At 44.6% G+C, this 274,933-nt stretch overlaps 28 protein-coding genes, 1 long non-coding RNA gene and 1 pseudogene across 90 annotated transcripts; 13 read left to right on the top strand and 17 right to left on the bottom strand.

The window, feature by feature from the left end:
• Positions 1–45,020: 45,020 nt before the first annotated feature.
• On the bottom strand, positions 45,021–56,071 carry ubr7 (ubiquitin protein ligase E3 component n-recognin 7). 3 transcript variants are annotated; one of them, XM_029140839.3, is made up of 13 exons: positions 55,989–56,071; positions 54,643–54,698; positions 54,136–54,259; positions 53,845–53,978; positions 53,643–53,703; positions 53,474–53,569; positions 53,349–53,402; positions 52,724–52,829; positions 49,622–49,677; positions 49,212–49,379; positions 45,593–45,758; positions 45,457–45,518; positions 45,021–45,332 (listed from the first exon to the last, which is right to left on the bottom strand). In XM_029140839.3, exons 3-13 carry the CDS (start codon positions 54,250–54,252, stop codon positions 45,240–45,242), a joined length of 1,113 nt encoding a protein of 370 aa, XP_028996672.1. In that variant the 5' UTR covers positions 54,253–54,259; positions 54,643–54,698; positions 55,989–56,071; the 3' UTR covers positions 45,021–45,239. The 3 variants fall into 3 exon arrangements, with proteins under 3 accessions (XP_028996672.1, XP_028996671.1, XP_028996673.1); XM_029140838.3 differs by lacking the exon at positions 55,989–56,071 and adding an exon at positions 55,063–55,279; XM_029140840.3 differs by lacking the exon at positions 55,989–56,071 and adding an exon at positions 54,863–54,937.
• Positions 56,072–59,252: 3,181 nt separating this feature from the next.
• Positions 59,253–59,933, bottom strand: tmem251 (transmembrane protein 251). The gene has a single exon (XM_029140847.2). It carries the CDS (start codon positions 59,931–59,933, stop codon positions 59,577–59,579), a length of 357 nt encoding a protein of 118 aa, XP_028996680.1. The 3' UTR covers positions 59,253–59,576.
• Positions 59,934–60,598: 665 nt separating this feature from the next.
• On the top strand, positions 60,599–69,778 carry LOC114849409 (E3 ubiquitin-protein ligase TRIM50-like). Its single transcript, XM_029140834.3, has 9 exons — positions 60,599–61,906; positions 61,984–62,110; positions 62,196–62,366; positions 63,437–63,532; positions 63,633–63,863; positions 64,010–64,032; positions 64,109–64,239; positions 64,333–64,514; positions 67,367–69,778. Exons 1-9 carry the CDS (start codon positions 61,806–61,808, stop codon positions 67,787–67,789), a joined length of 1,485 nt encoding a protein of 494 aa, XP_028996667.1. The 5' UTR covers positions 60,599–61,805; the 3' UTR covers positions 67,790–69,778.
• Positions 69,779–71,747: 1,969 nt separating this feature from the next.
• Positions 71,748–81,063, bottom strand: LOC114849405 (ankyrin repeat and SOCS box protein 2-like). 3 transcript variants are annotated; one of them, XM_029140831.3, is made up of 10 exons: positions 80,916–81,063; positions 80,045–80,466; positions 78,950–79,060; positions 78,656–78,825; positions 78,427–78,582; positions 77,884–78,129; positions 77,555–77,726; positions 76,707–77,289; positions 76,412–76,565; positions 71,748–76,255 (listed from the first exon to the last, which is right to left on the bottom strand). In XM_029140831.3, the coding sequence occupies exons 2-10, from the start codon at positions 80,380–80,382 to the stop codon at positions 76,116–76,118; spliced, it is 2,070 nt and encodes a 689-aa protein (XP_028996664.1). In that variant the 5' UTR covers positions 80,383–80,466; positions 80,916–81,063; the 3' UTR covers positions 71,748–76,115. The 3 variants fall into 3 exon arrangements, with proteins under 3 accessions (XP_028996664.1, XP_028996663.1, XP_055362371.1); XM_029140830.3 differs by having other exon boundaries at positions 80,045–80,391; XM_055506396.1 differs by having other exon boundaries at positions 76,118–76,255; positions 76,350–76,565; positions 80,045–80,391.
• Positions 81,064–81,202: 139 nt separating this feature from the next.
• asb2a.2 (ankyrin repeat and SOCS box containing 2a, tandem duplicate 2) lies at positions 81,203–94,286 on the bottom strand. Its single transcript, XM_041069455.2, is given in 11 exon segments — positions 81,203–81,781; positions 82,783–82,936; positions 83,011–83,557; positions 83,721–83,892; positions 84,339–84,584; positions 84,658–84,813; positions 92,119–92,288; positions 92,546–92,683; positions 92,685–92,817; positions 93,622–93,873; positions 94,147–94,286. Coding segments are annotated over 9 exon segments (1,857 nt in total). The 5' UTR covers positions 92,813–92,817; positions 93,622–93,873; positions 94,147–94,286; the 3' UTR covers positions 81,203–81,635.
• Positions 94,287–95,077: 791 nt separating this feature from the next.
• ppp4r4 (protein phosphatase 4, regulatory subunit 4) lies at positions 95,078–104,470 on the top strand. Of its 6 annotated transcripts, none has more exons than XM_029140828.3 (25): positions 95,078–95,214; positions 96,583–96,656; positions 96,883–96,985; positions 97,071–97,218; positions 97,289–97,362; positions 97,444–97,550; positions 97,659–97,766; positions 97,838–97,959; positions 98,050–98,172; positions 98,248–98,390; positions 98,865–98,984; positions 100,285–100,362; positions 101,150–101,233; positions 101,324–101,497; positions 101,578–101,683; positions 101,756–101,903; positions 101,982–102,126; positions 102,224–102,262; positions 102,349–102,414; positions 102,493–102,550; positions 102,641–102,718; positions 102,940–103,030; positions 103,268–103,329; positions 103,540–103,891; positions 104,249–104,470. In XM_029140828.3, the coding sequence occupies exons 1-25, from the start codon at positions 95,113–95,115 to the stop codon at positions 104,292–104,294; spliced, it is 2,751 nt and encodes a 916-aa protein (XP_028996661.1). In that variant the 5' UTR covers positions 95,078–95,112; the 3' UTR covers positions 104,295–104,470. The 6 variants fall into 6 exon arrangements, with proteins under 6 accessions (XP_028996661.1, XP_028996660.1, XP_028996659.1 ...); XM_029140827.3 differs by having other exon boundaries at positions 102,490–102,550; XM_029140826.3 differs by having other exon boundaries at positions 102,487–102,550.
• A 122-nt stretch (positions 104,471–104,592) lies between these two features.
• LOC114849411 (protein Z-dependent protease inhibitor-like) lies at positions 104,593–110,127 on the bottom strand. The gene is made up of 6 exons (XM_029140837.3): positions 109,971–110,127; positions 109,076–109,402; positions 108,680–108,973; positions 108,009–108,282; positions 107,381–107,528; positions 104,593–106,123 (listed from the first exon to the last, which is right to left on the bottom strand). Exons 2-6 carry the CDS (start codon positions 109,359–109,361, stop codon positions 105,938–105,940), a joined length of 1,188 nt encoding a protein of 395 aa, XP_028996670.1. The 5' UTR covers positions 109,362–109,402; positions 109,971–110,127; the 3' UTR covers positions 104,593–105,937.
• Positions 110,128–110,751: 624 nt separating this feature from the next.
• Positions 110,752–113,361, bottom strand: xrcc3 (X-ray repair complementing defective repair in Chinese hamster cells 3). 2 transcript variants are annotated; one of them, XM_029140842.1, is made up of 7 exons: positions 113,153–113,361; positions 112,444–112,581; positions 112,176–112,370; positions 111,885–112,039; positions 111,602–111,814; positions 111,291–111,328; positions 110,752–111,190 (listed from the first exon to the last, which is right to left on the bottom strand). In XM_029140842.1, the coding sequence occupies exons 1-7, from the start codon at positions 113,217–113,219 to the stop codon at positions 110,977–110,979; spliced, it is 1,020 nt and encodes a 339-aa protein (XP_028996675.1). In that variant the 5' UTR covers positions 113,220–113,361; the 3' UTR covers positions 110,752–110,976. The 2 variants fall into 2 exon arrangements, with proteins under 2 accessions (XP_028996675.1, XP_028996679.1); XM_029140846.2 differs by having other exon boundaries at positions 112,444–112,576; positions 113,153–113,278.
• A 204-nt stretch (positions 113,362–113,565) lies between these two features.
• On the top strand, positions 113,566–125,433 carry brf1b (BRF1 RNA polymerase III transcription initiation factor subunit b). The gene is made up of 19 exons (XM_029140829.3): positions 113,566–113,788; positions 114,099–114,303; positions 116,069–116,149; positions 117,013–117,186; positions 117,287–117,318; positions 117,402–117,474; positions 121,926–122,075; positions 122,155–122,248; positions 122,573–122,699; positions 122,819–122,858; positions 122,948–123,043; positions 123,145–123,459; positions 123,534–123,595; positions 123,970–124,051; positions 124,136–124,188; positions 124,273–124,550; positions 124,681–124,750; positions 124,831–125,008; positions 125,090–125,433. The coding sequence occupies exons 2-19, from the start codon at positions 114,120–114,122 to the stop codon at positions 125,125–125,127; spliced, it is 2,127 nt and encodes a 708-aa protein (XP_028996662.1). The 5' UTR covers positions 113,566–113,788; positions 114,099–114,119; the 3' UTR covers positions 125,128–125,433.
• LOC114849410 (BTB/POZ domain-containing protein 6-B-like) lies at positions 116,345–121,790 on the bottom strand. Its single transcript, XM_029140836.3, has 5 exons — positions 121,588–121,790; positions 120,454–120,704; positions 120,290–120,380; positions 119,573–119,691; positions 116,345–119,101 (listed from the first exon to the last, which is right to left on the bottom strand). The coding sequence occupies exons 2-5, from the start codon at positions 120,657–120,659 to the stop codon at positions 118,069–118,071; spliced, it is 1,449 nt and encodes a 482-aa protein (XP_028996669.1). The 5' UTR covers positions 120,660–120,704; positions 121,588–121,790; the 3' UTR covers positions 116,345–118,068.
• Positions 122,367–131,763, bottom strand: LOC114850148 (activator of 90 kDa heat shock protein ATPase homolog 1-like; annotated as a pseudogene).
• A 38-nt stretch (positions 131,764–131,801) lies between these two features.
• vipas39 (VPS33B interacting protein, apical-basolateral polarity regulator, spe-39 homolog) lies at positions 131,802–137,102 on the top strand. Its single transcript, XM_029140833.2, has 19 exons — positions 131,802–131,891; positions 133,074–133,166; positions 133,359–133,464; positions 133,549–133,680; positions 133,752–133,790; positions 133,867–133,931; positions 134,014–134,070; positions 134,525–134,617; positions 134,707–134,740; positions 134,824–134,926; positions 135,009–135,036; positions 135,116–135,189; positions 135,277–135,352; positions 135,492–135,626; positions 135,967–136,008; positions 136,091–136,267; positions 136,349–136,438; positions 136,521–136,625; positions 136,711–137,102. Exons 2-19 carry the CDS (start codon positions 133,074–133,076, stop codon positions 136,729–136,731), a joined length of 1,470 nt encoding a protein of 489 aa, XP_028996666.1. The 5' UTR covers positions 131,802–131,891; the 3' UTR covers positions 136,732–137,102.
• Positions 137,103–138,644: 1,542 nt separating this feature from the next.
• Positions 138,645–141,665, top strand: gpr132b (G protein-coupled receptor 132b). Of its 2 annotated transcripts, XM_029140777.3 has the most exons (3): positions 138,660–138,777; positions 138,976–139,062; positions 139,836–141,665. In XM_029140777.3, exon 3 carries the CDS (start codon positions 139,866–139,868, stop codon positions 140,931–140,933), a length of 1,068 nt encoding a protein of 355 aa, XP_028996610.1. In that variant the 5' UTR covers positions 138,660–138,777; positions 138,976–139,062; positions 139,836–139,865; the 3' UTR covers positions 140,934–141,665. The 2 variants fall into 2 exon arrangements, with proteins under 2 accessions (XP_028996611.1, XP_028996610.1); XM_029140778.3 differs by lacking the exon at positions 138,976–139,062 and having other exon boundaries at positions 138,645–138,777.
• Positions 141,396–160,232, bottom strand: cdc42bpb (CDC42 binding protein kinase beta (DMPK-like)). 2 transcript variants are annotated; one of them, XM_029140774.3, is made up of 38 exons: positions 159,553–160,232; positions 157,650–157,741; positions 155,220–155,303; positions 155,051–155,146; positions 154,717–154,865; positions 153,994–154,087; positions 153,482–153,682; positions 152,728–152,976; positions 152,155–152,386; positions 151,787–151,894; positions 151,180–151,313; positions 150,755–150,997; positions 150,482–150,592; positions 149,633–149,877; positions 149,446–149,551; positions 149,225–149,349; positions 149,048–149,153; positions 148,630–148,778; positions 148,262–148,359; positions 147,982–148,061; positions 146,918–146,992; positions 146,776–146,847; positions 146,463–146,568; positions 145,980–146,116; positions 145,763–145,902; positions 145,524–145,605; positions 145,228–145,444; positions 145,087–145,149; positions 144,763–145,004; positions 144,334–144,688; positions 144,146–144,243; positions 143,979–144,063; positions 143,776–143,893; positions 143,534–143,651; positions 143,138–143,362; positions 142,363–142,471; positions 142,213–142,268; positions 141,396–142,114 (listed from the first exon to the last, which is right to left on the bottom strand). In XM_029140774.3, the coding sequence occupies exons 1-38, from the start codon at positions 159,719–159,721 to the stop codon at positions 141,992–141,994; spliced, it is 5,292 nt and encodes a 1,763-aa protein (XP_028996607.1). In that variant the 5' UTR covers positions 159,722–160,232; the 3' UTR covers positions 141,396–141,991. The 2 variants fall into 2 exon arrangements, with proteins under 2 accessions (XP_028996607.1, XP_028996608.1); XM_029140775.3 differs by lacking the exon at positions 143,138–143,362.
• Positions 160,233–160,765: 533 nt separating this feature from the next.
• On the top strand, positions 160,766–170,014 carry LOC114849382 (NLR family CARD domain-containing protein 3-like). 4 transcript variants are annotated; one of them, XM_055506476.1, is made up of 10 exons: positions 160,766–161,997; positions 162,907–163,082; positions 164,157–164,227; positions 164,459–164,753; positions 165,063–166,839; positions 167,064–167,237; positions 167,357–167,530; positions 168,675–168,848; positions 168,925–168,971; positions 169,165–170,014. In XM_055506476.1, exons 3-10 carry the CDS (start codon positions 164,216–164,218, stop codon positions 169,716–169,718), a joined length of 3,207 nt encoding a protein of 1,068 aa, XP_055362451.1. In that variant the 5' UTR covers positions 160,766–161,997; positions 162,907–163,082; positions 164,157–164,215; the 3' UTR covers positions 169,719–170,014. The 4 variants fall into 4 exon arrangements, with proteins under 4 accessions (XP_055362451.1, XP_055362452.1, XP_028996609.1 ...); XM_055506477.1 differs by lacking the exon at positions 160,766–161,997 and having other exon boundaries at positions 162,230–163,082; positions 164,160–164,227; XM_029140776.3 differs by lacking the exon at positions 160,766–161,997 and having other exon boundaries at positions 162,230–163,082.
• Positions 170,015–170,156: 142 nt separating this feature from the next.
• Positions 170,157–173,523, top strand: LOC114849334 (photoreceptor outer segment membrane glycoprotein 2-like). The gene is made up of 4 exons (XM_029140653.3): positions 170,157–170,602; positions 171,043–172,083; positions 172,480–172,726; positions 173,003–173,523. Exons 2-4 carry the CDS (start codon positions 171,503–171,505, stop codon positions 173,270–173,272), a joined length of 1,098 nt encoding a protein of 365 aa, XP_028996486.1. The 5' UTR covers positions 170,157–170,602; positions 171,043–171,502; the 3' UTR covers positions 173,273–173,523.
• A 6,712-nt stretch (positions 173,524–180,235) lies between these two features.
• LOC114849333 (creatine kinase B-type) lies at positions 180,236–184,607 on the top strand. Of its 2 annotated transcripts, none has more exons than XM_029140651.3 (8): positions 180,236–180,375; positions 181,266–181,478; positions 181,839–181,993; positions 182,351–182,483; positions 183,052–183,223; positions 183,488–183,611; positions 183,689–183,878; positions 184,228–184,607. In XM_029140651.3, the coding sequence occupies exons 2-8, from the start codon at positions 181,286–181,288 to the stop codon at positions 184,404–184,406; spliced, it is 1,146 nt and encodes a 381-aa protein (XP_028996484.1). In that variant the 5' UTR covers positions 180,236–180,375; positions 181,266–181,285; the 3' UTR covers positions 184,407–184,607. The 2 variants fall into 2 exon arrangements, with proteins under 2 accessions (XP_028996484.1, XP_028996485.1); XM_029140652.3 differs by lacking the exon at positions 180,236–180,375 and adding an exon at positions 180,501–180,731.
• Positions 184,608–185,521: 914 nt separating this feature from the next.
• On the bottom strand, positions 185,522–194,181 carry LOC114849332 (MAP/microtubule affinity-regulating kinase 3-like). 9 transcript variants are annotated; one of them, XM_029140647.3, is made up of 18 exons: positions 193,535–194,147; positions 191,288–191,476; positions 191,151–191,204; positions 190,412–190,460; positions 190,160–190,225; positions 189,629–189,699; positions 189,431–189,487; positions 189,216–189,350; positions 189,043–189,144; positions 188,756–188,875; positions 188,353–188,452; positions 188,019–188,131; positions 187,816–187,855; positions 187,540–187,739; positions 187,302–187,399; positions 186,847–187,122; positions 186,731–186,775; positions 185,522–186,642 (listed from the first exon to the last, which is right to left on the bottom strand). In XM_029140647.3, exons 1-18 carry the CDS (start codon positions 193,583–193,585, stop codon positions 186,267–186,269), a joined length of 2,142 nt encoding a protein of 713 aa, XP_028996480.1. In that variant the 5' UTR covers positions 193,586–194,147; the 3' UTR covers positions 185,522–186,266. The 9 variants fall into 9 exon arrangements, 7 of the variants coding, with proteins under 7 accessions (XP_028996480.1, XP_040925402.1, XP_028996479.1 ...); XM_041069468.2 differs by having other exon boundaries at positions 187,816–187,933; positions 189,082–189,144; positions 193,535–194,146; XM_029140646.3 differs by having other exon boundaries at positions 187,816–187,933; positions 193,535–194,143.
• A 331-nt stretch (positions 194,182–194,512) lies between these two features.
• On the bottom strand, positions 194,513–203,101 carry tnfaip2a (tumor necrosis factor, alpha-induced protein 2a). 17 transcript variants are annotated; one of them, XM_029140632.3, is made up of 15 exons: positions 202,837–203,101; positions 202,595–202,735; positions 201,262–201,529; positions 198,647–198,778; positions 198,046–198,491; positions 197,770–197,978; positions 197,360–197,474; positions 197,132–197,254; positions 196,945–197,039; positions 196,784–196,876; positions 196,475–196,598; positions 196,232–196,357; positions 196,016–196,156; positions 195,603–195,727; positions 194,513–195,448 (listed from the first exon to the last, which is right to left on the bottom strand). In XM_029140632.3, exons 2-15 carry the CDS (start codon positions 202,610–202,612, stop codon positions 195,238–195,240), a joined length of 2,226 nt encoding a protein of 741 aa, XP_028996465.1. In that variant the 5' UTR covers positions 202,613–202,735; positions 202,837–203,101; the 3' UTR covers positions 194,513–195,237. The 17 variants fall into 17 exon arrangements, with proteins under 17 accessions (XP_028996465.1, XP_055362457.1, XP_055362458.1 ...); XM_055506482.1 differs by lacking the exons at positions 201,262–201,529; positions 202,595–202,735; positions 202,837–203,101 and adding exons at positions 199,183–200,104; positions 200,782–200,881; positions 200,965–201,225; XM_055506483.1 differs by lacking the exons at positions 201,262–201,529; positions 202,595–202,735; positions 202,837–203,101 and adding exons at positions 199,183–200,004; positions 200,782–200,881; positions 200,965–201,225.
• On the top strand, positions 201,261–204,821 carry LOC114849335 (protein LBH). 2 transcript variants are annotated; one of them, XM_029140654.3, is made up of 4 exons: positions 201,261–201,357; positions 203,678–203,766; positions 203,857–204,016; positions 204,111–204,821. In XM_029140654.3, the coding sequence occupies exons 2-4, from the start codon at positions 203,710–203,712 to the stop codon at positions 204,155–204,157; spliced, it is 264 nt and encodes an 87-aa protein (XP_028996487.1). In that variant the 5' UTR covers positions 201,261–201,357; positions 203,678–203,709; the 3' UTR covers positions 204,158–204,821. The 2 variants fall into 2 exon arrangements, with proteins under 2 accessions (XP_028996487.1, XP_040925404.1); XM_041069470.2 differs by lacking the exon at positions 201,261–201,357 and adding an exon at positions 202,210–202,308.
• A 151-nt stretch (positions 204,822–204,972) lies between these two features.
• On the bottom strand, positions 204,973–219,439 carry cep170bb (centrosomal protein 170Bb). 8 transcript variants are annotated; one of them, XM_029140609.2, is made up of 21 exons: positions 219,183–219,439; positions 217,489–217,626; positions 217,324–217,413; positions 217,160–217,238; positions 217,020–217,078; positions 216,761–216,854; positions 215,125–215,223; positions 214,500–215,000; positions 213,094–214,169; positions 212,832–213,014; positions 212,531–212,648; positions 210,672–212,372; positions 210,056–210,293; positions 209,819–209,975; positions 209,550–209,591; positions 209,260–209,304; positions 208,759–208,896; positions 208,120–208,208; positions 207,809–207,902; positions 207,654–207,705; positions 204,973–207,568 (listed from the first exon to the last, which is right to left on the bottom strand). In XM_029140609.2, exons 2-21 carry the CDS (start codon positions 217,591–217,593, stop codon positions 207,378–207,380), a joined length of 5,151 nt encoding a protein of 1,716 aa, XP_028996442.1. In that variant the 5' UTR covers positions 217,594–217,626; positions 219,183–219,439; the 3' UTR covers positions 204,973–207,377. The 8 variants fall into 8 exon arrangements, with proteins under 8 accessions (XP_028996442.1, XP_028996441.1, XP_028996444.1 ...); XM_029140608.2 differs by having other exon boundaries at positions 214,500–215,003; positions 219,183–219,438; XM_029140611.3 differs by lacking the exon at positions 209,260–209,304 and having other exon boundaries at positions 214,500–215,003; positions 219,183–219,438.
• Positions 219,440–220,381: 942 nt separating this feature from the next.
• On the bottom strand, positions 220,382–234,814 carry LOC114849321 (pleckstrin homology domain-containing family G member 3). Its single transcript, XM_055506648.1, has 19 exons — positions 234,653–234,814; positions 232,661–232,720; positions 228,222–228,610; positions 227,686–227,786; positions 227,113–227,182; positions 226,975–227,021; positions 226,700–226,850; positions 226,290–226,421; positions 226,034–226,216; positions 225,856–225,948; positions 225,616–225,702; positions 225,497–225,530; positions 225,083–225,142; positions 224,976–225,008; positions 224,767–224,822; positions 224,089–224,382; positions 223,524–223,616; positions 221,985–223,368; positions 220,382–221,836 (listed from the first exon to the last, which is right to left on the bottom strand). Exons 2-19 carry the CDS (start codon positions 232,707–232,709, stop codon positions 220,986–220,988), a joined length of 4,107 nt encoding a protein of 1,368 aa, XP_055362623.1. The 5' UTR covers positions 232,710–232,720; positions 234,653–234,814; the 3' UTR covers positions 220,382–220,985.
• A 1,043-nt stretch (positions 234,815–235,857) lies between these two features.
• On the bottom strand, positions 235,858–239,785 carry LOC114849989 (kunitz-type protease inhibitor 1-like). Of its 2 annotated transcripts, none has more exons than XM_029141888.3 (10): positions 239,249–239,785; positions 238,735–238,895; positions 238,432–238,573; positions 237,649–237,819; positions 237,529–237,564; positions 237,114–237,242; positions 236,991–237,041; positions 236,745–236,915; positions 236,584–236,661; positions 235,858–236,378 (listed from the first exon to the last, which is right to left on the bottom strand). In XM_029141888.3, the coding sequence occupies exons 1-10, from the start codon at positions 239,631–239,633 to the stop codon at positions 236,200–236,202; spliced, it is 1,503 nt and encodes a 500-aa protein (XP_028997721.1). In that variant the 5' UTR covers positions 239,634–239,785; the 3' UTR covers positions 235,858–236,199. The 2 variants fall into 2 exon arrangements, with proteins under 2 accessions (XP_028997721.1, XP_028997722.1); XM_029141889.3 differs by having other exon boundaries at positions 237,114–237,239.
• A 196-nt stretch (positions 239,786–239,981) lies between these two features.
• LOC114849987 (tripartite motif-containing protein 16-like protein) lies at positions 239,982–241,910 on the bottom strand. The gene has a single exon (XM_029141884.2). The coding sequence runs from the start codon at positions 241,904–241,906 to the stop codon at positions 240,353–240,355; it is 1,554 nt and encodes a 517-aa protein (XP_028997717.1). The 5' UTR covers positions 241,907–241,910; the 3' UTR covers positions 239,982–240,352.
• Positions 241,911–245,799: 3,889 nt separating this feature from the next.
• LOC129603729 (uncharacterized) lies at positions 245,800–249,734 on the bottom strand. 5 transcript variants are annotated; one of them, XR_008693925.1, is made up of 6 exons: positions 249,595–249,734; positions 249,128–249,345; positions 246,782–247,770; positions 246,465–246,689; positions 246,058–246,211; positions 245,800–245,971 (listed from the first exon to the last, which is right to left on the bottom strand). It is a non-coding gene; the product is annotated as an uncharacterized LOC129603729 (long non-coding RNA). The 5 variants fall into 5 exon arrangements; XR_008693927.1 differs by having other exon boundaries at positions 246,465–246,686; XR_008693929.1 differs by having other exon boundaries at positions 246,465–246,686; positions 247,702–247,770.
• bub1ba (BUB1 mitotic checkpoint serine/threonine kinase Ba) lies at positions 246,089–250,651 on the top strand. 2 transcript variants are annotated; one of them, XM_041069608.2, is made up of 12 exons: positions 246,089–246,296; positions 246,394–246,488; positions 246,827–246,935; positions 248,019–248,047; positions 248,516–248,570; positions 248,678–248,875; positions 249,138–249,275; positions 249,425–249,519; positions 249,604–249,756; positions 249,844–250,131; positions 250,221–250,336; positions 250,461–250,651. In XM_041069608.2, the coding sequence occupies exons 1-12, from the start codon at positions 246,089–246,091 to the stop codon at positions 250,576–250,578; spliced, it is 1,602 nt and encodes a 533-aa protein (XP_040925542.1). In that variant the 3' UTR covers positions 250,579–250,651. The 2 variants fall into 2 exon arrangements, with proteins under 2 accessions (XP_040925542.1, XP_040925541.1); XM_041069607.2 differs by having other exon boundaries at positions 248,513–248,570.
• Positions 250,652–250,959: 308 nt separating this feature from the next.
• On the top strand, positions 250,960–256,022 carry pak6b (p21 protein (Cdc42/Rac)-activated kinase 6b). Of its 4 annotated transcripts, XM_041069601.2 has the most exons (11): positions 250,960–251,100; positions 252,304–252,420; positions 252,533–252,672; positions 252,827–253,067; positions 253,163–253,663; positions 253,777–254,181; positions 254,278–254,411; positions 254,492–254,618; positions 254,753–254,878; positions 254,948–255,082; positions 255,428–256,022. In XM_041069601.2, exons 4-11 carry the CDS (start codon positions 252,858–252,860, stop codon positions 255,593–255,595), a joined length of 1,806 nt encoding a protein of 601 aa, XP_040925535.1. In that variant the 5' UTR covers positions 250,960–251,100; positions 252,304–252,420; positions 252,533–252,672; positions 252,827–252,857; the 3' UTR covers positions 255,596–256,022. The 4 variants fall into 4 exon arrangements, with proteins under 4 accessions (XP_040925535.1, XP_040925534.1, XP_040925537.1 ...); XM_041069600.2 differs by having other exon boundaries at positions 252,304–252,672; XM_041069603.2 differs by lacking the exon at positions 252,304–252,420 and having other exon boundaries at positions 250,971–251,100.
• A 1,306-nt stretch (positions 256,023–257,328) lies between these two features.
• Positions 257,329–263,747, top strand: myh6 (myosin, heavy chain 6, cardiac muscle, alpha). The gene is made up of 2 exons (XM_041069582.2): positions 257,329–263,186; positions 263,384–263,747. The coding sequence occupies exon 1, from the start codon at positions 257,371–257,373 to the stop codon at positions 263,173–263,175; it is 5,805 nt and encodes a 1,934-aa protein (XP_040925516.1). The 5' UTR covers positions 257,329–257,370; the 3' UTR covers positions 263,176–263,186; positions 263,384–263,747.
• A 1,079-nt stretch (positions 263,748–264,826) lies between these two features.
• zbtb1 (zinc finger and BTB domain containing 1) lies at positions 264,827–270,455 on the bottom strand. Of its 2 annotated transcripts, none has more exons than XM_029141865.3 (2): positions 270,317–270,455; positions 264,827–268,722 (listed from the first exon to the last, which is right to left on the bottom strand). In XM_029141865.3, exon 2 carries the CDS (start codon positions 268,716–268,718, stop codon positions 266,682–266,684), a length of 2,037 nt encoding a protein of 678 aa, XP_028997698.1. In that variant the 5' UTR covers positions 268,719–268,722; positions 270,317–270,455; the 3' UTR covers positions 264,827–266,681. The 2 variants fall into 2 exon arrangements, with proteins under 2 accessions (XP_028997698.1, XP_028997697.1); XM_029141864.3 differs by having other exon boundaries at positions 270,253–270,388.
• Positions 270,456–270,775: 320 nt separating this feature from the next.
• On the top strand, positions 270,776–274,756 carry zbtb25 (zinc finger and BTB domain containing 25). Of its 4 annotated transcripts, none has more exons than XM_029141896.3 (3): positions 270,776–270,909; positions 272,151–272,345; positions 272,672–274,756. In XM_029141896.3, the coding sequence occupies exons 2-3, from the start codon at positions 272,173–272,175 to the stop codon at positions 273,843–273,845; spliced, it is 1,347 nt and encodes a 448-aa protein (XP_028997729.1). In that variant the 5' UTR covers positions 270,776–270,909; positions 272,151–272,172; the 3' UTR covers positions 273,846–274,756. The 4 variants fall into 4 exon arrangements, with proteins under 4 accessions (XP_028997729.1, XP_028997726.1, XP_055362579.1 ...); XM_029141893.3 differs by lacking the exon at positions 270,776–270,909 and adding an exon at positions 270,916–271,354; XM_055506604.1 differs by lacking the exon at positions 270,776–270,909 and adding an exon at positions 271,369–271,642.
• Positions 274,757–274,933: the final 177 nt, after the last annotated feature.

Raw genomic sequence — 274,933 nt, 5'->3', positions numbered from 1 at the left:
CCCCGCAAGCCTCGTAGAGGAGGGGCAGGTAGGAATTGGATCCCTCCCCAATAAAAATGTAATTGTATTGGCTAAACAATTTCGTCCCACCCAGGATCAGATAGCACTTTTAGGCAAGGGTTTGACCTTTATCCCGACAGTGGAATTGGACAGAAATTGGAGGAATCAATTACAATTGGATATTCAAAATTACCATAGGAAAATCAAATTGGCTGCATACTTTGACGAGAATGATGAGGAGGGAGAAATTGAGGGAACAAAAATAATGCCATTTATGCCTAAATCGAATTGGACACCCCCGGAAGACCAATTACCAGAGGCAGTTCGCGTGTTGGTAGCCAAGGATCAAGAGGACTTTGCAAAAAGGTATAGGTTCCATAGGGAAAAGCAGAATTTGCTAAGAGGGGAGATTAAAGCGTTGAAGGAATTACGGAGCAATAAACACATTGTCATCAAACCCGCCGACAAGGGGAGTTCGGTAGTGATTATGGGGAGGGATCAATATGTTTTTGAGGTCCGGCGTCAATTAAGGGACAAGACCTATTATAGGAAACTGAGTGAACCGATTTATTTAAAGACAATTCCTATAGTTCATGCAATTATAAATAGATTGAAGGAGAAAAAATTCATAAACGCTAAACAACAGCAATATTTAAAAGGGGAGAATCAACCCAGGGAACGTAGATTTTATATCTTACCAAAAATCCACAAGGACCCCGGAAAATGGACGGTTCCCCATGTAATGCCACCAGGGAGGCCGATCGTGTCCGATTGCGGATCTGAAACATATCAGACGGCTGAGTTCATTGATTATTTTCTCAATCCGCTTTCCACAAGTCATCCCTCCTATGTTAAGGATACTTATCATTTCATAGAAATCGTTAAAAATTTAAAAATTCCTCCAAATTCTATGTTTTTTAGTTTAGATGTCGAAAGCCTATACACCAATATTGATATAAAGGCAGGTTTGGAAGCAGTCAAAAGAATATTCCAAAAACAGCCAGACCCCACCAGACCGGATACGGAAATCCTGCAATTATTGGAAATCAATTTAAAAAGGAATGATTTTTTATTTGATGGGGAATATTATCTACAAATTAAAGGTACGGCGATGGGGAAGCGATTCGCACCAGCGTACGCTAATATATTCATGGCTAAATGGGAGGAGGAAGTCCTAGCCAAGTGTCCCAGGAAACCTCTCCACTATTTGAGGTACTTGGATGACATTTGGGGGATCTGGGATCATTCGGAAGAGGATTTTGGGGAGTTCATGGGGATTCTTAATGGGCACGATGCCTCGATAAAGCTACAACATATAACAAACCATCAGTCCATCGATTTCCTGGATACTACAGTTTATAAGGGTCCACAATTTGATAAAACCAATCGATTGGAAATTAAGGTATTTTTTAAAGAAACCGATACCCACGCATTATTATATAAAAATAGTTTTCATCCTAAACATACCTTCAGGGGGTTAGTTAAGTCACAGTTATTAAGATTTGATAGAATTTGCACAGAACCCAATAGTTTTTGGGAGGCAGTAAAAATTTTGTTTGGGGTCCTTAGGAAACGTGGGTATTCGAGGTCGTTTTTGAGGCGATGCCTCAGAACCTTCAAAGAGCCCAAAAGAACGGCCAAGAAGAAATTAATTCCGTTCATTACATTTTTTCTCAACAACCAATAAAAACATGCATAGGATAATAAAACATAACTATAGCAATTTCAGGGATAAGTCGGGGCTGTTAAAAAATCACCAGATCATATCTGCATTTAAAAAGAATAAAAGCCTAGGGGACCTGTTGGTCAGGGCGAAATTGGAGCCTCTACAGGACAATCTGAATCATAAGGCAAGTCCGTTTATGGTTCTGGAATACGTTAAGAACCGAAGGGATAGAACAATTTACAAATTGGATCAAAGATTCACGCCACAAGTTCGAAATTGTGTATATGTCATTTTTTGTACGAAATGTGGTAAACAATATGTCGGGGAATCGAGAAATTCAATAAGTACGAGAATGTGGCAACATAATTACAATATTAAACATAACAAAGACAGTAACACTCCATTAGTTAAACATTTTATTTTACATGGTTTACAGGCACTTAGAGTAGCGGGCTTACAAAGCAATTCATGTTGGACTGACAAACAGAGGAAAAGTTTCGAGAGACAATGGATTTACAGGTTACAAACGCAAGAGCCAAATGGCCTAAATGTTAAATATAATAAAAAATAGGTAACACTTTGGGCAACGTAATCAAAAGGATCCATCTTAATTGTTTTGGGAGGAAGTCCGAGATACCATTCTGGTCAGAGCAGAAACGATCGCGCAAGGGGGGCGGGATAATATTATATGGAGGGCCCTAACCCTAACCATTTCCATTTTTTGGCCCTAACCATAACCATTTTCATATTTTGGCCCTAACCCTAACCATTTTCGTTTTTTGGCCCTAACCTTAACCATTTTGATTTTTTCGCTCTAACCTTAACCCCAACCCTTAATTTTTGGCCCTAACCCTAACCGTTGATTTTTGGCTCTAACCCCAACCATTGATTTCTGGCCCTAACCCCAACCGTCCACCTTTTCTGGGCCCTAAACCCAACCGTTCATGGGGGACCCTAAAACCAAGGGGATGTCGGTGGCCAGCCCTAACCCTAACCAATTATTCATGGATTTAATTTGGGATAAATTACATATACATAAAAGGAGAAAAATCGGAAAAGGTCAAATAAATAAATAATTGGGATGGTAAAAATAATTAAATTGGGTTGGGGATGCCATTAAATTACATTGTGGGAGCATTAAAAAGTAACCGGGATGTAAGGGGTTAACAGAAGCGAAACTCAAGGGCAAAGACGAAACTAAATACAGCGAGCACATTTTTAAGCCGACAGGCGAGGTTATAAAGCTCGGAGCGCACACAGAGAGCTCATTTCTGCTTTGACCATCGAAGGGACAACATCTATCTGGTCACTGCTCAAAGGTTTTTTTCATTTGTGCCCATCCTGAAGAAGACCTTTATTGGTCGAAACGTCGACTGGGCACTTTTTGTTTTTGGATTTAATTAAAAGTTAATTAAAACTCTGGATAATTTTCACGGTTTTTATTTTGAGTTATTTTCATTATAAATTCATTAAATAACAATTAAAAACACATTAAAAACACAAACCTCGTGTACGTTTTGGAGTTTAGTTTATTTTTGTTTAAAAACTATTAAAAGCACAGACAGTGCACGCTTTGGATTTTATTTTATTTTCATTTAAAAACTATTAAAAGCACAAACGGTGCACGTTTTGGATTTTAATTCATTTCCATCATTGAATGTTTTGTTTGGGTTTATTAATATATATCAAAGGCGACACCAGTGATGAGCCACAGGGCTCAAAATGAGTGGACCGAGGTCCGATACGGGAAGAGGGGGCGCCGTCCTCCCATGACCTCGGGTGAACCACAGTGGGGGTACAGGAGGGGAACAGGAGCCCGGGGGATGGACTGTGCAGCTCCGGGCCCTGGAAAAAACAGGGACCCCGTTCTCACCCTCCTCCTAACCCTAACCCTAACCCTAACCCCCCTAACCCTAACCCTATATATCAAAGGCGACACCAGTGATGAGCCACAGGGCTCAAAATGAGTGGACCGAGGTCCGATACGGGAAGAGGGGGCGCCGTCCTCCCATGACCTCGGGTGAACTACAGTGGGGGTACAGGAGGGGAACAGGAGCCCGGGGGATGGACTGTGCAGCTCCGGGGCCCTGGAAAAAACAGGGACCCCGTTCTCACCCTCCTCCTAACCCCTAACCCCTAACCCTAACCCTAACCCCTAACCCTAACCCCCTAACCCTAACCCTAACCCTAACCCTTACACCTTGCCCTGTCATTTTCCCCTAACCCTAAAGACACAGGGAGTTTGTGCCTAAACCTAAAAGACCCAGGAACCTTTGCCTAAACCTAAAAGACCCAGGAACCTTTGCCTAAACCTAAGGCAGATTTTACATGGGCACCAGACCAAAAACAGCATCTTCAGCTCCAGTACAAGGCCCCATCCAACGTGGGCATCTGGAAAAATTAAAAGTTTAAAAAGTGAATTAAATTTAAATTATTAAAAATATAATAAAATTCAATAAAACTCTACTACAGACATGATATGTCTGTGGTGGAATAATAAATAAATAAATGAATAAATAAACATATAAAAACCTCTCATTGGTCACAATATAATTCCAAGAGGGACCATATGTATGCATAATACAAAAGAATAGAAGAATTTTTAAACTTTATTTTTCCTATTATTTTTCAAAAAAACACACGGGGAATAACGGACTTTCAGTTGGAAGGGAAGTGGGCGGTAACTGCCGCTCAGTTTGAAAAAAGCTGGGCGGGACCGGTGACTGTGCTGTCACCGCTCGACACAGCCCCTCTTCCTCATTCACTCACTGGCTTCGATACAGAGAGCACACACAGCGCGCTTTACAGCATCACCGACATACTTCGACGAGAAAAAAAATAGATATTTTTTGAGAACAAGCTTGCCTGAAGAAGGTTCTTATCAGGACCGAAACGTCGCGATTTAAGCTTGTTCTTTCACAATCAGAGCTTGCTCCGCAGCAGCGCCGACATGCACAGATGGCAGGAGGAAGACGGCTGGACGCTGGTTAGACGCAGGCGCGGCCGCGGTACGCAACGCGGCCAAGCCGATCTACAGCTACAGCCTCCTCGCTACCAACAAATGCAAAATCGCCGCTCTTATGCTTCGGCCACAAGAGCCGGCACCCGCACGGGAAGTTACCCACGGCGCAATCGCCGAGAGCCAGGCTACAAGCCACAATTTTTTGAACGCCGGGTCCGTAGTGGTCCCGGCAATAACAACAAACACTCACGGGTGAAACAACAAAATACATACAAAAGACACTATCAACAACAAAACAACGTGACACAGCAGCCAAAAAATAATATACACAAAGAAAAGCCCAGATCTACAGATCCTGATTTCGGATTAAAGGTCAGGATTATTCATTCAATAATTAAATTGGCCCATCATCTAAAAAATGTCTCTGCTCAGGAGCCCCCACCAACCATAGCCAAGCTCACCAATAACCTCTCCAACATTATCAAGCCTGCATCACCTAGCACCACCACACAGATGTTATTAGAGGGCAATGCTAGGAACTGGGAATACACCACAATGTTAATCCTACAGGAGCATTACACAAACGTGATGGAGGCTGAGATGGATAAATTAATCAACCTGGGCTCCACTTATAGCTGGCATGATCCCTTTGAGGTGGCAAAGTCCTGGGCTAGGAGAAACCTGGGCCGCCGCCTGAAGGACGAAACCTTGGATCAGGTGAAAGCCCTCATCCTGGTTCAGCTGGAGGAGGAGCCTTTAAGGGAGATGACAGAGGAACAAACCGAGCCACAGGCCCACACTTCGGACATGGTGCAGCAGACGGGGTGTCAGTTGATCACAGCAGTGACACAAACACAATCGATCCCAACACCACAAGCTATTATCACCAAAACCGTGGCAGTCATGACGGAGCAGCAAGGGGGTGACTGGTCACCGTTGAGGGAGGAAGCAGAGGATGGGCACTCGAGCCCCCCCTCTCTTTCTTTTAGCGTCCATGAGGACACTCCAGAGCCACCGGGCCCCAAAGAGCAGAGATCTCCAAGGAGGGCAACTAACACACACACTACCACACAGCAACCCCGTCCCCCACCCAGCCCCGGTATTAATGACTCACCTGATAACATCGTACACCTCTCCTCAGAGGAACTGGGGGATCTGGGGACAAACTCACCACCCACAGTTCAACCCATACAGAGGGATTTTGGCCTGACTCCAACCGGAGTCAAAAAACTGGGGAGAGCAGGTCTGACTCCAACCGGGGTCCAAAAACTGGGGAGAGCGGTCCAGAGCTGCCTGAAGCTGAGAGGACAGCCACAAACAAAAACCACACCGCAGACACCAACACGCAGGCCCACCAGACACCTAAACACACCTAATAAATTACACAACTGGAGTCTCAGTGTGGGCAAGAAATGGCTCATTATAGGGGATTCCAACTTAGCCAGAATGCCGCCATTTAAAGTATCTGACCTCCAGATTGACAGTTATCCAGGGGCCTCGTTTAGACACGCCGAGGCCATAGTGAACAGAGCCACCTACTCCACTACAGTGGAGCGGGTGGTTCTGTCCTTTGGCATAAACAACAGGTCTCAGAATGTCAAACAAACCTCCAGCAGACAGTTGCAGACGGCGATCAAAGCCACAAGGACTCGCTTTCCACAAGCTGACATCTGGGTTCCTCTGGTAAATTACTCCGGCTTGCTTCCCTTGAAAGAACAAAACAATCTCTTGGCACTGAACGCATACATAATTAAAAACTGCAAATTCATACCTGAGCTGCCAAGGGCCAAGTTCAGAACGGAGGAGGACAATGTTCACTGGACTTCAGATACCGCCCGCTACATGCTGCAACACTGGTGTGAGTATGTAAACTCACCATCCCCATAAGCCTGCCAGTACAGGAGGGGAACAAGAACATTATGGTTCTGGCCAAGAGTTTTAAACCAACTCACTCCCAACTCACTCTGCTCAATAGAGGACTTACCTTTATCCCTACTAGGGGGATAAATCGGAACATCAGTGAGCAGGCGAGATGGGACCTCCAGCAATACCACAGGAGGCTAAAATTTAAGGTGCATTACCAGGGCAGAGGCAGTGACAAACCACCACCTTTTACCCCTAAATCGGACTGGACTCCACCCGGGAGCACACTGCCGCCTGAAATCACGGCCCTCATCGCTGCGGACAGTGATTATTTTGACCGAAGATTTCAGGCGTGCTGGGTGAAACCCAACCTCAGTACGCAGGAAGTCCAGTCCCTCAAAGAACTTAGGGAAAACAAAGATATTGTTATTAAGCCAGCAGACAAAGGCAGTGTCGTGGTCATTATGGACAGGGAACAATACCTTTGGGAAGGCTACAGGCAACTCAATGACAATACCTATTACACCAAGCTGGACAGGCCCATCTATCCAGACACAGTGCCCCTGGTGGAGAAAATCATACACACCCTGCAACAGAAAAAATTCATTACGGGTAAACAGAAGAAATACTTGCTGGACAGCACAGAACCCAGGGCGAGACGGTTTTACATGCTTCCCAAGGTCCATAAGAGTCCAGATAAGTGGAGCAAACCTTTTGAGATTCCACCTGGCAGACCAATAGTTTCCGACTGCAGCAGCGAAACGTACCGCACGGCTGAATACCTGGACCACTACCTGAACCCCCTTTCCATGATACACCCAAGCTACATAAAGGACACCTACCATTTTGTAGAAATAGTGAAGAGGCTTCAGGTCCCCTACAACGCTATGTTATTCACACTGGACATTGACAGCTTATATACAAACATTGATATCAGGGAAGGCAAACAGGCCGTAAAAAACATTTTCCAGAAACACCCGGACAAAAAAAGACCAGACAAAGAGCTCCTCCAATTATTAGAAATCAATTTGACCAGAAACGATTTTGAATTTAACGGTGAATATTTTTTGCAAACAAAAGGAACAGCAATGGGCAAGAAGTTTGCCCCAGCCTATGCGAACATCTTTATGGCTGAGTGGGAGACCGCAGCACTCGACTCTTGCCACAAGAGGCCACTCTATTACTACAGATACCTGGATGACATATGGGGCGTGTGGACCCATTCACAGGAGGAGTATGAGGAGTTTCTGAACACACTAAACCACCACAACAATTCCATCAGACTTAAGTCAACCACCAGTCTCACAGCAGTTGACTTCCTGGACACGACCACATTCAAAGGACAAAACTTTAAAAATAATAACCGATTGGACATTAAAGTCTTTTTCAAAGAGACAGACACCCATGCCCTGCTCCACAGAACCAGCTTCCACCCCAAACATACTTATGCTGGCCTGATAAAATCACAGCTACTCAGATTCAGGAGGATTTGTAGCCACAAGGAGGATTTCATGCAAGCCACAAGGGTGCTGTTCGCAGCACTCAGGAGCAGAGGATACCCCAGGTCTTTTCTTAGGAGATGCCTTAAAACATTTGAGCAGGTGACACCTCGCTCAGACGCTAGAGTGGTGCCCTTTGTGACCACATACTCTCCTTCCACCATAAAACTGGTCAGAGTGGTCAAAAGTAACTTCACACAAACAATCGGACATTCAGACCTCCTCCCAGAGTACCGGGTCATAGCGGCCTTTAGAAAAAATCCTAACCTGAGGAACCACTTGGTGAGGGCCAAACTGAAGCCTCTCATAACCACAAGGGACAGGGGAGGGGGGGACCTCTTTAAACGCAAAAATTGGGTCTATAGCACAGACAAGAAATCAGTTTTTAAGGTGGAGGTACGGGGAGACCAACACAGCAGAAACTGTGTTTATTTGGTCAACTGCACTACGTGTGGGATGCAATATGTGGGAGAAACGGGCAACACGATACTTACCAGGTTCAAACAACACAAATATTGTGTGCTTAGGAACAAGGAGAAACACACCCTCTTTGTCCAGCATTTTCGGAACCACGGATGGAACGCGGTGCAGGTCACTGTGTTGCAGGCCAATCCAAAGTGGTCAAAATCTCAGAGACGCAGGGCTGAGATGATCTGGATACAGAAGCTAGACACACGGGGTCCTCGGGGTCTCAATGACAGATAATGGAACTCCACAGAGCACGGTGAGGGCCTGTGCATGGGACCGTGCCGCCGGTTTTCCGGCGACGGGGCCCATTTTTCTTTCATCGCTCATAACTGTTGAACGGCTGAACGTAGCCGGAAAAACATGAGATTTCTGAAGTCGGCATGAAATTGTCATGCAGAAAAGTGCCACCAAACCCCCCCCTCACGCGCGTTTGTCGCTAAACATCACGTGTATCACAGTCACACAAAGTGTAGAGGCTGCTTGGTCCTCCCTTGCTCATAACTTTTAAACCGCTTTACACAGACAAAAAACAACGACATTTCTGAACTCAGCACGAGATTCTCATGTACAAACGTGCCGGCAGTCACCTCCATGCCCCCCCCCTGACCCAAATTGCAGGGGTCACGTGCTGATAACTCTTGAACCACTGCATTTACAGTGAAAACAATGACATTTCAGGACTCAGCGCGGAATTCTCATGCAGAAAAATGCCATGATATCCCTCAATGCCTCCATTCAGGCATGAACAAGCACCCTGTAGAGCTGACCTGAGCGTTATCTGTTGTAAACAGCCAGGATTTTTCACAGACACCTGCTGAATCATTGTAGCGCCTCGTGGCCAAAGCAGGTCACTGCACACGCAGACACTTTGCACAAAGTCCGACACTTGACTAGTGGCCAAAGCAGGTCACTGCACACGCAGACACTTTGCACAAAGTCCGACACTTGACTAGTGGCCAAAGCAGGTCACTGCGCCTGTCCGTTTGTGTGCAAACTGGCAGACTTTGCACAGCCTCGGACACCTGCGCCTGTCACATCCTCACACTCTGAAGGAGCTTACAGATGCTCCTGTCTGCCCAGCCCCTCTTTTAAAAGCAATAGAACATAAAAAATCACTTCATGGTTGTCTGTGTTAAGTGCTTTCCACTTAACACTTAACAACAAATAAATTTTGACATCTCTAAATATTGCGGATTAAACAACATATTGGCATCTCGGAACAAGAGAATTTTGCGCTGAATCCATCCGTGCAGGTCCCGTGGCGATCGGAGCAGCCGTTCCCGAGATATGATTTATTAAAATAATAAATTTTGACATCTCTAAAATATGCGGATGAAAGGTCATATTGGCATCTCGGAACAAGAGAATTTTGCGCTGAATCCATTCGTGCAGGTCCCGTGGCGATCGGACCGTCCGTTCCCGAGATATGATTTATTAAAATAATAAATTTTGACATCTCTAAAATATGCGGATGAAAGGTCATATTGGCATCTCGGAACAAGAGAATTTTGCGCTGAATCCATTCGTGCAGGTCCCGTGGCGATCGGACCGTCCGTTCCCGAGATATGATTTATTAAAATAATAAATTTTGACATTTCTAAAATATGCGGATGTAAGGTCATATTGGCATCTCGGAACAAGAGAATTTTGCGCTGAATCTATCCGTGCAGGTCCCGTGGCGATCGGACCGTCCGTTCCCGAGATATGATTTATCAAAATAATAAATTTTGACATCTCTAAAATATGCGGATGAAAGGACATATTGGCATCTAGTCGCAAGAGAATTTTGCGCTGAATCCATCCGTGCAGGTCCCGTGGCGATCGGATCAGCCGTTCCCGAGATAATAATTTATGGAGCTTCCTGGTTTTGGATATAGCAACCTCTCCCTCTGGTGGACAACATCGGGCACTGCACTACTGGCCGCCTGGCATTCCCCGTTCTCGAGATATGATTCTTTCAGATTTAAACACAAGCGCTTCCACACTCATGCCTAAGCCTAATGCCAGATCCATACCTAACCATAACCACCCTAGTAATCATGCCTAAGCCTAATGCCAGATCCATACCTAACCATAACCACCCTAGTAATCATGCCTAATCATAACCACTTTTTAACCAAACGCCTCATCCTAAGCACCTTCAAACCCATCCCCCAACACAGGCCCAACCTATTTGTATTATAATTGTATAAAATGTTCATCCATTTCAACAAAAGGGACACGTCTGTGTCTGTTTGTGTGTGTGTGTGTGTGTGTGTGTGTGTGTGTGTGTGTGTTGTCAGTTGTATGTCATTGCAGGAGGCAAAGCAGAGTGTTTGAAAGGCCACCCCCCCCTTGCTGTATAAAACGTTTATACATTTATACAAAAGGGACACGTGAGTGTGTGTGTCTCTGTGTCTGTGCATATGTGCACGTGTGCACAGCATTTCATGTATGTTCTTGGAATTCAGTTTTACAATGAAGGCTATTTTATTTCATCACTGCTGTTACGAGGGCCAGGACAGATACTGTGTGGGGATGTGGACGGTGGATGCGGGTCACCTGGAGCTCACCTGGATGCAGAGTGCACGGATCCTTCCATCCCGTCTCCTCAGACAAACACATCACACTCGGGATGCATGTGGCTCAATACCCACTCTTGGCATCCCATACTCATATCCCTGACTAGTGACAGACAGCAGCGCCAGCCAATGGGCACACAGCCTCCGCTTCGCCTGCCTCCCTACCTGCCTGCTTGCAACTTCACAAAATCTGGGACGCTCCTGCCAACAGACGCCCTCCTAGAACCTGGCTCTCCATTCAAACCCGGGAACCCACTTTTAAGCCCCCCCCCACATGCCTACCCCAACTGTGATGAAGCCAACCGCGCTCCCAAACCACGGTTAGGGTTAATGTCCCACTTGGGAAGCATGGTCTGGTGCCCATGTGGACACGGACCAAAAGGGGACATGCGAGTCTGCTCCGATCCGGACACTGTCCACGACGGAACATGCGAGTCTGCTCCTTTCCGGACTCTGTCCACGACGGAACATGCGAGTCTGCTCCGATCTGGACACTGTCCACGACGGAACATGCGAGTCTGCTCCGATATGGACACTGTCCACGACGGAACATGCGAGTCTGCTCCGATCTGGACACTGTCCACGACGGAACATGCGCGTCTGCTCCTTTCTGGACACTGTCCACGACGGAACATGCGAGTCTGCTCCTTTCCGGACTCTGTCCACGACGGAACATGCGAGTCTGCTCCGATCTGGACACTGTCCACGACGGAACATGCGAGTCTGCTCCGATCTGGACACTGTCCACGACGGAACATGCGAGTCTGCTCCGATCTGGACACTGTCCACGACGGAACATGCGAGTCTGCTCCGATCTGGACACTGTCCACGACGGAACATGCGCGTCTGCTCCTTTCTGGACACTGTCCACGACGGAACATGCGAGTCTGCTCCGATCCGGACACTGTCCACGACGGAACATGCGAGTCTGCTCCGATCTGGACACTGTCCACGACGGAACATGCGAGTCTGCTCCGATCTGGACACTGTCCACGACGGAACATGCGCGTCTGCTCCTTTCTGGACACTGTCCACGACGGAACATGCGAGTCTGCTCCGATCCGGACACTGTCCACGACGGAACATGCGAGTCTGCTCCGATCCGGACACTGTCCACCAGGCAAGCTGCAGGTGTGCTCCCAACTGTACACTGTTCTTCATAATGATAGTTGTATGTCATTGCAGGAGGGACAGCGCAGTGTTTTAAAGGTTTTTCAAAAACACTCTGGTACCTCTATGTCACTGAGGCTGCAGCCCTCTGTTACAAAAAGTGTAGCCCTACACTTTTCGAAATCTTCCCTAACCCTAACCCTAACCCTGCAGATACAAAAGTACAAGTGATGACGACACACATTGGGCCTTCAGGCAGGTAAAGTTTTTATTCAACAGACATAGCGGTGCTGGTATAGCAGTCAATGGCAGATTCAACTTGAATAGCTTCAATCTGGTTTACTGCATTGTTTGTCAGACCTGTGGAAAGATGTATGTGGGTGAGACAGGAAAAACACTTCTCACCAGATTGAAACAGCACATCCACAACATTCAAGTGGCAAAGCTGAATTCTCTCCTGGTCCAACACTTCCAGCTTCATCCCCTTCACAGCCTCACTATCTCAGGCATTTAAACCTGTGCTACATGGACAACTGGACAGAGGAGGAGACATGAGTCATCATGGATCAATAAATTACTGACCAGGACCCCTCTGGGACTAAACAGTTGAATTCCCAGGACGATGCACCAGGATATCCTGTCCAATTATAAACACAATACAATTATTTCTGGTTTACTTATCTATATAAACAAAATAATGAATTGGAGGATTAATAACATAACAACAACTACTATAGGTAGTAGCTACTATCATTTAGCTTGATTTAAATCTGTGAGGCTGGCGGTCTATTTTCAATTTTAATTATTCCTATCCTTATTTCCCTTCTTCTAATCCTAACCTGATAAAATTTTAGTTTTTCTTCCCCTACCGTCATCCAGGTTTCTTGCCTGACCCCAACTGCTTGAACTTTCTCCTCTCATCCTACTTTTTATTTATTACCTAATCCTAATTTTCTTATTTCTACTGTTACCCCCCTCCCCCTCCTCTTCTCCTAACCCTAAGGACTCAGGTCTCTTGCCTGACCCCAACCCCTTGGCTCTTCAATTTAACCTACTCCCCTATCTCACTTCCTTACCTCTTGGTTGATTGTTTCCATCAGCTACTTACGTCCCGTTCCTCACTCGTCCTGACTGGGACCTTTGGAGTGAGAGGAGGCCCAACTAATGGAGGGTCACGATGCTGGGGTGCCACCTATGTCTAATATACCGTTGCTGATAATAAAACATCTTCTAGAAAGAAATATTCTCCTGATTATGTTTATTACAACCAGCTAAGATGAGACCAGCACTTATTTCTTTGCCTGATTGTATTATGAACTTTTTGAATTTATTATTATCATGAGAATAAAACTTCTATATGCATTCTGGCTGGCATGATCTACAGTATAATACGCCATTATGCATTTAACTGAATAATATTTATTGTTTGTATTCCGTGTGGTGTGTGTGTGTATATATATATAATATATGTGTGTGGGGGTGTGTGTGGATGTGCACACACAACAGAACAATCATTATAGGGATCTAGAATGATTCTGTATGCATGAATAATAATACTAAAACTTTGACTATGTATTATGACGCTATTTATTTCTTTATTTATTCATTTATATTTGAAAATACATGCATGAATAGCACAATAGGACCTTAGGTGTATGGGAGGAATATCGGTTTTTTTTCCCCCCCTTAATAATCTACTCTAATTTATTCTTCACTTGCATGAACTTTATACTTACCTGATGTTGGCACTTGTCCTCTTATTGTCATTTGTTCTGCATGAAAAAGGATATACAAATATGAATATTATTACAATTTTGATATTAATTCACAAGACAGGAACTGCAGGCACTTTATAATACTTCAGCACTTACCGACCTAGGTGGCAGCCGGAGCCAGAAGGCCTCAATCCAGGGGTGGACCACCTCCTCCTCCTCCTCCTCCTTCTTCTCCCTCTCTGCCGTCATCACACTGCTCCATCCTAGATAAAAAGAAAGAGAAAAAAATACAAAGGTTTACTCACCGGACAACAAGCTAACAGGAACATCTTAACATAAATAAGCAGGAAATTTGTCAGACAAACTGCAATATTAACCCCTGTATGCCAGTGCGCCCTAATCCACCTTTGTGGACTATTTAAATTGATTTAACCCTAACCTAACCTAGCCAGATGCCAGGGGTTAATTGCACATCTGATTAAGCCTTAACTTTTCTCTTTCCTTGAATTAGAGTCACCCTGTGAAAGCTACAGATGAAGCATGTGTCAACTCCAACACAAACATCCATTCTTTTCCTCTATATGGACAGATATTGGTTGATCTCCACCTACACAAACCCCTCCTTTCTGTTCTATCTTCTTTTCTTTATTCTATCTCACCTCCTCTTTCCTACACACATCCTGATTATGTTCTCCATGGATCCTCCTAGATCATCTTTCCCTCCAAAAACTTCAGGTAAACAACCTATCATTGAGCAGCTTATCACATGTGCAGATATCTCTTTTACAGGATTGGCTACAAGCACGACCATCATTACCTATCAGACAGGGCTCAACCAATTGAGTTAAACCAAACATCAGGGGGCGGGGGGGCCCGCCCTCCTTCCACATCTTCATTTACACCTGCTGTGCTCCCCGGCAGAAAAAAAACCTCCCTCTGAAGAAGCAGTGTCTACTGCGAAACGTTAGGGAATTTTTTAAGCTGAATCAGGTGAATACCTTGTGATCGAGTTTCACCTAAAGCTTTATTGGATTAATTCAATCCTTTTTTATCGAAATAGTGACCTTGGTCAATTTAATAAATTTTATTTTTTTTACAAAATTCTTTTAACAGATTTTATCTAACGAATTTGTCTAATAAAGATTTAGTTTTTTAACTATGGGACACTAGTCAGGGATCTACTGAACGGGTTGGATTAAAATGACTGAAATGGACAATTTTAATGGAAGTGTCGCCCCATCTCTGAAGTAGCGAGACGGCGTTTTTTTACCATCGACGACTCCAGCGAACACGCCAGCGACTCCATTCAACACCTCCTCAACGAAGGGCGGACGGGGAGAGCAGAGACACCTCACGGCGAGGGCTGGAGGCGTGAGCCCCAAGGTAGGCCCCTGACTAACTATGTCCTCAGTTTACAGATCCAAGATCGCCTGCTCCAGCTTACCGGGGACCACAGCATCACCAACACATAATAGGGACAAATACAGGAATAACAGACTGTCTCTCTCTAGAAAGAATAGAATAAACAGGGAAAGTAATGACAATGAACACACAGCCGCTCTACCTCCCCCTCCCCCTCCTCGGACTGCTCAGCCAGGCTTAGATATAACCACGAAACAGCTCTGTAAAAGTTACTTTAAACTCATACAAGCGGTACACCATAAGCAGATTATGGATAAGGCCATTTCCACCCAGACACCGCCGAAAGGCATGTACAGGCAGGTTAGGAAGCTTACTAACTTTATTAAACCATCCTCTCCTACAGAACAATTCATAGCCTCCATAGAAGAAAACACCTTGCTATGGATGCAAAATAATTTATTAATCCTCCAAAACCATTATTCCAATATAATTCTTAATTATAAGCAATTAATTTTTGAAGACACTGCTTTCCGCATTTCCACAAACTGGGCGCATAGACGCTACGGGAACAGACTAACGCATGACACAATCCAGGCGGCCCGGGCTGTAATAGAGGACCGACCCGAACAACTTCATGCTCTGGACTCCCTACCTCCCTCCCCCATAGAGAGACCCAGGCTCAAAACAGCGCTCGACCTGAACCTGGAGGACCAGGAGGAATTTCCCTCCTTACCGGAGCCAGGGGGCGATTTCGGACCCCGACACAGCAGACCAGCAACGACAACGGGAGGAGCGATTTCTAATGAGGAGAACATCCCTCCCCCCCAGCCTGCCAGGTCACCTGCCAAGCAGATCCCCCTAGAGGGACGTAATTTTACCTCACCGACTGCACAGATTCCCAAATCACCGCCACTTACTGCCGTCCAATATCCTCTCCAGTCCGAACCGAACAAGCAGCGGACAGCGACTCCACTCCCTCCACACGCAAAGCGACGCATTCCTGCTGGGGATGAAGACATGACAACGAGCGCAAAACGGGGAGAAGTAGAAAACCACGATGGTGATAATTTAAATGCAACGAGCAACTCAAACAGTGGACAGGCACAAGAGAATCAGCCTCACGTGACTACTCGCCTCAGCCGATCCAATGTGGCAGTAGATTGCAGCCAGCGCATAGAACCACTCGCCTCACAACCCACCGCTGAGACTAACCTCTCTTCTTCTTCCTCCACCTTTCCTTTACAGTGCGACACAGGACCGAGGCACGATAGCCAGCGACACTCCACACATCCCGAGCAAAACGCAAACACAAAAGAGGTGGTGGGAAATCACATGACGAAAAGAGGGTCGGACGTGTTTAATTACACGGCCCAAAGTGGCACACCGACCCGTTCTGATCCCACTAATACCACCCACAAGGGATGTGTGGATAACACTGCCTCGGCCCGTGCGCACGACGAGGGGGAGGGACAAACGGAGGCTGCATCAGCCTCAAGTTTCAAACACAAACCCATACACCTTCCAACTCAACATAAAGTTAGGGAAGGCAGAAAAATAATTGATTGGCATTTCAAAGGCCGTAAACCAATCTGGTTTCTAGGCGACTCCAATCTATTTCGAATCCCAGCCTTCTATGACCACAACATCCAAATTGACAGCTACCCGGGAGCCGCATTCTACCACTTTCAGAACATCCTGGAGAAAACACCGGAGCATCCTCTCGTCAAGATTGTGGTCATATCAGTAGGCATAAATAACAAAGATCAGGACCCACATAAAACTTCCATAAAACAGTTGAGACAGATCTACAGGAGAGCTCAATCGGTCTTTCCTAACGCTAACATCGCCTTCCCTCTCATTAATTATTCACCTCTTCTTTCACAAGCGCAAAAAAACAACTTGAATATCATTAACGACTTCATCTCCAGCCACTTACCTTTCTTAAGTCCGCTGCCAGCCGAGGAATTTGCCACCACACAGGACGCCATACACTGGACGAAGGACACCGCCAGAAACATGTTCCATCACTGGTGCGCAGAGCTGCAGCTAAATTTAAAATAGCCGTGAGGTCCATTCTGGACACGGAGGAAACACTACGGGACAGTGGAAGCTCGGTGAGTGAAAAAATAACAAAAACTCTCTCCGGAGCTCAGCCCCGCCCTCATGCTCTCTCGACGCCTCCCTCCCTCGCGCACAGCACTCACTTCCAACACACGGATATCGTGCTCCCTCGTTCAGATTTGACAATAAATACACACCCGAATCCACGGATAAAACCGGACCTGTCCTGGAGCTCTCCATCAAACATTTTAAACCTGTCCACACTCTTTGAACCGAACACACTTCAAATTCGTCTATTGGAGAAGGGACTTACTTTTATCCCCACTCCCAACCCGCTAGATCGGACAACGCTGCGCCGGGACCTCCATAACTTCCATCGAAGAATCAAACTGATCGAGTACTTCCAGGATGAGAATATGACACAGCCGCCGTTCGTGCTACCGTCGAGCTGGGAGCCTCCTTGCGACGCAATAAGCAAACACACACAGAGGCTGATCCGCCGGGACATCACCATTCTAAACCGTTACACACCGCTCTTTCAAAGAATGGACGTATTGACGGTGGAGGACAGGACAGCGATCTCAGCTCTGAAACATAATCCCAATATCATCATAAAACCAGCGGATAAAGGATCAAAAATTGTCATCATGGATTCACAACAATATGCACTGGAGGCACGGAGACAGTTGAACAACACAAAATACTACAAACCTATTGCCAACAGCATACAAAGCCAGACTCAGTCACGTGCTAGACATATTATACAAAGTTTGTATACAAACCACTTTATTTCTGCCAAACAGAGAGACTTTCTCTTTGGACCGGATCCACCTCGCAATAGACTTTTTTACCTACTCCCCAAAATTCACAAGGACCCACTTACCTGGACAGTTCCACACATCATCCCTCCCGGCAGACCCATTGTGTCGGACTGCGACAGTGCCACATACAATATATCAAAGTATATTGATTTTTTCTTGGGCCCCCTTGCCTGCAGACATCCCAGTTATTTGAAAGACACCTACCACTTTTTAAATAGGATACGGCCCATGATTTTGCCACACAATGTCATACTCTTCACCATTGACATTGATAGTTTATACACAAACATTAACACAGAGATGGGCTTGAGAGCGATACAGCGAGTGTTTGATCAATATCCGGACCCAAACAGACCAGATGTGGAATTGATGTCACTTCTGAAATTATGTCTGAAAAACAATGATTTTGAATTTGATGGCCAGCAATACTTACAGGTGGAGGGTACAGCCATGGGTCACAGATATGCCCCTTCCTATGCAAACATTTATATGAGTGAGTGGGAACGGGAGGCACTACAGAAATGCCCATTGAAACCCACTTTTTATTTTCGATTTCTGGATGACATCATTGGAGCCTGGAGCCATGGACGGGAGAACTTTCAAACTTTTTTTGAAACCTTAAACAACCATCATCCCTCCATTAAATGCAAATATGACCTGCAATCCGATGAAATTATTTTTTAGACACTACAATATTCTTTGAATCCATTGATACAGACAATAAAAGATTACTGTCCCGGGTTTACTTTAAACCCACAGATACTCATGCACTACTTCATAAGGCCAGTTATCATCCCAAACACACGTTCAAAGGCATAATCAAATCACAGATCATCCGCTTTCATAGAATATCTTCCAGAGAGACAGACCTGAACCAGGCCATTTCCACACTGTTCTGCAGCCTCAGAACACGCGGCTACTCCAGGAGGTTTCTCAGGGCCATCAAAACAAACACACTGGCATCTATCAACAACCCCTCTCCGTCTCTCCCCTCTCCTCACCGACTGACTCCTTTGCTGCCTCCTCCTCCTCCCCACAGCCGAGAAGGCAGACCTCGAGATGGGAGACAAGACAGGAAGATGGAGAACCTCATCCCCCTGGTCACAACTTACTCTAAACCTTACCTTAATCTGCAGAGCATCTGGAAAGAAAACTTTCACACTACCATGACGGGTCACAGGTTATTCCACAACCACAAGATAATCTCAGCTTTTCGGAGAAACAAAAACCTGAGAGACCTGTTGACTCAAGCAAAGTTCTGCAGATACAAAAGTACAAGTGATGACGACACACATTGGGCCTTCAGGCAGGTAAAGTTTTTATTCAACAGACATAGCGGTGCTGGTATAGCAGTCAATGGCAGATTCAACTTGAATAGCTTCAATCTGGTTTACTGCATTGTTTGTCAGACCTGTGGAAAGATGTATGTGGGTGAGACAGGAAAAACACTTCTCACCAGATTGAAACAGCACATCCACAACATTCAAGTGGCAAAGCTGAATTCTCTCCTGGTCCAACACTTCCAGCTTCATCCCCTTCACAGCCTCACCATCTCAGGCATTCAAACCTGTGCTACATGGACAACTGGACAGAGGAGGAGACATGAGTCATCATGGATCAATAAATTACTGACCAGGACCCCTCTGGGACTAAACAGTTGAATTCCCAGGACGATGCACCAGGATATCCTGTCCAATTATAAACACAATACAATTAATTCTGGTTTACTTATCTATATAAACAAAATAATGAATTGGAGGATTAATAACATAACAACAACTACTATAGGTAGTAGCTACTATCATTTAGCTTGATTTAAATCTGTGAGGCTGGCGGTCTATTTTCAATTTTAATTATTCCTATCCTTATTTCCCTTCTTCTAATCCTAACCTGATAAAATTTTAGTTTTTCTTCCCCTACCGTCATCCAGGTTTCTTGCCTGACCCCAACTGCTTGAACTTTCTCCTCTCATCGTACTTTTTATTTATTACCTAATCCTAATTTTCTTATTTCTACTGTTACCCCCCTCCCCCTCCTCTTCTCCTAACCCTAAGGACTCAGGTCTCTTGCCTGACCCCAACCCCTTGGCTCTTCAATTTAACCTACTCCCCTATCTCACTTCCTTACCTCTTGGTTGATTGTTTCCATCAGCTACTTACGTCCCGTTCCTCACTCGTCCTGACTGGGACCTTTGGAGTGAGAGGAGGCCCAACTAATGGAGGGTCACGATGCTGGGGTGCCACCTATGTCTAATATACCGTTGCTGATAATAAAACATCTTCTAGAAAGAAATATTCTCCTGATTATGTTTATTACAACCAGCTAAGATGAGACCAGCACTTATTTCTTTGCCTGATTGTATTATGAACTTTTTGAATTTATTATTATCATGAGAATAAAACTTCTATATGCATTCTGGCTGGCATGATCTACAGTATAATACGCCATTATGCATTTAACTGAATAATATTTATTGTTTGTATTCCGTGTGGTGTGTGTGTGTATATATATATAATATATGTGTGTGGGGGTGTGTGTGGATGTGCACACACAACAGAACAATCATTATAGGGATCTAGAATGATTCTGTATGCATGAATAATAATACTAAAACTTTGACTATGTATTATGACGCTATTTATTTCTTTATTTATTCATTTATATTTGAAAATACATGCATGAATAGCACAATAGGACCTTAGGTGTATGGGAGGAATATCGGTTTTTTTCCCCCCCTTAATAATCTACTCTAATTTATTCTTCACTTGCATGAACTTTATACTTACCTGATGTTGGCACTTGTCCTCTTATTGTCATTTGTTCTGCATGAAAAAGGAAAAAGGATATACAAATATGAATATTATTACAATTTTGATATTAATTCACAAGACAGGAACTGCAGGCACTTTATAATACTTCAGCACTTACCGACCTAGGTGGCAGCCGGAGCCAGAAGGCCTCAATCCAGGGGTGGACCACCTCCTCCTCCTCCTCCTCCTTCTTCTCCCTCTCTGCCGTCATCACACTGCTCCATCCTAGATAAAAAGAAAGAGAAAAAAATACAAAGGTTTACTCACCGGACAACAAGCTAACAGGAACATCTTAACATAAATAAGCAGGAAATTTGTCAGACAAACTGCAATATTAACCCGTGTATGCCAGTGCGCCCTAATCCACCTTTGTGGACTATTTAAATTGATTTAACCCTAACCTAACCCCCTAACCCTAACCCTAAACCCTAACCCCTAACCCTAACCCTTTTAGTAGGACCACACGCCTTCAACCTACCTGAAGTGGGGAGAAATGCTGAGTAACGAGTAACGTTGGCACACTGACATCTTGAGTGAGGGAAGCAGTGCGATTGTGGGAGGAGACCCGACTAATCAATTCCAGGCTCATAAATTAAGGAAGGCCACTGTGTAGATGACCTATCGGTGTTGCCAAATATACGACAGTCATTGCGAAAGAGCGAAAATAAGCAAACATGTATGTAGCAGCTCTAAGATGGTTACTGATGTCCACAAGACAAAACCAGATTTCTCTGTTCACAGGTTGTTTATTGCAGCATCATTGTTTGCACTCATACCATACATATTATAACAATAACTACAATAATAATATTAACGATAATAATAGTAATAATAACAATAACAACAATAATAATAATAATACATGCATACATTTCTAACCATTTGAGAATGTTCATTAAAAATATAAACAAATTTGGCTCAGCCACACGTATATTTTAAGTCACCAATCCATCACATATACAACCAAGAATACAAAACACTGATATAACACATTACCTAATAATAATAATCAATGGGTGCAGCGGGTGGTTTGGTCCGAATCCTAGGTCCTTCGTTTTTATTAGTCTGCTTATTGTACTCCTGTAGAAGCTCAGGGGAGTGGCCTAACAAGGCCGTCCCGTCTTTGCACTAGCAGGTAGCGTCACACGACACACGTGAGCCGTTAGAATAAATTAGAATATATTAGAAATATTAAACTCATTTAAGAACATTCTAAACAAACTACAGTGTGACTACAGGCGAGGAGAGGTGCACACATTACGTTTCTAAACCCCATTGCGACCTAATTGGGTGCAGCGAAAGTAAAGAAATCATAGTTAAAGTCTGAAGGTAGGTATTTTCCTATGAACTGTCTTGAGAATGCGCAAAGGTTTCAACAACCTTCCTCATTTTTCAGCTGTGGCATAAAAATTTATTAGCCTATAATGTTTGTTATGAACTGCGGTCAAGTGAGCCGTCGTTCGTTCATCCGTCGTTCAGCCAGCCGCGCTTCAAAAACGTCTTGCGCCCATATTACGCGCTTTACAGCAGAGCACAAAACACGCTCGTCGCGACTTCATCTTTTCATAGCGAGACGTCTGGTCTGTTTAAAATATGGAAAACTACGAAAGAAGCATTTGTTAGTATTTAAAACTACCATGTCATACTGTAAAACCTTTATAATTAATAACTTAACTTTGGTGCATAGTTCCAGGCTCAGACCACTTTCTCCTTGTTCTACTAGAGGTGTACTATCACCCCACAAAGATTCGTGTAATTTTACTGTATAGTTTAGGATTTATTACTATTCAAAATTACCATGTCATACTGTAACTGTATGGGCCGTATAGTCCACTTTAATCATTACTATCACCACACAAAGATCTGTGTATTAGGATTTATAGTCAACTTTAATGATCAATAACTTGACTTTGGCGCATAGTTCCAGGCTCAGACCAATTTCCCTTTGTTCTACTAGATGTGTACTATCGCCCCACAAAAATCTGTGTACTTTTACTGTATAATTTCGGATTTTAGTAGTACCATGTTATGCTGTAATATGGCCCTTACAGTCAAGCACAAAACCAATAAGTACTGCACTACAAACAGTGTAGTGTGTAACTTTCTTTTTTATTCTTTTAAGTCTGTATTGTAAAGAGAGAATAATTGCATTAAATCTAATCCTGAATATTTGGTTATACATATTTTGTATTTACATTTTAGTGTTCAAAACTAAATATTACAATGTGCAAGAACAGAGGTGGATACTTTGATAAAACAAACTCCAGACATGGGAAATGGTTTGATGAGAACAAATAACGATTTCATACAGGTGCTATAAAATGGTCATTCATGTGCCCTTTTACAGATACAGTGTGATGGCTGTTGCAGTTGGTTTCATGCACAGTGCTTACAAATAGTCCGTCACGTGACATGAGTCCGCGCGTCTGCATAGAACTACAACACATAGAATGTATCCTATAGACGATAAATTTACCTAAATTAGGTGAACACTCGGGTAATTAAAGGTGTTCACAATCTTAATGTCTGAACCCTGGATGCTGACCGGTGTATGTGGGGAAGGGCACCTTCTACTGAAGTCCTCCAGAGTACTGGTACTCTCTCCAGGCTACAGCTCAGGACCATCTCTCACTCCCTGAGGAGTCTGGAGCTGATGATGAGGGGTGTGAAGACGATGACTTTCTAAATCATGCATAATGCGTTTATCTTCTAGACAAAATATGTTTCTGTTGGTAGGAGAGGATTGCTTTAGACTTTGCAAAATCTGACTCCAGATGAGTCTATCTCACCAGCCATTAACCTCACCGTGCACCTCTGCGGTATACATGTGCCTAGCCAAAAACAGAAATAAGGATGTTTATGTTGAGATTTTGTTTATTTTGTGTTTGTTGTACAAATGCAGCTTCAGTCAAACCTCTCCCCCCGTCTTGTCTTTCAGGCATGACACGAGCAAAGGAACAGCATCCCTGTCCCATTTGCAGGAACACATATTCGAGCATCGGACACCATCTAAAAAGGGCACATAAAATTGAAAATAGAGAGGAAAGAAGAATTCTAACCTGCATGGCTAGTGGTCGCATTGGTGTCAGGTGTGAGCCCTGTCCTGTCTGTGGACGTAAAGGCACCAGACTTGATAGACACCTAAAAAATAACCACAAATTGTCAGCGCCACAGGTACAGGTTCACTTGCAGACAGCAAAAAACCAATGTGCAAACGCTCTTCTGGCGAACCTGCGAGCCAGTGGTCCTGCAGCTCCTGCGGCGACTTTTTCTGACCCTCCGGCTGAACCACACAATTCCCCTGCGACATGTCGGAATCCAGGCTGTCTTCGTTCCCTGCAATGTTGGAAAAGCAGATGCTTAAAGCTGCAGCACAACGTTCACAAGTTACAGGGGGAGCTTGTCAGATTGAGGGCCCAAGTCCATGAGAAAAACCTAAAGGTAAGCCCATCAGTACTAACTGCAGGACAGGGTTTGTTTACTGCTGATATTTGTTCTTACCACAATATGGAGGTTTCACTGTTGGGTAAACGTTGACAATGTTTAACTCTGTCACAATAGCACTTTAGGAAGAGCAAGCGCTTAGCAGCTCAGGGCCCGCTGGTACCAGTCAGGGATGAGGAGGCTACAGGAGCTGGAGCAGCAGCAGCAGCAGCAGGAGAAGCAGGAGATTTGGAGGGTGGTGTCTCACCATCCAGCCCTTCACAGCCTCAGTGGGCCATTTGGTCTGTGTCACCGTCACCTGAGTCTGAGGGAGGTGGCGGGGAAGGACCAGAAAGAGAGCAGGGTGGAGCAGTGGTGAGTAAGAAATACATGGTTTGGACACAATATGGAGGTATTGATGTAAGTGACAGAAAGTTTCACTGTGAGGTAAACACAGCTGACAATGTTTAACTCTGTCACAATAGCACTTTAGGAAGAGCAAGCGCTTAGCAGCTCAGGGCCCGGTGGTACCAGTCACGGATGAGGAGGATACAGGAGCTGGAGCAGCAGCAGGAGAAGCAGGAGATTTGTCTGAGGGGGGTGGCAGGGAAGGACCAGAAAGACATCAGGAGCAAGATGGAGGGGGTAGCACATCATCTCGTCTAATAGAGAATGCTACTGTAAGTATCGATGCACAAAATTTGTGTGCTAATCTCCACTGTCAGTTTTAAGTTGCTAAATACATTGGCATTGACGTTTTCCTGGAATAATGCTTGTTGGTTTTATTTGTTTTTTTTTAACATAGCTCTATGGCACTGTGGTCTGTAAAAAATGACCATATTCATCTCTGTCTTTGCAGTTAAGAGCAAAACAGCGGCCAGCAGAGACTCTGAGGTACCAAGTGAAGGAACCTTCAGTATTGGTGCGAAAACTGTTTAGCAGCAGAGGACGTGCATCAGGCTCGGGAAAGCTCCTTTTCCAACCATCAATTGGTAGTTTGTGTGTATGTACATAACTGGGTTTTGTTTTTGTCTTCGTTTATGTAATGAAAAACTATCTCTTGTTTTCACAGAGCAATACTTGACTGTTTACAAAAATAAACTAGAAGGAGAGCAGCCTTCAAAGAAAAAAAAAAGAGAATGCTGTATCAGCGATCAGCCGCATCAAAGGATTCCCCTGGTACATGGCAGAAGGCCACACAGCCACTGAGTCCTGGCAGTTCCTGGACAACAGTAAAAGAATCAGACAGTAAGTTCAGCCTCATATTTGAAATGTATGTAATCGCTTTCCAAAAGCTCAAGTGTTATTAAATCTAATTTCTACTCAACAGATGGGGCATTTTCTGTCAGGCGCAGGGGAGAACGGGCCTCACACTTAACTTTTACCTCCGCAATGTCTCTGACGTTGTGGGGTACCTCTCCTCTCACCCTCCACCTCTCTGTGAGCTGTCACGGTCACAGCTCAACAGACTTATGATGGACACCAGGGTGTCTTCTTCCACTTTGCCTGAGCGCCCATCCTTCCCCTCGTCCCAGGCTGCAACTGTCCTGCACCATGCTGCCTCTGGTTCTAGTCCAGCTGTCCCTGCACCCACTCCTGGTTTGATGGAGGACATTTGTTTGGAGCCTTGCCTGACTGAACATTTAACAATTGAACTGGCAGACCTGTTTGATCCAAACAATACCCTGCTTGAAATGTTTCAAATGTGAACAACTGTAATTACAAGTTCAAGTATTGAATAGTAGCTGTTCTTGTTCGCTAATGTAATAAAAACTGGTTTGTTTACAGTTTACACCTATATTTATTGCCCAAAGTTTAATTTTACAAGACTATGTATTTAATCCTATACAGTTTTTCTTTAAATTTAGGGCCACGGCTACCGCGGTAAAAGCCTTCTGCACATCTTTTATGGTTCACAACACATGGCCAACAATGCAAAATGCAAAGCAAGGTATGCATGACTTGAGCACAAGGCAGACCTCTCCTGCATGGCTTGAAGATTAAAACAGGTCTCTCTCCAAACACTGAATGTTATGATGACCCACCACAAACTGACGAGCCGGGTGAGTATTCAAGGTGGTGGCATAGGGGGAAGGGTCAGGTGAGTGGAATAGAGGAGATAATGAGGGATCCCGAAAGTAAGACATTAATATACAGTAGTGTTGCCAAGTCAACAGTAACACATCTTTCAAAATCATAACAAAATCCAATAGTCATCCAACCTCAACCGATCATGTAAAATGCCCACTGTGTCAAAATCTTTCCTTACACCGAATCTCTATGATGGACAAAACAGGCAGAGACAGGAAGAGACTGAACAAACTGGTAAGAAAAGCTGGCTCTCTCCTGGGCTGCATATTGGAGTCCATCGAGGAGGTGGCGGACAGAAGAATGGTGGTAAAAGTAACATTCATCATGGAGAACCCCTCCCACCCCCTTCACCACACTGTAGATGCTCTGACCAGCTCCTTCAGCAGCAGACTGTTACACCTGCTGTACAACACAGTCTGGTGTCTGCCCATGCAATTCTTTTTTTCGGTAGCAGTTCATCAATTTGCTTAATGCAACACACAAAACATACAGGTGAAATACAAATTATTTAAAACACCATTTATGCAGTCAGTGTTATCCTAATTTTAGATGTCATAAAGGGGTTGGCTCCCAGAATTTGGCTTTCCATCAGAAATGAGTCCAAATAGCTCTGAGTATGACCGACATTTGGGAAAGTGGACACTGTTATCCCTAATGTTAGTATTATACATTACTTCTGTGATATATCAGAGCTTCATGGTTGCATGTTTTAAATAGTAAAATCGCTAAATCTAGATTTTTATTCCAGCGCTAGGGGAATGGCCATTATGGGGAAGTATGCTTTCCTATTTTATCTGGGTTAGGGTTGGGTTAGGAATTAGGGTTAGAGTTGCTCAAACCCTATGCTGTTTAGAGTAGACTAGAATTGGGTGTGGTCAGCTAATATAGTGACTCAACCCTTTTTTATTTTGCTCTGCACACATTTTCACCTGTAACTTTATCCCGCAGCATCAAAACAGCAGGTCAGAGTTGCATGTTTTAAATAGTAAAATCGCTAAATCTAGATTTTTATTCCAGCGCTAGGGGAATGGCCATTATGGGGAAGTATGCTTTCCTATTTTATCTGGGTTAGGGTTGGGTTAGGAATTAGGGTTAGAGTTGCTCAAACCCTATGCTGTTTAGAGTAGACTAGAATTGGGTGTGGTCAGCTAATATAGTGACTCAACCCTTTTTTATTTTGCTCTGCACACATTTTCACCTGTAACTTTATCCCGCAGCATCAAAACAGCAGGTCAGAGTTAATTACAGTAAGACTCAAAAGTTAAGAACATTGTTAACGTTGAATAAACCCTTGAATATTATCGGGCATCTTTAAGCCCCATAACGTGAGGACCTGTGTATATGTGTATACACGCACGCACACACACAGCTTCAGCCAAACGTCTCCCCCTCATGACACGGACAAAGAAACAGCATACCTGTCCTATTTGCAGAAACCCATATGCAAGCATCAGTCACCATCTGAAAACAGCGCATCAAATTAAAAATATAGGAGAGAGAAAACTTTTGACATGCATGGCTAGTGGTGGCATTGGTGTCAGGTGTGAGCCTGTTTATGTAATGAAAAACAATCTCTTGTTTTGACAGAGTAATACCTGAAGGTTTACAGAAGACAATTAGGAGAGAGGCCTTTAAAAAATAAATAAATAAAATAAAAATATGTATGTAGTATGCTGGGTCAGCAATTGGCTGCGTAAAAGGGATTTCACTGGTACATGGCTGAAGGCCACACAGCCATTGAATCCTTGCATTTCCTGGACAACGATGGAAAAATTAGACAGTAACTTAAGCTTTTAAATATAATGTATTTTTTCCCCAAAGGCTAAAGTGTGACTAAATCTAATTTCTACTCAACAGATGGGGACTTTTCTGTTGGACGCAGGGGAAAACAGACTACACACTCAACTTTACCGCTGCTGACCCTGCCGGCAGCTCTGCTGGAACTACTTCCAACTTGCAAAGACAACTTTAACCTTTATCTTTAGTATAGTGTGTTGCTCTTGTGTTGAAGTAAATACTGTGCCGTGTACTTAACACTTGAAGGTTTAACTTCTATCTAGTATAAGGGCAACAAATGTATCTCTTCTGTGTAAACGGATATCTTATTAAGTTCCTTTAAATATCAATGTTTAATTCAAAATAGCAAAAGCAAAACCAAATCTGGCCCTTATTGTTCTTAATATATGTGTATATACTTTTAAGTAGTCATTATACTTTTGTGTAAAATAAGTTGTTAGGGTTAGTGTTCTACTTCTTCTAATGTTCTACTACTTTGAGAAACTCATTTTATTTAAAGCCAAGTTTTAGAATAGAAACCAATTGTGTTTTTATGCATTTCATCAGTGAGTCTTTGCAAACATACAGAGTAATTTAAATCACTTCCGATATTTTGCAGTTTACAGTATGTTTCCTTAGGGCGTTAGCTCTAATATCATCATCTCTGTTCACTGGAGGATGGATGGTTTGACCATGGAAAAGCGAACAGTGGCTGATTTAAAGTGAGTTTTTAAACTAACCAAACAGTGGAATGCCGTTTCAAAACTTGGACAAATGTGTCATGTTTCTCTGTGTGTCACTTAGGTTGTTTGCCATCTCCTGTTTGTTCCTACCGGTCTTAGTTCTTGCTTTGTGTTTAGTCATGTGTTCCACCACCTGTTCTTTTAGTAATCAGCCTATGCATATAGTCACCAGCACTTACCTTACTTCCCTGCCAGTGACAACTTTTCCAACGTTTTTCCGCAAATCTGATCGTGTACCAGTACTGTAGTTGTAGTTGTTTTGACTGTGCCTCTGCCTTATCCCTGCCTGTACCATCACTGGAGTGTTTTGGAGGGTTAGGGTTAGTACCGACCTTTGCCTGCCCGACCACATTATTAATAAATCCCCTCAAAACTAGTCCTGTCTGTGTGGTGTATAAGTAATTTAATACTCTCTCTCCCTTCCTGCCTGTGTATTTTTCTAACTTAACATATTGCATGGGTACTAATAATTATTGTTTATATTATGCTTATAGCTTTAAATAACCTTTTACTTGGTTTGGATATTTTTTTCTATAATAATGACACAACAGTCACAATTACATATTGTGACCCTAGCTTATAGCACTAGATGTAGCACTTAGCCGAGGAATAGCTCCTCAATGTATTGTATGAATATAACAACATAAATATAAATATAAATAAATGATAAAAGAAGCTTCACTTTGTGTTCCTCTACAAGTTTGCAGTTTATTCCTATTTGGATATTGCAGTTTGAACAATTAATGATCTGTCAAGAAATCCTAGAGCCACCTCAGCCAGTGCACAGAAACTCTAAAATGAGCCTAAATGTACCTAAATCTTCTCCTTCACCTAACCCTGAATGATGCGCTCCATGCGGGGGAAAAGGAGCGCAGATAGCTCAACAATACCATTCATGAGCTCAAGGCAAGTAGAATGATGGACACCCACTGAATGAAGGGACCTCTAATCCTTCAGCTACCTTTACTCTAATTCATGTTTAAATATATTTAATACGAACATTATAATTGAATCTCTCTCTCATTCCTGGTTAGGGTAACATACGGGTCAAGTACAGGGTAAGACCCCTCCTGGGCAGAGGCCATATCACTCCCCTCCAGCTGAGTCCCACCACAATCACTTCGTCTAGATAAGAGCAGGTAGCTCTTTAGCTTCTAGTTTCACTGCTTCTATGAGGTGTACATAAAGTCTAATGTCTATCAGGTCTGTGTGATGTCATCACAGTGATGAGCTATAAACTGCTGCTGAACTGCCTAAATCAGCTGCTTTTCTTGTCCTCAGTCTCACACTGAAGGGGCGACAAACACATGCTCATGTTTGGCCGTGTATTTGGCCCCCAGATGTCCCAGGAGGATAAATAAAGTGACAATGTCTATTAAAGAACATAATTGGTGAGAGCTGGCAACAGTGATCTACACAGATAAAGATGAACGCTTCTGTATGCTTTAGAAGTTTAAATCATTTTTCTATGACAAAGTATGATGGCCGACGCTGATATAAAAAAAAAAAAGTTAATCGTGACCATTAGTTGGAAAAATAATAGCAGCAACTGAACTGACAGGTCAAACTCCTGAGTGTTTTTTTTTTTTTAATCAGATCTGTCTTTTTTTGTTCTCAGTCAACAATGCCTTTTGACCATCTTTTTAATAACCTACAAACACATCGCCTTTGTAGGTGTGTGTTTGTTGTTTTTTTTGGTACATACCATTCCCCAAATGCACAGTGAAGGCTGTCATGCTGAATGTATTAATGAAGTGCTAAAAAGGTTAGCTGAAAGTAACTGAAGCATTTAAGGCATGGATGAATGTATCAAGAGAATTAGGTGTTGTTAAAATTAAGCCCAATATTTGAAGAAGCTCAAGCAGTTGACTTTCAGGAAGCAACATAAGATTTGAGGTTTAACTAAACAAGGTTTTATTTCCACTCAACAACACAAGCTGTCAAACAAACAAAACTAAACTCAAACACTCAGGCCACTGCTGGCAAGAATCTTAACAGATTACAAATTTAAAGTAAACCCACAGGCTACAACAGGCAGACTACTGAAGTTTAAAACAAAACAATTGAAAGCAATCACTTTGCATAATGCGTTTATCTTCTAGACAAAATATGTTTCTGTTGGTAGGAGAGGATTGCTTTAGACTTTGCAAAATCTGACTCCAGATGAGTCTATCTCACCAGCCATTAACCTCACCGTGCACCTCTGCGGTATACATGTGCCTAGCCAAAAACAGAAATAAGGATGTTTATGTTGAGATTTTGTTTATTTTGTGTTTGTTGTACAAATGCAGCTTCAGTCAAACCTCTCCCCCCGTCTTGTCTTTCAGGCATGACACGAGCAAAGGAACAGCATCCCTGTCCCATTTGCAGGAACACATATTCGAGCATCGGACACCATCTAAAAAGGGCACATAAAATTGAAAATAGAGAGGAAAGAAGAATTCTAACCTGCATGGCTAGTGGTCGCATTGGTGTCAGGTGTGAGCCCTGTCCTGTCTGTGGACGTAAAGGCACCAGACTTGATAGACACCTAAAAAATAACCACAAATTGTCAGCGCCACAGGTACAGGTTCACTTGCAGACAGCAAAAAACCAATGTGCAAACGCTCTTCTGGCGAACCTGCGAGCCAGTGGTCCTGCAGCTCCTGCGGCGACTTTTTCTGACCCTCCGGCTGAACCACACAATTCCCCTGCGACATGTCGGAATCCAGGCTGTCTTCGTTCCCTTTAATGTTGGAAAAGCAGATGCTTAAAGCTGCAGCACAACGTTCACAAGTTACAGGGGGAGCTTGTCAGATTGAGGGCCCAAGTCCATGAGAAAAACCTAAAGGTAAGCCCATCAGTACTAAGTGCAGGACAGGGTTTGTTTACTGCTGATATTTGTTCTTACCACAATATGGAGGTTTCACTGTTGGGTAAACGTTGACAATGTTTAACTCTGTCACAATAGCACTTTAGGAAGAGCAAGCGCTTAGCAGCTCAGGGCCCGGTGGTACCAGTCACGGATGAGGAGGCTACAGGAGCTGGAGCAGCAGCAGCAGCAGGAGAGGCAGGAGATTTGGAGGGTGGTGTCTCACCATCCAGCCCTTCACAGCCTCAGTGGGCCAATTGGTCTGTGTCACCGTCACCTGAGTCTGAGGGAGGTGGCGGGGAAGGACCAGAAAGAGAGCAGGGTGGAGCAGTGGTGAGTAAGAAATACATGGTTTGGACACAATATGGAGGTATTGATGTAAGTGACAGAAAGTTTCACTGTGAGGTAAACACAGCTGACAATGTTTAACTCTGTCACAATAGCACTTTAGGAAGAGCAAGCGCTTAGCAGCTCAGGGCCCGGTGGTACCAGTCACGGATGAGGAGGATACAGGAGCTGGAGCAGCAGCAGGAGAAGCAGGAGATTTGTCTGAGGGGGGTGGCAGGGAAGGACCAGAAAGACATCAGGAGCAAGATGGAGGGGGTAGCACATCATCTCGTCTAATAGAGAATGCTACTGTAAGTATCGATGCACAAAATTTGTGTGCTAATCTCCACTGTCAGTTTTAAGTTGCTAAATACATTGGCATTGACGTTTTCCTGGAATAATGCTTGTTGGTTTTATTTGTTTTTTTTTAACATAGCTCTATGGCACTGTGGTCTGTAAAAAATGACCATATTCATCTCTGTCTTTGCAGTTAAGAGCAAAACAGCGGCCAGCAGAGACTCTGAGGTACCAAGTGAAGGAACCTTCAGTATTGGTGAGAAAACTGTTTAGCAGCAGAGGACGTGCATCAGGCTCGGGAAAGCTCCTTTTCCAACCATCAATTGGTAGTTTGTGTGTATGTACATAACTGGGTTTTGTTTTTGTCTTCGTTTATGTAATGAAAAACAATATCTTGTTTTCACAGAGCAATACCTGAAGGTTTACAAAAATAAACTAGAAGGAGAGCAGCCTTCAAAGAAAAAAAAAAGAGAATGCTGGATCAGCGATCAGCCGCATCAAAGGATTCCTCTGGTACATGGCAGAAGGCCACACAGCCACTGAGTCCTGGCAGTTCCTGGACAACAGTAAAAGAATCAGACAGTAAGTTCAGCCTCATATTTGCCATGTATGTAATCGCTTTCCAAAAGCTCAAGTGTGATTAAATCTAATTTCTACCCAACAGATGGGGCCTTTTCTGTCAGGCGCAGGGGAGAACGGGCCTCACACTCAACTTTTACCTCCGCAATGTCTCTGACTTTGTGGGGTACCTCTCCTCTCACCCTCCACCTCTCTGTGAGCTGTCACGGTCACAGCTCAACAGACTTATGATGGACACCAGGGTGTCTTCTTCCACTTTGCCTGAGCGCCCATCCTTCCCCTCGTCCCAGGCTGCAACTGTCCTGCACCATGCTGCCTCTGGTCCTAGTCCAGCTGTCCCTGCACCCACTCCTGGTTTGATGGAGGACATTTGTTTGGAGCCTTGCCTGACTGAACATTTAACAATTAACCTGGCAGACCTGTTTGATCCAAACAATACCCTGCTTGAAATGTTTCAAATGTGAACAACTGTAATTACAAGTTCAAGTATTGAATAGTAGCTGTTCTTGTTCGCTAATGTAATAAAAACTGGTTTGTTTACAGTTTACACCTATATTTATTGCCCAAAGTTTAATTTTACAAGACTATGTATTTAATCCTATACAGTTTTTCTTTAAATTTAGGGCCACGGCTACCGCGGTAAAAGCCTTCTGCACATCTTTTATGGTTCACAACACATGGCCAACAATGCAAAATGCAAAGCAAGGTATGCATGACTTGAGCACAAGGCAGACCTCTCCTGCATGGCTTGAAGATTAAAACAGGTCTCTCTCCAAACACTGAATGTTATGATGACCCACCACAAACTGACGAGCCGGGTGAGTATTCAAGGTGGTGGCATAGGGGGAAGGGTCAGGTGAGTGGAATAGAGGAGATAATGAGGGATCCCGAAAGTAAGACATTAATATACAGTAGTGTTGCCAAGTCAACAGTAACACATCTTTCAAAATCATAACAAAATCCAATAGTCATCCAACCTCAACCGATCATGTAAAATGCCCACTGTGTCAAAATCTTTCCTTACACTGAATCTCTATGGTGGACAAAACAGGCAGAGACAGGAAGAGACTGAACAAACTGGTAAGAAAAGCTGGCTCTCTCCTGGGCTGCATATTGGAGTCCATCGAGGAGGTGGCGGACAGAAGAATGGTGGTAAAAGTAACATTCATCATGGAGAACCCCTCCCACCCCCTTCACCACACTGTAGATGCTCTGACCAGCTCCTTCAGCAGCAGACTGTTACACCTGCTGTACAACACAGTCTGGTGTCTGCCCATGCAATTCTTTTTTTCGGTAGCAGTTCATCAATTTGCTTAATGCAACACACAAAACATACAGGTGAAATACAAATTATTTAAAACACCATTTATGCAGTCAGTGTTATCCTAATTTTAGATGTCATAAAGGGGTTGGCTCCCAGAATTTGGCTTTCCATCAGAAATGAGTCCAAATAGCTCTGAGTATGACCGACATTTGGGAAAGTGGACACTGTTATCCCTAATGTTAGTATTATACATTACTTCTGTGATATATCAGAGCTTCATGGTTGCATGTTTTAAATAGTAAAATCGCTAAATCTAGATTTTTATTCCAGCGCTAGGGGAATGGCCATTATGGGGAAGTATGCTTTCCTATTTTATCTGGGTTAGGGTTGGGTTAGGAATTAGGGTTAGAGTTGCTCAAACCCTATGCTGTTTAGAGTAGACTAGAATTGGGTGTGGTCAGCTAATATAGTGACTCAACCCTTTTTTATTTTGCTCTGCACACATTTTCACCTGTAACTTTATCCCGCAGCATCAAAACAGCAGGTCAGAGTTGCATGTTTTAAATAGTAAAATCGCTAAATCTAGATTTTTATTCCAGCGCTAGGGGAATGGCCATTATGGGGAAGTATGCTTTCCTATTTTATCTGGGTTAGGGTTGGGTTAGGAATTAGGGTTAGAGTTGCTCAAACCCTATGCTGTTTAGAGTAGACTAGAATTGGGTGTGGTCAGCTAATATAGTGACTCAACCCTTTTTTATTTTGCTCTGCACACATTTTCACCTGTAACTTTATCCCGCAGCATCAAAACAGCAGGTCAGAGTTAATTACAGTAAGACTCAAAAGTTAAGAACATTGTTAACGTTGAATAAACCCTTGAATATTATCGGGCATCTTTAAGCCCCATAACGTGAGGACCTGTGTATATGTGTATACACGCACGCACACACACAGCTTCAGCCAAACGTCTCCCCCTCATGACACGGACAAAGAAACAGCATACCTGTCCTATTTGCAGAAACCCATATGCAAGCATCAGTCACCATCTGAAAACAGCGCATCAAATTAAAAATATAGGAGAGAGAAAACTTTTGACATGCATGGCTAGTGGTGGCATTGGTGTCAGGTGTGAGCCTGTTTATGTAATGAAAAACAATCTCTTGTTTTGACAGAGTAATACCTGAAGGTTTACAGAAGACAATTAGGAGAGAGGCCTTTAAAAAATAAATAAATAAAATAAAAATATGTATGTAGTATGCTGGGTCAGCAATTGGCTGCGTAAAAGGGATTTCACTGGTACATGGCTGAAGGCCACACAGCCATTGAATCCTTGCATTTCCTGGACAACGATGGAAAAATTAGACAGTAACTTAAGCTTTTAAATATAATGTATTTTTTCCCCAAAGGCTAAAGTGTGACTAAATCTAATTTCTACTCAACAGATGGGACTTTTCTGTTGGACGCAGGGGAAAACAGACTACACACTCAACTTTACCGCTGCTGACCCTGCCGGCAGCTCTGCTGGAACTACTTCCAACTTGCAAAGACAACTTTAACCTTTATCTTTAGTATAGTGTGTTGCTCTTGTGTTGAAGTAAATACTGTGCCGTGTACTTAACACTTGAAGGTTTAACTTCTATCTAGTATAAGGGCAACAAATGTATCTCTTCTGTGTAAACGGATATCTTATTAAGTTCCTTTAAATATCAATGTTTAATTCAAAATAGCAAAAGCAAAACCAAATCTGGCCCTTATTGTTCTTAATATATGTGTATATACTTTTAAGTAGTCATTATACTTTTGTGTAAAATAAGTTGTTAGGGTTAGTGTTCTACTTCTTCTAATGTTCTACTACTTTGAGAAACTCATTTTATTTAAAGCCAAGTTTTAGAATAGAAACCAATTGTGTTTTTATGCATTTCATCAGTGAGTCTTTGCAAACATACAGAGTAATTTAAATCACTTCCGATATTTTGCAGTTTACAGTATGTTTCCTTAGGGCGTTAGCTCTAATATCATCATCTCTGTTCACTGGAGGATGGATGGTTTGACCATGGAAAAGCGAACAGTGGCTGATTTAAAGTGAGTTTTTAAACTAACCAAACAGTGGAATGCCGTTTCAAAACTTGGACAAATGTGTCATGTTTCTCTGTGTGTCACTTAGGTTGTTTGCCATCTCCTGTTTGTTCCTACCGGTCTTAGTTCTTGCTTTGTGTTTAGTCATGTGTTCCACCACCTGTTCTTTTAGTAATCAGCCTATGCATATAGTCACCAGCACTTACCTTACTTCCCTGCCAGTGACAACTTTTCCAATGTTTTTCCGCAAATCTGATCGTGTACCAGTACTGTAGTTGTAGTTGTTTTGACTGTGCCTCTGCCTTATCCCTGCCTGTACCGTCACTGGAGTGTTTTGGAGGGTTAGGGTTAGTACCGACCTTTGCCTGCCCGACCACATTATTAATAAATCCCCTCAAAACTAGTCCTGTCTGTGTGGTGTATAAGTAATTTAATACTCTCTCTCCCTTCCTGCCTGTGTATTTTTCTAACTTAACATATTGCATGGGTACTAATAATTATTGTTTATATTATGCTTATAGCTTTAAATAACCTTTTACTTGGTTTGGATATTTTTTTCTATAATAATGACACAACAGTCACAATTACATATTGTGACCCTAGCTTATAGCACTAGATGTAGCACTTAGCCGAGGAATAGCTCCTCAATGTATTGTATGAATATAACAACATAAATATAAATATAAATAAATGATAAAAGAAGCTTCACTTTGTGTTCCTCTACAAGTTTGCAGTTTATTCCTATTTGGATATTGCAGTTTGAACAATTAATGATCTGTCAAGAAATCCTAGAGCCACCTCAGCCAGTGCACAGAAACTCTAAAATGAGCCTAAATGTACCTAAATCTTCTCCTTCACCTAACCCTGAATGATGCGCTCCATGCGGGGGAAAAGGAGCGCAGATAGCTCAACAATACCATTCATGAGCTCAAGGCAAGTAGAATGATGGACACCCACTGAATGAAGGGACCTCTAATCCTTCAGCTACCTTTACTCTAATTCATGTTTAAATATATTTAATACGAACATTATAATTGAATCTCTCTCTCATTCCTGGTTAGGGTAACATACGGGTCAAGTACAGGGTAAGACCCCTCCTGGGCAGAGGCCATATCACTCCCCTCCAGCTGAGTCCCACCACAATCACTTCGTCTAGATAAGAGCAGGTAGCTCTTTAGCTTCTAGTTTCACTGCTTCTATGAGGTGTACATAAAGTCTAATGTCTATCAGGTCTGTGTGATGTCATCACAGTGATGAGCTATAAACTGCTGCTGAACTGCCTAAATCAGCTGCTTTTCTTGTCCTCAGTCTCACACTGAAGGGGCGACAAACACATGCTCATGTTTGGCCGTGTATTTGGCCCCCAGATGTCCCAGGAGGATAAATAAAGTGACAATGTCTATTAAAGAACATAATTGGTGAGAGCTGGCAACAGTGATCTACACAGATAAAGATGAACGCTTCTGTATGCTTTAGAAGTTTAAATCATTTTTCTATGACAAAGTATGATGGCCGACGCTGATATAAAAAAAAAAAAAGTTAATCGTGACCATTAGTTGGAAAAATAATAGCAGCAACTGAACTGACAGGTCAAACTCCTGAGTGTTTTTTTTTTTTTAATCAGATCTGTCTTTTTTTGTTCTCAGTCAACAATGCCTTTTGACCATCTTTTTAATAACCTACAAACACATCGCCTTTGTAGGTGTGTGTTTGTTGTTTTTTTTGGTACATACCATTCCCCAAATGCACAGTGAAGGCTGTCATGCTGAATGTATTAATGAAGTGCTAAAAAGGTTAGCTGAAAGTAACTGAAGCATTTAAGGCATGGATGAATGTATCAAGAGAATTAGGTGTTGTTAAAATTAAGCCCAATATTTGAAGAAGCTCAAGCAGTTGACTTTCAGGAAGCAACATAAGATTTGAGGTTTAACTAAACAAGGTTTTATTTCCACTCAACAACACAAGCTGTCAAACAAACAAAACTAAACTCAAACACTCAGGCCACTGCTGGCAAGAATCTTAACAGATTACAAATTTAAAGTAAACCCACAGGCTACAACAGGCAGATTACTGAAGTTTAAAACAAAACAATTGAAAGCAATCACTCAGGCCACAACAAGCAGACATTCTCCAAAATTGAAAAAAAAGTAAAAAAAAAACAACACAATTCATTCAAAAGGATTTGCTCAAACAGAAAACAAGGCAGAGCTCGTTATGAACACAGTACACCTACAAACAAAACCCAAAACAAAGTAACCTGAAATCAGTGCGTTGCTTAAAGCAGCCATCAGAAGATAGAGCAACAAAGAAAACAAAACCACAGAAGCACAAGACACACAGAACCCACAGCAGACATTACTTCAAAAACCACACAAAGGCAGCATCCACACAAAATGGCCTCCAAACTACTCCTGGGTTTCCTTATGTAGTGTCACCCCAAGCCTCTATTGGAGGGTCAATCGATGGAGGCGGGATCAGCAGAGACAGGCCACAACTATGGGGAAAAAGGCCCAATTGCATCCTCCAATCCCAGACAAGGTCTGGCATCTGGGAATCTGCATATCTCCGCCAGGAAAAGGAGTGAGCATGCGAGAGAGAGAAAACAGAGCAAAAGGCAATGCAAAAGAGTCACGGCACGTAACATGAGCCATTCAATTATGGTCTCAAACTCAAAAGGACGCCTTCTTATTAATACCAATTGACATTTTTGTTTGCAAAATACCCTATGTAGGTTTCCTTGTGTAAACATGTGCTGTTACGTGATTTTGTTTTGCTATTTATATGCTATTGATATTTATAAAAATAGTGCATCTGCACTATTGGCACTTGTTGACTTCTACAATCCTCAAATTCTTTTCCCTTGGCCAGTGACATTTAAACCTGTTTCACATAACCTGCTCCCTTCTCCCCCATCCCCCTAGTCCTCCACCTTCTTCCACATTCTTTTTCCTTTGCCCTCATTATCCTATTTGTTCTGCCACTCCTTGACAATATTCACCCAGACTATACTTTTCCCCTCCCCTTTTGATAAATTATCATGTTCCACAACCTCCCACTGTTGCTCTTCAGGGTTAGGGTTAGTGAGTTAGGGTTAGGGTTAGGGTGTACGCGTATGGGTCCGTGTACGTTCTAACAGTGTGAGTTCCCCCTCCAGAATAAAAGCTTGGAAAACTAGAAAACGAGTTTCAGATCGTTTTAGAATCTGAAAAAACCTGTTAATGTGTCTGAACACGCTGGTAACTCAGCACGTGGTTGTTTGGGTTGGCTGTCATGGCAAAGTAGTCAGACCACAGCTCCCAGTAAGTCCAGTAAATTCGTATTGTAACGAGAGACACCCCCCCACCACCTGGGAAGGTTTGCTCTGACGGTACGCACGTTAGACATTAGAAAGTGAGACTCTTATTTTGAAATACAGTGCAACGACGACAGGAAGCCGCTGCTCAAACGGCAATTAAGTAATGGATTTATATTTTCCTTTACAGACGTCATCGACTGAAATCAAGTCGTTTTCTGGTTAAGTTGTCCAGAAGATAAAAAACAAAGAACATCTGTTTTCTCGTTTCCCTTGATATAAGCGAAAATCTGAATTTAATCACAGCACCAGAAGCTGAAAAAAAAGAGCTGAAAACTGTGTTTTCAAAACTAGACACGGAATTGGATTAAAAGCCGTTTCCCGTTTTCTCATTTTGGGGAAAAACAAGAAAACGACTATTTCTCATTTTCCCAGCTTTTACTCTGGTGGGGAAATCAAACTGTTAGAACGTACACGGACCGGATCGTTTCTCTTTATAAAAGTGACAAATGGCATTTAATCAAAGCAGCGTGTTAAAAACGAATAAAGGAGCTGAAAACTGTGTTTTCAAAACCAGACAAATAAATGGATTTAAAGCCGTTTTTCCCAGTTTCTCGTTTTGGGGAAAAAACGGAAAACCAGAAAACAACTCGTTTTTACTCAGCTTTTACTCTGGTGGGGAAATCAAACTGTTAAAATGTACACGGACCGAAGTGGCGTCACCGTCTGAAACAGACAGGTTGGGATAGAAGTTCACCAAAACAGTTTAAGGTTTTGTCCGATGATACACGAACACAACAATGAAGCGTGACTGCGACAGGCTCAGACCCACAATTTGTCATGGTCAAAGTTTGTTTAATACATTAACAATTCTTTTGAAAAACGTTAACGCTCCTTCAAATATTTATCCGGATATAAAACATTGATACGTGGCCTTATAAACCTGAAACATAACCTCCTCTGGAGCAGGTTATCTTCAGAGAGCAAGTTGGTATGGTTACAAACACACCCAGAAAGTTAACTCAATTTTAGGAAACAAAAGCTGAGGTTAGTCACTTACTTACCCATAAACTTACTAGGTTATGTCACATAACCTGCTTTCTGGAACACCCCCCAGAAAAGATACTACCAAAATAAAGTCTGTGCTGTATGGAATCAAAAGACTATGTGTGGTTATTAGCTAATGTTTGTTATATAAACCACACACAGTGCATACTATTACTGACGAGGTGGAAGTCACCCACAAGCAGTCTAAGGAAAATGTCAAATACATTCAACGTGATACATGACTATGAGATGAGTTTAACTGCATACATAAGGAACATGTAAGTTGAACATGGGTTATAAACCATACTGTACGATAAGACAATTTTTCTATTACACATCTCTTCCTGTCACACTAAAACACTGGTGTCAAGATATGACACCACTAAAGATTGTCACTTGGAATGTACGTGGAATCAATAAGGAGAAAGAATTAAAAAAATTTAACCATTTGAAAAGCCTACAAGAAAGTCATATTCCTAAAACTATAGATTACACTCTAGCATCAACATAGTTTCCACATGCTTAATTAGCCAGTTACAATTCCAAACAAAGAGGGGTTGCCTTCCTGATAAAAAGAAATATTAACTTTATTCATGATGATACTATTGAAGATCCAGAAGGAACATATATAATCATTAATATCTTAATAGGAGAATTTGAAATTGCATAGCTAGTGTGTATGGTCCTAATGTTGACGACCTCTCTTTCTTTCACAGCTTCTTTACATCGCTGTCTGCTCACTCTGGTTCCAAACTTATAGTAAAACGGGCCTTCAATTTAGTATTTAAACCAGAGTTGGACAGGCTAAGCAAAGCTGTGAGCAACAAGAACTGGCAATCAGTACATGGATGATTTCTGACACATGGCGTTCTCTTCATCCTACCTCCAGGGAATCTACTTTCCTCTCGCCAGTTCATCACTCTCACTCCCATATAGATTATATTTTAGTAAATAACTCAGTCTTACAAGATGTCTCTAACACCACTATTCACTCATCACAATCAGTGATCAAGCACGAGTGTCCATTTTCTTTGATTAAGACAGTTACACCATCAACGAGAAATTGGAGGTTCAATACTGTAATGGAAAAATTGTACTTTAATGCTCTTGTGTTCATTTCTGACTCTGTATAATAACCATGCATTCTGTACTTGTTGATTAGACCCAGAACTGAACATTATTAGACAAACAATCTATCTTCCTCTCAAGGTTCTGTCACACATTAAGTGCTGACATCTAATGTTGTGTTTGACTGACCGATTGTTTATGGCTTGTGTCTGCCTTTTACCCCTGGGCTCTGGCTCCTTTCTATCTGATGCCCCACCAGACCCAAGGCTGTAGACCTTGTGTGTTCCCTGTGTAATGTAAACATCTTCACCCACAGGGTGATAGGAAGATTCCACCAGGTCCCGGGAGAGAGGTTAAAAGGCAGAGACAACCTCAGAACGGGGTGATCTTTGCATTATACCTCCGTGGTGCATGTTCTGATCTCCCCAGCTGGCTTTTTGATTTGCTTTCCTCATTATTTTTATTTTCTTTATTATTTCAATAAATCGCACAAAAGGACAACTCTCTCTCATCTGCCTTTATTGCAAAATTTCCACCACAAATACATCATTACTTAATGATCTAGACTTCATCAGCTGGATGGAGTGTGGACGGAGCCTTCACATTGATGGCTCTGTCTGCTGGACCCTTCGGGGAACTGGCAATCTCACAAAGTTCCTCATACCTAGCCATATACACATACATTCAGGGCCGAGGGTGGGCTCTCTTGTCTTATCCACAAATGGATAAAACCCATGCCAACAGAATCCTCATGGATAGACATTGAACAAACATTTTGTGAAAATATTAAAGTTGCAGATCTACCATTTATCAGCATCTCCGACAGATGCAGGGGTGATGCCTGGTGGTTGGGAGTGCCTGCCTGCCTAAGGAACTGGGACAATGGGGCTGGTGGATTCTGGGATGGCCGCATGGGTCCCCTGTGGTGGGGGTGTGGTGGCGTCTGGGACCGAAAGAATGGTGCTGGAGTAGGGCCATTTTGAGGGTTGGCGTGTTGGCCTCCCTGCCAGTGTGCGGTGCGGACCTAGGGATGAATACCTGGGTACCCTGTGCCCAGTGGGGGGTCCCTACGGGGGTGCGTGCCTGTGCCCGGAGGGGTGTCTCTCCCCTGGGACGCTGCCCCTGCTCAGTCAGGGCAATGCCTGCCCTAGCGGTCCGACACCCTCTGGTAACGGCTCGGGCCTGTCACGCGGGGGTCTGGTGGGTTACTCGGGCTGCGGTCTTCATTGGGCCGACTGGCCCTCAATGCACAACCGCAGAGTATGTGCATAGGTTTGAGTGGAGCGCTACACAGGGCGAGCATGAGCGTACTTGAGCAAGAGAATGGGTAAGTGACAGAGGGGTGAGAATGGTTCTGGCTGCGCTGCATGTGGTGCCTGGGCAGTAGTAGTGCGGCCCCCGGGTCTTGTCTATCTCTTCCTGGCTGGGGGCTGTGGGGGGCAGTGGGATGGGTAGCAGTTCTAGTCTGGAACCTGGCTCTGCTGACCCCGGTGCCTTGCTTCCAAACTACATCTCTCCACATTCATCCACTTAGGTCTGCGATGGGCGTCCTGCTGATGAATGGTTCCGTCCCTCCTACTGTAAGTGGGATGCCCTGCAATTGTAATTGCATTAATCATAAACTCATCCAGGACTTTGAGGTCAGAGCCTTGAATTTGATGGCTCTGTCTGCTGGACCCCTCGGGGAACTGGCAATCTCCCAAAGTTCCTCATACCTAGCCACATACACATACATTCAGGGCTGAGGGTGGGCTCTTTCACTAGGGCCTGGGGGTGAGCCCAGCAGTGCACTCTAGTTCCACACACACAAGTTCAAGGTGGTTTGCAGGGTTCCCGCTGCCCCCTGGTTCTCCTAGGTTAGGGTGGGTGGGCGGAGCTCAGGAGGTGCTGCGGTCCCTGCCTGGGGCCACATGGGCGGCAGGCTGGACACCTACCCTCCTCATGAATGAGATTAAGCTAATGGTGTGGGTGTGATAATGTATCTGAAAGTGCATGGGTTCACGTGTGATTGACTAGTTCTTTGTGAGAGAGTTTGTGGTAGTGTGTGTTGATGTATGTGTGGGGTATGTTTGACTACGTACGCGTGTGGTGCAGTTAGTTCGTTAGGGGTCCCGTTTTCCACCCGGGGAACGTGGATCAGCTGCCTGGGTGGTCTCTTTTCTTCTGGCCCCCACCTATTGCCACTCTTGTGGTGCAAGGGGATATGGTCGGGCCGACGGGGTAGGCCTCGCTCCGCTTGTGTGAGGGTGGTGGACTGGGGGTGAGCTCAATCTGGGCGGAGGGGCATCTCCTGGCGGTTTCCCTGTGGGACGTGGGTTCTCAGGATCCACTCTCTTAGGCCGATCCTCCCAGTGGGGGGAGTGTTTGTCCCTGGTGTCATAAGGCAGACGGCTGTGACCACGGTGGTCCACCCTGACCTTTACTGCCTGAGGGTTTGTGTGTTGGCAGCTTGGGTTGCAACACCTGCCCTCCTGGTCGTTGGCTGGGTGTTGTGGCCGAGCTCTTCCCATCACCCTAGCTTTCACAAGTGGCATTGTTTATGCACCAACGTCAGCCTCACCCTTTGGGTGAACAATGTTAAGCAACAACTTTACTAACCTTGTAGAGGGCCACTCACCTGAGCTGATAAACAGTCTTTCTAAACCTAACTAAGTATTACTGATACTTATCACTACCAAGATCAATAATGTGTAAATATGGAAATTGTAAAGATGTATGTCATAGCTATTATTAAGTAGTATGTATATGATATATGTATATATTTGTATGAGTGTGTGCACATACCTTAACACTAATATTGGTATCAGTATTAATCTCAAAGGTAAACCACAGTACAGCAGTTGTTAGTTATGAATGCGTCAGCCTAAGGTACATCCCTACTGATTGTTTGCTTAACAGATTTGCTCAGTTTCAGCAGCTGGTTGCACCCCCACCCTCCAGCACACACCCCAAAGCAAAAACTCAACCTATCAACCAAGACAGCAACATCACACATATTTAGGATTGGCTAAATAAAACATTAAAATAAACCATTATCAAGAAGAGTATATATATATATATATATATATATATATGTCTCATTATATATATGTCTTATGTACTCCTCTCGTAACAGCAAAGCTGTCCATCACAATACGGTATTCAGCCTAATACATGCTGCTTGTTGAACTGAAAAAAAAAAAAAAAAAAAAAAAAGAGAGAATGAAAAATACCTGGACACCTTGCAACATCGTGTGAGCCCTTATCACTTAGAATAAACAGATTTTATCGTACAATTATACAACAGGTCCATTCAAAGTTGCTACTCTTAAAGTTTATTCAACCTCATTAACCCAAACAACTGCAATGCAAAACAAACAATTAAACAATGACTTTTAAAATAGCATTTAACATTTCAAACTTAAAGAATTTAAAAAAAGTTCTTTAATAAAAGAAAAAAACATAAAAAGGTGTGGACAACGAAACACTGTGACAAAAATCCTAAGACACTAAGATGGATGTGAGGGTTCATCAGGTGCGGTACAAGCATCCAGAATCCACTTGCCGTCTTTTTCGAGTGTGTTGTTGATCAAAAAACTGACGGATGTCTTCAGAGGTCACAACCTATCACAGAACAGAGTCACTCTAATTGCTCACAAATATCAGAAATAATAAGACTCACTTCAATCACAACTCAGTACATCACAGGGCCAATGATGTCACCAATAACAACACGTCACTCACTAACCTTTCCTTCTGCCGCAAATCTCTGCAGAAAATCTTTCAGCTCTGCTTTCATATCGTTGTAGCCTGTGGAAGAAAACAATGGTAGTATTTTCTCTACACGGATGCGACATATGCCTGTACAGAACATAATTTACTACCATGAATGATCTCCAGTTGTTGAACTCTGTTTAGGTTATCCAGGGCTGTCATCAGGGGGTCATTCCCTTCATGTTTCTGTTCATTGTTTCTCCCTTTTCTCTCGTACGCTGACACGGTATCAGTCTCGTCCAAAAGAAAGGAGACACCACATTCAGACAAGCGGGCCTGTGGGTGACAAAACACTAATATCAACCTAAACTTGATAACCATTAACACTGTATCAGTGATAACATGTTACAGCAAATGCCTTTCTTTAATAGATCAAATTATCCCAGAATACAGAAAACAGTCACTGATTCATCTTCAACACATACACATGTGTAGCGTCCACAAATCCACATTCTACATATTGGACAGGAGGTGATGTTAACTTTTGTTTTAAAACATTGTTTTCTGGTGAGGCACTCTGCCCTCATCATCCTCCATGCTAAGAAGAACAGGGATGCTTTTCTCCTATACCAGGACTCCAAGTGCCACATTAAAACACCTTGGATGCTCTTAGTTTGACACTCATTTAAATCTTAACGGAAGCCACCCCTAAGTATCAGTAACCAGACCTAAAGACTGTCTCAATAATTCTTACCAAGACTTTCTCCCTTAGGCTCTACCAAGCACCAAGGATAACAACTTGGAATGCAGACTCACTAAAGAAATGGACTTTCAGTAGGAAGTTCTGATTCAGACACATTCTCTACGATGAGTTTTAATTATGTTACTGGTTTGCCAATTTGACCACATTCCTTTTCATCTTGCATAAAGTTAAAATAAAGTTGTTGTGTTTTTCTGTTAATCCTGTACGCCATGCATATATACTCATGTTTTCAGGTAAAGATCCATAGACATGGTAATTATGGTATGATTTCAGGTACCTCAACACTACAATATGTCTGATTGGTAATATCTAGATTGAGCCATTCCTAATCTCTTATTATTTTTACTTGTATGTATTTTATAGTATGTTACTAGGTAGTGAAAAATCAATTTATATGTAATACAGTTTCAACCGTTGCATCATCATCAGAACTCTGAGACTATAATAGTTATAAGTATTTGATTTTAATTGTTTATGCATTCTTAACTTTAATATTGATTTGTGTCAGAATACTTGTTACATGTTTATTGTGTTATGGTGTGATTAATCTTTGAGCTTGATAAAAAGAGGAAAGTATAGTTTATTCCAAATTTAGAAGTATTTTAAATAGGATAGTTTAATAAAGTGAAGAGGTGGAACTTCTTCACCATTCAAATAACAAAGAAATATTAATTATTACTATTACTATTCAACTATTAATCTTTCTTTCAGCTTTTTAATATCTTTAATACTTTTGGAGGTATAGCAGTTTAAGAATAGGGTGTTTTTTTTTAGGAGTACTCAGCTTTTCAGTTAGTGTGTATTGCGTGAGCTAGAGTGCGTGATGTCACAGCTAGAGTGTGAAAGCACATTTTTTTACTCACTCAGTTTTCATTTCATGAACATAATCTTTTCACTCAGTCATAGTCATATTGTCTTCTTTCTAATGATGTGCCTGGCTAAGCCATTCAACCTTTACTTTAGTCTATCTGTTATTTTGAAAGTATATGAAAGAAGCATATGAAAGTAATAGTTAAATTGTAAAATAGTCCCATTACCTACTAATAAACCAGTTGAAAGCAGAAATATTGTATTTTTAGCTGGAATAGTGCTTTTATGTTAAAAGGATCTAGAGGAAGCCCATGCAGGTAATTGATAAACAGTAAAACAGTCTTATTAACTATTCATAATAAACTGAAAGCAGAAATATTGCTATTTTTAGCTAAAGATCCAAAGAATAAGAAAACCTTTAATAGTCTCACAATGGGGAAATTTCATTTCAACAACTCAGCCACAATACAAGAAAAGTACAGCAACAGAATCAAAATTAAGCGGAGTTGGCACAGTACGACACTATACAGAGCCAGTATGTAGTAATAGGTAGGGTTATTGTATGTCGTATACATATAATATTGCACAGTTTGCACTAATGTTGTACAAAGTACATATTTCCTGCATAGCCACTTTTGCAGTGGGTGACTTATCAGTTATAGTGCGAGTAGGTTAGAAGGATCTACAATATCGCTCTTTCACACAGTAAGGGCACAAATAAAACATTGTAAACTTTTTTTACTGAATTATTTGGTTACGGAGGACATTTGTTTTGAGGCCAGTTTTTTTTTTATTTGTGAACAGAGGAAATTGGGCCTAAGACTTCACCGTATGAAAAGATGTTTATGTTACTACATAAACAAATAACAAAAACAAGAACATTTCAAGCTTAATTTATTTAGATGTAATTTTGCCTGATAACAGAAAAAAATGAAAACTAATAAACAAAAATCAGGCTTCTAAACATCATAAACAAAATGTGCAGGTTTGCATTACATTTATGGCACATTATGCCCTTCACATGTCTGAAAACAACACCATGGGCCAACATGCCGTCTTCCTCTGACTGAGTTTGTGCCAGTTACCTGAAGAAAAAAGTTCATAATACATTTTAGTGTAATTCACACATTCCAATAATAGAGAACAATTACGTGAAAAGAAATAAAAAAATAAATAAATTACCTTATCAAGTTTTGTTTTTGTTCTTGTTTATCCTCCCTGATGATCACTGTGCCCTTTCTGTGCAGTCGTTTTGCCTTGTTGCCTTGCCTTGCCTTGCCTTGCCTTGCCAGGTGGGGATGAAGACTCAGGATAACCTACCACTCTTTGATTTGAATATGACAGAAGCTTCAGCTAAGCCCTTATCGTCAACAATGGACCCCCCCCCCAACTAATTTCTTCTGAATTATAGTCATCTTCATCTTCTGACAGTTTCTCATTTAATCCACCCTAATTGTCAGCTCTCTGGCCTCTTTTCCCCTCATCAGTAATTAAATAAATAATAGGGTATACTGATTTGCCATGGTGTTGCCACACAATAAAATGGGGAAGGCCTCAAAAAAGCATTGAAACTACAACAAAAATTTTGTATTATTGAAACTAAGTTGCAACTACCTGTGAAAACAGCCAATAGGTATTTGTCCCGTGGGAGAGACTCTACTGGGCAAAAAGTTCCCATCCCCCTTCCATTTCAAGAGTGTACAAAAGTTACATACAATTTGTGTGTTGATACTCCTTGTGAACAAAGTCATTAAATCTTAGGTCAGTCTGATAATATTAACTAGTTTTTAGTAGAATGTTCAAGGTTGCAATAGTTAAATCTTAAGATTCTTTCCAAAACACACATGATCATTTCTCCATGATCATGTCACAATGGATCCATTGTTACAAACTTCAATGACCAAATGATGACCTTTTCTCTCTGCATGCGTGCATGCACTGTGCTAAAGCTGTGCTGGCTTGAATAAAACACTCTGTTTAAGTGTTCGCACTTCAACAGAGGAACAAATTTCGTTTGTGTCAAAACAGTCAATTACCGTTTACCGTTTGGGGAATTCTCGATAGATGAGTTTTGATGAATGGGGTTGGGGTTTTGAAAGAATAGTTAATGGGGAATTAAGAAAATCTGTGATATTTATAACCAGATGTGCACCGTGTCATTATGACAGACTCAACAGTTTAAAAAATAATATTTAAAATAACACAAATAATGTTACCTGGCAAGTTTGGCAACTGCAGAGTTTGGAACGCCATGCTGATGGCCAGAAAACAGCTCCTGATTGAACCCTTTTCTGACCAGTTGACAGCAGCTCCTCCAGTCTGCATTTGAACTCTGTCTCCCCACGGATGCGCTTGGCGCTAGGAGGCTCAATCACATCACTAGCCTGATTGTTTAATACATATACAGTAAACTGGTGTCAGACATTTTCTGGATATGCCAGAGTTTAAAGCTGAACAAGTGTAAAGAGACAATATTTACAGTGTCTACCACAAACAAAACTGATTCCAGGGAATCTAGAGTATTCTGATTAGCTCTCAGTCATGCTCATGCATAGTTATTTACTTACATTTTGCACTGACTACATGACCTGTTATAAGCACGGTAACTATAGGCTGATGGTCTCACCTGTTTAGTGGCATCTGCTCCTGATTCCTCCTTTATTTGTTCAGCTTCATCTGGAACTGAACACAGATGTTGGTGATCAACAGGGTTTGTTTAAGAAAGCAGCTACAGGACCACTAAGAAGTGTGGGACACACAGAGTGAAATCCTGGAAAGGTGGATATTTCAAATACAAAGTCAGTTCAAGAATTGACCTGTCACACGTGTATGACTGTTACAGTCGTAACACTTCAAAGCGACCACCTTTTTTACTGCAGTACGTGCGTGTCACCAGCGCGCCGCGGGTGCGTTCCCGACTAAGGATTTTTAATCCTGCAGCAAGCTGAAAAAAATCAGGGTACTAGTCTCGTTTTAACCACCAGGTGGCGCAAAGATGTGAGGTTCGACTGTTCATTCCTATCTGTTTCTGCACACTGAGCATAAAAAACGATGTCATGGTATTGTATCATTAAATGTAGAGTAGTTCATTTTTAAATATTTTAGATTATTATGCGTATTTGCTCGCTAGTGTGGGCTAGTGTTTGTTGTCAATTGCCGAAGTTGCTGATGTTTTTACACAGTTCCCAGGCCAGCCGAGAGACACAGTCTCTAGTATAGTATAGTATAATAACATAAGATAGGAATCTATATTTATTCATGAATCTGTGTTATAAAGTATTTTATGTGTATATCTGTACTCGTCTTCTGGTTTGTTGATCATGAGAAAAAATACAAAACAAACTGGACTTTCGTTACAATTCGTCCTCTCTTGATGAGCGACAAACGGAATTCAAGTGTTGTTGTTTTTTCGACACAAGGCACAGAGTTGGATTTAAAGCAGATTTTTCGTTTTGAGAAAAAAGCAGAGAACGAAAAACTAAGTCGTTGTCTTGTTTTAGCAGCTTTTAAGTTTAACCAAACTCTTAAAATTTACTCAGACCGCAATGACCTATAGTTTGCGCTGATTCTGAATGAAACGTAAAAGCCCGAATGACAGGTGATGTGTCCAGGTAGAGCTCAACTGGAAATGTATGCTTGTCAAACGCAGGCAACAAGAGAATCGGGGAAGTGGCGTCACCGTTGATGTTCCAACGATGGTGCTGAGGAGCCACTTATTGACAACTTGATCCAAGTCATCTGCCTATGAATAAGTGCTAGTGTTTGTTGTCAGTTGCTGATGTCGCTGCTGTCTTTATACAGTATGTCCTCGTGTTTAAGTGTTGGGTCCGTGTACGTTTTAACGGTTTGATTTCCCCATCCAGAATAAAAGCTGGGAAGACGAGAAAACACGTCGTTTTAGAATGTTTTAAACCCGGAGGACATGTTAATGTGTCTGGACACGCTCCCAGTAAGTCCAGTAACTTCGTATTGTAACGAGAAACCCCCACCATCTCGTTTAAAAAGGACAAACAGCATTAATTCAAAGCAGCGTGTAAAAAACGAATAAACGAGCTGAAAACTGTGTTTTCAAAAGCAGACACATTAATGGATTTAAAACCGTTTCCCGTTTTCTTGTTTCGGGGGAAAACGAGTCGACTGTGGCATTGAAGCATTTTGCCAGAATGAGCTTTGCAGAGAAAGGACACTTGGTTTCCAAACCGACACTTAAGCATCCCCTTAAACTCCACGTTTGGGGAATGATTTCTAGGTGGGGACCAGGACCAATGATTATTTTCGAGGAGTCTATAATCAAACGCACAGTGGGGCCATATATTAAAAAGTATATTGAAACACAGCATCGGTTTTTCCAGGACAATGACCCCAAACATGTCGCTGCAAGAGCCTGTCTGGAGGCAGAAGGAATCAGCTGGGTGCGGCCCTGATCTGATCCCCTACTAATTAAACAATGTTCACAAAATATATATTTTATATATATATGAGGATTTTATTTAATATAAATAAATACATTGTATTAAATCTTTCTCTATGGCACGTCAGAACGTCAGGACTCAGCAGCAACATTGCATAAATGCAGCAGCTTGTTTGTTTCACATGTGCTTATTATGCACGATAAATGTTTTTTCCTGAATGAAAACGAAAATAACTCCTGCTCTGCAGCTTAAACCACTTTGACAATGTCTTACTGGTTTAACTGTTTAACTTGACCACCTTAAAAGTTGTCAATGTGTCCTTTAAACGGAAGCTGCATTATTATACTTTACCGTATGACATTTACCACAATATCTGCAGAAAAACAAAGTTTTATTACACAGGCAAAACAGTGGATTTGGAACTCGCTCCGCGCAAGTTACAGCGTCTGATGTTGATTCAGTTGCAAAAGCAAACTTCACATCCCATCCCCTACTACGTATTGGCACAGAGACATTAACATATTGTCTCCACTCGGTGTAAAATACTTTAGCTCAGAGACAAAGAAAAAGCTCCATGGGAGATCGGGCAGCGTGATCAGCTGCACCTACTTGACTTTTTTTAAACACTCTTCTTATGGTATTTCACACAAGTCTGGCAGACTACCACTGCTAACTTGTAGAGAATATTATATAATAAAAATAAATAAATTGTAATAAACTCTCTCTGCCAGAACGCCAGGACTCAGTAGATCTCCGACTCATTAATGCAGCAAGTTGTTTGTTCTGCATATATTGATTCTGCATGAGTAATAAGGACTGTTTTACACTTATTTAGCCAAAGACAAAACTCAAAAGAGAGACACCCATCAAGTTTTAACAAATGTGCAATAAAAAATATAAACAGAAAACGCTTGAAAGCGTTTCCGTTTTATATTCCGTTTATTTTGTTATTACTCCTTTCACCTGTACCGCAAAGTCATTGCAGAGCTACAGCCATGTTCCTACAAAGTTAACCAGCTGTTTATTTTGTTATTCACTCTTTCATGTCCGTCTGTTGAATGAAAGTGGGCGTGGCCATCCACGTCCCAGAGCAGGGACGTGGATGGCCACGCCCACTTTCAATGCAAACAGATTGTGGTAAAGGCTGACACCTTTAAGTGCTACGACTGTATGTTTATATGACTGACATAAACTCAGTATTAAATGACCTCTCCTCTGGTGCAGCTAACATAGATTTATTCTTTCTCTACATATATTCATGTACAGCCAGATTTGCCATCACTTTTAGCAACCTGTGCTGCCTGATGTTTATTTACCTGACAGGTGAACTGCATAGGTCCAGAGAAACGGGTTTTTGTTCATACACAATTCACAGATCATCTCCTGCAGCTCCACAGAGTCTGGAACCACACAGCCCAGGTGCTATTGACACAGAAAGGTACCGGTTCAGATCCAGGTTCAGGATTTACATAGATTCTCTATTTCACTATGTGGTCAAATTTGTTTCACTTAACACATTGGTTTTATACTAGTCACAGTTTTTGAAAGCACAAACACTTTATGGCTAGAATGATTAACAAAATTCGACTTCTCTTTTAAAAAACCAAGTACTATTTCTTGTAAACAGAATAATACTTCATCAGTAACAGTCGCAACCCTTTTAGAACAAGTATGCACTGACATCGTCTCATGTCATATAGATCAGCAAGATCTGCGTAAACTGGCTCACCAGTGATCAGTGTCATTAGTCAGCTTTTATTGTAACTCTCAAATGTCTCACTAAAAATGTTCTCATTTATAATTTTAATATTAGAACAATCAAATTTTTTAATCTGAAAAGGCAAAACCACAAACTGAAGCAAACCTCTGGTGCTATTACAGGTATACTGTAAGATGATGACACAAAATCTGGGTACTCAGGTGAGCAAGAGTCACATTTACCCTGCCATGCAGCCAGTCCTCACAAATCACACACTGGATCATCTCATCCTCCACCTGGAAACAAACCAGCCAATGATACAGTAAACACAAAACAAAGATGTGCAGGTGATATGGACGTGTCTCACCTGGTCATCAGGGTCTGGGTAAGGCCGGTTGCAGGTGCAATAAAGTCCAAAAAAGTTCTGGCTGTATTTGTTCAAATTGTTTACCTCATCTTTATCCTGAAACACAAAATGTTTTACTGTGACATGGCAAACAGCAGAGGTTCTTTAATTAACTGTGCAATGAACTCACAGGATGAAGTTTACACTGCAACCCTTTGAATTTTCTGTTTCCACAGTCACAGCGGAAATTTCTGAACAAACCATAAAAACAAGAGACGTCTTTGCACATTCAAATCACTTGGTCCTGGTGCCACATAGTATCTGAAATTCTTAACCCTCATGCACACATCACCCTAATTAATTTGAATTCTGATTGGTCTGAATCGACTCACCTCTTTGTGTACAGCTCAAACAAGTCATGACCTTCATGACATATATAGGTACAAGCCAAACACACTCCAGCAGGTTCTCCACCCGTTGGTGTACAAGTGTTACAGGCATAGAGAGCCTGCCGCTTTACATAGCCCTATGTGAACACACACACACACACACACACACACACACACACACACACACGTTTAGATACTGCTGAAAAAACCTTAATCAGTAACAATCATGCAATAACTCATTTGACTGCTAGAAGTACACAATGTTTATCTAAGAAAAAGTATAACAAGACTCACTTCAGGGTATGAACAGTGATCAGAGTCACTTCCTGCTAAAACTGCAGATGCTTCTTCCTCCAATTCTTCATCCTCTTCCAGAACATCAACAAGAGAAACTGTCTGCTCTTCACTCATCTTTATACTGTAACACACAATTAATGTTATCATTATTGATAAACACATTTGACAAAAGTCCCCTTTATACTGAAAACATATAGATGCTAACATTATTTATATTGTAATTTCATAAAAGAAAGGAGACAAATAACATGAAACACAATAAATTCAAAACACAATACAAACAACTATGGAGAAAGGAAAATATACAGTGTGCGATATGTACAGTCAATACTGCTGTGTTTTTTGCTGCTGTTTTGTCTGTTGTCTTCTATGTCTCTTTGCTGCTGAAAAGAAAAGAATTTCCCCATAATGGAATTAATTAAGTTGTACAGTATCTGTCTATCTCTTAATCTGTAAAAACGTAAAAACCAGGTTTAAGGAATACAGATGATGAGGAGAAAATACCTTGGATAGAAGACACGAATGGAAGGTTTCCAAACCAGGAACAGCAATGCAAACCACTGGAAAGAATTACAGACATTACATGTAATGAGCAACTACACTGGCCTTTCAGAAACACCTAACCAAGGACATGGTGTTTCATTTTTAAATTATTTTGCGTGTTAAACTTTTATCTACAGAGTTTGAGAGTTTGAACACTGCGGCACCAAGGTAGTATACGTACAGGTACAATATTTCACTTGCTTAGACTGTCTAATAAACAGTTTACTTCCAGAAGTCAGATCTAACCATTTTACAGTGAACTGTTTACTGACTCTATTACGAGGGTTAAGAAAAAACTAAACCGTCATTTGGTAGCTTCCTCTGTAAAAAGAACTGCCTCCCTGCTAATACTAACGTCTTTAGCCATAAACGCCAACTCACCAAGTAGAGCGGTTGGGACGGTGGCAGAAATGAAAGTTCACAGTGTCAAACAGCATAGGATCGTTAAACCACAGATAAAATGATCAACAACCAATTGCCAACTACCTCTAGCGTTAAAATAATCTAAAAATGCTACTTGCTGTTAGCTAACAATAACTTCCGGTTTGTTTCCGCAAACCGCATTTGGCGGCACGAAAAGATCAGAAGTTATCGAGGAAAAATGCAACACAAAATTAAAATATTTGCAAACAATTTAATACAATCATCTTTAAGCTGATTACTGTTGGTGGGTGGGTGTGTAAATACATTCAGAACCTGGCTGCAGACTTAATAACCCGGAAGCTACATTACTGGACGTTGCATTTGGGGATGGTTTAATAACGTTTTTTTACATTACTTTAATGATATAAATGTCATTACAAAAAAAGAAATAAAAACACTGTAAAACATATTTTTTATTTATATATCCTTATATAAACAATCAGGAAACTGTTTATGGCAATGCAACAATTTAGGAAATCGGCTGCCGTAAAACTCCACAGAAGAAGAGCGCGCGAGAGATACGGCTGTTGATGACGACATGCGGCGTCAGTAAAGATGGCGATCCTCTCTGCAAACCTAAGATTCAGAGACGGACAGACTCAGAATATCTACGTAAAAGTAGAGTATAATCTCAGTTCTCTCAATAAAGGAATAAACAATCTACACTCGAACGTGTCACGGCTTCTCAGCGAGTTGGTGGAGCGGGAAAAAGCCCGAGGAACTCGTGCAGTGGGTGAGTAGGCGCATGTTGACAATTCAAAAAAAAAGTACAGTAAAAAGCACAGGTAGTCGAAGTCATGATAAAAGGCCTAGAATAGTATCAGTCATCAACAGTATCCACTCTTAGGGCACATAATATAGAAGTAGTGCATGTGTACAAATACCTGGGTATTTTGATTGATGACTCCCCCACTTTTAAGACTGCGGTCAAGTGAGCCGTCGTTCGTTCATCCGTCGTTCAGCCAGCCGCGCTTCAAAAACGTCTTGCGCCCGTATTACGCGCTTTACAGCAGAGCACAAAACACGCTCGTCGCGTATTCCTCTTTTCATAGCGAGACGTCGGTCTGTTCAAAATATGGAAAACGACGGATGAACGAACGACGGCTCACTTGGCCGCAGTCTTTTAAGCCACATGTGGAAAAATTGTGAAGAAGAAAACTGCGCTTAAAACAAGTTGTTTTTTTCTTTTAATACAATGTAATGGCTTGTTGTTGCGACTTTTTTATTCGTTGGACAATGAAGTTTTTTTGTGTATAAATGATTCTGCTCAGTGTCTCAGAAGATTAGATTACATTACACTAGGACAGGTGTCGTGCCAAAAAGTGACTGTCTGCCAGAAATTGATTTCCGCACGCGGGAGCGCGCACCGCCTCGTTAATGCGTTTAGCTCGGTTTGTGTAGGCCTACAGCTGCTTATTTCGGCTTCAAACGGCCATAAATTGTAAATAATATCCGCTACACGTTTTCTAGTGGACGTAGTGACGCCACGTCTTTTAAATTTTGTGTAAACGACGGAAATAATCATCGTAGTTCTCTTTACAGCGATCGTCGATCGTGACTGTTAACTCTATGACATGACGCTAGGACTCAGATCTACGACCCAATATTGCTGCAACATGTTTGTTCTTCACATTTTGTGTCTGATTAAAACTGCACGAGTGACCACCGAGTTCTTTCACTACCTGTATGGGACCAGTTAAAGATGCTTTCATGTTGCCAAAACGTGATTATTAGAGCCAAAAGCTTTTGGTCAGAAGCTTAATTATGTCGTATTTAAATACACTGAGCTCTGCTTTGTTATATTTACAGATGTAATACACCAAGACCAGTAGAACCAGTAGCATGCTGGTTTTATGTTGCCATAAAGTGATTAAAGCCAATATCTGTTTACTAAAAGCTTCTTTCTCCCTTATTTTAAGTTCATGGAGCTCTGCTGGATTATAATAATAGATTCAATGAGCATCCAAGTACATCTTATCACTTTCTACACCTGTCTGAGACCAGTTAAACCAGTAATATGCTGTGTTTACGTTGCCAAAAAGTGATTACAGCCAACCAGATTTTACTTGGCCAAGGGGAGTTCGCCTGAGATCTTAGCGTTGTAAGCGCTTCACTCAGAGACCAACCAACTCCAACGAACTTCCCCAAAGCACAACATTTTATTGAAGCTTGTACACGCCTCCATCATCACATCATTGCTGAACATGCAGAAACACACACATTAGGCATAGCAGTACTCCTCCAACCCCTCTTGTGGTTTTGAACCCCTACGCCTGCGTAGGAGCACAGAGCAAATGGCAAATGTGACAAAATTGTTCTTCGTATTTGACAATACTTGAAAACTTGTGGTTAGAAGTCTGTGCACCTGTCAATGGGGTTATAAGGCACAGCAAATGCAAACCATAAATGGAAAATGTAAAAAAGGTAAATGATACATATAAATGATTAGATGAATATAATAAATGAGATGAATAATAGATGAAAATATATTTTCTCCAACAGTTTGTTAAGAAGCTTATTTCTGCCTCATTTTTATCTTTATCAAACTCTTCTTGGTTATATTTACAGGTTTAATGAGCATCCAGCTCACTTGACCGCTGTCTGTAACTGTCTGAGACCAGTACAACCACTAAGAAGCTCTTTCCATGTTGCCAAAAAGTGATTCATGTAAATATCTTTTAACAAGAAGCTTATTTCTGTGTCATTTTAAGTCATTGGAGCTCTTTTTGTTCATATCAAGACATTTAATGAGCATCCAGCTCACTTGAACACTGTCGGTACCTGTCAAAGACCAGTACAACCAGTAAGATGCTGTCTTCACGTTGCCAAAAAGTGATTCATGCCAATATCTTTTGACAATAAGCTTATTTCTGTGTCATTTTAAGTCCAAAGAGCTCTTTTTGATTATATTAACAGATTTAAGTTCTTATGCCCATACTGGAAAAACAGGTAAAACAGCTTTTGCCCATTCAGTACCTTTCTCACAGTCACTCGGTCACTCCGAATTGCCCGTAGAGGTGTGTGTGTGTGCGTGTGTGTGTGTGTGTGTATGAGAGACCACCTGCGACCCCGCATGGGAATAAGCGGTAGAAAATGGATGATGATGATTTTATGTAAAATGTCTAACCGTGTTTTGTACTTCTGCCTATCTTGACCAGGACTCCCTTGTGAAAGCGTTTTTTCAAACTCATTGGGATTTTTCCAGGTTAATTAAAGGATAAATTAAATAAAAACAAAAAAATATTAATTCATATTCCAAGTAGTGCAACAACACACATTTTGAAATTGGAAAAAAACAACTTGCTCCTTTTTAACTGATTGTGTTAGTTAATAACTAATATTTATTACATATATAGCATTAGTACTGGGTAGTAGTAATGTGACATTCCGTATCGAGGCCACGAAGCGTGTGCCGAATAGAGGAGGCGGTGTTTCTGTGATGTGCGTACCGAGGCTTGCTTCATTTAGGGGCGGGGCTGAAATGATGACTGTGTGTGTGTGTATACTTGTATACACAGTATAACATACAACATACATGTTTTGTATATTTATTTATTTTGCTGAGTTTAATTTAGTCTTTCTGCAAAATGCCACACGCTTCGAATTCATGCCAACTGATATTGTTGCGTCCAGTAGATGTCCTACTAGAGCAAATGAAGCTTCAAGAAGCTTTGCGCTGGAGTGAACCTTTTGGATTAAAGGCTTCAATGCTTCATCTGCCCATCACTACTGGGCAGTGTAAAAGCCACTGTCTGCACACCATTGTTATATACAAATTAAACAACACAGCACCAAAATGTGAGTTTTAGTATTTGACCCGCTGCTGTTATTCCTGCAGGTGAGGAAGAGGACAGTGATAAAGAAGAGGAGTGTCTTCAAACGCCAGAACATCTACCTCCTGCCAAAAAGTCCAGAATTTAATTTTTCAGAAACACATCAGTTTTCCAGCCCGGAACGAGGACCGATGATGACCGATGATGTCATCCGGAGATTAGTCCTGGTATACTTTGATGACTGGTCTCAATAGTCTTACCCTTAATGTGGCATCATACAGGTCAAGCAGGTGGGGTGAAAGATGTTTGACTCCATTCTGGAGAACGCTGATAGTATAAGAGTAAATATTTGAGAGTAAAAATTAAACAATAAGCCTGTTTTAATCCTTTTATTGACCCAATAATAAAATTGTCATGGAAACCACACTGTGTCAAAGAGTACCACAAAGGATACTCTGTGATTTGCTGAAACCTGTCAGGTATTACACTAAAGGTAAGCACCACAACAGTTAATCTTTCAGTTAAAAAGCCCATGTTTCTCTAAATTCATATTACCAAAGTCTAGGCTTGCTGATTGAAAGTCATGATGGTCCAATCAGGGTAGAAGACCGAGCTTAAAATTCAGAGTTGTTCAGTTGTTAAAGGCACACTTGAAGTGGCATCACCAGGTTTTACGTCCTGGTCTATGGCTGCTCTTCACTAGGTGTCGATCACAGATGCCACCCTGTGATTGGTTGGTTTGCGGCGGTTCCAGAACAGGAAGATACAGACAGGAAGTATGCAGTAGCCAACAGCTTGGGGGTCTGCCCTTGTGCAGGAAAACAAGAAAAGGAAAAACTGCAGGTAGGGTAGCAAAAAGACAGATACCCACATCCACACAGGAAGAGAAGGCAGATTAGTCCAGGTAGGGGATGGAGGGGAGGAGGTTGGAATGCCTCTCTGCACATGCTCCAAACTGAATGCTGGAACTTCAAACACATAGTATGTTGCCATGGCACTGATCAGCAGGAAGAGAGCCACGCTTAACCAACCCATCCTCTGCCGGAAGTTCATCATTCTCCATCCTGTAATCAATAATCAATACTACACTAAGTAATCCATAAACTTTGCCATCTGTCCAATAACAATCAATCAATAGAAAACTGTAATTAAAAGACCGATCCTGATCCTCGATTCTGTACATTTTTCAGTAAAGTAATCAATGGGTCTCGTCAGTTCTCGTTCATATAACAAACATGGGAACAGAGTCCTGGATCCTTCCTGTAACAGACTCCAATCATGTATCGACCAATTTAATGTAAAAAACACTGAAGTACTATTTTAAAAGGTGAACGACGTGAGGTCTGACCTAAGACAGTTAACTTTGAATTCTGGACTCGGCACCAAAACGTCATTCATGTTTTCAGTTCATCGCCATGTGGTTCAGTTCATTCTTGTTTAACACGACAAATTATTCAATTTAGAGCCACAACTCTGCGCGCCACTCTTCCGTTAACACGGTGACGTTCCCTGACGACCTCCATCTTTTTGGCTGTTTATTTACATACTGTCCGTACTTGAGCATCTTATTCGCCTGTTAACGGGGGGTTCGTCGGTTAGCTCATTTTATCACCTCTTACCTTCGCGCTTAACCTTTCAAAATTAAATGCCCTGGTTTTCTCCTTTTTTAAAACGCTGCGGACCACGGGAAGAGAGAGCCTCTACACTCGCTTCCTGTTTTGTCAGCTGACGCCTCCTAAATAGCGTCACTGTTGGACACAGCGCCGCCTGGTGGGGAAACTGAGTAGCGTGTTATGTTACAGTAAGACACCATCAGCGGAAAATGTGCTGCCTGTTATGCATATGATCATATGTAAATGTTTTGTGTAGCTAGTTTCATTTCACTATCAAAAGGACAGGAAGGGAGGTTCCCTCGCTTGCCACAGCACCACAAGGAGCAGAGCCTTCTGGAGCATGGACCATCTCCACCCTCTAAAGCCAAATGAGAACCTATTTGTTGACATTTGTATTTACTTTGTTTGTTCTGTTTGTACAGTATCTTCCAGTGTATTATTATTATTATAAATAAACCTGGTCCCCAGGTGCCTTTTTTTGTCAATACATCTCCCAACAGCCTATTACTTGAGTCAGGTGTGTTGTGCCAATCAGAACCAAAAAGCATTGACTGTTGACAGGGGTTATATTATGGGCAAAAACTTTGAACAATAGGAAAATAAACAGCACATACTAAAAGTAAGTAAGTAACTGAAAACACATGCAGAAGAGACCTGGAAGCCCCCAGGAATCGAACCCAGTCCCTGTTCCCCTGCACCACCTATAATCAATCCATCCATCTTCTACCGCTTGTTCCCATGCAGGGTTGTGGGGGTACTGGAGCCTATCTCAGCTCCTATTAAATCTTATGAAATCAAAACAGTAAAAGTGATGACATTTTTTTGTATAACTAATCAAAACTGTGTTGGTTACACGCACAACAGGGGAACTGTTTTGATTAAGCCAGTTTATGAGTATGAGTTAGACATGTTCACTGATGATTTTAGTTTCATTTTTTGTGGTGTTAAGTTAGTAAATTGTTAGTTTAGTTTAGTAAGTTACTAAGTTGTTAGTTTCACAAGTGTCGGATAAAACATTACCAGTAAACAATCAACAGGAATGATGTTTTTTTCTTGAAGGTAATCATTTTATCTTAAGAAGTTGTCTTATCAGCTGCAGTTTCAAACACATCAGCTGTCGAATCCACCCACTCGGCCTATTCAACCAATCAAATCAAAGACCAAATACAACCTCACCTTTAAATAGAGTCGGAAAAAACACAAACGCCAAGACGCTGCAGATCAAACTACTTAAATTATGTTGTGTTCTACTGATTACTGGTCCTAGTTCTAATCAGGTGGTCTTGGTCGCAGTAGTTCTGGTTTTGGTATTATTATGGAGCGTCGACAGAGTCTGGAGGAGCAGCTTAAGTGTCCTGTCTGTCTGGATGTCTTCAATGAACCCCTGATGTTACAGTGTGGACACTCCTATTGCAGGTGATATAGACCCACATAAACTAACAACTTATCACTGTTCTAACCTGTCCTCACCAACACTATCCTCACCTGTACAGATGTTGTGTTCGCTCCATGATGGTGGATGTTCTCGGCCAGCTGCAGTGTCCTGTGTGTCGCTGTGCAGTGGATGGAGAAAGTCCTTCTCCTAACGTTAGTCTGGCTCGAATTATTGAGGCTCTGCAGGTAAACTGACCAGACATCAGTCACATGTAAAAGGATAAGATTATTATAAATCATCTACATCATATTTTCCTGTTTATTCTGAGAGGAAGTGAGTGTTTCAGGTAGAGCTCAACTGGAGACGTGTCCTCAGCACCAAAACCCACTAAGTCTTTACTGCGAAGATGAGGGGATGGTGATCTGTGGCCTCTGTGGCAGCATTGGTGCTCATCGCGGACACAAAATCACACCTGTGGGATCTGTCTATGGACGTATGAAGGTACACAACATAAAAATATACCTGTAAAAAGTTGCATAAGAAAAGTTGGTTATTGATGATTAAACAGGTTTATAATAATCTGCTAATGCAGCGCTGAATTTGCCGTACAGCTAAAAACCGAAGCACTGACTATCAGATCAGTTAAAATTTAACTGAGAACATTCAGTCGTCATTAAGCAAACTTCTACAAGACCCAGATATGAAACCCAACAATATTAAGGTCAAGAGGAATTATTGTTTATGCAATGACCATTATCTGGTGTAGCTTGACCTTGGGTTACCTACTTTACCTTAGTTTTGTTTAGTCAGACACCAGTATATGGAGGATAGAAAGAGAGACGAAGCGTTTTGCTGGGAGAGAGAGTCAGAATAGAATATTAAAACTAGAATTACTCTAACTAGGGGCTCTGTTTGCCATAGATTTTGTAGTAAGTTCAAGCATGAAATGCATCTTTTAACTAATAACAATAACTATGTAGTATTATAACAAATTTGTCAGATTTTTTGCAGGGAAAAACAAGGTATTCAAGGCAAAACTACAATATGGAGGAGAGACTGGAACATAAGTTCTCTAATATAAACTCAAAACAAGCATTCCAGAGAGTACGAACATTAGTGGGATGTGAGTCCAAAGCCAACAAATATGAATCCTGATGAAATCCTCCCTTCCCCGTGGAAGGGAGGTATTTTTATATTATATCACACATTTTTATATTGCACATAATTTATTAATATTCACACACACTGACAGCAGAGCTGCAGCACAGCTGAACCGGATTCACTGGTGATAGTAGGAGTTGCACCGGCCATGTCTGGCAGGTGACCACTCTACCGCCAATATGTCCCTTGTAGTTAAGTCAGAATAATGAGATAAGTGTTTTGAGGCCAGGTTGTGGCGGTCAAGGCAGATGACCACACATCCTGAGTACATTCAATTGACATTTGCCCTCAATACATAAACTGAAGTAAACAAAACTGAAATACCTAAACATAGCTTCATTACAGATTGTGAGTCACTGTTGTCTGATGCGCATCACTCTATATAAATAATTAGATTTGCTTTTTCTCAGGAGGACATTTCCTGTCTGATGACGGAGTTTCAGCAGCACAAGCAGAAATTGGAGGATCACATCTGTAAATTAGCCTACAACAAATCAAGGATCACAGTGAGCCCACGATTCTGTATTTTCCTAAAGCTAAATTAGTAAATCCAGGTTCCATGAGCATGTGTCTAATAATTGCACCTACTGACTTTCATCTAATAAGAATGAGTCTGATGTACTAAAGTGGGTGGTGAGGAAGGAGTTTGGTGACCTGCGACGCTGCCTGGAAGTGGAAGAGACTGGATTCATGCAGCAGGTGGAGACATCAGCTGCTGCCCTCATTTCCTCCCTTCAAAACCAAACAGACCAGTTAAACCAAAACTTGAACAGACTGCAAGACGCTTACAAGACCCTGCAGGACCTAAGCAACGAAGGACACCTAGACTTTATCACGGTACTGATTCCCAATTTGATCACTGTAAGTCGGTGATGAATTCTCCAGGGGCATTTATTCAAATGTCCCAACAAATACTAAATAAAAATTTAAATTGCTGATCAAACACCTGAAATATCCATCTGTTTTTTTTTCTGTGCTTACAGAAATATGGTTCAATTGCTCCAAGGTAACAAATGTTTCAAACTATTGCTCAGTTGATTAATGATTAAAAATCTGGAATCATTCATATTAACTGTGCTCAGGTTCAAACAAATTCGGGAAGTGGAGCAGCAGGAGGACAGAATCTTTAGCTCTGTTAACTTCAGCCCAGGTTTCAACTACAACAACATCAAACTGTCAGTGTGGAAAAGATTGCACCGCAAAGTCTTGCCAGGTACTGTACACACAACCCTGAGACTGAGCTTGCCTCGGCCTGGTGGTCACACTGTACAGTAATTAATGATAATGAGAATAATGTCTTGCTCAGCACCAGAAATGCTGAAGCTGGATTCTCAGACGGCTCACCCAATCTTAGAGCTACTTCACGGGGACATGATGGTTGTCTGCGGGGCCCTGCTGCGGAGGCAGCCCGATAACCCAGAGAGGTTCACCTTCAGTTACTGTGTTCTGGCCAATCGAGGTTTTTCATCTGGGAAACACTACTGGGAGGTAAGCTCACAGATAACCCATGCAGACGCAGATTAACCCTATAGGCAAGGTTACAAAAAGGTGTGCAAGAAATTAGAGAACAGTAAATACCAGAGACAAAATCTAAATCAAAGCTAGAGGTAGCTTATGATCCGTATCAGCACACGAGCAAAGTGAACGCAAAAAAACTCCCAGTGGGGTAAAGAGAACACTGAAACACTAAGACAAAAGGGTTTTAAATTTATAGGCTGGGAAATTTATAACAAATCTGTTCCTGAAGTCATACTTAGAAACTACATGTTTCTAATAAACATAGAATTCAACTCAATTCAATTCAATTCAAATTAATTAAATTTTATTTATATAGCGCCAAATCACAACAAAGTTATCTCAAGGCACTTTACAAAGTAAGGTTTAAGACCTTACACAACTAAACCCAACAAATCCCACATACAGCAGGCATTTAATTTGACAGCAACAGTGGAGAGGAAAAACTCCCTCTCGAACAAGAAAGAAACCTCCAGCAGAACCAGGCTGGATGTGGGCGGCCATCTGCCTCGACCGGTTGGGGTGAGGGGAGAGAGAGAGAGAGAGAGAGAGAGAGAGAGAGAAAAGCACAGCAACAACAACAAGCAACAACAGAGCACAGGCAGGATGGTTGGACCAGAGACTGGATAGAGGCAGGATGGTTGGATCCGCAGCTGCCCCATCACAGACACCAAACTTTGAGTCCAATCATACCTGTAGGTGAGGACAGAGTGGGAGAGAAAGAGAGAGAGCGAGCGGGGGAGAAGGACAACTACTGGAGAGAAAGAGACAAGGTTAGTTGAACATAGAACAATGATGGGAGATTTTTGGACAGAAGAGGTAGAAGGAAACAGAGGAGCTAAATTAAGTCCCCCAGCAGTCTATGTCTATTGCAGCTTAACTAAGAGATGGTTCCTGTGACTAACAATCATTGCCAGTGACCTGAACCATCTCTAACTATAAGCTTTATCAAAAAGGAAGGTTTTAAGCCTAATCTGGTGGAGAGTGTGTCAGCTGGTTCCAGAGGAGAGGAGCTTAGTAGTTAAAAACTCTGCCTCCCATTCTACATTTAAAGACTCTAGGAACCACAAGTAGCCCAGCGCTCTGAGAACGAAGCGTTTTGCTGGGAGCATAAGGAACTATGAGGTCTTTAAGATAAGAAGGAGCTTAATCATAGAGTACTTTGTAGGTGAGTAGGAGAATTTTAAATTCTATCTTACATTTTACAGGCAGCCAGTGCAGAGAAGCTAATGTAGGAGAAATGTGATCTCTCTTTCTAAGTCCTGTCAGAACTCTGGCTGCAGCATTTTGAATAAGCTGTAGGCTTTTTAAGGAGCTGTTAGGACATCCTATGAGTAAGGAGTTACAGTAGTCCAGCCTAGAGGTAACAAATGCATGGATCAGTTTCTGTGCATCACTCTGGGAGAGGATGCTTCTGATTTTAGCTATATTTCTAAGATGAAAGTAGGCGGTTCTGGAGATTTGTTTAATGTATGATGTAAAAGAAAGATCCTGGTCAAAGATGACACCAAGGTTCCTCACAGTAGAATCTGAAGCTAATGTTATGCCATCCACGGTGGCTATCTGACTCAATAGTGTCTCTCTCAGATTTTTAGGCTCAACAATAAGAATTTAAGTTTTATCTGAATTTAGTTGAAGGAAGTTTTGGGACAGGATTTGATGTCTTTTAAACAACCCTGAATTTTGACTAGTTGATCTGTTTCATTAGGTTTCAATGACATATATAGCTGAGTATCATCTGCGTAACAATGAAAATTTATAGAATGCTTCCTAATAATCTCACCTAGAGGAGATATGTATAGGCTAAACAGAATTGGACCAAGCAAAGAACCCTGTGGTACTCCATAGCTAATCCTTGTGCATGTGGAGAATTCATCATTAACATGAACAAACTGGAATCTGTTCAACAAATAGGATTTAAACCATCCCAATGCTGTTCCTTTGATCCCGATTCTATGTTCTAGTGTCTGTAATAGAATGTTATGATCAATTGTCTCAAATGCAGCACTAAGATCTAACAGGACAAGGACATAAACTAGACCATTGTCTGATGCTAAGAGAATGCTGCAATAAGAGATCACAGAAACCTCCGCACAGTGGTTCTCAATGTGTTGGGCGCACTACATGGTCCGGGAATGTGGATGTGATGGACACAAGAACCATCTGATTTGGACAGACACAAAAGGGTCAGAAAATAACCAAAGACCCAACAAGAACAAAAAAATTAAGCATTGTGTTGTGGAAAGAAAATCAACAAACATCCACAGAAAAAGTTAAAACAATAAACTGAGCTCTAATACTAATTAAGAAGAAACCAAAAATGTCCCAGGGAAAAACAGAATAAAAATTAATTAACATTGTCAGTGGAAGCCAATCCCTAGAAAATGGAAAAAAAGAAAAAACACCAAGATTCAAAACCCAAGACAACACGTGACTCAGACAATGAGCAAGGGGTTCCAGAGATGACCCACCAGAATGGCTGAACGTAGGCCGGTAGGCAGCCTTTAAAGCAGAGAACAGCCTCAGCAATGAGTAAACAATGACGCTTAAAAGCAAGAAACAGAAAATCACTGTCAAAATAAAAGATCACCATCATAACGCCTTTCCGAGTGTGCTGGTTTAAGTAGATGCTTTTACAACAAGTCCGGCTAAAAATGTTTATTGATTTTAGTGTGCACTATACACCAGACTGTCACCATCACCCAACCACATTCTGCAGTAGTGTACTAAAGGTATGCCAGGAATGAAGCCTCACCCAGAGGGATGCAGGGGCGACAGGACTTTACAGAGTCTATATCACTGCCTCTGTTTTTCCTCTGGTCCAGGTGGAGGTGGGTAACAAACCCAGATGGCGCCTCGGTCTGATTAAAGGAACAACCAATCGAAAGGTCAAACTGGTGAAGAACCCAGATAGTGGAGCCTGGCTGATAGGACTAAGGGATGGAGTGTATGAAGCATTTGCTTCACCCAAGGTGGTCCTGCCACTGCCTGTGCCTCCCCGCCACATCGGATTGTTCCTGGACTACGAGGGTGGAGTCCTGACCTTCTATAACAGTGACAGTCCTGATGAACTGGGCTTCATTTACAGCTTTAAGCTGGAGGTCCAGGGGAAGGTCTATCCCCTTTTAGATGTGTGCTGGCATGACAGAGGGGACAACAAACATCCTCTTGTCCTCCTTGCGCCAGACAGGGAGCAGCTCGTCCACCAGAACCAAAATATTCAAGCACCTCGTTTGGATCAAAAGTAAGGCCTCTGGACTTCAAAAGCAACAAACACAGCAGAGAGTCTGAGTCAGAGGGGAGAGGAGACATGGTTCAGGTTTAATGTGAATCAGTGAATTAATGTTTAATGTAACAACACAAATTCACCACATACTTCCTTTTTTGACACCAAATGTTGTCTTAGTGTCAAAGTCACCGATGTTGCTCTTCTCCTTATTCCATCTCTGTTGTCCTTCTTTGTTGTTGTATGTTGATCTGTTTTTGTAGTCCAAACAGTAGGTCAGGTCAGCTCCTGCTTTGAGGCAGAGAATCCCTCAAAGCAGGGAGAGGGAGAGAGTTAAAGTATAAAACTGTAAAAAAATTGCTGAGAACTGTTACACCCTGTACATAAATCAATGACAAAACGCAGAAGCAGCTAATGCTGATAAAAGTTAGTTGTTACACGCAAGGGTCAAACTGGACTGGAACTATTTTCTAAAACACACTCACTATGAGTGGGAAACAGGCTACAAAGGCCTACAACTGGGAGGGAAGACCCAAATGCAACGACCCACAGACAGGACTGACAATAAATGGTTTAATAATTAAAACATACAGAAAGGACAATACACACTAAGGTCACGGCGTATGCAGGCTAGGGCAGAAATAGGAATGTAAACTAACACATACAAATCACTGAGTAACAAAAGATTACTGCCGAACAGGAAACTAAATGACCCTACTAAGAACATAGAACATGCAAACAACAAAACCTAACACACTCCGAACGAACACACGAACCTGGACAGAGAGCACAATGACACAACGACATGTAACATGCAATGCACCAAACACAAGGACAACACAAAGACTGGACAAACCTTGATCAGGGACAGGACTGGACCACAAGACAGAAACAACGTCAAACAACAACCTCCATGTAACACCTATAAACAACAAGGGATAGGAATAACAAACCAACAAAGACTGTACCCAAACCAGAAACTTCAATACTTACTAAAACAGGTGACTCTAATTAACCTAATAAACGGACATGACACGACAGGAAATTAAAAAACAAAGAACCAGCCAAGAGGGCCTTAATGCCACGTGAGCCAGAGTGCCCTCTGGTGGCCCGGAAGCTGACTCGCAACATTAGTTGGATGTTATTGTTAGAGTTAGAAAAATAGAAAACCAGTTTCTTAGCGTGAATTACTGCTACTATAAATTCTTTAAAACTAGCTGAGTTATCAACAAATTAAAAAAATGTTTAAAGTAAAGACAACAGTAGCCGATGCATTTTTAATGAATTTGAATAAAATGAACATTTATAAACAACAGACTAATGTTTAGTTTAAAACCAATCATTTTGAAGGATCTAATCATTCACCTTCTCAAAGTTTAGCTTTAAAGGTTATAGCTGTTAAATAGTTTCTGGTGTTTTAGAGATTCTTTTTTTATTTTGACTGTAAACTTGCATTTGTGTCATTTGTCACAAATTTATTTTGATTTGAATATATTTTTAATCCAGTTTTGATTGTCATCTAGAAACAAACCCTATCATTCTCAAAACCACTTTACTAAACAAAAACTCTAAAAATCACAAATATTTAGACCTCCTCCCTTTTGATACATGGATTCAACCCATGAGTCAGTTGTCCTAAAAAGAAAAGAGATGTTGGCATGTGTACGGGTTCACCCTTCATCAAAACCTGATTTCACAAAGATATGAATAGAAAATGAAAATTGTTGGTTACAGCAAAAAAACAAGTCAGCAAATAACCGAATGTTAAAAGGTACAAGAACAAAAATCAGAATCAGAATCAGCTTTAATGGCCAAGTTTGCACAGGACAACTAAGAAATTGTATGTGGTCTGACTCCATCTTTTTCCCTCACAGAAAAAACACAATTATATACAATTTTAAATATAGTTTTAAAAACAAATAATAAACAATAAAAAACTGTGGCTTGCTATGTGACATTCACAAGTGGTTTGAAAGTGGTTATTGCAAATACAGTATATTGTTAAATTGCACTGAGTCATTGTTGTGTGTATCCTGTAGAGCCTAGCTCAGACACAGCCTGGGGGAAGAAGCTGACTCTATGTCTGGTGGTTCTGGTGGCTATGGCTCTGTGACCTCTGCAAGAGGGGAGGAGTTTAAACATTTTGTGTGCAGCGTGTGCGGGGTCAGCAGTTATACTGACAGGCAATATTGTATACTGAGTGTGGTCATTCAAACATTTGTTCAAAGCATCTCATTAGAAAGATTTATCTTATTTTACGTCAGATAATCTAAGGTTAAAACAAACATATAATACAATAAAAAAATCAAGAAAGAACAAAACTATATACTGTATGTACACTGAATTCAGTCGCACCTTCTATAACTCTTTGGAAGAAACATCTGTTTGTTTCTTTGTTTTGTCAGATGAGACTTCCACAGAGCATGATTAGGTTAAATAAATGAAACAAAATAAAAATCAAGTCTGTGTTGCAGACACCAGGGCTGTCTGGGTGAAAACAGCTTCATATGGTTCTAAAGTCAATTAACACTTGGGCAGACAAGGCAGGATGGGGTGGTCCCTTGGCTCAGTGATTTAAGTAAATAAAACCTATTTAGTTGTTACGTGTATCTGTCATCAGCCAGTATCTGGTCATAATTACTATCCTGTTTTATCATTATCATTATTACATTATCATCACTCAGGGATGAAAATGCACGATAGAAAAACTTGGTTATCCATCTAGTTTTTATTAATCTGACATGTATGCTTTCCCTAAAAAATATTTAAAAATTCATTTCAATTTTACAAGTTTCTTCTTTTCAAAAACTTGTGAAGCGTAAATAAATAGTCTGGATATAAAAAGTCCTAATTTGAAATTTACTGTGACATAGTGTTCATTTGAGAAACATCCTAATAATTTATGCATTCTCTATATGTTTCTATGTTCATGTCTGTGTGTTCTTTATTCTCTGACCTGTTGTCCTCTACTGTCTCTGTGGTTTCAGCTGTTTTTCATGAAATCCTTGGGTCTGGATCGAACTAGATCTGGTTCTTCTTGATTAGAACAGTCACATTATAATTCTGACCGCTCTGTCAGTGCTGTTGTCTTCTCCTTCATTCTTTTCCATGGACCTTTCTCACACCAGCTGGTGTAAACTTCCATCACCTTCAGTCCTTCAGCAGCTGTTCTTTCATCTCCTAGTCACCAACACCTTCCTGTCTTCACTTTTGATTTGTTGCATCTTCTCTTTTGTTCTGATTCTGGTGCCTGTAATCAACAAACACCTACTGGAAGAAAAAAAATGTTTTTCCTGGAATGAGCAGTTAGTTAGAGTCTTGGTCTGTGTCCTGCACAGAGGTCAGAGAGTGGCCTTTCTCCCCCACTGTGGGTCTGCAGCTGGTCAACTGTCAGCTTTTGTTGGTCCCAGATCCTGTAAAGATGACGTGTCCTTGATGGATCAAAGCTCCTCACACAGAGACAGCAGGGCACAGATCCCTGACTCCTCGCCTACTTGCTAATTTCTCCTCATTGTTCATTTACACAAGACTTTCTTTCTCAAAACGAATCTTACTACAGATTTCCATCTGTTCTTATCTCCCCCTATCTTTTTTTTCCTTCTTGCCAACTTTCTCTTCTACTGCTTCAAAGTTTTGCTAAATGAGTCACATGGACTACATAATAAAATGTTATTTGTTCTATAGTTTACCTGGTGCCAAAGTTGAACATCCTCACCCAGTTTTACATTTGTTAATCAGAGCCTATGAGAACTAAATAGTAATTTCTTTGGTTTTGTTCCTAGACTGGATTTTTTGAAACACACTCTGCACTCATACTGATCTTCCCATACCACAGCATGGTTAGACCTTAGAATTCATACAATTACCTTATAGTGACTCTGTTTCAGCTTGGTAGTTTGTACGACATATTCGTTCAGAGCAACGTACCCTGTGGTGTTTTTATCATGCTGCACACAGACACTGGAGGAGTCATCACAAGCTTATACTGTAGCATAATTTTATTAGATCAGTGATATGCCCCTTTTACTCCAGTGGGACATCCTTGGATCTACTATCTCCATAACTAAGTATAATTAAAAGTTATGTTATATGACAGTTATAATTAAACTACACCTAAAAACTAACAAAGACAAAAAACAAACAAGCTACATCTGACACATAGTGACATATAACACACAAGCTGAGCTCAAAGTGGCTCACAATCTTGCTTAATTTGTACTCACACGGTGTTGCCCTTATAAGCCCACATGGCTTCACAAATCATTTGTAATCTTACCAATGATTAATTCAGATACTTTCTCTTTTTCTTTTTAGTCACTGACGGCTGCTACTTCACACAGCACTTCACAGACTAATGGGCTCTCACTCACGATCAAGGCACTGCAGATCTTAAAACACACGTCACGTGATTTAACCATATCAAAGCACTACAACACCTAAAGTGTTACAGTAAGCGGAGATGATTCATAACAATGTACTCACAAACTGAATAGAGTGTCTGCTGTCCGCCACCTGGACCCAGCATCAGGCGGGATTCCAGCCCTCCATTTGTTGGAGTGGAATATTCCCTGAATCTCCTATGAGATTTCCATTGGTGGTTTACCTTTAGTCTGGGCCAGGTGTCGATCAACGGAACATCCATCCCACTCCTGACACTAAAATGTAGTGGATATGTTCTTATAAAGAAATCTACTGGAGATCATCAGTGTGATAAATCATCTTAAAGTTTACTCTTGTGGATCACAATTACAGTACATCTAAGACGATCTAAGACACTGTCCCCACTGCTGTTCTGCATAGGTCTGAACCCCCTCAGCCAAATAAAAAACAAGACTGGCTATGGATACCGACTCTGGAACGGGGCCACCATAAGTCACCTCCTCTACATGGATGACATCAAGCTGTACGCCAAGAGTGAGCGAGACATCGACTCGCTGATCCACACCACCAGGATCTACAGATCGAACATCGGGATGTCATTCGGGCTCGAGAAATGTGGGAGGATGGTGACAAAGAGAGGCAAGGTAATCCACACAGAAGGGGTCTCACTCCCAGAAGGAACAATAGCAGACATTGAGGACAATTACAAGTACCTTAGAATATCACAGGCAAACGGCAACCTTGAACAGGCAACAAGGAATGCGGCAACAGCCAAATACCTCCAACGAGTAAGGCAAGTCCTAAGAAGCCAGCTCAATGGCAAGAACAAATCCCAGGCAATAAACAGCTACGCCCTGCCAGTGATCAGATACCCTGCGGGAATAATTAGGTGGCCAAAGGAAGAGATACAGACCATATATGTTAAGACACGAAAGCTCCTCACCATGCATGGAGGGTTCCACCCCAAATCCAGCACCCTGAGACTGTACGCTAGCCGCAAGGAAGGAGGCCGAGGACTAGTGAGCGTGAGAGCCTCTATCCGGGATGAAACATCCAAGATCCATAAGTACATCAAGGATAAGGCCCCGACAGATGACGTGCTGAGTGAATGTCTCAGGCAGTGGAGAACAGAGGATGAGATGCTGGAAGAGGGACCATCATGGGAGGACAAGCCCTTACACGGGATGTACCACCGGAACATAACTGAAGTGGCTGATCTCAACAAATCCTACCAATGGCTTGAAAGAGCTGGGCTGAAGGACAGCACAGAGGCACTCATCCTGGCTGCACAGGAGCAGGCCCTGAACACCAGAGCCATAGAGGCCCAGATCTACCACACCAAACAAGACCCAAGGTGTAGACTGTGCAAAGAGGCCCCTGAGACGGTCCAGCAAATAACTGCAGGTTGTAAGATGCTGGCAGGGAAAGCATACATGGAACGCCATAACCAAGTGGCTGGCATAGTATACAGGAACATCTGCGCAGAGTATGGACTGGAAACCCCAAGGTCAAAGTGGGAAACACCTCCCAAGGTGGTAGAGAACGAGCGAGCCAAGATCCTGTGGGACTTCTAGATACTCATACAAACATATACATATATCATATACATACACATATGCATTGTTATACATATCTCATACTACTTAAAAATAGCCATGACATACAACATCACAATTTCCTTATTTACACATTATTGATATTGGTAGTGATAAGTATCAGTAATACTTACAGTTGGGTTTAGAAAGCCTTTTTATCAGATCAGGTGTTGAGTGTCCCACTACAAGGTTAGTAAAGCTGTAGCTTAACATTGTTTACGCAAATGGTGAGGCAGACTTTGGTGCATGAACATTGCCACTTATGAAAGCCAGGGTGATGGGAGGAGCTCGGCCACTACGCCCAGCCAATCATACGTGAACCCATGCACTCTCAGATACATTCCCGCACCCACACCATTCGCTTGAACTCATTCATGGGGAGGGTAGGTCTCCGGCCTACCACCCATGTGGCCCCAGGCAGGGACTGCAGCTCCTCCTGAGCCCCGCCCACCCCCCCCCCCCCCCCACCCGGGAGAAGGAGGGAGCGGCGGAAAAGGCACCCCAGAACCCTGCAACCCAGCTTGAGCTGTGTGTGTGTGTGGAACTAGAGTGGACTGAAAGTGGGGTACACCTCCAGGAGCACAACCGCTGTGTGACCCCCGGACAGTGTCCACTAAATGTCTTTTGTGCAGTTAAAACTAGGTGGTGATCTCTCCACCAGGGCCAGTGGGCGAGAACACAACTGGCCAAACCCTCAGGCCCCAGTGAAAGAGCCCACTCCCGGCCCTAAATGTATGTGTATGTAGCTAGGTATAAGGAACTTTGGGAGATCGCCAGTTCCCCGAGGGGTCCAGCAGACAGAGCCATCAAAGTGAGCTTCGTTCACTGCCCCCACTGGAGGGAAACACATCAAACACCAATTTAACTCTTTGTTCTGTTCTTTTTTCTCCCTGTTTGATGCGTTTGAATTCTAATTAGCTTTACTGTGCAGCTGGCCCATCTGCAGACGCCCCTCCTTCTCTCTCATAATTAAGACCTGTTCAGATCCAGCTTCAGTCTTATGCGAAGCTTGGACACACTGACATCCTCTGATCAGAGTCAGGCAGGTGCTAAAGAGCCAGTGGGGTTTGTTGCTGTAATGATGGCTAGTGGTGTGCTGAGGATCATGGAAAATGTTTCTGTGCCGACTGTGACTCATACAAAAATCATGATGAAGACAAAGAAGATGATTTACAGCAAACCACCCAGGAACAGAATTGGAGCTCTGGTGAGTCTGAAACAATCAACCAATACCTAACTAGGATACCCACTAACTACTAATGACTTAATGCTCCAAACTATAACTATAGCTAACGAATACCTACCCACCCCACCCCCTCTTCCCTGAGTCCCTGATCCTAAACCTCTCGACCAGTTTGGGTCCATTTGTCTTTGTTTTGATTTTTCCTGTTTCTTCTTCTTGTTTTTGTGTTTTAAGCAAAGTGTCTTCATTATGTCTGTGTTCGCTGCTGCCATGTTGACACCTGCTGCATGGATCCTTCATCACCTGCCAGAGTACCGCCAGAGGTCCAGACAGAACACCAGAACCTGATCTTTATCATCCTCATCATCTGACGCTGAAAGGACTCTGCTTCCTTATTTGTTTGCTTATCAAGAAAATTATGATCTATGTTAAAGTTTTATCACATTTGATTTTATACTGAAATTCCAAGGTTCTTCCTAAAATACATGTTGAGTTTTGTCAAGTTAAACAAAAAGGAAGTATTGTGTTTGTTTTGGTGAATTTGTACAACTAATTACTTCCTGTCTGGGAACATCTGCTCCTACAGACAAAAAACTCATACACAAATCAGTGATTTAAAACTAAATAATATTCTTTCACTATTATTCACATTGGTTAATTTCTGAATTAAAAAAAAACATTTCTTAAAATATAAAGCTTCAATTCCTGTTTACTTGTCTTCCACAACATCTTGAAGCTACTTTTTGATCAAAGCTTATTAGCTCATCCTCACTGGTTTAGGGGTCCATTCACTTGTCAAAATCTCAGGAGGTAATATGATCTTGTACATCCTGGGATGTTGACACACAGCATGTTTGGTTTTACTGTACTTTGTACTACAATTTAAGGTGAAGTCTGTGGTAAACAACCACGTGAAGCTGATTCCTAAACTAAAAATCCAAATTCAAACTTGATTTGTTTGCACATGGAAATTAAAATGACCTACTGATTTAAACAAGGACACCATTTTAACCATGCTGTGTAACTATAACAGATGAGGATGGAGAAGTTGGAAATGCCTGATGATAAAGAGCAAACTAATTAAAGCTCAACAGCAGACATTCGTATATACAGACTTTCAACCATTCTCTGGTTCATTCTCTGCAGGAACCTCATCCTCCAGCAAACTGTTGATATTGTGAAACTGGAGGTCAGTGGTTGTCGAGTTGTGCCTCCTGATGCTGCAGGAAACGGATCAGACCTCCAGGAAGCTGCAACCTCTTCACGCGATGACGTCCAACCAGCTTCAGTATTTGTAGCCTGCAGAGCTGCAGCAGTGGTCGCGGGGGGGCTAAAACACAAACCAATAACATGACTGAAGACAAATCAGTAACTTTACCAACAAACCAGCAGAGATCAGCTCTATGAGCTGCACAAACTCTTACCCACGCAGCATTGAAGTGCCTCTGACAAATGATTACTTATTTAGTATTCATTACTGAGTCACCTGCTTTCTCTTTTATGACACTCCAGTCAGAGTAACTGTCCAGGTGTTCCATCAGCCTGGCGCACAGAGTGACATGACCGACGTAGTCCAATAGGACATCAATAATTGGGCCAGCCCATCGACTGATACTCGGGACGGAAATCATCTCACAGAACTAATGAACAATCAGTTAAAAAACATCAATTAGACCTGATTTGACATATAATTAGTAATAAGCTGTTACTTGTCTTTTTTTAAGGTTGTTTCATATTTAGTCACAGAAGCCAAATCATCAACACATCTCTTAAACAGATACCTGAACACCTCGCCTAAACTGTGACTCCAGCGACAGACTGCCACTGTAGCGAAGCTCATCCCTCTGTGATCGGGTGGTCTTGATTGATGGATGAGGGTCACTGCCGTAGACACAATCAAAGCAGGGGAGCGCGTGGCCTCCGTGGTCCAGTAAATACTTAAACATGGCTAAGTACTTCATAGAGAACATGTAGACTGCAGGGAAGGTGGTGGGGTGGGTGGGGATACCGGCGTTGATGTCAGCTCCATGCTCCACCAGCAGGGCGACTGTCTGGATGCATCCCTGTCTTGCCGCCACCATCAGTGGCTTAAACATATCCACATTTGGGTTAGCACCAGCGGCCAGCAGCATGCGAGTGGCATCAATGTTGTTGTTGATGACAGCGAAGTACAAAGCTGTGCTGCGGCGGTCCTCATACATCTTGGACCACTCTTCAGAGAGCTGAGCGTTGACATCAAAGCCTGTCTCAATCAGAATCTCCAACACATCATCACTGTTACGTTCAGCTGCCAGGTGAAGTGGGCTGATTCCAGTTCGCCGAACTCTGGCCTTACTGGTGGCTGGAACCAACATGGACACAATGCTGGAAAACAGAAAACATCAGAATTGATGTGCCTGCAGGTCATCCACGTTTCTCCTCAGACTACAGTGATCAGTCATTGTGTTCATGTTCTGTCTCGTCTCCTCAGAACCTAAAAGCTAAAAATCTGCATGAAGCAGCTCCTTATATGCCCAGCAGAATACTTGGTTCTCCGCTGGACTTCTTGTGGTACCTTACATTTGCTGTGAATTGGCACTTAAACTTAAAATCACGTGGCAATAAGAAAAATTAGGGAATACTTAATTACATGTCACTTCCTTTCTGGGCAGCAATGTGCAGCGGTAACAGGCCCGTCTTTCCAGGTTTGTTGGCATCAGCATTCTGAAAAAGAAGGAGCTCCACAATTTCTTTGTGTCCATTTTTTGATGCCTCGTACAAAGCAGTGGCTCCATCAGCTGCCTGAGTGTTGATGTCTGCACCTGCAGGGAACAGGTTGTTCAGGGTTCTGAAACACTCATGTACTTGTGGAGACAAGGTGAAGCTTTGCAGTGGCCATAAAAAAGGGTCCTCTGCACAAGATCCACCCTCAATTTGCTCCTGCTTGAATGGTTGGAAAATAAAGATTGTAATATTTACCACATTTGAGAAGAAAGCGTAGTGCTGCAAGATGCCCACTCTGAGCTGCAGTGAAGAGCGGGGAGATGCCAAACATATTTGTGAGTTTGTGTTTAGCTCCAGCCTTCAGCAACATCTCACAGATCTCACTGTTATTCTGGGCCACAGCTTCTTGCAGTGCAGTGCAGCCATGAATACAAGGAGTGTTTACTGCCACTCCATGGTTCAACAACACGGCCACCATTGCAGCGTTATTCCTCTCACAAGCTACAAAGACAAGAAATGAAGCGAAGACTGAGTTTAATTAAAGAAGTAGCTCATTACTACACACCAGGGGATGCCTAACTTCAGGTGCTTAACTTATCTCACTTCCTGACATTTACACCTGGTCATTTACACCAGAAAGCTGGCTGGGGAGTTTGTCTGTTCTAAAATCCCCATAGGTGGGAAGTGGAATGTGTTTCTTTGCTGTCAGACATGTTTTCTGCTGCTGTCAGCTTCAGAAATAGGATAGGTGGTCAAGAATTGAAGACAATGGAAAGAGAGATTTTCTGTTTGTAGAACCTTTGTAGAGTGGAGTCTCCTTATCATAGTTGGTAATCTCAGGGTCGGCTCCATTTGCTAGAAGCACTTGAACACATCTCAGCCGGTCTTTGCTGATAGCGACGAGCAGCGCAGACTCACCACGATCAGTTCTCTTGTTGATCATCCCGGGCTGAGCTAGAAAAAAGACACAGTGGATAACGTTCTTTGAAATTCCGGCATTTGTGGTTCTGTTGTTCTGTGCGTTTACCTGACAACAGAACCTTTAGACAGACGTCTTGGCCAAACCACGCAGCCTGATGAATGGCAAGCCAACCTGGTTTGCTGGGCAGCATCAGGTTTGTTGCTGGCTGCATCACCAATGCTTTGACTCTGTTCACGTTTCCAATACTGATGGCTTTAAATAAAGGCTCCTCCTCCCTGTGGGCAAAATATCCATGAGCCCCCAGTCCCACTCACTTTGTTTCATCTTACCCAACTGTAATCACTAATAGTAACAGGTGGTTCTGTTTGACATGAATCATAGAGATAGCTGTGAACTTACTCTTCAGGTTCTGGTGCAATGAAGACCATAGTCCCATCAGGTCTGCGATAAGCCACCATCCTCTTTCCAGAACCAGTCATAAAACGACTGATTGTCCCCACAAATGTTTTCCTGCCATAGCGACACCAAGGAAACAGTTAATCGGAGCTCAGTCCTGCCTCACAAGCAGCTAAACTGTGACTGTTCTACCTCATCAGCAACAGTTTACATTGCCTCATATTTACTGAGTCAGGAGGACCTGGGGACTTGATTAAACTAATGCCCTTGTGGCTCCTCACTATGATGCGCACCTTTAGTTATTTTCCACACCAGTGTAAATCAAACGAAGATTCATTATTTATTATTTATTTAGTGTTTTTACTGTCAAACAGTGATGTCTCAGACAAGAGCAGTTTTATTTCTCGTGCAACATTGAGGTAGGAGAAGTTTGATTCTTGTAGTATTGTACAGTCAGCACTGATTCCATAAATACATGACCAGTTAAACATTATCCCTATTTAGTTTTTAAATTTACCAATAAATTGAGGATCATCACAATTGCACAATAAATTCTCAAACTAAAATATTAGCAACTCAAAAATGGATTCTAGACTGGTTGTGCTCATTGCGAACCCACAGGTCTGTTCTATGTCAAGCATCTATTCAAACAGTCAATTTCTCAGGCCTGATCTCCAGAACATCTATGGCCTGGAGACCAGTCCTTTAAACTGTTCAAACTCCTCCCCTCTGGCAGGCGCCACAGAGCAATAGCCATCAGAACCACCAGACACAGAGCTAGCTTTATCCCCCAGGCTGTGTCTGAGCTGAACTCCATCACATAGAGAAAGGACTCAGTAAAACATGTGTGGTGCAATTTTTATTTATTTCATTCTATTCTTTATTTTCTTTATGCAACTAATGTATGTATATAATTGTAATTGATATGTAAATAATTACTGTTTGGTATGAAGGTATGAATAGACGGAGTCAGACCAGATGCAATTCCTTGTTTGTCTAGTACAAACCTGGTAAATAAAAAATGATTCTAATCCTGATTAAACAGGTAAATACTCACAACATGAAGCAGGACAGTAAAACCTGTGTGAGCTCACGTACGGATCAGGAGGCTTTTCAGACGGGGGATTTGGAGAACTGTAGTGGGCAGTGGTTGAAGTTGGTGGCAGATCGTGGGACTTTTTTACAGGTGGATGTTGGGAGTGTTTCGCTTGAGCTTGGCCAAGGTTTAGAGCAGCAGAGTTCATGTTGCTGTCAGGTTGGGGAGGAGATGGGGGAGGGGAGGTGCTGGTCTTCCTGTTGTTGGTTGCATCAGTTAGACTGCGCTCAATTGCAAGCTGCAACAGTTCTTCATCACTTAGATTACTATAAGGGGAATAATCCTCAAAGTTGGGATCAGGGGCTGCTGATCCAGAAGGAGAGACGCTGGCTGATGACATGATGGAACTCTATAAGGGTAAATCACAGTTTCACGTCAGTGGTCACTGAAAAGCCAGTGTAGTCCCTGGGATCCAGCTGCAGAACTGGGAAAGAAAGAAAACTAAACTTTATACTAGTGCAGTTTTCCTCAGGAAACCGATCCAAACCACCTGGATCCCCATCAGTTTGCTAAAGATGAGGGCACTGTCTGGATTACATGTCATGTAAATTACAAGCAGGTGGCATGTGCACCCATCCAGGCAGAGCCCTGCATTAAAGTAATTCCAATAACAATAACATGTGTCCAGAACCACAGCTTACTTTAATGTGAAACCATTTACACATCACTACTAATAGAGTGATTGAGTTTGGTCAGTAAAAGGACTAACTCACTGGTCCAAATAAAGATTTTTGATTAACTCTTTGAAAACATGTTTGTGTAATGTCAATATAAATCTAAATGAATAGAACACGGTAGTGGATAAAAAGGTTTAGGAAGTAAGAGTAAAACCTCTGAACCAAAAAACAACTGAACCAAAAGGAAGCTGCTCACCCAGTTAGCCTGCATTTTGCTGGTCCAGTGTTGTCTCAGGCTTAAAGCTCATCTGACTGTCTGTTTTCTGTCTGCACATGACACATGGTGGGGGAGGGGCAGGTTTTATTTTAGGGAGCAGAGGTCTGAGCTTGTCACCAGCTGACTTCGTTATTTCTCTAATGTTACAGGTTGAGTTATTAAAAGCTACTGCAGACTCATTGCAACACAACTGACCTTTCATTTAACCCTTCGGAGTGATTGAAGAAGATGTCCGTTATAGAACAGACGGGACCTGAACCAGTGTCTGATTTTCCTTAATTTAATTAACTTTTCAAATATTTAGGACAGAGGATATTTTCTTGCAGGATTTTTAACATTTTAAGTGATGGAATCTTGAATTTTACAGATTTTTTTGTATTTACACAACAGAAGACGAAAACACAATCAAACCACTGTAATGTTTGTATACTGAAGTATTCCCATTTCATGCACATTAGTTTCCTAAGTTAAAATTTGCAGAACTTTTCTGTGTTTTATATAACCTTAATTTGTTTTCTGCTGTTTACTGTTTTGGATTGAGGGTCTGAAATGTTTAATTCTTTAACTGGAATATTTTTCATTATTCCTGGAAACAGGACTTCAGCTGCTCAGCTCTGAGCCTCCTCTTGAAGATGCTGGACAGAGAAAACCCTCAGAGGAAGACTTCCTGCTTGCCAGCTGGTCACTTTTAAAATGATTTCATGCAGATGGACAGTGGACTTCATAATGCAGGAAGCGAATGACTCTTGGAGGTAGTGGCAGAATGTGGAGCAGTCTGAGTCGTCGAACTCCAACCAGACATCTAATTTCCAACCTGCAGAGCTGCATCAGAGAATGAGGAGGAGCTGAAGCACAAAGAGAAACAGAAACTCAGAAGTATGTCCTTAAACACAATCTTTGTTTAAAGATAATTAGCTTGAGTAGGAAACAAAATGGTTTATTTTGCTGAGAAAAGCACAATCTCAGTTTAATTTTAAACATTTACAAGCAAAATGGTTTAGCCAAAACCGTTCTGAATATTTTTAAAATTTCTGAGAACAAGCCATTTTTCTTTTTATAGTTTTAAGTTTATATTAAAAAGAAAACAGAACCTCCCACAAGAAAAACCCTTTGCCATCTGTGTGACACATCCATTAGTGTTCTTTACATTTGATTGCTGGACTTCCTCACTGGGAGAAGAGCTAAATTAGTCAGGGTTGGCAAAAAACCATTAACATCCACCATAATAAACACAGGAGCTCCGAGGATGTGTGCCTCTTCACTTTGCTCGCCCACGACTAAACACACTGCATCACTAGCCAGCAAGCCAAAACAGCATCTAAACTACTGCAAACTCAGAAGACACATAGTGAGAGCAGCGGAAAAGTTCACAGGTGAGCCTCCCTTTCCACAACAAACTCTATGACACGCGCCCGATCCTCAGAGCTCTCCATTTTTCAGGCCCCTCCACCATCCTTTTCATCAATTCCTCACCCTTCTGCCATCAGGGTAAAGACTACAGAGCCTTAAATCCAAGACCAGCTGGGAGGGACAGTTTCAGCCGTCAGGCTGTGAAGAGGCTGAACACTCTGCCCACTCTGTTCCTTCTCCCCCCGGGTCCTTGAACAGAAGGACCACCACCACTTTCTCACACATACACATGTGTCTCCTTATCCACCTGTGACTTCCCTTGCACTAGCTCATAAGCTGCACACTCATATTTATGTACAAAATATGGCATATCTTTCATCTGGGTTATATTATGTGTATATAGTAAGAATGTATATTATATTTTGAGTTAGAGAGAAACTTTTCAGTACCTGTACTGTATGAAGTGGTATTGACAGTAAAGCTGACTTTGGCTTACAAGCTTGTAGTTGGATCTGTGCCCAGTCGCTGCTCTTCTCCAGAGCCTCCAGCAGTCGAGAGCAAAGACGGACATGAGGGACGTAGTTCAAAAGCAAAGAGATGATAGGACCAATGATCTGACATAAAGACACGCTGGAGACAACCTCACAGAACTGAAACAAGGAGGACCCGGTGAGAGGACACACATTTCAAATGTGTGCAGTCGTTTATCTATTTCTGACCTCACCTGAATTGTTTGTTGTGCAGGTGCACCTTCGCCAGCAGGCATTTCTTCAGCTGGATGAGGTTGTTGCCCATATCGGCAGTCGAAGCAGGATTTGGCATCACAGCCATTGTTCAGCAGCAGTTTGAGCATGTTCAGACTCTCCATGCCCAGCAGGATGACCGATGGGAATGAAGACGGCTGCGTGGAGATCTGAGCATTTACATCAGCACCGTAGTTTAGTAGCAGAGTGGCCATGTCCATCCAGGTGAGCCGGACAGCGATTAGTAGTGGGTTGAAGATGTCCAAGTTGGGGTTGGCTCCAGCCTTCAGCAGCATTTCAGCAGCCTCCAGGTTTTTGTTGTAAACTGAGAAGTAGAGAGCAGTACTCCGCCGGTCCTCGTACATCTTTGACCATTCATCTGACAACTTGGCATCAACGTCAAAGCCAGACTCGATCAGCAGCTCCAGGATGTCGTCCCAGTTCTTATCTGCAGCTATATGCAGAGGACTGATGCCGCTGCGCTGCAGCCTGACTGTGCTGGTGACTGGGATGAGCATAGACACAATTCTGAAAGTACAGTATAAAAACACAGATTAGGGTTTGCATGCCAGACCCTCTGTGATGTGAAACAGACTGAAGACTGTCAGGATGATCGAGGCAGAGCTATACTATTTTTCTTCACACCCAGTTATTGATGATGAATGTAAAAAGATGACAAGCAGATTCAGACCGTTTGTGATTGTTCTGGACAGCTACGTGAAGAGGCAGAAGGTTGGATTTTGTGGCTTGATTTGCATCAGCTTTGCGAGAAAGCAGTGCCTCCACAGAGGAAGCATGGCCGTTCTTACAGGCTTCATACAGTGGGGAGGCTCCATCACCTGCCTGACCGTTTACATCTGCACCTGGAAAACAAAAAGGCGAAAACTGGAGCCTTGGCCTCATGGGTGGTGTGTCCATACTGGTGGTTTAAGACCAATGGCCAACACCATTTGTTCTGCTAATGCAAATCTGACGTTCTGACCTGACAAGAAGACTGTTCGTTTCTTGCTTAACAAAGGACGAATTCACAATGTTTGACATGACTGCTGCAGGTGGAACCAGAACCACATCTGCCTAGCCACTTGTTTGTAGTAGCAGCTGATCGTGAGTCTGGTGAAATGCTCTCTTTGACCTTTTGCAACTGAATTCACCCATTGAGTTCTAGTTGGTATTTCAAGCAAATATAAACTAATTCCATCAAGATGTCCTCTTTATGTTCAGGCATGAACACAAAATAATAACATCAGAATAGACTCGCTGCATAGTCGCTTTCTGACAAACATCACAGAGTTGGATTTACAGGACGCACCTTCCTCAGCAAATAGATGGATGATGCTGCCGTGTCCATGTTGTGCAGCGACAAATAAAGGCTGAATGCCATAGATGTTTCGGACTTTTAGACTGGCTCCTGCCTTCAGCAACATCCTGCACAGATTCAGCTCTCCATGCCTGCAGGCCTCATGAAGAGCAGTTCCTGCCTGGCTGCAGGAGCGATTGACCTGAGCCCCAGACCTGAGCAGCAGGTCCACAATGGCTTCGTTGGGATGCTCACAAGCTAAAAAACACAAAGGATCAAATGGTGACAGACACTTTCTGGGTGAATGCTCAGATCAGATCTGTGATGTCACCTTTGAACAGTGGGGTGTCTCTGTTCTTGTCGGCGACGTTTATGTCGACTCCGTGCTTAAGGAGAAAGTCAACACAGGAAATGTGACCTCTACTGGCAGCGAGCCACAGAGCGGTCTGGTTCTTCACAGTACATGAATTCACAGAGTCCGGGTGAGCTGGAGGCAAAGATAATGTTGTAACTCATTGTAATTAATCCCAGAAGAATGGCTGCTTAGCGCCAACAGGCAGAAATGCAGCATGAAGAATGAGATCTGCTGAAAACCCTCAAAACCAACAGACTTAATCAACTTGACCAACACTTGTCACATCACTGCTGAATCTGGAAACTTGTGTTTCTCTAACTTTATTATGGACTTTTCATACAGTATTTGAAGTCTTGTGTGTAACCGTCCACCCCTGACAAGCAGGATGCTGCTGTGATGTGACGTGGTTCCTGGTCTGAGTGTGTCTGTCATCACTCAGCGGTTTTGGTCCGGTCTGTTCCGACCTCTAGCTTTTTGTTGCTGCCATTGGTTTATGTGTTGGTTGTGCATAAGTCATAGATTCTTTTTTTTTTTTGTTGTTCTGTCCAGCAGTTCAACAAGCAGCATGTATTAGGCTGAATGCCATATTGTGATGGACAGCTTTGCTTTTAAAAGGGGAGTATATAGAAATATATATATATATATATACACACTCTTTATTAATGCTTTATTGAATGTTTTATTTAACTAATCCTAAATATGTGTGACGTTGCTGTGTTGGTGTACAGGTTAAGTTTCTACTTTCAAGTGTGTGCGGGGGCAGGGGGCAACCAGCTGCTGAGACCAAGCAAATCTGTTGGGCAATTCAATTCAATTCAATTTTATTTATATAGCGCCAAATCACAACAAAGTTATTTCAAGGCACTTTACAAAGTAAGGTTTAAAACCTCACACAACTAAACCCAACAAATCCCACATACAGCAAGCATTTAATTTGACAGCAACAGTGGAGAGGAAAAACTCCCTCTCTAACGAGGAAGAAACCTCCAGCAGAACCAGACTGGATGTGGGCGGCCATCTGCCTCGACCGGTTGGGGTGAGAGGATAGAGAGATAGAAAAGCACAGCAACAGCAACAAGCAACAACAAGCAACAACAGAGCACAGGCAGGATGGTAGGACCAGGGACTGGATGCAGGCAGGATGGTTGGATCCGCAGCTGCCCATCACAGACACCAAACTTTGAGTCCAATGATACCTGTGGGTGAGGACAGAGAGGGAGAAAGAGTGGGGGTGGGGGGGAGAGAGGAGAGAAGCACAACTACTGGACAGAAAGAGACAACGTTAGTTAAACATGGGACAATGATGGGAGGTTATGGGACAGAGGAGGTAGAAGGAAACAGAGGAGCTCAGTGTATAAATTAAGTCCCCCAGCAGTCTATGTCTATTGCAGCTTAACTAAGAGATGGTTCCTGTGACTAACAATAATTGCCAGTGACCTGAACCATCTCTAACTATAAGCTTTATCAAAAAGGAAGGTTTTAAGCCTAATCTTAAAGGTGGAGAGTGTGTCAGCTTCTCGAACCTGAAGAGGGAGCTGGTTCCAGAGGAGAGGAGCTTGGTAGCTAAAAGCTCTGCCCCCTGTTCTACATTTAAACACTCTAGGAACCGCAAGTAGCCCAGCGCTCTGAGAACGAAGTGTTCTGCTGGGAGCATAAGGAACTATAAGGTCTTTAAGATAAGAAGGAGCTTTATCATTGAGTACTTTGTATGTGAGTAGGAGAATTTTAAATTCTATCCTACATTTTACAGGCAGCCAGTGCAGAGAAGCTAATGTAGGAGAAATGTGATCTCTCTTTCTAAGTCCTGTCAGAACTCTGGCTGCAGCATTTTGAATGAGCTGTAGGTTTTTTAAGGAGCTGTTAGGACATCCTATGAGTAAGGAGTTACAGTAGTCCAGCCTAGAGGTAACAAATGCATGGATCAGTTTCTCTGCATCGCTCTGAGAGAGGATGCTTCTGATTTTAACTATATTTCTAAGGTGGAAGTAGGCGGTTCTGGAGATTTGTTTAATGTATGATGTAAAAGAGAGATCCTGGTCAAACATGACACCAAGGTTCCTCACAGTAGAATCTGAAGCTAATGTTATGCCATCCAGGGTGGCTATCTGACTCAATAGTGTCTCTCTCAGATTTTTAGGCCCAACAATAAGAATCTCGGTTTTATCTGAGTTTAGTTGAAGGAAGTTTTGGGACATCCAGGATTTGATGCCTTTTAAACAACCCTGAATTTTGACTAGTTGATCTGTTTCATTTGGTTCCAAGGACATGTATAGCTGAGTATCATCTGCGTAAAAATGAAAATTAATAGAATGCTTTCTAATAATCTCACCTAGAGGAGACATGTATAAGCTAAACAGAATTGGACCCAGCACAGAACCCTGTGGAACTCCATAGCTAATTCTTGTGCGTGTGGAGAATTTATCATTAACATGAACAAACTGGAATCTGTTCAACAAATAGGATTTAAACCATCCCAATGCTGTTCCATTAATCCCGATTCTATGTTCTAGTGTCTGTAATAGAATGTGATGATCAATTGTATCAAATGCAGCACTAAGATCTAACAGGACAAGGACAGAAACTAGACCATTGTCCGAAGCTAATAGAAGATCATTAGTGACTCTAACCAGAGCTGTTTCTGTGCTATGATGTTTTCTAAATCCTGACTGAAAATCTTCATACAGGTTATTCCCACTAAGGTGGTCAGATAATTGTTTAGCCACGATTTTTTCCAGAATCTTGGAAATAAAGGGTAAATTTGAAATGGGCCTATAGTTGGCTAGTTGTCCAGGGTCAAGGGTTGGTTTTTTCAATAGAGGTTTGACCACAGCCACCTTAAAAGCCTGTGGTACATAGCCTAGTTGTAAAGATTGGTTGATTTGATTTAATATGGACGAGCTGATTAAAGGTAGAACTTCTTTGAGTAATCTGGTTGGGATTGGATCTAAAAGACAAGTGGACGACTTGGAAGAGTTGATTATTGAGGTTAACTCCATATGAGTTATGGGGGAGAAGCTGTCTAGGTAAGACAGAGGATTTAATAAATTTAAAGTTAATGGATCTAGACAGTGCTTTCTGTCATTTGGAAGAAGTCGCTGCTGAATGTTTTTTCTAATGATAATAATTTTATTAGTAAAGTAGTTCATAAAGTCATTGCTGCTGAGATTTAAGGGGATAGTAGACTCAATACAGCTATGACTCTTTGTCAGCCTGGCTACAGTGCTGAAAAGAAACCTGGGGTTGTTTTTGTTTTCCTCAATTAGGGAGGAATAATATGTTTTTCTAGCAGCACAAACAATTGGTGCAAAATAAATAAGCAGGGATGTGCCTTAGTCTAACAAATTCATAAGTAAACAACTGCTGTACTGTGGTTTACCTTTGAGATTAATACTAATACCAATAATAGTCTTAAGATATGTGCACATACTGTACTCATACAAACATATACATATATCATATACATATGCATTGTTACATACACACATATGTACAGTCAGGACCATAAATATTTGGACAGAGACACAATTCTTCTAATTTTGTTTCTGTACATTACCACAGTGAATTTTAAATGAAACAACTCAGATGCCATTGAAGTGGAGACTCTCAGCTTTAATTCCATGGGTTGAACAAAAAGATTGCATAAAAATGTGAAAAACTAAAGCATTTATTAAACACAATCCCTTCATTTCATGGGCTCGTAAGTAATTGGACAATTGACTTCCATGCTATTGCATGGGCAGGTGTGGACAATTCCCTTGTTATGTCATTATGAGTGAAGCAGATAAAAGGCCTGGAGTTGATTAGAGGACTCGTGTTTACATTTTGAAGATTTTGCTGTGAACAGACAACATGCGGTCAAAGGAGCTCTCCATGCAGGTGAAACGAGCCATCATTAAGCTGAGAAAACAGAAAAAAAACATGCGAGAAATTGCTACAGTATTAGGAGTGGCAAAATCAACAGTGTGGTACATCCTGAGAAAGAAAGAAAGCACTGGTGAACTTAGCAACGCAAAAAGACCTGGACGTCCACGGAAGACAACAGTGGTGGATGATCGCAGAATCATTTCCATGGTGAAGAGGAACCCATTCACAACAGCCAACCAAGTGAACAACACTCTCCAGGAGGTAGGCGTATCAATATCCAAGTCTACCATAAAGAGAAGACTGCATGAAAGTAAATACAGAGGGTACACTGCAAGGTGCAAGCCACTCATAAGCCGCAAGAATAGGAAGGCCAGATTGGACTTTGCTAGAAAGCATCTAAAAAAGCCAGCACACTTCTGGAAAAACATTCTTTGGACAGATGAAACCAAAATCAACCTCTACCAGAATGATGGCAAGAGAAAAGTATGGAGAAGGCGTGGAGAAGCTCATGATCCAAAGCACACTACATCATCAGTAAAACACTGTGGAGGCAGTGTGATGGCCTGGGCGTGCATGGCTGCTAGTGGCACTGGGACACTAGTGTTTATTGATGACGTGACACAGGACAGAAGCAGCCGAATGAATTCTGAGGTGTTCAGAGACATACTGTCTGCGCAGATCCAGGTGAATGCAGTCAAACTGATTGGGCGGCGTTTCATAATACAGATGGACAACGACCCAAAACATACAGCCAAAGCAACTCAGGAGTTTATTAAAGCAAAGAAGTGGAATATGCTTGAATGGCCAAGTCAGTCACCTGATCTTAACCCAATTGAGCATGCATTTCACTTGTTGAAGACTAAACTGCAGACAGAAAGGCCCACAAACAAACAGCAACTGAAAGCCGCTGCAGTAAAGGCCTGGCAGAGCATTCAGAAGGAGAAAACCCAGCATCTCGTGATGTCCATGAGTTCAAGACTTCAGGCTGTCATTGCCAACAAAGGGTTTTCAACCAAATATTAGTAATGACCATTTTATTTTCAGTTATTTCATTTGTCCAATTACTTACGAGCCCATGAAATGAAGGGATTGTGTTTAATAAATGCTTTAGTTTTTCACAGTTTTATGCAATCTTTTTGTTCAACCCATGGAATTAAAGCTGAAAGTCTGCACTTCAATGGTATCTGAGTTGTTTCATTTAAAATTCACTGTGGTAATGTACAGAAAGAAAATTAGAAGAAATTTGTCTCTGTCCAAATATTTATGGTCCTGACTGTATATCTCATACATAATAGCCATGACATACAACACCACAATTTAATATTTTATATATTATTGATATTGATAAGTATCAGTAATACTTACAGTTGGGTTTAGAAAGCCTGTTTATCAGCTCAGGTGTTTAGAAAGCCTGTTTATCAGCTCAGGTGTTTAGAAAGCCTGTTTATCAGCTCAGGTGTTTAGAAAGCCTGTTTATCAGCTCAGGTGTTTAGAAAGCCTGTTTATCAGCTCAGGTGTTGAGTGTCCTACTACAAGGTTAGTAAAGCTGTAGCTTAACATTGTTCATCCAAAAGCTGAGGCAGACGTTGGTGCATGAACAATGCCACTTGTGAAAGCCAGGGTGATGTGAGGAGCTCAGCCACTACGCCCATCCAACAAGCAGAGGAAAGAATCCTAGTAGCCATGGAACCCACGCACCTTCAGTTCAGTTCAGGAAGGCAGGTGTTGTGACCCAAGCCGCCCACACGGAACCCCCCAGGCAGAGCTGCAGCAGCCACAGGGACAACACTTGAGGTGAGAGTGGGCCACCGGGGGTCAACGTTGTTTGACCCATGAGAACCAGGGGCAAACACCCCCCCCCAGTCGGAGGGCCGACCTGAGAGAGTGGAGCCCGAGGACCCACGGTCCGTAGGGAGCCCACTGTCACGGCGCTCTAGATAGCGGACCCACATGCACGGCGGAGACAAGGCTCTGTGAATAATAAGGATTTATTCGTACTCGTAGTCAGGCAGGCAAGGGTCAATACACAACCAAGGCAGTAGCGGTACAGGCATGGATCAGACAGTCGGCGTCAAAAGGCAGGCTTAGGTCGGGCTTACGGCAAGGCGGTATCACAGGTGAGGCAGGTGGCAAGGTCAGGAAAAACAGGGTCACACACGGAACAAGATATGAAATATAATGCTGGAATGCTGGCTAGTACACAAAGACAATCTGGCAAGGTTCTGGGGTGAGGGGTGGTGCTTAAGTACTGAGTGATGATGACTAGATGACATACAGGTGGAGATAACTAGGACAGGAAGTAAAACTAGAACTGCTGATGTAGATGCTGGAACAGGAAGTGGTGACAAAATAAAACCGGAAATGAGTAATTGCAGTGGCCAAATGACCTGGACTGTGACACCCGCTAGGAGATGCCCCTGCGCCCAGAGTGGGGCCCACCCCTAGTCCACCAACCCCACGCGAGTGGAGAGGGGCCTACCCCAATCGGCCTGACCATATGCCCTGGCACAACACCGGGCCCGCAGCACACGGCCAGCAATTGGTTGGGGTCAGCAGAAAAGAGACCACCCAGGTAGTGGAACCACGTACCGCACGCACGTACATCACACACTGCCACAAACTCTCTCACAACAAACTAGTCAGTCATACGTGAACCCATGCACTCTCAGATATCTCTTGTCTGCACATGCCCATGTGGCCCCAGGCAGGGACCGCAGTTCCTCCCGAGCAGGGGGCAGCGGAAAAGGCACCCCAGAACCCTGCGATCCAGCTTGAGCGTGAGTCAGTGGAACTAGAGTCCACTGAAAGTGGGAAACACCTCCAGGAGCACGACCATTGGCTGACAGTGTGAACCTCGGACAGTGTCCTCCACCCTAAATGTCTTTTGTGCAGTTAAAACTGGGTGGTAAACTCTCCACCAGGGCCAGTGGGCGAGGCCACAACTGGCCTCACCCCCAGGCCCAGGTAAAGGGCCCAGCCCTGGCCCTAAATATACGTATATGTGGCTAGGTATGAGGAACTTTTGGAGATCACCAGTTCCCCGAGGGGTCCAACAGACGTGGCCAATAAAGTGAAGGCTCCGTCCACTGGCCCCCCGGGGAGATCCCCCAAGTTCCTGGATAAATGTGTATGACTAATGCAATTAAAACTGCAGAGCATCCCACATAGGGGGGACGTAACAACTTTCCGGTAGCCCCGGTCCCTCCATCAGCAGGATGCCCCTCGCAGACCTAGGTGGATGAATGTGGAGAAATGTAGTTGGGAAGCAACCCCACAACCCCCAGCCAGGAAGAGATAGACTAGTATGCAGTCATAGAAGTCATAGATTCTTACAGTAGCTTACCTTCTTGCAGTGACTGTTAGTCAAGTTTGAAATGAAACAAGCCACGGGGTATCTTCTCTCCCATAAAAAGAAGTAATGTGACAGTGACTGATATCACTGATGTGTGTGTAACTTCACCATTAGATAACAATAAATATAAATATGTTTTTAAATTAAGTCCGATATTTATCACATTATTATTGCCACATAATTGTAAATGGGTCCAGTTATTAATCAGTAATGCCACTGACCTTCGCTGAGGATTCTTACGCACTGTAGCTGCCCATAATAAGCAGCTTCATGAAGAGCAATCCATCCATCAATGTTTGGTTCTGTCAGACCACCAGACCCCTGTTTGACCAAATCCATCAAAGCTTCAGCATCTCCATGTAAAATCAGAGTCTGTAATGGACTAAGCTCTCTGAAAGGAAACAGGAGTTTGTCAACAGCTGAAATCTTAAAATACAAATAGTGAACACATTCTTCTGAGCACCACTGCCCCACATGAACCCATCTCACTCTGTAGGATCAAACATACACTGACAATAGGAAAGGGAAGGAGTTGGGGCATGTGAAGGCTGAAGGGAACCAATGAGGATAAGGAATTAGAATCTGGATCAATGGGACATGTTGGGCCTGAGCAGATCTTTATGATTTGTGTACAAGTGACTAACTCACGTTTTGTGGGCTCTTAAGAGAAGCCGTGACAGGGCTGTGGGGGGATCCCTTGTTATATGGGGGGGGGTTGAAGGGACATAAAGCTGGTGTCTGGAGGAGTCGTGATGTCTCCCTCTGGGGTTTGGATTGTGCTGGACATGAAGAGGATGATGATGATGCTGAGGATGTCCGCTGATCTGGAAAGAGTTTGTCTGCAAGGCTTCTCTCCACAGCGATCTGCAGCAGCTCCTCATCAGACAGATGACCATACATGCTGTAGTCGTCCATGTTCCCTGGAGAGAGGATCAGATAGTTTGGTTCTCATTTCATAAAGTTTCTGCAAATGAGGTAAAAAGCTAATTTAAGTCAAGGTCTTTAACGTTGGGTAAACTCGATCTTTGAGCTTTTAATCATGGTCAGCATTGAATGAAAACAATATTAAACATTTAAGCCTCTGTTGTGAGATTTGCTGTGTGAAAGGTGACTGTGTTTCTTTTTATATATAAGAACCAAGAACCAAGCGACCGGTAAGCCTGCAAAGACTCAGCAAACTATAGATCAGTAGCAGACAGTGAGAAAGGGGCCAAACCATAGAAATGGAGATTCGATCATTTAAAAAAACAAAAGAGCTGCCATTATTTCAGAGAAGGAAAACAGCATGTGTCCGTCCTCCCTCCGTTATTTGTCCTGAAGTTCCAAAACCTTTATTCCTGCTGTGCCTCATATTAAACCTTCTTTAGACACTTTGAAACTCTGGTTGTTATGTCCTGGATCCTGCTGGTGGAAATAGAAGCTGACCTTAACCCAACGATGTGCTCTAGTTGCTATTATTACTACTATTTAATATTTACACAGTGAGGTTGATACAGATAAACATCAGCCTGACTAGTATCCTAAATACAAATTGGACACTTTATTGAATTAGATTGTTCACATATATTTAATACAATACAGCAACTGCTACTGCCTTTAAACTACTGTACTAGGTTTTAATTTCTCAGTTATTAGGCTGAAGGTGCTGGACCATTGTAGCGCTAGAATCTTTCTGAATTAGGTTGTAAGGTGTATCTAATGAAGTGTCCAATGTAAATTTGTACCTGTGCGACAATCCACAAAGTTTCCAGCTGAAATCCTGTATTCCTGTCTGCAGCAATAGTTTATCGGCAGTGTTGGCCTAAAGCAGGAAGAGTCACGTGGTTCTGGAGCAGCAGAGTCCACCAGACACTGAATCTGAAACTCTGCTGGCTCAGAGTCAGTAGATTGAGGTGCAAAGCCCACTGGTTGACTCTGAGCAGCTGATTGGTGGTAGTAGGACCAAGAACAGCAAAAGAAGTTGGAGAGCTACAGACCTGCTGACAAAGGTGGGACAAGGTGAAAAATGGCAAAAAGCAAATCAGCAACGATCAGTCGGATCAAACATGATCAAGAAGCAGAGCTGGTAAAAGTCATCTGATCAGTTCACCTTAAACACTAAATCAAGTCTCCAAATAAAAGCAACCTGTGACTCTTTGATGCTTATAGTTTTCAGGTTTTCCGTTTTCACTGAATGAAATTTAAACATTTTGCATTGGTGCCGTTTATCTTACAACATAAATGTCAGATTTGATTTATTTCACTGTTACCGTCACATTTGTCAACTGGACTTTCTGAATGAGTTTGGTCAGTTCCTGTGATTCGTTTCCATGGAAACCCGTTTAGCTGCTGCATTGCAGGGTGTTATCCTCCAGCTTCAAACCTGCTCACTGTGTCTTTTAGATTTCGTCCACCTGCACAGATTCACCACAAACCAGAAGACGGCAGCGTCCTTTACGGTTACGTGATCCAATCTGGTTAAGGAACACTTGGCTATCGGTACCATGGGAAAGCGACCGGATGAACCCGAGCTCCAACGGTTCTGCACCTTAAGAAGACGCGTCAACGCGCTGTAATTTATCACAGTCTTACGGCAAGCCATACAATCTGTTAATGGGTCGGGACTTGATGTAAATCCGGGGGTTGGCGAGTTACGAACTAAAGAAGAGATCCTGAAGAAATGACGTGGGATCGTTAGTTTTCAGATTCTTCCCGTTACACGAGACGACAACATCTGCGGTGCGAGTTCTGAACCAAGTCGGGCATGAAGTTCCCGAGTGTAACAGATCCAAGACGTGTTGGATCAGCAGTGGCAATGTGATGACGAATCTTTGACACATTCAAACGTTAATTCGTCAAACACGCGGCGGATTATCCTCTCTGACCGGGGCCGCGTCGTGGAGCCGCTGTCAGCGATTGGAGATTTTCCACTGAACAGATGACTATAGGACATTCAGAATCTTCGCAGTTCAGTGAAGCTAATGTCGCCGAATAGTAGAAACAAATGTGTTCTTTGAACCTCTGACCGAGACTTCATCTGCAGGTGAGCGCATCAGCTGCTGTATTATTAGAATGTGAACGGAATCTGGCGTGACGTTGCCTCCGCCCAAACAGAATGAGCAGTGATCTCCTAGGAAACCGTAGGTGACAGTTCCCGGTTCCTCCTTCTCAACAGGGATGGTCGGTACCAGGACCCGCAGTTTCTTCTCCCAATAAGCACAGCCCGAACCGAGCAGATGTTCTCCAGCCGGATGAACCCGTCCAGCCTTCTGTACGGAACGTTGGAAGAGATGCACGAGCTGGCATTCATCGAGAGGCCGATCCGCAGGAGTCTTAAGGTATTTACATTAGGACCGACACTGGGCCGTGGGTTGTGGACATGTGTGTCGGAGGCATGGTGTGTATGAGAGGCGGTGATGAGACGCGGTGGGTGAGTCCGTGGGAGGAAAATCAGCAGCTTCCACACAGGAAGCTGAGGGAGACACGGTGTCTGCGCAGCATGACGCAGTTAGCCTGCAGTGAGACAGGTGACAGACAGACAGATACCGACAGCAGGCAGTAGTAATAGAACAATAAGCAGTAAGTTTAGTAATAATTTGGAATATTGCAGTAATTTTTCTGAGAAGCACAGTAATAAGAGATCAATGCAATAATAATACAGAGTAATGATGGAGTAATTTTCACATCATGGATGAAGCTGCAGCTTATGTTTTAAGCAGGAATGTATAGATGTATAGATGCTGTAGGTGTTAGGTTCTGCCACAAAATGGAGTAACAAACCATTGGTCCAAAAGAAAATGGCAGCGAGTCAGTGCATGAAAGACATTTCAAACAAAAGTCAAAGGTAAAACACAGGGGGGGAAGCAGCTGCAGTGGAACTCACCACAGAACCTAATGTTACCAAACAAAACTAAGCAAAACAAGAAATTGCAGCTAAGGCCTGGGACTAGGACATACACACAAAACATGACTGGAACACATGACACAGACACATGGAAGTCTTGGCTTGGCAAATTAAATTCAGAAATACTCGACTGCCCGAGGATACACTTGAGACACCACTGAGGCCTCAACGAGAGCAGGAGATAAGCTGATAGAGAAAGAGTGGATGAGGGTAGAAACCCTGAAGTAACAGGTGAGTGTAGTTAGTCCAGTGAGCAATAATGAGCCACAGAGGGAATAAACCAGGAAGTGAAAGTGAGTCAAGGTAAGGTGAGGCTGGAGCAGACCAGGGGTCCTGACAGGTGGGTAGGTAGAACACCTGCAGATATTAATTAACAATGTTTTCCAACATAAACAACCAAATGAATCAGAATCATTCTAGTGTGTAATAAAACACCACTTCCAATTTGTCATCTCAAAAATCTCGTCGTCTGTCTATGCAGTAATGTTACTGATACAAACTCTTTGTCTTGTGTCTTTTATGATGACTGATGATGTGACTCAGTTGGTAGAACGTTGGCCTGAAGAGCAGAAGGTCCCAGGTTCAAAGCTTACCAGAGCACTTCACACTAGCTATAGAGTAATTTCCCCAATGTGGGATTAATAAAGCTCAATTATTATTATTATTATTATTTATATAGTGACTGATGGACAAACATTAGTGAAATCTTGTATAGGGTTTTCAGCTCACAATCCTATGTGGGTAACTTCAACTGTGTATGTATCTTCAACAAAACAGTACAGTGTTTGTTGCTTTCTATCAGACGGCCGAGGAGATAGATCAGCTGACTGTGGATGAGGATCTCAACGACATTGAGAGAGCCGTTTACCTGCTCAGGTGAGCTGCATTCACCTGTTCACAAAAAATGACCAGCAACTGATTGGCTGGAGGAGGCAGCAACTCAGTTCTCAGTTTTGCAGTTTAAACTGCATGTTGTTCCCTCAGGATCTGAACTAGGTTTCTGGAATCACAGAAAGGTAGCAAAGAAGTTATTTGGAGTTGGGATTTCTAAAAACCTTGTCTTAGATGTAAATGTAAAACATTCTAATTCTCTCATTGCTAGTGTGGGTCAGGAGGTCCAACGGGCCAGTGTTATCAGTAACCTACCAAGTCTGGTCCGCCAGAATCCCGCGGAGACATTTCGTCGGGTAGTGCCAAAAGTCCGCGTATGTATTACCATTGAGAATGCGCAGCAGGCAGGTGACTTACAGGTGGAGCATCCAGGTGATGCGCTCTGTCTGTCTGACTCAGGACATCCTGAATGGATCTGGAGCGGAAATCCAACTTGCTGCTGCAGCATCATTTTTAACCATCTTGCAGGATGACATCATCCTGATCCACACCCACACGTACTCCATTTTGAAAACTGTCCTTCTGCACCTGAACCACAGAGACACAGGTAAACACACCTAAATTTGTTGATGTCCAAGTTAAGCATGACAACGTCATTCACATTGTGTTGTTTGCAGTGGTCAGCAACGCTTGGCTGGAGACTCTGCTGTCAGCCATCAACACTTTACCCAAGGAAACAATAAAACAGGAGGTAGAATGTCAACTGTCTCTCTACCTGTCTGTCCCCTTGACTGTATCTTTTATTGCCCATTTTACCTGTTTGTCTCGGCAGGTGCTGAACCCCCTCCTGTACCAGTCTCAGCTGTCTCACTCTCTTCAGGCTCGTTTGGCCAGTTGTCGAATTTTAGGAAAAGTTTCTTGCAAACTTGATTCTCACATGTAAGTTTTAAGCTGAGGTGCATCATCTCACCTGCTGTGACACTGACAGTTAAGTCACTTGTTAACTCACCTGCAGTGACACTGACAGGTGTGTTTCCTCTGCACCAGAGTGAAGAAGGAGCTGCTGCCATTGGCTCGTTCTCTTTGTCAGGATGTGGAGTTTGAAGTCCGTGCATCTATGTGTCGCCAGCTTGAGACCATCGTCAGGGCTACTGGGTAAACGTTGAAACAAAACAACCATGAAATAACCAAAAATCAACAACTAAACAAATGCTTGTGTTGTGCAGGGTGGAAGATGTAAGGGCGGAGATATTTTCTGACCTGATAGAGCTTGCTGCTGATGAGGAGAGCAGTGTCCGCCTGGCTGCCTTTGACACCATCATCAACCTGATGGAGCTGATGGATAGTGGTAAGCCGAAGGCAGTCCCCTGTACATCATCTCTTATTTAACAGCCATCCCCCAGATGAAGTCCTCTAACACAGGTTAACTACTTCTTAGATGACAGGCTCCATGTGGTGGTTCCTCTAGTCATGTCAGTGTGTGATGAGTCAGCGCAAATGGATGAAACTGTTGTGGCATCTCTGTCATTTCAGTTTGGGAAGCTGTGCAGTGGACTAGCAGGTAGGACTCAGAACCTGAAGCTTCAGGTTGTAGCGCAGCAGTGCAGTGACCTCATGAATTTGTGTTGTGTTTCAGACTCGTTATCAGATGAGCAGAAGCGAAATTTGCTCCAGAGGTTTAAGATGCTGTGCAATGCCGGTTTGCAGGCTGAAGGAAATGAACCCGATGACAACAATGAGGCGACACTAATCCGCTGCAACTGTTGCTACAATTTGCCAGTAAAACACCACTGAAGTGGTTGTCTGGCCTGAATTAAAAAGAATAGGAACAAGTTGTTATTGGAATTTAGAGGAACAGTACTTACTACCTGCAAGTGGTTACATGAATTCTCCTTTAATAGTCACCAATGGAAGGAATTTGAATTACTTAAGAAAATCATATAATGCTAAAAATAAGACATACACACAAAACATGCATATGCTACATGTTGATGAGAAGCACTGCCTTCTCCTTTTAGTCTCATTGGGTTCCAGTGTCCAGGCCTGCTACCTCTGGCTCCATCTTATGGTTTTTCCATCTAAGACCCCCAGATGTACACAAATAATTAACAACTGTAATGTTGGCACTTTTTCTCCTCTATGTTCTCTGTGTTAGATATATGAATAATCATTATTTATTGATAGAGCATCAAATAGTTTATTCAGATAATAAACATTAGGGTTAGGGTTAACAAGTGTTTGCTTTCCCTACAGGCCATGGTGGTGTTTGTTGAGCCAACACACTTCCTGTCTGAGCTTTACCCATCTGTCTCCGGTCTCTGCTGTGACCCAGATGTCAGCGTTCGACGAAGTGCTGCAGCGAGTTTTTACCAGGTCAGATGCCAGTGCATTGGACAGACTAGTAAAGTATGAACCAGAGTGTTACAGGAGTGACTATCTTCTAGTTCAGACATGCATTCCCTGCTATAATGTTTGCAGATTCACACATGCTGCTCTCAATTGGACCTGTTTCTGTGATCGATCGATAGATAAAAATTATACATATATATAGAACATCCTCAGCACCATGCTACGCCAGTTGAGTAAAGAGGTCAAATTAAATAATTAGCTGAGGTATTGGGAGGACGCTACCTGGGAAAGCTATACGAGCCCTATGAACCCGAGGGTACAGGTAGAGGCTAAGCAGGATTGCAGAAAGAACTGGCAGCAGGAGAGGACGGTGGAGAGAAGGTACATCCGGTGGGAGAAAAAAGGAGCTCCTTCAGTGCTGGGAGTGATGTTGCTCCACAGGCGTGCTGAAAAAGAAGAGGCCTGCTGGACAGCGCGTCCCTGAATCAGTCTATGACGCAACGGCAGGGGAGTGACACTTCACACTTAACGAAACTACAATTCAACAAAAACACGCATATCTAATAGTCCATGAGAAGCTAAAGGATATTCGATTCAGACAATCCACATGCTCAAACAAATAAAAGGGGGAAAAGAATACCTAAGCTTCAAAAGGGTGGAAAAATCTCCTGAACAAAAAGCGTGGACAAAAAAGTACAGCAAACACTTCCTCGAACAGAGCCAGAACCAAAAGGAAAACAGGACCACTCACGGGGAAAGCCATGAGGCAGATTTGAATCAAAACTTACATGACCTGGTCTGTGGCAGATTGGCATGAACAATGGTACAAACACTAGCATGGCATAAGACGCAATACTCCAGTGCTGTGGCAAAGGCACCAGGACCCCAAATAACCTGCCGATTACTGGGGCAGGTGCGTGCAATCAACAAAGCCTGCAGCAGGCAGGAACCCTGGAACCAGGAAGAGAGCTCCACAAAATAAGAGTCCCAACAGGAAGCAGACCAGCCGATCCTGACAGATACTGTCTCTTAATAACGGCTTTGATGCCTTTTGTGTTTTTTTAATTTGTGTGTTTCTACTTTTATCTATTTTACATTTTCTCTTTTTTATGTTTTTATGCGAAGTTTATGTGTTTTTTTAAGTGCTATATAAAAAAACTTGATTCATCAGCAAAAAGTATCACATGATACAATAAACATCATTCCCACATGTGTACTGCACACATGTCAAATGGACCCAGGATTTAGTTGCTGGACAAAGTCCATTTGATGTTCGTGTGGGATTGTGTCATGGATATAATATTTCTCTGACTCCACCTGTCAGGTGGTGAAGCTGCTCAGTCCAAATGTTCAGGTGGTCCACAAAGAACTGCTGGCTCTGCTGCAGGATGATGCTCTGGAGGTAAGACGAAACTAATTTTACAGAACAGATTGTTTGGTGATATACCATCATATATATATATATATATATATATATATATATATATATATATATATATATATATATATATATATATATATATATATATATATATATATAATAAAAATTCAGTTTTAGTTTTCTGTTATAAAATGAAGGTGGGGTGGCAGGGTGAGGGTTCAGAAACGTGAGATGAGGGGCTTCAGTGGCCACAGTCAGAATCTAGAGTAGCTTCAGCATAGCTTGGAAGCTAAAGGCCCTGGCGCCCTCTCTACCCTTTGAAACTCTCTGCTGTGGTCGTCACATTGAAACCTTCAACTCTTACACCAGTCAGGCTTTCCCTGAGTTTGTGCAGGCGCAAATCAGCTTTTCTGAACACTTGTCACTTGCATGTTTGTGAACAATGAGCCATAAAGTAGAGACACTATAAGTGTAAACATTTATTAATCATTTTGAAGTTGAAGATGTTCTATAAAGCTGAGCTACAGTAAATAACTGAGTAGCAGCCATGACAGGGTGAGTTCCACAGGCAGCCAAACCACGATTCACCATTCATTGCAATGAGTGGCAGAGACGTTGGCACTGTGTTGCCACATAATATACATAAAAAATACAACCATATAGTAGATTTAGTTACAGATAAACCACATCTTAACAAAAAAGGCAACAGAATATAAGTGTAAAGACCAAACCCAACCAGCAAAACAGAATCTGAAAATCCTTTGAAATGTTATTGGCCTAACAAGCTAAAGCTTTGACTGTTGTTGAGGTTTTGGATGCTTTGATGAATCACCTGGAGGAAACTTTGGAGTTGATTATATCCAGAGGGGAGAACCTGACGCAGGACAACAAGGTGAGAAAACACTGCTTCAACGTGAACACTGGGTTCTCCCCAGTTCTGTGGCTTCTCTGTGTTCTCCCATGCTCCTCTGTTGCTCCTCAGTTCCCCGAGCTGCTGTCAGCATTGTTGTTGGCAGAACAGAAAGTTGGATGTTCTTTGCGTTGGAGGCTCCATGAAAAGCTTCTGCAGCGGTACAATTGCCTGGCCCGACTGCTGCCCGGTGAACTGCTGCACCAGAACTTCTCCCCCCGCATATTCACCATCCTCACCACCAATGTTAGCACCACACTACACTGTACAACCCGTGAAGTAGGGGAATATGCACGTAAACTCTCCTTTGGATCATGTGCTTCCAGAAAGTGTTGCCAGTTCAGAAGGAGGCGGCTCGGACTTTCTGCATATTTCTCCGCTACAACCGCAAACCGGAACAACGTCAGGAAATGATGGGGCGACTGCTTGAAGGTCAGTGGTAACCTCAGGACCCACAACAGAAGCCCACATCAAACTCCTGTGTTCTGTTTGTCTTGTTCTCAGGTCTGGCTCAAGGTCGGAGCTACTGGAATCGGCTCAGGTTTCTTGATGTTTGTGAAATGGCCACTGAGATTTTCTCTAGAAAATATTTTAACAAGCATTTCTTGATCCCAGCACTGGAGCTGGTCCATGATCCTGTTGCCAATGTCAGGTAGAGTTGCCCACACATTAGTCCAGTCAAGCGGGTCCAATCTGTTTGACATGAGCAGCACTTTTGTTTACTTATCAGGTACAAGCTCTGTCAGCTGTTGCCCAGGTTTCGTTTATCACTCCATCTGCCAGCTGATAAACAGCTGCTGCAGCAGCTGGATTTCTGCGTCCAGAAACTTTTATGTAAAGAGAAAGACAAGGATGTGGTGGCAACCATCCGCAAGGTAACATTCACAGAACCTCAGCACAGAGCCACTGTTCAATAACTAGTCTAAGGAGACCAGAACCCGATGGAGTGACTGTGTTTATCATATTTCACAGACAGTCTTGGAACTGGACAAACTGGACCTCACAGAGCCTGTAAGATGTTGAGTTCCTCCTAAAACAAGAACTGGAGCTCAGGGTTTGATTTCTGTTTCGTAACATTGGCATGTTGTCAGTTTCAGAAGCGGCAGGAAAGAGATCTACTCGACCAGAAGAAAGAAAAGGAGGAGACTCTCCTTCTGGAGATGGTGAGTCTGGACCTGTCTGCTGACCTTCAGCCGTTCGTGTCCTGTTATTACAGTGGCTTTGCTTGTCATCAGGAGCAGCTGGAGCGCCAGCAGAGTGAAGGGAAGCTGAACTCTGATAAACACACTGAGAAGAAACGTGAGCATAAACATTTTGTGCAATGACTTTGAATTACTTACCAGATCTTCTGCTTCACAGTTAATTACATGCACCCACTTTCATTGACAGGAAAAGACAGTAAAACTACTTTGTCTGCAACCAAATCCATGTCTGTTTCCTCCTCTGGAGCCACATTATCGTCCTCTGGTAGGACACAAATGAAGAAGACTCAAAACAATCGTCTTTAATCCCATGAAGGCCTTTCAGTAGTAATATCAATGGAGATATGTATAATTCAGTAAAGAGGTTTTAACTTCTATAGGTGCAACAATTGTGTTTTGGTAGTTTGTTTGGTAGTCTATTTCAGTCATTTCATTACATGGTCATGATGGTTAAGACATTAAATTTAAGTCTTTCTTCTATTCAAGGTAAAGAGATCCGGAAGGCTAAGCTGTCGCGTAGTCGGTCTCTCAGCAGTCAGCCGACCACATCCAAGCCATCCAACTCAGACCGGCCTCTGTAAGACCAGCAGACATCCTCTAAGCTGTAAATTGTTGAAATCTCACTTGACATGAGCTGAAGGTTTTTCAGAGGTGAACTGGAACATAAAACCGATTGTTGGGTTGTGATTCAGAGACTTACATGTACATGTAGTTACTCAAGGTGTGGATAGGACAATGTGTGAGGAGGTCAGTCCACTGTGCTATCACCAGTGGTCAAGTTCCAGTTCTCATCAAGTTCTGGTGTGTGTTTCAGGAAGGTGAAGGAGCTGAGCAGTTCTTCAGCACTGGGAAAGTCACCTGTGCTACAGAACAAAGGTTTTACTTTTTCCATTAGTTCCATTCATAAGAATAAGAATAAAAAACTTTAATTGTCCTGCAGTGGGGAAATCGCGGCACACAACAGCACAATAAAGCACAATAGAGTTGAAAATACAGCATCATTGCATTAATGCAGTATTCATGATGTACTTGACAAATTGTTGGACTAGTAAAGCTCATTGCTTTTGTTCTTCTTGTCTTTTATAGAAGACTGTCTAAGAACTACACACTTTACCATGTCAACCCAGTCCACCTCGTCCATGCCAGTCCTGATCCGTTGCAACACCACAAGTCTGCTTGATAGGTCAAGTAACTTGGATCACAGAAGCAGCACTACAGATCACAGGACCAGCATCTTAGACCAGAGAGACCACAGAACAAGTAATGTGGACCACAGAAGCAATATGATGGAGCAAAGAACCACTACCTTGGACCATAGGGACCACAAAACTAGTACCTTGGACCATAGAGACCACAGAACCAGTACCTTGGACCAGCGAAGTAAAACAATGGAGCGAGTCTGCGGGGTTAAAGACAGCCAGTCGAGAAAACTGTCAATGTGAGTTTTAGCTAAAAATTGTGCTGGTAGAAGCCCACAGGTTGGCGGGCGAGTAGCCGCAAACAAGGTGCTCTGAAACCTATTGATGCATTTGAATCTGACATGGACCTTGAGCTCTGTTTAATTCAGACCTTATGTTACTTCTTAGTACAGTACATCCTCCAGACCTTTCATTTAGGCTTACTTGCTCCCAGTTTTCCTCCAGATTATAGTTTTACACTATCCTAACCCTGATATAATATATTAGCTGTGATGTTTGAACCCTGGTGTAGCTCAGCTATATTTTAGTCTGGATCTGACACAAATTAAATGTGGCTTATCAGCAAATGTCATACTTTTTCCTTCTTTAATCAACAGAAACAGGAAATCGAACTCTTACAGTGTCCAATCAGAAAGAGACTGAAGATGATGATGTCATACCTCCGCCATCAGTCAATCAGGGAGCAGTTTCAGGACATTACCCAGAATGCATCAGAACATCATCGCTGCCTTACAGCAACCAGACTCCTGTTTGTTTCTACTGAGCACTGTGTGGTGATTCATCCCTTCACCTAAATCAATAAACTCCACGCAAATAAATGGCTGCTGTGTTCTGATTGTCTGGTTGTATTAACCAGCTGTCACGTGACTGCCTGGAGAAACCCTGGAGTATTGATTGGATGGAAGGTTTGATTACATAAGTCAGACAAAAATAAGATAAGACCATTTTATAATTTTTAATGTTTAGAGTGTTACACAGGAATTTAAGCTACAGTTAAACTTACACTGTGGTATTGAAGCCATGCTAACATGCGTAGTATACCAAAAGACAATCCAAAGGCGTGTTCACAATGTCATGGCCAAACTGCTTTTCACCACTGTGCCAAGAACCCGGGTGAGGCTTTGTGGATGCAGAGTGAGCTCATACTATAAACTAATTATTTTGCTTCTTTGTCTGAATTTTTAAAATTGCACAACAATTGGAACTGTTCTCAGAGACTGAAGGAACCAGTTACTATAAACCCACAGAGCTACAGGTACAACAAGAATTAAATAGCACATACATACGAGCAACGTTAATGTAACAGAGTGACTGTAGTACTTATACTTTAGTGAGTGGCTTCGTTCAGTTCTTAATAATAACACAAACCTATCACTATTAGGAGAGATACATGTACACAGTTTTCCAGACAGGTTGCTAGAATCATCTGACTTAACTTGTTAACATGTCTCCTCATCCAAATCACTTGCTTATACATTTCCAAAGTGATGTAACCCAGCTCGTGTTCAGTTTTAATAAATTTGAACATGTGTAGTTCATAGTTCACTGATGAAGAACAGGTTAAAATATTTAAGCAGTATATAAATCAAAGACTGATACATGTGTGAACAACCACAGTGATTCTGTAGTTCTTCCTATCTACAACAGACCCTAGCCCAGAACTAAGCAGGACAGGTTTTCCTTTTCTTAGTGGCAGCTGATAAAGTCTGTTGACTCTGTTCCAAACGCAGCAGACACATCTGTAAAGACTTTAAAATGAACAGAAACTGCAAACAGTCAAAAGAACGTGAGAGTTAAGAATGGGAGAAATGACCCCCTTCACATCCAGAACATCACATGCAACTGTGCAGCAGCAACAGCCATACTTATTCACATAATATAAGTATCATCTGCGTTAGAAAGCAACAGCAAATAATTACAACTAATGTAAATTCATAGATGACACAGAGCTCTTTCTCTCTCTCTCACACACACACACACACACACACACACACACACACACACACACACACACACACACACACACACACACACACAGCGTGGCCGCTGTAGTATTAATACATCTGGGCCAGAATCTGATCACTGATGTGTCACAGATCCAAAAGGACCTATAATGGACTCATGGCTGAATCACAATAGATCAAGTTCCAACAGACAAACTACAGCAGAAAAGTATTTTACTGCATGAATATTAGGATAATATGTTGATAGGATTTAAGCAACACTGTGCTGGAGGACGGTGTACAGGATGTGACTTATCGCTCTCAGGTAAACCTCAGGTTGTTTTACTTCTTCGTGGGGTCCACGACGCGGCCCAGGAACAACAGGCTGCCACTGGTCTGCTGGTAAATGACGAAGATGAAAGGCCTATTGATGATCAGTCGAGGGGGAAGAGCAGAAAACGTGGGTGTGGCCCCCGTGATGATGTCATCACCACGCTCGTTGACAGATACAATGGATTTATGAAAAACCTGAGTAAGAGATAAATACTGTTTATCACTGATGTTTTCACAAACAAATGACCAAAGATACTGAAATGATACAAAGTACTGCAGTGAAATTTAAAACTCCTAATAAATCCTTTTGTGGAAACTAATGTCCTACATTGAAAATGTTGCTAAAAGTTCTCTTTTCTGTGTATTTAGTTGTTAATTACTATGAACCACGAGCTACAATCATGAGTTACAGACAAGAGAAGTGCAGACAAGAAAAACACTTTGGCAGACGAGTGATCACAACTATGTGAATTTCTCTTTAGGGATGAATAACGTGAATTTATAGCTCCTTAAACAGCTTATTCAAAATGCTGCAGCCAGAGTTCTGACAGGACTTAGAAAGAGAGATCACATTTCTCCTACATTACCTTCTCTGCACTGGCTGCCTGTAAAATGTAGGATAGAATTTAAAAATCTCCTACTCACCTACAAAGTACTCAATGATAAAGCTCCTTCTTATCTTAAAGACCTCATAGTTCCTTATGCTCCCAGCAAAACGCTTTGTTCTCAGAGCGCTGGGCTACTTGTGGTTCCTAGAGTGTTTAAATGTAGAACAGGGGCCAGAGCTTTTAGCTCCAAGCTCCTCTCCTCTGGAACCAGCTCCCTCTTCAGGTTCGAGAAGCTGACACACTCTCCACCCATCTGTCTCCCTCTCTGTCCTCACCTACAGGTATCATTGGACTCAAAGTTTGGTGTCTGTGATGGGCAGCTGCGGATCCAACCATCCTGCCTGCATCCAGTCCCTGGTCCTACCATCCTGCCTGTGCTCTGTTGTTGCTTGTTGTTGCTTGTTGCTGTTGCTGTGCTTTTCTCTCTCTCTATCCTCTCACCCCAACCGGTCGAGGCAGATGGCCGCCCACATCCAGTCTGGTTCTGCTGGAGGTTTCTTCCTCGTTAGAGAGGGAGTTTTTCCTCTCCACTGTTGCTGTCAATTAAATGCTTGCTGTATGTGGGATTTGTTGGGTTTAGTTGTGTGAGGTTTTAAACCTTACTTTGTAAAGTGCCTTGAAATAACTTTGTTGTGATTTGGCGCTATATAAATAAAATTGAATTGAAATAAAATTGAATTGAATTGAATCTTGAGATGATTCAAACCATGTGACAGCAGGAAAGAAGCAGACTGAACTCTGGAGGTTTGTGTAGTGACAACAATGTGCAACTGTTGTCACATTAGTTGTGGAATAAGGTGGGTAACCTTAGATAAATGGATTTATGAGGAACCTTTTTACTCACCTGAGTCAGAGTAGGCTTGTTGGCTCCGCCCATGTCAGTGATGTCAGCATTGTCCTGAAACACATGAGTGACTCCGAGCATCTGCAGGAGGTTCTTTAGGGAGTACTGACACTCCAACAGGAAGCGGGGCAGCTGCACCTCTAATTTCCTGTTAACAAAATTAAACAACTGTTTCAACAGTGAAAAGGTGAAAAAGTGTTTTTTTTTTCAATTTAATATTATTTCAATTAATAATTTTGTTAAAAGGCTGTAAATTTATCATCTGCAAATTGTCAGTCTGCAGCATTCACATGATGCAGAGGTCACTGTGGTTTCACCACCACTCAGACGTTTACTGGTGTGAAGAGAGACTCTTCGCTTTGCGCTTTCAGGAAGAGAATATAAAGTGTATTTAATAAGACAACATTGTTTAAAATCAGGTCTTCTAAAACAAAAACAAAAGGTGTGGATGTCTGATTGAGTCAGACAGTCTGCAGGTAACAGTAAAGGTTTCTGCTGTTTCTGGTTCTAGGTTGTGTGGGTCACTGTCAAGCCCACTTGCCTTCAGTGTCAACAAACTGTCACCAATTTCCACACATGCAGACCCTATATTACCAGTGCTAAATAGTAAACAGTAAAACTGCTTTACGTCTTTTTGAGCTGTATGATCCAAGCCCGGATCGTCTCTGACGTGACTTCATCCTCCACTGCAGTGATATCCACACCTTCGTCAGGCAGAACCACCAACATGGCCATCCCATCTGCCATCGTCAGCTTCAACACACCGACCTTCAGGGAGCGGTCATATGCCAGGAAGTATTTACCAGCCCTGAACATCATAGGAACCATGACCACGTGATACCGGTCCACATAGAAACGGTCGTCCTGAGACAGCGAAGAGTTGAAAGATGGGCTGAACTGAGCTAGAAAGAAAAGAAGTTTCATTAGAGCACAAAACAGGAAGCTGTCTATTTAAACTAGTCCTGAGTAAAAGCAAAAAGAACTGAGCCTGGTCACTTCTCTGAAGGAAGAATATGATGCAATAAATCCAGATCTGGTTCCATGCCCTGGAAAAGGAACTGGGAAGAAGAACTGGGAACTACCTTGGGGCATCTTGACATCAGTCTGCTCAGAGCACACTGCCATAGTTCTACTGGAGCAATAATCTAACAATGGGGGGGTTTCTGACTTGTCAAGGATTCTCATACACACACACACTGAATCCATTGACTTCGATCAGCAGCTTTTAGCTAGTCATCATACATGACCAGACCTCGCCTGGGACTGCTATACACTTTTTCAACAAAAGATGTAACATACTCTGATATGAGGCAGCAGTGACGAGCAGCAGCTGGGTCTGAGGGTCCAAGTTGTTCACCAATTCCTGGACTTGGTCTTTGGTCTGCTCCTGGACCAAACGGTTGATGGTGTCAATGGCATCCTGGGAGTCTGTGTAGGTCAGACTATGGATGTTGCCTCCAAACTTTGTCTGGACCAGGTCACTGTAGGATGATGATACTTCAAAGCTTCTGGAGGGGAGCACCATTACACTCTGATGTAGGTTTGTGGATGACTCCCCGCGCAAGACCACAGTTTTCAGAGTCCGGAACAGATCTGAGAGCAGCAGACAGAGATTAAATATTTACAGTTCAAATCAAAACACCATCGGAAAGCCCCCTGCGATCACTGATGACTACTCTTTGAATGCTGGCATACCTGGGATATTCTGGGGGTCCAGCCCAGTCAGGGTGAGTCCTTGCTGCAGTTGGTCCCGAGTCTGCCCATTGGTTGCACTAAGCAGGGCCATGAGCCCCGTGCACACGGTAAAGGGGGACAGGAAGACATTTCCATCAGTCTGGCTGGCAACAGCACGATACAGCCTGGCAGCGAAATCCGAGTTCCTGCTGATCAGGTCCTGTACAGTTGGGTTGATGGTCTCAGAGGAGACCGGGCACAGGAGGATCAAAAAGACAAGCAGGGACAGCTGGTTACAGGGAGCCATGGTCTGCCAGTCCTCTGAGACCAGGGCAAACGTTCTGTCACCTTCACAAACAGATTTTGTGTTAGACATTGTAATGTTTCCAAAGAAGTCACAACAATGTGCAACTTAGTCAATTCATTCTGCTTTTACCAGGCTCAGTGTTTCAAGTGAAGCTGTCGGAGAATCTACTGCATTTCATACTAGGTTCTGTTTCAACCTCTCATTTATTTCACACTTGGGGTCATCTCGCGTTTTTACTGTACCGATGTGATGTTTTCATACAGAGATACAAAGATGGTCCCATGCACCCGAATAAAAACCATTACCGATCAGGGGCTTCCGGTATGAGGGGCTTCGCCCCGCATGATTTGATGACGCCATCCTTGTTCCTATTTATTACGCATTTATTACGATTGTTCACACTTAAGTTTGAAGGGATTCGTTTTTAGTATATATCGATACTACTTTCTATTTACTATCAGCTGTGTGCTGATGTAGCGGCGTGATCACCATCACGTCATAACATCACGGCTACAAATAGCTGACGATGTGCTGATGATGTAATGTGATACACCGATGTAATGTAATACACTGATATATTTCGTAAACAACGAAGATGTCATCACTGACCTGCTGCAGCTCTTAGATTAATGATTTGGGTTTTCTTGAAGCTTCACGAACTGTGCATCACCGTCAAGATAAAACCCTGCTCCCGGACTTCAACAACGCTGCCCTTTCCGATAGGCTCCTTTCATAATAAAAGCTCCGTCAGAGAGAAGCACAGTCTATCCAACACAAGCAAATAGTTCCATCCGTTTTTCTCAATCCTAAAAAACACCACGTTTAGTGTTAAATTGATTGTTTTACCGAAGAACAAAATGGCAATACAGATAGAGAACCACTGTGTTGTTTTAGTTCGAGTTCACCTAAAAAATAGCTTTTGAGTTATAGAAATCCATTTAAGACATTCATTTGGCACGTCGTATCTGTGGGGAGCGTTCTTAAACTCTCCTATTGTTTGTTTCTTTCCCTAATAGAATGAATTTTATATATGAGTTAGACATGGTAGCAGTGAGAAAGAAACAAGAGGCAGAGGGGGCAGCAGAGATGAAGATACTGAGATTCTCCTTAGACGGGATTAGGAAGAAGCACATCAAAGGAACAGCTCTCATTGCCTGCGTTAGAAACAAAGTCAGAGAGTCCAGACTGAGATCGATATGTGCAGAGGAGGACATGTTGGAGGTGGCGCTGACAGGCAAGAGGATGACCAAAGAGGAGATACATGGATATGCTGAGAGGACATAAGGTTAGGTGGTGTCAAGGTAGAAGATACCCAGGACAAAGTTAGATGGAAAATGATGATTTGGTGTGAAGACCCCTTTGCCCAAAGAAGAAGCTATATGAGATTAGGTAGATGTGGAAAAATGCTGAGTTTATTTTCATGAATTAACAAAATGCAGTGAATTACTGATTCAAACCTCCCGTTTAAATGATTCATCATGAACCTAACATAAACCATAAAGTGTCACTTTACAATACCAACAGTTCCATTATTTAACAATATTTTAAGCAGCTGGATTACACATATAGGCTCATAAAAAAAGAAACATTATGTGTGTGTGTAGTTTGTGTACAGTCATGTACAAACACCCTGCACTCCCTCCTTCCAGATGCCAGCATCCCGTCCATCTCGAGAAAGGTGGGGTGCAAATACTACATCCAGCCTGCGGAGGACACTGCTCTGGTCATCACGGACAACTGTCCTCTGAAGTCGCTGCATCATCAGCCGAACAGTAACCTGATTGGCCCAGGCCAAGCCGAGGGCAGGGGATACACTAGATCCTTGAGGACTGAGAAAAAACAAACAATAAAGAATCAAACGTCTACATTTGAATAAGTAGATTAATAAAGAGGAAGCAACATGTTGTGCCAAATTGAAACATTTCTTACGTCAAATTCTCATCTGATCCACTGAAAACGTCTGTTACCTGGAACACACACACATTCCTAATACTCAACTGTTGTACGATGCAATTTCCCAGCTGTGGAACTAATAGAGGCATTACAATTATAGAACAATCACCATCAATCGATCACAGGGGGCAGCAGCAAGAGTAATTGAGGCCATGCACAGCCCCTTTTATTTATGTGTGGCCCCTGTTTTCTGGTTGCATCTGTACGGATTTGTTTTGAAACATAAGTGCAGGACATGGTGATTCCCCTTCCAGGCTGGGGATCTGACAGGTGAGCAGGTGCGGTACCTGGTTGATGCAGAAAACTGGTGTGTTGAACTCGCAGCTTAGGCGATGCATGGTGGAGCAGAATGTGAGCAGTCGTTTATTTCTCTCCAACCAATCACAAGCCTGAAATTCAGACCTAAACAAAGCCGCCACCGAGTCTATGACCAGTAGACGAACCAGACCACGAGCCAGCAAGAGGGGTACACGTTGGGACAGGCAAACTTGAAGAGAGTCCTGAGGACAGGCAGATGGGTCAGAGACACGAGGAAAGAAAAGCCTGGGGACTTAACTGAAATAAACTCACAAGGTCCGCAGTATGCTCGATGTAAATGTTGTCACTGAAATGGAGGCTGTTGATCAAATCTGGAGGGATGTCCGAACGAAGATTGGACTGTTCCTGGATCAGCTGCTGCAGGCGCCTGATAGGAAACGAGTCCTCTGTGCAGATATAAACTGCACCTTTATAAAACAAAGCAGCAAAGTGTGTGTGTGTGTGATGTTAGGAGAATACATTACTGAATCACAGAACGTCCACTGAGATAGATTTTACTAGTATACATGAAGCATGCACAAATACGATGCTGCTTTTACTGACCTGAATGAAGTCCTCCATACTGAATCGGGAACTGAACAGACAGACACAACTGCAGAGCCAGCTGAGTTTTTCCTGTCCCACTTTTTCCTGCCAGCTCAGTGACAGCCCCTACAAGAAGACCCCCCCTCAACATCTGATCAAGTACAGGACAGCCCACGCTGAGCCTCAGCATCCCGCTGTGATGAAGTAGGAGCGCTAGAGGCAAAAAGCACAAGTTTAAACAAGTTAAGATGCCCCTCAGATATTGTGACATGGTTTACAGACTCACCCGGCATTGGGGGGTGTCGTCTGCATGCGGTTGCAGCAGTCGTGAGCAGCTGCTTGACGTCCAAACGAGAGAGACCAGTGAGTCTCTGCAGGTCTGGTCCAGAGATGCATAAAATCTCCTCTACTGACTTCAACTGGGCTGGAAAAGTGGGGGACAGATTTCTTTTAAACGTTACCATGGTAACTATTTTCTTTTTACATTTTTGAGCAGGATCATTTGCAAACTAAACATAAAATAGAGTTGGCTTTAAAATTCACAAGGATTATATAAAGAGCTGAAAATATGAAAATCACAAAAACTCTTTATTAATCCATTCTACAAATCAGAACATCCTAGATGCTTGATTGGGATCTGAGGAATTTGGAGCAGAGTCAACACCTCAAACCAAAGGTTTCCAGCAGAACAGTCTCATTACACACAAGTAGTGGGTGCGTTCTAACAGTTGTGAAGCCACAATAACATAACCCAAATCCTAACACTCATCATTTTATCCTCATCAACAAAGGACAGAATGTTCACAGGAGCCATTTTGATTTAGTCCACAGTGGCTATAATGTTATACAAACTCTGTATTTAAGAGGAGAAACCTTAAAGAGCGACAACAACAACAACAACAACAACAACAACAACAACAACAACAACAACAACAACAACAACAACAACAACAACAACAACAACAACAACAACAACAACAACAACGTCATGTTACTTCTCCTGACGGCGGCTGCGACCCTCGGGTTCAGATCCAATTGGTTCCAGTGCATCTGCCCGCTCATGGCATGCCGCTTCGACGTTCCCGAGCCAGTCAAAGTTGAAATAAACCTGCCGTTTTTTTCATTTATTTATCTTCCCTTTCTAGAAAAGTCAAAATACCCGCCGAACACTTGAGCGCTTCACAGCGCCGAGCCAGAAGGAACCATTTACCCTGGTACGCAGGGCTGACGTCTCCGGCTGTAAAAGTCCAATCAGGTTCGGCCTGTTCTGTTCCACTGTCTTTGTTAGCAACTTAAAGCAGTGCAACTCCACAACGTACATGGCGCATAACCGCATTATTTTTGTAAAAACACAATTTGTTTCTAATATTCCATCAACAAACTCCCCCCTAGCGAAATCGTGACGTCAGGTGACGTCAATTTTAAGCGCGACAGGAAAAAACAAGGGACACTTTGCAGTAATCAGTAAAAATTAACTATGGATTTATCGATTTAATAATCACATAAAGGGGCTGGCATTTAAAATGGCCTAAGACTAATTTGTAATACTTAATAAAAGTACAGAGTGAGTGATTTGAGTGATTGAGTTTTACCTCTAAACGGGACTCTATTGTTTTCTTCTTCTTCTGTCGGTGAGTTCATCGGTCCTACAGACCCATTCCGTCCGAGTTCCGCAGTGTGACGGCTGTTAAACTGGTTCTAGGTTGTCTGTGCTGTGTGTGAGACAGTTACAAACTCATTATCTTAATAAAGCTAAACTATTTGTGTCGAAATCTGGCTGTGTGTTCTGTACAGAACGATTCGAAAAAGGCAAGTGAACGGTCGAGAACCCTATCAACATAGTTTTGTTTTATAATAAGTTCTGATCTTGGGTCGGTACCAATTAGAACATTTTGTTCCTAAGCTCAGGTCAGTGAAGTTAACATCCCCTTTATCCTGCAGGTTGTGTCAACCCCCTCCACCATGAGCACCAAGGTGTGTAGGACCTGTGGGGGGTTTGACATAGACGTGGATCAGGCTCGGGGGAGCGCAGTGTGTACAGGCTGTGGTTCGGTTCTGGAGGACAACATCATTGTCTCGGAGGTCCAGTTTGTGGAGGGAAGTGGAGGGGTGTCGTCGGCTGTTGGACAGTTTATCTCTGCTGATGGTGAGGAACACTGATCTGTGGGCTCAAGTCTAGTTGTTGCTTCTAACCAGAACCATAATAAAGTTGCATGCTGAGCTCAACAATTATCCATTCAGTGTGTGTCATGTGATTCAGTGTACCTGTGCCTTCTGCAAGTGTTGACATCTATACGCTGGAAGCAGATATTTCATTTGGATTTCAGGTGTTTTTTTTAATGCATACTAACATAAGTAAATTACAGTACAGTGATCTGGCACTATATGAAAAATAAAATGAAATAAAGCGATCTTAGTTTTCTGGCCGATCCGCTTGAAAGCCAATAAACCCATTTTCCTCTCAGGCCCTTATTACCTGGTGTACTGAGAACTGTGACGTCTGTTGTGGTGCCACTGACCAGACTGGTAATGACAGGAAACTCTGCCAAACAGACCAGGCACAGGTCTGAGTGATGTAATACACTCGTTTTTCCAGGAGGAACAACGTGCAAGCCCAACCCAACAGAAAATTGGCTAGTTGGCTGAAGTTTGTTTTTCTAAGCCAAAGATACATACTAATTTTTCCACATTCTCTGGCTCAGTCACTGAATGGACCAGGTTGTTTCTGTCCCTGTTAGTAGATTAGGCATGGATCAGTGGAGCTGGTTCACGTGTTTAAAACCAGCAGATTTTAGATAAAGTTTCGTCAGATTCTGGTACTGCGATGGTACACAGATTCCCCTGATCAACACACATTTGCCAAAAATGAAAATAAAAACTGCAAACATGTTTAATAAGTAAATATTGGAAATTCCCTTATTAGTTTCACAATGGGGAAATTTGCTCTCTGAATATGACTCCCTAGGGGAGCAATGAGCTGCCGCATGAGCAGCACTCCATAACGCTGCCAGACACACTCACATGTAAATTAATCTGAGCATGTACAGACTAATTAATGAACCTGGTAAACAGCCTCACCAAGACCTGATCCACAAACAAAACAGATGTTGTACAATTACATTAAAGCAGCATAAAATCTCTGTGATCCATCCTGTACAAAAACTCTGAACTAAAGCAGCATCACCAGAATCTCCCTGGTCGCTGTTGAGTGATTCAGGTCAGTTGAGTGATTCAGGTCATTCATCCAATGTCACAAGAGAAAGAAGTTAATCTCCCAGCCGAGCTTCAGTGAAATTGCAGCAGGTAAAGACAAGTGTGAGGGGAAAAGGCAGTGAGTCCATGGAGATCGGTCAAACTCACTGGAACCATGTGACCTGCAGCTAATCACCTGGCGGTAACAGCTGAAGGTGATGACGGCTGATTGGACAACTACACCTGGGTCACAATGTTGCATAAGCTGTCAAATAAATCATTGAACATATTCATTTAAAATAATGTACAAACTTTGAATACACTTAATCCTGGACACTTACAGTACTTTGTGTGTGAGTTGTAGATCTGTTACATGTTCTTTTTTATTTCTGCACCAAACTAGTAATGTGTGTTAGAGTTGTACATATGTGATGTGCCCTTTTTAATTCAGCACAAAATTTTTTGCAGTTTCTATTTCCTTCTGTTTTTTAATCTCACTGTTTCCTTGTGGCTGCTCTGACAGTGGAATTTCCTCTCTGTGGATGAATAAAGTTTATCTTGTATTTTATTTTCAACATAAAATGTTTTTTTTCATTTAAAAAAAATGTTATGTTGTTAAATGTGTTAAAAAAATGTTTTTAATTTTTGTTCATTTATTAGCTACCTTAACTGGGTGAAGTTACCGGTTTAATTAAGTCCACTGTAATGGTCTCTCTCAGGTCCACTCAAAGGTCCTCTCCTTGGTTCTGGTTTCCACACCACTGTTGGTAAAGAGTCTAGAGCCCAGACCCTGCAGAGTGGTGAGTACTTATTTTACTTACAGAAATCTCATCGAAATCAAGTCTTGAGCGTAAACCTCTGATTACAGATCAGTTCACAGTAAGGTTCTCTTGGTTTGGGTGAGATAGTTATATACCCAGTTAATATTTTACTGTTCATACAGGTTTGGATTTTGTGGTTTCTGGTTTGAGATTTACTGTCAAAGAAAATACTGCTTCAGGTTCTGACATTTAAGTTTAATTTTATACACTACATACATACATACATACATACATACATACATACATACATGGTGTGATGAGTACAGTCCATCATACTAATATTATAAAACAGGAAATAAGATAAAGATTTAGACTTTGATAGGTTTGGAAAATCCCTCCATTTACATTTTTAATATGCTATGTAAGGGCCACCTGACGTGTCTGATGCCTCTACCCGAGTTGAGGGACTGGGATTTAACGGCATTACACTGCTCATACTGGACCTGAGGCTTTGCTGGTCCTATGCTGGGCCATCGTCTTGTGTAGGGAGCACTTAGAACCACTTTATACAGATATACTATACTGTTTCTTGCCTTATACTTTGATCTCCAGTTTCTTGGGTGAACCAGTTTCTGTCAGAGTGTGTTTGTAGTGTTCAGAACTACTGGCCATAAAGTATATGGAATAAACAGGTTCTTCTACTGACTCTGGAACTCAAAGCAAGCAGTCATTCTGATAAAATATGGAACACAAGGTTGAGATTACTTCCAACAATCAAGTAAACACAATCACAGGATTAACACGCAGAAAATCGGACAAGTTAATCTATTTCTATCTACAGCATGATATAACTATCAATTTGTTTTAGCCTCACCCTGTTTTTCCTTGTCCCACGTGTCCAGGTAAGCGTCAGATCCAGCAGCTGGGCAGCCAGCTCCAGATGAACCAGCACTGTTTGGATACGGCCTTCAACTTCTTCAGGATGGTCGTTAGTAAACATCTGACACGTGGTCGGAAGATGGAGCACGTCATTGCTGCATGTCTCTATCTGGTGTGTCGCACTGAGGGGACACCACGTATCCTAGCAACTACACGTTTTATGTTAATCAAACTAGCTAGATTATCACAGTGACCACTGAAAGCCACAGAGGTTTTGTTTCCTGAACCGTGTTTCAGACATGCTTCTGGACCTGAGTGACCTGCTGCAGGTATGACAGACCTCAAACGTGCAGAAAACACTGCAGATTCTAAGTGGAGTTCTCAGGAGTAACCCACATTTTTCTGCACTCAGGTGAACGTTTATATCCTGGGAAAGACATTCCTGCTGTTGGCACGGGAGCTCTGCATCAATGCTCCTGCTATTGGTAAGAAATGCATCTTTGCATTTTAATTTAGGTATAAATTGGAAAGCAGGCATAGAAACCCTCTTCCTGCTAAGATGTAATGGGCAAACTGGTTTCTGGTCGAGACAAGAAACTAAACCTAACTCTAGTCAATGATGTCAACGTGCTCAATACAGCAAAGCGTTTTATTGTGTGACTGCAAGGTTCATAGCAGTAAAACCACCATGATCCAGCATCATGGGCCACCGGGTGTGAAATGACTTCTCACAGTTTGATCACTTCGATTTGGACCCAGACCAGATGTACATCCAAAATAACTATCTTTCAAACACCTAATGCCCTCTTGTAGAGAGGACTAGACTTACCATTAACCCCTTTCATCTACAGTTTAAGGATTAAAGCCGTGAAATTAGGCTTTTTGTAATGCATCAGACAATACATGGATGAAAAAAAAACATACATTTCCTTCAAAAGAAACTCATTTTACCTTAACTCACTTAAATATGAGTTGATTGAAAAGCCAGATAGCCAATCAGCCTCCAGTTCACTAGAGTCAGTCAAATTATGATGGACGGACACAAAGACCTTGTGTTCTTCAGCCCATCGACTTCTGCTTCAGCAGTAGAAAACTAATTCAGGGATCTGCCCCCCCTGCACACCAGTCCCATTGGTACTGTCTGATGAACATTGGAACTGGAGGGTCACTTTCCCACACTGCACCTCGGTCATGCCCTCCTGACCAAAGTAACTCAGCTCGTTTCCATCCAAGATGGCGCTCACAGTATAGAAGGTGTCTGGTTCGACTTTAACTGGATGCTCAAACCACACTGGGAAGATGCTGCTTGATCCATCTGACAGGAATTTAGTGAGATGCTGGGCCAAAATGGTTCCCTGTTTCTTCAGTTCAATTTTCACGCTGTACTCAGCCTTACCACCACTTGACCCATACAGACCAAGACCAGCAATGAAAATCCGCCGGTCTACTGCAAACTGTATACTGTCACAGCGCCCCCTGTAGCGCCACTGATTGCTGCGGTAGGCAGAGGACTGAAAGCGATGACACCTCCACGGTGCCAATCCAGCCCGTTTCACTGCAGAAAACTCTAGCCGGGGTTTTTTCGTAGCAGTGTACCACAGGAAGATGTCATTTGTCTCTTTTAGTGTCAATACGTCTGACTGTGCAACCCCATCAGCAAACTCCTGAAGTGTCATGGAGGGGATTCGTACCAAGTACAAAGCCTTACCCAGCACAGCTCGCTGGTTCCTAGGAGTGACCACAAGGCCCTGCCGTCTACACTCAGCCGCTGCCCAACTCAGCACCATCTGGAAGACTACAACTTCACAGATGTTAAGAGTTTCTCTTTGTAGTATGATCTCTAGCGTGGGCAGGTCGATCTCGCAGAAGCCTTCGGATCGCAGAGCTAGCTCAGCCTGAGCATCAATCACCTCCCAGCAACGCTGTGTCAGTTCTGGCTCCTCAAACAGCCGACTCTGAGACAGCAGGACACAGGCATTCTTTGCTTCTAAACTTGTCTCCAGGAAAGTCACGCAGGCCTTCGCTAGAGCAGGGACAATGTACTTCTTAGCAGCATAAAGCGTGGTGAGCACAGTGTCGGGCTCCAGGTCAATCTCATCGCTGTACATGTACCTGAGACAGAACACAGAGATCAAAATGCATGTCATGGAGTCATGTGCGAAGACCGAATACATTAATATGACTATGAGGAAAACTGGGCACTACAGATTCTAAGACCAAGGATGGGCAGCTGTCACTGCCACTGACATTAACTGTTGACTGGGTGTCCCAATTCCAGCGCTGCCCATTCACATAATCAAGTGTTCCTGAACAAACTTAAGAGGTTGCAGGGAATTCGCTGCATTATTGTAGACTACAGCATTCTTCAGAACCCTTAAAATTAACCTGTTTGCCCCAATACAGTCTGAATTTCCCCTCAATATTCACCCAAAGTGGTTCTGGACCTATAAACAGAACGAAGCACACCAATACACAGATGCGTAGTTAATACGCTGGGGAAGTCCTAACATGCAGGGACCGACAACAGTCAAATGGATGTTCAAGTCTGAAATGGCCTATTTAGTCAAAGATCGCTGGACTCACTTTAACAAAATGAGGAAGGCAGCTGGCTCAACATCTGGGATGTGGATTTCAGACTGTCCCTCAGCCAGATCTCCATAAAACATGGCTCCAAACACAGAGCTGCCCACTGCCAGGACATACTGCAGCACAGAGAGCAAACACAAATCAGAATCAAATTGGGCTCAGATACAGAGGTCTACTCAAGAATACAAGCAAATAAAGTGAAGGCTACACTATATATCACAACAAACAACAACTTATTAGTCTTTATATCTTGTACTGTTCACTGGCACCATTTCTTATTATTGAAAAAGGAACTTTGACTATCATGGCAGCTTTGGATGAGCCATGGATTATAAAGAGAGACAACACTTTTGTTACAGAATGTGTGCTGACATGATTGATTGTTTGCTTTTATTTAGGGGATTTTGCTGTAAAATGGCCTACATGATGATGATGATGGTGTTTTCATAGAGATCAAATTCACATTTATAGGGTTGCCCATAATCATAAATGTGACTGAGTTTAAAAATAACTATTTCTTCCCTTTCCCTTCCTATGAATGCAGAAGCAATTTGTAGTCAATAGGTAATTTCTATAATACTAAACAAAAGATTTGATCATTTACATGAAAACTGTGTGTATACACTAATAGTGCCTCTGCACTTCAGTGATGCTAGATAAAGCCAATACCTAGACTACGTGTAACCTGCTTCATGAAACAACTTGGATCAGCACCTTGTGAGCAGGAACTCTCTGAGTTTCTCCTGGACTGCCAACAATAAAGTGAACATCAGCCATCTGCTCATTGTTGAACATCAGAGCGTTCCTGTGGACACACAGCAATAATGATGACATTTCAGACCCCTCTCCAACAAAATCCACACTGTTCTCTGCCTCACCTCTCTCGAAGAGTGGGGTGTTCCACCGCCCAACCATCCTTGTCCTCCCAGTGCTCATCGGTGGTGCCCAGCAGATCTGTGTCTTGCTCCTGTCCACTTTGTTCCGTTAACTCCGGTTGGTTCAGCTGAATAATACTCTTCGTCACCTCCACCACCTCCAACTGGCCCCTGCGAGTGAGGTCGGTGGAGAAGAGTCCACCCTCCATCGTAGTCACAAAACAAGTGATGTGTCACTGAATAATGACAGCTCACTGTCGAAGACAAACATGGGACCTTTAACCTGGACTGTTTGAGACCTAATCAGCCCGTATATAGTGACATATCTAGAGCTGTTCATAAACTGATGCTCATTCATTTGTAGTCTCCAACTGTTTTAGGTGGAAGAAAATCTGATCTCTGGCTAGTTTTGCACCGTGTGTGGTCTTCAAGTGCCTGCAGCTTTACTACTCTACCAGTAACACATCAGTGGAGTAAAGAAAACAGTATGTAAAGTGTAAGAAGATGCGGAGGGGCAATAATACCAATAGACACCCTTCACCTGTCCACAGGTAAAGGTCGTCGTTACACTAACACGCGCGCGCGTGCGTCAATACATTGGATTCGGCGCGGTTCGGTTTAAAGTTAAAGCCAACCCAGGTGCTAAAGTACAGGGTGACGTGTGAGCTGTGTGCAGATCTAACGGCAGTGATAAACACGTTTGGTAAAATGGCTTCGTGTGCTTTAGTCGATCCGAAACGTTAGTGCTGTTGGTTTGAGGTCTTTTACGCATTGCACACAATTCTCTTAATCTGCATTACGACAAGTGTGTCGTTAATTCCTCACAGAGTGTTTTCAGTAAGGAGCAGATTACATGGAGCTCATCTACGACCCGGATCTATCCGATCCAAATGTCTAAGTGTCTCATAGAATCCGAGGCTAAATGGGCCAACAATTGCTCAGCTCGGTCGGAAACTCCGCGTGCCTCCCGGCGGCGTTAAAATTACATTGTCATGTTGTTGGTGTGGTACAGTTCATCACGGTTCCGATAGTACCGAACAAACTGAAGCGTTCGTAATAAACATGCCTCGATTAAGCGAACAATTCGATTCTGGTGTCTGTCTCGGAGACAATCGTTGACTGTGGCTTTTGACTCACCCGGTTGTTTTGTTACAGTTTAAAACCGTCCGACACCATCTCCCGTTTGTTCGTCCAGGCGCCATTTTAGATCCCGCTGCTACGTCAGCCCTCACCAAGATGCGCCGCAAGATGGCGACAGATTCCCATTTTTACTGACAGGCGCATGATAATGTATACACGAAATTGTCTGCCTATGTTTTCTGTGAAGGTTTCCAATTCCCGAGAGTGTGAGCACAGGTAAGATCGCACTGGCTCACAACCTTGGGAACCAAAGGATCACAGTCCCAACCACTGAACCACCTACCAGAATATGTGGGAGCGTTCCTCAAGTAGACTGACAGCTGCTCTCTTCTCAGATCCCTGCCTCTACATTCCCCGTTTCGCCCACATGTTGGACTTTGGCAGACAGACTCATGAGGTCACCATGACAGCCCTGCGCCTGGTTCAGAGGATGAAGAGGGACTGGATGCACACGGGGCGGCGGCCCTCTGGTCTGTGTGGAGCAGGTAGGGCCCACTACAGCAACAACATCCCTGGATTAGTGGTGTACATAATAACTCTATGCTCACATTTTTGTATCCACAGCTCTGCTGGTCGCAGCGCGGATGCACAAGTTCCGTCGAACAGTGAAGGAGGTGGTGAGCGTTGTGAAGGTCTGTCAGAACACTCTGAGGAAAAGGTGCGTGGGCCATAACACTGTTTCACATCCTATTCACATCCTGTGTTACATGAAACAGGTCCCTTCTCATGAACAGAACATTTACGCTTTTGTAATTAAGAGGATGGGAGCCAGGTAGTGGAGTCTTACTGCACTTGTTTCCTTTTATTGCTTATACTTCAGTCTCAGAAAGAACAACTAAATTGACATTTGTTACAAGGTAAGCTAAAAAACTGCAACATGCACCAGCATCGTTTTGACTTTTAGTTGGATGAAATACAATTTTTGAAGTCATATTTTTATTTATCCAATATTTCTTAAGTCTCTCTGCATCTATCCCTGTAGGTTAACAGAGTTTGAGGACACACCAACCAGTCAGCTGACCATTGATGAGTTCATGAGAGTAGATCTGGAGCAGGAATGTGATCCACCTTCATTTACTGCTGCACAGCACAAAGCTAAAATGCAGCAGGTAAACCCACCTGTGTCTGATTGGATGCAGCACATAGAGTCTACCCGTGCCTTGTAGATGCGGGTTAATAGACACTAACTGCTAATAGATAACCAAACCATCTGTTGTGTTTTCTGCAGCTAGAACAGGAGCTGACAAAGAAGCTGGATGAGGTCGAAGGTCAGTTACTACGCCCTGAAAGACGTGAGTAAATAATCAAGATAATCGAAATACTAAAAACTAAACATCCTTTCCTCTGGTCCTGTCAGGAGAAATCTGCTGCTACAAAGATGAGATTGAGACAGAGCTAGAAAAAAGTCGACCAAAACTAAGAGGAATCTACGCTGCCTATGCTAAAGAAATTGGTTTGTACTGATCTAGAGCTAGAAACATCTGAGCTTCTCAGTCTAAAAGTGCATTTCCACACAAACCACTTGATTAAATAGTTTTGTAATTGCTGTTCCAGACCCAGAAGATGCAGAGGTTTTGTCTTCAACTTCTGAACCCGAGGAGCTGGAAATTGAAGATGCCCAGCTTCAAGCTGCCACACAACACCTCACACAAGACTTTTTGTGTCAGATGATCCATGAGGAGGAGGGACGGGACAAGACTACACTTGAGGATGAACAGGAGTCGGGGCTAGAGGGCCAGCAATCCGGGCCTCAGAGACACGCAGCCCCTCTTGCTGTCATCCTAGGTAACTGTCCAAGCTCCGCTAGCCTGGACGGTCCACGGATCTTCCAGACCTTAAACAAATCAGAAATCAGTGAGAAACCACACGGTAAGAAACATCTGTCAGCATGCTTTATCAGCATTACATCTTCAGAGTAAAAGCAATGTCTTTATCCATTAAAGGTGAGGCATTGGAAAGTGAAGAACTAGACCTGGACGGTATTGATGATCAGGAAATCGATAAGGTCCAATTATTCACTGATGTCCTTGTTATCAACCTGGATTGCTCCACTTCATTTTTAATTACATACAGTCAAACATGGCAGCAACCAATAAAAATGATAGTAAAGACTAAAGCTAAAGTCCAACCGTCTGATTCACAGTATAATGTATGTGGGATTTGTTGGGTTTAGTTGTGTAAGGTCTTAAACCTTACCTTGTAAAGTGCCTTGAGATAACTGATGTGATTTGGTGCTAAATAAATAAAATTGAATTGAAATTGAATATTAGGATAATAATAATCTACCTAAAGGGATTTTTTAAAAAACATTTTTAATTAGTCAAGTGTGTGTGGGACAAGAATACAACTCTTGTAGAAATGTGTTATTTTGTTCTGCAGTACATCCTCAATGACAAGGAGGTTCAGGTGAAGACGGCGCTGTGGCTCAAACAGAATGCAGAGTACCTGCAGGAGCAGAAAGGTCAGGGCTGAGGCTGGAAGCAGCTACACCTTTAACCTTGTGAGCAGTTTGAACAGTGATCTGGGCTCCTCCCTGTGTCCACAGAGAAAGAAGAGAGGATACAGAAAGAGAAAGAACAGGGGACCTACAAGGAGAAGGTGAGTGTGTCTGTGGACAATCGAGACACAATTATTTGATTAAATCAAATCTTTAATGTTTGTTTTAAATTGTGTGTGTTGAAGAAAAAATACAAGAAGCGGGAGCCAATCAAGGCATCAACAGCAGGTGAGGCAATTGAGAAGATGCTGGAGAAGAAGAAGATTTCCAGCAAGATCAACTACGATGTCCTCAGAGACCTGAACAGCAGAGGGACAGGAAGTGGGGGGTGCAACAGTCCAGGCAGGGCCTTCGCTGACCCCCCTGAACCCAACGCCCCTGGGAAGCGGCTCCGCCGCCGCCGCAGTAAAGCCAATGAGGCAACTCAAGACCTCGCTGTTAATACTGCCACCATGAGCAAAAGGTATCATTCAATATCTGTTTTTTAGAATCCATGGTCTGTACTCTAAAACATACCAGTAACAGAAGACATCTTGTGTAATACCTGATGGACATTACAGTAATTTACTGTGAAGGTTTCTCTTGTGTTTCAGGTTTCGTCGCCTCATTTCCTCAACCTCTTCTACCTCCATACAAAAGAAGAAGAAGAAGCCTACCTCTGAGGTGAGCAGCCATATCTGTCTCAATTAGTCTGCATTAGTCGATCATCCTCTTTAGCTGTTCATCACTATTAAATGTTTCAGGGCAAAAAGTCCATCGGCATGACCACAGAAAGCACAAGAGCAGCACCTGAAGCAACCCCGGTGCCAGACCCGGACATCAGCTCCACCCCTGCTAAGCTCGCTGTGGTGGAGGATGTGGAGGAGGAAGAGGAGCTGGATGTGGAGGAGGAGTGTGTAAGTGCTCTGCAGCTTGTAGGAGGTCAGTCTACACTTTTACTGCCCATACATCTATGAACTAACTGATCCATCATCCAGGTCATTAACTGACTGACTTTTCCAGACTACGGCTGTGAGGCAGAGGAGGAAGACACCTTCTAGCTGAACCATGATGGGTCAGAACAACAACAAGGGTCAGAACAATAACTGACACAAGTGACCAACACACGTTGATTCACTGACCACACGGCTCAAACCCCTCGTTTCCTCATCATATTTAAGTCTTTTCTTTTTTGTAATTTCTTTTTTTTGTAAATACAAAACACATCTCACTTTACATTCCTGATCCTTTGTCTGTGACTGAACCAGCTGTTTTAATGTGTGTCAAGCCTGTAATGTAAACTGAACTTTGTATCTGTGTTGTTTTGTCAGAAGCAAGAAGAAATAATAATAAAACAAGAAAACCGACCTTAAGGAAGTTTTATTTGAAATGTCAACCCACCAGAAAAGGTAAACTGAACCTGGCTTTGAGGTAAAACACCCAGTTGTCCACATCTAGAATCTGGTCCACAGTAGTAATAGACTCCTCCCCTGGGGAGTGGGCCGTCACGGTGCCGAGGCTCCATCTCAGTATCTAAACGCCTGCTTAATGTCGTTGAAGTAAAAGCGGGTCCAGCCCTCCCTGGTGGAGCCCTTCTCCCCTGCAGGGACTCCTTGACACTCCAGCACCAGCTCTGTCTCATCTCCTCCTTCTCTCAGGTCTAAAATTATGTTGGCGTAGTGTCCTAGCAGAGAAACAACAGACAAGCTCAGATGTCCCTGAACACAGCGGCTAAACGTGTTGACACCTACCGGTGGGCCAAGTCATGCACCTCCAGCTCATCTCCATCTTCTGGTCTGGGACCTACACAGGGGACCACTGTGTGGTTGCTAAGATGCTATTACACAGTTGTTATTTGTACAATAGTTGATCTCACCAGATGTGTGAATTCTCCGCTTATGTGCCCATCCAACATCTGGAACCTGCCACCTTAATGGCCTTCTACCTCCGCCGCTGATCGAGTGAAGACCTGCACAAACTGCACAGACCAGTGGATCAAATGCATTAGTACAACTGACTTGCACTTCAGATTTCCTGTAGTACTTCGGTGCTCGGCTGTAGTATGTAAAATTGCAGCATTTTGCTGCCAGAATGTTCCAGATCTGATTCTAGATTAGGGTCTGATTTCTAGTTGGAGTTCTAGTTCTGGTCTGTTTTAAATACCTCCTTGTTGATGAACGTCCTGTAGACCTCATCGGCTGATGTTTGAAAGGTTTCTTTCAAATTAAAGCTGCATGTTGGGATCTAAGCACGAGTGAGGATGTGGTCGAGGCTGAAACACCTGAAAGCAGGGCTAATCTGTTTGAGAGGTCAAAGGTCACACAGCTACAGCTGTAGGGTTAAGGAACGCGGATTAGAGCTTTATGTCTATGTAATTTTTGATTAAACTGTACCTGTGCCTTTTTAGCTTGGCTTTGTTTTTTCATGTTAGGTTCAGTTTGAGGTGATCTGGGTCCACTAGTACTGGGCAGGATCATCCCCTGACTGAACTCTGTGGGGTCAGTGATCACTTGGGTTAGTTGAGTAGTGTTCAGTCACAAGTGTCCAGGTTATGATCCTGGTCTTCCTCCAGTGTAATAGACCTGATTTGAGTTGATGGATGTACTCGCCGAGAACCCTGCGGACCTCTAGAACTCCAGTCCTCCTCATGAGGTCTAAGAGTGGCATGTTGGGCTGGTCTTTACAGAGAGACACTGTGATCTGCAGGAGCCACAATGATTAGATCATTCTTCCACAAACCAGAAAATTAATCATTTATCAATAAACTGGTCTTAGCTGACATCAAGGTCATAAAGGTCATTCTCATCCGACAGGTTGGACACATTGACTGTTCCTACTTGAATCCACTGCTGGATGTACCTATAAACACGGCGGAGGAAGTCAGCACCTGTGACAGTGGTGTAGGTAGAACAGGTCATCGTAGCTGACATCAGGGACCCAGCCAACCAGCGCTCAGCTGCCAGTCATAGAAGAAGATCAGTTGGCCTTTTCGGTTGTTGATCAAAGCTTCTCCATCCAGTTTGTCTACGTCGGTTACCTGACACAACCCCTCCGCCCCCTCCATCCTCATGGCAAGGAACAGCTGATGGAGGCGTGAGAAGGACCACGAGGAAAAATTCCGCTCGGTCCTGAAGAGAAGGAAAGTCGTCTAAAGTCAATGCTGGTGAGACGCGATGCTGTGAGGAGACGCGATGCTGTGAGGAGACGCGATGCTGTGAGAGAACGCGAGACTCTGCGAGAACAGCACGAGAAATTCAACAAGGCGGCGCGACACCGGTAGTAAACAACAGCGCGACAAACTATCCGCCAATTTAAATAAATAACTACCTTATTTTACGGAAAATAATCAACCACCCTACCATTCTGGATAACACCGAAGAAAGTTTCGAGTATATCGACGAGTGCTTCGAGCGTCTGGTAATGGGGAAAAAGGAGACGGCTCCAAACAAGCGTTCCCGTCCGTCTGACTCACCTGAGTCACCTGGAGCTAGCTCGGCGGATAAAAACATCACGGACATCCTGGAGTCAATCGAGAAAAAAATATCAAGTTTCGACGCACGTCGGGCGCTAGTGGAACTCCTCCACAAAGAGTTTATGGCCCTCCGCGACTCCCTGGAATTCAGCCAGCAGCAGGTGATTTCTCTCGCCACCGAGAACGAGGCCCTGAAAGGAACGGTGCAGTCCCTGACGGAGGATGTGGCTCAGCTAGCGGCCGAAAATAAAAAAATAAAAGAAGGCATCATCGATCTGCAGGCCCGCAGCATGAGGGACAACCTGGTGTTCTCGGGGATTCCAGAACTGCTTCCCAACTACATTTCTCCGCATTCATCCACTTAGGTCTGCAAGGGGCGTCCTGCTGATGGAGGGACCGGGGCTACTGGGAAGTGGTGCCGTCCCTTCCAAGTGGGATGCTCTGCAGTTTTAATTGCATTAGTCATACACACTTGTCCAGGAATCTGGGGGCTCCTTCCGGGGGGGCCAGTAGACTTCCCATTGATGGCTCTGTCTGCTGGACCCCCCGGAGAATTGGGTATCTCCCAAAGTTCCTCATACTTAGCTACATACACATACATTTAGGGCCGGGGGTGGGCTCTTTCACTGGGGCCTGGGGCTGAGGCCAGTTGTGGCCTCGGCCACTGGCCCTGATGGAGAGATCACCACCCAGTTTTAAGTGCAAAAAGACATTTAGGGCGAGGGGGGGCACTGTCCGGGGGACACACCGTCAGCCAGCGGTTGTGCTCCTGGAGGTGTCACCCACCTTCAGTGCACTTTAGTTCCACACACTCACGTCCAAGCTGGGTTGCAGGGTTCTGGGGTACCTTTTTCTAGTGCCCTCTGCCTCCCCCGGGTTGGGGGGGTTGGTCGGGGCTCGGGAGGAGCTGCGGTCCCTGCCTGGGGCCACATGACGGCAGGCCGGAGACCTACCCTCCCCACGAATGTGATCAAGCGAATGGTGTGGGTGGGAGAATGTATCTGAGAGTGCATTGGTTCACGTATGATTGACTAGTTTGTTGTGAGAGAGTCTATGGTGTGTGTGTGTGTTGATGTGATGATGTGTGTTGCACATGTGGGTGGGTGTATGCGTCTGTGTTTGTGTGAGTTGGTATGCGTGTGGTGCGGTTGAAGTGTGGGGGGTCCGGTTTTTCGCCCGGGGTACGATGATCGTCTGCCTGGGTGGTCTCTTTTCTGCTGACCCCTCCAATTGCTGGCCAATTCCTAGACATCGGGATGTCATTCGGGCTCGAGAAATGTGGGAGGATGGTGACAAAGAGAGGCAAGGTAATCCACACAGAAGGGTCTCACTCCCAGAAGGAACAATAGCAGACATTGAGGACAGTTACAAGTACCTTGGAATACCACAGGCAAACGGCAACCTTGAACAGGCAACAAGAAATGCGGCAACAGCCAAATACCTCCAACGAGTAAGGCAAGTCCTAAGAAGCCAGCTCAATGGCAAGAACAAATCCCAGGCAATAAACAGCTACGCCCTGCCAGTGATCAGATACCCTGCGGGAATAATAAGGTGGCCAAAGGAAGAGATACAGACCACAGATGTTAAGACACGAAAGCTCCTCACCATGCATGGAGGGTTCCACCCCAAATCCAGCACCCTGAGACTGTACGCTAGCCGCAAGGAAGGAGGCCGAGGACTAGTGAGCATGAGAGCCACTATCCGGGATGAAACATCCAAGATCCATAAGTACATCAAGGATAAGGCCCAGACAGATGACGTGCTGAGTGAATGTCTCAGGCAGTGGAGAACAGAGGATGAGATGCTGGAAGAGGGACCATCATGGGAGGACAAGCCCTTACACGGGATGTACCACCGGAACATAACTGAAGTGGCTGATCTCAACAAATCCTACCAATGGCTTGAAAGGGCTGGGCTGAAGGACAGCACAGAGGCACTCATCCTGGCCGCACAGGAGCAGGCCCTGAGCACCAGAGCCATGGAGGCCCAGATCTACCACACCAGACAAGACCCAAGGTGTAGACTGTGCAAAGAGGCCCCTGAGACGGTCCAGCACATAACTGCAGGGTGTAAGATGCTGGCAGGGAAAGCATACATGGAACGCCATAACCAAGTGGCTGGCATAGTATACATCATCTTAGTATGGACTGGAAACCCCAAGGTCAAAGTGGGAAACACCTCCCAAGGTGGTAGAGAACGAGCGAGCCAAGATCCTGTGGGACTTCCAGATACAGACAGACAGAATGGTAATGGCAAACCAACCAGACATTGTGGTGGTGGACAAAGAACAGAGGAAAGCCGTAGTGGTGGATGTGGCAATACCAAGTGATGGCAACATCAGGAAAAAGGAACATGAGAAACTAGAGAAATACCAAGGGCTCAGAGAAGAACTGGAGAAGGCTTGGAAGGTGAAGGCCACAGTGGTGCCTGTGGTGATTGGAGCACTGGGGGCAGTGACCCCCAAATTGGAGGAATGGCTACAACAGATCCCTGGAATAACATCCGACATCTCAGTCCAGAAAAGTGCAGTCCTAGGAACAGCAAGGATACTGCGCAGAACCCTCAAGCCTCCTGGCCTCTGGTAGAGGACCCGAGCTTGGAAAGTGGATGAGACCACCCGCGTGGGGTGAGAAGGGAGTTTTATGTCTGTGTGTTGCCCTGGAATAGGCCCCAGCACCACCCACAACCCCGCATGGGAATAAGAAATAGATGATGGATGGGGATGATCAGTAATTCTGTGTTTTGTTGAGAAACACTTATCTACATCAGACAATCTGAAATGTGAAATAGAATTCCCTAATCCTGGAAATCTTATTCCTACTCAGAGTCCGCGGAGGAACTGCAGATAAAAGTGCCAAATAAAAAAAACACAAAGCAACCAACCTGCATTGTCACAATAAAAGCTCTGCATACAAAGAGCAGTGGTTTACTAATGTTCTTGTTTTGTTATTAGTTTGTTCAGAGCAAGAGTATCAATAGTCATGGTGTTAATACCATGTTAATTATTGTACTGCACTGAGCTCTGTCGACATGTTAAAAATATCTTGGGCTTTCCTGAGATGAAGCAGCTGCAGCTCAAATGTCTCAGTTAAAAATACCTAAGAGACAAATTTGAACTTCTGGTCAGTTTGGCTCCACAGTGAAATATGTATACGATACAAGTAATTACCTCTAATTTTATTAGTAAATTCTAAAGTTTAATTGAAGATTGATCTCTGTGTAGTACTCCAGTAGGTATTTTCTGAATTTTGGGCTCATTTTTCAGTTTAGTTAGATTTGTTCCTGGCATCAACTCCTGTGTCCTTCAGACGGTATACAATAAACATTACATAGTTTTCTGTGAAATCTATTTTGAACCTTTCATTAAATGAAGAACAAGTACAAACAAACTTTCCTGCTGCCTGTCATTTGGCTTGGATGCACATTTTTATTTGCACCTGAGTGTTCTCATCCTGGAGAGTCCATTTGTTTGCTGGGATGTAGTAAGAACAAATCTGGTATGTGGTTTAGAATAGACTAGACATTAAGTCCACACTGGATTTGCCATTGTAGACCTGAGTCTAGAAAACAGACAGTTTCATCCTAAAACCAGTGGTTTTACTACTACTACTACTACTACTACTACTACTACTACTACTACTACTAATAATAATAATAGTTAAATAAATAAATAAATAATAATAATAATAATAATAATAATAATAATAATAATAATAATAATAATAATAATAATAATAATAATAATAATAATAATAATAATAATAAATGTACCAGTGCCAGTTGTTGACGTTTGTGGCGTCTGCTCTCTCCTCGACGATCCACCAAGGGTCTCCGTCTCCCCATTTAGCCATAACAGCACATTTCTACAGTACTGCTGTGGTCCTGAATTAATAAAGCACCCCTTCTAGTGGTGTGTATTCTGGGGTCTTTACAAACCAATCAGCTGTTTAGCAGTCCCTCCAAAATAAAATGAAACTACTTTTACTACTACCGCTTTGCTTTCCAAGAAAAACTGCATGTTATCACAGGTGATTTTAAAAAAGTGATAAACAAAATGCATAATTATTACTTAGAATCATTGATTGCTTTATAATTATTAGAAAGCATTCGGAATAAATAAGATTTAGTTATAATTTAGTCCCAATTTACATTTAACCCCCCCTTTAATTTGATAAACATGCTTTTATAGAAACAAAATTTTGTTTAATAATAGTTGTTTAAGCTTATCGTATCGTTTCGATTCCTTACAACGTATGAAGGCTCGAAAAAAAGACTACAGCTCCCATCGGCCACTGCGCGGGCGAAATCTATAAAGCCCTTTACAGAGTAGAAGAGGAAGGTAGACTGTTAAAGGTAAATGCATCAGATCGTTCCCAAATAGTAATCCGTTTCTAAATTAAGAGATTGGTCGTTTCTTTTTGTTGCGTGCGGTGACGTCACGTTTAGCGCTTTTATCAGCACGACACGGTAATCAAACAGCATTAGCATGCTAACTAGTTAGCTTCCTGCTGCTGAAAATAAACAGAACATCCAATCAAAATCCACAAGACATAAGTCTAACCCTGAATGCCAGCGCAGGGTCTGAGGGTCCACTGGTTCCCACACCGGTTCCTCACACACTCTGCGGACTGATTATCAGGATCAGATGTGTTCAGTCAGTCAGAAGCTGGATGATATCATGTACGGTATGTGTAGCTGACCAGGTAACCAGTAGGGGCCTGAGGAGCTCAGGGTCCGTGATAGTCCTCCACCCAATATTGTGATCCGTGGCACTGCATGGTAGGGGACATCAGGGACATACTATAGAAAGTCAATTCCCTGAATGAATATTTGTGTTTCATCATCAGTGGCAGACTCTGAATAAAGAGCACTTCCAATGAGGCACAGACACAAATGTTTTAATGAACACATCAAAATCAACCATAATGTGAAGAACTAGTATTAGTGATGAAAGCAGTTCTACTTCAGACCCATGTGGGTCCAGTTGAACAGGTAACAGAAAACTACAAGATGTGATTGAACTTTACACTGTATAAACTATTTTGTGAGTATTATTAAGTTAGAAAATAAATATTTAAGTTTTGTGTCCGTTTAATCACAGAGAAAAATTGAAAATCATTGTTTGTGTTCCTGACCTGTCCCGGGTGTACCCTGCCTCTTGCCCTAAGTTGGCTGGGATAGACTCCAGCACCTCCTGTGTCCCTATGGGAATAAGCTGTAGAAGATGTACAGTATGGATTGATGTTTCTGTTCATGTTTTACAGAGGGTGAAGCTTTTTGCGTCCGAATTTATTCAAATGACAGACGTACTTGCCTAGGTCTGGGAATTACATTTATCTTCACTTATTTTCCCCGAGGCTATATTGCCCCATCCCATCTCTATTTAGCCTTTAAACATGGAGGAGAGCCTTGCTTTAAAATCTGAAGAGGATCACAGATGTAGCATTTGGCTAGAAAAGGGCAAGGCTAGAATTTTTTGACGTCATAATTCATGTCCTGAAGAGAAGAATGTTTTATTTTTGTTGTTTTGAGCAGATGATGAAGAGTAGAACCGAGGAGGAAGACTTTTGGAACAGCACCAAGTTTAAACCTTTCACCTTTGATGACGATGATGACGGATTCAGCAAGGTAAGAGCTGAGCCCAGACATCACCTCGAACTTTGTAGCAACTGGTCCAGCCGTCCTGTCTGTGTCCCGTTACTGGTCCAACCGTGCTGTCTGTGTCCAGTTACTGGTCCAACTGTGCTGTCTGTGTCCAGTTACTGGTCCAACCACCTGCTCAGCACACCTTTGTGAAATCCAAGTCTCTGTGTGTTACAGTTAAAGGAATCAAAGCAGGCAGTGAATAACATTCGTTCCCTGGTAGATGAGGAGGAGGATGAAGGTGACGTAGAGAAAGTTAGCTGGAGTGGAGAACCTGTCGGCAGTAAGAAGGATTAATTTAATCACTCTGGACAAAGCAGAGCTGTGATTGGCTGCCGGATCGACCTTATTCTTTTGGTGTCCACAGGTATTTCTTGGTCAGTCAGAGAGACGGCAGCATCCAGTCATAGGACAGTTAGAGAGCCCACCTTTCCTAAGACCAACACCGAGCCCCCAACAAGGAGTCTGTCTGGATACTCCCTGAGCTCCTTGTTCAAAGGTGAGACCGGTGGAGTCGGGTGGAGTCTGCTGGGATGGTGAAAAGTCACTTTATGTTCTCTGTCTGTGCAGGAAAAACAAAGGGAGGAAACTTTCAGACCTTCACTGACTGTAAGTCTGACTGAACAAATAAAAATATGACAGAAAGAGTGAGTAAATAAATGACAGTCATGTGTTAACGTTTAAGCACTCAGCGACTCAACTGTTAGGCTCTATGCTCCAGAACTCCGGAAACCCAAATCTGAATACAAGGTAACCCAATGATAAGCAGGTAATCTGATTACTATCAGAATGCATTAGTCCTGTTGTGATGAGAACATTGTCATCTTCTTAGGATGTCATCATTAATTTGTCCCCTGAGGAGACAGTTCAGAGAATGCTGCAAGGAAAGGTGAGACCATATACAGGATATACAGGAACTGTGGTATTATAGTATATAGGTAGTCTGTTACTGTGTAAGTATTGCTTTGGAAGCTACAGTTGACTCCCATGATCATATTCAAAAATAGTTAGATTGCAAACCACAAAGTGCAAAACCTGTGCACTCAAAAATGTTTAATAATGTTAAAAATGTTGAATTAATAAAAGAACAGGTCTGGTCCCAGAGGGCATTAGTTCAGTGGGTTACCAAAATGTGTGTGTTGATTAGTTCTAGTTCTGTCCTGGACTCAGTGAGAAGCACCATTAAATATCAATGCTCCAGTAGGTTCTTTGTCCACGTGGTTCAACATCTAATCCTCTGGATCTTGGACTTCGTCCTCTGGAGGATTTCGGGATATGACTAGTCTGTGTCCCTGCAGTGTTGCATAGTATCACGGTGCATGTGTGTTTCTTGTGTATTTCAGGCAGTGTCGCTGGAGATATTCCGTTCTCTACAGGACAAGCTGGGTCTCCTGGACACCGCTGTCTCTGCTCACGATGGAAATGTCATCACTGCTGTAACACACCCTTAAATACAGATTTAAAACAAACCATATAAACAAGAAAACATCATAAAACTGTTTCAAACTGTTTGCTGTTTTATTAGGTTTTGATTTATCTAAAGAGAACTCTGAGTAAAGGTAAGTCTTAAATGCAGATCCTGAGTCAGTCTGTCCTGATCCTGGTTCAGGCTTTTAGCCCTGGTTGTTTTTGTTGTTTTCAGAGGTTTTGTTTCGTGAGTTGGAGTCCAGGCAGACGGCTTTGAGACACTTCATTCACTACCTGACCGAAACCCGGGAACAGAGGTTGCTGCTGGAACTGCTCAGGTCTATGAGCACACCTATCAGATATGCATGTCCCTGGTTAAATCCAGTTTGACACAAGTTTGTTTCTTCTGTTCACCCTCAGAGCTCTGGGCAGGATGGAGGACATGGCGGTGCGTGGTGCACACCTGTAGTTGACAATGATCAGTTGAATCAGCTGCTGACATGTCCTTTGTGTTTCCATGGTGACAGCTGTTGCAATATAAAGAACACCTAAACATCCCAGATGAGAACAAGAGGCGGGACTTCCTAAAAAGCTGCCTTAGGTGAGTCTTGCCTTCAGCAGGTGTATAGTACTAATCACATTTATCAGGTTACTGTAAATGTTAAATCTTCTTCCTATTTTCTTCCAGTCTCCCGTTCTCCCCTGAGGATTCGGGACACATCCAGGACCACTACACGCTCCTGGAGCGGCAGATTGTTATCGAGGTCAGTAGGGGTCAATGGCTGCGTGGTCTGAATGAAGTTAAACAATTGGGCCATTATTAGACATTTTCCCATTGCCAGGCCCCGTTAACTCCCAGTTTGATTCCACGTGCATTCCATTTTTGCTTACTTTCGTGGCTAGGCAACAGATCGTCAGGCTGAACTTGGAGGAAAGGTGGAAATATTCCAGAAATTTCCCAGAAGAGCATCGATCCTCAACATGCCACTGATCACAACTCTATATTACTGTTGCTTCTACCACTTCACGGAGTCCGAGGTTAGTTGGGTTCAAGCAGCTGTAAACACAGTGAGGTTTGGTCCAGTGTCATTTGATGTATGAAGGCAGGAGGGTGGTGCCATACAGTATGTAGTGGCTGCCAATTAGATTCCGCAAAGGCTGGAATGTGAGTGTGAATGGACTGGTGACATGTCTTGTCCCCTGTTATTTTGAATAGATGATACATGTTTTGTTTGTAGAGTGGATAGAAATTTATCAGAAATATTTAACCATGTCAGAGAACTGGTTGTGTTGATTTGTTCAGATGTGTCTGTCTGTTTGTTGTATCTCTGCATCTGACCTGCCTGTTTTCAGTTTGGGATGTGTTGACTGTGTGCAGGGAACCTACAGCAGTCCTCTGAACATCCGCCAGACCTTTAAGGTGAGAACGCTATCAGCTGAATGTGATTCCTGAACATGGTAAACAATGGAACTAACTAACCACTCCTGACCCTTGAGCCCAGATTTCAGAGATGCAGTACTTTGTGACAACATTAGCGGCACGGGCAAAACTGAAGGCATGGTCAGATGTTGGCGCCCTGTTCACCAGCAGAAACTGGCTCGGATTCACCAGGAAGAAGTCGCCACTTAGCTTTCAGAGAGTTGTCGACATCCTGCAGAAAAACTCTGCCCCCACTCAGGTGAGGGTTGGGGCCCACACACAGCCACAGCACAGATGTAGGTGAGCTTGGTCCCTGACAGGTGTAATGACTGATTGACAGGTGTTGCAGGAGTACGTGGCTCTAGTTGAGGACTCGGACCTGAGGATCACTTTAGCTCAGAAGCACAAATGCCACGACATTGTCATCAACGTGAGTAATTTTCATTTGTCAATTGATTAGACTGAATGCTGCAGTAATGTCATTCTGACACTGTGTCATGTCTGTGGGCCAGACATACAAAGAACTGAAGGACAGGCAACTGTTGCTAGAATACCTAAAGAAGATAGAGCGTGGGTCAGTGGAGGCAAAGAAGATCAACGAGCTGCTCAAAAACTCGGTGAGAAAGAGGAAAGTCATCTTCGTCATCAACATCTTTGTATCATGTTCATCATGTGACCTGACTCCTCGTCTTTGTCTTTCAGCAAATCCGGTGGAAAAACTAATGCACTTAGACATTTGTTTTGAAACAGCAATGACCATTCTTTCATAAGGAGAAAACAAAACTTATCACCCCGGCAACCAGAATGTCCAAAACGAGCAGCTGCTTTGATATGGTGGGCTTAAAACAGGGGAGTTTGATTCTGGTTCTAGAGGCCACTGTCCTTCCGTTCTGACTGACTGAATTCAGGTCTGAGAGGAGGCTGGACTGTAGTCCTACAGAAACCCACTGGATACCTCTGGCTAAGTCGTCGCACACATGATTTGACTCCTCCCCCAGAGGACCTTAGTTTGTGCTGACTTGAGTTGTTGCCAAGTCATGTGAGTGTTCCTAAAGTAAAAAAGCAAAATAAATAAAATGTTAATTTACCACTGATGTGGATCTGATGTAGCTCATTTCTTTACACGTATTTACTTTACTTTAGGTCTGTCAACCAATTTAAATATTCATTGTCAATAATTTGTAAGAACATTTGTTGCTGTAACAATATTTTAAAATTTTATTTGATTTTACCAAGTAATAAAATAAGTGAAAGAGTTTCAAGACACATTTGAATATAATAATGAGCGAAACCAGGAGGAAGTGGAGTATTGTCTTGTATTATCTGAGTGTAATATGATGAATTTATTAGTGTCACTATAGCCACGGTTTTCACGCTATCAACATAATTCTTTCACTCAGTCGTAGTCATACTTGTCTTCTTTCTAATGATATGTCTGGCTAAGCCGTCAGACCTATACTTTAGTCGCTATCGACCTCAAAGCGCAGAGAGATCCCAAATTTCCCCCTTAGACTCTAATGATAGTTTCCGCCAGACGTCTGGGCAAAAATGCAGAAGAAGACACATTTTGAAATCGTGAGTGTGACCACAATCTTGAGTGCTCAAACATAAAATTCAAACCAGTTGCTCATTGAAGCCTTTGGATTCATAAAGTGAAGTTTCTGTGATACCTATTATGGTTTTGCTGGAATAAGCCTTTTTATTAGCGTTGAAACTCTGCTTTCACAGAGCAGAGTGAGCCTGATTTTCCCGCCTTTCGTCTCAATGGCGACGGTGCAGATGCAGATTTGGTGGTCAAACTCCTGATGCTCAGTGTAGACAGCAGTTCCATGCTTAATACTGATAAGTCAACTACACTATTGGATTGTGTTTGCTTTTGGCTGGGTAATTATGACTATTTAAAGACTAGTTGGTAGTTATGTTATTACCCCCGCACATTTCGTCTAAATCTTTTCAGAATAAAAGCACCAATGCAATTTATTACTTTAAATGGCAAGATTTTAAGAAAAATTCTGGTTCAGACTGAATAATTACCAATGACACACACACACACACACTTATTATTGTGATTTTATTCTGAAAGGTCATAATCCAAATGTTTTTGCTTTAATAGAGCTTTTGAATTATAAATTATGACTATTTAATAACTATTTTATAGTTTAGTAATCACCCACACACGACCTCTATTCAAAATAAAAAATAATGATAATAAATAATTATTATCTTAAATGGCAGAATTTTTTGTTCTGACTGGTTAATTATGACTAGTTATTAAACTATTACAGAGTTAAGCAATTAATTACAAATACTTGCTTAAAATCCTTTCAAATTAAAAAGCTAGTCAGCTTTTTCATGATTGTCAACAATGCACCTTGGTCATCGTTTTAATCTTTGCCAACGTTTTGTCGTTTTTACCTTTTTGTCGTAGACTTTTTGACGTCAACAGCTTAATCAGCGTTTGGCATCTTTTCGGCAGCAGAACAACTCTTCCACGTAATCTCTTTTAAGAAATTGAAGAAATTACTTTTTCTAGTTACATTATATAGGATGCGATTATCCGATTTAACAACAAGTGAAAATTGTTGCTTTGAGTGTTAGCGTCCAGACGGTCGCAGCTGATAAATTAATGTTGAATAAATGATGAAAATAAAACATTAATAAATGATCACAGACGCGTAAATGTGGTCACGTGACATTCCGCCTTGAGTCGCAGTGTGAACCGTCATCTCTTCGTTCAGACAGCACGAGGACACGGAGCGCGTGCGTCAGGTGAGATTTTATTTCTACTCGGTTCTTTTGTCACTATTGTACAGCTTCCTCATAACGCCTGCCTTAATTAAAGTACTGCCGTGAAGGTACTCACACGTGTACAACAAAAGGCAGCGAATATAACAATAACAATAATATTAAGAGTTACATTTATTATCCAGGTTTCTGACGCTGTTCGTTGTGTCTTGTTGGCTGTAGAAGCACTTTATCTTTATAAGGACATTTAAGAGGAAAGGGAACATAAGTGAAGCCTCTGGGTCCAGTCCAGCTGCCACTTGTCACAAGGTACATAGCTCGAGTGTGTTTACATACTAACTCCTCCACATCACATACAATGTTCTGATGATGCTGAGATACACCACTATGAAAAATGTTGGCCTTACTCAAACCTTGTGAGAAAACAACCAGAGTACAAGAGTTTGCAGAGAAATAACCCTGATTCAGAAACCACATCCTGTCGACGATGCATCCTGTCACACATCAACACGTATGACATTTAAAGGTTAAAAGGTCGTTCACCATTTCTGTTCCTGAAAACTTTGTGAGTCACAGTGAGTAAGGTCAAAAAGAAGCAGGAGGACATTTAAAGTACATCAACTCATCAAGGATCATGAGGATGATTCTCATCTTCATCCGTGCAATAACATGTATAATAAAACTTTAGCTAGTAGTTAGATGTGAGTGTGTGTGTGTAGATGTGTTAGCATTCTTACTTTTAATTTTCCTATTTTGTGTGTAGCGCCAACTGTGCATGCAAAATAATTTCCCTCTGGGATTAATAAAGTTTTTTGAATCTTGAATGCACCTGCAGACAGCGGCTTCTAGGCAGTTGGAGTAGCATCACAATAGGAACCTGAAGTGTTCATTCTGTAGTGAGACAGGAAACACAAGTGGTGAGATAGTGAGTCTTCTCGTGTTTCACTTTAGAGTTTGAGATGTAACTTTTGAGAATGTGTGCGTGCCGCAGCTCCGTCTGAGCAAAACAGTCAAGTTCCAAATTAAGGCGGTTCACCGATGATATTGACAAAGTGGTGATTGTGTGCTTTCTGTCCTTGCAGACCGGATGTGTCCGTCCCTATGCAGATACAATGCACAAACTGCCAGCAACCGCTCCTCCAATAACCAATGAAACGGCGAGTGAATGTGAGCTGCCGTACGACGCCGGCCGCCTGTTGCTGCTGATGCTGTATAGTGTGGTTCTGGTGGTTGGCCTTCCAGCGAACCTGCTGACCACCTACCTCACCTGGCTGCAGTTACGCAGGAAAAACGTGCTGGGCGTCTACCTGTGGAGCTTGTCCCTGTGTGACCTCACCTACCTGTTCACCCTGCCTCTGTGGGCGTACTACGTCAGTCAAAGTCACCAGTGGCCATGGACCTCGGCCAGCTGCAAGCTAACGGGTTACATATTCTTCAACAACATGTACATCAGCATCTTTCTGCTCTGCTGCATATCCTGCGACCGCTATATGGCTGTGGTCTACAGCCTGGAGTGCCGCGGTCTGCGGCGGCAACGCTTTGCCGTGCTCCTCACACTTGCCATCGCCCTGACGGTTGCGCTCGGTCATCTGCCTGTCTTCACTATGAGTGAGGGCGACACTGCAGGAGGCAGCGGGCGCTGCTTCGAACCCAGTCAGAGCAGCCCCACTGTGACGGGTTTCAACTACGCCCGCTTCATGGTCGGCTTCCTGATTCCACTGCTGCTGCTGGTGGTGACCAACCACAGCATTTTGTCCAATGTGCAGTGTAGTGTGGGTCTGCGCTCGGAGCAGAAGAAACGAGTCCGCAGGTTGGCTGTGGCTGTTGTGGTCCTGTTCCTGGTCTGTTTTGCCCCGTACCACCTGCTCCTCCTGGTCAGGGCCATCATGTTCCATTTCCCCCAGCTGGAGGACGGGACCTGTCTGTTCGAGAAGACTATGTACACCCCCTACACCATCTGCCTCGGCCTGTCCACGGTCAACAGCGCCATCAACCCCATCCTCTACGTTCTGTCCAGTGACAACATTCGCAAAGAGCTGCACCGAGGACTGAGACAGGTTTGCAATCAAACATATCCAAGGCAGCAATCTAACAGCAGCCAGAACAAGATCAAGCCCAGCAAGAGCTCTTTAGCAATCAAACCTGAAATTCCAAAAGGAGAGAAACCAGATGGGACCTGAAGGACTCTGCTCTGAATGCTGCATGGAGTCTGTGCCAGTATCCTTCAGGGACAATGCTGGTCTCTATTGCCAATTAGGGGCCAGGATTGTGTGTGTGTGTGTGTGTGGGGTGTGGGGTGGGGGGGGCAAACTGACTCTTTAAGGGTCAGGAATGAGTCCAGACTAAAAGCTAGAGGTGTCTGTCTGTGTCTGACCCACTTCCAGCTCTGCACTGATTGGCTCCACTGTCTCCAGTCTCCTTCAGACACTCTGACTGGATGACTCCCTCTTTAATAATTCATGAACATGTCAGACATAAGCGACGGTGTAATGCATTAGATAAGGTTGAGGAGGAAGGGTTGGAATTTTCTTCTGCATGAGTTTTACAATATATTGAACATGCAATAGAACCACAAGCTCACCTGCCCAGGTGTCACCACACATTAAGGCACCTGTTCAGGTGTGACCATCAGAGACACAGACTGACTTTCTTCAGGCTTATTTATTGTGTTTGGCTGCAGGTTCATAATTACAAAGACTCTGTAAATGATGATTCTGGAGGAAGAAAAGAAGTGGTGTTCAGTAGTGACTCCACTTCACCTCCATCTGTAGTCAAACTGGTGGTGGTAGGAGGGGGGCACCAGAAAGGTGTCACTAACACAAAAATCAAAGATTATTTTTCTCCTACAACAACAAGATGGTAATGTGCAATTTTATCAAAAACATTAAAGTTATTTCAGTTTTTTGCCCCCATTAGAGTGAGATCTCCTGTCTGTATGTTAGCCAAAAGTTAGCACAGTGGCTAACAGTGCTAATGCTTAACAGGAAGTTATTTAATACACACAAGAGGAGGAAAGGAAGCAACTGGTCCCACAGAGCCATCCAGAAGATAAGGTCAAACACAGCAGCTGTAAGCAGGGGTGGGTATAAAACCGGGGGGCAGGGTTTCCCAGGAGTTAAAATCCAACAAAATAAAAGCAGCAGAAAGTGCAGACTGACTCCATCACAATAAAACCAAGGTAAAACACGCCGTCTGCAGCCTGACTGGTTCATTCGGCTTAAGGGGGAGGGCGTCAGTCTCAGGGCTCTGATTCCAGGCTGTCCAGAGTCAGTTGGCTACGGTGGGGGGAGTTGGGGCTGGGTGGACTGCTGGGGTTAGAGCTGTTGGAGGGGGTTGAATGCTTGGTGGAGTCCGAGTCCAGCTTGGGGAAAATGGGGGGAGAGCAAAGTTAACTCTTTGTTGGTGTTTTAACAACTCTACTGGTTCTGATCCGAGTAATGTTTGTTTAATGTATGTTACCTCCCGGTCCAGGTCCTGGTCCAGCTCAGAGCGGGATGAAGCTCCACCTCCAAAATCTAAGCCAATAGAAACACAGATTACCATCATATTACACCAAGGTGTGCGTTGCCTGAGGCTGTACAGGTCATGTATGTGCACAGGTGTGTTCACCTGAGGCCGTGCGTGTGATATACGTCTTGTTTCGTTGTTGCCGGGAGATGGTGGACAGGGGCCGGGGTTTATCTCTGATAGACTCGTCCTGAGAGGAAGGCATCACGCTCTGCACACAGTAAAACACAGTGAAAACAGGTAGACAACAGACGTGATCATATGACTTAAAAGCTCGGTAAGCCAGGACCTCTGCCTCCTGCTTTAACTAAAGCGCAGGAGCAAGGAGCAACGTCTCCTCTGAACGTCTTTCCCACTTCGTCTCAAAAATTCAAATACTAATTCAGGTTTGGGTTAAAAAACATTATAAATAAGTAAATGGAGCCTATGACTAGCCTATAGGTGCATCTGCAGGACTCATGGGAGGGAGCAGGGGCAGTCACAGCAGCAAAAAGGGAAAGGTCTAAATTAAACACACAGTCACTGCTGAAATCAGACGACAAATGTCGTCGACAACTTTAAGATTCAACAACTAAACTGAGCTCTAGACTACAAAAAAAATTGTCAATTTTATTAAGGTTAAGACACTTTAGGATTAACTAAGCTAAAATACATCTATCCACCTTTTTTCATTCAAGATCTGTAGGCGTTAACAACCAGCATCAACGCTCGCGCGCCTCCGGCACCTGAACGCCACATCAACGCCCATGCGCCTCCGGCACCTGAACCCCGCTTAAATGCTCACGCGCCATTCGATTCAGAGTAACAAACGAGAGTAGAACTGGGGGGGTGGGTGGTGGGTAGGGAGGCGGTGGTGGATTGAGAGAAGCTGGCCTACCCTTCCCAAAGAAGAGGTGGAGGGAGAGGAAGAAGAGGAGGAAGGCTGCAGTAGGCTCTGCTGGGAGGAGGAACAAGAGGAGGCGTCTTTCTGCAAGAAGGCGCCAGCCGATGCTGACGTCATGTGATACACGTGCTCAAAGTTGGAGGGAGGGGAGATGAGGGTGTGACGGGAGGAGGACGAGGAAGGGGAGGGGGACAGGGAGAGGGAGGTGACATCACCAACCTGTACAATCAGGGAAGAGGAGGAAGAAGTGGAGGTGATATAGGGGAGAACAAGGAGAAAAGAAAGGAGGAGTCAGTGTGATGAATAGAGCTTCCAGAGGAGAGGAGGTGAGGGAGGAGAGCATGCCAGCAGGAGGAGAGCAATATATAAGAGAGTTATTTTTAGAATTACCAAAGGAAGATCCATGAGGACCTGCATCCCGTCTCCTGGTCCCATGTGGGCCACGTGGTTAAAGTTTGTAGGATTAGAAATCATCTTGGACCTGAGCTCAGGATCCCTTAGCATCACCCTGTAAAGACACAACAAAAGTGTGTGTGGGACAGAACACGTCAGTATGGTTTTACTGAATCACTGTGGTTTTAGTTTTCAGTTAGCTAGCTGAGTCAGCGATTTGTTGTATTATGCCAAGTCACCTCCTCTGCTGTAGCCGCTCCTCTTCTGGAACTTTGAAAAGAAACTTCCGCTTGCTGCGAGTTCGAACCATCAACTTCCTGCTGTTTTCAGATTTTTCAGGTATGGTGAGATCTCCCTCTAAAGAACGACAGGTGGTTGGGAAAGATGGGGAGGATCAGACAGAGTCCAGATGAGTCTCTAGCCTCAGGTGTGTGACTGTTACCTGACGAGGTGTTGCTGAAGTAAATCAAACGTGGAGGTTCTGAACTCAGCAGGTTCAACGTCCCTTCAATATTCAGAGGTCTGATCTGAGAACAGAAAAGCAAAGCAAGCTTGAACTGGTCCTGAAACCTGATTGGATAGTTTCCAGCCTGGGCTGACATCAGTCACCTTGCGTAGGGAGATCGTCTGGACCCATTCTGTGGTGTGAATGTCAAAGACATCGACTCCATATTCACTATAGACCGTCAGGTGCGATGAGTTTGAGCCTGCAGACAAAGAGGATACAGCTGTCTATATACCTAATCACCAGTTGTTCATACTCAACCCATTCCTGATCTGACTGACGAGTAACGTACTGCATGCAAGGGGTGACGCAGGCCACATCAGTTCCTGGGTTCTGGAGCGGCGGCCTTGTCCATCAACATAGACGCCAAGCTGACTGAAGCACAGCAAAACCTCGTTAGAGCCAACCTCCAGGGCATGCAGAGCATCTAGGGGCTGCTGTGCCAGGAAGGCCAGAGACGGATCAGCTGGGTACACTAGGCTGATGGGGGATGACTCCCCCTGCAGGGCCAACAGAGCAAACCCAGAGGGATACCCAACGCACAGGCGCTCCCTCACCATTCCCAACCACTGCACCACGCCAGGGGCCTGAACCTCCCACAGCTTTTTATGGTGTGGCTTTGCTCGGGTGATCTCATAACACTGAACCTGGAGGAAGACAGAGTCAGGAACAGAGGCACTAGAGACATTCACTTAAAATTCTGACTGCATCCTTGAATTACCTTTTGTTTGACAGCAGCCAGCAAGCAGGCTGGGCCTCCTGGTCGGAGGACTCCTGTGGTCAGAGCCTGGCAGCCTTTTGTGTCTGCCAGCTTTATGTCGAAGGCAGGTTCTGTGCCCTCCAGAACCTCCCAGGGGTGAAGATGAACATGACGGTTCCTACCACCAAGAAGAACAATGATCTTCTCTTTTGGAAGCAAATCGATTTGATAAACCTTTTTGCTGTCGGCAGCTCGCAGGATAACTGCAGAGAGAGGGTGATGTTTACTTTTGGCAGGAACCAGATTAACTGTCCGTTTTCACCAAGTACATAAAATCTGTCTCACCATCTCTGGTAACCTCAACCACAAACAATCCATCCTCGGTTCCCAGGACAACCCTCTCCCTATCTGCAGAGAAAGACTGAGGTTTGTTTAAAATGTATTATGCAATGGCTTCATAGGTAGTAGTTAGGACTAGTCACTGACCGAGCACCGCCGCGGATAGTGTGGTCTTGATGATGGGCAGTGATGCGTCATAGGCCTCATGCAGAATGTGGACCTGCCGGCTTTTCAGCAGGTTCTTGGTCAGAATGTTCTGCAGCCCCTCTAGAATTCTGACCCACTTCTTCTTCTCTACTTCGCTCTCTGCCAGGACCAGCAGAGACAGAGAGGAGAGCTGCGATATCAGCTGTGAGGATGTAACCTGAACACAAGGACAACGTCAATCACAACATAGGCCACGTTAAGGGTTAGAAAGTGGCAGAGGGGCCAAAAGCTCCTACCCTGAAGATGCAGGGGATGTCCTTGCTGGTGGCATGGATCACATCAGATGCTAAGACAGAGTTGACAGAAAAGTCCTCATCTCTGAAACAGAAACTTCATATTATGTTTCTCAAATCAATTAAGACGTTATTTACACAGAACAAGACTTGGGACTTAACATGACCTTGATAAAACCATCCAAAGCTAAAACTAGCCATCTCCAAAGGTTTTGGTCGTCAACATGCATAAACAAACGAACCTGAGGTCAAGAACCAGACTGGCTGCCACGCCAGGCTGGGTGGACTTTCCCTCCGCAACGTCGTAGAGAAAAAGTTTACAATCAGACACCACAGCAAATGCTCGCTGCCAACCCTTCTTTACCCCAGTAGGCTTCGGGATCTAAATAGAGAGACAAGGCCTTAGGAATCTGGAACTTAAGTAGCAGTGCTAGGTTAGCACTCTGTCAGAGGTCCTACCCTGACATAGCCTTTGTATGCAGTGCCAATGCCTCTCTGGACATCAATGCCCTGTGGCCTTTTGGCTTGCTCAGCTGGGATGGGGCAGACCTGGGGGGCGTGGTCTTTACAGGACACGTGACAGATGAAGGAGCACACTGCAGAAAGAAGTGGACAGTCAGACCCTGTGTGTCATGGGAGAAACCTCAGCTGGACCTGGTTGCATTATGTTAACCTGCTGTTGTCTTCACAGTTGGATGACAGCACTTATACTAGGTTCATCCTCATGAAGTGAAGTGCTTTCACACCTTAATTTGTTTGTTTTGGTTCAAATGAGCTGATTAGTTTGTAAACTTGTAATTTCTTCTAGACTCTGTTCCGTTTCACACACAAAAATCCAAGCATGCCAATAAACAATGGCAGCTAGTAGCATGAACTTAGGTGGTTAGTAGCAACCAAGTAACAGTAACAAGCAGATGGTAATTGCAGTGTTTGATTTTGTACCTTCACAGGCATATCCTTGTCTAATGAGTCCCACCATCAGTGAGGTGCAGTGTGTGCACAGAGTCGGACTGGAGAATGTCTTAATGCTCAGCTGGTGAGCTTTGGGCTGTGAACACAAACACACAGGTGTTTATTACTACATGTTATGACAAAACAGATTTAAAGCTATAAATCATTTACTTGTTATTCTCAAAAACACTTATATGAAGCTTCACCTTGTAAAAACCTGGTCATATAAACGGAGCCTGAAACAACTGGCCATTACACCCCACCACCAGAAAAGGAAGGAACAACTGACAAACACCCTACAAACCTTTGATAAGGTCAGTGCTGAGCTCTGGTTTGTGGGGGAGGGACTCTCGGGGACTGGCGTTGCCGTGACTTCCTGCTGACAAACAACTGAGTTAGACAAACAAACAAACGTAACATCCACAAACCATCAGGATTAGACTGACCTCTTGTTCTGAGGTGGCAGCGGGCATTTGGGGGGAGATCTCCAATTTGTGTGGGGTGTAGTCGATGTCTGTAGACTGCAAGTGGCAGGAAAGAAACAAACACAGCTCAGACATAGACCCTGTTTTGTTCATGGCAGACAAGTTGTCTTAACTTCAGGTGTTTATCTCCTACTGAAATTGATCAAACAGTTTAAACAGGCAGAATACGTTACAAACCAGAGGTTGCCTAGATAAATATCATACTGACGCAGTTTTTTAAGTCAATTTAATCATGTGCTTCACACTCATGCTTCCGTTATCAACAGGCTGATTTGTGGTTGCTTGATCCTTCGGTACCAATACTGGTGCTCCCAAAGTAACAGTACTCTAAGACGCCACACTATTATGTAATTTATTTGCAGAGGATCTTTCTCATATGCAGCAGTGACTAAATAAGAAAACTGAGACAATGTAATGAAGAGCTGATAATGACATTCAATGTGAACATGTATTTGTGTAAACTTTTCAGACTGACTGCAGACCACCTTCAGTCCTGGAGGTGAACAGACCGCCACACCAGCATTGAGTTTTTACATGATGTCACTATATCAGCTTATCAGCTCACTGTCCAACAACTAGAATCACAGTGCTAGCCACTACAATGGACAGTTGACTGCCCATGAGGATTGAGGGAGACCTGTTGGGGAACTTACTTCCTCCCAAAGAGCAGGTAGCAAAGAAGCAGAGCTAACACACGTCTCCACGATGCAACGAAAAGCAAACAACACATCAGTGATTTCATCATGTTCATGTCATCTGATTATAGGTCAAAAACTTATTTATTTCAACTGCTGTTTGGAAAGACTAAAAAAATTAACCCAAACACAGCAAAACTCTGCGTGAGACCAGGCTTAATACGGAGACAGGCATATTGAATATACCAGAGACACATCAAACGGTAGAACTGAGCAGCAGGCTGAGGATCACTCTGCTGCCATTTCATTTGAGAAGCCACCAGAAAAGATGTATCAACGGTCAGAGTCATCTCATCGCCTGACACAGGTAAACAGGGGACACAGACTCACTTTGAAGGTGAGGTCTGGAGCCAGAGGTGATGTATTGAAATACTCAAAGATGGAGTCCTGAAAGTCTGGAAGCTTCAGACCTGCAAAAGATACGAAGGATCAAATATGATTGAAGTCTTATTCTAGATTTCTGCAGGTTACAATATCATATGGGTTTAGTCTGAGCAGAGCATAAAGTTGTCAGACGACTTCACAGATCTGAGACTGAGCAGGAGAACTCATGTGATATTACAAAGTCACTGCAGCTCCTTGGACCTTGTGGGTCTATGGATAGTCTTACCTTTATCAGAGCAGGAACGATTTTCCTCCATCTCCCTTTTAAGATTCTCCATCTGCTCCATTGCCTCTCTTCTGTTCTCCTCAGACTCCTTCAGCTTACTGCAGAAAAGACCAGAAACTTACATTTGCAACATGGACAATTGCACTCTATTGCATCCTTCGTTAGTAAGCTTATTCCTGAACCATAAAATAATACTTTTATGGTTGTCCTAGTGCTTCATTATTATATGTGTTCATATATATTGTTTCTTCTTATTGTGTTTTATTATGCTGTATTATGCTTATACTGAAAGATGTGAATTTCGCTCTGGGATGAAAATAAAGTATCTATCTATCTATCTAACTACACATCAGTATTTCACCGCTGACCTCTCCAGACTGATGTTGGCATCCTTGACTTTGCGCAACTCATCTTGAACAAGCTGCTTGGCTCTGATCTCAGCATCCAGAGCAGATTGCAGCTCCAGACGAGCTGACATGTCCAGTTTTTGGCTCCGCCGCACCTTCCACAGAGGGTCCTGAAGGGAGACAGTCAAACCCTTAGTATCCAGTGGACAGCATTTTAATATCACATTACCAGTCAGAAAGCCAGTCAATGCTGCTGGGTGATATGAGTAGGGATGCATTTTAAAAACACTTCCACATCCTTCAGAGCAAAAGCCTTTCCTGAGAAAACACATCATTACACATGTAGAAAATAAATCCCGGAAAGTTTTCTGGGCGAGGAGTCTGTGCAGTCTCTTATAGCAGCCCTGTTCAGAGTGTGTATTTTTAGTATGTTAGTTACCAAAGGCCTGGTTCCCAGGCTGGAGCTGCGCAGTGTTTCCAGCTCCTCTGTCATCTTAGTGGCCAGGGCCTGAAGGTAACCTCGGGCATCCTTTTCATCACTCACCCTGGAAACAAACAAACATGTGAGCCGATGTGGACCACAGGTGAGGGCTACAAAGTGCCAGCTTGGACTCACCATTGGATGATTTCTGCAATCTGGGCCTCCCAGTGAGCCACACTCTCCTTCTTAGACGACAAGTCTTGAAGTTCATCTTCCAGCTGCCGATTCTGAGCAGTCAGTTTATCCACAAATGAGCACAGCTGTGGAGGGCGGTAACTTTTAGGACTGCAACAGTACTACGTAGAGAGGCGGATGTGTACAACAACGGTGTTAAAACAGTGGTGGTACTGCATTACCTTGTCTGTCTCAGCTGTGAGTTTATGGTTTTCTTCTGTCAGTATATTTTTCTCTCGTTCATAATTCTTCTTTACAGCTGCAATGGCTTCATCTATCTCAGCTTGTCTGCAGGTAGACACATAAACCCCAACTCATACTTTTGGAGATCACCACTATGAACCTGACTTTCTCTTGTTCAGGACTCACCTTTCTCTCTTGAGCTTGTCCAGTTTGTCTCGAATCTGCAACAGCTCCTTGTTGGTCATGAGCTGGGCCCCCTCAGACTCATGCAGATCTTTGCGGAGGTTTTTGAGCTCAGAGGAGTGGGCAGAGTCCCTTCTCAGCAACTCCTCCTCATAAAACAGGATCTTCTTATCAAGCTCAGCCTTCAGACGGGACAACTCCTGTTGTGACTCAGACCCCCCTGCCGTTGCTCCCCGACCCTGCTGGGACTGAGACCACCATCAGAACCGTGTTTATTGTCGTTCTGGTTTTGAAGTCTCAGCTACTAATCTGAACAGTAATACAAGTCTTTATTTAAATGTGTCATAGTTTGCTGCTTAAGCTACATTGGTGTGTTGCTGCTCAGGGTCAGGCAGTGCATTAGTTGAGTGTCTTGATGGATACTGAGGGTTTGCTGTGGTTACGAGTACGTTTGAAAAAAATGTGGACTGTAGAAACTATTCTTTCTACAAAAATGCTATTTCTCATTAGAAGTTATTGAATTAAAATCATTTAAAGTTTAAAAAAAAACTCCTCAGGAGAAACCAACACAAGATGACTAGTGGATATCTGAATAAGTCACTATTCCTTCTTCTTCGTCTTTGATTCAAACATTTTGTGCAGTCAGAGAAAGTGAATGTCAGTGAACGTCAATAAAGCGGTGATTCCATTTAGGTTGTGCAAGTCCATCTACCCTTAATTTTAGTTTAGTCTGGTTTCTATCATTTCTTTCATTGCAGCTTCTCTTTCTCACGTTCAGTCTGAAGTGAGGGGCGTGGCCTGGTGGCACAACACAAAGAGGGGTGTAGTGTATGTGCCTGGGTGACCTCTAACCTTTAGGTTCCCAAGCTCAGTCTCCAGCTGTTTAGAGTAAACCTCAGTGTGCTCCCTCAGCTTCTTCTCCTTAGATGCCTCTGCCTTCACATCATCCAACTGAGCCTCCAGCTGAAAGAAAAAGAAAATCACACACCTCTTTAAATCAGGCTTCTATTTGGAACACATGTCCATATTATCTGTATTATTTATCTGCCTGCTCACAAGTCACATACTGAATACAGATACAAAGACTGGTGGACTGGTAATGTGCTACAGAAACAAATAGTTCACCTCCTTGCGGTTCTTCTCTGTTTTACGAATCTCCTGTCTCATGGTGTCCATCTTCTGCAGCAGGGTGTCCATCTCCTCCTCCTTGTCCCGGAGCTGACGGGACACACGCTGTTTGGAGGAGCGAAGCTCACCCATCCTCTCTGACAGCCCCGAAAACTCTGCCAGAGCCAGTTTCCTCTGAGAGTGTGCATCCTTCAGCTCCTTCGTCTGACTCCTCAAACGCTCCAGAGACTCAGACAGCTGCTGCTCAAACAGGAGGACAAATGGGTCAGTGCTGGGGGTAGGCTTCCAGTTACACCACAGTTTCCAGGCAGAAACGCAGAAAAACATTTTAAACATGTCTGCAACAATGGGGGGAGAACTCAAGCATATTCTATTCACCTTCATGACATCGGCCACCTGTTCAGGTATATCTCAGTACTTACCTTGTGTACGTCGTCCTTTTCCTGTCTTAGGGTCTTCACCTGTCTTTCCACGGTCTTCAGTTTAGAGGCAGAGCTCTCGTAGTCCTGTCTAAGGGAAACTGCCTCCTCCAGCTGGTGCTCCAGCCTATCAGATTCTATGACAGCACATGGATGGAGTTGATTTATGTGGAACAGGTTGTCTGACAGAAACTACAACTACAACAACTCTGAAGCCCCTCCTCAAATAGGGGATGTACTAGACACTTGTAACTGCTGAATCCAACTAAACTATTTAAGTGTTTTTTCATCTACCACTGTACTGTGCACAATGTACCACTATATGTGTCACATGGGTGGTGACTGTAGCAGCAATAGTATGTAAAGTGTGTGTGCAAACTAGAAGTAATATCCTTACTACTACATTCAACAAAGATAACAGAAAGTCAGAGTGCTTTTAAACCCAGACAGTGCTACATATAGTTTATCTACCTGCTCTGCCATAACCACCGCTTTTATTTGATGGGAGTTGTAGTTTTTGACAAGCACCAATAGATCAAAAGCATTTTCAACGGAAAAATGGCAGCCTGTGTTGCCAATTGTAATAACACATTGCTACGGCTCCTCTGACCTGCTAGCTTTTTCTTGAGCCGTTCAATCTCCTCATTGAGCTTCTTGATCTCTTTGTCTCGAGTCAGAGTTCCTCCTCGAGCCGGAGCTTGCAAGGCCTGAGTTGATTCTACAAAAACAGCAGTTTGGGGTGAAGAATACTTTATTGGTGGCCAGGTGGCAGTGATGATGATAATTATGATGATGATGGCCAACTGACATTTATTTTCGAAAAAAATAAATAAATAAATAAATCAATTAGAAAACCAGCTGTGAAAATCATCTGGCCCTTACATACAAGGGCCAGATGACTGAGCCAGGACTACTACAAAGGCTATTAGAGAAAAGCTGGTAGAGTCATGGAAAACATGCCAAGCTCGTCAGTCTCACCCTGCAGTTTACGGTTCAACTCCTGTTTTTCCTGCTCCAATCGACGGATCCTCTTTTCAAACACCTCCACCTCTTGTCCAGCACCTCCACCCTCCTCCTGCTGTCGGACCTCAAGCCCAGCCCGACTTACAGAACTGTGGTCAGAGAAGCAGCTGCCAGTGGTGAAGGTAAAGCCGACAAAAGGAAGGTGCTGACCAGTAAAACCAGTGTGGGACACTGGAGGGCTAATGTCCTATTAAAAAAAAAAAAAAAAAACATTAGTCTAGTAGGTGGCATCAGCAAACAATACCTTGTGAATCTGCTAAGGTCAGAGGGGCTCCAGTCTGAGGAGATAAGACAGGGCCCAGTAACTAGAAAAAAAAAAAAAAAAAAAGGAGACAGGCCCTTAAGCGGGTTATGAGAACACCAGGATGCTGGTGGTGCTGGTGGTGGCTGGGGTGATTGGTCTGTTGATAAACACATTTAGTATGAAAAAGCCTCAGTGGTAGCAACTCTAAATTTAAACTGGGAGCACAAATACCAGCAGACAAACTGCTTTATGTGGACAGTGTGGTGCAGATACTGCATCCTCACCGGGTTCTTGAGAACATCATCATCAACATCAAAGTTGGAGGTATCAGTGGGTGAGGACACGTCAGGGATGTAGGGAGCCTCAGCAGACCGGATGTTGTCCCAGTCAATCCCACTGAAGAAGGGGTGGCCCTTGAAGTCAGAGATGCCATTGAGACCGAGGCGGCGTTCCCTGGAGCACAGCAGACGCTGGATCAGGTCTTTGGCGACTTCAGACACATCGGTGACGTGCGAGGGGAATTGGAAACGCTCCTAGAAACAAGGAAAAACAGTGTTTTTAGCTGAAGGAAAAAGACAGAGGTGAAATGGAGGAGAGACAGCCCGAGGGATAATAAGACTGAAATGGAGAGCAGGATATCTGTCCACTGAGAGATACGTTCAGATTTAGAAAACAGGAAGTAGGACGAGAGTCTGGAGACAAACCGATAACCTGGAAACTGCAGCCAGGGAAGAGCTGAAACAGGAACACTGTGCCGTTCTTAGGACACAGATCAGTTCAGATACTGTCTTATGAAAGTATAATAGAACTTTTTTCTCACTTGCTTGAAATCTGTCTGAATAAACAGACCATTTACTTTGTGACAGATGGTCAAGCAAATAAATTAATACCAAAATAAATGTTGCTTAGGACTAGATATTTCATAAACTGTGCTGGTGTTGTGAATACAGGTGACCATAGGAACCAGGACTAGGGCAAAGTTCAGGACGCAGACATTTCGTTTTTTACTGTACCCTGATCTGGTCTTGAGTTTCTCACCTCGTGGTTCATGATCTTGCCGTAGGTCTCCACCAGCGACTCGGCATAGAACGGTGTTTCTCCATACAGCATTTCATACACACAGACTCCCAGAGACCACCAATCACACTCTGGTCCATAGCGGCCCATCCCGTCCTCCATCGCCTGCAGGATCTCTGGGGAGATGTAGTCTGGCGTGCCCACAGCCACAGAAGACTGGACCTGCACCAAAACAACAAATAGGGTCACTGAAGATTTGTTGAAACCAAGTGTAAAATAAATGTAAATTGAATCTAAAACCAATAAAACCTAAACTGAACCTTATATAAATAGTTTGTGATGTTTGATAACAAAAGATTAAATCCATACAGTTTCAAATAGATCTATAACCAGATCTCCTCACTTCAGAACGTTCAGCTGCCTATAAATGATTGATTGTTGGATGTATCTTTACAATTAAATTAATGATCAATCATTTCTCAGCCAATACCAACTACCTGCCATGAGCTAAACCTGGTTTGTGTGTGTCTTACTGTGCCATCCTCCATCATGCGCAGACAGGACCCAAAGTCGGCGAGGCGGATGTGTCCATTCACGTCCAGCAGAACATTGTCTGGTTTAATATCCCTGAGAGGACAAAAGCATCCATCTACATAAACTCCTCCAACATGAAAACTCGCTCACAGACAGAGCTTTTAAGATTAAAGCAGTCTTCTTCTTTCCGGCAACCTGTTTTAATTTTGGAAAGTTTAATGTCATTTCACATGACTATTTTTTTTAATTCAACAAAAAAATCAGAAATAGGCAAAGGCACAGAAAAGAAGAATAACTGTATAAATTGAATTATTAATTATTCTTGTCCTGAGAGTCAGAACAAATAACAAATCATCACTTCACTGAAAACCTCTCGTCTGCAGCAACAGTGAATCACACTGTACCAGCAAATTAACCCACCACCCAGTTAGCTCACACTTAAGCAGGGGGTGGAGAGTGGGTGGTGTCTGACAGTCACAGTTTCAGTTTCTGCACAGGAAGGAAGGTGGAGACTGAGCTGGACAGGACATAACTACATTTCCCAGAGGACACTGCTGCCAGGAAGACCACACTTCCTTACACAGAACACACACACAGGTCTGACCTCTGTTGGTTAGTGGTAAGGATGCCGTTACTGTGGTACCAAAAACTCACACAGGGAATCTACTACCAAACAAACATCTGTTATTACAGCAACCCCACCTGGTCAGTATAACCAGTACCTGTGGATGTAGTGCTGCTGGTGGATGGAGTGGATGGCCAGCACCATCTCAGCGACATAGAACTTGGCCATGTCCTCTGGAAGACGGTCTTCAAATTTGCTGAGCAGAGTCAGCAGGTCCCCACCCACATAATAATCCATCACCAGGTACTGGAGTACAAGTGCAACACAGGACCACATCATCAGAGAGCGCTTTACAATACTTACAGGAATGACTGTAGTGCAGCTTTACCACCCCCAGGGGATGGGTTAAATGCAGAAGACCAATTTCATTGTTAAATTGTATGTGATAATGACCAATAAAAGCTTTCTTTCTTTTTACCAGGAGTACTAACCAGGTAGTTGTCATCTTGGAAGGCATAGTGCAGAGTTGTGATCCATTGACTGTCTCCCTTCACCAGGACGTCTCGCTCCTCACGGAAACATGCTGTCTGTACACAGGATATGTTTACATGTTAATAAGCGAGATCCTAACTAAGACAACATGATAATGATGAAGCTCACCTCAGCCCTCTTCAACATTTCCCATTTGTTAAGAATCTTCATGGCATAAACTCTTTCAGTGTGCTTCATCTTCACTACAGCAACCTGAGGCAGAGAGACAGAGAGAACGCTGAGCAGAGAGAAACTAGTTATGCACTTCAGGACCAGTTTGAATGGACTCATCTGAGTTGAGGTTGCTGGGATGTTTTTTTAAATTAATAATTAAATGAGTTATGTTTGAAACAGACGATGGCTGTTTACTAAAGATGATCATCAGGGGACAACTGACACATGGTCTCTGAGTGGGTGTATGAAGGTGGACGGGTTTAAACAGTAGGTCCAACATTCTTACTGCTGGGCCTTGACGTTTCAGCATTTGTCCACGTGCATCTCATGACTAAACAAAAAGCTGATTCCAGTTTGTGTGCATTACTTAGCTTTTCCTCAATGTGCAGCAAATCCTGTTTCAACGTGTCAGAAAACGTCACACAGGTATGAACACTGCAGCTGTTAGAAGCCCCTGCTACATGACCGCAGCTTCCAAGTCAAACACCTGTCTGATACAGGCCAGGACTCCACAGTCAGAGCTCAACATGACATCCCAGAAGTTAGTGGATTGCCTAAGCCTGGACCAGAACCTCAACCTATACTTTGACCTGAACACAATGTGGCACAACGGTGTTGCCTGTATGTGTGTCTGGGTGGTTGAGCGCCACAGTGGGTCCGGCACTCACAGCTATGCCAACAGACTGTGTGAGTATATCCTGAGGCAGCAGGTGTGTCTCTGACCCACCTTTCCTCTGGTATGTGCACTATGTGTAAACACTAATCCCGCTGCTCAGATTGGACGGAACCCTGCTGCTGAATACAAAGCCCTGTGGACCCTATTCCCTACAATCTCATTGTCTTCCAGCCTGACAAACTTCTGCTGTCTCTGCTCAGAGTGACTGGTGCAGGGCCAAACACTGTATGAAGTACATCATTAACCGATGACCTTCAGCATATGAACATAAGCATTTGTTACTAATCCTCAATCCCAAACTACTGAACCCATCAGAGCCAGAGTCCCAGGATCTGTGACAGAAAACAAAGACAGGCCTCCACTGTACTGTACCAGTCTGTGTACACATGTTGATGTCAGCTCTGCAGCTGCTGCTGATGTCATCACACAGCTGCTCTTCAATTGAATGCTCTCAAGTAACCAGGTTACAGTCGCCATTGCTGAGAAAACTGTTTATTTAAGTGTCATGTAAAAAACTTCTGTAATCAGGGAAGTAGATCAGAGAACTCAGAAAGCGGATTACTCTGCCACTTACACATATAACCACGTTACCAATTGGGGTTTCACAAGTGCAGAACAAAGGCTGCAACTACCTGCTGGCCCTGTCCCACAGCAACTTCTTACCTGTTGACACAGACGGAGACCAATCCCAATCTGGATCCATCTTAATTCATCTTCAGTGATTTCATAATCAAAGAGCTATGTTTTCAAGAATGTCAAAGTGGATCCTGACTATGGGAGCTGGTTTTAAAGTAGACATCCTGAACCCAGATCAGGTGAGAACGTGTGGAGACAAGCTAATGATTGACAGGAGCCAAACCCTTTTCATCATCATCATATGACTCATGTGGGATTGGTGGAGTCAGGTTGCAAGTATAAACAAGAGGAGAAAAAAACATCACCAGACATTTTACTGCAGTAAAGTACAAATGTTTTAAAATACAGAACAGATTTTAGACCAACATTATATTCATTTATGAACAGACTGGTGGGACCATTAGGTCTCTGCTGGTCTGCTCTGATTCTGAAAGAAACAAAGAGTCTAAGCTTCCTGCTCAGGTTTGCCTTCCTGTTCTCTGGAAAACTTCCTGTCTGACCCTTAAGTAAACAAGCTAGAGAGGACGAGGAAGAGCCTGCTGTTCCTCTAAACAAGAACAAGCTGTGAACCCGTTCCTTTTTTCTAAGCCTTCACACAATAAACAAAAACTACACTTTGATCCTGTTTCACTTTCTGGAATCACAACTTTAACTCTTAGATTTAGTTTGTTAAAGTTTAACTCTGGTAAAGTTGTGATTGGAAGCTTGGGTCCCGATAAATACTCTTACACATAAACATACCTGACAACGTTCATTAGGCCGAGTGGTTTGAGCACATGTAGCACTCAAACACACATTACCTGTTTGATTCTGCAAATATGCATAATAAGGTAACAGCATCTATGATTGTTTTTCCCCATGCCCCGGTCACATGATACGCAAAGGGCCACCAACATGGCCTCACACTAGGCGCATAATTACATCTGACAAATTCATATATACACCCCAACATACTTAACACTAGGCAGCTGGCTTTTTGATGTGTGAACGTAAGATGGACCCGGCCCGTTGCAGAACAGCTCCCAGTTTCCTTGCTGGGATGAGGCAGATTCCTCTCCTTACACTGGTCTTACCTCTCCAAAAGCTCCTCTTCCTATCACCTTTAGCATCTCAAAGTCGTCTCTGTGCAGCCTCATGTCCTTCACTGTGGTGGTGAACGGCTTCACTGTGGACACACACCACAGTGCATACCATTAGACTGCTACTATTATACACACCATCAGTGACACACACAGTGGAGTTCAGCTGAAGACAGTTATGGAAAGTAAAAATGTACACATTACAAATATGGAGGAAGAGGATTTACGAGTCGACTGTAGTGAAATGTAGAAAGACGGATTACTCTACATTAAATCATAACTGTTTTAACTGATCTCAGAGATCCAGGGCGTAGTGACACACACAAGCATGGAGATGTTTCATAGTACAAGCTCAGTGCTCTAGCTGAAGAACTGAAGTCCTTATACAGATGTTCCATCCAGCTGCGACAGACTTGGCAATCTGCCTGTCACCGGGTGTGAAGGGGTGGGCAGTAGGACCCAGCTCCTCATTCATCTTTTATTTATCGGATCCGGCATTTATCTGGGTCACACACACGTACACACTGATACACACACAGATCCACTGAAACGATACAGTTAGATTTAGTACCAGTTACCTATCAGCCCCATTGGGGCTATTATCTTTTCCAAAAATCACTTTCAGTATTTATATGAAAGTGCTGCAATTTAAACTTTATTTAAATGACTAACAGTAACTGCTTATTGGATATTATTAGCTACAAATCTACCTGCTTGACTTGCAACATGAACACTGACCCAGAGGTGCCTGCTATGCAGGTATTTATGGGCCATCACAGAGAAATGTGGCTAGGCTCTAGGCTTCTGTGTAGTACTGGCTGATCACCGTGGCTTGTTCAGCAGCATGTTCACTACTGTCACCCATTTTGTAGGAGCAAATATATTCAAGTAAGAACGTCCTCTCCAGTTAAACCATCAGCTATCAGCATAGCTATAATATAGAAAATATCTGGCAACCTAGAGTTTTATTAAATCCAATAAAACAAAGATTAGCCATTCTTTTGTCCAGGTCCAAACCCTGAGCCAGTTTTCAAGATGAACCCACATCCTGCAAGAAAAGGCTCAGAACAACATTCAATTCAGTTTTTTTTCCTATAGCACCAATTATAGTTAGGCACTTTACAGGCTTTAACAACCGACACAACAAATACTTATTCTTGATCAACTGTGAATATCATGCTGATGTGAGCTAATCACAATATCAATCCACTAATTAAAATCGCACGAGAGTCATTGTTTGACTAGATTTATTGGTATTTAGCTTGAGTCACTGTCAGAACCAGTGTTACTGACTGGAGCCAGTCTAAAACATTTGAGATCCTAGACGTCTGAACTGGGTTGTGATCACTGAATACGTTCTTTGATTAATGATCGGCTTCTGATTATGACAATTGCACTTTGAGCTATTGTATCTGGGACACAACAGGACAAAATGGGAACAGGCTGAACCAGGAGAAACTGGGCCAGTGCGGTCCCTCTGTTGCAGTCATGTTGGAAAGAAACAAAATTTGGATCAATGTATTGATCTTAAACTCCATCATTTCCTGTCCTGATCAGACACAACAGGGTCCTGGAAATTCATGCTTTAGTATGTTTCACGCCTTTGAATACAATGTCCTCTGCAGACTAGCGGAGCTCATGATACATTCCTACAGTAGTCTGGAGAGAACAGACAGACAAAGATCACGAAATGTCCACATTCAACACCAAAACCCAGATCGGACAAGATGATTCATTCAATGACCCATGCAAATGCTGGAAATGTGCTTTGATGCACTTTTGGCTGCTCTTAATAAACCTAATGGCACCTCAAAGCTCAATCGAACCTCTAGAGGGACAAGAACCTTGTGATTTCGGGGTTGCTGGCATTAAAGGCTGCCTCCAGGCTGGAGCTTACCCCACTCCAGGAAGTCAGTGATGTGCTTCTCTCTCTTCAGCGGGGAGCTGGAGCACTCCGTGTAGAGGCAGAGAAGCAGGTCCAGCAGCGTCTCCATGCTCACACAGCCGGCCGCCTTCTGCTCCACGAGCAGTTCTTCCAGCCGCTTTAGACGGACCTGAGCAGACATCCTGACCCGGAACGCTGATCCACCGTCACCAACCCCTCCGCTGAGACCGTTGGCCGCCGCCGAGGCTCCGCTTTCTGCCGGCTAACCGCAGCTAACTCGTTAGCTCCGGGAAAACATTCCCGACATTTTGAGCCGTCTGGGTGTCGGTGTGTCTCCGCTTGTTATTTTCGCCCCGTCGTGTCGTCGCCGTTCAGCCCTCAGGCCCGCGCTCTACATCGGCGTTAATCCCGGCAAATGTGGTCTATTCTCACGGAAATCTGGCGTCGTTCTGACCCTCGACTCTCAGGTTGGCCGCCACCGCTGCCCCATGTCCGGCAGTCGGTGCGATAGCTCCGTGACACACTCCGGAGCTCCGGGACGAGGTCGGCGTAATCAAAATGTCGGTTAGCAGCAGCTGAGAAGGTGGCGAAGGATTAGAAACGGTTTTTCTGTAGTTTGAGGGGAGCCACCGGTGTGGCTAGTTGGAAGGGAATATGGCTGATCCAGATCCCGATCCCGAGAACAAGCTAAGAGAGCAGACACGCTTCCGGTCAGGCGGCGTTACACAATAAAATAGTAAAATGTAAATTATATGAAAACAAAAGTACGAAATTAAACAATTTATTTGTTACATTTTATAATTAAATAAAAAATAATTGTTTATGTTTACACAAATATTGGTTTCTTTAATTGAAGTTAACATTACTGGAGCTTGGACAGATAAATAAACCACCTACGGACAATTTAGAATCCACCATTAACCTATTGCACGCCTTTAAGGATCCTGAGAAAAAAAGACCCTGGAGTTTATTTACTGTGTGTAATGTTTTTAATAACATAGAAAGCATTTCAATTGTAGTAACTGGCCTATGTTGTTCTTTAAAGGACAATTATAAAACAGTAGGGGGTAAGTTACAATTATGTACAACTAATTACAATGAATTATGTATGCGAACTTTCTTATCATTATACAGGTTGAGGTACATAATAGGGTAAGGTAGGGTAGGGTAAGCAACAAATATAATATTTTACAAACGCTAGTTTTTAAACATAAAAAAAGAATATCGGTTTTACCTAAAATTACCTGCTGCCTTCTATATTTTTATTCTGAAAGACGACACAGGAAGTAGGTAGCTGCTGCTCTTTTTTGACATTAGTCACCTTAGGTACAGTGAGGCCACACCTTCCATATATCACGTCACAACGTGATTGACGGAAGCCAGGAAGGGCTGGTTCTGCCGAGCCCCCGTCATAAGTGACAAGCAATCTAGATATGAGGACAAAGTCCATCCAGCACATTGAAACTTACATGGGCATTTACTGGGAAGGAGGTTTGTTTTTAACTGAGGAGACTATCATGCAAAGGTGCAGGGAGGCTATGAGAGACCCTGGACAGGTCCCTAGCCCATTGGAGGGACAAACATCGCAGACACACGATCACATGCATTATGGACTGTGGGAGGAAGCCACGCAAACAACATGCAAATAGAAAGGCACCCCGGGTCTCAAACCTAGGACCTTCTCCATGTGTGGCGACGGTGCTAACCACCGCACCACCGTCCCACCCTTTGTTTACTTCAGTAATGCAACTTAAAAGGTAAAACTAATATATGAGATAGACTCATTACATGCAAAGCAAGATAGTTTAAGCCGGGATTTGTCATAATTAAGATGATTATGGCGTGGAGCTCATAAAAAAACCCTCCCCCTCCTGCTAATGGCGAAACTGTGTGTGATGTCCTGCACTGTGCGGAGAGTAGACTCTTGATACAGAGTCCAAATGCCCTTCTCCTCATATCTAAAGACTTTAGCCACGCTCCTCTGTCTCCCACACGCCCTTTGTTCACCCAGATGGTTGAATGTCTCATCAGAGACAATAGGACATTGGACTTACTGTTTGTTAACTCAAAGGAGGCCTACACCTCACTGAGAAAGAAGGGAAAGAAAGACAAGCAACAGGAGAAAGATGGAGGATCAGCTTTAGTTTCCACAGTCTGTGTTGATTTGGGGAGCCATGTCATCTGCTGTTGTTGGTCCACTGTGCTTCATAAGTCCAAGGTCACAGCTGTCTACCAGGAGATTTTGGAACATTTCATGCTCCCTTTTTCAGACCAGTTTTATTGGAATGCTGACTTCATTTTCCAGCAGGATTTGGCACCTGCCCACACTGCCAAAAGCATGATAACCTGTTTCAATGACCGTGGGATTAAGGTTCAAGATTCAAAGAACTTTATTGATCCCAGAGGGAAATTATTTCGCACACTTTGATCGCTGTCACAGTTGGAGGTACACACAAGGTAGGGAGATTCATAATAAGAATGCTAACACATCTACACACGCTCACATCAAGTCTAATTACTATCGTCTAATTACATCTAATTACTAGCTGAAGTTTTATTACACGTTATTGCACCGATAAAGATCAACCCTTACAGAGAGAGTAGGAATTACTGTGCTTGATTGGTCTTTCATAACATTCACTAGAGGAAGCAACTGGACCACAGAGCAGGTAACAGAACGTCTTGGTGTCAGAACCTCTGAGATGTCGGACCCACATGCACAGCTTCAGACAAGGTTGAAGGTTGAAAGGTAGCAGGCTTTATTCTATACAATCACAGTCCAGTCAGGCAGGTCATACACGGGAAGGCTCAGCGACAGTACAAATAAGGTGCAGGCAGGCTCGGGTCCAAAACAGGCAAGATTGTCACCAGATAAGCACGGCAGAGGTACAGACAAGGATTAGGTGATCTCAGTTCCAAAACAATCAGGAACATTACAGTACCAGGTAATTACGGCTGAGGCACAGACAAGGAGCAGGCAGAAATCAGGAACAAGGAGGATCAGGATCAATGTACGAGGTACGCAAACACAGCAACACTGGAAGGTGGTGAGTACACGCGACAATCTGGCAACTGGCTAGTGTGGGACCTGGAGTTTATATGCTGGAGAGTGATTACTGATTACAGGCAGGTGTGCACGATGAGGACTGGTGATGAAGTTAAACAGCTGAGAAATGAACAGAACAGGAAGTCCTTTAAAATAAAACAGGAAACTGCTCAAACTGTGACACAAGGAGAAACTTACTGTAGTTACCAATGTAGCTGCTGTGGTGTGTTAGTGTGTTGTAAATGTTCTGGAGATAATGTTAAGTCTGTGTTTTGCTCACGTCACAGAACAGAATCAGCTGAGTGTGTATTCGTTTGCAGGATCGGCCCTAGCGAGATTATGATTCTGCGCCCTCTACTGAAGGCTTGGAGCAGCGCCCCACCCAGCAGTTGGCGCCCTCGGCGAGCGCCTAGTTCGCCTGTGACAATCCTCGGTACTGAACCAAGGAGAAGACACGATGTGGACAAACCTTGTGTCACTTCTGCACCCCACTTAGGTAAAAATACTGCTATTATTTACTGCTTCTGAATGCATATGGAGCAGTGTAGTAATTCTTGTTTTGCCTTATTTTCCTATATCTATATTTAATTCTGGAATTCATTGTAAACACGTAAATGTTTCTAATGCCTGACTTCATTCCTGTGGCTCAACTGAAAATAACTTCTTTAGAATCATACCTGAAACGCAACACACAGGCTGGTATGACCCATCCAGCCAGTTCCCTGGGACCCAGGAACCAGCACAGAAACAGCTCATTTATGAACATGGGCTTCTTTCCTTATTTGAATAAATCTCAACACATCTGTTCCTGTTTGCCCGGTTCCTCAGTGCTGTCAGTTCTGCTGAAAGTGTCTTCCAGGCAGTCATTGCCTCTGCATGTTGCTTCACTCAGTACATGCATCACGGCGCAAACTCGACTTTCTGTCTGTCAGGTTCAACGACTGTTGATACTGATGATTATTTAATGTTTTAAAATAAAATAACCCCCTGGGTTTTCTCCTGAAGGGAGATGGACACTCACCGAAACCTCAGAAATGCAAACATGATGTTTGAATAAAATTTGGATTTTTTATTTTTTACAGTAGATGAAAATACCTAAAGTGGAGGCAACTAAGTCTCGTCAGGTATGCAGCCAGATGCCGGTCATATTGTAAACCTGCAGCAGAGAAAGGCTCATGGTCCGTGTGGTGTGAAGCCGATTGACTGGACCCATGGCTGAGACACAGCTCAGAGTTTGACTGTGTCTGTGAACGAGCAGAAAGAGACGCACAACTACAGTAGAAAAGAGTTACGTCGATTGTTTCCTGACAGGGATGCACCAACATTAGTGGTGTCGAGCTGCTTTATGTTGTGCATGTTCAAAGAAAACAACCTAACGTCCTAATGCAAACACTGAGACTATATTGGCAAGTGTAAATGAACTTCTACTCTCTTTAACCGGATGGAGCTGAAGGACCTGTTCACTTTGGCTCAGTTCCACTGAAACCTGATGTCCTGAGTTCTTAGGAACTAAAGTTAGGAGGAAGTTAACACTTAACCCACAGTTTTCCTGCCTGATTGTGTGTGACAGCAGGTTAATGAAATTCAGCAGCAGACAGACACCGAGAGTTGAGAAGGAAAAAACTGAAGATGAGCCGAAAGGTAAGGGCTCTATACCTGTCTATTTCACCTGTTTGCTTCACCCGTTCACCTGTGTACTTCACCCTTCTGCTTCACCTGTCTGCTTCACACGTTCACCCGTCTGCTTCGCCTATTCACCTGTCTACAGTACTTCACCCATTAACCCATCTGCTTCACCCGTTCACCTGTCTACAAATAAGACATGGGAAATGCCTCAAAAGATAAAGCTGGTAATAAATTTGACTTTCACAGGAAAGAAAAACTGCAGCTGCCACACGAGAGGAGCTGCTTCTGAGAGTGCTGAAGGACCTAGAAGACAACGAGCTGAAGGAGTTCAAATGGTTCCTGCAGAAAGCTGAAGTCCTAGGACAGTTTCCAATAATCCCAAAGAGCCGCCTGGACAAAGCCGACCGCACAGACACTGTGGATCAAATGCTGCAGACCTACTGTGAAACCACTCTGGAGGTGACCAAAAAGGTTTTAAGAAAGTTACACAGAAATGACCTTGTGAAGATTCTAACGGAACCAAACTCAGAGCCACTAGTAGGTAAGTCACAGCGTGATCAAAAGCCATCACAGCCAAGATGAAACAATGCAGCCAAATTGACTCAAGGCTCAGCCAAAGAGTGAACATTGATAGACAAGGTGTCCCATGTATTACTGTCCCTAAAGTACTTAAACAAATTTCAAACAAAGAGCAACAACAGATCACATGAAGCTAATTTAGGAGAAATGTGATCGTGTGAGTCCAGTCAGACTCTGGCTGCAGCATTTTGAATAAAGTGGAGGTAACAACTGATGGAGTCATGTTTCAGAAGGATGTACTAAATCACAATTTTTGTTCTTTTTCTTCCAGAGGGTTTTGCTGAGTGCCAAAAAAATATTAAATCCAGCCTGAGGAAAAGATTTCAGTGTCCATCTGAGAAACTTAAAAAGGGAGCAAAGTCTCAGGCCCAAAATGAAATCTACACAGAGGTGTACTTAAAAATAACAGAAAGCAAAGACCATGAGCTCATACAAGTTGAAAAAAAATCCAGAAAACCAGTCAGACAAGATAAAACTATCAGATGTAAAGACATCTTCAAAGGCTCAGCTGGAGCAGACCGACCCGTCAGAACCGTGGTGACCAAGGGAGTGGCTGGCATTGGGAAAACGGTCCTAACACAGAAGTTCACTCTGGACTGGGCTGAAGACGAAGCCAACCAGGATATCGACTTCACAGTTCTGTTCACTTTCAGAGAGCTGAACGTGCTGAAAGAGCAAAGGTTCAGTTTGGTGGAACTTGTTCATCATTTTGTCACTGAAACCAAAGCAGCAAGAATCTGCAGCTTTGAGGAGCTAAAGGTTGTGTTCATCCTGGATGGTCTGGATGAGTGTCGGCTTCATCTGGACTTCAGGAACACCAAGGTCCTGACTGACATTCTAGAGTCCACCTCAGTAGATGAGCTGCTGACAAACCTCATCAAGGGGAACCTGCTTCCCTCTGCTCGCCTCTGGATCACCACACGACCTGCAGCAGCCAATCAGATCCCTCCTGGCTGTGTCGACATGGTAACAGAGGTCAGCGGCTTCACTGACCCACAAAAACTTGAATACCTAAGAAAAAAATGTGGACATGAAAAACTTGTTAGCAGAATCATGACCCACATGCAAACATCTCAGAGCTTCAAGGTAATGTCCAACATCCCAGTGTTCTGCTGGATCACTGCTACAGTTCTGGAGGATCTGCTGGAAACCAGAGAAAAGGAAGAGCTGCCTGAAACCCTGACAGAGATGTACATTCATCTCCTGTTGATTCAGTCCAAACTGAAGAAAGCCAAACATCCTGGTGCAACTGACACGGACCCAAACTGGAATCAAGCAAACAAGGAGATGATCGAGTCGCTGGGGAAGCTGGCCTTTGAGCAGCTGCAGAAAGACAACCTGGTCTTCTATGAGTCCGACATGACAGAGTGCAGCATCAACACCAGAGCAGCTTCAATTTACTCAGGAATGTTCACACAGATCCTCAAAGAAGACAAACTCCTGAATCAGAACAAGGTCTTTTCCTTCGTTCATCTGAGTGTCCAGGAGTTTCTTGCTGCTCTTTATGTGCATCTGAAATTTATCAACTCTGGAATCAATCTATTGTCAGAAACTCAAACCAGTTACTGGATTCCTAAAATAATGCGCAAATCCAATGTGTACCAGAGCGCTGTGGATAAGGCCCTGCAGAGTCCAAATGGACATCTGGATTTGTTCCTCCGTTTCCTGATTGGTCTTTCGCTGGAGGCCAATCAGACCCTCCTACGAGGCCTAGTGAAAAAGACAGGATGCAGCGCAGAGACCAACCAGGAAACAATCAAGTATATCAAGGAGAGGCTGGAAGATAACATCTCTCTAGAAAAAAGCATGAATTTGTTCTACTGTCTGAATGAGCTAAAGGACCACTCGCTGCTCCAAGAGACCGAGAAGCACCTGAGCTCAGGAAGCGTCTCTACAGAGGAGTTCTCTGCTGCCCAGTGGTCAGCTCTGGTCTTCCTGTCACTCTCATCACAGACAAATTCAGACGTGTTCGAGCTGAAGAAATACTCGGCTTCAGAAGAGGCTCTGCTGAGGCTGCTTCCTCTTGTCAAAGCCTCCAACAAAGCTATGTAGGTTCAGGAGGACAACCAGGGTCTCAAGAGTTCTGATTCTTTTGTGTTCAGTCCATCAGGAGCTGGTAGACAATGCTTCATTTGTTTCAGACGTACCTTTTAGCTGCTGATAGACTGAACATAGCAGACCAGACCAGGGTTGGCACAGATAGTCACAAACAAATGTACAAATTCATTATTTAATTTCTGTTTAACTAGATCTTCAATGTGTAAACTTTCAGATTGAGCAGCTGTAACCTCTCAGAAGGAAGCTGTAAAGTTCTGTCCTCGCTTCTCTGCTCTCATTCGTCCAGTCTGAGAGAACTGGATATGAGCTATAACAACGTGCAGGACTCGGGTGTGAAGCTGCTGTCTGCCGGTCTGGAGGGTTCACACTGTCCCCTGAAGTGTCTCAGGTTGGGTTCATGATCACATACAAACCAATGCATGTTCAGTAGCTTTGTAGGAAGAATTACTAACATTGGCCTCGGTCTGAACTGACCTGTTTCATTGTCTTTTTTTCTTGTCCCTTTAGACTTAGTGGATGTAACTTGTCGTGGAGAAGCTGCGAAACTCTGTCGCTGATAATTTGCATGCAGTCGTCTAAACTCCAACTGCTGGATGTGAGCACCAACGACCTGGAGGACATGGGAGCTCAGATTCTGTCTGGAGGACTGACAAACTCACACTGCACCCTGGAAAGTCTCAGGTTAGGAAGTAGTAGCTGATCCTGCAACCTATGAACCAGCTAATGGAAATAAGCACTACAGCCGGAGAGAACCCAATTCTTGCCCTTAATGAAACATATTTATAATAAAAAGTATTATATACATGAAAAATAGAATCTTAAATGATTATGTGTTTTTTAAAATAAACATAAGGCAAATATGCTCTAACACATACTGTATGCAAAAACATCAAATGACCTTTTCTTGAAATCTAAACTGAATCAATGAATGAAACAGGTTGGTGACTATACACTTTAAAAAATAATCATGACTAAAACCTAAACTTCATGTAATTTAATTACATTTAAGTTAGCTATTTCATCAGTTAAGGGTTATGTGAAATATCTACTAAAAGATAAGATAATATCAAGTAATATAAGACATACATGAGGAGGCTCAACAGCAAACCCCCTGCTTCACAGGTAACGCTATACCGACTGAGCCACCAGGACAGTCCTTATGGAACTTATGTTTATATTTCAGGGAACTCCCTAAAAACTCCCTTCTCACCCTACGCGGGTGGTCTCATCCGTTTTCTAAGCCTGGGTCCTCTACCAGAGGCCAGATCCCGGGAAAAACATCCTACATCTCAGTCCAGAAAAGTGCAGTCCTAGGAACAGCAAGGATACTGCGCAGAACCCTCAAGCTTCCTGCCTAGGTTGAGAATAGAGTATATATATATTGGGAAAAAAATAAAAATAAAAATAAAATGTATGTATATCCGTGGGTACAGAATTGGATTGGGAAGCAGAAGGTTGATGGTTCAAGACTAGTTGATCCCACCAGAACACACAAACACACAGTAGCTCCCTGAGTATGTCCAGTTAAGGTCAGATGTAGATAATGCAATTTCCCTAATAGAGTTAATAAAGCATTTTGTTTTCTTCACAATTAATGTCACTTCTTATTTGGTATATATGTGATAAAATTACATGGGAAATTTATAAGGAATTAAATTAAATAAAGTCCAACATTTAGGCCAGATTATATTTTTGAGTGTAGACTCCAGGGGAGACGAGGTCATAGGTTCATGCAGCCTTACAAACAAACCAGCATAACTGTGTTGTTTACCACAAACGGGCGCTTCAGGCCATCTTCACTTCAGTGAGCTTTTCGGTTTTTCAGTCTTTCAGGTTGTATGATCACAGAGCAAGGCTGTGCTTCTCTGGCCTCGGCTCTGAGCTCCAACCCGTCCCATCTGAAAGAGCTGGACCTGAGCTACAACCACCTGGGGGAGTCCGGAGTGGAGCTGCTGTCTGGAGAGGTGAAGGATCGACAGTCTCGACTGGAGAATCTCAGGTAACTAAGTAGAGTCTGAGTATGCTTGTCAATTAGTGTGATCCACGCTGAGCCCTTCTTCCTACTTCTTCCAAAGGGTCGACTGTAATGGAGAGAAGAGGCTAAAACGCGGCCTGAGGAAGTGTAAGTGACACGTCCCTCCAGATCAGTTTGGAACAATCGTTGCCACCAGGAAAAGATGAGTAGTAGTTCATGTCATGTCTTGCCTGGGTCCATCTCTGGTGCCATTAGTGCCATTAGTGACGGTGACGGACTGAATATTAAGCGAGGCACATGGCTAGATTGTGACCTGCTGCTGTACCTTCTAACTTTCCAGATGCCTGTGAACTGGAGCTGGACCCAAACACAGCACACCGGAACCTGAAACTGTGCGACAGCCGCAGGAAGGTGACAGCGGTGAAGGAGGAGCAGCCGTACCCCGAGCACCCGGAGCGCTTCGACCACTGCTGCTGGCAGCTGCTGTGCAGCCAGGGCCTGACTGGGCGATGCTACTGGGAGGTGGAGGTGGAAGGAAGCGTGGTCATTGCAGTAACCTACAAACGAATTGGTAGGAGAGGAAAGAGCGCAGACTGCCGGCTCGGGTGGAGCGACCAGTGCTGGAGCCTGGTTCGCACCGACCAATATTACTCTTTGTGGCACAACAAGCGAGAGAAGAGGGTGCTGTTACCGTACTACGAGCCGGCAAGCAGCAGAGTGGCCGTGTTCGTGGACTGTCCCGCCGGCATTCTGTCCTTCTTCAGCGTCTCCTCCAACAACCTGAACCACCTGCACACCTTCAGCACCACCTTCACGGAGCCCGTGTACCCGGCCTTCGGCTTCGGCTTTGGCTTCTGGTCGTACGACTCCTCGGTGACGCTGTGTGAGGTGTAGGACAGAGCCTGTGTGTCTTTCTTTAAACTAATGAGATCTTTGTAATACTCGCTACATGAAGAGAACGCGTGTAGAGACCTTAGCATTATTACTGCTGATTACTTGCTTTGATTTGATGATGATGATGATGATGATGATTTGATTTGAAGTGATGAATTGTTACTCTTAAGGGGGAATCCTACTGAAATAACATTTTTCAGATACTTACTTTTGTTCATTACTTTGATACGTCTCAAAAACATTATGTTTTGTCACCTTTGGCCTAAAATAATAAAAGCCTGTTTGACCTCTCAGCACCCACACACTGGTTACATTAGGTTAGATTAGTGTAGACTGACATGTACTTCTACTGGTTTGAACTATGGTGCACCACAAGGCTTGGTTCTGAACCTTCTCTAACCCATCTTCTTTAACCTATTAAGAGCAAACGCTGACTAGCAACCAGTGGAGTCTGTCATCAATCTCAGTAAAGCATCCAATGGACCAGGATTATGTTGAAGTGGGCTACTTGTGCTGTGTTTTCACAGATGCTACATCAGTACCACCTACTTCCTACTTCCCTGTACCTCAGGATCACGTCTTCTCTATGTTCTCCAGCGTTATTGGCTACTGTGCTGTTGTGAGACCTGCCCATTTATACCAATATAAAACAAGTGGATCCGTTCAGCTTCTGACAAACGGTGCAGCTGGTGAATGTGGGGGTTGGAGCTTATTACAGGGCTGATCAGCTGTAAGCAGATTAGACGCAGTAGAGGGCCGGAAAACACACATCGTCAAACCAGTTCTCTCAGCCGCAATATCTGCTTCTAATTGTGTCCAAAGTCACGAGGCCAGAGCAAAAGCAAGCAGGAGGCGTCCGACAGCCTGAAGGATGAAAAGGTTCGGTAAGTGGACCTGAGACGGCAGCTGCTCAGCTGTTAATGCTTCGTTTCCTATAGTGATGTTTATGTGACTGGTCTGAAGCGTGAGGACTCGTTACGTTTACATTTCAATGTGCATTTATGGCTAATAGCTCCTACAGTACGTTTCCAGGAAGCTCAGTTCTGGTGAAGGATTTTACTATAACACAAACTGCTTTATCCATAAGAGACTTCACTTGAAAACTGTCAAAATGGTTCCTTGAAGACCTTTGTTTGCTCCTGGGGGTTCTGATAAATAGAACCCTTTATGTCTCAAATGTGGTTTAGGCCTCAAGGACTGACCTTAGAAATGATAAATGCAAAGCTCTGAAACAAACGAGTTCTCACATGAGCAGTTTGGAGATAACCTTGTTAATTCTGGTTGGTTCTAATTGACAGAATGTTTTGTGTTCCTTTCCCTGCAGCAATTACATCCTGACTGTAGATGAGAGCACCACGAATCCTTCACTAAGCTCCTTACGCAGAGAACCGTCTGGATTGTTTCCTCCTGCCCATTCCAGCCACGGACAAGATAAGACTGCTGGGATTCAACTGGACCATGATGCATAGCTTATGGCTGGGGTCAAACTGGTGTTTTCCCTCAACTCCAGTTTTTCTAGCAGGATGAAACAAATGAGACCAGAGCAGATAATCTAATTATTCGTAAAACCAAAAACAAGTAAATTGTCTCTATTAAATGTCTTTAGAATAAGATGCACCCAAAACACTGAGCTACCTCTCACAACATTGCTCCAGTTCTCTAGGCTTCACCACGACTGTCAAACATCCTATAAACTATGGAGGTATTCAATGCAGCTGCTCACTGTATGTGGCCCCTTGCTTTAAGGCGCTCTAGTTCCTGACACAGGAAAACAGAGGCCTGACATGGCAGTGGGAAAGGTGACGTTCACCAAGGCAGAGAGAGAGAAGCTGGCTGAACTCCTCTGTCTGCTCAACTGGATCTCTGTGGCGGCAGGAGCTGTCCTCTTTGGTCTGGGCGTATTTCTAAAAATTGAGATTCAGAAATGGCAGGAAGTGATGTCAGACCACGGGATCGTCTGTGTGTCGTACACGCTGCTCGCCACTGGCCTGGCGGCGTGCTGCATTAACTTCCTGGGTGGGAAGATTTGCCTGGACTGTGCTGACACTAACAAGTTTCTGCGCTGGAAACTGGTGATGATGCCGTACATCATTTGCACCTTCTTCTTCACCTGCTGCGTCTTCCTGGGGGCACTGATGTGTTACAGTGTCCACAGGCAGCTGGAAGAGTCTCTGCTCCAGGGCTTGCTGCAGGCCATGCGCTACTATAAGGATACAAACATACCGGGTCGCTGCTACCTGAAGAAAACTGTGGACCTTTTGCAGATCCAGTTCCAGTGCTGTGGGAACTCTGGCTATAGGGACTGGTTCCAGGTTCAGTGGATCAGCAGCCGCTACCTGGACATGACCAACAGTGCTGTGATGGAGTAAGTGGTCACAAGTCTATTAGAGTGTAAAAGGATGCTGCTTGAGTTAGTGCCGATTCTGTGTTACATCTAGTGGGATCCTTCTTTGTATGTTTGTTGCTCTGTGGCTCATCCCTCATGCACAACAGAGTCAAGTCGGTTTATATTGGCCCCATAACTTAACAGAAGCTGCACCTGAAAAAATTCTATGAAGGTTTCAAGTTTCTAAATGAAACCTATCAAATCTTATTACTTGTATATTCCTGTTGACAAATAGATTTCATGAATGAACATGCCACATGAATATTCTATAAACCTCAAACCAAGTATATTCAGACTGAAGCATGAAGGTCAAGGATGGATTAGTCTGAGTACGTAGCTGTAGCCTGATGATCACTTCCTGCTCCTGCCTTGTAGCCGTCTAAGGAGTCATTTGGAGGGAAAGTACCTGACAGACAACGTTCCCTTTAGCTGCTGCAGCACCTTCTCGCCTAGACCCTGCATCCAGCACCACCTCAGCAACAGCTCTGCACACTTCAACTATGACCAGCGGAGCCAGCAGCTTAACCTGTGGAGAAGGGGCTGTCGACAGACACTGCTAGACCACTACACCAGCATCCTGCAGTTCATCGGCATCACCGTGCTCCTCATCTGGATGTTTGAGGTAGTGGTGATATAGGACCCCATGTTGTTGAAGCATGAATAGGACACAGTGGAAGCACATGCACACAGCTTCCTTTGGCTGTAACACTGCACCTATGTTGGCCCTGGAGGAGCTGGACTGGGATGAAGGTGGCCCGGTTCAAACTGCTTCCCCATGGGCATTCATTTCCCTTATGTGGGACCTAAACAGTATAGGAGTTAGTGCTGGTTTTCAGCTCACTGCTCTAGAATGTCTACAACCAGTCAATTAATGTTTAACCTGTTATTTATTCTGCAGCTGCTGGTTTTGACCGGAGTACGTTACCTGCAGACTGCAATGGAGAACGTTCTGAGACTAGGTGACCCAGACTCAGAGTCAGATGGCTGGATTTTGGAAAACAGCTTGGCTGAAACAGCCAGGTCTAACTTTAACATCATCAAGAGTCTGGGGAAGTGTTACCACGTTGATGATGACCCCAACATCAATGTCCCAAATGTCACCACTGAGCATGAGATGTCATCCCAAACAAATCAGCGTCTCAGTGACCGGCCAACCATGACCAGCTGAGCTCCCCATGGGGCCTCTTTAGGTCAGCAGACCACCTGCTGCTCCACCTGAAATGAACATCCTCGGAGATGTGTGTGCCACTGCCTTCAGATGTAATAGAGACAAGTGTTTGAAGCATGTCTTCACTGGGCTGAGGACTGACTGAGTTTTGTCGAGAACTATAACCACTGTGGCTCAACATGATCTCATAAATAAACTTGCCTGATCACTTGCCTGATAATACTGATACTACAAAAAAATCTTTAATTCAGCTCAACTTGTCTTTCTTTGTTGAACCATTCATTCCATTGCCTTGTTTTGTTCTGTGTCTCATTTTATGGGCTTTCTAAACTTTGTGCTTTGTATATTATATTTAAACAAAACCACTGATGTTAAAACTAGAACTACAATAAGGGCACTTGAGTCTGATTCAGCGCCTGTTAGCCTAGTTTAGCACTGTTAGCATAGCTCTATTGCAGAAGTTGAGCTTGATAAATGTGCTGTTTTCATAAAGGTCACAGTTGTGGCTCAGCTTCTAATTGAAATTGATAATTTACTTAACTACTAGTCTTTACAGATATAGTAGATCACACAGGTTCTGTTGCGCTGATCTGGGTCCAGGTCCCAGTTCCATTTCTCTAAAACTATTAAGTTTTTTAGACCTTCTGTAATCTTGACAATAAACTGGGGAAGGACCCAATTGCACAATTACATAAACCATGGAACATACTAGCTCAATAATAGAATTACTAAAGAACTGGCAAGGAACATGAACACCAATAACAGAAAGAAAACAAACCGAAACTACACATCCCTGACAGACTGAAACCACAGAGAGGAAACAGGACAGAACAGCCAAATAAAAACAAAAAAAGACCAAGGCCGGTATACAGTTGTTATAGTATAACAACATGGCACCAAGTTAAAACAAAGAATGAAGGTCACTTCTATCCAATGGAGCCAGGGCCCAGGACTAGCACAGACCAGGAACCAGTCCAAAAACAGGACACAGTTCCAGGGTGTAGTCATAAATCTTGGTTACTTCAAATTTTTGTTTTGCTTAAACATCCTCACATTTTCTTGTGATACTATAAAATATCTACAATGTCTTCTTGACCACTGAGACAATCTGTGTCCGTCAGCGTTTGTGTTGATCAGCCAGAATCATTTATGAGCTCAGTCACATGAAGCTGAACACAGACAGTAACAGTGTTTGTGTGTGTCCAGCAGGGGGCGGCAGAGAGGCGCCGAGCTCTGTCCACGGTGCTGAAAGCGTCTCCACTGCTGCTTTGAGTGTCAGTGCAGCAGTGTCAATCAGTGTAATGACACTGGGTCCAGGCCAGTAAACAGCAATGTTCATGTAAAGTAAACAAAACATAAATTGTCAGATAAACAGAAATACACACCGCAGCCAATCAATCACAAACAACATCCTCCAGCATCGGTAGCCAATCACAGATCTTTTCTCCTCTCTATCCTGTGCAAGGTGCTGGTTGTCACGGTGACAACCACGTGATCCTCTGTGCCCCAGATTACTCCAGTCCTCCCTCCTCCTCTTTAGTCCTTTGTTCACCTTTCTGTTTCTTCCTCTAAGATCCCTTCTTCCTTTGCCTCCACGCTCTTTTTTTCTTATTTTATTTTGTGTTTTATATTGTGCCTGTTTTTTTGCTTTTCTCTCTTCAACCATCACTTCTTCCTACTTTTTTTCTTCCTCTATTCCCTTCACCAACACTTATTTATGCATCATTTTTTGTGTCTTTTCTTTTTTATTCCCTCTCGCCTATTATTTTTATCTTTTAGCCGTGCAATATCTTGTACTTTACTTTTATTCTTGAACTATCCACCAGTCATCCCATAACACTGTAAATGTGCACATGTGGTCTTCCTAAACCTATCCTATCCTATCCCTAATTCCTGTTTTATTTAGTCATTTACCTATTATTCATACAATTATTACTCTTTTATGCATTTTTCTCATTCTCCCATATTACTTCCTCCTCTTTCTGTCTTTGTCCCTCATTTCTTGTGTCCGTCTCCCTTTCCTTCCTTTTATTTGACCTTCTTCCATCTTACATTTATCCCTCTCTTTCCTGCCATCTCCTGTTATGTAACACCTCCTGCTTCCATTCCTCCACTCTCGGTGACATCACATACTGAGAGCCTGTTGGTTACCATGGCAATGGAGATTAAATGGGCTCATTGCTAAACGACCGCTGTCACCTTTGTCCCACAATGCACCTGGGCTCTGTGACAGTCTGTGACATTACAGGGAGAGATGGGTTTAGCAAAGCACAATGTCATACCACAGGAGATGAAGTCACACTAAAGCCACTGATGTGAACAGTTCTGCAGTCATCCAAAGATTATTACTATACAGATGCCACAACTTTCTACAAGTTAACTTCTGTGATGGCTACTATGATAGTACCAGTACTGCTCAACAGTCAGCTCAACAGTCTGGGGGAACTGAATTTAACATTGCACATTGAAAAATATAATAAATATGTTTCAACCTCTGACTCTGGTCCCTGAAGACACAAATATAAATCTATTAGACGTTTAAAACAGCCTGATGTTCTTTTTCAGGTTATGTGGAGGAATCGACAGGTTCGGTATTTTAGACTCCACCTTTCTCCCGCCACCTGGAAAAAGGCTTATCTCCTATAATCACACACTATTAGCAGCTATTAACAGTGTGCGACTATTTACTGTTACGTAAATGAGAACAGCTGAGCTCACACACTCTCTCTCTCTTTAGGTTTGTGTCATCAGATAATGACATCCATCTGGTTGTTACAGAAACAAGATAGATGTTGACTATAAGAAAGTAATGAGATAAAGAGTAAATGAGTAGGACACAGAAGAACTTTCCTGGTGTGACAAAAGTGAACTAAGAGGTTAATAACCCTAAAGAACACGAGGAAGAAGATCAAATCAAATACAACCAGTATTTTAACAAGTCTAATAGAAACTCTTCATCTCTATTATTCGTGACTAGGTGCCTTTAATGTCTGGTAAAATAAAATAAAAGAAAGAAATTAACCCTTAATAGTCCCACAGTGGGGAAATTCATTCTCTGCATTTGACCCATTCCCCATGGGGGAGCAGCGAGCTGCCACATGAGCAGCGCTCGGGGGGTTAGTGCGAAGTGTCTTGCTCAGGGACACACCTGATGCCAAGGCGGGGGATCGAACCGCAGACCTTTTGCTTTCCGAGGTCAATGCGCTACCAATTGAGCTACCAAATAATCGCCACAGTGTGGCTTTAGCTGCCGCTGAAGTTTCTTTCATCACTGACGCCAAACGTCTTTCTTGTGAACAAAGCAGGCCCAGCGTCCGGCTGCTGGTTGCTTGGTAGCTGCTGCTGCTGCTGGGAGCTGGAGAGAGGCCCGGTGGCAACTAGCTTTGTTCAGACCCCACACTGGCTCTTAAAAAACAGGAAATATGTCATTAATCAACAGGATAAACTGAATTATTCATCAGATAAACTATCTGGGATGTAAAGCCTTCTATGCACACAAAGACCAAGGAGGCTTTCGAGTTTGTTTTATGGCTCCTGGCTTGTCGCCGGTTTTATTATATTCCGCTCTGTTATACAGAAGTTCTATTTATTCTTAACAAGAAACACTTTCAAAAAATCAGCTTCTAAGTCAATCGACAGAAAAAAAGCTGTTGTTGTCACAGGGCTGCTCTGAGGCCCTCTCAGTCCTCACTGTCATCTAATGACATTTAGATGGTTTCAGATTTAGGTATTTCCTGACTGTCACTGAACGTCTCAATCAGATTCTTCTCTTCACTAGGTATAAAATGACCCGCTGTTCTCGTTCTGTCCACAGCCAATCAGAGGGGTAGGAGGCTGAAGAGGGCTGTCATTGGCTGCACTCACGTTGGTCCTGTGAGATGATGACCCCCTAAGTGTGGATATGCTGGGTTTCCTCTGGCAGAAGTGTGGAGATACCCCCCCCCCCCCCGATGCTCAGTCATGAATAAATAACAGGAAGGAGATGGGGAGTGCTGAGTTGGGCTGAAGGCTCTCCACATGCTGATAGAGGGTGGGGGAGGGGGTCAGGGAGGACAGGTGGGGGAGGGGCACTGTATCTGGTTTGTATTCTACTCTCATCACCTGATGGTCTCCTTCAGCTCCTCATTGTGGAACACGAACGAGTCAGTGCTGTGAGAAACGTGTATGTTTCTACATACAACACACTGAAGCCTGTTGTTTCTGTATGTAACACAATCATTAGTTTAAGGTTTATAACAAGGTTTATTTCCCACTGTAGGTTTCTTTTTCACAATGCTGCTAAGCAGATTGTTACTTTATAGACTTGTTAGTAACGTGTACTGATCATTAATGAACCTGTATGAAAACAACTTGTAGTTCATGTTCAGGATGCAGGAGTTTCAGTTACACTGAAGGATTTCACTAATTGTTTGTGACTTCAAATCCATCCGTCCATCCATTTTCTGAGCCGCTTATTCCCATACTGTATGCGGGGTCACGGGGTGCTGGAGCCTAACCCAGCTGGCTATGGGCGGGAGGCAGGGTACACCTTGGACGAGTCGCCAGTCCATCGCAGGGCAACACAGAGACAGACAACCATGCACACACACACTCACACCTACGGGCAATGGAGAGAAGCCAATCAACCTAATGCACGTCTTTGGACTGTGGGAGGAAGCCGGAGAACACGCAAACACGGGGAGAACGTGCAACCCCAACCTTCGAATCCCTGCTTAATCCCTTAAGTTTAATATGTTGTCACCAAACATATTTTAGAATAATGCAGGGGTTTCCATAGAGACAGGCATCATACCCCTTAAGCATCGAACCCACTGCTGAAAAAAAAGATCAGGTACAAAAGCGGCAGGTCTGAGAGACTGAGGCTGTGTCCTCTCACCAACAAAGCCTCTAATGTTTCGCTAATGAATTCACTCATTTCATATGCAAATGCACAGGCTGGCTGTGGGGGCTGAGGGCTCCAGGACTGGCAGCTGATAATACAGGTCAGAGCTCTACTTTAGGGACCAGAACTGAGCCCATGTTTTTATGTCTGTGACCTGTGCTCCTCACAACTCCTGTCCTGTTTCAAAAGCTGTGTCATTCACATTGAGTACTTTATGTGTGTTTTGTGACTTTTAGCTGCTAGCTAACCAGCCATTAGCACTGTAATGTTATGTGACAGTGCAGAGTTTTATGACTGGCTAGCTAAGGGGAGTCCTGGTCCTCGAGAGCTATTGTCCTGCTGGTTTTCCAACTCTCCCTGCTGATTACCTTGATGAGGTGTGCCAGTTAGCTGCTGATTGTTTAAAAATGCTTGGTTAAGGTAATCAGTATTACCTGAGGCAGGGAGAGTTGGAAAACCAGCAGGACAGTATCTCTCGGGGATCAGGGATGGATACACCTGAGCTAAGTCGTATGAGCTTAGCATTAGCCTGCACAGTTACAAGTGATACAGCTCAGACTGACAGATTATAGTGAAGCCAGTGAGGGTCCGTCTCACCTCTGGATACCAACAATGAGAATAAGAATGTCATGAAAGTTTCCTAGAAGCAGAAGCAAGATGAAGCAGTCTTCATATGGTATCTAATGCATCCATCTCTAGAGGTCAGGAGATCCAGCAGACCTCTCTAGACTCCGGCAGATCCCAGCAAACTGTAGTGTTTTTTCAGAGTAGGAGATTTACTTTTAAATGATTTAGCAATGGCTTCAGTCCAACAGAGATGAGGAAACGTTTAATCTCACAGGATGCAAATGATGGACGTCTACAGAGGGATCCTTATAAACACTGAGTGAGATTTTCTGCTTTAACTTAAAATGTTTTGACCATTAAAGCTGGATCAGTCATTGAGCTCCTTTGTGATCTTTTGCCTGGTATCCCTCATTTGTTTTCCACGTTCTACAGTGAATAATATATCAGTTTAAGAAATTTAGTCATTACATTGTGTTCATGCAGATTCACAGATTCTTGTCTAGTGAGTGTGTCTAGGTGTTGGTGGAATTACTTGGAGTCTAACAGAAAATCCATTTTAGAGTTTAGTTGATCCTTTTGACATTTCTTAGATTAGAGGCAGCAAGATTGTACTAAACTTGTAGATAGAGAACTTGTAGATAGGCCCATATAAAGTCCAGAAATTTTCACCTGAGGTCTGCAATATGTAGTAAATGAATTAAATTGTTTAAACTTGGACAATGGACAATTCTGTCAGTAGAGAAGATAGTGACCAGTGGGTTACCATGTTTCTAGAACACAGTGGATTCCGGCAGACCCCTGTTGTTCAGACTGATGGAAGAGAAATAAATAGACAGGAGGCAGAGTGTGCTGTAGTTGCTCAATTATTTAAAGCTGCCGGAGAAATGCTCCGTCACCAAACAAAGAAACTCCATCCCCTCCCAGACTGAGCTGAGTACTGTACTGCTGCAGCAAAAGATCAGCTGATCTAAGCAGCAGCTGTTAAAAAACCTGAAAACAACCTCCATGAAGTTCTTGCATATATGATGACACCCAGAATCAAAGAAAAATCAAAGTAAAACAATGACGCGGGAGATGTATGACCTCTATGATAAACCCCAAACACAGTTTCTCCTCTGAGACCCGGACCGGGGCATCACTTAGCTCCCAGACAGACTGAGGCTCAACCTGGTGGCCTCTGATGGACCAAACATAATGGGTCAATGGTGTCAGTACCTCCATCCAGGAATGCCAAAAAGAAGCGTTTGACACTGGGTCCAAGAATTGGAGTTCAGTTCCACAGTACTGGCTGGTGCACAGGGGGCAACGGGGGACGGTACATGGCCAGACACCATTCAGGAGGCGACTGCAGACATTTATATTTCTCTGGAGTTATACATCGACGAAATTCACTATGTCAGTATAAAATAGAACCGATCTGAAATCTTCTTTACTTTAATGCGAAAGCGTTTGCTCAGAGGCACTGCGGCAGGCAGATAGACGGAGAGATCACGTGGCCTAGTGTCCAATAAAATGAATAGACTGTAAATAGAAGCCAATGAGGAGCGGGAGGCGGGTATAAAAGGCGGAGAGCCGCTTTAATCCGCTGCAGCACCACCACTAGCAGAACAGCCGGATCATCTTGAGACCACATCACCGCACACTGAGCCGACAGGTAGGACCTTTAACCCAACCAACCCCCGCCTTTGGTCCGTGCACCCGGCAATGCGTCCATTAGCTCTCAGAGACACCAGACAGAGGAGACGGAGCCAGGAACAAAGGGGCAGGCAGACAGGCAGACAGACAGGCAGACAGACAGGCAGCAGGGGGCACGGACCGTGGAGGTGCAGAGCCCGTCTGTCTGTCTGCAGTCTGTCTGCACCCGTCGACCTTGCAGACGTCCTGTCTGCAGGTGTTGCGCAGTCACCGGCAGCGGGGTCATTCGTGAATAGGCTGCTCGGAACAAACGGCCCTTTAAGCAAATCCACCTTAAACCCAGTCCAGCCTGCGAAGCCGATTATCTGCATCACGGTAAGAAACGGAGCAGACGCTGGCCAGTTTGAAGGGAATTCTCAGCGTAAACACACGCTTGGCGCATGCTCAGTTTAGTTTGGATATTTGATATTGTTATATTAGTTGTGCCGGTTCGAAGCCGTTAACACGTTGGATGTCAGCAGGCAGAGCCGGGCCCGGCACCGAGCTCGCGGTGCTGAAGGTGACCCAGACGTAGGGCGGTGCAGCCGCACCCTGAAGGGTTAAGTTCGGTCTGCCGAGCAGAACATGCCTCTATGTCCTGGTGCCGACGGGTTTCTAGAGCCTGATGATTTGTCTGTCTGTCACTGCGTAAATGAACAATGTTGAGCAGGACAGGGTTGGTAACAGATTACAGGTACTCGACCACGCAAGTACCGTTACTAAGAAAGGCGCCATGTGGGAGAATTTCATGTGAGTTCACGGGTCCAGAGTTTTGACTTGATCTGGATTTTTTTCAACATGTTCATGAGAGATAAAAGACAAGCTAAGTCTCTACTCTGATGGTTTTGCTAAGTGATGAACTGTTTCCAGGTCAGCAGCCGAACGTCAACATGCCTTTTGGAAACACCCACAACAAGATGAAGCTGAACTTCTCCTCAGAGCAGGAGTACCCTGACCTCAGCCAGCACAACAACCACATGGCCCAGGTGCTCACACCTGAAATGTACGCCGACCTGCGGGACAAGGAGACGCCCAGCGGCTTCACCTTGGACGACGTCATCCAGACTGGTGTTGACAACCCAGGTAGGTTTTTATGTGCATTATGAACGCGTAGCCCCAGTTCTCAGACAAATGTCCTACCCAGGCCAGTGAACACCACTCTGCTATGCCAGGTAGCCAGATTCCAGGTAATTCCTTTCTCCTTCCTCAGATGAGTTTGTCACCTTCAGAGACGTCCCCTCTGAAGTTTACCTGCACTTTAATTGGATCAGCTTAATTTCTGCTCCTTAAATCCCCCAGAGGGAGAGAACATTTATTCCCTCTGATCAGCTGATCTTTGCATCAAATCCATCTTAAATCAGTTGGCAGCGTTTAATTTGAACACGCTCCATATATATCGACCCCTAAATCGGAGGAGAAAATGATGACTTTGTGTCTTTGCAGGACACCCGTTCATCATGACGGTGGGCTGCGTCGCTGGAGACGAGGAGACGTATGAGGTGTTCAAAGACTTAATGGACCCAGTGATTGAAGCCCGTCATGGAGGGTACAAACCAACAGATAAACACAAGACAGATCTGAACTCTGAAAGTCTACAGGTAAACAACCGAGTGACCTGCAAACCTGCATATAGACAACGACAGACTGACCCGAACTCTGCAAACCTGCATATAGACAACGACAGACTGACCCGAACTCTGCAAACCTGCAGGTAGACAACGACAGACTGACCCGAACTCTGCAAACCTGCAGGTAGACAACGACAGACTGACCCGAACTCTGCAAACCTGCAGGTAGACAACGACAGACTGACCCGAACTCTGCAAACCTGCAGGTAGACAACGACAGACTGACCCAATCAGATCAATGCAATACTAATCCTGAAGGTAGCTTCGGTTTTGTTTATCTCTGCTGTGCCACATTGACTGACATATTTCTCTGCATTTGTGTTTCAGGGTGGAGATGATCTGGATCCAAACTACGTCCTGAGTTCTCGTGTTCGGACAGGACGCAGCATTCGTGGCTTTTGTCTGCCTCCGCACTGCAGCCGTGGGGAACGTCGTGCCATTGAAAACCTCTCCATTGAAAGTACGACTTCCTTTAGCGTTTTTCTGTTTTTTTAAGTCCTAACTGCAGTTTTATTTACGATGTCTTCATATGAATCTTTCTTTACATCATGGCTCAGTGTGTCAGCGAATGCAGCAGCAGATCAGTTACATAACCGTGAGCTGTGGCGACCTGCTGAGACTCCTAATGGCAGAGAGCTCAGTCAACACAAAACTGCCGCTTTCATATTCAAATGAGACTCTAGTGGCAGAGCCGGACTCAACCAGATGCACAGCAGCGGAGCGGAGACTCTGCTGCCCCCTGCTGACGTCACATCATTTTAACTCGCAAATCATAAAACATGTACAGGAGCATAAATGAGGGGAATAGAAGGTTAAAGGTCAAACCTTGCATTTGTCACTTCTGCTACTTTTCACCACTGTAATTACGCTACCCTGGAATTAGTCTACACACAATCATCTTCAAAGTGATTGTGTTTTTAGAATATCAATGTTTCAGACTGAAGCTTTATTACCTATGAGACTTAATGTCAGCATATGTGAGGTATGCCTCTTAGGCTGCAAACATATCCTGCCCTTCTTTGCTGCAGGTCTGGATGCTTTAGAGGGAGACTTGAAGGGGCGATACTACGCTCTGAAAAACATGACCGATGAAGAGCAGCAGCAGCTGATCGATGACCACTTTCTGTTCGACAAGCCCGTCTCCCCACTGCTGCTGGCGTCTGGCATGGCCCGCGACTGGCCCGATGGCCGCGGCATCTGGTCAGTGAACACAACACAGCTAGAAATCACAGCTGGAAGGATGACACATGAGCTACTGACTGTCAGATGCAGAGAAAACATACTTACTAGATTACATGGTGTCATTTGTCAAATGTGGTCATTAGAACAATTAAAATGAAACAAATTAACATTTAAATGAAAAATATTCATTGCAAGTAACATCAATTCTGTGTCAACATTAGAAGCTGCAATGAATGGTTTTCACCTAACTAAATCTGTTGATCTTCTTTGATTTACCTATAGGCACAATGACAACAAGACCTTCCTGGTCTGGGTGAACGAGGAGGATCACCTGCGAGTCATCAGTATGCAGAAAGGAGGCAACATGAGGGACGTGTTCACTCGCTTCTGCACCGGACTCACAAAGGTGAGGCTGCATGCCTGCTTCCCATTAACAGGATTCTAATAGGAAGCAATCTCACCTTCCTTCTCGCTCTCTGGTAGATCGAGGAATTATTTAAGGAGCGAGGTCACGAGTTCATGTGGAATGAACACTTGGGCTACGTCCTCACCTGTCCATCCAACCTGGGGACGGGACTGAGAGCTGGAGTCCACGTCAAACTACCAAACCTAAGCAAGCACGAAAAGTTTGGGGAGATCTTGAAGAAGCTGAGGCTGCAGAAGAGAGGAACAGGTACACTGACTAGAACCAGCTCACCAGTGTGTAACAGAACCAGACATATTGGGTAGCTCGTCAGTAGAGAAGACGGTAAAGTACCTGAACCTCCACAGGACATGCAGCCAAGTCTGGAACCTGAAAAGACTGGGTCAGCCCAGTGTCAGACGTAGTTTAGTTCAGGTGTGGCTGTTGTAGATCCAGCCCGATGGTTCTCCTGTTCAATGTTAGACCCCAGTACAGGGAGCTGGTTGGCTTCAGTCATAGCTGCTGGCTGATTTCAGCCTGTTCTTTGAGCCCATGTGATATACGAAACGCACAATCATCATGAAATCCTGAGTTAACGTTCACATCCGTTGTGTCTTAGGTGGTGTGGACACAGCAGCAGTGGGTGGAGTCTTTGACATATCCAATGCAGACCGTCTTGGCTTCTCTGAGGTGGAGTTGGTTCAGATGGTGGTGGACGGAGTCAACCTGCTGGTAGACATGGAGAAACGCCTGGAGGCCGGAGAGAACATCGATGACTTGATGCCCGAGCAGAAGTGACCCTACCGCCGTCCCTGTTCTCACTCTCCTCCTCACCCACTCACTGTAACCAACCAGACCATCCTGACACTACAGGATGTTAGAGCTGCTCAGTTAGATTTCTGACTTCCAATATGGAAGGATTTTCTATTTCCTGTCTCCATCTGTTGGATCCATCTAACATCTGAAATAACCAATAAAGTATCTGTGGCCCCAAACAGATGGAGCTGTTGCTCAGCTGTCTTCATTCAGCACACTTCATGTAATCACCAGTGGTCACTGATAGACCTCTGGTGTCTCTGGGTTTAAGTTGGGTTTGCTGAGAAAGCAAAGAGCTTGTAGTAAAATCTGCTGCTGGTAACAAACCAGACGTGAAACTCACACAGGCTGCAGATTGGCATTGGCAGCTTGGGATAAATCAGAAGTAGAGCAGCCATTTTCTTCATTTCTACAACACAATGTGTTAATACTAACTTGTCTAGAACCGTTGGAGCAAAATAATTAATTAGCAGTGGATGAATGTATTGTAAATCATTTTATTTATAATCTATTTTTTTTTATTCAGATATGGAAGGTTTACTTTAAGGAACATGACAAAGAGCATATGTGGTAAAACTAGACTCCAGAGACCAACCTTTGAGGTGGAGTCACGCTTTGGACAGAACGTACGAAGTATTAGTGGCTGGTCAGTGTGTGTGACACCAGTTTCTCTAGACCAGGCTACTAACGCTGGGATGTCCATACACATTCCTTCGTTTAGCCACTAACATGGCTCCATTGTGCTGCATGTCATTTACTTCACCTCTCTGGACCTTTCTGTGGGTCCAAGCTTTGTTTCTCTAGTGTTGCTCCAGAACCCACCTGGTTACAGGTTTCACCTGTAAAACTGTTAGTTTCTCCAGCATCAAGTGAGAAAATGGGACCAAGCTTGTTTGGGTCATTTATAGTCTAGTTTCACTATAGCAAACCTGATTGGTCCAAGGTCAAGTGTCAAAGAAACTTCCACTGTAAGGTGTCATGCACCATAATCGACCCAGTATGGTTACTGACACTGAAGACATTCTGTCAATCTGTTCAACTGAGAAAAACAAACCTGTACCATTGACTGAGCACAGAAAAGAATGACAAGTAATAAATGTAGCCAGTAATGGAAGTTTTATTACCCTGCCCCCTGTAACTTCTGGTCTGGCCAGTTACGCATCAGTTGTGAATGCCGTAAACATCTTATTTAAGACCTGTGTGAATAAGTAAAGGCATCTTGACATCAACAGTGGCATCAGAGCAGTTTGAAAATGGCTTTGGTGGCTCAGTCATGTAGGCAGGAAGTTGAGCTTTGTTTAGGTTGTTTAATGAGACACAGGTGACCCTCATGTTCATTACCACACAATAACAACCAGCTGACTGACCACCCGTACAAAAGGAAAAATGAATCAACATGAAAACAGTCAGAGTCTCTGTCAGAAACTATTTACATTCACAAACTCACAACTACCTGAATGACTTGGCCCTGCGGCCCTGTGTCAGACTCCAGCCTCACCCATCCACTGATGGGCTGGGGAGGTTCCTTTCAAATAAAAGAATAAACTGCCTTCTTTAGCAACACCGGACACTGGTGCTCTATGATACTTTGCAGCCGTCAGCCACGTTCATTGAATTATAAGTGCAAAGTACAGGAGGACTGAGCCTGGGGAGAGATGAAAAAAAACCTGTACAATGGGAAGCAGAGCCTGGAGAGAGGAGAGAGAGATGTGGTCAGACTCCAGGCTGCTGGTCAATCTCCAACAAACAATGAATACAGACCAGGTTCACATAGACGGCCACAGTCATTAAATGTAAAATCAGAGAACAATTGGTCCACTTTACCGGTCTCTCTCCCTCCATCTACAGTTTCAGCTCATTGGCAATCTTGGTGGCTATGTTCTTAAAGGCAATAGACGTTCCTGAGATCCGTTTGAAACGAACCCCGTTAAGTGACAGGCGGGGCAGTTTGCAGACTTCCATCTCCCACTGGACGAGGGTGTCCAAGTGTCCATCTCCATGGACACAGAGCACCAGGAAGCTCTCACGTTGCTCGTAGTCACAGTTGTTGGCATCCAGGACTTTCCTGATCTCCCTCATCATGTCCATGGGCTCCATGGATGACGTAGTTTTCATGCTCCAAGTGAACCTCAGAGAGCGGGGTTTTGCGTCCTTCGTGTCCTTCAGCTGAACAGCAGGAGATCCATGCTCGTCCTTCTGATCAGGTGACACGTTACGACTGGAGGGGACACAGCTGGATCAGTCCCCATATCCACAATAGCTTTCAACAGGTTATCCATCAGAAGGCAATCACCTTCCCGACTCACCTGGACCCTTCAGGTCTTCCGTTCCTCTCAACATCGGAGATGCCTCTGACAGGTAGAAAGTAAAGGAGTTAGTGAGCAGAACACTTGCTGTGCCTCCCCTTAAACCATTGACAAACCTGCGTGTGAATTTGGAGGTAAGCTTGGAGAACAGGTTGGTGGACTCTTTTGCTCGTGACTGGGAGAGAGGTGAGGTGGCATGTTGTGACAAGTTGGGGGAGGTGGGGGGGCCGTTGTAGGTGGCAGTGCGTCTCTCCCTTAGCTGTCCACCATGAAAGGTGCTGCGACTGGCTGTGCCACGAGGAAAGCGAAGTCGATCGGGGGGTGTGGCTCCGCTGTTGATGCTGTGGGAGGAGGCTCCGCCCCCTGATTTTTGGTTGGATGTGACCACTGAGCTGGAAGGTAGCACACATTTGATGTAATGCTGAATATCTCATGTCATTGGACACAGACACTTGTCTTTGTCTAATGACATGTAACTCCTCACAGTCATTCATGACTCCTGTTAAAGCACCCTGACCCATCTCAAGCATGTTTTGACAGCACCTGGGCTGATGGCTCGGGCGGCGCGTACCTGTTTTCTTTGCCATTCTGGACCACAGATAATTGATCAGCAGCATTTCTCTCACTGCAAACATACGTGTTTCTCCTTGTCATGCTGGAGGATCCTCCCTGAGACAGATCAAGACAGAGACCTGGGTCACATCCTGAACTGTGTTTAGTGTAGACATCCTTTTTGTAGAGTATATATTTCTATCTGTACTTGGTACTTCTTCAAACACCTAAACAAAAGAACAGAAAGGGAAACTCACAGCGGATGTGGCTGACGACCTCATTCGCTCAGGGATGTCAGCCATGTTGGGGTTCACGGAAACTCCTTGCTCAGAACTGCCAGTCTTCACAGGACTGGACTTCCTGTTGTGACCTCCAGCCTCCTGCTGCCCCTCCCCTTCCGATGTCACTGCCGTCTGACACTTACTGTGCTGAGGAACAGCTGAGGATACCGGACAGACTAGGGAGAACGTGAAATGAAGGGTTAAAGCAAAAAAGACAAACATAGTCTGCAAGAATTAACCCTAATCCTGTACCTTGGTCGCTATACCTCCTCTGCTTGGAGGAGGAGTAGTGCTGGGGGAGGAGGTGAGCAGGAGAACGAGATTTTAGTATGGTGACGGATCCAGAGGACGACGAGTCAGTCACATCCACCTGGACCACCCACACACCCACCCACACGTTACGCAGTTACTGAGGTCAGTTGGTTAAATCAGATGTTATCATGGTAACCTCTGACCTCAAAGACTTTGCATCCCAGCAATAGGTAAGTGGCTGTGATGTCATCATACTTCATCTTGGCAAGTGACTCATTGATCTCTGCTCTGGAGTAACCCATCCCCACCATCAGGTCTGAAACAAAATCAGCCCCCAGGACTTAGGTTTGGATAAACACACCTGCAATCAGTCAAACCAAAACGGATGACACACACACTGCTTGTTCTGTGTTTGACATCACTTAGGCTCAGTCAGGAATGGTGCAGGTTCTGTTCTCTGGACTTAGATCCTGGTGATGAGGATTTTTGACTTCAACGGGGTAAAACAGACACACTCTAATACATACAAAAGGCTACCTATCCTCTTTTGGTCTCTGATGTCCAGCTCCGGCTCCCCAAAAGGCGTTAGTTCCTCTTCTTCAAATCCACTATTGATCCAGCGATCCTTCATGATTTGCTGAAGAGGAAACAAAAATAAGGTGTAAAATAAGTAAAATAAGAGTCGAATACATGCAGTTTATTTGCTTATTTGTTCATTTTTCGTAAATAACTAAATAATTAACTGTAATTAATAACTATAATTAATTGTAAGTAATTCGTTTTTTTTCCTGTGCAAACTTGGCCTTCTGATGTCAATAATATATGGAAAAACCCGTTTTGAGTATAAAGTTTGGTTGGTGTCATGCATGGGCATCATGTGTGGCTCAAAAAACCTCTGCTAAAATCCACAGACACAGAAATCAAGACATTGGGTCCTGACCTCCAGAGTCCCTCGTTTCCCTGGGTTTAGAACCAGGAATCGCTTCAGCAGGTTCTCACAGTCATTTGACATGTAGAAGGGAATGCGATACTTCCCCCGCAGCACACGCTCTCTGAGTTCCTACACACACACACACACACACACACACACACACACACACACACACACACACACACACACACACACACACACACACACACACACACACACACACACACACACACACACACAGAGTAAGAACAAACTCCTGAAGCTTTCATAGGCCACTGTATGTGGGTCTGACTGACCTTGAGATTCTGACCATCAAATGGCAAAGAGCCACTAACCAGAGTGTAAAGAATCACACCCAGACTCCACACATCCACCTCTGGACCATCATACTTCTTTCCCTAAAACACAGTAACACACAGTATAAGCAATCTGTGAAGATCTCTCACACCAACGTGGTGCACATCAGTACCTGGAAGAGTTCAGGTGCCGCATACGGTGGAGACCCACAGAAAGTGTCCAGCTTCCCCCCGACAGTAAACTCATTACTGAAGCCAAAATCTGCTATTTTAATATTCATGTCAGCATCAAGGAGGAGGTTCTCCGCCTGCAGGGGTGGGGCGAACCCAGCAGCTGGTTAGAATGTATGCTCATTGTGTCATCCTAGTCATCCTAGTTAAGCTTTACCTTTAGGTCGCGATGAACAATGTGCTTCTGATGGCAGTACTGAACAGCAGACACAATCTGTACAGGCAGATGGAAAAAGAAGCAGCCAGGCTCAGAGACACTGAGCAAAGTTTTGATACAAAGTCAACTGTAGTGTAAGAAAAACTGCTTTATGGGATGTAGGTTGCCGGAGGCTCTGGTAACAGCCATGTATATTACCTGTCTAAATTTAGCTCTGGCCTCCTTTTCCTTCATCCTCCCATGCGCTACGAGGTAGTCGAACACTTCACCTGCAGCACACACACACACACACACACACACACACACACACACACACACACACACACACACACACACACACACACACACACACACACACACACACACACACACACACACACACACACACACACACACACACACACACACACACACACAGTGACCTTTAGAAGGTCATGAAGGCAAAGCCGGGAACCAACATTTACACCTGGTCTGAGTAAGACCTGGGGTGGATCACAATACTCTCAACTGCAAAGAATTCTCTTTTCCTTTCGGCTTAGTCCTGCCCACTAAATATCTATGGAGAGATACAAGAAAAAGTAAAAGGACAAAGCAAGTGAGGAATTTAAGTCTAGGGGACAAGGCACATGCTTTCCTCTGGGCACCATCTCTTGTGATATCTCCTCCAAGTATCACAAGGAAGAGTTAGGATTCATCCCCAGTTTCAGTCTGGTTGAACCAGATACTAACCTCCACTGGCGTACTCCATCACCAGGTACAGAGTCTTCTCTGTCTCTATGACCTCAAACAGCTTCACTGCAGACATAACAGCCCAAACATACAATGCAGTAAGACGGAACAACTAACCCAATAAGACCCATTAGAATCGATATTTTACTAGCTAATGTAAAGTTTTACATTTTAATAGAACCTTGTGTTTGCAGTGCGGCTATTTCTACAGAATGAAAAGGAAACTACATCGAATGTGATGCAGTTACTCACCGATATTTGGGTGATTAAGGAACTTCATTATTCTGACCTCTCTGAAGAGCTGGGACACAAACCATTTCGAATCAGTTGATTTGTATGGGTTCAATTCACAACACATAAAAAAGTAAGAACTCATGTGTATCATGTGTTTCTACATCAACTGATCATGTGGTCATGGACAGTTCTGACCAATGGTAAACCTGCTCAAATGTTTTTTCCTGCCAGTCACACTTGAGATGATGATATGCAGTTCTCAATGTTTTTAACATTAACATTACATTAAGGCCTTCAATGTAAATTAGATCAGAATCTGCCTGCTGGTCTCAGTCATGAGACAGGTACACTCCTGACACTCCTGTGTGTAACACAATCGTGCCAAAGCTGTCACGATTGTGTGTGCATGTGTGTAACTACTGTTATCATGCATTACATCTATGTAGACAGACAGGATGGACAGCACATTGCATTACACCTGCTAACAGAGCAATGTGCAATAACAGTCGGCAAAGCCTAGGTTCATATGATGTCCAGTTTGATAGGATGGACTCATCAGATACTAGATTGGCAAATCAATCATCACTGCTCTGGGAGAGCTGAACTTTGTTAGAATGTCACTATTATGAATTCAGTTTGATTTTTAAATCTTCAGACTTGAATATGTCCATATTTACAGGACATTATCAGAACCAGTCGGCTCCCACAATTTTCTGATCATGTAAGACAGAACATCAGATTGATCCAGACTTCTCACCTTCTGGAGGCTGGTGGGGTTTAGCTGAGCCTTATCAATGATTTTGATCGCCACCTGACAGAGAACAGAACAACACAGGTAAATCATTCTATTGAGTGTTTTCAGGAGAAGCTGATCTCTGCATCCAAGTGTCTTACCTCTCGTCCTGTCAGTATGTGTCGAGCCAGTTTAACTTTGGCAAAGTTTCCCTTCCCAATGGTTTTCAGCAAACGATAATTTCCCACATGGGGGGACTCGTCTGCGCCAGAGGACGAGGCAGTTTTACAGCGAGCAGAGCGAATGGAGCGAGACAGGACCTCGCTGCGACCATCATCTACAGAGGTATGCTGGGAAAACCATAACAGATACAAATACGATTTCATTACAATATGACACAAACTTCTCAAATGTCGGGAAACTATAGCACTGGTGATAGAAGTCAATAATAGCTTTTTTTAAATACCAAGTACTTAAAGTACTGCTGGTATTATTCAACACACCCTCTTATTACATTCATCCCTAATTTTGTGTTTGCTAGTTTCACTTTGTAGAGGAATTTATTTTTATCATTTTCCCCAACTTTCTTTTTATTAACATTTTTTACCATGTCCATGACCTGTTTGGTCAGTGAACCAGTCGAATACAAGCAGTTTAAGAGGACACATATGAAGACGCTTCATTTTTTAAAAGTCTAACAACCCTGGTTTAACCGTCTGTATCAGCCATATCACTTGTTTGTTCAAACAAAAATACCTGTAGGGAGTTTTACTGAGCTCTAGTGATGGGTCCGGCAACACCGATGCGTCGGCGCCTGCGTCGAGCTCTTAGAGCGAAACACTGTGTCGGTGCGCGTATCGCGTTGGGAAACCACGTGACCGATACAGTTCCTGTATCAGTCACCGTCTGACGCGCCAGACTGTGTTTATAAGGAAGCGCATGTGTCGGGCTGCATCTGCCGAAAGGAATCCATGAGCGTTTGCCGTTCATCGTCAAATTCATCTATAATTCATCTCATATCGGAAAATAAGGTTTCTTTTATGATTTAATTTTATGATAAAGTGAAAGTGTAGTTTTAAAATAATTAAAGTTTTCACTTGATCTATTTGAATTCAGATTAATTTCCAAAGTGACTCTTTACTAATCATATTGTTTTATGCAGGTTAAATTTCGTATTTGTTTGACAGACCTTTCCTATTTAAGCAAAACCACCTCACAGTGTGTTGACCCCAGCAACACTTCTAGACCCCAGATTTAAATCACTCTGGTTCCACAGTTCCTCCAAGTGCAATGAGGCCGTCAGTAGACTGCAGTCAGAACAGCAGCTGTCTGCACCCACTTCAGGCATGTTACAGTATTCAGCATTATTTGTTTCTTGTTGTTTGGAAATGGTGTACTAAAATGGCAGTGTGTTGTTTCTAGATAACCTTGGGCAGGATCTCCTCATTGCAGTGGGCAGAGAAACCAAATTTGTTTAAAACAAAAACAAAAAAAGGCATCTTTATTCACAACATGTTCACTTAGATTTTTACGTTATGATACATGTCCACTTTATCGACTGTATCTAAAAATATAAATTTTAAATGTAAATGAAGATGTGAAATAATACTATATAACATACAATAGCTTAACTTATATTATTGTATATATTAAGTCACAAAATCAGTGTCAGCTGAGTCTGTCAACTAGGTTGCCTGTAGGGAGTTTTAATGTCCAGCAGGTGTCAGTATTCAGTGACAAAGTATCGGCACAGTATCAATACAGTTTTGCAATGTGTCGAAACGTTTCATGGCGCCTCATCTACCCATCACTACTGAGCTCCACTGGGCCGACCAAAAAAATCACTTCATAATTATCAACAACCACTACTACAAGTCACTCCTTTCATACTGTTGATGACCCCAGTTGGGAGGTGGGAAGCTCAGAGGGGATGGATCCTGCAGCTGCGACACCCCAATTATGAAAAGCCCTAAAACCCAATTTCAATCCCTGGCTTTTAACTCCACATGAGACTCTGTTCCTGTTCCATTGTTTAATTTTTTATTTAGTACAAGACTCACTTAGAACATGCTGAGGTCCATTGTAGCCCTGCAGCAGCCAAACACTTGACAGCTCTGAAGATGATAAGTAGAATGAACAATGCCGAACAACGCCTCCAATATCTTCCAGGACAACAGAACCGTTCTAAGAGACCACCCAAACCTTTACCTCGCTTCACCTCTAAATCAACCAGAAGTTCGAAAAAGCTTTTGAACCTTTCAAAGCATTAACTGGACCTCAGACACAAATGAGCAGAACCAAAAAAAAAACAAACAAAATGTATGCATAACAAAGGCGGGCTAAACACATTGGCGTCTGAATTTTATTCTAATTTTCCAGAAACTTGGAAAATCAAAAAGTTCACTCACGTTCTCGGCGTCCCGCTCGTTGACAGTGGGCAGTGGGGTCCTGCTGGACATGTTACCCAGGTCAGCGTGAGGGACGTTGGGTCATGAAGCAGCACCTGCCACAACTCTGCGAGCTGTCTGCGTGCTGTGTCAATTACCGACCCGGCATCACTGGTTCCTGTATGACTACAGGACCAACCCTATCTGCTCGGTTGGGCTTCTTTTTCGGCAGTTTTTGAAATGGCATGGATCCAAACTGGAGCGGAGCAACAGTTCCTCTTTGATGGCTAAGTTTCGCCGCTAGCCCGCTAGCATCCCGGCAGGGCCCTGTGTATGAGCTTCTGGACTACTGTCAATCCAGCTCTGCCTGGTATCCTTTGGACCGAGTGAGTTCAAAGATACTGTGTCGGTTCGCTAAACTCAAGAGCGGGTCCAGAGCCGGTCAACCTATCTTCTTCAAGAGACTGCAACTCGGTCCGATAACCACAACCAAGATGGAGGACGAACCAAACCCAGCGAGTAGACCGGACGTGGCGTCATAAGCGGCGCGGAAAGTGATTGGCTTGAGCGGCGTTTGTTGTTGCCAGGGTGACTGGCCATGAAGAGCAACTCTGATAAATAACAGCTTGTGATTTTAACATATCTCCTATACAAAGCACATGAAAAAAACACTATGTAATAAAAGCCTTCAAAGCTAGCTGGCTGATTATTAAACTGTTCATAAAGGTTAAATCAATTTTCTTTTATAGTATGTTCAGAAGTCAATTTAAGGTTAGAGTTAGTTAAATCACGCCTATTAAATTTTCATCGCAGCGACAGCAGGTGAAAGCACACATATAGTACACATTTCTCTTAGAAGCTGCACACATCCTGCTTCCTCTGAAGAGGGTAAATGTAACACAAATTTTATGTTTATGTCAGTTGTAAAAAAACACATCAGCATCTAGATCAGTCTAGGTCTGAGATGAAGAGGATAAAAAAAAACACAAACACAAAAGAGACTGGTGAAAAGCACCATGTTGGCTTATTTCAAAAGGCTCATCACACTTCAAGTCAAGTTTCCCCTTACTGTGAGAAACAGATTACAGTTATTACAGCCCATGAAACTTTAGGAAGAGACAACGAAGGTGGTTTCTGGGGAATATTAGATAAACTAGTGCAGAAACCCAGTAAAAACGCACAAACCCATTTTCCATGTCAGCACTGCTGAGACCATTACATTTTTGCATCCATTTTTTCAGTCTTTATTTCAAGTTTATTTTTAATTATTTAATATCAGAGTCACAGGTCAGAGGAGTCTATGATTAACTTCATTTAAATACATTGCACTGACCTGGCATAATAACTGTATTTTTTAGGAATTGGACTCAACCTTAGTTAATAATAAGTATTGATTACATGCAATAGTTCACTGGGTCAATCCTTAACTGTGGAGCCGACATCACAGAGACAGAAAGAAAGCTTGTGCAGTTCATTACAAAGCACATGGAGCTATGTTAGATTAGACTAGAGGAAAGCAGCAGGTGAAACCAGAGTCAAACAGACAATCAGCTAGACCTGATCACCAGAACCAGGGTTCATGGATGTTCACTGCATCGCTCAGCTGACAGACAGACTGTAACAGTGAAACACACACATTGTGTCTAAATGAAAGTAAGCACACAGACATAAAACATGCTTTGATTAGCCGACATGCTAACGTGTGTGGGCACCAGCGAGGTAGCTCATTTAGGATTCTGACATGCTGACGTCAGCACTCCCATCTGATTGATTGCAGCATTGATCCACCTGACTTTCACTTTAGAGAAGAACAGAGGTCCACGATTGGCTGAGCCCTCAGTGCTGCGGTTCTCCGCCACACTGCGTCTGATGGAACGAACATCTGAAGATGATAGTCCAGTTTTTAGAGACAGCAGCGCCAACACATGGGCATCGCTGAGGAGAGATGAGCCACATGACCAATCAAATCCAAATGAATTTTGAGCGTGCGGAAAAGGGTTGTCATTGTGGAGTATTCAAATTGTGACCATTTATATTATAGTGTAAATGCTGAGCACATTTGGACATAAACTGACTCATCTGTTGGTACCTGAGGTCAGGGAACCTCTGTGCCAGAAAGGCCATCTCCAGCTGAACACTTCCAGGATCCTTTAGACGGAGAATCTCAGCAATGCTGCATAGCATCTCACTGAGCCACGAGGACCCACTGCAGCCCTGAGGAAACACAATGCTGTGATGGCAGCGACCAGTTGGCTGGTCACCAACAAATCAGCCACATTAACCCAGTATCTACCCCTGGAACTACTGATTTGTTCACAGGACACATCTGACTAATGAAAGGAGACAGTAATCTCACAAAGCTTGAAGTGATACATTTTGACTGTGTGAAAGAAACCAGGCCAGGAGTGAACAGATCAGGTCATTAACAGATTCAGAGGTGAAGGCAGCCTCAGTCCTTGTTCCAGGTTTAGGCTCAAAGCTCTGACAGAAAGTTGGGCTTACCCTCTCACTGAAGAAGTCATTGATGTTTTGAGCATCCTCAACAATCTGCTGAGCTGCATTCTCTTCTATCTTCACCCTGGCCTTCATCATTTTCCTCACATACTGAAGGACCACACTCTCATAGACGATATGCAACAGAGACTGCAAGGACAGAGACAGAGTTCAGGCATTCAGACAGGCTGTAGAACAGAGGGACAGCTCAGACAGCAGCCTCACCTGTCTGCAGACTGGTTGGAGGTCAGCCAGGTCTGTCAGCTGCTGGCTCATGAAGTCCAGCAGAGCGTCAATAACAGGGAGTGACCCATCCAACCAAACAGGTGTCCACAGCTGACTGCAGCACATCTGAACTCAGACAGACACAGGGTCCTGAGCTGAGCTTAGGTTGTCTGACCAGCAGGTCACATGTGCAAGAATGGTGTGCAAGCAGTGGAACTGCTGCAATACACAGAGTATTCATACCTTCAGCTGGGCATGAATGGGGCAGGTGAAACAGCTGTACCCACAATCCCTCAGAGCAGACAGACTGTGCAGGCACTGACGCCTCTGCTCCTCAGACAGGCGTCCAGTACCAGTAACGTAATCCCTGGGAAGTCACAGACAGTCACAGCAGGAATGTCAAGATTTGTGATGGATGTGGTCTGGATCACAGGTTTTTAGATTTTAACCTAGTTACATGTTACTGCTGAAGGCGTCATAAAACCCTAATGACTAGCCAGAAAAAGTACCGACGCGTGGTTATGGGTGTATGAGCTGAATGACAGATCTCACCGAAGCTGCTCCTCGCAGGCCAGCTGAGCTTTGACCACTGGGATCACGTTCCAATGGTTTCCCTTCACAAACTCTTCCACACGCTTCTTATAGCTGAAACACAAGATATCTCACACACGTGAACACTTAGCTAATGTTTGTGTTCCTGTGGTGGCATCTACCTGATGAGAAAGGCCTCCAGGTGCTGGGTGACCCTCTGAGCTTTGCTCTGGTCTCTGATCACATGGCTGAGCTCAGAGAGGGATCCATCTATTATCTGGAAATAAACAACACCACAACATTCTGTATTGAGGGGTCCAAGGGTCTTGCTACCCAACCCACCTTTCTGTCACCTGCCCTGTGTTTCACCTGTATGACATCCACAGCCAGTGGGCTGTAATAAAAAGCATCAACGATCTTGGGTGTGCTGCCGTTCATCCAGCTCTGCTCCTCTGTCTTTAGGACTGTTTGGAGCCACAGCTTGACTTTGTCCTGAGAAGAGTCCAAGCGTAACACACCCCTGTTGTACAGCATCACCTCCTCTGAATTTTTCCTTTCACAGGAGATCCTATGTAGATTGTGTCTACTGGGTTTTACCTGTTTGCCGGTCAGGTACTGCTCCTCCAGCTGGTTCAGCGTCTCAGGCAGCAAAAGAGAACCCAGACAGGCCGCCTTTACTTTTCCATCTAGTTCTTTGTGTTTTAATATTTCACTGAGACAGGAGACAGAACACAACAGAACCTCTGTGGTCAAAGACATCAAACCTAAAGTAACACTAGAATGAGTTCAGCTATGTCACATGGTGGAACCATATCTGGACTATTCACAGCTTCTCCATACGCTGCTCGTGTGCTGTTCACATCGGAGGACATTTCTTTTCATTTCTATAGCTCTGAGTAGATGTAGACATCAGTGAAGTCATTTCTTCCCTGTGTGGTTTTATAAAGGGAGTGGTGACACAGTCCCTCGTCCCCTCATTTCTGTATGGTCTCTGTTCACCAACTCACCATGGATAGCAGTGGTTGACCCAGAGCAGCACGTAGCAGCAGTCGTCTGTTCCCAGATCAGACACAGCCAGATCAGCCAGGCGAGAGGAGAATCTCTGATGATACAGTCCAGCATAGAGATTGATGATGTCCATCTGAGGAGGGTAACAGTCCTTCACCTTCACCACTGCCAGTAGGTCCTTCTTCACACACTTCCCCAGTCGAAACACCTGAACACACGTTACAGTAGTGTTTGTTTCGCGATTACACTCGGGGTGTCTGTCTGTGAGGACTCACCTCCTTCTTTACAGGTGACCAGGTGGATTCGCTGGGCTCGCCCGAGTCGTGCCCCACGGCCTCCTTTAGTCTGGACTCCACCATGTTCTGCAGCAGATTGTTATGGGTGCTGACACATTTCTGAGGACGCCACACCGGTGCTGGGCCGTCCACACAACCTGCCCAGCGCCGGTCCTGCTCCTCCTGCCCCTGGATGATGGCCACAGCACTCTTCAGGACCTTAAGCTGCTGTGGAGTCGAGAAGATGAAAGTGTTGTTGATAGTTATCCACACCTGCACTATCAGAGCCTCAAAGTCTTTGTGCAGCTGGTCCTGTTCCTGCTCGCTGGGGGTATCCTGACTGAAGAGCTGCTCCTCCTGGACCATCAGCCTCCTACTGATGTTCTCCAGAAGCTCCTCCTCCTCCTGCTCCTGCTGCCGTTCCTCTACACATTCCAAATTATCATCTGCAGGAAAGTGAGCATAGTGAAGTAGAGCAGGTGAACAACAGTCACAAAGTAATGACCTCCACCAACAGGAGAACTCTGGGTTTTGTCTGGGTTTCCCTTTGTTTGAGCTGAGGTCATGTTTCTTCAACAACGGGTGTTTTGCTGGTTCTGACCTGCAGCTTGAACACGGTTCTCTTGTTTGTGGTTCTTCTTGAAAAATGCGTGGATCTTCAGTTTGAACTCTTTCTTCCTTCTTTTTTCATTGTTTTCCTGGACATCTCCTGCCTCTTCCCGAACCTTGGTCTCTGGAGAACCCAGAAGAAATACTGCAAATGTCAGAGAGACAGTGAGAAAAAAGTCCAAAGAAGGCTGTTGCTAAGGAATGGACAATGACGTTAATTATTGCTGCTACAAATGATCTCAAACCTAAATAAAAACGTTTGGTTTCAGAATAACTCACACCATCAACTGTTAGATCAGCTAAAACGGCCCAAACTGCTCAGTAATCCGCTGACGAACGAGGAGCAGGTTCACGTCCTAATCTGACCCAGCAGAGATGAAAAAATGTTCTGTTTCATGGTTACCAGTTATTTGTGACATCTTGTCCTCCATGGTTCAAACAAACAAACCTGGGTTAATCACATCCATCTCTAACATCATCTGCTGCTGGTTCATCTGAGAAACACCTTAAAACAGGAACACCCCTCACCTCTGCTGCTTTGCCGACTCCAGCTGGATATGAGGAAACCAAACATCTTCAGGTTGAGGATCCAGATCAGACTCTGGATAAACACCAGGACTAAGTGATGGAACAACCTTGGGAGTCTGTTTGGAGTCCAAGCATCACTATCATCCTCTGACACTTTCACTTTCAGTTTCACTGCTGCATCATCATTGCAACGTACAGTAAGGGCAGTGCTGCTACTGATACACTGCAAAAAATATTGTGGTGAAAATGTGAAGCTCTGAGGCCTGATTTCTTTACCTGGCACCACAGATTAGCAACAGGTGAATGACACATCATACCAGAGTACACACCAGAGAAGTGAACAGGATAACAGGGTAGTTATCCTAACAGGGTAACAGGGCAACAGTGCTGTAAGTGTATGCAAGGAAAACAATGCGGACTGAGCAGTTGGGCTCCAGCAGGCTGGCTCCGCCCCCTCTCAGTATGGCTCCGCCCCCTCTCAGGTCTGTGTGGTGGAAATTTCCCATAAACAAGCAGATGAGAGAGTTGTTATTTGTGTGATTTATTATAAAAATAAAGGCAAATTAAAATAATAGGGAAAGCAAATCAAAAACATGGCTGTCGATTGTACAAACCAAAAACCAGCTGGGGAGATCGGTGCACACACCACGAAGGAGTGATGCAAAGAGCCCACAATCCTCAAGTTGCTTCTGCCTTTTAACCTCTCTGTCCGACCACGGTGGAACGTCTGTGTGGCCCAATCAGACTGCATGCACCATCTCATCCCTGTTGCCGTGTGTGTGGAGATGTTTACATTCTCACCCCTGCATCACTGGCGTCTGACTATCAGAGAGGAAGGAGCACCAAGTCTAAACAGACAGAGACACAACTCCCCGGCCTTGGGTTTGGAGCTAGAGTCCAGAGTCTATCAGGCAGAGACAACCTTTGAACAATATATGTGAAATGTCAAATATATAAAACAGAAGTTAATTAATTATTTAATATTAATTAATTGCAAAACATAAGTCATAAATCATATAATAACTGCATTGAATAAGGAAGAAACAATTTTTCCATTACACCTGACCATTGCTGGGGCAGGTACAGAGGAAACCAAAAAGCACTAGGTGTAATCTGTGAGCCCAAGACAAAAAGATGAGATGTTTCAGAAGCTTTTTGTAGAGGCATAAATGATACTTTCTCTGCATAAATAATATTGAGGGTACGGAGTGTCTCTTCATTCTTAAATACTACCCAACATTGTTTTGGTCAATCCTCACTGAAAATCTGTGATGTTTTTCTTTAAATGGAAGGTTTTCAGGTGAGGGTGGTTCTTTCTCTGTTGAGGCTCAGGCCTCTAACCTGTAACTTAATTACTGGCCACCACTAAATAACCAATGCAGCTCTAATCAATAAAAGATGGAGGAGGATGAGCTTGTCAGGGGCAGGGGGTGAATCACAGTCACACCCGGTCATGTGACATCATTAACACTGTAGCAGTAAACACACAGACACAGGTCCATCCATCCATCCATTTTCAACCGCTGGGTCCCTGTAGGGGTCGCTTGGGGGGCTGGAGCCTGTCCCAGCTAAATCAGGGTGAAAGGCAGGGTACAGTACCTGCACGTCTTTGGACCGCAGGAGAAGGCCAGATAACGGAGAGAGGGGGAGAACAAGGGGAGGACATGCAAATTCTGCATAAAAAGGAACCCGGTCCACCCTGGGAATCAAACCGATGGGACAGAGTGAGGTACTGCACCACCACATCATACAATAATCCAATAAAGATGGCAAACTAGTAACATTTTATCTCAGCCACAGCTTCAGCAGCAGCCGATGGAACCTCTCTATTCCTGTTGCTGTATTCTGTGACAATGCAGGACTGCAGTCAAAGAGCAAAGTACTTTTGCAGCAGTGAGCCAGTAGCACTTGTTCCACTTGCGTGTTTTACTGTTGACAATAAGACAAACAAATCTGTCCAGTCAAATGAGGATGACATGTAAAACACACACACACACACACACACACACACACACACACACACACACACACACACACACACACACACACACACACACACACACACACACACACACACACCTGATTCTGAGCAGAGAGCGAAGAGTCGAGTGTCTGATCCACAACTAGGTCCACATCTGATACGGAGAGGATTAGGGTCCAACGCTGCAGCATCAGGTGGGTTCTCTGTTTCTCCAGGTTCTTGGCTGTTAACGTGTGTTTGGATGATTTTGGGTTTGAAATGTTCTGATGCGTTTGAAGCGGGACGTGTCAGCGCTGGTCTCTGTGATGATGTTAAAAGCAGGCTCAGATTGTGGAGGATTGTGTCTGTGTCCAATGAAGCAGACGTCTGGTTGGAAACAAGAAGTGGAGACATCCCTAAATTATTATAATAACATCTCTGTCGTCATGGCGACACAGCTGTGATGTGTTTGGGTTCTGCTGGTGATTGTTAAATAATCCATCAGTTTCCAGAGGGTTTGTCTTACCTGTCTCACCTACGTCTGACCTACAGTGAGTTGATCCCAGCAGGATCCAGACACCCCAAGCTGAACTTATGAACACAGGCTGGCCTTATCATCAAAAGCATCCATTCTGTTTAATGTTTTACATGTTAAAGCCAACGTGTTTTTACGTCAGACGTAGCACATGATGTTGTGTCCTTTCACATGTGGTCACTGTTTAGCATCAGTCCCATCAGCTTCTCTCTGGGACAGTTTGGATGATTTCAGACCAATGTCTCTGATTAAGAACAGTGTCCAGAGTTCAGTACAGAGAATCTACAAATGTCTGTTAAAACCATTAAAGGACCCACCATTAACCCTTGACTGATTCAAAGTCTCAAAGCTGGAGGATGTTGGGCTTTTAGAACTGAGTGAGACCTAAACCCTGTAGAGCATTGACCAATGAAGCCTGCGGTGATATAAACCTTATACTGGTGTCAAAGCTGAGGCAGTGAAAGTAGACTCTCTGGGCCAACGTGCTCAACAGCAGGTTGTTGGTATGATGTAATGTATCCCAGCATGCCACGCGGAAGGCAGAGCTGATTTCCATTGATTTGACTGCAGTCCTGTCTGTGTGGTGAGAACTGTCTGGCTGACCTCCAGCAGAGGGAGCTGTAACACAGAGGTGGGACAACAACCTTGGCAACCTTAGCACAGCATCTTACTGGTTGTACTGGTCTCAGACAGGTGCAGACAGTGGTCAAGTGAGCTGGATGCTCATTAAATCTATTAATATAACAGCAGAGGCCAATGGAGTTAAAATGAGGAAGAAATTAGCTTCTTATAAATATAAACTGGCTGTAAATATAACAAAGAAGAGCTCAATGTATATAAAATAAGGCAGAATTAAGCGTCTGATCAAAAGCTTTTGGCTCTAATAATCACATTTTGGCAAAATGAAAGCATCTTACTGTTTTAACTGGTCTCATGCAGATATTAAAAGTGGTAAAATAAATCGGTGGTCACTCGTGCAGTTTCAATCAGACACAAAATGTGAAGAACAAACATGTTGTTGGGTCGTAGACCGGACTCCTAGCGTCATGTGATTATCGCTGTAAAGAGAATTACGATGATTATTTCGGTCGTTTACACGAAATCTAAAAGACGTAGCATCACTGCGACCACTAGAAAACGTGTAGTGGATCATATTTACAGGTTATGGCCGCTTCAAACCGAAATAAGCAGCTGTAGTCCTGCACAAACCGAGCTAAACACATTAACGAGGCGGTGCGCGCTCACGCAGCAAACGATTTCTGGCAGACGATCACTTTTTTGCACGACAACTGCAGTAAATCTGCAGAAGGACACGACACCAGCAGCACGCTTGTCTCATAACGCTATTTCTACTCTGTTCGTCAGAAAAGCCTCAGCAGCGCTTGGCAGCTACAACGCTGGCTCCGCCATTCTGTCTGTTTGCTGAAGTTGCAGTAGTGGTCTCTGATTGGTTAGGACTGTTTAACTTCGGCCAATCAAGTTTGAAAGACACTTTTAATTTTGAGACTTGGAGCGTGTTCACAGATCATGCAACGCATTCCGGCTGTCTGCTGTCGCATTTGAATAAAGACACCTCTAAAGCACGAGAAAATGAAATTATTATTATTTAAACGTTTAATTAATCAAGCGGGATATTGAATCAACACTTTTTAATAATGCATTTCCATCTGCAGAATGCATTTTCAAAATGCATATTGAATTGTCAATTGCAAAATGCATTGCCATTTGAATAAAGACTACAAAAAAATGACAATACGAAATGCAATTTATTAAGCTTTTATTTATACTTTTAATTAATGAAACTGAGTATTGAATTGACACTTTTTATATTGAATTGTAAAATGTAAAATGTATTTATAAATTACATGACCAACTTGTATATTGAATTGCCAATTGACAAATGTGTTGTGAATTGGATTTTGAGTCTGAAAAACATGTATAAAAGTTCACAGACTGAGAGAAAACAACTCCAGCAAACTCATCATCTTGTCTCTTCCCAGCTTCCTGTCTCTTTGAACTCTAATTGTCCGAGATGACCGAGGTGATGAACACCTGCGATTCCTGCAGTGAAGACACAACATCTTTCCAGGTCAAATTCTGAAAAACCACACAACAGGTGAACCTGGAGTCAGCAACAGACCTTTTGACAGGTCCCTGTTATCTCCTTTACTTACTCTAGGTGTTCCCCGATTGTGTGGAGCGTTTCCCCAAACTTTCCAGGCATCTCCCCTCTATTGTGGTTGAGCCAACGGATGGGGGAGATGTGGAGAGTGGAGAGCTGCGCTGGCCTCCTGAGGATGTCAGCAGTGATGTCACAGAGGGACACTCCCAGGTGTCAGGTGAAGCTGAGGAATTACGATAACGCACAGGTTTCTATAGGGACAAGTGTTTATTTGCTGGCAGCAGGTGACATCACCACATGTGTTTCTCCAGGTGCGCCTGTGGAGAATGCAGAGTCAGAGCTGCAGATAAAGAGTTAGTGAAGCAGTTATTCTTGACAAATCAGTTTGGAGCTGACAAGAAGACCAGGACAGACTGAACCAAGCCAAGCCCAGAGGAGCAGAAGCCCGACACATGAAGCTGCTTTTACAAACAGGCCCTGAATTAAGCCACGTTTGTTTGTGTTGATGCTAGTGATCCACACACAACAACGTCATCACAAGCAGTAGTGAGGCGAGAAGTGACACACACTGTATGTTATGATGTTCGCAATGAAGAAGGGACATGTTGGGTTTCTTGTGCAAAGTCAGGGGAAGCAACATGGTAAAGCATTAGACGGGTTCCCTGACCTGTCTGATGTACAGTATGCGTCATGTAAGAGTATCATTTCCACTGTACTGAAAGAATCATCACTTAACATCTGCTGGTCAAGACTCTCTGTCGTCCAGGTGAATAGCACTGACTCAGCTTTGAGCAAAAGTCTGGCTGGAGGCGAGTGAAAGAACAGCAGCAGAGCTGGAACGTCCAACATTCCACATTACAACAAAACTGATTCCAGATTTACAACGCTGCTTCCTGTGACTGGGCATAAGAAAGTTATGAGAAATAAAAAGATTTAACTCTCTTTAATCAAACCAACCGGAGCACATCAGGTGAGTCAATCAGTGTCCATCTGATTCAAACCTGTAAACCTGTTAAAATAAAAATATCTTAAACTATGGTTATGTGTTGTATTATTTTTGGTATTTTCAAACAATTAAACAGTTAATAAAATGATGTGCTATGGAGTTTATTAGTAATGGAGACAACCTCCATTACACATGGTCTGTAGAAAAAGCTGAAGCTGAAACAAACATCTTGGTGCATAAAGTCAATTTATTACAAATGATGCAGTGATACAAAGAAATCCTGCTGATGATGATTACATGAGTCCAGAGAACAAAGGCTGGTTCATCTCCACCAGAACCATACACTCTACTCCATAAACCATGATCGGGTGCATATAAAAGTTTCTAATACCAGGAAACAGAGTTTAGCTTAATCTTTTCAGTTACTCATGCACTGAAACAACATTAAGCACAGTGCAGGAAGCCCAGGCCAGCGTTTACATCAGCACTGCAGCAGCCAGTCAGGTCCAGATCCAGACGGCAGAGCATGAAATGGCACCATGAGTGAATAAAAGAACCCAGAAGAAGCTCAGCTCCACCTGTGAGATCAGTTAGCTTAGCTTAGCACAAAGACTGGAAATGGGGAGAAGCCTTAGTCTGACTTGTATGTGTAGCAGATCATTGATGCTTCACTGTGACAGGAAGCTAGTCTTAGGACAAAGACTGGTACAGACATCAGTGACGTGAAGCTTTACTTTGTCTTTATACGTTCAGATGTAGGAAATAACCCCCAGTGTCATTAATTGTGTCAGACAGACAAAAACTAGGTTTGAACCCGAGGCCCAGATGCACATGCACACACACCCATCCTTGCACTTACATGGAAGCGAGGACGTCCATAGACATAATGCCTTGCCTAGCCCCTAACCCTTACCATCACACCTAAAGGCAGACGTCTAACCTTTGCTCTAATCCGTACCAGAACTCAATTCTAAACTCAGCCCTAAAATCACATCTTAACCCTCAAACAGGCCTTCAACTTAAGAGCAGCCAAAATGTCCTCACTTTCGTAAGAAAATACGTTTTTTGGTTCTTACTTCAACACAAGTGTACACACACACCTTAATAAATTTGCCTTCACTTGACGTAAATTCACGTTTGCGGGGACTAAAACACTGGAAATGCACAGATTGGGCCTGAACACAGCAGATGTGAACATTCACTTCTAATTTCAAGAGCGACTTTGCCAGAGCTATTGTGGGGATATTTACACAGAGGCTTACTGTATAAAATCTTTTTTTTTTTTGCTCTGGGCTTTTCCACATTGAACCTTTTGGCCTTAATGGTAAAGGTTGTGTGCTAAAAACTAATTCTTCACATGCGCCTGAACACAACCTCCCCACCTACAAAGACAGTGGTGGCAGCATTATGTTCCTTCAGCAGGAGCCAGGAAGCTGGCCAGAGTGAATAGGAGGATGGCTGAAGCTAAATGCAGGGAATGAAAGCAAAGGTTGTTCTTCCAGCAGGACAAACACAGTCAGAGCTACAACTTCCTAAGTGAGTCCAGTCTGACTGAGCTGGAGCAAACAAATGGGCAAACATTTTGTGTATTTGGTAGAGACATACCCCAATAGTATCAACTCCAGGGGACAGAATTGAGCTAACAACCAAACAGAAATTTAAGGTTTATGACTTCTGTAGACATGAGGAGTCTTCCTTTAGGCTTCAGGACCAACTGTAATCCAGCGGAGGCAACAGGATGTGTTTAGGGACCAGCTAAGTTGCCTGATGTCTCCCTGCTCGTATTTTACATTAGACTGATTTGTTTAAGTCCCAGAAAACTCTCAGACATTCAGCGCTCACAACATTCAGCTACAGCCAACCTGAAGCAGTTTCACAGTTATTGCACAATCACAGCTAAAAAATGAAAATGAGAGGAGCGGTTACAGGAGAACAGCAAAGCTCAAAACAATCAGTAAAATATACATTTACATCTGTTCTTGAAGCAGCACTTAAGCTTCAACATGTCTCATAGATACAGACAGAAAGACTCAAACACACAACCTGTTAAAACGCAACAACAGATTATCAAAGCACAGAATTCATCTCTAAATGTTTGTACATCATCATGTTCTACTGTGGCAGCTACTGCTTCTGTAGCTTGAACTAACTTTAGCTGAGCTTGTGCGTTGTGATGCAGGTCTAAATTTATTGTTAATGTCTGAAAACAAAGGACAGATTGGTTCTGGATGAGTCCAATGCATCCATACTTCCACAGTTTCCTGCCAGGTCAATTGGGGTTAAACATTCTAACTGCTGTGCTGTGTTCTGTGCGATAATACAAATATGGTCACACCAGGATGATGTGAATTCAGTATAGTCCTGCCAGTGGCTGTAATTGATCTCTGTCCTGTTTTAGAAGCCAGAGATAGAGGCGTGACTCTCTGAGCTGTGTCTCCTCCCTAACCAAACACTCACTTCATGAGGTTCCAGCAAACAGAAGCTCTGGGCACTGGAATCATAAGGACCATGGACACACAGGAGGAATGTCACAGCCATGATGGACCCAAAGCCCATAGTTTGTATAAGTAATCCTCAGGTCAGGGATGGTGTGGATGCAGAGGGAACATTCAGAAGTGCTACAACGGCCTGCTCAGGCCATGTAGTGGCCCCCGTCAGGTCCACGAGGTGCTCGTTTGGTGCTTTCATTGGCGTTGGAGGCGGGGGGGGGGGCACGGGGTTTGGAGGTCAGCTTCTTTTCCTTGGGTCGGGTCTGACTGACAGAAGATGTGGAAACAGCAGCAGCCTGAAGACATCCACTGGGCTCCACAATAGTGTTAATGACTACAGAATAAACCAGAGGATACGATAAGAATCAGGCCTGGGCCAACACAACCCTCATATGACGGAATGTGAAACAAATAATTACCTTTCAGCTGCCTCTGGACTCTCCTCAGCTCTTTTAAAATGGAAGTAATTTCCTGGGAGACCAAGCAGAATCAGAACCAGAGGTACACACATTCTTACAATCTCTTAATGTTAGTGTTAATTAGTGTTAATCAGAAAATGAGTTTAGAGAAAAACCTTGTTGGATGTTTTGAGAATGGGAACTTCATTCTCAGTGTTGATCTTCGCCTCAATTTCCTCCCAGACCTCGGCTTTGTTCTGGAACAAAACCCTGGAAACCACATGTACTGTAGTGTTACTACCACTAAAAAATAAAACTACATCTATGACACTACAACCTTGGTGGCACCAAACCCCAGAAGCAGCCAAATGAAAACCAGTACTGTGACTGAAATAATTAGCTCTGCACATGTCTAGATTCGATTAAGCTTCCAGTTTGCCTGAAGACACAAACCACCGAAGCAGAACATCAACGCGTGGCTTCTTACTTCATTTTTTCTGCCAGCTGCTCTGTGTTTTCGCGGATGGCCTGAGAAAGCTGAGAGACAGGATTTAGCATCAGGTTGTCCAGAATCACCTGAAAGAGACCAGATAGTGGATATTGACCCTCAAAGCTGAAGTCAGGTAGCACATGAGCATCAGCAGGTTTGCCCAGCAAACCAAAACTAACTGCAGCACTTCTGATGAGATTCACAATGACCTTTGGACTTTGGCCTCGCTCACACTGCAGGTTTTACGCTCAACTGAGAACTGACTTCCATAAAGTCTACTCTTCTGCAAACACATTGGTTACACAGATATTTTTCAATGTTTCCTTCTTACTCTCCAGAGGATGAACCATCTAAAGTTTACTCTTTTAGCTCAGTCATTTGTAAATGTTGGGACTACTGCAGTTTGCAGTAGTCTCCCATTAACTTTCATATCAGTAAAAATAAGTAAGATCAGCTTGGATTCGATTGGGACCTACAGTGATACAGCAGATTTTTAGGGTAAACTCTTCTAATTACTGATAATGAAAACAGCACAGTAACAGCAGGCCTTCACGATTTGTAGCCATGTTGTTGTTGTAAGAAGCTTTTTCTCTGAGCTGCAGCGTGAATGTGGCCCCGCTGGGATTAGACAGTGACCTCTTGACGGTTCCATGGACGGCGTTGCCTAGAACCGGTCTCTGGTTCATTCATGTTTGCATCCAGATCAGAGAGGGCAGCAGAACCTGGAGGAACCTTCTGGTAGTTTAAACTGGCCTCAGGGATATGCTGGACCAGCTGGAAAGAGAGTAGAAGGAGTTTGTCTCCAGTGATCCAACCTCTGAATATGAGTTATCAAGCCAGCGAGCAGCCGGCTAGTGGTGGTAGGGCTCCGTGAAAGCATGCACTGAGTCAACATGCAGCTGCGATGGTGAAGGCCAGCAGTGTACAGTATGCAGTGAATTTTAGTACTGCTGGGATACAGCACTGAAACTACAGGCAAACGTGGGAATGCAGGGGAATCCTACTGGTTACCAACTACTGTACAGCAACATCTGACCCAAAACCAGTAGAACCATCTTATTAATAGTGCAAGGCAGTGGAAAATTATTAGGAACAAATTAATTTCTGAATGACCACAAAAGAAATCTTGATAGAAACCTGAAATCCAAGCCAGGAGAGTGAGGTGGGTTGAGTTTGGGCAGGCTGCGACACAACAACAGGTCTGGATCAGGAGGTGTCTTGTTTTATTCCTATTTGTTACTTGATAAGCGGATTCACGTTTTGTGCTAATGCAGCATTCCGCTTTTAACAATCCTCAAACCACTCAGCAGCCACACACATCTAAACATTTGTGCTCTGGAACAATCCAACAGTGTTAAGATCAGTGATGGGAGGACATAGAGGAACAGAACCAATCACAGGAGGACTGATGAGGCAAAGATAGACACCTGGAATGGTTGAACCTGAGGTAGAAATGGATAAGATGGCGTCTGTGCAGCAGAACAGAGAAATGAATAATGAGAATCCAGGCTCAATGAAGCTCCTTCAATGAATCCATTGTGTGTAACTCACTGATCAAACAAAGGAATACCTCTGTTAGAAAACCTACTTTAAACTGGTAACCCACTGACAGAATGTCAAAAACAGCTGATACACCACAGAGCAGCTGTCCTACAAACATCAAACGACAGCTGGAAATGATTGGTTCATGGCCCACCTCCTCCCTGGTGGAGATGGTGGAGGCTGGAGTGTTGGGAAGCGCACTGGGTGAGATGGTGGTACCCATGCCAGAGCTTGGCGAGTCTGCATCTCCAGCAACATCATGTATTTCCTTTGCCAGGATGGCTAGATCTTTAGCTAAGTCCTGACTGAGCCTGCAGGAAAACAAGCCACATGTCAACGGGAGCTTTGACCAATGCCAAAAAGCAAGTGGTAAGTAAAAGAGTGTTGTTACTTGGCAATCTCAGCACTGTGTGTCGACCAGTTCTGGTAGGGGTCCACCTCTTGGTCCTCGTCCTCCTCTGTCTCTAGGGAGACGGATTTGGATCGAGTAGCGGTGGTCCGGTGATCGCGGGGTATCTGAGCTGCAGAGGAGTGGGAGGAGCGTTTGGCCTTGGGAGTACCACCATTTGTCCCATACTCTTCCTCAGAGGAAGAGGTGAAATCTGAACCCTTCTGCCTGCGACGGGAACCTGGAAATGTACAGTACAGTACCAATTAAAGCAAAACACGTGATGACCTTTGCTGATCAATATGGCGCCTGGTGCGTGGAAGCAAGTTTCAGCAGCTCTGTCCTTTTCTGTTTGTTTTTTTTTTGTTATTTCCACCGTATATGTGTGCTGTTTTTTTACAAATCTATATGAAGTTGTGCAACTAAGGGCACGCATTTTTGACTTTTGCACTTTGTTTTATTATCTTTTTTCATCTTTTTGAGCCAGCCTCAGGAATTTCCCCATTGTGGGAATAATAAAGTCGTATCTTATATTGATGTTACAGTAGTAGAAAGAACATCAACATACTGTATGATGAAAAGTATTATTTATATCTAAAAGCAAACAGTCAGGACTCACTAGAGCTGGGGTACTTGGCTCCGGTGGATCGGGTACGAGTCAGGGGTTGCTTCCCTGGAACCCCATTCCCTCTGCTTTCTGCCTGCCGGGCATCTCCCACTGATGTCTTCCTGGTGGTGACAACAGAATCTGAATTCCGATTGGATAAACCGGACCTACCTGTAGAGGAGGTCTCATTGTCACTGGGCGTCGTGAAAGAACCGGTCCTCTTCCTAGGCATTGCTAAAATATCCAGCCTGGATAGCTTCTTCGCCTCAGTAGCGCCTTTGGTTGGAGGAACAATATGGTCAGAATTCTGGGAAGCTCTGTCTGTCTCAGCACCTTCATTGTCTGAAGCCTCGCCAAGTCGTGCTCGGCGCAGCATGGATGCACGAGTTGGCCGTGGGGCTGACAAGCTGTTGGAACGGGTCAAAACCTGTTGATTCGCTGTCTTTGCAGTTTTTCCATTGTCTTCCTTTTGAAGAGAAGCAATGCCTTTTTTGCTGCGGCTGGATGGACGAGATATTTCATGGTCTGACGAGACAGAACCATGCTGGCTCTCAGACAGATCCAGAGAGCCACGGTTACCTACACTGCGGCGCATCTGAAAGCGCTTTGCTGCCTCTGCCTTGCTTGAAGCATCACTAGTTCCCTGATTTCTGCGTTTCTCAGAAAGACGTTCACGGGCAGTAGGCTGTCGTCCCTTGTCTTGAATGGATGGGTTGGAAGATGACCTCTCCTTCTGAAGACTACTTATAGCTGGACGCTTTTTAGAGTTGATGGGAGCATTTTTACTGCTCACTTGACTCACAGTGCTTGCTGTGTCCACGTCAGATTCCCCAGAAAGGGAGTCGTCCATGTGGCTGGAGGAGCCCCCTTTCTTTGAGCTGCGACCGGAGCCTGATGAGGGTACCTTGGTGTCCGGGGTGGGCAAAGTTCCCTTTGCCTCCAGAAGGAAGGACTGTGAGTCCTGGATATTTTCCCTCCTCTGTTCCAAGTCTCTGATGGATGGGTGGCTCGAGATGTGGGGAAGCTTCTTCACTTGAACAGTATCACTGGGCCGGTCCTTAGTGAAGCTCTCCTGCCGGACAAAAGGTGATATGCAGCCATCATTGGTGGGAAAAGAAGTCTTGTCCTGAGTTTGGAGATTTGGAGCAGAGCTGTTGGGCTTAACACCTGCCCTCCTGGTTTCATGTCCACTCAGGTGTCGAATCAGGATGGTTGTAGGAGGTGTTTTTGGTACTGGGTCATGTGTCCTCTTAGACTGAAGTGGACTCCGGGTCTGGTTAGCTTTGGCTGGATCTTCAGAACCAATGTAGAAGGACGTGGATTTGGTGGAGGGGGGTACTTTCTCCTGATCTTTGAGCTGAAAAACATCAGCCCCTGAAGCTGTGACACCAATAGTGGCCTGATTCGTTTTTGCATTCCCCAGAAGTGGTCCATCATCAGAGCGACTGGCATCACTTAAACTGTCTGGATCCACGTCATCCTGAATTGACAGGTGTTGAGTGGAATCTTGAGGACAGGGTGAGACACTGCCTCTGTCCAGTGGCTCTGGTTCTTGATAAGATTCATGACGTATCAGGATACTTGGGGCAATAACGTCCAGCTTTTCTGGAGGTACCTGGGGCAGCATTCTTCTTGTCCTAGAGCTGTGGCTGGATTCTGACTCAGAGTTGTCATAGCTGTAACTTCCCACTGATCGGCTCATTGAGCGCAAATCTACAAAAACAATTCAATTTTTAATGTTTGTATTTTCTATTCTTAACTTTATCTGTGTTCTATAATAAATATTTTTGACTGCATTCAAAGAACATATATTTGATTCTTAAAATCAAAGATGTTTGACTAAAATGAGAAACAAGCACATGTTACAGCACCTTCTAAACATTCTCCTTGTGGTGGAGTGGACCCAGGGTCAGCATAGCTGTCAGCCAGACTGGCCCATCGGGAAACCCATTTAGGTCCTTCCAGACCTGCTGCATGACCAGATGGAAGCTAGAACATAGAACAGCAACACCATGATAGAAAGAGAATGTGGGACCAAAGATTCCAACTAACTGGATAGATTCAAATATGTGATGGTAGAAACTGAGGGGCCACCTGACTGCGTGCACACTGTCCGGAACATGCTACAAGAGTGTATATTCAGGTCTTAATTCAGTTTCCTAGAGATTTTACCTGAACGGGGCCTGCTGGGTGGACGCTGATAGTAGCTGGGATAAAGCCATGCAACGGATCCACAGTGCTACCATCACCATCGCAAGGCATGTTAGCTTGTTCATCCTTGCCATCATTTATTACAGGTCTATACACTCCTGTGTTCACACCACTGTACTCTGGAAAGTCGAGGACACCAAATACCTGTCAGAGCACAGGGCATGCATGAGGAGGGGGCGGTCCACAGCAGGAAGGAGCAAAAAGGACAGGAGGATAAGTTCACCTGATCAATCATATTGCGAGCCTCCTCCACTTCTTTGTCCTGTGACTCTGTCTCAATGGTGTAGGTCCCAGCATCGCTTAAACTATCATCTTCCTCATTCCTTATCATCCTGTGGGAACCTTTGAGTTCTCCCCCATGGACACCTAGGGGCATCACTGAAGACATGGGAGGCACAAAGGAGTGCGCAGGAGAGGCAGTACGGCCAGCAGCTATGGGGGCAGTGAAGGACTTTGAAACAGCTGGGGGTTGTAAAGGAGAGGAGGGGTAGGAGACTGAAGATGGTGCAGGAGATTCATGTGGGGAAGGAAGCCCTGCCCGAAGCGGTGACACCATGACTGGTGGTGCAGACATTGGTGGAGGCGAAATCTTGTCCCTTGTTGGTGAGAAATCCCGTCCATTGGAATCCTTCAGGAATTCAGCAGCAAACTCTTGAGCAAGCTTGGATTTTTTCCCAACGCTGCCAAAGGGTCTGATGATGATGCCTGAGGAAGAGCGGGAGGAAGAACTGGCTGGAGCCGCCTCCCCCTCTGTCTTTTCCCTCTTCAAAGAACTTGACCTCTGAGGGCCGCTGTGGCCCTGACTCTTCAGTGGGGTAGTCACCTGCTGAGTGGGTGGAACATGGCCGTGCACAGATGCTGGCCTCTCGCTGCCTTTCCGCCGTTCCAGCTTGCCCTTGAGAGCTGAGTAAGAATCAGCATGTGCAGGGTTGTGTGTGAAAGACTGTGAGCGTTTTTTGCGTGGGTTGTCATCAAAGAACTCAATGATGAAGGCCTGCTGGGTCAGATGCTCTGGGTAACCTTGCTTGGGTCCTTCCTTTGTAGGGGATGGCACTTGAAGAGTCTGGCTCTGGGACAGGGTCAGCTCTGGCGCTACAGGAGACGAGGTGGCCTGTCTACTTGGGGAACATTGGAGTGGCTGGTGGAGCTTCTGTGTTGGAGCAGGTGGTGGGAATGACTGGATGTTCTGGTCCGGAACCTCTGACTGCTCTGATTGGACAGAGTGCTGAGATTTACTCCTTCCTCCTTTGAGAACTGGGTCCTCTGAATCACTCTGGGTTCCGTCCTCATGATGATGACCTGACAACAAAACACCTGATCAAATACATTTGATTGGAACATCAGAAGTGCTGACAGTCATATTATTGCCACTCTGGTATCTTTGAGCATCTCTGATTTTAACCCCCGCATGCGTTCTCTTTCACGAACATCTATAAACTACAAGCTAACAGGAATGTTTACTGATGCAGGAAAAAGGTCTCATCCAGATAAAATCAAGAACAAGATGCTCTAAAGGATGCTGTTTGCAGACAGTTGGTAGATCCACAATGAGCTGGACAAGAAACCAAGACAGAGTTTTTGTTAACACTCAAACACCTTCAATGACCCTGACACCAGAAAGACACTGACCTTTGAGGGTTTTGATGTTCATGGCAAGATCGCTCTTAGTGCTGTAAACGTCTTCACATGGTGGGCGTCTCCTTATCATGCTGGCATCACTGTGGACCAGCCAATCAGCCACCTTGCTCTCTGCTGACATCACCTCAGCGGGAGTTACAACAGATGCCTTGTTGGGCAGAGCCGACTGCTTCCTCAGGCGGGTGGAGAACTTAGTGACGTGGTCTTTGATCTTCATCTTGCCAGGCGTGCAGTCGTCAAACTCAATAGTGAAAGAGGCGTGGCTCTGAACAACAGGTGGGGTTGGAGTGGGAGGGGAGGATGGGGTCACATGTGTGTCCGTATCCTTGGTGGGGATCTCACGAAGCTCCACCCCTGAGGGGTGCTGAAAGTCCTTGGTGGGGATCTCAAAGTAGCTCGGTTCACGGTGGTATGAAGAAAAGACGGCCTGCGGTTGGGAGTCTGACAAAGATCCGGGAAATTTTGGATCCACAGACGGAGCATCTTTGTGTTCTTCTGACAGAAAAAAGGACAAATCTTGTGCAAGGTTACAGGTACAAAATCTAATCCATCACATTAAAGACAAACGTTCAAATACAACAGATGTGTCATCTTTTTTTCTGTCTCACAAACTAACCTGGAAGATCATCACTTCTTTGAACTTTAGTCCCATAATCATCCTCCCCCCACCAGGACGGTTGGCCGTACAGAGGAGTGGGCCGACTCCCCTGAGTCTCTGAAGGACATACAGTGTATGGATTTCATTGGCTAAACATACATGTGATATTGATTTACAAATCACAAAAGACAAAAGCTTATTGACAATAAAACTAAATAAAAAATTAAGCATTTCAAGAAAACTAAAGGCTAAAATTATATATAAAAATATATTGGTGGCCAAAGGAAGAGATACAGACCACAGATGTTAAGACACGAAACCTCCTCACCATGCATGGAGGGTTCCACCCCAAATCCAGCACCCTGAGACTGTACGCTAGCCGAAAAGAAGGGGGCCGAGGACTAGTGAGCGTGAGAGCCACTATCCAGGATGAAACATCCAAGATCCATAAGTACATCAAGGATAAGGCCCCGACAGATGACGTGCTGAGTGAATGTCTCAGGCAGTGGAGAACAGAGGATGAGATGCTGGAAGAGGGACCATCATGGGAGGACAAGCCCTTACACGGGATGTACCACCGGAACATAACTGAAGTGGCTGATCTCAACAAATCCTACCAATGGCTTGAAAGGGCCGGGCTGAAGGACAGCACAGAGGCACTCATCCTGGCTGCACAGGAGCAGGCCCTGAGCACCAGAGCCATAGAGGCCCAGATCTACCACACCAGACAAGACCCAAGGTGTAGACTGTGCAAAGAGGCCCCTGAGACCATCCAGCACATAACTGCAGGGTGTAAGATGCTGGCAGGGAAAGCATACATGGAACGCTATAACCAAGTGGCTGGCATAGTATACAGGAACATCTGCGCAGAGTATGGACTGGAAACCCCAAGGTCAAAGTGGGAAACACCTCCCAAGGTGGTAGAGAACGAGCGAGCCAAGATCCTGTGGGACTTTTAGATACAGACAGACAGAATGGTAATGGCGAACCAGAGAACTAGAGAAATACCAAGGGCTCAGAGAAGAACTGGAGAAGGCTTGGAAGGTGAAGGCCACAGTGGTGCCTGTGGTGATTGGAGCACTGGGGGCAGTGACCCCCAAATTGGAGGAGTGGCTACAACAGATCCCTGGAAAAACATCCGAAATCTCAGTCCAGAAAAGTGCAGTCCTAGGAACAGCAAGGATACTGCGCAGAACCCTCAAGCTCCCTGGCCTCTGGTAGAGGACCCGAGCTTGGAAAGTGGATGAGAGACCACCCGCGTGGGGTGAGAAGGGAGTTTTTATTATTATTAAGATAGAACGCTGTAAGTAAGTATATAAAGTATTTTTAAATTTGGTTAATTTTATATATTCCAACATTTAAACACAAGATATTACATTTATTTTACTTGAACTACAAATTTTATCCAGTCTGTGAGGATAGGTGACAACCAAGCAAAACCTGCTTCATGATGAAAAATGTGAAGTAGCTCAATGGAAATTCTATCTCAGCAGCAAGTCAGCGATTCGTCATGAGACATAAAGGTCCCCGCTTCAGCTGATGCACCACCTCACCTTCCAGCAGCGCTGCTAGCGTAAGCATCCCACCAGCTACACTCGTTCGTGTCAGTGATGAGTGTCAGTGTTTAGTGTTGGCTGCAGTATTTGTTGAGCACCTTGTGTCACAGTCTTTGTACTTCCTGTTTTCTCTGCCTTTTTCCCCTCTGATGCTTTCAAGTTCATCTGGAGCTGACTGCTGTACTTCTCATGCTGAAACAATCAAGAACAGAGTTACACATGTCCTGGTCCGTTTGACTTGTATGTTTAAGGCTTTACAAATCTGCTATTAATGTGTGTGTTTTTATGTTTTGCCTCCGTGTTGTATCATAAATGGGATGATAAGACACGCATGCAGTCATCCATGGGCACACTGACCTTTAGCGCCTCCTCTGGGACTCTGTGCTGACTCTTCTCCAGAACGTAGACGTGAGAATGTGGAGGGAAGGTTAAGAAAAACTGTGAAAGTATTGAACGCTGACAGACACAAGACAGGTCATCCTGGCCTCAAAGGATATCATATCCAAACCGGATGATGTCAGACAGTTTGAGAGTGATGTAGGTCTGATCGGGGATCCTCAGGTCGTTCACAAACGTCTGCAGGAGATGACAAACAACAGTCTAAGGTGAGAAAACTGACACATTCATTTTCATCATTAGCTGCTACGTGTTCCCGTCTTACCCCGTTCAGGCTGCCCAGGTCCTTCACCAGGTGTTCGTCAGTAGCTGTGTTGTAGTTGATGACAGCATGTTGTTTGTCCACACTACGAGACTGAACACATAAAGACAGCCACACCTTCAGAACACCCAGAACCAGAATTATACGGACATGAATCCAGAACCAGACCTGCAGCATCAGTTCACAGTCCTCTCGTCCCACAAAGATCATCTCTCTGGGGAGGCGGTGACGAGTGCCGGAGCTGCTGACGAGGAACCATGATGTCACACTCATCTTCACTGGCCTGCTGGGAAACCCCAGAGCATCCTGGGAAAGGGAGTCCAGACAGACAGAGAGGGAGAGCCTGAGGTGTTAGAAGGTAACACAACACACCGCTCCCAGCAGAACACTTTGTTCTCAGAGCGCTGGGCTCCTTGTGGTTCCTAGAGTCTTTAAATGTAGAACGTGAGGCAGAGCTTTTAGCTACCAAGCTCGTCTCCTCTGGAACCAGCTCCCTCTTCAGGTTCGAGAAGCTGACACACTCTCCACCAGATTAGGCTTAAAACCTTTCTTTTTGATAAAGCTTATAGTTAGGGATGGTTCAGGTCACTGGCAATGATTGTTAGTCACAGGAACCATCTCTTAGTTAAGCTGCAATAGACATAGACTGCTGGGGGACTTAATTTATACACTGAGCTCCTCTGTTTCCTCTTTTTGTCCAATAACCTCATTGTTCCATGTTTAACTAACCTTGTCCTTTTCTCTCCAGTAGTTGTGATCTCCCCCACTCTGTCCACACCTACAGGTACCATCAGACTCAGCTGCAGGTCCAACCATCCTGCCTGTGTCCAGTCCAGTCTCTGGTCCAACCATCCTGCACATACAGGCTTGCTGTATGTGGGATTTGTTCGGTTTAGTTGTGCAAGGTCTTAAACCTTACCTTGTAAAGTGCCTTAAGATAACCTTGTTGTGATTTAGTGCTATGATGTGATGTGGTGCAGTGGGTAGCACTGTCGCCTCACAGCAATAAGTTCCTGGCTTTGATTTCTGGGCAGCCTGGGTGCCTTTCTGTGTGGAGTTTGCATGTTCTCACTGTGTTTGTGTGGGTTCTCTCCGGGTTCTCCGGCTTCCTCTCATGGTCCAAAAACATGCATTAGGTTGATTGGTCACTCTGAATTGCCCATAGGTGTGAGTTTGTGTGTGTGAATGGTTGTCTGTATGTGTGTTGCCCTGCAATGGACTGGTGTGTGGGGTCGCACCACCCGGGATAAGCTGTAGAAAATGAATGGATGGATTAAATTAAACTGAAGTGTCTTCTTCTGGACGGCATGAAGCTCAGTGGGCCACAGTTCTGACTTTTAGAAACCTGTGGTTCTAAGTCTGACTTGGTTTTATGTCATGTTTGATCTAAAAGAAACAGGCTGAAGTGGGAAAGAGAGCAGGTCTGTTTCTGAGTCGAACAACAGTCTAACCGTTCATTGATCAAGAGGAGGATCAACTATTGATCATTTATTGCTGGATTGTGGTCTTTGATTTGTTGTGCACATGTCTCATGGTGAAAACAAGGTTTTCACTTTTCAGGTTCTGCAAAATGAGACACTTCTGACCTTTTTTTTAAATTTATTTATTTTAACTATTTTCATTACATCCGTCTTGTTATTATTATTATTACTATTGAGCCAGATGCTGGATGGAGCGGCTCTGCGGGCCTCGGCGCCCCGTCCTGCTGCAGGCCGGGCTAAAGAAGCTCCTCTGTTCGGAGCCGCGGAGACCAACCAGTAGCGTAACGACGTGACAACCGCCAGACGGACGCAGACCAGGCAGACGGTCCGGTACCCGCTTCCCTTCTCCACGCCCTGCCCTCCTCCCCCTCCAGCTCTTACCTCCGGTCCAGATGCTGCTGCCTCTCCCTCCGCTTCACTTCGCCAACGATTATAACCCGGACTGCATCACAGGTGCCCCGGTACCGACGGGTTCCACCCGACACAAAGCAGATCAGTCTTTGAATCAAACGCTCCCGGTGGTCGTGGTGTTCGGTGATGCTGCTGTCATGGCATCTCCCCCTGAGCCTCTTGATGAACCAGTGGCCGCACCGCGTTAGAGACACAGCAGAGGAGGAAGAAACGAGAGGCCTTCAGAATAAAAGCATCAAAGCGTCATCAGCGTTGTCCCTGGATGACGTCATAATAAAATAGAAAAGACGCAAGACAGGTGTAACTCTGCAACATTCTCCTTAAAGAAACGCTAATAAATAAACATCTTAATATGTTAAGTAATAAGACAAAAAAGAAAAAGACACGTCAAACTCACTTTCACTTCACATTACATATAGCAGGTGGCTGAAAACAAGCAAAACATCATCATCATCGGCAACAAAGATGGACGTTCCTCCAAGTCACACTGCGGAGATCACTTCGCTTTTATTGTGAAGGCACACTTGTTTCCGGCCTTTAGCTGATTCACCTACTACACGTTCGCCGTGATCCCGTCATCACCGTCGGGCCCATTATTACACTTTCATTACTGTTTTATATTTATTTATATTGATTATTGATATCACGTGGTCTGGCGGGATGACGTCACCGGACCCTGGTTTTAGGTTACTTGAGTGTTAGATTGTGTCAGTATGTAGTCTGATTGGGTGTAATTATACTAACTGCTCATTAGGATCATTAACACACAATTCACACAACAACAACAACACAAAATCTCTAATCAGCTAAAGGTTTCACTACAGAAGATGCTTCACTGTTCATTTATCTAATTCTTTTAAACTTCAGATTCTTGAACATCTGAAGAAGAAGCTAAACTTATTCACTGACTCGTTTCCAGCGTCTTACAGAAAAAGAAGCCATTGAAACACTTCTCCACTTTTCTCCGATTAACACATCTTGGACTGAACCATCACTTTGTTCACATCAAATAAATATCAAATAAATATACAGAAGGTCAGACCTTTGTGCCACTGAGCAAGGCTCTACAGGACAGATGCAGTCATTTGTTAAAATAGTCTCTTATTGCTGTATGACAAGAACAGGCTCTTTAAAACATTCAGTAGAGGCACAAAAATCCCAATTATACATTGAAGCTAAAGCTTGTTTATTTTTGATGCCACAGTAAAAAACAATTTACTTACTGCTGACAATTAATTCTGTTGGAGTAGAGTTGCGTTAAGTCTTTACCTGGTTGGCTGCAGTCACGTCAGTGGATAAGAACCAGAAGACTATGAGACCATGTCAGAGAAGGAGTCCAACAGAGCCAGCACCTGCTCAAGTGCCGACATCCTTCCTGTTACATCTCCCAAAAAAACAGGTCAAGTTACACAGAACTGTTGTTTCAGTTGCAGTGAATCCGTCATGGCGTCAGAAGTGACGTTTAGTGGTTAGTCCTGTGAGATCCACACAGATCCACAGCTGTTAACCCACAAATCCATAATATACACAAAAATTCATGTATTTACATAGAACCTGATCATTTGTACTTGAGAAGCGTAAAAACACAATTAAATGGTATCACTAGCAAACAGATTTAAATCAATTCATTTTTACATTAAAAACATATTTAACACATCTGATGGAATGATTCTTCCTAACATACTGTACAAGTACATCATGGTGTGAGTGTTTATTATGTGGAATAAAGCAGTGTCCACATCAGAACCATCTCCTCTCTGACAGTGACTTGTTTCAGCTCAGGCTCTGGAACTTTTCTCTCAGGTGTTTGACGTTGCTGTTTGAACTCAGACCAGCGTCTGGCCTGAACCCAGAGCTGGCTCGTAGTTTCTGGAACTCTGATGCCTTTTCAAGATCTGGAGACCTCGCAGACTCACTCTTTGCCTTCGATTCCTGCCTCTGCTTATATTCATCTGACTCCTGATAGGCTCGGCAACGATCGATGACAGCCATGATGGAAATCTTCTCCCTGCTGGTCGGCGACCGGATCTGAACATAGTTGTCGTCCTCTTCTTCTTTGGATTCTGTAGTAGTTCCTGCAGGAGCCGACTTCGTCTCTGGAAGCTTTTCTACAACAAGGATCTTGTGTTCAGGATCGTTGGGCAACGGTGCCTCTGCTGCAACGTAGTAGCCATGAAGGTTAGTCTCAGACACCTGGTCCTGGAGCTGCTGCAGCTCGCTCATTTGGGCGGTGCCTAGCCGAGGATCCAGAGAATTCGCTCGGTGGAGCCGTGTGCTGTGCTCCTCTCGGCTGGCCTCCCGACCGCCGCGGCTCCTATACGGAGGAACAGTGAGGCTGGAGTGCCTCCTCATGCCGTCAAACATCTGATCTGGGGTGGAGTGACTTCGGCTTATAGGATTCCTATGGAAGGGACCATGCTCAGAATACTTGGAGCGAAGTTCTCGGACGTCGGGCCAGTCGAAGCCCTCGCGGGGGCTGAGGGGGCTGTGGGATCGAGCCTGACCCGGGGAGACGGGGGAGCTGCATGCGAGGCTGGCAGTGGATGGGTTGAGGTACGTGGGGCTCAGGGGCAGAGAAGACGCCTTGTCGTGATAAAGTAGCGGAAGCATCAGGTTGGGATTATCTGGAAAAGAAAGAGTAAAGTATCAAAACACAAATGACTGTGATCCTCTTACAGTTTACATTTAGACTTAAGCAGCTGCACTGAGCGACGCTGTCGCCCACAAGAGCAACACATGAAAACCACACTGTTAAATAACCCTGAACAGTACCTGAGCTCTCCTCCTCCACCACGCAGGGCAGGCTCCTCTGACTGTGCTGTCCAGCCACTGGTGTGGTGCTTTTGATTCTCTGGCTGTACTGACGAGCCAGATGGAGGACTTTGCTCTTGGACCGTTCTACGCCATCCTGCTGGCTCCTACCGGGTTTTCGCTCCTCTGCTTCTGCCTTGAGCTGGGCCACCCGAGGGACCGGTGCCCAGAGGCTCACCTTTGTGTTTTTCAGACTCTGCATAGGGTTTGTGGGTATTTCTGTGGTGCTGGGATCCGCTCCACTCCGTGGGTCACAGCTAATACTCGGTGACTTTGTCTGGGTGAGGGCGGTTGCTTTGGTGCTTCTTAAAGCTTCCTTTAATTGTTCATGTCCTCTGTCCTCACACTGAGTCACACTGATATCTTGCTCCATCGCCTGCCAGATCCTAATCATGTCAGATGAAGGTCTGAACTGTTCCTCAAACTGATTACTCTCCAGGCCTTTACATGTGGATATGAGGTTTTCTTCTGAAATGTCTGGATCTGTGTTTCTCTGTTCAGACCAAGAGTCCAGAAAATCACTGGAAACCACGTGACCTCTGGTATCTGTATTCAAAGTAGACTGTGACTCCAGTGATAGAGGATCAAGATTGGAAGATGTGCAGACACTTGTCTGGATGCTGTTAAGTCGGCTGACAGAGCTCTTAACTAGTCCGGCTGGGATGTACGTCAGACTCTCCCTTCGCCGAAGGCTCCAACTAACATCTTGGTTCCCAGCATTCTCATAGTAATTCTTAATTTTTCCTAAGAGAAGCTGGTCTTGTTTGGACAGGGTGGACTGCCGCCTGCGGTGAAGGCCTCTGTTGGCCTCAAAGATATTGTCCTCTCGTGGAGACAGCATTGTCAAGTCGGTCGCATTGAATGCCTCTGTGAGATCAGAACAGATGTTCATAAGTTGCGTGGGTCGGTCTGTGGGTTCAGCAATGAGGCTGAGGATGCTGTTGGTGCGGCTGGGTACCCGCGGCGAGCAGCAGCCAAGGGAAGAGGTTGCATCCTGGCCCAGACTACCTCGTTTAATGCTATTAAAGTGCTGGGCGATGGCGCTGGCTTGGTCCAAGACAGAGGAAGGAAGGATGCTGGTGGTGGTCTCACCGTCCTTGTCTGGAGATCCCTTTTCCTCATCCTCAGACGACTCAGCGCTGCTCAAGACTTTTGCATCTGAATCGGGCGTGGCTCGGCATGGTTCCTCTGTGGGTTCTGGATGTCCTTCAGGTATCAGAACCTCTGCACTTTGAGGAAATATTGCATTGTTTGGAGAGTTTTGATCCACATAGGGGTCTGTTTGAAGGTCTTCCATTTGTTTAAACTCTGGCATCTTCTCCTTTGGCAAGTTATCAGTGAAGGGCTAGACAGGAACAGACAAGACAAATACACAAGGCTGGTGAATCCAGTGTCAATATCAGAGCCAAAGACCAATAACTTAAGCACAAGTGGCAGGAAATAGTAAAACGGGTTGGACAGAAACATTCAGAAGATCAAAAAGCAGAAAATGGAAGCAACCTGAAGATTTACCGGATAGAACATTGGCTTTGTTTCTCCTGGTCCAGCTTCAGGGATCTGTTGCTTGTCATTGTTAGTGCCTCCCTCTGCACCCTTTAACACAGGAAATGCACACTGAAGCAGACAGTATTTACTAAGTTTACTAAATACAGCTATATGTAATTTGAACCAAAAAGGACAAGCAGACGTCCGGCTCCCCAGCAAACAAGCGTTTATGATCTCTGAAGGAACAGTCCAGCACTTTACAAAGGTCCACTAGGCTGAACAATCTGAACTCCAGGCCTCCTCGTGTTTATGTGCTTCGTGTGTTTCTCATTGTTCCCAACTAAAAGAACAGACGCTTGGTCCAAGTCTTCTTCCCTCTGTATCCAGCGCTAAGCTGAAAAATGTACAACCACAGAGAACAAGACCACTAATTGTTGGACTGTTCCTTTAAAAACTTGAGGTTTTAGGGGGTCTGAGCTTCACACAAAATAAGTAAGAGGGGCTGCTGTTATCTGAGACTTTAGTTTGTTACAAAGGGTTGAGGGAAGGCAGCGGCCATGATAGAGAAGTCCAGCCTCACCGTCCCCGGGATGGAGAGAAAGGTCTGAACCCTGAAGTGCCAGCAGGGGATGGCAGCCAGCAAGGAGCTGGCAAAGTCGTCTACCTGCTTGTCCTCCAGCAGGAGCTCGTCCAGCTCGCTCTCCTCCGTCTGGTGGCGCTGGACAGAGATGGTTCCTTCCTCCTCGTCACTGCAGATCAGCGGCTCCAGCGAGTGCCTTCTGTTGCCCAGCTCGTCCTCAGATCCGGCTGATGGCTCCGCTAAGACCCCAGTGCTGTCGGACTGCAGCAGGAACGTCACAGCGTTCGTTTCTGCTCAGTGACTTTCCTAGAACTACCTGAGTGCTTAGACCCAAAAGCTGAGGTCTTTGCTCATGCCACCTGCCAGCCTCTGATGGGAGTTGACTGCAACATAACAATACCAATGGACTAACTGCCCTGAGTGGAAGCATGTAGTTTGTGAAACCACATAGTACATGGAGGACATTATGTGGTTCACACTGTGGCAAAACACGTGGTATCATAATCTCATAGTTTGAGATATGTATAGAAATGAAGAGGCTGAAACATTTTCTGCAAGAGTTAAGCTCCACTCACACCAGCAGGGGGCAGAAGAAACTCATCACTAACTCATCATCATCTGTAAAACGTTGTTCATTTCTAATTTCTGCAGTTTTCTGGATCAGTCTTTGATGTATGCCCCCAACAGCAATAGAACTTCATAGTAAAAATGCTTGTGTCTTACCATAGAAACCTCTGAAGCCCCAACAGGAGATCCAGTAGCAGAAGGAGGAAAAGAACAAGCAGCACATGAAACCTTTGAACTTTGGATCTAATCACAGGTTTACGGTTGGATTAAACAGTTTGTGTCATGCCTCATTATCAGATACAGTTGTTGTTACTTTATACCTTTGCTGCTCTTCAGTGCCGATTTGGTCAAGTCTGAGAAGAAAAGACAACAAAGAGTTGAAGTGAAGACAACAGAAGGTGCTGCAGACATCCATCGGCTTGTTTACCAGACTGCGAGGACACAGCTTTCTTCAGTCGCTCAGGGCTGTAACGATACCTGGAAGGATCTGTAGTTGGGGAACAGGAAAAAAGATTCCAGATGTGCTGTAACGTACAGAGACACTGTGCAGAACCCTGACACATGGTACCACTCATAACCACGGTGCGTTTAAAGCTCCACCTCAGACAAGTCATTAGTGACCTGTGGAGCGTTACACCACTGTATGAACCATTCGTGTCGTCCGTCACTTATTATAATGCTACAGAACCAAGACAAGAGGATGAGGTGTGAGGGAAAAATCTATAGACCAAGTCAAGAAACCCTTTTGAAAGTTACTTCTCTCTGAAGTAAACACAGTAAAACCCTGACTGGCTCAACAGGAAAGCAGTGAAGAAGAACAAGAGCATCATCATCTACTCACATATGGAGTCCATTTCTAAGATGGCATCTTTAGCCTGAAACAAACAAGACCAAGATCAGTGTGCTCCACCTCCAGCTGTCATCATACTGGTGTGTATCCTGGTCATACTGGAACCTCACCTTCTGGGGGATGATCGCCTGGTGGTTTTCAAGAATAAGCCGTTTAATGTGATGAGACCAAAGCTTTTTCTCCTCCACCGTCTTGGCCTAAACAGGATAACACAGCATGTTCAGTCCGACACGTACAGGCACCACCAGCAGAAACGTCTCTGTTGCCTGACTAACACATGATAATTTTAACAAAACATCAAACGCTCTGTTAGAAGTCAACAGAATCTACACAAGACCATCAAATATCACCTGGACGGTGTGAGGCTGTTTGGGGTGTTTGTAATGAATAATGCTGAAGCTCAGGGAGTCCTTGGCACTTTCTATCAGCATCAGGGTGGAGCACTGAAAACACACACACACAGCAGCATTGTGGTTCTGGACGTCCAGCAAGAAAAAAATTGTGCAGAACAAATGGTCCAATTCTCACAGAGATGTGTGTCTTGTAGACAAAGTGTTCACCGCGGCGCTTAGTGATGAGCAGCATGCGGTCAAACAGGAAGAGCGTCCTCTCGTTTTTGGCTTTGTACACTTTAAAGGTTCCCTCCAGAACCAGTTCTCCGTAGGTGGTGAGGTCAGGACCTTTCCAGTTGAGCAGCAGAGACTGAATCTCCTGCACAGAACACGGTTAGTACGTGACTTATTACCAACGGGTGGTCCCTGCTGCAGCGTGTGCCAGGGCGGACCTGCAACCTGACGGCATGCTCGTGCTTCCTCTTCATGTCGTTGATGTACCAGGCCACCCCCGTCATGGTGTAGATGGCTTCCTCCACCACCTCGTAGCCATCCTCCTCCGGGTCAAAGTGCTTGGCGATCTCCTACACAAAACATCATCCAGCGTAATCAGCAAATCTACCCAGGTTACATTTCTGCAGCTGCTGTGGCCTTCACAGAGGCCGGCAGCCACTGAACAAACTTCATCTCGTGGAACAGAAAGGGCTGTAAGCTCAGCCGGGTCCAAAGCGCACAGTGTGTGTTCAGCACCCCCCCTAGACACAACATGGCCCAAAGGCATCAGCCCAGTTTAAACGCAGAGGAGAGTCAAACAGCTCATCAGATTCAAACCCAGGTAGGACTGGGTGGTCAGGAGTCATACCTGGAGCAGGAGGTGGTATTTGAGGATCCTCTGAACAGGTTTTAGCAGATACGAACCCAAAGGCAACGTGCGCTTCAGTGACGACTGACGGTCACGGAAAAACTTTGCCAACGATTTGTTCCTCATGCATTCGGTCAACGCGCCGACCGAGCTGCAGCCGGAGAGAGAACAACAAAGAATACTGCTTTAAACCAACAAGAAAACAATGTCAAAAAAGGAAGTAAAACGTCTTCATTGACTTCAGCTTTTGAGTGGATTTTCTGGCCATTACTTACTTTGGGTAGTTGGTGCAGTACTGTGTGTAGATCTCAAAGTACTCACTCTGAAATGAGGACAATAGTCCACCGATGATGATGAAGTCACATCCTGACTGCAGCTTTACATCACACCTCAGTAAAACCTCATGTTCTCACCTTCTCAACAAAACACCTGGCGATGGCAACCGGGTCACTGTCGCACAGATCCAGAGCCTGAAGGAGGTCGCTGTGAAGAAAACACGGTCACTGTGACGATGATGGCAACTTCATTAACAACATGCACGAAACAAACCCAAACCAAACTGTTCGACACACCTGAACTGAAGACTCTGATATCAAACGGTGCATCTGTGAATCATCCTAATAAACCATGATGATGCGTTCCATCACCGTTGGGAAAATATCTGTTTTTAACTAAAGTTTAGCTTCAATGAAAAGGTAAGAAGGACAGTAAATCGTCAAATATCTGCACCAATAGCAGCTTTATAGTCCTGCAGGATTGGAGGTTTTTGTGTTTTGTGTCTATAAACTTCACCACAGCAAACTACAAACCACTCCACACTCCATGCAGTGCAGCAGGACGGCCACATGCTGGAAAACAAACTCACCCTGTGACTTGATGCTGAGGAAACCTTGCAGCAACACATCGACCTCAAGTTTATAACAAACAGGTAAGAATCAAAGAGGAAACTGTTTAAAGATAAGAGATGTGATGGTTTTCATTTTCACCTGTTGAACTCGTAAATGTCCTCGATGTTTCCAAACAGAGCACACACCTGCTCAGGATGAATGGACAAATCAGACTGATCAATGATGTGTGCCAGGTAGTCCTGGAGGAGGGGAAGAATGGAGGAGGCAGGAGGCCAGACAGGTCGGAGCAGGGGAGGAGACAAAAGAAGGTGGCTAGGGTTATCATTTGGGAAAATACATAAAAAATAAGATGTTTTGAGATTTTAAGAAACAAAAAGGCCCACGTTTAATACCAATGGTAACTAAACAACAAATAACCCTAATGAACAAAGCAGATGGCTATTGTTTGTGGTTGAGTTCCTGGTTTATCTGTGATCTTAACTCTTACATAAGCAGCTGATCCTGTGCTGCTGAACATCTTAACCACTAAGTTAATTATAATCTGTGACGACAAGGTTTTAATTAGAGCAATCGCACAACTCTGATCTCAAGTCAGTCCACAGCTGTTCCTACCACGGACCCAATCTGGGCTGTTGGGCCTTGATTTCAGAGACAGAACCACTAGCATTGCTTACCTCTACGATCATGCGTAGGTCTCGGACGTACATCCTCTCGGTCTCAATGATCTCCATGACGACCCGGTCCAGGTAGGATAGCTGAGGGTTGGGGGCCATGGTGCCGGTGACGAATGGAGAGTACCTTCGGCTAGAGGCTCGGATTGGAGTCGTCTCCTTGTCTTTGTCAATGAGCCTGAGGCCCTGCCCCTTTTTGTCAGGCTGGGGGCTCAAGTCCAGGTTGACCTTGGGGCCTAAAGTCAGGGTAGACGGGGGATCGTCCCTGGAGGATTCGGATCCTGAGGACAGCGTGGAGATTAGGCTTGCAGGGCGCTCTAAAGAGTCCGACGCTGTGGCTGACGGAGCTCGCTCATTACTGCTGATGGAGGCGGTGGATAGACGGGGCGACTCTGAGGAAGAAGGGGTGAGGGGGTTATTAGAGCCCATCTGACGCTGCTGACACCTGAGCAAAACTAACAACGAGGCTCTGAGCTTCCGTTCAGTTTGTTGGGGTAGCCGCCTTCAGAAAACTGCTCTCCTCCACCCAGTGCCGGATAGCGTGTACTCTCCACACACTCCGTTTAGGAAGATGGAGGCAGCGATGAAAAGAATTCAAGGACTCTGTTATTCCAACTGAAGCAATTTGCAGTGGACACAGTGAAACCACAGACTGACATGCAGGCATGACACCTCCTTCTCACAAAGACAATGAGTCACCTCCTCAACAAAGTGGAGCTGGATCTACGAGCAGGTGCCTCACTCAGTCCATTAAGTATGTGAATTTGATGGAGCCGATCACTAAAGACGCCCACACATGCATTTATTCGTGCTAAAGAATTGGACCATGCTTCAATAAGGTGTCTGTAACTTCATTTCAACAAGCCCTGTAGTTCAACCACACTGTTCGTATCAAAGTGTTTATTTCCAGCCCCGATGGATTAATTCCATCTGATCATGTCCACAGTAAAGACACGCCTCCAAGCAGCAGGTTATAAAAATGTTACCCCACCTGCAGGTGTTTCACAGACACAGTAAAGTCGGCAGCAGGACACAGTCCACAAGCTCATTTCCTGCAGACGACAGAACCACTGCCTCGCGTGGTTAGACAGGATGTGAATCTGAACCCACTACAGCAGTTTCCTCTGGGCGGTTACGTCACCAACAGAGCTCAGATTGGCCCAGTACATTTGAAAGAAAACGCAGACACACGCGACCGTTAGCTATTTGGCTTCCTGCCAGTTCACTGACCAACCAGAAAGTCCATTACTGGATCCTGATGATATCAGAACACCGAGCAGTCTCATCTTACAAACTGCATTCCAACGCAAACTGTTGGACTTTGAGCTCTGCAGCGGTAGCACGTCTTCCAATGAGCACACAAATGTTGTGAGTTCCTCCTCCTCTAGACACACACCGAGCCCCCCCCCACGTCACCTCCTCCTCTAGACACACACCGAGCCCCCCCCCACATCACCTCCTCCTCTGGACACACACCGAGCCCCCCCCCCACGTCACCTCCTCCTCTAGACACACGCTGAGTCCCCCATACATCATCTTCTCTGGACACACATCGAGCCCCCCCCCCACGTCACCTCCTCCTCTGGACACACACCGAGCCCCCCCCCCACGTCACCTCCTCCTCTAGACACACACCGCGCCCCCACCCCCACGTCACCTCCTCCTCTAGACACACGCTGAGTCCCCCATACATCATCTTCTCTGGACACACACCGAGCCCCCCCCCCCACGTCACCTCCTCCTCTGGACACACACCGAGCCCCCCCCCCACGTCACCTCCTCCTCTGGACACACACCGAGCCCCCCCCCACGTCACCTCCTCCTCTGGACAGACACCGAGCCCCCCCCCACGTCACCTCCTCCTCTAGACACACGCTGAGTCCCCCATACATCATCTTCTCTGGACACACACCGAGCCCCCCCCCCCCACGTCACCTCCTCCTCTGGACACACACCGAGCCCCCCCCCACGTCACCTCCTCCTCTGGACACACACCGAGCCCCCCCCCACGTCACCTCCTCCTCTGGACACACACCGAGCCCCCCCCCACGTCACCTCCTCCTCTGGACACACACCACCCCCACCCCCACGTCATCTCCTCCTCTAGACACACATATGCTACGTCACCTCTGACTGCACCTCATGTTCATCTGACACCCCATCAGCAGCCGCCTCACTAATTACTTCTCCTCAATTAAATGCACATAGTTACTCTCCCCCACAGCAGATTTTAAGTTAAATTCAGAGATTTTCTTAGCCATAGGTGAGGTCACAGCAGAGACTGATCTATGTTCCGTTTTTTTGTGTTTGAACCTGCTCCTATCCTGCAGAGCTCTGACCTTTCACTTCCCGCCTTTGAACAGCAACAGAGTAGGACAGGAAGTCAGAGGAGGACAGAGAATGTGGGAGCGACTTGGATAGATGTATTGACCAGTTGTATGCTGGCGTGTTTGTTTGTGTCATCGAGCATCTCAGCAAGGTGTGGACAGGCAGCAGGATAATGGGCAAAGGGCCTTTTTTACCCACAACCTATTTAATTTGTTTGAGGTAAATGAAATGTCAGAAACACCTACTGACTGACCGTCAGAGTGTCCTGGTTCTGAACCTCTGACCCAACTGAAGTAATGGTGTGTGGATCAGACTACAGATGAAACACTGACTGCCTCTCTCTCTGATGAGATTAGTTCTCCCAACAGGTTCACTAGGTTCCAGAGGCATGCACTGGTCTTTGTCAAAACCTGATCCAGTAATGAGGTTTGAAGATGTGTGACTGTAAAAACTAAAACACTTACAATCAGCACACATTTATTCAGCCTGTGTTTCTAATCTGTAATAATTAGGATAAATCGGTCTCCTAATCCAGCACAGATTACGCTTCACAAGCAACCAATCAGCTGCCTCCTCCTCCATCAGATGACCGTACACCTGAAAGGTTGATCCAACAACACAGAGGACACAGGGTAATCTGCATAGATACGGGAAACAAAAACACCTGTTGTCCATCGTGACCTCTGAACTTTCAGCCTTACCAGTGTTATGTAATTCCGTGTCATAGTATTCAGTAGTATCTATCTATCTATCTATCTATCTATCTATCTATCTATCTATCTATCTATCTATCTATCTATCTATCTATCTATCTATCTATCTATCTATCTAAGTGTTGCATATTATGTTTTATAGATGATTAGAACAGAAGCTCAGAACAAACATTTTGAATTAGTCTGTTAATGTACTAGTACTACAGCCGTGTGTGACTGAATCGATAACTCACTGATACATGTCCTTTACATCTATGAGGAACCAGCTCTCGTCTTATGTGAGCTGAGATAATGTTCAAGCTCAGTAGGACAGGAAGACACAAACACAGCGATATGCAAATATCAAACACCAAAAGACCAGTCAACTTCTAACAGCATGCAGCTTGTTAAGAAAAAAGCTCTTCACCGTTTATTCAGTTGATCTCCACAACTGTCATTAGCTCTCTCCACATGATCACTACAAGACTGGCTCGGTTCCTGCAGAATAAAAACTCCCTCTCGTTAAAAGCAGCGAATACGAGCCGACAGCTAGAGGGCAGAAGCAGCTCCAACCTTTAGGAGAAATGTGATTGTCAGAGAAGACTCTGTAAAGTACCAGCCTACCTTAAACAGTGGTCTGCAGCAGGAGGAGACAGAGGCAGCAATACTAGAACTGACAAGGTCTGCGTCCACCTGCAGCCTGGCAGGAGGCGTTAATCCCATTAGAGCGCTGCCGCCTGCCGGACTGGACTCCAGCACAGCGACCGCCACAGCTGCTGCCTCACTAATAATAAACGCTCATCACAGTTTGAAGCAAGTTGGCTCTTCTGGTTCCTCCCACAGTCCAAACACAAGCAGGCTACCTGTATGGTGCCAACCTGCTTCTGCTCAGGCTTCAGCAGCAGATGGTGAGTGACTTGTGACGTTCTGATGATACGTTCACGCAGAGCAGCTCATCTTCTGTGTTTGGACATTTACAGTGAACTGGACATGAGCACATGTGTGTGTGATTGATTGTAATGTCAACACACACACACACACACACACACACACACACACACACACACACACACACACACACACACACACACACACACACACACACACACACACACACAGAGGAGTCTTTTGTCCTGTGAGACGGTGCAGATGTTGCTGTCAGTTCCCTCCACCACTGACTGCAGAGACGCAGCACGCAACAACAATGACAACTAACAACAAAGATCCAACTGTGATCTGCTGCACACAGCACCGGAACAAATGTGATGTTGAGGACTAGTATGTGTGTGTGCCGTGTTTTTGTCCGTCAGACGTGGTTCTGTAAAGCCTTCCTGGACGTTCTACAGCACACACACACACAACCTGAGTCAGCAGAGCAGACACCACAAACACCACGCCAGGGGTAGAACCGGACCTTCTTACCTTCACTCATCGAAGCGTCATTAGAGGAGGTTAGAGATCCTTCGGGCATAGTGGCGTGACCTGTGAACACACACACGCACACGCACACGCACGCACACACACACACACACACACACACACACACACACACACACACACACACACACACACACACACACACACACACACACACACACACACACACACACACACACACACACACACACACACACAGGTTTAAGGTAAACATCACTAGGCGCATCAGTACAAACACAAATAATACTCTGGGAGTCACAGAACCAGGATCAGCTGACCCATGGATCAACAAAGTTTAACTAAACACTGGCAAATGCTGGTTTTACTGGTTCTACTGGTTCATTTTCCTTTAGACAACATGCAGCAGGACATCAAAGGATGATTCCACAGAAATTGCTTTGTGTGCTTGAGGTGAGGTGATATGGGTTCTAAAGGTCCCTCTGTCTCTGACTCTAAACGGGTCAGCTGTGTGAACAGGAACCTCAGAGATGTTCTGTCCTAAAATCCAATGGACTTTCTGTCCATCTTAAGGCGTCTTGGCAGTGAGGGGCATCATCTTGGTGGATAAATGATCCTGTTCGCTGCGGTGTGAACAACAGGTGATTCTGTTTGGGCCGACACACACAGTGAAACTGGCCAGAGTGCGTTAATGTGCAGGTCCTGTTCATCTGAGTCAGCATCAGTGACACTGAGGGTCAATCACAAACCGGACCAACCGGCTGCTGGACACGGATCTCTGCTGCATCATAGGACATCTCCCAACTCTTAGTCTTTGGAAAACTTCTGGTACCAGATGTAAACTCATTCTTTTTGGGTTTTGGACATCAGAACACTCAGAATCAGCTTCACTAACAAGGTTTGACATAAAAGAGTCTGACTCCAGTTCTGGTTCCCCTAATGAACAAACAACTGGGTTGCACAACCTGCATCAGTTAATTCCATAAATATAAAAACGAAAAACTAGATTTTGTGTTGGAAAACAGGTGGCTGAGCGGGTTGTGCAGTAACTTACAGCTGATCCATGTACACGAGCAGCAGCTATGTGTCGTTCAGAGACGAGTCTGAGACACAGTGGACACTTTTACTCTTTTCAAGCACAGAAGCTTCCACCGCATCCATTTCTTCCACACTAGCTTGTACAGTAACCTGGAGACCAGTACACGACCAGTACAGTAACCTGGAAATCCACAACCTGTAATAACCAACGACAGAAATCCTGTCAGGTGTGGGTATCCTGGGGCCAGGTGTTTGCGCATGCTCAGACTGCCGCTGTCCAGGTCGGGGAATCTGGTTACCAAAACTAGCGTTTGTTTGTGCACTGATCGGTTTATTCTGCTGCTTTCACCGTTTGCTATTTCCCTGCAGATACGTGATACAGCAAGACGTTCCACCAACCACACTCTCAACGTGTTCACACACGCATCGCGCTTCGACTCACATGGGCGGGTTCCGCCGCAGGACCAGGTTTCGCCCAACGCGCCTCAGGGCTTCGCTTTAAGGAGCAGTTGCCTCGGTTGACTTCGGCACGATGCGTTTCACGTTTCAACCTTCAATGACGTGAAGGTGGGAAGCGTTCAGACGTGTCTCGGTTTCCCAACACCGGCGTGTTTAGTGGCGAACTTGGAAGATGCGGAATTTCACGGATCAGTGCTGTATCACAGCTGAGCCGAACTGAGGGCGGCTCCGCGCCGAGTTCATCACTTCTAGGTGAAGTTATAAAAGCGCAGTGTCCGCTCCGTCCAGCACAACTTTAAACGCTAACATTCCCCAACGAGGTTCTGCACGGCCAGCATGATGGACAGATGTAATATTAAACGTTAGTTACATGAAGCCAGTCACCTGGCCGAACCGCAGTGGGTCTACAAACAAAGTTCTTGTAGATTCGGTACCGTCGCTTCGAGTGAGGACATTTACTGAGACACACAAAATCAGCAGGTTTGAAGCGTTTCCTGAAACACGATAAAAGTTTCCACCCACCTCAGTAAAATCGGATTCAGAACCAGAACCTGAATATTATGAGCAGGATCACCCGTCTAGTCCGGGCCCGGTCGTGTGTCAGTGAAGGTTCTTCAGTGTTTCTCTTTTGGACCCTCTCGTCCCGTCTCTACTGTCCGCTCTCTGCTGACTCCCACTCCGAGCCACTGCGCATGCGCGCAGTTTAAACCTGAAAAAGTACATCGTGACTTCCCCATAATGTATTTTACCCCGAAGGTTGCTGAGCGAACCTGGGAAGGTCAGCGGTGGCCATTGGTTTCACTATCACTGTTGTTACAGCCGTGTCAAGAACAACGAAACTAATCCAGAAAAGTAAACGGACAGAGTCAAAGAGAAGAGGAGACAGACAGGATGGATGCAGGTCACAGCTGACAACACAGACCCGGTTGTATGTATTCAAAACTGGTTCAGCGAGACCCAATAGAGTCCCCGGACTGGTTCCCTGTAGGGTAGTCTATAGGAGCCAATGGGGGTCAAGCCTGTGATGATTAGTAAATGTAGTTTATTGTGTGTTTCGTTTTTTTCTGAACTGATGACGACGTCTTACACAGCATTAAAAATTAAAGCCGCATTGTTGAGGATTTTACCACTAGGGGGCAGCACAGCTTCATCTGTAACATCTCATCTGGACGCCCTGCATCTGGATGCACTTTCATATTAGAACGCTGGAGACATTTTTATTTGAAAATCAGAAAAAAATAGACGACTACACCTGAAATATTTACAGATCAAAGGTAAACTTAATGTAGAGTAAAGCTTTTCAACTCTCAAAGTTAATACATTCAGTTTTAGTCTTTTATCCACATTATATACATTCATTCTGAAATGTGTTTACCAAGTTAGTCTTTAAATAATGTTAATAAATATATGTTAAACTTTTCGAATAAAATTCAATTTATTGATTAATGTGACTAAACTGCACAGCTTGTCTTCTGCTGGACGCTAATAAAACTGTTCGGTGTCAGGGTGGCAGAGAACGAAGTCGGTTGGAGACGAGTCCAAACACGACCGAGGACGCCAGTTTCAACCCGTTCTAAACAGAGATTAACCAAACCTCTGGAACACACACTAGTAAACGCTTGAGGTCTGGACCAGAACCAGCCTAGTCCAGCTCCTGATGGTTCAGCTTCTAAAACCCAAACGTCTATGGTTTATTTTTGCTTATGAAGTAAAACTTAGTGACATGATTATTGTTTTTGACATTTTATTGACAAAGTAAAATACAAAACAATGGCAACTGATGTTACAGACAAGACTATTAAAACGATCTGAACTTGATATTTACAGTAAAACCAATTCACATTAATCTAAACCTGAGAGCCGTTGTGTGTGTGTATATATACATACATACATACATACATACACACACACACACAAAGTCAAATATGATAAGACATACTGAAACAGGACAGAGTCTCAGCAAACTAAAAAACAAGGACCCTCTGAAAGCCAGAGAAGAGGTTGACGGCTTCCTGACAACACCCAGTACATCAAACAGAACCTGTGACATCATAGATGTCGTGATGACATCATACAGGTTTAGTGGTGCTGTTGTAAACAAGCGTGTTCTGCTCAGATGATGTCGCAGCAGGACTGGTTGCAACAGGCTCATGGCTCCTTGCTTTCCGGGCCCTCAGCACACAGTAGACCCCGATGGCCAACAAGGCCAAGATGGACACCGTCAGAATCACTGCCAGCGCCACGTGTCCTGGGGAGAACACGATGATGTCATTTTCTGTCAGCTGCAACGCTTTAACCACTGAAGGAGACCTAAATCCACCCTGGGTAGTGTAGTTAACATGTAGAAGCAGCGATTATCTGATTACATGACTGCATGATTTCACTGCTTGAACCTAGAAACGATTGGCTTGAGAAATATTTGGCGAGTCAGAAATTTAATACATTTAACTGACCTGAGCCTTCTTCATGATCATCATCATCATCATCAGCCTCGTAACGTTCAAACATCCCTCTGGAAAATACGCTGCTTTCTGCAGAGACACAGGAATAAATGAGTCCAAGTGTGGTGGTACTGTTGCTCCGTAGGCCTGCACTGCAGCATCTCGCTTCGTACCCGTTACTCCATCGCAGGCGCTGCTGCACTTCTCCTTCCTTTCAAAGTTATTGTTGTTTGCGTCACAGCCGCCGTAGGTGAACTGGAAGCATTTCCTCTGCACGGGGTCGTAGTACCAGCGGGTGTGACTTGCCCGGCACGGACCTGTGTGGGGAGACTGTGTGCACTGGGCTGTGGGGGCAGCACCGTTAGCATGTAGCCTGACACGTTCTCATGGTAGAAAGTTTGTTCTGGAGTTACGCTCACCTTCCCTTGGGTCAATGTTGATACTCATCAGGCGAGAGAAGGTGTGGTTCACTGAGGAAGAGGAGGAGGAGGAAGGTCATAGGTGCAGGTTTAGTCTCAGGTATGTGTGTGTTTGTGTGTTACATTTGCTGCAGTATGTCTCGTCTGTTCCGTCAATGCAGTGCTTCACTCCATCACACTCCAGACTCCGGTCCAGACAGCAGTGTCCATCACATTTCAGCTGGTCAGGATGACAGGTGGAGTCACAGACTACTGAATGAACACGAACACGAACACACACACACACACACACACACACACACACCACACCACACACACACACACACACACACACACACACACACACACACACACACACACACACACACACACACACACACACACACACACACACACACACACACACACACACACACACACACACACACACACACACACACACACACACACACACACACACACACACACACACACAGTTAGCTATCCCTGACATTATGCTGCAGCACTTATGTGTGAAGAGGTGCATTGTGGGGCAGACCAGAGCTAGGCAGCATGATGCTCCTCTCGAACGACGCTGTGGACAAAAGACAACAGATCAGGTTTGTGTAGCAGCATACGTTGTACAGCTCTTGTCCCGTTTGCGTCCCCTGAACGCTACCTGTTACACCCCGGCAGGCGGCCGTGCAGTCCTCTGGGCTCAGGTAGTTGTTCTGGTTGGGTTTGCAGCCTCCAAAGGTAAACGGCTGACAGCTGCCGTTGGCGGCGCTGTAGAACCAGCGAGGAAAGGCAGCGCGACACGGGCCGGGCTTCATTGGAGTCAGACAGTACACTGACAGAGACGCAGTGTAGCATTAATACAGGCAGCAGATCTGTACATCACTGTCCAGATCTTTTATTTTAGCATGAATATGGTTCCTTCACATGCTGTATTTTACTTATGATGCTGTATTTTTCAACTCTACTGTGTTTTATTGTGCTGTTGTGAGTCGCAATTTTCCCACTGCAGGAAATTTAGAGGTTTTCTTATTCTAAATATAAAAGATGATGAAAATCATATTGCTGTCCAAATATTTATGGACCTTCTGTACAGATGTAGCAGCTCTTAAATAAATAACATCAACTAGACAGAAAAACATCAAAGTGATGACACCTATTACATCATCAGCTGTTTTGACCTAAATCTACTGCTCAGAAGTCATTTCTGGTCTAATGGTGGCTTATAGTATTCAATGTGCTGCAAGTACAGACAAGTATCGGTGCATGAATTGAACCCATACAGGGAGTTCGTTCTCACTCACTCACACACACACACGGCACTGGTTAATCTCAACTTGATGAGTCAGTGACCGTGTGGTTTTAGCCACTGAAAACAAAGAACTGCAGGTTGACAAAAAGGAGGTAAAAAAACAGCTTCTAAGAGCAGTTTGTCACCAACACTCACAGCTGGACTGCTGCAGGTCCAGGACCCGGACCTCCACCTGGTCCCCGTCAGCCTGGCCGTTTGAGTCGGTGACGGTCAGTTTGAAGACGTACAGGCCCGGTAGCAGGTTGGTGACATTCATCTGGTCGGGCAGGTCGGTCTTCTGCACAATCACATTCACAATGTTAATTCGAGAGCACGTTCTGCTTCACCTGAGCTCCAACGATGGCACCAACCTACAACACAGTGGAATAAACAGTAAGAGCAGAACCTTTTGAGTTGCGTCTGGTTTAGCGGGTTGTTGCTCTGCAGGTGAGCCCCTACCTCCATGACGACGTCTTCGTCTCCGCTCTCCAAGCTCCAGCTGTAGTCAACGATCTTGGCGCCGCCCAGCGCTTCGCTCTCAATGCCATTGAGCAACACGGCCTCTCCGGGCTGAACCACAATATCACGGCCCGCGTTGGCGATGGGGAGATGCAGCTTACCTGCAGACACAGGTGAGAGAGCAGAACCAGTGAGGACGGGACTCTAGGAGTCCTGCAGGTCCTCTGTGGCCAAAGTTCGAACCCTCAACCGTGGAGCAGCTGTTACCTGGAAAAGTCCAACTTCACTTCTTGAGAACGCGACTAATGTGAACTGTCACCAGCTAAACATGCGGGTCACACCCTGCTCTGCTGTCAGGGCAGTTTCAGAGAGACCCGATGCTGAAACTCTGCTACTGGTCCTAGATGCCCTGCCAACTTATGACGCCATGTGGTACTTTAAATAACACAAGCTTTTTATTTTAATCTGGTAACAAACGCAGGCGTCGACACTGTAACAACAGGTGTGGACCCACCTTTCCGCTGCGGGTCCCTCAGGTACTTCTGGAACACGGGCTTTGTTACGTAGCTCAGGTATCCGGCCCGGTTCGCGAACCTGCACACGAAGCGGTTTCTGTAGACGCAGTTGAACAGCACGCACGTGCGGTTTTCCGCCTCTGCCGCTCCTATTTGGAACAGCGCCATGTTGCAGCGCGGCTCCGAACAGCACACGTTCTTACATTCCGCACTCGAGTCCACGTACACGGTACCGAGCAGCGCCGCTCCGTCCCTTACCGAGTCTTTCGCGTCCACCACAAAGTCTTCCCGACCGGTTCGAAAGTTCTCGCCGCAGTCCGCTGCTCCGCCGCGCGGCAGCAGCGACAGTGAGAGGAGCAGCAGGACGGAGGTGGACGGAGGCATTTTCAGCTGCAGTCGGTGTGAAAGGAGCAGAATAAAGCGTTAACGCCACCGGACCGGACCGGTTCGCCCTCCTTCTGTCTGTTCTGGGCCGCCCGTTTCACAGTTTAAACTCTGCTCCGGTCGAACTCTTCGTGTCCGTCCTGCCGCTCAGGTGAGATTCTTACACAAACAGGAAGAGCATTAGGGTGACGTCAATCCAGGTGTGGCCACACCTGTGGGAGGTTCGGCGTCCTGTAGGGGGTAAACGGTACAGTCCGGGTTTACGTTATGTCGGGTCAGAACGGCTTTTGGTCTTGTTTCAGTGAGAGATTTAGGGGCAGCCTGGGGTTCTACTGGATCGGACCCCTGTTTGCATACAGATACTCTTCGTTCCGAGGTTCCTGCTTCATTCTGCGTGTCTGCTCTAAGCTTACTGTAACTCTATTTTAGTTTCACACTAAGCTTAGCCTCAGAATCTGGACTCAAAACAGACAAAACTCCTGAATCAGCTGTTTTATTCACGTCATAACTTATATTAAGTTATATTCTATATTCAATATTCTACAGTAGCTTCTTCTGAGTGTCAACATGTAGAAACGTATTCATCAGCTTTCAACTATTCACTGATTATTACTAAAGCAGCTTCTGTGCCTCGCTGCATTAATTGGTTTCACAGGAATCTCTGGAGGAAAATCCTCCTTGTCTGTGGTTGTGACCATTAGAGTTCTGATCGACACCAGTCAGATGATTGTGTCTGTGGTGGGTCCAGGTTTGAACATACAGAACTCAGCAGTATCTCCATTGTAAATCAGTGAAACTCCGGCATAGAGCGGCTCAGTGAATGTAGTCTGGACTCGGTGGAGTAGAGTCATGGTTCCAGAGACACTGTAGAAGGACAGAACCCCTGCTCTGTGGTCCAGGTACACTCCGATTCTGGAGGACACGGGACCAGACACAGAACTTTTGCAATTGTTGTACAAAAAACTGTAAGAGTTCATGTAACACAGTAAAGCCCATGATTTGTCATTTCTCCCGAATCCCTGTAGATTGACGTGTCCCTGTCTGTGGATGCTGCCATAGGACGCGGCGATGTAGACACCCGTCCCTCTCCAGGCCACCTCCCAGTAGCAGCGCCCCATCAGACCCTGCCGACCCAGAACCTGCTGCCAGTAGGAGAACCGCTCTGAGGGACCAGAGGAAGACTGTTGTTTGCTCATCAGAGTGGCTTTTCGGTTGCCGTCAGATAGTAACAGGTACGTGTGTGCTGTGTGAGGATCCAGTGTGATTTGGCAGGAATAGTGGAGGAAATCAGCTCTGGTTTCGAGCTTTGCTTTCAGGTCTGACGAAGGTAGTAAAGCATCCACTTCAGTGACTGACAGTGGGACCTCGGCCCACATCTCCCTCAGAACCTCCTGTAGTCGCTCTCTGAGCTTTGACACGGCTGCTGTCACGTCCTCAAAGTATCTCAGAGGGCGGCTGTTGGTTCTGGAGGAGTGTGTGGGTCCACTCAGCGCTGACAGTGACGGGTCGCCGTGTAGAAACTGGATGTGATGGCGTGTGTGTGAGAGCTGCTCCAGCTCAGCCTCCTTCCTCTGCAGCTCAGCGATCTCCTGCTCCAGCTTCTCCTGCAGCTCTTTGACTCGACCCACTTCAGTTTCCTGCTGGGATCTGATCCGCTGCGTCACCTCACACCTTCTCTGCTCCAGGAGACGGATCAGCTCAGTGAAGAGCTTCTCACTGTCCTCGACCGTCTGATCAGCAGAGCGGCCGATGGCCTCCACCTCCTGCTGGAGCAGCTTCACCTCCTCGTGTCTGTCCTGGATCCTCTGCTGGATCCTCAGACGACTCCCTTTCACTCTCTGCCTCTCAGTCCTCTCTGTTGCAGCTGAGTCAGTGTTGTGGTCTCTACACTGATCAGTCTGCCACAACAGCTGCATCACCTCATTGTGAGGGGAGCAGATGTTCTCCCTCGGCTTCTTCTGTGGAGCAGTGCCTCCAATTATTGTCAGCTCCTCTAATAAACCTGCTAACGCAGTATCTTTCCGCAGGACAGGTCTCTGTGTGAAGACCTTTCTACACTGTGGACACTTGTGGGTTTTCTCCTGATCCTCTTCATCCAAGTATGTTTTAATACACTTCATGCAGTAGCCATGTCCGCAGGATACAGTCACTGGATCCGTCAGTCGGTCTAGACAGATGGAACAGAAGAACGTCTCTTGTCTTGTCTGGGCCATTTCCCTCTGTGAACAGGAACTGGATCTCTGCTCTCGTTCAGCTCCAGCATTGTACTCCATGTTGTTTCCCTGCACCTATTGTTGGAGGGGAGGGAGCCTACACGTCTTCACGGGGTGGAGCTCGCTGACAGGTTTTACGGCATTCCACACAAAGGAGCTCTCACAGACAGACAGGTGTGTTTTACAATATGCACTCTGGGTTTGAACCCCACAAGATGGAACTTGGAGAGTTTTTATTGATTATAATAGTGTGTGGGTAAATAGGAATGCTGCACTAATCCTCTGCAGAGGCGCAGGGCAGAGAGTAAGGCACCGCTGAGGAAACAGGAAATGTTTTCTAGCAATGGGGTTTATGCGAGGTGTAGTGATGGACAGACAAGATAGCAGCATGCATTAGTCAGTGTCTGCCACATGGCCAAGTAGGCTTCACTATGTGGGCTACTTGAAAAACTCCTTCTAAGTCCAGGAACACGGTTCCCAAACACAAGGCATTGTGAGTATCATCCCGTCAAGAAAAGTGAGTCCACAAATTAAATGGCTACTGGAAGGATAAAGAGGGAAACAGGACCAAATCATAACCAGGGCAGAGTCTGATAAAGCGCTCTTAGCAATAAGAAGGTGGCTGCACATCAACCCGCGCACATGAAGCGTGTTCAAGATTCAAGATTCAATAAATGTTATTAATCACAGAGGGAAATTGCTTTTACATAGTATAGAAGGGAAGACTGAAAATAGCAAAACATATTATCAGGACAGACATGTAATATATGTAGAAATACATACATATACATAGCTATGTTGTCATGAAAATTTCCTGCAAAGAAGACGATGAGTTGTCTTTTGTGTGATCTATTGTGATGAAAGGGAAAGCAAATCAAAAACATGGATGTTGATTGTACACATCAACAAACCAAAAACCAGCTGGGGAGATCAGAACATACACCACGGAGGTGTGATGCAAGGAGCTCACAATCTTCAAGTCGTTTCTGCCTTTGGTCCCTTGCGCTGTCAGCGTGGAATGCCTCTCTGGTCCAATCAAATTGCATACTCTCGATTAGAAGTCATAATACAGTATGTGGTGTTTTTTCTAGTCACTTCTGTCCTGAAGTCTCGCTATCAGAAAACAAGGAGGACAAAACATCAAGAGACGATATTGTAGGTCGCAGCTATTAATTATGATGCGATCATATGTAATAGTATATATTCATAGGCATATGTATATGAGTGTATTTATGTATTGTATGCACACACCCTAATATTATTATAGATATTATTACTTAACAGTTAACAACAGGACTGAATGTGTTTGCCTAAGGTGTATCTTTATTTATTTGTTTGTTTGTTTCTTTTGTGCCTAATAAAATCTTGTTGTTTTGCCTTATTTATTTGTTTGTTTTCAGCGACTGGTTTCTGTAATGGAAAAATTGTGCCTTTGTGCTATTTCTTATCCAACACAGTCGTCATGTGCTGGTTAGGTGCAATACTGAACATTCTTACACAAACAACTAATCTCTTGTGCCCTGACGTACATCAAGTCTAAACATCTGACGTTCCATTTGACTGACTAATAATTTAAGATATATGTTTGTCTTTTACACCTGGACTCTGGCTCCATCCTATCTGACTCCCCACCAGACCCAAGGCTGTTAAAGCCAATGCATCTTGTCTTGGAAGCTCGGTGTTCCTTCCTTTGGATAACAAGACATGACGATGCAGAAGTGAGAAAGCAAACATTCTCACTCACAGCGAGATAAGGTGGCGCAAACAATTCCATTGCTGCAGAGAGACATTCCACCAGAGCCAGAGAAAGGGGTTAAAAGGCAGAAGCAAGTTGAGGATCGTGGGCTTTTGCATCACACCTTCGTGGTGTGTGCACTGATCTCCCATCTGGTTTTTGGTTTGTTGATGTGCACGATCAACATCCATGCTTTTGAATTGCTTTCTCCATTATTTTTTATCTTCCTTCATTTTTATAATATATCTCTCAAAAGACAACTCTCTCATCTGCCTCTTTATGGGAAATTTCCACAACAGTTTCACTTTATCTACAAAAGAAGTGGATCAGAGGCATTTTGAAGCTGTGGAGATTTTTGGGTTCCCGGATGTCTTGTGTTTTTCGTCCACTGTCAAGTCTGTTCTGTGAGTCATTGTCTTGTGTTTTGCATGTTTAGGATTTTGCCCGTAGAGGACGGAGTGTATTAGTTTAGTGAGTAGCGTACTCAGTTTTGTTTTCTGCAACTGCAGTGATTTTTAGTTTATTCATTTGTTTATTCATTCATCTGTTTAAAACTTTTCTGCGGTGCAGAGCATTAGTTAAGTTTCATACCTGCCTGTGTTTGTTATTTATCCTGATGTGGCAGTGAGTTTATGTTTGTTGTATTTAATAAACTATTTGTTCATTTGAGTTTCTGGTTTTGGGTCATGCAATTGGGGTCTTTCCCTTTTCCTCTGTGACCTGGTCAGCGGATGCGGCCAGGGAAACATACAGTATATGGTTTAATGCTAAACCAAATATTTCCAATAATTATAACCTTAATAACCAATATTAAGTTGTGGCTGTGTGCAGGTGCATGTGGCTGTAGTGCTGATACTCCCCACTCTATAGTGAGTGATGTGTCTAAGCTCTGTGACCAGTATTTTCCAGTTCGGTGCGGGCGTAAGTTATTGTTTCCCCCTCCGCTATCTCCTCTCCTGTTTCTGCGTCCTGTCAAGCGGGAGTTTGTAACAATTACTTATACATTCAGCTTAATACATCCTGCTTGTTGAACTGGATCCACTAATTACTTTGTACGCACATACAACTTCTATGGACTGCTGCAGACATACATACACATATGTACTAATACTACACAGATACAGGTGGACCCTTCCAGACAGAGGAAGAGTTGTACAGGCTGATGGCACCGGTAGGAAGGTTCTCTGGTGGCGTTCTGTGCAGAACCTAATACTGATCAGCTGTGGCTGAAGGTGCTCCTCTGTCCAGCACACTGTGTGGGGGTGGAGGTGTCGTCTATAGAGAGGAGTTGGACCAGCATCCTCCTCTCAGCTACAGCATGGAGGGGGTCCAGCTCCACCCCCAGAACAGAACCAGCCCTCCTGATCACTTTGTCCAGTCTGTTACTGTCTGCTCCATTCATGCTGCTGCCCCACAGACCACAGCCTAAAACACTGGACCCACAGACTCATAGAACATCCTCAGCATGGAGCTGTAGACGTTAAAAGACCTGAGCCTCCTCAGGAAGTACATCCTGCTCTGAGCCTTTTGTTCACAGCTGACGAGTTCTTTTTCCAGTCCAGTTTATTGTCCACTCCCAGGTATTTGTACTCAATCACCACCTCTTCATTGTGACAGCACTCCCAGATTTCCTAAGTTTCTTAGTTTTACTGATGTTCAGTTGGAGGTGGTTCTGTTCACACCAGTCCACCACTTTCTGTGGTAATCATGAGTGGGGTGGAATGGTGGTGAGTAGAGGGCGCAAAATCATGATCTTGCCTATAGGGTATGGGGTTGACGCACATGTTCTTTGGTTTGGAGCGGCACAATGAATTACTTTTTCCACCCTTGTGACAAGTTCTTCACCAAATAGAGTTCTAGTAATTATGAAACGTTTTATTAGCTGCTGCATTATATATTCCAGATCCTAAATTCAACAGTCACCACAGAAGCGCCGCTTCCACTCACTCGTAGGACGCACGGTGCAGAATGTGCGCCTGTCTGTCTTGTCTGATTGCGGCCAGCAGGGGGCGGCGCGGCCACTGCAGGGAACAGCGGAAGTGACGACTGGCCTCTTTTCGTTGAGCGTCCAATCAACGTAAAGGCGAAAATTTCAAGTTGACGTCGGAGAGGACGCCGTTTATACTCCAAAACATCCGCTAAAAGTAAAAAAGGTTTTTGGTTTCACACGAGGCAACGAGACGAAACGAGCCAAAAGCGGTTGCTGGGTTTCCCTTCATAAGCAGGTTTGTGACAGTTGGTTTCTTTATTTATTAGCCTGCGATCAAACCTGCTGAAACTCAGAGAAAGTCCCGTTTACAGGAGAAGCAGCATAACGTTCCACGGCAGGGGACGCACCTCGGGCTTGGTTTTACTCTGATTCCGCGTTGAGCCTCACGTGCCCGAATGATCTGCAAATAAAAGCCCGTAACCGTTAGCTTTATGATGGTATGACATCTACAAAATGATTACAGATCCCTGGTCGGGTCAGACCTACCGGTGAGAAGTGATTAGTTCTCCACATCCAGATGGCTGAGGGGCTGGTCATGCAGGTGGACCCTGTCTTCTCAATCAGAGGGACCCACCTGAGCGGACAACTGGGCTCTCAGAACCAGGATGGGGCCAATGTGAGGAGTGAGTACTGTCCAGAGCTGCTGATGAGACGAGGAGGCGAGTTGAGCTTTGAGGAGCTGCGAGCTGAAAGATACTTTCAGATCAAAGACAGAGAGATAGATGGTGCGTTCACTGACTCCCTCACAACATCAATGTGCTTGCTGCACTGACACTAAGCCACTGTTTGATTTAGATAATTGCCCATTTTCATTTCGTTTAGAGAAAATGAAACACGTGAAGAAGACGAGGAAGCAGCTGTCGCAGGTGCTGGAGGAGAAGGACAGACTGTACCTGTTTTTGAGGAGCCAGATGCAGGTAGCCTGTCGGTACTTGTAGATCCATCTGGCTGTTCAGTGCAGGGCCCGATCCTCTTTCCTTCCACATGTTCAGGGTCCTGTACACTACGCTGGGTCTGTCTGAGGCAGGGGTGTCCAACCCTGGTCGTCTAGAGCTGCTGCCCTGCTGGGTCTCCAAGTCGCCCTGCTGATTACCTCGATGAGGTGTGCCAGTTAGCTGCTGGGGCATAAACACACCTGGTCAAGGTAATCCGTATTAGCTGGGGCAGGGAGAGTTGGAAAACCCGCAGGACAGTAGCTCTTGAGACAGACCCAGCGTTGTGTACAGGACCCTGAATCTTGTTGCTGTCCCTGTAGGTGCCTTGTGAAGCCTCCAGCTCTCATACCAGTGACTGCGGCAGACCTCCAGCTGCTGCCTCCTTCCAGATCCATGTTGAGGACCCATCCCAGCCTGCTCCAGGTCCAGGTGAGTCTGAGACCTGGTCTCGGTTTTCTTTTGAACCGTGAATCTCATGGACATGGCCACCAAATACAGCTCTAATAATAGACTATCAAAAATATTTATCATATCACAGCTACTGATATGTTATTAACCACGGAGAAACACAATAACAGACCTTTAGATTTAATAACTATTATTTGAGAATAAAACCTAGACTGTAATCCTGAGCAACCACGTATCAGGGAGAGTTGATGGTCAGTATGCTCTGATGCAGTTCTCGCATACTTCTGTGAGGACAGTGTCATTTCAACACGCACCAGTGTGAGCTACAACAAGGACACAGCAAGGCTCAGACAGCTGAGGTCAGAGAAAGAAGCTGCATTCAGAAATGGGAACAGAGACAAATGCAAAGAGGCGAAGCATGGACCTGAGAAAAGCTAAATCTGCTCATGGGGAGAGACTGGAACAGCAGGTCTCAGCCAACCACTCTGCTTCTGTCTGGAAAGGGCTCAAGACTATCCCCAACTACCACCCCAGAGACCCTCACTCTCTGAATCACCTGCGTCTGGCCAACGACCTGGACAATTTCTACTGCTGCTTTGTTAAACAATGGGCCAGTCCTAACACCCTCCCTCCCCGGCCATTGTCCAGCAATGTCTCCAGTGTTCACAGACATCTTTAACAACTTGCTGGAGACCTGTCATGTGGCAGCCTGCTTTAAATTTTCAGTTATCATCCCTGTCCCCAAAAAGGCGAGAGTCACAGGACTCTACAGACTTGTGGCCCTGACCTCAGTAGCCATGAAGTCTCTTGATCTCAAAGACATCACAGACGCCCTCCTGGACCCCCTGCAGTTCGCCTACAGAGCCAACAGATGTGTAGATGATGATTCATTCTCCAACATCTGGACTCTCCAGGAGTTGCACATCTCCAGTATCGGGCAGAGACGGGCAGGACATGAACACTTTCAGCCTCTTCCCTCTGGCAAGAGGCTCCGGTCCATCAGGACCAGGACCTCGCGCCACAAGAACAGCTTCTTTCAGTCAGCCTATTGAACTGTAAATATGTATAATATAAATAATCAGCTATTTGCCATCTGTGTTTCAGGTGCTTTGGTTCCATCTGGAGTCTCTCAGGTTGGTTCAACTGAAAAACTCCTCACTCATTTTTTTTACAGGAATGTAACATCTCTCTAACTTTTTGTTCCTGCTGCATTTCAGGAGCAAAATAATGTGAAAATGGACTTTATTTAACGTGTGTATAGACCTGATGGACCATGTGTTTGGGGATAGTGAGTCATGAGAATGCATTTATTAGTCCCACAGCGAGAAAATTGCATCAGCAGCCAGTGACCGGCACCGAATCTTGGCAGTGGAAGCAGGTTGCAATACAATACAAGAATACACACACAGTAGCACATGGTACAAGTGGAAACCTTGCTGGAATATTTCCATGGATACACTAGGATAAACATGTGAGCTGGGCCCAATTCTGTTTGGATATGAATGGGATGAGATAGGAAACAATCTGACTCCCCAACTTGCTGGTGCTTGGTCTTTGAAGGTCTGTACTATCTTGTCATGCTGTGTCTGTTCCTTTAGCAGAGCTGCGCACAGACCAGCCCTGTGATCCAGTTTGGACTCTGCTCAGCTTCTGAAGGTGAGTTTTCACTTTACATATATTGTTAGATCTGTTTTTTCTCAGATTGACTGATCTGCAGTTGAGGTCATTGTTCAATGTGTTTATCTAAAACACATTTTCTGTAGCAAATCATCATGAATGGATGACTGAGGACCAGACTCCGGCTCACTCTCACCCTCCGTCTATCCCTGAGAGACCAGGGTCCAAAATCCCAGTGCTGAGTCCCATTGAGGAAACCAGTCTGTCTGCTGGAAACCACAGTTCTCTGGAAGACTACCAGGACCTGGAGGTCCGTGGTGCATCTCCAGGCTGTGCACTGACTGGTAACCTTGGATCTAACATAATGAATGTGGACATAAAAGAGCAGCAGCAAATCTTCAATCCAATTGAAAAACGACTAGTGATTGAGTGGAATTTCTGTTTTTTAAGGCTGGATGTGGGAAAGTCAGGACAAATGTATTTATAGGAAGAAGTAAATAGTTTTAGAACCTTAATTTATGAATATTCTCTTAGATGTTTACTGGCAAGGTGATCAGAGCACGAGTGCCTCCCTTCAGTGTGTGATGATTTCTGACCTTTCCCCAGCTGGAGCTTCTGTGGATCCATGTGATCCCGATGTGCGGTCGCAGCTTCTGGAGCTCTGTGATGTTGCTTCCTCTCCCGACCTTCACTCGGAGGGTGGCCACCTCCCGGCTTTGGAGGAAAGCAGCTGTGTGCAGCTGGGTACGGGCCCGGGTTCATGACCAGCTGAAATGTGTTGAAGTGATCCACCATTCCATCCAGAACCTGTTAACTGATCAGCTGTGTCATTAGGAAGAATCAGATGCTCCGCAGATGTGGCTAAATAATGCAATTCTGTGTTCCGTCACCAGGGGGCAACATCTACGTGAGCTTGTCCAAAGTGGTGGATAGAGGAAACTTCTGTGTTTACAAAGGAGTTAAAGATACTGACAACGTGCTCATTAAGGTGAAGAGCAGACACCTATCAGATACAGTGACCCCACAATTACATGCAGGTTTCCATGGTAACAATGTGGTTTACCTGTGGCAGGTGGACAGCTGCTCTGTTCCCTGGGACTTCCATCAGTTCAGTCGCCTGAAAAAGAGCTTGCCCAAAGCCAACGACCTCCCTCAGGTCAGCTGCTTTGTGTTCTTGGACGGCTGCATCACAGTCTACACCGGCCTTCTGGATCACGTGTTTACAGTGAGACTGACCCTCTGAGAATCCTAGCATGTCTTAGACAGGATCAAACTTATGAAGTCTCCTCACCAATGTGTGTCTGCGTGTCAGGAGCGGAGCGAGTGTGAACCCAGTGATTTGACTGTGGTCCCCCGAGCCATCGGTCTGCTGCAGATGGTGTCGCAGCTGCACTCCAGCAGGCTGCTGCACGCCGCGCTGCAGCCGCACACTCTTGCCTGTTTTTACAGTGGGGTCGGCAGATTGGTGGTCTTCCCAGTAGACTGGTCCTTCTCTGTGGACCTGGACCTCCAGCACAATGTCACATCAGCCCAGCAGCTCCCTTCAGCCCTGTCCTACATCAGACTGGGTCTCCTGGACCCGACGGCTTCCCCACAGCTGGTACCACCTCCACACACAGTCCTTTCGTACACACAAAGGGTTCCTCTGAGACTGGCAGGTAGTAACTCCATCCCCTGTTGACCTGCCAGGTGGACTTGGTAGGTGTGGCTGAGACGGTCCATCTTCTCCTGACCAACAGTAAGATGCTGCCGGTGAAGGACGACCAAGGCTGGACAGCAGAGCAGTTCAGTGGACGTGAACACTGGTACTCAACCAATGTGAACTTGGTTTACACTGAAAGCTGGTTCATGTCGTTATTCTACCTGAAATGATTTAAACCTAAGCTCAAAGCTTTAAGGGCAGGACTAAGCCTGGTTCTCTTTCTGCAGCGACAGGTATTCCAGGATGTGGCAGACGTTTTTCCGGGCGTTGTTGAACGTGGATGGTCCTTCGTCACAGTCAGTCGTGTCGGTGCTGATAGAGCAGATGTTGGCACTTTACCACTAAAACCTTAAGATGTTTGTGTTGTCTGTCCCCTTTCTTAATCACACAAAGTGGAATTAAAAGCTGTTGTCAATAAGCCATGTTCTGTCTGCTCATGTGTTCGTTGGACTCATTAAGAGCCAGTTGCGTGAATGGAGTCTGGTTGAGTCACTGAGGGAGGACAAGCTGCAGCCTGTGCAGCCTCAGCTCCTCGTCTGTGGGGGAGGATGTTCAGTCAAAGCTCTGCTTCACTGGTCATTCCACAAATCAAAGCTGGTACACTATAGACCTTTGATTTAACTCTGAAGTTTCACTGCTTGTATTGACATCGACCTATTTTACCTTCTTAAAATATTTTTTAAATCTGAATTTGAAGAAAGAAAGAACAAAGTGAGCTGAACTGAGCTCCTCCCCCTCCACCTCTTCTTTCATACCTGGAAAAAGGTGAGACAGAGACGAGTGAGGTGGGGGAGGGACAGAACAGAGAGAGAGAGCTGGAGAGTGGTGCCAGGAACCAAGCCGGACTCACCTGGACTCTGTAGCTTGGTGAGTGTTTTAAACTGAGAAGTACCAGATGATGAGAAGAATCATTGCACAATTTAAAAGAATGCAAAGAATGGACGGTTCTGTGCAGTAAAGAAAAACACTAGTTCTTCTGTATATTTATTTAGTAACCTAAAGGTTCTTGTATTAGCTTGCTGGGACAGGTCCAGTTAGAACCAGTGGAGGCTTGTTTAGTATTAGTGATAGTGATGAAGCTGGTGTCAGTACAGAAAGGCTTCAAACCAACTGCTTCGCCACAAATGAAGGCATCAGTTGCCGTGTCTAGGCTTGGTGTCGGTCTGCAGGCTTTGACTCCATGTTCCATTGCCACATGTGGAACATCTGGACCGACTTCACCTTGAAGATGTGAAACAGTGTCGCTTCACCTTGCTTTTATTAATATCACTTCCTTGCTGTTGCGTTTGGACTTAACTGGTACCATTATCCATGCTGTTGTAGTCTGACGGCAGTAAACTGTGACCTGGTTCCCCACAGAACCCTCGGAAGTGAATCTGTGATTCAACTTATCCAGTGCTAGAACTAAACATGTCCTGGATTCAACTAATCAGTAGGAAGTTTCCTTGAGCAGCTCACGGGTTTTGAGGTTACTCCAGGATCCGCTGGCTGCAGCTCGACCCAAACCCACGTCACAGTGAGCTGGATCCAGGCTGCAGCTGGTTTTTGTGATTCACTCTGAGCGTCGTTTCCAGTTTAACAGCTCCGGTGACTTATAGTCCGACTGAAGCTGGAGCTGTCTGGTCATGTAGGGTGTCGGTTTGATTCCTCAGGTATGTCAGTCACACCCTAATTTCACACAGCTGTTCTCCGCTGGAGTCAACAATTGAAGTGTCCCTCACACATCACATTTTCGGCATCTTCGCTTTGTCAGGTCTGACTCGAGGTTTAGACTCAACTGGTCCCTCAGTGGGTCCAATGCTTGAAGATGCCAGTCTACTCTAATTCCTGCTGAGGTTCTGGTCGTGTTAGAGCCTCTGTGTTGCTATGCCGGGTCAATTTGTTTCCCACAGCAGAACTTAAAAACCCTGACGTGGCTCCAATTTATCCCTTAAATCATCTGTGTTTTTGCTGAATACACGTGTCAGTGTTTCCCTGTGAACTGGGCCAGTTACTGGTTCTCCCAGTTTGTTGGGATCAGTTCCCAGCTGGAACTGATCCCAGTCTGTTGTTTGTACACCCACCCCACAGGCCATGAGTCCATTCACCACCTGCTGCCTGTGAACCGCCATGAAGCCAGAGAAGCACAGCTGAGCCGACACAGGATTCTGGTTCTGGTTCTGCTCCATCCTGATAACTGACAGCTCGGTGGCTTTACTCAACACAAATGTCAAACTGTCTCTTAATGGTTATAGTAATTGAGTCTGCAGGTGAGCAGAATTCAAACAGCAACATTGAAACTCACCCTGTGTTTAATCAGCTTCCTGATGATCAGCTGACTTCACACCGGATCACTTCCCTCCACATCCTCCACCACTCCTACTGAACAAACATCCTCTCTGGACCTGCAGCAGGTTCACCGGAGGGGGAGAGACGGTGGATCATTGGCTCAGACTGACAGTGAGTGAAGCAACTTGTTCTGCCCCTGAGTGGTTCAATGCAGCTGAATTACTTTCACATTACTTTCACTGTTCAGGGCAGGCACAGTGAATCCTCACCTTGGCTGTCGGCTTGGTTTGTGTCTGTGGTGTCTGACTATCTTGTCTCCTCCCAGTCAACAGCCTCGGCTCACTGCTGCCCGAGCAATGTTCCGACAGCAGAAGAAGAAAAAGAACCGGCTGGAGATTTCAGCACCAAAGGACTTTCAGCACCGCGTCCACACATCCTTCGATGCCGCCACAGGAAGCTACGTGGGTTTACCGCCACAATGGCAGAGCATCATCGACACCCTGCGGAGGCCTCAGCCCCTGGTGGACCCATCCAGGATCACCGAGGTCCAACTGGGGCCCCAGAAGGTCAGCTGGCTGTCAGGTGCTTTCAACTCTATGCTCACAGTCCTCCAACACTACAAAGTGTCTCACCGTCTGGACATCCCTGAACTTTTCCACAGGCGATCGTTCGTGGCAGTTTCATCGGCCACGGTGACTACATCAGTCACGTGATCTCAGAGATGAGCCGTCTGTCCGTCACCAGCTCCAACTCCCTGCGGCGCAGCAGCCCGTCGGCACGCAAACGTGCCCGCTCACTAGGTCGACTGGGAGAACTGGCAGAGGATGAGTCGTACCAGTATGAGGAGCTCAACAGAAGTGATGGGATGAGCTGGAGCTCCACTTACTGGCAGGACCGGATCCGACAGGTCCGCAGTGAGAGCGGCAGCCCCAGGCTGAATGGAGCACTGCCAAGGATTAAGTCCAGCTCTCCGATGGTCCCCGCACCCAGAGGAGACCAAGCTGGACATCATGGATTCAGGCAGAGGACAGCTTCTTGTCACCACGGCCTGCAGACTGAGGACCCTCAGCAGAGACTGAGACCGGCAGCCAGTCAGCTGCCCGACCTTTTGTCGTCCTCCAGAGAAGGTCCTCGAAGGCCTCACTCGTCCTACAACCTCAAGGTGCGAATAGAGTGTGCCTATAACGACACAGGGAGCTAAGTCCAGAAGGTTCTCTAAATAACCACAGCACTGACGGATTCACCATGAATAAACCGTTCTCACTCTCTCCCCAGATAACCCCCCTGCTTCCACTACCCCCTCCTAACTGCACCAGCAGCCCCATTGTTACAGGCAGAGGTTTACCTCAGCGCTCGCTCTGCCTCTTATCGCAGGACGAGCCAGTCCAGCGCCCCTCCCCTGCAGGACCTCCAGCTTCTCCTCCTCAGCCATGCTCCTCCACCCAGCAGCACACAGCGCCTGACGGGGGGCAGAAGGTCACTCACGAGCAGTTTAAAGCAGCACTGCAAATGGTCGTGGACCCAGGAGACCCAAGGATGACGCTGGAGAACTTTGTGAAGATCGGGGAGGGATCCACAGGCGTGGTCTGCATTGCTCGGGAGCGACACAACGGGCGACAGGTTGCAGTGAAGATGATGGACCTGAGGAAACAGCAGCGGCGAGAGCTGCTCTTCAACGAGGTACAAAAGAAAGAGTGGAGCTTTAAATTCCGGTGTATGTTTAATTAATCTTACTTCAGGTCCTCAAAGTAAATGTTTTATGGGACTGTGTGTCAGGTGGTCATCATGAGGGACTATCGCCACCAGAATGTGGTGCAAATGTACCGCAGCGCTCTGGTGGAGGAGGAGCTCTGGGTGATCATGGAATACCTGCAGGGCGGCGCGCTCACCCACATCGTCAGTGAGACCAGGTGGGCTGGACTCCCTCTCAGCTGCCGCATTGCCTGGTGTCAGCAGGTTCGAGTGGCTGTGATGTTTCTGCGTGTTTCAGGTTGACTGAGGAGCAGATAGCCACGGTTTGTGAAGGCGTCCTGCAGGCCCTGGCTTACCTTCACTCTCAGGGTGTCATTCACCGAGACATAAAGAGCGACTCCATCCTGCTGACACTGGACGGGAGGGTAACATCAGCTTGTCTTACTATAGCTGTGAGGACCTGGATGGTCTCCACAGGTCCAGTTTCCTCATTCTAGAGGATCCTCTATGAACTCGCTCCCACCAACAAACCAACACATATCTCTTTGTCCTGGTGCAGATCAAACTGTCAGACTTTGGTTTCTGCGCTCAGATCAGTAAAGATGTCCCAAGGAGGAAGTCTTTGGTGGGGACTCCGTACTGGATGGCTCCCGAGGTGATCTCCAAAACGCCCTACGGGACAGAGGTAACACCAGGGGAACATGGCTGCAATCGACTCGAACCTAAATGACTGTGTGGTTTCCTGCTTCCTTAGGTGGATGTCTGGTCTCTGGGCATCATGGTGGTGGAGATGGTGGATGGAGAGCCTCCGTACTTCAGCGAGACACCAGTTACTGCTATGAAGAAGCTGAGAGACGAACCAGCACCAAGTGTGAAGAACATCCAGAGGGTCAGAAACACACACACACACACACAGACACACACACACACTCTTGTACTTACATCAAAGTGAGGACCTCCATTAATATAATGCCTTCCCCTTACCCTAATCCCAACCATTACAACTAAAGGCAGACGTCTAACCCTTGCTCTAATCCGAACCAAAACTCAATTCTAACCTCAACCCTAAAATCACATTTTAACCCTCAAACAGGCCTTCAAAGCACCCGCTTGAGGGCCGCCCACAATGTTCTCACTATGATAGGAAAGTACATGTTTTGGTTCTCAGTTCGATGCAAGCACACTCTGAATACGTCTGTGGGCGGAAACTGATGATGTCACCCTCTGTGCTCAGGTGTCTCCGGTGTTAAAGGACTTTCTGGGCTGCATGTTGAATCGTGACACGCTGCAGCGCAGCACAGCGTCCCACCTGCTCCAGCACCCGTTCCTGCTGCAGACCGGGTCCCCGCGCTGCCTGGTGCCGCTGGTGGAGCAGTACCGCAAACGCATGTCACGCTGCTGAACAGCTGATGTGTTCTTGGGCTGGCCAAGTGAGGCAGGGGTCTGGAGAGTTTCCCTTGGTGGCTATGAAGAAGCCAAAGGCTGATGGTTGATGTTGACACACGAGATGCAAATACTGTAATAAATGTGCTTCATCATTTGTAGGTTTCTAGTTAATGGAAAAAAATCTGTTCCTGATCCAGTGATAATTAGATTCCACTGTTAAAACCAGCTACAGCAGTAGTTTACATTAAACTGGACAAGGACTTGTTCTGTGGATCAGATGTCAATCAAAAAGTAAATTGTATCAGGATCATTTCAGATTATCTCCTGTGATGATGACAAATAAACAAAAGCTCTTATAGAGTAGTTTTGAAAAGTTGCATAGTTTTGCACATGGAGGTTAAATATAAAAATAGCGTAAATAAAGTGATGGATTTTAAAATGTGTACGGTTTTGTGTTTTACATCAAAGTGGAGCAACAGCTAAGCCTAAAGCTTTCTACTTTATTTGCTCCGTCCAGGTTCAGAGCACTAGTCCACAGCAGCTCACTTACCTTCTGCTCCTCCGTCTGGACCACATCTCCCATAATTTACTCATTCAACATTCTGAGTTGCTCTGGTGCTGCTTTACTGTGTTCACTATCACTGTCTTCACTCCAGCGTCAGTGTCGTCACAAAACTGCCTCCTGTGTGTTTTATCACCATCACTGCTGCAAAATGACATTACCTAAAGGACCTTCACCCCAAAACAATCTCTGGTCTTCAGTTTTGTTACTCAGCTTTAAAAACTCACCTTAAGTTTCTGCTCTATACGCTTTTTGCACATTCAGTCATTGTGACTCCAGTCTGATGCAGATCCTTACAGTTCTACTGGTTCACAGTCAGACAGGAAGTGGTTTGAGCTGAACGCACTGGAAAGGTTTTTCACAAATTACTGTATCTCTGCATTTTACAGACTTATTGACATGTGCTGCATGAACCTGTATGTTCTGTCTCTCTCTCTCGCCCTGAGTTTATCACAATTGTCTAAACAAATAATAAATGTAATAAATTCTCTTTAACAAAGTGTTCGGGTAGGAGCAGCAGCCATTCAGTCTATGCTCCAACTATGGTCCACCACTGTGTGTCTGATAAAAGCTGATATGATGCAGAGATTCAAGTGTTTGGTTCTATTTGGAGGCTGAGAGCTGATGAGTCTGACTGTCCCAGATAAACAGAGACACTTCAGTCAGGCCCAAAAGGGAACATCCGAGGCCAACAAAACTAGTAACCGCACCATGCTGCAATAAGTATTTTGGTCTGTTCAGTTTCCTTATTTAAAAAATGCTGTCATCATTTACACACAGATTCATGGTTTGTAAGTAGGAATATATGCTTTCAGTAAAGACTGTAGTTCACTGACATTAACATTGTAGTTCAATGAAACTGTAGCTTCAATTGTTATAAGGCCTTGTTTTTTTTATTTTCACCATCCAATAAAATAGAAGTCATTCATGTGAGGACACAGTAAAACTGAGCAGAGACCACATGAGGAGGTGTCAGGAGCTGCTATCAGAGGCTGATTAGCAGCTTTTCCTAAAATGGACTGTCACAACCAAAGGTCCTGAATCTGCCCTCATGGTGTGATCCAAGGACAAACTTAGGTTACCTATTATCTTGTTTGTAGTTCTTTCCTAATTTGGTCCTCAGGGAACCTTTATAAAGATTCACAGGCAGCAGAGCCTGCAGTTCTACAGTAGCATCACAACAAAAGATTGTTTCCCTCCACTCTGAAGCCATACCACCTGCCTCAACCATGGGCGACGCTCTGATGGCCGAGTTTGGAAAGGCTGCTCCGTACCTGAGGAAGTCTGAGAAAGAACGTTTGGAGGCTCAGACCAGAGCCTTTGACATCAAGACTGAATGTTTTGTAGTTGACGACAAAGAAGAATATGTGAAGGGACAAATCCAGAACAAAGATGGAGGAACGGTGACTGTAAAAAAGGAGGATGGAACCACAGTAGCCGTGAAGGAGTCAGACGTTCATCCCCAGAATCCTCCCAAATTTGATAAGATTGAGGACATGGCAATGTTCACGTTCCTCCATGAGCCTGCTGTGCTGTTTAACCTCAAAGAGCGTTATGCTGCCTGGATGATCTACACCTACTCCGGGCTCTTCTGTGTCACTGTCAACCCCTACAAATGGCTTCCTGTCTATGATGCTGATGTGGTGGCAGCCTACAGGGGGAAGAAGAGGAGTGAGGCGCCCCCTCACATCTTCTCTATCTCTGATAACGCCTATCAGTACATGTTGACTGACAGGGAGAACCAGTCTGTGCTCATCACCGGAGAATCTGGAGCAGGAAAGACGGTGAACACAAAAAGAGTCATTCAGTACTTTGCCAGCATTGCTGCAGTTGGTGGAGGAGGTAAGAAAGACACCAGCAAGGGGACCTTGGAGGATCAGATCATACAGGCAAATCCTGCTCTCGAAGCCTTCGGCAATGCCAAAACACTGAGGAATGACAACTCGTCCCGTTTTGGAAAATTCATCCGAATCCATTTCGGTACAAGTGGCAAGTTGTCGTCTGCTGACATTGAAACATACCTACTGGAGAAGTCACGCGTGACTTTTCAGCTAAAGGCTGAAAGGAACTATCACATCTTCTACCAGATTCTGTCCAATCAGAAGCCGGAACTGCTGGATATGCTGCTGATCACCAACAACCCATATGACTACTCCTACATCTCCCAGGGAGAGGTAACAGTTGCCTCCATCAACGACTCAGAGGAGCTGATGGCCACAGACAGTGCCTTCGATGTGCTGGGTTTCACCCCAGAGGAAAAGATGGGTGTCTATAAACTAATTGGTGCCATCATGCACTATGGCAACATGAAGTTTAAGCAGAAGCAGCGCGAGGAGCAGGCGGAACCAGATGGCACCGAGGCTGCTGATAAATCAGCATACCTGATGGGGCTGAACTCTGCTGACCTCATCAAAGGCCTGTGCCATCCGAGAGTCAAGGTAGGAAACGAATATGTGACCAAAGGCCAGAGTGTGGACCAGGTCTACTATGCCATCGGTGCTTTGGCCAAATCAGTGTATGAAAAGATGTTCAACTGGATGGTGGTGAGAATCAACCACTCTCTGGACACAAAACAGCACAGGCAGTATTTCATAGGAGTCCTTGACATTGCAGGATTTGAGATCTTTGATTTCAACACCTTTGAGCAGCTCTGTATCAACTACACCAATGAAAAACTGCAACAGTTTTTCAACCATCATATGTTTGTTTTAGAGCAAGAAGAGTACAAAAAAGAAGGCATTGAGTGGGAGTTCATTGACTTTGGAATGGACCTGCAGGCTTGCATTGACCTCATTGAGAAACCACTTGGGATTTTGTCCATTCTGGAGGAAGAATGCATGTTTCCCAAAGCCAGTGACCAGACCTTCAAGTCCAAGCTCTACGACAATCATCTGGGTAAGAACAAGATGTTTGAGAAGCCAAGAGCAGCAAAAGGAAAATCAGAGGCTCATTTTGCCCTGGTACACTATGCTGGGACTGTAGACTACAACATCAGCGGCTGGCTGGTCAAAAACAAAGACCCACTAAATGAAACGGTCGTGGGTCTCTACCAAAAATCCTCCCTGAAGCTTCTCAGTCTGCTGTTTTCGAGTTACTCTGGAGCTGACTCTGGTGACAAGGGTGCTGGCAAAGGAGGGAAGAAGAAGGGTTCCTCGTTCCAGACAGTGTCTGCTCTACACAGGGAAAACCTGAACAAGCTGATGACTAATCTGAAGACGACACATCCCCACTTCGTCCGCTGTCTCATTCCTAATGAAAGAAAAACTCCAGGAATAATGGACAACTGCCTTGTGATGCATCAACTGCGCTGTAACGGTGTCCTGGAAGGCATTCGGATCTGCAGGAAGGGCTTTCCCAACCGGGTGCTCTATGGGGACTTCAAGCAACGCTACAGGATTCTAAATGCCTCTGCAATTCCCGAGGGCCAGTTCATAGACTGTAAAAAAACTGCAGAGAAGTTACTAGGATCACTGGACATTGACCACACCCAGTACAGGTTTGGCCACACAAAAGTGTTTTTTAAAGCTGGCCTACTGGGAACACTTGAAGAAATGCGAGATGAGCAGCTGTCTCGCATCATCACCAGAATCCAGGCTAATGCGCGGGCTCTGCTCATGAGGGAGCAATTTGCTAAGCTAGTGGAACGCAGAGATGCACTGATGGTTATCCAGTGGAATCTTCGCTCATTCCTTGGTGTCAAAAATTGGCCTTGGATGAAGCTCTTCTTTAAGATTAAACCCCTGTTGAAGAGTGCGGAGTCAGAGAAGGAGATGGCCAACATGAAGGATGAGTTCAACAAGCTAAAGGAGACTCTGGAGAAATCAGAAGCAAGACGGAAGGAGCTAGAGGAGAAAATTGTGACTCTTCTTCAAGAGAAGAATGACCTGACTCTGCAGGTTCAGTCTGAGCAGGACACTCTAATGGATGCTGAAGAACGTTGTGAACAGCTCATAAAGAGCAAGATTCAACTGGAGGCCAAGCTCAAAGAGATGACAGAGCGACTAGAGGACGAAGAGGAATTAAATGCCGATCTCACAGCTAAGAAACGCAAGCTCGAAGATGAATGCTCCGAACTGAAGAAGGACATTGATGACCTGGAACTGACTTTAGCCAAAGTGGAAAAAGAGAAACATGCCACAGAGAACAAAGTGAAAAACCTGGTGGAGGAAATGGCTTCTCAGGAAGAGAACATCATGAAGCTGACCAAGGAGAAGAAGGCCCTGCAGGAGGCTCACCAGCAGACACTGGATGACCTTCAGAGCGAAGAGGACAAAGCCAACAGCTTAACCAAAGCTAAAGCTAAGCTTGAGCAACAGGTGGATGACCTGGAGGGTTCACTGGAGCAGGAGAAAAAAGTCAGAATGGACCTGGAGCGTTCAAAGAGAAAGCTTGAAGGAGACCTGAAACTAATCCAGGAGACAGTGATGGACTTGGAAAATGACAAGCAGCAGTTGGAGGAAAAGCTCAAGAAAAAAGACTTTGAGACAGTGCAAATAAGTTCACGACTAGAAGATGAGCAGGTGGCCTCAGTTCACCTGCAGAAGAAACTGAAAGAGAACCAGGCCAGAATCGAGGAGCTGGAAGAAGAGCTGGATGCTGAGCGTGCAGCCCGGGCCAAAGTGGAGAAGCAGCGCTGTGACCTTTCCCGTGAGCTGGAAGACATCAGTGAACGTCTGGAGGAAGCAGGTGGTGCCACTTCAGCTCAGGTGGAGCTTAATAAGAAGAGAGATGCTGAATTCCAAAAGCTGCGTCGAGAGCTGGAGGAATCCACCCTTCAACATGAAGCCACGGCTGCCACCCTGAGGAAGAAACACGCCGACAGTGTCGCTGAGCTAGGTGAACAGATTGACAATTTGCAGCGGGTGAAGCAAAAACTGGAGAAAGAAAAGAATGAGCTGAAACTGGAGCTGGATGACTTATGTTCAAACATGGAGAGCTTGGTGAAGTCCAAGTCAAACATTGAGAAAATGTGCCGAACCATGGAAGACAACATGAACGAGTACAAGTCCAAGTATGAGGAGGCCCAAAGAACAGTAACCGACCTGAGCACCCAGAGAGCAAAGCTCCTAACCGAGAACGGTGAGCTGGGACGGCAGGTCGAGGAAAAGGAGTGTCTAATATCACAGCTGACCAGAGGGAAGAACTCCACCAACCAACAGGTAGACGATCTACGCAGACAGCTAGAGGAAGAAGTCAAGGCCAAGAACGCGCTCGCCCACGCTCTGCAGTCGGCTCGTCACGACTGTGATCTGCTACGAGAACAGTTCGAAGAAGAGCAGGAAGCCAAAGCGGAGCTTCAGAGAGCTCTGTCCAAATCCAATACTGAGGTCTCTGCCTGGAGGACAAAGTATGAGACTGATGGAATTCAGAGAACAGAGGAGTTGGAGGAAGCAAAAAAGAAGTTGGTTCAGAGACTGCAGGAAGCAGAGGAGGCTATAGAGGCTGTGAACGCGAAGTGTTCATCCCTGGAAAAGACCAAGCACCGCCTCCAAAATGAGATTGAAGACCTGATGCTGGACCTTGAGAGATCCAATGCAGCTTCTGCAGCACTAGACAAGAAGCAAAGAGCCTTTGACAAAGTTTTGGCAGAGTGGAAGCAAAAGTTTGAGGAGTCACAATGTGAGCTGGAGGCCTCTCAGAAGGAGGCTCGCTGCCAGAGCACTGAGCTCTTCAAACTGAGGAACGCCTACGAGGAGTGTCTGGACCACCTGGAGACCATGAAGCGAGAAAACAAGAACCTACAGGAGGAAATTTCAGACCTTACAGACCAGCTGGGAGAGGGGGGGAGAAGTGCGCATGAATTGGAGAAGATACGAAAGCAACTTGAGCAGGAAAAGGCTGAGCTCCAGTCAGCACTGGAGGAAGCAGAAGGTTCACTGGAGCATGAGGAGAGCAAGGTCCTCCGTGCTCAATTGGAGTTTAACCAGGTCAAGGCAGATCTGGAGCGGAAACTGGCAGAGAAGGATGAGGACATGGAGCAAGCCAAGAAGAACAACCAGCGGATGCTGGATTCTCTCCAATCCTCCCTGGAATCTGAGGTCAGGAGCCGAAACGAGACCCTGAGGGTGAAGAAGAAGATGGAAGGAGATCTAAATGAGATGGAGATCCAGCTGAGCCAAGCTAACAGGCAAGCGGCCGATGCCCAGAAACAGCTGAAGAGCCTTCAGGCGTTCATGAAGGACACTCAACTGCAGCTGGACGATGCTCTGCACGGAAATGAAGACCTAAGAGAAAACATCACTCTGCTAGAACGACGAAATAACCTAATCCAGGCCGAGCTGGAGGAACTTAGGGCTGCGCTCGAACAGACAGAACGAAGTCGGAAACTGGCCGAGCAGGAGCTAAGTGATGCGACAGAGCGAATCCAGCTCCTGCACTCACAGAACACAAGCCTGATCAACCAAAAGAAGAAGCACGAGAGTGATGTCCTTCATCTCCAAAACGAGCTGGAGGAGGCCATCCAGGAGAACCGAAATGCTGAGGAGAAGGCAAAGAAGGCCATCACAGATGCAGCCATGATGGCAGAGGAGCTGAAGAAGGAGCAAGACACCAGCGCCCACCTGGAGCGCATGAAGAAGAATATGGAACAGACCATCAAAGACCTGCAGCATCGTCTGGACGAGGCTGAGCAGGTGGCCATGAAGGGAGGCAAGAAACAGCTCCAGAAGCTGGAGTCTCGCATCAGAGAGCTGGACAATGAGTTGGAGGCAGAGCAGAAGAGGGGGGCAGAATCCATCAAGGGAGTTCGCAAGTACGAACGGCGCATTAAGGAGCTCACCTACCAGACCGAGGAAGACCGCAAGAATCTGTCTCGACTCCAGGACCTGGTGGACAAACTGCAGATCAAAGTCAAGTCCTACAAACATGCAGCAGAGGAGGCGGAGGAGGCAGCAAACAACCACTTGTCGAAGCTCCGCAAACTGCAGCACGAGCTGGAAGAGGCAGAGGAGAGGGCCGACATCGCCGAGTCACAGGTGAACAAGCTGAAGGCCAAGACGAGGGAGGGAACCTCCAAGAAGGGCCTAGACGAGTGAGCTGGCAGCAGGTGTGTCTATGAGCAACATCAGTGTAACTGTGTCCCGTCTGTCCCTGTCCCTGAGGACAAAGACAACGTGGTTGAAGGTTTAGGAAGTTTGACTTTCACATGAGCAAAGCAGGAGGTCTTATAGTCATATTTTCAGTAATACACTCATTCTTAAAGTTTGTCTTTTTATCACTGACTGCTCCTGTTTTGATTCACAGGTGCTCGTGGTTCTGGATATGATGTGGACCCAAACCCAACCACATTGTCCTCAGAGGAGACACGAGCCATTACTGGACTATGTCCCAAGACGTTCATGTTTAATTTTATCGAACATTTACACTTATGTCCTATTTAAATCATCTGTTGTGCTTTCACCTCAAACTATAAATGATTTTGTTTAACTGCTTCAGGCTGAATCAAGATGTTCTGTAATGAGGGGAGACAGTATCCCACTTTCAGTCACGTCTTCAGGTTCCAGCTGATACCAGAAAATATCAATCAATATGAAAACTGACACTAACATTATTATACGAGATGATGTGTTGTCATTAATGAGCAGAGAAATAAAACTGTGGCTGATCACAGAGTTTCTGATTCCACTGTCTGTAAACACAGCTTCATAACAAAACAGCTAGTGACAGCTTAGTTATTATAGAAGAATTATTTCACCCCAAATGAGTGTTGATTATCTGACTAAAACATGACCTGGTCAACAACCATTATGTCCTTGCTCAGGTCCGACTCAGCTGGACTCGAATCCGACCCTGCGACATTGTCTGCCAGGTCAGACCAAATTAATAATTATTACTATTTTTGGACGGCAAAAACACAGTTGGTAGGGAGGTTGTTCTCAAACCGCAAGGTTGGCGGTTCAAGCACTACCATGGTCCCTGGGCAAGACATTGAACCCCCCGAGTTTAGTGCTCCTGGTGTTTCGAGCGAGCTGGTGCATGGCAGCTGCTGGCATCAGTGTGTGAATGTGAGAGTGCATGGGTGAATGAGAAGCTTTGGATCCCAGTATGGGTGTTTAAATGCGCTATATAGATGTGCACCATTTACCATTATTATTATTTTTACTCAGAGCCAGGTCAGACTGAATTAAAAATTGTTATTTTTATTATTTTTACTCAGAGCCAGGCAGACCAAAGTGAATCCCACACTGGAAACTAGGCCAGATCCACTTAGAGCCTGGACTCGCCCCTCGTGCTATATGTGTTGACTGGAGAAAAAGGCCAAACAGGACAGGAGGGGACAACAGACTGACTGAAGTCAATTCATTAGCTTAATTAACACAGGAAACAAATAACAACAGGTGAAGTAGAAAAAATAAACTGTTGATTAACAGATCCCACAGAGACACAAAGGACAAAACGCCACAAGACCGACTCACCAGACTAGATAAAGGAGACAAAGTAATGGCTGGAGGGTCACAGCAGCTCAGTCTCTGGTAAAACCAACTAAAGCCAAATCCAGAACACGAATGGATGGGTTTCATCATTAAGCAGCTCAGATCTTCTGTTTAGTCATCATAAGGATGGATCGGTTTAGTCCTGAAGCTTTTAATTCTATACGTTCTGATGAGAAATCAGATTCAAATTCAACTCTTTCATTACACATAATCACAGGCTGTAAAAAAAAAAAACCTGAACACAAAGCAAACAAACAGATTAATTTGTTTTATTGAGAGCTCTGCTTTAATTTTAGGTGACTGATGCATTTTTCCAAACAGACTGAACATGAGGAGAAAGATGATGCTCCAGAGCCACAAACTGTCCAACACAACCTCACTGGAACATTCAGAACATGTATGAACAAACCGACAGATGCCACTCAAGTACAGCAGTAGCCTGGTGCTGAGCAGTGAGTTTGAACCTGACTAAAGGCTGAGTCGAGGCTTCAGGTGGACTTTGGCGCATGCGCACACGTATGCGCGCACACACACACACACACACACACACACACACACACACAAAAAACAGCTGAAGAATTGATGAGCTCATTTGAATGTTAGGGTCATGCTCGATACCCTGCTCATGCTCCGTGTTCCATATGGAGCCAGTTAAGTTCTGCTATTAACAAACACTTCTTGTGGACCATGTTCATCTGTCGTTTGCCTGGTTTAACATTTGAGCTCGTTACAAACGGGTTACACACAGTGGACACACTGGATCCAAATAAGACTGACCCACTTAACATGGTTGATAGTTCTGGGACTGACTAGTTGTTGGTTGGTTGGTTCTTCCCACTAGTTGCATCTGGAATTAAATTCAATTAAATACAGTCTTAAATAATTTAGGTGTTTTGGTTGCACAATCTAAATTGAACTGGAATAAATTAATCTGTGCATGAATCTTTATTTACCACAAGCAATTAACTGACTTGGTTAGAAATGGTTCCGCTTGTCCCAAATTAGTTTAGTTCTGGTTTAGACAGACTTCAAAACACTCAAGGTCAGCTGAAAACACCATCTTTACCTGTAAAGTACCAATTTATTTTTAGGCTTTTTCCAATAGTTAGAATCATTTTGGAACCAAGATGGTGTTTCCTTTTCACACTTTTTCAAACCATTTGAGCACTGAATGCTAATGGGTTTAACACAGTTTAGCTAGTTCTGATCATTAAGTTCAGGAGCGGCCTGATCACAGATCATCCTGATATGACTAATAAGGCATCAGAGCAAGTCCAAGTGTAAAATGTTAGTAAATACAAACAGCTGGTTCTGAAGGTCAGAACACTTCTAGTGTTTCATTAATAGAGCAGTTTAGAACCACTCACCCTGCCGCTGGCGTGCATCGCTGAGCAGTGAAGGCACCATCACAGAGTATGTTGGGCAGCATGGAGCTGAAGCCGAAGATGAGAATGCGTGCTAGACCAAACTACTGTAACCATCAGACAGGACCCACTGGGTAATTATAGTCACTTCATGACAACAGAAAACACTCTAGTATTCTGGCAAACACTTTGACATTAGAGCCATCAAACGCTGATCGGAAGCTTGAGGCAACCACCTAAGTGAAAGGCTTCAGTGCAAAGACAGATGTTAAAGGGTTCTGTTGGAAGGTTTTTTTACTGACTTTGGTACAATCTGCTGCTAAAGTGTTTCATTAACTGTTTTCATTGGTTGTTTCTTTTGACTTTGTGGATGAATCGGCAGACGACTTTAATGGTGGACATCACATTTGGTGAAAGTATATAATCCCCAGCTTCCACATACACAGTAAAATCTAGCTCTGATGGCGTCAGTGTGAAGCTGAGACAGTTTCTTGATGGTTTCATCTCCACTTAAATGTCTTCTGACTGTGAAATGTGTTGCACGTCTTTCTGATGCATATTGACTTTATGCCACTAGAAGCGAGCAGTGACCCACTGCTGCTCAGCGCATCAACCTGTTCAGGTTATGCATATTCTCAAAGTGCAGATACATTTTCTTTTTGGTGTTCAAGTGCATACATTTGTTCTCACATTTATGGCTTTTAAGTAACAACTTCGTACAGATGGGGCAGTTTGAGTCATTCTCTAAAGTCTCTTTGTGTGCTTGGAGTTATAATGGCTCCTCATGTCTTTACGCAGGCGGAACTTCTCTCCACAGACACCACAGATGTACAGGTGGACATCCATGTGTTTCTCCAGCTCATCTCCTCCAGGGAAGATCTGGAAACACACCTGGCAGATGGTTTCCCCAGCCGAAAGGTGGGATATCATGTGTCTGACGTGGTCATGTTTGAGGAAGGTTCCCTGGTCACACACGGGGCACACATATCGCGCCATGCCTTTGTGCATGTCGGTGTGCAGCCTGAGTTGACGCTCCCGCAGGAACTGCTTCCCGCAGGTCTGACATGTGAACTGTTTCTCCTTGGTGTGAACGGTGTAGTGCTCCCTCAGATGACAGCGCTGGTAGAAGCCTTTTCCACAGATACTGCAGAAGTGTTTGCGGCGATGATCTGGTTCACTGCCCTCGTCCAGCAACACTGGGCGGAAAAGCTCCTGGTCATGGCAGGACAAGGCGTGCTCTAAAGCCAGACTTTCACTCTGAAACAACAAACCACAGTGGGGACAGGCTAGGTCGGCAGCCTCCAGCAGGCCTTCCTCCATCCCCTGTGGGTCCTCCAGCAAGGATGCTTCGTCCTCCCCATGGGAGTCGGACTCACCACCAAGAGACTCTCCACAGTGCTCTGCATGCTCCTGGAGCTGCCGACCTTTGATTAGCACCTGGCCACAGCGTCCACAAGCACATATGTGACCCATGTGGTTGGACAGGTAGTGGGCTGATTTGTCCTCCCCAACTAACAAAGCACCACACAGCTCACAAGGAGCACAGTCTATGTCCAGCTTCTCCTCTTTGAGCTTACGGAGCTTTGGTGGGATCCCTGATTCGGTGCTGCTAGACAGGCCCTCAAATGGGTCGCTGCTGTTTTCCAAACCTGAGACACCTGGTTCTGGTTCGCGCTCATTCGTTGTCGCCATCAGTGAGTCCCTGTGGGCACTCACTGCATTTGAGTTTCTGGTGGCGTTCTCACCAACCCGGACCACCTCAATCTCCGGGAACATGCCATCCTCTGGTTCCGTTTTGATGGAGAGGCTCCTGGTGGACCCAGGTTCGCTGTCTGTCCCAGCTGCCACTGATCTGATAGTGAGGTCAGAGTTGCTTTTGGCTTCTGGCCAGTCATCCTCACCTTTACAGATGACCCTTTGATCTTCTGTGCTGTCAGAAGCAGAGCTCTCTGCCTTGCTGGAGTCATTGTCACCTTCAACATTATGTCTTGGTGGGTGGAAGGCCTTACGGTTGGTACAGGTCAGGATGTGTTCGATTAGAAGCTTCTCACAGCTGAAGACAAAGCCGCAGTCATCACAGGTGTAGGTGCGCCCAAACCGAGGACGGTCTTTTAGATTTGAACCCCTGCCACTAGACCTTTTCCTCAAATCACAGGGTTGCTCGACTGCTCCATCCACAACCTGCGGTGCATCTACTAAGGGAGTGGTTACCACCTCCTCTGGAGCCATCGGTCTGGTGATGGTTGCCGGAGCAGCTGGTCGTCCAACACTGCTGTTCACGGTTTTGGATAAGCGCTCCACTTCTGGTGCCGCAGGCTTCTGCTGTTCAAACATGCGAACTCCAAACAACATCTTGCCCCCAGCAGAACCAGTGGAGGAACTGGACAAGGACGATGAGGAGGAGGGGGTGAGGTTGGAACTCCTGATGTCCCTGAGATCCTCCAGCGAGTCTGGGATATAGTACATTTGCAGGTATGCCATTGATGCCTTGAGCTCCTCAAACTCGTAACTCCCCACTACGATGCGTCCAAGGTACATGAGCTGTAAGATGAGATCAAAGCACTCTGCGCTGATCTGCATATTGCTGAGGTCCAAACGGCCCGCCCCCTGCTGGTCTCGGATGAACATCATCCTGAAATAGGAACTGCAGGCTGCTAGGACGGCCTTGTGCGCCCTGAAGTAAATGTCGCCAATAGCAATGAGGCAGTCGCACAGGAAGCCCCACTCCCGTTGGTTGTTAAGCTGTTGGAGGACGTGGTCGCTGTGGCTTGGCCTCGCCATTGCCCTGCAAATAGAGAACAGTTAATAAGCTGCTGCCTTTTTCCTGTTGTCAGGGGTCTCTGAGGTCCACTTTCTTTGACACTGTACCCAGTTGTCTCAAGGTTATCAGTGAGACAGGGCCTGTTCTGACTCGTCAGGATTAGAGCTGATTCAGTTACTCAGACGTTGTGCTATTAAACATTCTCATCACAAAGGAAAAACAGGAACCCCCACATCAGACAACTTTACTAAGATAGCTTAGTAAGCAAATAAGCAACAGATCTACAGCTGAGATGAGCAGATGAGCTCACAGCTCTGGTTTGATTGTGCGAGTTGATAAAGCACACACTACATGAACCTTCACCCATTCATCTTTGCCAGCAGCTCTGATTTGACTTGATTCATGTCAGTCACAACTCCATAAACACCTGAGTCACGACGTCAAAATTTCAGGCCTTTAACATTATTTTCAGCTTTTTGTTCAGCTATAAATTCAGCTGTTTGTTCAGCTCACTGTGCTGTAACCCAACACAGTGAGCTGAACAAATAAGAAATTGGACAGATGCTCACAAAACACTGCACTTCGCTCATTCACTAGATAGTTTATTAAACATCATCAGACAGTGGAAACATGATCATCTCTTGTTTCTACAGCACTTACAGTCAGCCCTCTAGTTTTACTACTTGTTTATGTGACCCATAGGGATTGGATTCTTCACGATGATCCTACTGATACAGGTTGGCCTCCTCGTGGACATGCTTCATATCAGTTACAGTGACTATAAGACAGGTAGTGGAAGGGTGCTCCTTCCTGATCACAATGCCCCACCTCCTGCCACACCTGGCCAGAGCCACAGTGCAGATACAGAATATTTGCTACAATAATGAAATACTGATATCGTTACCAACCATCACCGGATTATTAAATAATTTAATGTGACTCATCTCTGGGAATAACATTTTTATAAATGTATTTGAGCAAAACACGATTGAAAAACTAACCTAAAACAATAAAGCAAAAGCTGTAGCTTTAACCGACTTTAACGTATGACAGCTACAGCACGATACTCCGATGAAACATAAACAAGAGTTACAGGCCGAGCTAAAATGGAGATTACAGCGGTTTTGTCAAGCTAACCGCTGTTAGCATCTGGAGGCCGGACGACGGCGCGAGAAATACACAAAATAAAACAATAGAAAGCTCCTCGCCCTAGTTTACTGGTCCGTAAGTAGATCTGGCAGGTGTTAACTGAAAGACACTACAAACAATACCTCTTGTAAATACCGGTGGGTACGTTCACTACAACCACGAGTAGCCTTACAATCAGAGGATTACAAACTTCTTTATTTTGGAATTCTACAGCGGATGTAGTAGGTGTAGATGTCATCAACTTTGGCTCAGTGATATTTCTCCCGCAAACAACCCGGCCAGCCCCGCCACCCCCGCACCACCACCCGCACTCAGCTAACACCAAGCGTAGCAGGCCGCGGGGATCTTTCTTCAGTTTTCCAATCCAGACGACGCTGGGCTTCGGATACAAGGCGGTCGACTCACCGTGGGTACCGGAGGCCAGCGGAGGAGCTGTTGCAGTCGGCGGCGAGTGTGTGAAAATTCTCACCGAGCTCCGAGGGTTTGGCGTCCGCTGGAGCGTTGCGTTCAGGCGGAAAGTTGACACGAAGGAGAAGCCCCTTCTTCTTCTTCTTCTTCTTCTTCTGCTGCTGCTGCTCCTCCTGCAGGATGAAAGCACTTCCGTACAGACTGCCGCTTCGTAAAGCGCCACACCGCAAAGAAACAGGGGAAGAAGAAGAACGACCTCCGGTCAAAATGTTGTCCTTCGAATTAAAGTTAGTTACGTAGCGCAGTCTTAAGTTTCTCGTTTGAGTTCGTTAGTTAGAATGACGCAGGTTTCACACGCTTACATAAAAAAAACATTTAAAGCAATCCAATAAAATTATTTTAAATAGAGGTTCAGATTATTAGAACAACAATTACACATACATGAAATATAAAAGAAAATACGGTACATATGTGGCAGTATAGATAAAAGGAATAATTATATGAAGTGCAATAAAGTGATTTTATCTTGCATTGTGAGTGTGAAGCGTCCGTGTTATGTCCTGTCCAGACAAGAACCTCTCTAGTTGGAACCTGTATTGAACTACAGCTCTTAAACAAATGCTGAAACTGGTTGGAAACTATCAGGGATGAGCAGTAAGTTAATTAATTACTAAATTACTTTTGTATTACTATTGTTACTATTACTATTGTATATATTTGCATTTGTCATACTGAAATTATTCTTTGGTAATATATAGGGTATGTTTTCACACAGGGTATTTATTCACTTATCATTTTGTAGGGACTTTAGTGCTGGGTATCGTGATAAATTATGGCATGTTGAAACCTGATACGTTACTTTGAGAATTTACGCATTCCAGTTCGTTCTAATTATGTATTTATAGGGTTGTACTGTGTTGATAAATCAATAAATCCCCTATGTAAGTAAAACAGTATTCAATTCCTCAAGTCCAGGCTGTTAGACCTTAGAATCACGTGATCAGTCAACCTCTCGCGAGACTTGACGCGGCTTTGTAAGATATCCTGTTGGCAGCAACAAATCGGCTCCGGATCCAGAGTCAATCTGCACATTTCTGCGGTAAGGGACTGATTAACGGCCGTAGGAACTGTGCGCGTGCACGACACACACATCGAGACGGGGGTGCACTAGATCAATGAGGCTGCGCACGCATCTTTGCGCATGTTAGCGAGAGTGGACATGCTTACTGCTAAAAGTGGATAAGAGGATGGAGAAGGCTGCAGCCTCGCGCGCGCGAGGTGCACGCGCAGAATGATGTCGTTTCTCTTTTTTGTTTGTTCAGTGTTCGCCGTTTTCCGAGCCCCCTTCTTTCAGCTGCAGCTGTGCGTGCAGGTGACCTTCACTGAGGTGAGAGGTCAAGCTGTGACATCACCTGTACAGGTCTCATTACACCTGAGCTCCTGGTGGAATGCTTCACACAGCGCCCAGCCAAAGTTAATCAGCTGACAGAAAGGCAAAGAGTCAAAACTGATGTTATCATCTGAGCGCACCTGCTGGTCCTCGCACACACCAGTTCCTAAACAAAACGTCACGTAGCTCCACCAATCAGCCCAGACTGACAGAAAGATCAGCTCGGCCAAAGCTGTGATGAAGACGGCAGCATTGAAGCTGAAGGAATAAATATGGAAGTAATATATGTGTGTGTGTGTTTTCAAAGCTGCTCAAACAAAAACAGAAACAATTTGTCAGGTGTTTCCCTTCATTCCTTGGTGATCGAATGTGAGCTGGACCTGCGGATCTCAGCAGGAGGTTGCATTTCTTTACTTCATATTTCCTTCATGTCCACGGGCGACTTCGTCGTGTTCACCAGGTAGCTGGATTTTTAGCTCCTGTCCGTTGCTTGTGTCTCTTACAGAAGCCTCAGCTCCTGGGACGTGATGGATGTGTCGTCTCACAGCCTCTTCCTGCTGCAGCAGCTCAACGTCCAGAGGGAGTTTGGCTTCCTGTGTGACTGCACCGTCGCTATCGGAAACGTCTACTTTAAAGCTCACCGCGCCGTTCTCGCTGCCTTCTCCAACTACTTCAAGATGATCTTCATCCACCAGTCCAGGTCAGGGAGGGAGGTGGGAGGCCTGAGTGAGGCTTCACACATCTTAACTTCCTGACAGGGTCTAGACCAGGGGTACCCATTCCTGATCCTGGAGAGCTAAAACAGAAAAGTGGCAGGACAGTAGCTCTCGAGGACCAGGGTTAAGTAGATCTGGGTCCTGTTTACTGGTGTAAATGACTCAGAGCTGCAGCCTGTGTTTTTCTACAAATACAACCAGGTCTCAGCTGCTCTGGAATTAAAGCATGTTAATAATATAATTACTTTTTGACCATTAGAGATACATGTTTCCTCTGGTTCTGACCAGCTCATGTCATGTGTGTCCTCAGTGAGTGTATTAAGATCCAGCCCACCGACATCCAGCCAGATGTCTTCAGCTACCTGCTGCACATCATGTACACTGGAATGTGTCCCAAGCAGCCGGTGGACCAGAGCCGGCTGCAGGAAGGCATCAAGTTCCTGCACGCGTACCAGCTGTGTCGGAAACCCGGCGAAGGGGCCGTCGACGCTGCCACCGACATGATCCGCATGTCCAACCTATATGGCATCCAGATCTCCTCACAGCTGGCCAACAAGGAGGTGCCAGGTGTCCCCAAGACCACCACAGTGTCCCGGGGGGCCCCTGAGGATGGACGGGCCTCTGGCCGAGGGGGCCGGGCTCACTCCCAGCTGTCTCTGGCTGTCGGACTTGAGGGTGTGTCGTCAGAGCGGCAGGTCTCTGCACTGCGTAACGTCTGCTCCGTGGCGTCTGGAGATGACTCGGACATCTCGACTCGCATCAAGCAGGAGCGGGTGGACGAGGAGGAGGATGGGGAGGACGGTGAGGGCGAGGAGGGCCCTGGGGCAGGGTCGCCATCTCAGAGTAGCAGTCCCAGTCAGAACCTTTTGTTTAAAGATCGGGAACTGGTGTTGCTGTGCCCCCGCTGTGGGGAGCGCTGCTCCTCCCCCGAGGTCCTCCGGGAGCACCTGTTCAGTCACGCCCTGGACCCCGCCCGTCTGATGGAGGGGCTGTCCCATGGCCCAGAGCTGGACGCCAGCGTTGAGGAAGGCCCAGCGGGTGCTCAGGAGCAGCTGGACGCAGGATGCCTAGAGGAGGCACTCAGACAGAGCCAGGCACTGGCCAACCAACTGGCTGCAGAGCTGAGGAGGAGCCGGGGGAGCGGAGGGGGAGGCAGCGGCGGACTCCCCAGCCCGGCCGCCTTACACTCACGCAAACGGAAAATCGCTTGCGCCGTCTGCAGCCTGCGCTTCTCCCACAAGAGCCAGCTGCAGGAGCACATGTACACCCACACCGGTAAACCGTCCCGCTACCACCGCTACAACCGCCTCTGCAGCCAGCTCTTCCAGGCCTCGGCCCACTTCTGCGAGGGCGCCGGGGCCTCGGCCGGGGCCGCCGCGCTTGGTGAGGACGGCAACAGGGACACTCAGGACAACGGCAGCTCCTGCTACTCCCTGGACTCTGAGATCTCCCAGGAGAGCGTGGACGGCGTCCCCGTCGAGTGACGACGTAGAGTTGGTCCTCATGTTCTCTGTCGTGGTTCTGTGTGTGTGTCTGCTGGTTCTGTGCAGGTGTCGGTGAGTGTGACCATAGTGTGGTTGTGGACCATTTGTCAGACGGAAGACGTTTGTTGTTCTTCTCAGATCCTCCTTTCACTAACTTCATGTTGCTGGTCTTTTGGACAGGAAACTGTAACTACAAGCTCGAGTGATGATGTGATGTGACGTTAATGCAGCTCATTGTTCCTGTGTCTGCTTCACCTCAGTCCTGATCCAACAGACACGCTAAAACTCACCACCTGGGTTTACACAGGGCTTCACACATACAGATTCACAAGCCTGAACCAGGACCATCAGAAGCTTTGGAGTTCATACGTTGCAGACTGTATGAAGGTCCAGAGTCCGGCTGCTGGCGCCGCTTTGCTTCTGTATGTGTGAACGCAGCGTGCCTTGGTTTAACTGTTGAGCGTCTTAAAGACAATCGAGTAAATGAAGTTTACCAGCTTTTCTCTGCTAATGTGTTCGGTCAGAAGGGACGTGCTAGTTTACTTCACATTCTTCCAGCTCTATCACTGATGAGGCAGATTGAACGTGTGATGAGTGCCACTCAAAGTGCTGAAAGAATCCTGTGATCTAAACAGAAAGTTTTTACATACAAATAAGGTGGGAAGAAAATGTGCTCACAGCTTGTCTTCCTGCCAGAGAATCAGCAGTTTGGTCCTCAACACGTAGGAACTGCTCAGTGTTTTGTCTGATCAGTGATTCAGTGGTACTGGTCAGTGATTGGCGCGTGTCTCGTCATTTTCTTTGTGTTTCACTGTAAAACTATCTGAAGGTTTGCGTTTTGTACATAAAGTTTTTTTCATGGATGGAAAATTAAACTTTTGTAAATAAATGTTTTTCCACCTGTCAGCTCACTGCTCGGACCCTGGACCTTTTGTGGTGAGTTCATGTTCATGGGTTATGGGTCTAGATGCACCAACAGGGGTGGCCACCAGATGGCGCCAGAGCACCACAGAATGTCGTTTACGTTTAGCAGATATTACCAACAGTACAATTCAATTCAGTTCAATTCATATATATGTATATATATG

This window comes from Betta splendens, chromosome 24 (assembly GCF_900634795.4).
Source record: "Betta splendens chromosome 24, fBetSpl5.4, whole genome shotgun sequence".
Classification (NCBI taxonomy): domain Eukaryota; kingdom Metazoa; phylum Chordata; class Actinopteri; order Anabantiformes; family Osphronemidae; genus Betta; species Betta splendens.
This window is presented reverse-complemented; position numbering and strand designations above follow the sequence as displayed.

What these genes read in the sequence shown, in the direction of transcription:
- vipas39 (XM_029140833.2), top strand. Translation starts at nt 133,074, where the DNA reads ATGATGAAGAGTAGAACCGAGGAGGAAGACTTTTGGAACAGCACCAAG. An exon ending in ACATCCGCCAGACCTTTAAG is followed by an intron (nt 136,009 to 136,090) that starts GTGAGAACGCTA and finishes CCTTGAGCCCAG; the next exon opens with ATTTCAGAGATGCAGTACTT. An exon ending in GCCACGACATTGTCATCAAC is followed by an intron (nt 136,439 to 136,520) that starts GTGAGTAATTTT and finishes TCTGTGGGCCAG; the next exon opens with ACATACAAAGAACTGAAGGA.
- myh6 (XM_041069582.2), top strand. Translation starts at nt 257,371, where the DNA reads ATGGGCGACGCTCTGATGGCCGAGTTTGGAAAGGCTGCTCCGTACCTG.
- LOC114849989 (XM_029141888.3), bottom strand. Translation starts at nt 239,633, where the DNA reads ATGCCTCCGTCCACCTCCGTCCTGCTGCTCCTCTCACTGTCGCTGCTG. An exon ending in GGACCTGCAGCAGTCCAGCT is followed by an intron (nt 237,820 to 238,431) that starts GTGAGTGTTGGT and finishes CGTCTCTGTCAG; the next exon opens with TGTACTGTCTGACTCCAATG. An exon ending in CATCATGCTGCCTAGCTCTG is followed by an intron (nt 237,243 to 237,528) that starts GTCTGCCCCACA and finishes GTGTTCATTCAG; the next exon opens with TAGTCTGTGACTCCACCTGT.
- LOC114849987 (XM_029141884.2), bottom strand. Translation starts at nt 241,906, where the DNA reads ATGGAGTACAATGCTGGAGCTGAACGAGAGCAGAGATCCAGTTCCTGT.
- LOC114849382 (XM_055506476.1), top strand. An exon ending in TGTCCCCTGAAGTGTCTCAG is followed by an intron (nt 167,238 to 167,356) that starts GTTGGGTTCATG and finishes TTGTCCCTTTAG; the next exon opens with ACTTAGTGGATGTAACTTGT. An exon ending in TCTCGACTGGAGAATCTCAG is followed by an intron (nt 168,849 to 168,924) that starts GTAACTAAGTAG and finishes CTTCTTCCAAAG; the next exon opens with GGTCGACTGTAATGGAGAGA.
- cdc42bpb (XM_029140774.3), bottom strand. Translation starts at nt 159,721, where the DNA reads ATGTCTGCTCAGGTCCGTCTAAAGCGGCTGGAAGAACTGCTCGTGGAG. An exon ending in CAGCACTGACCTTATCAAAG is followed by an intron (nt 146,569 to 146,775) that starts GTTTGTAGGGTG and finishes TTGTGTTCACAG; the next exon opens with CCCAAAGCTCACCAGCTGAG. An exon ending in CATACAAAGGCTATGTCAGG is followed by an intron (nt 145,903 to 145,979) that starts GTAGGACCTCTG and finishes CTCTCTATTTAG; the next exon opens with ATCCCGAAGCCTACTGGGGT.
- LOC114849335 (XM_029140654.3), top strand. Translation starts at nt 203,710, where the DNA reads ATGACCGAGGTGATGAACACCTGCGATTCCTGCAGTGAAGACACAACA. An exon ending in AAGACACAACATCTTTCCAG is followed by an intron (nt 203,767 to 203,856) that starts GTCAAATTCTGA and finishes TACTTACTCTAG; the next exon opens with GTGTTCCCCGATTGTGTGGA. An exon ending in GGGACACTCCCAGGTGTCAG is followed by an intron (nt 204,017 to 204,110) that starts GTGAAGCTGAGG and finishes GTGTTTCTCCAG; the next exon opens with GTGCGCCTGTGGAGAATGCA.
- zbtb25 (XM_029141896.3), top strand. Translation starts at nt 272,173, where the DNA reads ATGGATGTGTCGTCTCACAGCCTCTTCCTGCTGCAGCAGCTCAACGTC. An exon ending in ATCTTCATCCACCAGTCCAG is followed by an intron (nt 272,346 to 272,671) that starts GTCAGGGAGGGA and finishes GTGTGTCCTCAG; the next exon opens with TGAGTGTATTAAGATCCAGC.
- LOC114849405 (XM_029140830.3), bottom strand. An exon ending in ACGCTTTCTTCTCAAATGTG is followed by an intron (nt 77,727 to 77,883) that starts GTAAATATTACA and finishes TGTTCCCTGCAG; the next exon opens with GTGCAGACATCAACACTCAG. An exon ending in TGTCATAAAAGAGAAAGCAG is followed by an intron (nt 76,256 to 76,411) that starts GTGACTCAGTAA and finishes TTTGTGTTTTAG; the next exon opens with CCCCCCCGCGACCACTGCTG.
- ppp4r4 (XM_029140822.3), top strand. Translation starts at nt 95,113, where the DNA reads ATGTTCTCCAGCCGGATGAACCCGTCCAGCCTTCTGTACGGAACGTTG. An exon ending in GATGGAGCTGATGGATAGTG is followed by an intron (nt 97,960 to 98,049) that starts GTAAGCCGAAGG and finishes ACTACTTCTTAG; the next exon opens with ATGACAGGCTCCATGTGGTG. An exon ending in TAAACACACTGAGAAGAAAC is followed by an intron (nt 102,551 to 102,640) that starts GTGAGCATAAAC and finishes TTTCATTGACAG; the next exon opens with GAAAAGACAGTAAAACTACT.
- LOC114849333 (XM_029140651.3), top strand. Translation starts at nt 181,286, where the DNA reads ATGCCTTTTGGAAACACCCACAACAAGATGAAGCTGAACTTCTCCTCA. An exon ending in CCCGATGGCCGCGGCATCTG is followed by an intron (nt 183,224 to 183,487) that starts GTCAGTGAACAC and finishes ATTTACCTATAG; the next exon opens with GCACAATGACAACAAGACCT. An exon ending in TCTGCACCGGACTCACAAAG is followed by an intron (nt 183,612 to 183,688) that starts GTGAGGCTGCAT and finishes GCTCTCTGGTAG; the next exon opens with ATCGAGGAATTATTTAAGGA.
- LOC114849409 (XM_029140834.3), top strand. Translation starts at nt 61,806, where the DNA reads ATGGAGCGTCGACAGAGTCTGGAGGAGCAGCTTAAGTGTCCTGTCTGT. An exon ending in ACAACAAATCAAGGATCACA is followed by an intron (nt 63,533 to 63,632) that starts GTGAGCCCACGA and finishes TCATCTAATAAG; the next exon opens with AATGAGTCTGATGTACTAAA. An exon ending in GCACCGCAAAGTCTTGCCAG is followed by an intron (nt 64,240 to 64,332) that starts GTACTGTACACA and finishes TGTCTTGCTCAG; the next exon opens with CACCAGAAATGCTGAAGCTG.
- pak6b (XM_041069601.2), top strand. Translation starts at nt 252,858, where the DNA reads ATGTTCCGACAGCAGAAGAAGAAAAAGAACCGGCTGGAGATTTCAGCA. An exon ending in ACTCGTCCTACAACCTCAAG is followed by an intron (nt 253,664 to 253,776) that starts GTGCGAATAGAG and finishes CTCTCTCCCCAG; the next exon opens with ATAACCCCCCTGCTTCCACT. An exon ending in AAACGCCCTACGGGACAGAG is followed by an intron (nt 254,879 to 254,947) that starts GTAACACCAGGG and finishes CTGCTTCCTTAG; the next exon opens with GTGGATGTCTGGTCTCTGGG.
- LOC114849411 (XM_029140837.3), bottom strand. Translation starts at nt 109,361, where the DNA reads ATGGCTCCCTGTAACCAGCTGTCCCTGCTTGTCTTTTTGATCCTCCTG. An exon ending in GGACCCCCAGAATATCCCAG is followed by an intron (nt 108,974 to 109,075) that starts GTATGCCAGCAT and finishes TGCTGCTCTCAG; the next exon opens with ATCTGTTCCGGACTCTGAAA. An exon ending in CACTGCTGCCTCATATCAGA is followed by an intron (nt 108,283 to 108,679) that starts GTATGTTACATC and finishes TTTTCTTTCTAG; the next exon opens with CTCAGTTCAGCCCATCTTTC.
- cep170bb (XM_029140608.2), bottom strand. Translation starts at nt 217,593, where the DNA reads ATGAGTGTGACATCATGGTTCCTCGTCAGCAGCTCCGGCACTCGTCAC. An exon ending in TACAAAGACTGTGACACAAG is followed by an intron (nt 215,224 to 216,760) that starts GTGCTCAACAAA and finishes TATGTCCTTCAG; the next exon opens with AGACTCAGGGGAGTCGGCCC. An exon ending in GAACATCAAAACCCTCAAAG is followed by an intron (nt 214,170 to 214,499) that starts GTCAGTGTCTTT and finishes TTTTGTTGTCAG; the next exon opens with GTCATCATCATGAGGACGGA.
- tnfaip2a (XM_029140631.3), bottom strand. Translation starts at nt 201,556, where the DNA reads ATGTCTCCACTTCTTGTTTCCAACCAGACGTCTGCTTCATTGGACACA. An exon ending in AGTACCTGACCGGCAAACAG is followed by an intron (nt 197,255 to 197,359) that starts GTAAAACCCAGT and finishes GACTCTTCTCAG; the next exon opens with GACAAAGTCAAGCTGTGGCT. An exon ending in TGGCTGTGGATGTCATACAG is followed by an intron (nt 197,040 to 197,131) that starts GTGAAACACAGG and finishes GTTTATTTCCAG; the next exon opens with ATAATAGATGGATCCCTCTC.
- brf1b (XM_029140829.3), top strand. Translation starts at nt 114,120, where the DNA reads ATGAGCACCAAGGTGTGTAGGACCTGTGGGGGGTTTGACATAGACGTG. An exon ending in TGCCTATGCTAAAGAAATTG is followed by an intron (nt 123,044 to 123,144) that starts GTTTGTACTGAT and finishes TTGCTGTTCCAG; the next exon opens with ACCCAGAAGATGCAGAGGTT. An exon ending in ATGATCAGGAAATCGATAAG is followed by an intron (nt 123,596 to 123,969) that starts GTCCAATTATTC and finishes TTTGTTCTGCAG; the next exon opens with TACATCCTCAATGACAAGGA.
- LOC114849321 (XM_055506648.1), bottom strand. Translation starts at nt 232,709, where the DNA reads ATGCCCGAAGGATCTCTAACCTCCTCTAATGACGCTTCGATGAGTGAA. An exon ending in AATACCACCTCCTGCTCCAG is followed by an intron (nt 226,422 to 226,699) that starts GTATGACTCCTG and finishes TGTTTTGTGTAG; the next exon opens with GAGATCGCCAAGCACTTTGA. An exon ending in TTCTCTCCATCCCGGGGACG is followed by an intron (nt 223,617 to 224,088) that starts GTGAGGCTGGAC and finishes CCTGTGTTAAAG; the next exon opens with GGTGCAGAGGGAGGCACTAA.
- zbtb1 (XM_029141865.3), bottom strand. Translation starts at nt 268,718, where the DNA reads ATGGCGAGGCCAAGCCACAGCGACCACGTCCTCCAACAGCTTAACAAC.
- tmem251 (XM_029140847.2), bottom strand. Translation starts at nt 59,933, where the DNA reads ATGATGAACTTCCGGCAGAGGATGGGTTGGTTAAGCGTGGCTCTCTTC.
- ubr7 (XM_029140839.3), bottom strand. Translation starts at nt 54,252, where the DNA reads ATGAGTGAAGAGCAGACAGTTTCTCTTGTTGATGTTCTGGAAGAGGAT. An exon ending in ACCCAGACCCTGATGACCAG is followed by an intron (nt 53,403 to 53,473) that starts GTGAGACACGTC and finishes GTTTGTTTCCAG; the next exon opens with GTGGAGGATGAGATGATCCA. An exon ending in CTATGCAGTTCACCTGTCAG is followed by an intron (nt 49,678 to 52,723) that starts GTAAATAAACAT and finishes ATCTGTGTTCAG; the next exon opens with TTCCAGATGAAGCTGAACAA.
- bub1ba (XM_041069607.2), top strand. Translation starts at nt 246,089, where the DNA reads ATGGCTGAGGGGCTGGTCATGCAGGTGGACCCTGTCTTCTCAATCAGA. An exon ending in CTGACAACGTGCTCATTAAG is followed by an intron (nt 249,520 to 249,603) that starts GTGAAGAGCAGA and finishes TACCTGTGGCAG; the next exon opens with GTGGACAGCTGCTCTGTTCC. An exon ending in TTCAGTGGACGTGAACACTG is followed by an intron (nt 250,337 to 250,460) that starts GTACTCAACCAA and finishes CTCTTTCTGCAG; the next exon opens with CGACAGGTATTCCAGGATGT.
- LOC114849332 (XM_029140646.3), bottom strand. Translation starts at nt 193,585, where the DNA reads ATGTCCAGCAGGACCCCACTGCCCACTGTCAACGAGCGGGACGCCGAG. An exon ending in CCAGAGCTAAATTTAGACAG is followed by an intron (nt 189,488 to 189,628) that starts GTAATATACATG and finishes CTGCCTGTACAG; the next exon opens with ATTGTGTCTGCTGTTCAGTA. An exon ending in ACCTCCAAATTCACACGCAG is followed by an intron (nt 186,776 to 186,846) that starts GTTTGTCAATGG and finishes TCTACCTGTCAG; the next exon opens with AGGCATCTCCGATGTTGAGA.
- LOC114849410 (XM_029140836.3), bottom strand. Translation starts at nt 120,659, where the DNA reads ATGGAGGGTGGACTCTTCTCCACCGACCTCACTCGCAGGGGCCAGTTG. An exon ending in CACCCCACTCTTCGAGAGAG is followed by an intron (nt 120,381 to 120,453) that starts GTGAGGCAGAGA and finishes GTGTGTCCACAG; the next exon opens with GAACGCTCTGATGTTCAACA. An exon ending in AGAGAGTTCCTGCTCACAAG is followed by an intron (nt 119,692 to 120,289) that starts GTGCTGATCCAA and finishes TCTGTGCTGCAG; the next exon opens with TATGTCCTGGCAGTGGGCAG.
- LOC114849334 (XM_029140653.3), top strand. Translation starts at nt 171,503, where the DNA reads ATGGCAGTGGGAAAGGTGACGTTCACCAAGGCAGAGAGAGAGAAGCTG. An exon ending in ACCAACAGTGCTGTGATGGA is followed by an intron (nt 172,084 to 172,479) that starts GTAAGTGGTCAC and finishes CCTGCCTTGTAG; the next exon opens with CCGTCTAAGGAGTCATTTGG. An exon ending in TCCTCATCTGGATGTTTGAG is followed by an intron (nt 172,727 to 173,002) that starts GTAGTGGTGATA and finishes TTTATTCTGCAG; the next exon opens with CTGCTGGTTTTGACCGGAGT.
- gpr132b (XM_029140778.3), top strand. Translation starts at nt 139,866, where the DNA reads ATGCACAAACTGCCAGCAACCGCTCCTCCAATAACCAATGAAACGGCG.
- xrcc3 (XM_029140842.1), bottom strand. Translation starts at nt 113,219, where the DNA reads ATGAGCGGGCAGATGCACTGGAACCAATTGGATCTGAACCCGAGGGTC. An exon ending in ACGACACCCCCCAATGCCGG is followed by an intron (nt 112,371 to 112,443) that starts GTGAGTCTGTAA and finishes TTTTGCCTCTAG; the next exon opens with CGCTCCTACTTCATCACAGC. An exon ending in TCGAGCATACTGCGGACCTT is followed by an intron (nt 111,815 to 111,884) that starts GTGAGTTTATTT and finishes GCCTGTCCTCAG; the next exon opens with GACTCTCTTCAAGTTTGCCT.